We start from the raw sequence: 288,358 nt of genomic DNA, 5'->3' as shown, positions 1-288,358 counted from the left end.
GAGTGATTACATATTGTTAATACGAGTCCCGAGTCCAAGGAATTGAAAGGCTTACCACTGTGAACTGTGACAGTCCCAAGAATTGTGACAGGGGTATTTGGGGAGCATGAGGATGGTGAGCTAAGAGCCTTCAGGGAGGGAGGGTCTGCAATGCCTGCCAATCAAAACATTAGGCAGAAGGAGGAGGCTAAACCACCCCGCTGCCCTAGCCCTAAGCCCCTGGGGACGTTTCTGAAGGGTGAGTGCAGGACTACAGGGTAAGAAAAATCCAAAAAGAAGGATTTCAGGGGGGAGGAAAAAAAAGCCCCCAAACAGGGAACAAGCAGAAACAAATTATACCAGCTTCACCATTTAGCCTTGGACCAACCCAAGCAATTGGCTTGGTCTGCAAACTAGGCTACAGCTTGTGGCCATTAAAATGCCCAGTTCACACCTGGGTATAATTCATTCTAGAATTCTCAGTGTGGCCGTGAGTCAGACAGAAATCATATGCCAAACTTCTCAGCCCAGCAAAAACGGCCTGTTTTCCTCTGCTTTGGTTAACATTTCCTTGATTTATTTCTTCCTCCCTTTCTCCTCCTGCCTCACTTATCAGTCAGAGCCAGGATAAGCACTTTCTATAGGTTTTCAAGGTTCTTCTGGTCCTGCTTTCCTTTATGATAGCAGTTGGGCCCCGGAACCATTTTCAGGCAGGCACATCCTGCCAGGCAGGAGATCCAGGACTCGGAGGGGGAAGGTGGCCCAGGTGATAGAGCTCACTGCAAACCAGGACCATCCAGCCCTGTCCATAGTGGGGCAGCTTCCCCAGGCCGGCGGCCGCTCCGCCAAGCACAAGGCAGCCTGGCTGGAGACTGCGGCTTTCACCGCACAGTGACGGTGACTCAGCTCCCTGAGGAGTGGCGACAGGACTGTCTGGGACCATTAACCACAAAGGCACCAAATAACTCATGTTGAGATAGCTAGTCACTTCCACCAAGGCCTTTCCTCCCAATAATCCAGGGCTCCTGACCTAAAGACAAACAGTACCTGCCTCCTCCCCCATCCTTCTACACCCAAATCTTGATCCTGTATTACTCTCTTATAGCCTTTCCTCTCCTCCTCCCACTCTCAGTTCCTCTCTCCAAACCCTTCACCCTTTCATGCCCCCTGAAGCCAACATTTCATATTATCTTTACAATATCCTTCCACCACCATAAACTGAAGCCTACCTTCTCCCCAGGGTGCACGATTTCTTGCCTTCATCTTCACTGGAGGCTGCTGTTTCTCCCATCTGCTCCAGACAGGAGGTAGGAGTTCGAGTCAGGATTCACTCAGCTCCCTGGTGCTGCTTTTCCTTCATGGGTAAGCTCTGTCAAAGCGTATGTCACTGATGTTACCATTTTCTATCTCCTATAAACACTGAAGATCTAGATACGTGGTCTAGATCATAAGTTTTTCTCACCATGCCAAATCTTGACATAATTCTAGAATCTGTATCTGTGGACAGCCATCCAACACACCAGGGTTTAGTTCCTTGACCTTTTCAAATCTCAAAACTGAGCAAGTTATGGTCTGGAAATGCTTGACATCAGAGGAAACCAGACCTTGTAGCTCTCTCACTGTGCCTGCTCTTCAAGTGATGGCCAAGACCAAGACTCCTTTTCTCCTAACTCAGTGGTTGTTAAGCTTTAAGAAGCATCAGAATCACCTGGCGGGCTTGTTAAGACAGACTGCAGAACTGCAACCGCAGATTTTCTGACTGAATGGGTCTGGGGTAGGGCTCAAGAATTTGCATCTCTGATTGGTTTCAAGGCAATGCTGACGCTGCTCACTTGGGGTCCACAATTTGAGAACCACTCTCCTAATGTATATGCCCAGTGGTTCCCAAATTAGCTTCGTGTTAGAATTACCTGGGGGAGCTTCAAAAAGTATGGAAGTCTGTGCCTCCTGTGTCCCATGTCTGAGGACTGTGGTTTAATTCACCTGGAATGTGCCTCGGGCTTTGGAGTTTTTTTAAAAGACCCTCAGGTGATTCTAGCTACAGAGGAATTTAGAAACTACTGATATCAACATCTTCTAGCCTCCCTTCCTTTCCCAGCCGTCATGGAAGACACCGTCAATCATCCACACCATACTTCCCACACGGATATTCCCCCTCCCAGGGAACCTTAAACCTGTGTCAGTCCATTTTCCCACTGCTCCTAAATACTAGTCATCACGTGTGCCTGGGGAAAACCACACACCTTCCTGTTCTCTGGCTCATCCTGGTTGTCCTCATCCATCGATCTTTTCACTCAACTTTGGTTCTCTCTAGTCTCCATCTCTCTCCCTGAGAATCCCCAAGCTTCACCATTCTAATTCCCCTACTTGAACTCTTCAGATGACCTCATCTCCTACACATCAAGTAAAATTGCTTCCACCAGGCACAATCTCTTCCCATTGTCTACTCCACCCAAAGAACACATTTACCTGTAGCCACTTTCTTTTTATCCCTTCATCTCAGAGATGATGTGTTCCTCTTTCAGCTCAAGGTCAATGCCTCCACCCTCCCACACAAATCGCGGCGCTTTGCTGGCATTTAGTGTGATGAACGAGGTGCTCTTTCCATTCCCCTTCAACCACCCCCTCTTCTGGCTCTGACTCTCCCTCTCTTCCTGACGGCTCTCTCATACAGGATCGCGGCCTCCATTCGTCAGCTCTTGCCACCCAGTGATGGCTGATTCAGGAGTAAATTCTTCCAGATGCCTCCTGTAAAGGCTTTTGAATTTGGTATTCTTTTTTCTTTTATTTTTTACCTCCTGCCTTGCCACGTGAACAAGGGACCCTGCTTGCACTGTCAACACCACACTTCTCTTCATTTCTGGAACCTGACTTCTTTGCTCAGTATGCTAAACACTAATGAGAAAGCTGCCTCAGAAGCATAAAGCATTACATTAATGACACTTTTGCTTCAAGCATGTATTCAATACTCGACAAAAGGCAGGCACATAGCTCCTGTCCATACAACGAAGAGACAAGAAGTCCAGCAACCCTTTGGAAAACCAATTGTCCAGGGACTTGATGGTCTCCTATTCACATGGTGACAACTCCAACAGAGACAAGGGGAAAAAAATGAAGGCAAATAACAAAAACACAGGAAGCGCAGTACAGGAAGGAAATCAACAAAGCAGACAGAAGAGTGTCTGTGTAGTTTTGTTTGCTCAGTTATTACAGTTAAACAAAGCTGGGTTTAGGAAGTGTGCTTGCATCAGCGTTGTGGCACAGGTGACAGACTGGGGCTCCAGGGCTGGGTGATATACAGTAGATGTCTTTCACTGTGGCTTTGAAAAATCTTAACACTAATTTATAACAGAGTAATATTTTTGCTTCTATTCAAAATATGAAGTAGATCAGGAGGAACAACAGAGAAAGCTTTGATACTAATTTTCCTTCTAACATACTTACATTTAAAATAATGTTAAAGATTATATTTACCTAACATATATTTTGCATATATTAAATATATTTTTATAAAAATTTAAAGTTTCATGTAATATAAAAACAGTTGACCTCAAAAGCATGATGCTTAAAAGAAAAAATTGCTAAATTCGACCATATCAAAATTTTAAACTTCTGTGCTGGAAAAGCTACCATTTAGAACATGAAAAGATAAGCCATAGACTGGGAGAAAATATTTACAAATCATATCTGTAAAGAACGTGTATCCAGAATATATAAAGAACTTTCCTAATTCAATAATAAGATAACCTCTTTTTTTTTAATGGGCATAAGATTGGAATAGACATTTTATCAAAGATGTATGAATGGAAATAAGAACATGCAAAGATGCTCAGCATCGTTGGTCACAGGGTTGTGCCAATGCAAACCATGGTGAGATACAATTACATGCCCACTAGAATGACTAAAATCAAAATGACAGACACGACGGGGTTGGTAAGGATGCGGAGAAATGGGAGCTTTCATGCATTGCTGGCAAGAATGAAAAATGATATAGCCACTTTGGAAGACAGTTTGGCAGTTCCTTAAAAAGTTAAACATAAACAGAAGTTCCCATACGATCTAGCAATCCTCTCCTAGGAATCTTTACAAGAGATGTGAAAACATACGTCCACATAAAGATACAGATGAGCATGTTCATAGGAGCATTATTCATAATACCCCAAACTGGAAACTTCATATATCCATCAACTGGTGAATGTGGTAAACATTCATGAACAAAATACGGCAAATCCATACAACGGAATAATATTCAACAATTAAAATGAAAGAACTGATTCATGGTACAACGTGGATGAAACTTGAAAACATTATCCTAAGTGACAGAAGCCAGACACAGGAGACTGTCTATTGTATGTTTGATTCCATTACGCGAAGTATTCAGAAAAGGCAGGTGTATAGAAACAGAAATAGATCAGTGGTTGCCTGGGGCTGGGGGTAGGAGCTATAATGGTAAATGGGCCTGAGGAAACTTTCTGAGGTGATGGAAATGCTCTAAAACTAGATTATTTTAATTATGCCTCGATGCAGCTATCTTTCCAAAAAGTTAACAATTCATAGGTCTTTAAATTACCAGCGAACCAAAGTTTTGTTTTTAATCACTAGAAATAAAACATGAGTAAAGACTTTTGAAGATGATATAAGAATAAACCACTCCTTCCCCCAAGCCTGGATTGTCGTTTACTGCACATAGAGAAAAGGCTTCTGGGAGCTGCGTTTGACCTGACTGATGTGAGGAACTGGCATCTACACCCAGACTGAGGAGTCTGCATTCATTCCTCTGTCCCCATTTCCCTTACGAAGCAGAGGAAAGCCAGAGGCCCAGACAGTCCACAAATGAGATTGCCTTTCCTGAATAATAAGGGAGTTAACTCATTTTTTGCGGGACGCCAGTTATTTTTGACATCGTCATATATTAACTATGGTTAAAACTTGTCTTGTTCATCCTTAAAGGCCATCAACATGGACTAGACGCATCAGTAGTATTTTTTGGTCTGGAACTGTACTGAGAGGTGTCAGTGAAACCCCAGGACCGCCTCCCATACTCCCTGAGCATCCTTCATGCATGAGGCCCTTAGGCTGGCAAGTCACATGACAAAGATGAGGCAGCCTCTGCCCTCAAGGAATTTGTAAACTGGCTGAGAAAGAAAGCTAAGAAATAGTTTTGGTTAACAATTACTAAATGATAAAAAGCCTTGTAAAATCAAGTTGAAAACGTCAAAATGTGAGACAAGGAAGCTGTGCCCCTTTCTTGTTCTAACTTGAACACTCGACCATTTTATTAGAGAAAACTCTGGATCGCTTGGGTAATAAGGATTTGTTATGTTTCTGTGACTACTTATTTAGTGATGTTTTCTGGTCTGTTGTATAAATTGCATGAATGACAAAATTGTTTCATTTCCACTCGAGGTCTTATCAGTAAAGCTGAGCAGTATGTGTGTGTACATGTGTATATGTATGTGCAGCTGCAAAATTTTCTCTTTTGTTTTTTGCTGATGCATTCACTTCTGCAAAATGACAATGCTGGTATTATAAGAAGTAAAGTCTTTGTTACAATGACTGAAAAGGGCACAAGGCCAGTTTCCCAGTACTGTGCATGGGCACATGAGCTTACCTGGGCCTACTAAACCAACCAGAGGCCATTGGCAAGTGTTGCTAGGCACTGTTCTCGATTTTCCAAACAAGACCCAAATCTATAACGTGAAGGCAGACCACCATCATGTGTACTGATACTTCTTGATCCACACTCGTGGGAGGGAATGGCCACAAGGTGACTCCTTTCCTGTTGGAAAGTCACCCTGACTTTTGAATAAATATATGAATTGCACACACTAATGATGGCAGCTGAGCTTTTGCAGACAAATTTGCATTCAGCTTATACAGTGTTCCTCTAGTCTCTAAATTATCTAGCAACTGGCAGCAATATGAGTCATTCATTGTTTAATATGGGGTCAGGATTGAGGTTTGGGTATGAAGTGATGCAAATTAAAATAATATCCTCTCCATCTGCTCTCTCTCACTCCCATCGGATTGTATCTATAGACCTCCATAGAAACGGAAGAGGCAACATCACACGTAGGCAATACTAAACCAATCCTTTCTACCTGTGAATGTCCTTGGGGCTAAGGGATCCCTAAGCACATCTGTGCTTTTTCTATTTGCACATGCACCAGCCTAAAAGTCACTCCCAGAAATGGGAGTCTTTTTGTTTCCAAGGCCTAACTTATAATTGGCCCCACTCTGCCCCTGCCTCCTGGAATGCCAGAATCTAAATTCATGTTCCAAATTACATCATGAGGTTTAGTTCCTCAGAAACATTATCCAGAGTTCCTTTTAGCAATCTTGTCTTGAAATGCAATACAACACAGAATATTATAATGTTATTAAAAATGATGCTTATATGACTCAACTCTGGCAAGAAAAAAATCAAGTTAGACCTTTATTTTACATGACGTGCCAAAATAAATTCAAGTGGATAAAAGCATTAAACATAGCAATCCATCAAACCATAAAAATACTAGAAGGAAAGATAGCTAAATATTTGTCTGATTTATAGGCAGGAAAGCCCTTTCTAAGGTTGTAATCTATTGAAGAAATCATAAAGGAAAATATTGAATTTACTACATAAATAGTAAAATCTATATATAAGTAAAAGTATTAAAATTAAAGAGTAAACAATAAACTGGAATAATATCCAGCCATAAAAAGGAAAAAATTCTGCCATTTGCAACAACATGGATGGACCTTGAGGGCATTATACTCAGTGAAATAAGTCATATAGAGAAAGACAAAGCTGAATGATCTCATTTATATGCAGAATCCAAAAAAAAGCCGAACTTACAGAAACATAGAGTAGTACGGTGGTTGCCAGGGGCTGGGAGAGTAGGACAAGTGGGGAGATGTTGGTCAAAGGGTACAAACTTACAGTTAGAAGATGAATAAATTCAGGGGATGTAATGTGCAGCATGGTGACTATAGTTAACAATACTGTATTGTACACCTGGAACTCGCTAAGAATATTTTTTTAATTTTTCATTTTTTAAACTGAAGTACAGTTGATTTACGATGTTGTGCTAGTTTTAGGTGTATAGCAAAGTGATTCAGTTCTACATTTATATAAATATTATTTTTCAAATCCTCCATTATAGTTACTATAAGATATTGAATATAGTTCCCTGTGCTATACAGTAGGTCCTTGTTATTTACCTATTTTATATGTAGTAGTTTGTATCTGTTCATCTCAAACTCCTAATGTATCCCTTCCTGCCCCTTTCCCCTTTAGCAACCATAAGATTGTTTTCTATGTCTGTGAGTCTGTTTCTGTTTTATCTGTTCATTTGTTTCATTTTTAAAGATTCCACAAATAAGTGATATCATACATTTGTCTTTCTCTGTCTGAGAAAGAAGGATGGAAGGTAAATGCTCACCCTGTGCTACAGTGAGAGCAAGCTTGTTTACTCTTCACACAGAAGGACCCACCCCACTCAAGAGCTCACTCACTCAGTAGAACTTGTGTGTTCTGAACTCTGCGCTAGGGTTTTCCCCTTGCTTCCAGAATGCTCCTCAGTTTTACTACCATCAGCCTAAATCCTGCACTTATGCAAATGTTAAATTCTCAAATTCTATCAGCATTCTAGCTCACAGTGGTAATTCTAATAGTTAGCATTTATTGAGCCCTTACTATTGGCCATAATTACTTAATTGCCACAATAATGCTATGCAGGAGGAACCAGTGTTAATCCATAGATGAGACAACAGAGCTATTAAATAACAGCTATTAAATAACATTCCCATCGTCCTATAACAAGGAATAAATAGAAGAGTCATCTCTTTTTATTTGTCAGTCACCCATATTCTTAAAAAGTTGATTCCAATTTGGGAGCACTTACAAGAGATCCCCTGGTGTTTTATTTATCAGATGGTTGTCTTTAAGACAATAAAGTTCCTAGCTATGAGGAAATGTATCCACTCACAGTAACTAGTAGAGCAAATCTCACACGAAGATACTGCCTTTTGGAAATTTCTGGTTTCACAGGATGTCTTCATTTCACAGCATTATTATTTTTTTCCAATATTCAACTAATGTCCTAATTCTTCAATGAAGCTTTAGGATACAGCTTAATAGTCATGGAATGGTTTTAGTTTTTTTAAAATGGGTAGTTGTGAAGCTCTGGGAAAGATTCAAAAACTTTGAGACAATTTCTGTAATTAAAAGCATGAAAATCAAGATTTTTAAAGAATATCTAACAACACAGATATAGTTGATAAAAAGCCCAGTACAATGCAGAATACACAATACCAACCCACAATTTAAATTTAAAATAATCACTTATAAATACATATTTTAAAAACCATGGAAATAAGTACAATAAATGTTAACAGTGGTTGGCTCTAAATGATAGAGTAATATGTAGTTTTCATTTTCTTTTTTATAATTTCTTTTATTTTTCTAATTTTTCTACAAGGAGCCTGTGTTGCTTTTATAATCAGAGAACAACAACAAAAATTCATTCCCCAGCGAAAGAAACTAAGGCTCTTTGGGGGAAATGGTTGAGTCTATGTCTAAGGCAGGAAAAGTACAAGGTGAGCCTTGACATGTTGTTGTTTCAGAAAGTAAGGAAATGCTCGAAGACTAATGGGATTGTGTCAAAAGGTTCCAGGAACTGCCAGCTCAAAGGTCTCCCACTGGCTACATTTAAAACAGTGACAGCATCAAAAATAATAATGAGTATAACTAATGGCAACACATTAAATGACTATGATGGGGAAAAGAGAGAGAAAGGGAAAAAAAGACAGAAAGACATGCTGGATAAGAAACACTGATATAATGATAGAAATCTAATCATTTTGCAACTCCCAGTGTCATATTTGATTAAGGGAAGAGTGATCGATGGATGCTAAAATTATTAGGTGAACGGTTGCTGGGAGACTAGATAATATCATTTTACAAAGTATTTATTGCAAAGAAAAAAGATATTCCTTTAACAAGGGAGACATTTGGCAGATCTTTCCTCAGCCAAATGATCAAACTTAACATCACTAAAAGTGGGGCAATCTGATAGCATGCTCTCCCTGATGTGGTGCAACATGATGTTCACAACACCTCTGAAGTATTCTTGGCAAAAATATTTAACCTGAATCAATCAAGCCTTGAGATCTAGCTTTGTCTATATCACAGGGAACTGGGGAGAAAGAGAAGCTACTAACACCATGAGCAAATAGTAAGACAAATTCAGAAAGCAGTATACTCTGTAAGGTAATTGTCTTAGAGTCTCCAAAAAGTCAGAGTAATAGAAAGAGCAGAAGTACTCTTTCTTTAATTTAGTATATTTTTTAGAGCAGTTTTAGGTTTACAGAAAATCTGAACAGAAAGCACAGAATTCCCATATACCCTCTCCCAATCCCTGCAATTTCTCCTATTATTAACATCTTGCAGTAATTCGTTACATCTTTACAACTGATGAACATACTAATACATTATAATTGACTAAAGTCTATAGTTTACATTAGGGTTCACTCTTTGCAAATGTGCATTGTATATTCTATGGGTTTTTACAAGTGTATAGTGTCATGTACCCACCATTACAGAATCGTACAGAATAGTTTCACTGCCCCCCAAAATCCTCAGTGTTCCACCTATTCATGCGTCCATCTACCCTCTAAGCCCTGCAACCACCAATCTTTTTACTGTTTCCAGAGTGTGGCCTTTTCCAGAATGTCATAGAGTTGGAATCATATACTATGTAACCTTTTCAGATTGACTTCTTTTACTTAGCAATATGCACTTAAGGTGGGATTACTCTTTAGAGTGACCAAGTATAGTAACGCATGAACTTAGATTGGATCCCAGTTTTTTTTTAAATGGATATAAAAAGACATTCTTGGGACAATGGGGGAAATCTGAATATGGACAGGATATTAGAAGATACCAGGGAATTATTAATAATTTCTCAGACATGATCATGGTATTTTGGCTGAGTGGAAAAAATGTCTTATTTTTAGGAGATGCAGCTGAAGTATTTAGACATGAAGTATCATGATGTCTGCACTGACCTTCAAGTGCTACAACAAATATGTGTGTGTTTGTATGTGTGTATGGTGGGAGGATTGAGAGGGAGGGAGAGAGAACAGGGAGAAACAGTATTATTACTGAAACTAGGAGGACAAATTCAATGTACTGTCACTTCATCTTTTGTATTTGTTTGAAATTTACCCCTTAAATATTAATGAATTTACCTGCATTTGCTGCAGAGTCTCTTTTGGGTCAGTTCTACCAGAATCATTAACTGTATTCCTTAACATGACTCTAAGTCAAGAATTCCTCCCTTAGTAGGGGTTTGAGGCTCAGACAAGGACGATTAGAAGAGACACATTGTAGTAGCCCCAGGGACTTCACAGATGCCACATTTTGGTATACTATAGAAATCAGCAAATGAAAATCCTGAATGCAGCTGAGAATTTCTCTGGACTTAAATGAAGTTCCCCAATAAGATTTCCTACCTGCGCAAGTGCTAACCAGTTATATTTAAAAGGCATCACAAAAATGCCCAAAGTCACAATCTCACCCTTTATTCCATTTTTCTTCACAGCATTAACCACACCTGCTATATTACATACTTATTTGCTTGTCTCTCTTCCCATAAGAATGTAAGCTCCTTGCACTATCAATCATCTTAATTTCTAAAATTCACTTTCCAGCAACCACTTTTGATATATCAACCACTATATTACTAATATTTAGGATGATGCCTGATACATAAATGGTACTCCATATGTACGTTAGTGGATATTCAGTTGTTTCCAGTCACTCACTGTTACAAAACAATGCAGCAATACAAATTCTTGTACCTATATTCTCAGGCACTGGTGCATGAGTTTCTCTAACATATATTCCTAAGAGCTGTAATGCTGGATGAAAGGTATGACTGTCTTCAGAGTTACTGGATATTACCAAAGGGCTCTCTAGAGGAAGCTACTTTTCATTTCCATGAGATGAAATCTTTGTGAGTTCCATCATTCATTTCTTTTCCATCATTCATTCTTTCATTTATTTATTCATTTAACAAGTCTTAATTGATCACCTACTACATACCAGATACTCTCCTAGGTACTGAAGTCACAGTAGTACACAAAACACATTCCCCGTCTTCAGTGAGCTAATGTTCTAAGAGTGGAAGTTGGGGGAGGAAGAATGCAGACAATAAACAAATATATATGTCGGGGTTAGAAGTGTTATGAAGGGAGAGAAAGCAGGGTAAGACAGGAGTGACTAGGAGTGCTATTTTAGGTAGGGTGGTGTAGTAACCTTGGCCCCAGAGGCAGAGCCACAGGCCCACCTTGAGCCACAGAAGATTATTCCCAGGCCTTGAGACCTTCTGGAAAGTGCTCTCCTGGGTTTTAATATTGCTTAGGATCTGTGGCTCCCTTCTACCTTCCACTTTCTTTCTTTTGTAACAGGAATGTCTATAACCATTATCCTATGCCTGCCCCACCATTTTGGAAGCAGATAACTTTTCTAGTTCTACCAGTCCACACGGAGAGAATTTTATGCCAGGATGGCCCCTACCCACCATCTCCCCATCCCTGGTTTAGATGATTTAAATGATAAGATATAGGACTTCTGAGATGATAAGATTTAGATGAGATTTTGGTCCTGAACTGATGCTTTAATGGGTTGAGACTTTTGTGAATATTGGAATGTCATGAATGTAAGTCATCAACATGGAGATGGTACCGAACACCTTGGAACTGATTGAGACTAGCTAAGTATTGGGTGTAGGTAAAGAGGAAAAGATGTCAAGAAACTTAACTCTGAGGGATGCCAATATTAGAGGTCATTAGGAAAAAAAGAAACTGGCAAACAAAACAAAAACAAAAACAAAAACAGAGAAGGAAGTGAAGTGAAGTAGGAAGAGCACTAAGAGTACTATTTTGAAGTGAAAGACAATGGAGCAGAACTTGAAAATGCCTCAGGAAAATGATTTTCAAACTGAAATTCTCTATCTAGCTAATTTATCAAGCAAGTTTGAGGACAGATTAAATCCTCAAAAATGTACCTCCCTTCTGCCCTTTCTCAGGAAGCTATTGGACAATCTGCACGGGAGTTAACCACCAAAGAGGACAACATGCAACCCAGAAATAGGAAATTCATTGTGGAAGAGGAACAGAGGACATTCCTAAGATAATGGTGAGGGGAGAAGGTCAAAACCTCTGGAAGAAAGGTGTTTTCCATGGGGGAAATGGAATTGGCAGTTCTCTGATCTACTCAATCAGAGTGCATTAGGAAAGTAAAAATGTATGTGAGTAGATATGCTTGTGTGTGTACATTTGGTGTCAGGGAGAGAGAGAGGATGAGCCAAGTTTTAATCTACTATGCTATGCTGGGAACTCATTAAGTAATGATGTTCACAGCAGCACTATTTACAATAGCCAAGACATGGAAACAACCTAAATGTCCATCAGCAGATGACTGAATAAAGAAGCTCTGATATATTTATACAACGGAATACTACTCAGGCATAAAGAATGAAAGAATGCCATTTACAGCAACATGGATGTACCTGGAGATTGCCATTCTAAGTGAAGTAAGCCAGAAAGAGTAAGAAAAATACCATATGATATCACTTACATGTGGAATCTAAAAAAAAAAAGACACAAATGAACTTATTTACAAAACAGAAACAGACTCAGACATAGAAAACAAACTTATGGTTACCGGGGAGTAAAGGGGCAGAAAGGGATAAATTAGGAGTCCAAGATTTCAGACGCTAACTAATATATATGAAATAGATATACAACAGTATAGTACAGGGAACTATATTCAGTATCTTGTAGTAACTAGTGGTTAAAAAGAATATGAAGATGAATGTATGTATTTTCCTATATGACTTTTATTGTGCTGTACACCAGAAATTGACACAACATTGTAAACTGATTATATGTCAATAAAAAATAAAATAAATAAAATATAGCAATTTAAGAATATTATTCACTTAAATTCTGAAAGAAAGAGCTAAAAGGTTAAAAGAAATTGCTACTGAGAAACAGGAATCAGGAGAGGTGAGGAGTGGGGCCATGGGCTTTGGTTTTTTATTTATAAGCCTTTATATACAAATTGATTAGGTACATGCATGTATTTCTTTCAAAAAGTTAATTTAAAAAAAAGAACAGGAGATAGGTATTCTGTAAATCAAGTGAACCAGATTTCTTGAGAACAGTAAAACCAAGTTAGCTGAGGCCTGAGCATTGAACAGTGGGCTTCTCAAAGCGCCAGCTATCAGGCATTGGTAGGTGTTAGTTTGGAGGAATAGGATTAGGAGAGCCTGAATGAAGTTCAAGAAAGAATGGGAACAATAAGTTTGTTTTCTATGTCTGTGAGTCTGCAGATATTGACACAACATTGTAAACTGACTATACTTCAAAAGAAAAAAAAAAAGATAAAAAAGAAAAAAGGAAAAAAGAATAGAAAAAAAAAAAAAAAAAGAATGGGAGATAAGGAAACGGCCATGGCTGATGTCTTTATAGTTTTAATGGGCTTTCAGGCACAGTTTTCATTCCAAGGCAAACTTATCCATTTCCTTTGTGGTTCATGTTTACATTGTGTCCTTTTTAAGAAAGCATTTCTACATTTTCTTCTAAAAGTTAGTGTCTGTGCTTTTTTTTTTTTTATTACTTTAAAGACATACATTTGTTAAAGTGAACATCTTGATTTTAAAATAAAAGATGATGACACTCCAACATTCTTTTACCACAGTTTTCTAACTTCCCTGAACAAAAGGTCAAATCATTTTTTCTCAAAAAAGAGAATATCTATTAAGTATTCCTTTGGGGGGATGTCTGAATGGTAATTTGAAACAGCCCTTTAGCAAGTTCAAGATATGGAAGTGTTCACTGTATTTTTATGGGAAGATAGTTCCCTTGAGGGAAAGAACAAGAAAGTACACACTGGTCTTCAGTGATTATCAAAAATCTTTATTCCTGGAACTACTAAATTGTAACGTAGACTTCCAGAGCCCGGTAGGGTTGCTTAACCCCTCGCTACCTGAAGTGTGGTCCATGAACTAGTAGGCCAGCCTCACCTGGGAGCTTGTTAGAAATACAGAATCTCAGCCCCACATCAAACCTGTTGAATTAGAGTCTGCATTGTAACAAGGACTCCAAGTGCTTATTGAAGCTTGAGAAATGCAGTCTTAAACCATGAGACAGAGAATTGTGCAAGAGATAAATCTCATAACTTTCCTCTTCTGAGTGAGGTGGTTCTCAAACTTGCCTGCATGTTGAAGTCACCTGGAGAACTTTAAACACTACTGGTGTCTGAGTCCTACTTACAGAAATTCTGATACGATTGGTCTAGAGTACAGTCTGGACACTGAAAAATTTAAAAGCTCCCCAGGTGAGTCTAGTGTGAGCACAAGATTGAGAAGCCCTGCCCTAGAGAACCTGTAAGTTAGGAATGCTTTCAGCTGTTAAGTAATAGCAAAGCCGAGCAGTGGTGGCTTAAGTCAGTGATTCTCAAACTTTGCTGCACACACGTTTAGAGTCACTTGAGAAGATTTAAAAATGCTGATGCCCAGGCTGCACCCCCAAAGATGCTGATTTAATTGTCCTGGGGTGCAGTTTGGTGGTAGATATTGTCAGGCTGGTTTGGTAGCTCGGTTGCGTTAACTAGTGCTGAGCTCTCTCTCCCCTCTGTCTTCCATTCAATGGAATTGTAGCTAGGATTTGCCAGCCTTCTTTGCAGGCTGTGTCGCCATGTGCCTAAGTTCTTGCCAATGGAATGCAAGTGGAAGCGAGTGCCACTTCTGGGCCGGCCCCATGCAGCCTCTTAGGTGTGCTCCTCCATACTCTTAACCCTTTCTCTGCATCATGACCAGAATAACCTTGGAAGCCATGTGTTGACAATGGCTCTTACCAAGAGTTCCTACATGGAATTATGAAGAAGAGCCACCCACCAACCTGACACTCCCAGCAAGGACTGTTCTGTGAAAGAGACACAGTCATCAGAATATTTGTGTTACTGGGCATTTAGCTATTTACCAAAAGTAATGCATCAGACACCTTTTCTTATCTTTGTAATACCCACGTGAGGCAAGAATCACTATGTCCATTTTACATATGAGAAAGCTAAGACATAGCAAGGTTCAGTAACTTGCTTGGAATCACATAGCTAGAAAGTGGCAGAGAACAGATTTAAAATCAAGCTTTTCCTATTTCAAAACCCAGGCTCTTAATCATATCCTCCCATGGACTTCTTAAAGTAAGAACGCTCATAGCTGTAAAAAATAGAGTTAATAGACCCTGTAGTTAAAGGCAGAAAACACCTGTCCTTTAAAGGCTGAATGACTGTGCGTTCAGTGGGTAGTTGCTCAGTAATTTTTAACTGCATCTTTTTGGCTTAGTAGTCAGGTCCCCCGGCCCCTTCTCCTTCACGAGTGTTACGTTTACATGTCTGTTCTATGTGCTGCCACTATGTCAGTCTTCCTGAAAAATGATCATCTCAAGGCACCTCCCTTCACTTCCATCTTCAGAACCTACAAGTCAAAGCTCAAATTCCTCAGCTTAGCACCTGTATCCTGCACAGTGTCACTTCTGCCACATTCTATGGGCCAAAGCAAGTCACAGGGTCAGCCCAGATAGACTACATCTCTTGAAGGGAGGAGCAGAAAAGAATCTGTGTCATCTTTAACTCCTGCATCATCTGATTCCTTCTACACCCTTCTCCCCTTATTCTCCCGACCTCTGCTCAATATTCCTTCTCAGTAGAGCCACATTACAGTGTTTAAGGAAGGAGTAGGCTCCAGGACTGGGCTTGCTTATGTTTGAATCCCAAATTCATCACCTACCTACTCTACTCTGTGAGCGTGAGCATGTGGCCATACCTCTCTGTGCCTCCATTATTCAACCACAAATTGGGTGCAGAACACAAAATCCCACCAGGCTGGGTGGGATTTACACTCCAGGGAGGAGGGTGTTAGATGAAGGAATACACACAGTCCCCTAAGGAGTCATCCTTGCACCAAAATGCCTTGACTTAGTTGATCACATGAGGAATATTTTGGGTAGGGGAGGGCATCTAGGTGCTTCTTTCTTCTGAAAGTGCTCCCCTAAGACAGAATCCCTATTTCTGTAAAGCTGAACCCCTCATCCTATGCCCTAAAAGGTAAACTCAAAATCATCTCAAGTTCAGTTTTCCTGGTTTAAGAGTGCTTCACCTTCATCCTATCAAGCTTTGGACCTGCTAGTACTTAAATGCCCTTTTTCACAAGGGCACTTTTCAGATCCAAAGGTGAAGCCTCCAGCAGAAACTTGTCTGCAGGATTCTGGGTATTGGCAATTCCAATCTGGGCACACAGCACACTCATCCCTGAGCAGCCATGATTTACAGCAGCAGAGTCTGGGCAGGAAATCCAGCAGCTCTCACTACACAGGACAGAACACAGAGCCCACAGCACACAGACCAAGAGGTGAAGGGAGCAGGGCAGAGCCAGGGGAGTGAACTGGGAGCCCAGGGCAGATCTCTGTGGGTACTGCTAGCCTCTCTCTCTGAACATTAGTCATATTCTGTGGCCATGAGTCCTATTTTTCCAGTTCCATTCTTTCACAAACAGGTTAATCATTGCTCTTACTAAGAGAGAGAGGAGGGGAAAAAAATGATTTAAATTCACTCGGAGGCTAAGGGTAATCATACGAATGCATTAGTTCAGATGTTATTTCAGGACAAGATTGCTATTAGACTGTCATAATTCATCTGAAAGTTCAGCAATAAGCTTCCTGGCATGATTTATGATTTGTTTTACAGCAGAAAATATGCAAAGTGTAGTCTGAGAGATAAAGGAGTATGTAGAGCTTAGGTCTAAAATTCCGAAACAAATTTATTTCATGCCCTCATTGTCTTCAAGTTATATGTTTGAAGTAGCAAGTATGGGGATAGCACTGTGCTGGGCACTGGGAGGGGTGGGATACAGGAAAAGAGAATCAGATGTTTTTTTAAAACCATTCTGTGGTCAGTCACCATGATGGTACTGGATTTCTAATGGGCCCTGGAAGTCTGAGACTGTCCTCAATAGTTTATAACATAGCAGAGGAGATGGCAGGCACAGACATGAATGATAGCATATTCATGTTACTTAAGATGTTTTTCCAACTGTATGGAAGCATAATTAAGAAATAAAAATTAGATATATGTAAGATATTTTGACAACATATTTTGATATATGTATACATTATGAAATGTTTACCACAATCATCAAGTTAATTCACAGTTCTGCTTTTTTTGCTTTTCATTTGTTCTTTTTTTGTTTTGTTTGGTAAGAACGATTAAAATCTACCCCCAGCAAACTTCCAGTATACAATGCAGTGCTGTGAACTATGGTCACCATGCTGTACATTAGCTCTCTATAATGCACTAATCCTGCATGGCTGAAACTTTCTATCCTTTGACCAACATTTTCCCATTTTCCCCATCCTTCAGCCCTTGGAAACCACCACTTCACTCTACTTCTAAGAGTATGACTTCTTGAGAGAGTGACAAGGTTTATCACTGATGTAGAGGATTTTGCTGTTTGGATATTAAAGTGTGGAGATGGAGACAGGTATGTCACAGGGTCACACCTCTGTCCTACTGGTTACTCCTCTTCTGACTCAAGAGCTATATAAGCACAGGGAACTGTATTCAATATCTTGTAGTAACTTATGGTGAAAAAGAATATGAAATGAATATATGTATGTTCCTACATGACTGAAGTATTGTGCTGTACACCAGAAATAGACACAACATTGTAAACTGACTATACTTCCATAAAAAAATTTTTTTTTAAAAAAAAGAGCTACATAGTCAACCTGAATCATCTTGACACCTATCTTTGTGAAAATTCTCCATGTGAACGTAAAAATGAGTATTTCAGAGGATGATCAAGTCTTTTAATTTGCAGTCATCTAACAGCTAGTCAGGGAACTTGAGAGACTCCTGCATAAAGTGACTTTGCTCCTCGGGATACAGCACCCCAGGTTGCAGAATGAGGTGACCACAACCTAAATACAGATTTAATCTCAGAGCACAGCAGCATACGTATTGTATTTAAATCAAGAGTCTGCTTATAAATTAACAAACAATTCTACCAAACCTGATCTTTATTTTGCTCTGTAAATAAAAGATTGATAGTCCAAAGTTTTAAAAAAGAATATGATTTCTTTAAAGACTACATATAAGAGACACCATATGGTATTTGTCTTTCTGTGTCTGGCCTATTTCATGCAGCATAATGTCCAGCAGGTTCACCTATGTTGTCACAAATGACAGGAATTCCTTCTTTTTAAAGGCTGAATAATAACACTGGATATGTATATATATGTAACATTTTCTTCATCCGTTCTTCCGTTGATGGATACTTAGGTTGTTCCTACATCTTAGCTATAGTGAAAAATGCTGCAATGAATATGGGAGTGAAATATTTCTTCAGAATACTTACTTCATTTCCTTTGGATATATACCCAGACGAGGAATTCCTGGATGTTATAGTAGCTCTATTTTTAACGTTTTGAGGAACCCCCGCACTGATTTCCATAATAGCTGTGCCAATTTACATTCCCACCAGTAGTGTACAAATGTTCCCTTTTCTCGACATCCTCAGTACTTCTGTCTTGTTGTTAATAGCCATCCTAACAGACGTGAGGTATTTTAATTTGCATTTCCCTGCTGATTAGCTATACTGAGTACCTTCCATATACCTGTTGTCCATTTGCATTTCTTCTTTTGAGAAATGTCTATTCAGGTCCTTTAACCATTTTTCAATCAGGTTATTTGTTTTCTCACTTTGAGTTGAGTTCCTTATGTATTTTGGATATTAACTTCTTATCAGATTCAGCTTGCAAATATTTTCTCCCATTTTGTAGGTTGTCTCTTCACTCTGTTGATTGTTTCCTTTGTTGTGCAGAAGCTTTTTAGTTTGATGCAATCTCACTTATCTATTTTTGCTTTCATTGCCTGTGCTTTTGGGGTCATATCCAAAAAAATCATTGGCCAGACCAATGTCAAGAAGTTTTCCTCCTGTGTTTTCTCCTAGTAGTTTTATACTTCTAGGTCTTCCTTATGTTTGGGTCGTTGGTCCATTTTGAGTTGATTTTTGTATATGGTGTGAGATTTGGGTGCAATTTCCTTCTGCATGTGGATATCCAGTTTTCCCAATACCATTTGTTGAAGAGATCATTCTTTCTCAACTGTGTGTTCTTGTTTAACCTTGTTAAAAATCATTTGACTGTATAAGCATGGATTTATTTCTGTGCTCCCTATTCTGTTTCAGTCCAAATATCTGCTTTTATGCCTGAATCATACTGTTTTGAATACTATGGCTTTATACTATATCTGGAAACCATGGCATATAATTTGCCCTCCAAATTTGTTCTCCCATTTGTTGCCTCTAGCTTTGTTCTTCCTGCTCAGGATTGCTTTGGTTTGAGACAACAGATTAACATGAAGAAACACTTTGAGATTAAGTGCCAGTATGGATTGTAAGGGTGAGCTCGTGGTCACAGAAGCCCTTCTCAAGGAGCCGCACCCTGGATTACAGATATAATCTAGAGGTTGAAGAGTATGGGCTCAGAGTCCAGGTTCAGGATCCAGCCATGTGAGTCTGGCCAAGTTACTGGACTCCTCTGTGCATTGATTTCTTCATCTGTAAAATGGACAAGTTACATCTACCTCACAGGGTGGTTGTGAAAATTAAATGAAGATGAAATACTGAGACTTACCGTCTCAGTAAGAGTCAGTGCTGACTGACTGACTCTCCCACTCTCCTTTTGGTCGCTTGACCCTTGGAGCCAGAGAGCGTGGGAAATAGAAACAGAGGGGAACACAGGATTTACTCTAGTCAATCTCTTGTATTCCCTTTGACATTTTTCAAGAGGTTCCTTAGAGTTTGGGTGGTTTTTCAGCTACTTTTGCCCTCTAACTGCTCTTTATTTAAATGTTGCAAGGGGTGGAGCCTGGCAAGAGGAGCTTCTGGTCATTTCCTCCTAATCTGAAGTGATCTCAGCCACATTTGAACTCTCGAGGCACTTTGTTTGAACGACTTTTTTGTTTTAACCCTTGCCTTTTAGTATGTTTGCTTTTGCACATCATGCACCCCAGTGAACTCCAAGAAGGTTAAGGCTGGGTCTTACTTGCTTTGTATTCTGCCCACAGTGTTTTACACAGAGTAGCTGCTATAATTGTTGAAATAAGGAAAGGGTATTTGCTAGGATGAGTGATAAACCCACTACTTGGAAAAGAAGGTTCCAATCTTAAATAGTGGAGGTCTTAAAAATTTCAGAATCCTGATCTTGAACAGGATTGCTGCTCAGTCCAGGAACTGGATGGATATGTTCAATGTGAAGGTAAAATGTGACTACTTGTTTTCATGTCAGATACCGGCATTGGGCAGAATTTTGAAGCCTCAGCCAGCTTTGGGCAAGGAATGGAAGCCCCACACTGGTTTTCTCCCAAAGTCAGAGAGTTGTGAGCATAACTTGAAGGAAGGAATAGATATTTTAAGATCAACTGCACTTTCAGCCGATGGTGCTAAGAAACGTTTTCACTGTACAATATTTAAAAAGCAGCTCATCATCCATATTGCAGTTTAGAAAATATCACAGGAGAGGAAAATATCCAGATAAATGTTGGATTCAAATTCTCTTTTCCAGTGATATCACTGTATAAGAAATTCTTATCATTCAAAACGGAAGTTTAGAGAAGTAGTTGGATATTTCCTGCATTTAATTCACTCGTTCCCACTGAGCCCCAGGCCAGTGGGGATTAATACATGAGAAGGTATTAGATCCCACTGAAAGAAGGATTTCAGAGAAATAAGAGGTACAAGGTAAATCCCATTAACAAAGCAGACTGTGGCCTATTTGTTAAATGTCGTTTTGAGGCTGGAGGCTATAGAACAGTGGTTTTCAATCCTGGTTGCACATTAGAGTCATTCTTTTTCACTCTTTGTTTTCATTTTTACTTTTTATTGAAATATGACATATGTTCAGTGAAGTGCGCAAATTTTAAGTGGAAAACTTAATGAATTTTTACAAGAAGACCTACCCGTGTACAACATCAGATAGGATACAGAATACTTCTAGCACCCCAGAAGCTTCCCCAGGGGTAACTGCTCTTCTGAGGTCTATCACCACGGACAAATTTTGCCCACTCTTAAACTTCATATATAAATAAGACATATATATACATATATATATATATGTGTATATATATATATATATAAATAGTAAGCATTCTTATGCACCTGTTTTTTTTTTTACTGAATATAATATCTATATGATTCACCAATGTTGCTGCATGTATAGTTGCTACTTTCACATTATATATAATGCATATTACATATATTATGTAGTATTCCCACATATGACTATATCACAGCTTATTCATTCTACTGTTTGGCTTTTTTTCAGGGTGAAACAAATGGACCTGTTTATCATATGCATGCAATATCTCTTGAAGAAATTCAACAATTGCTCTGGGAAGGAAAACAGAGTGACACAGGGCAGGGATGAGACAGAATTTACTGTCTATATACGATTCTTCATAGCTCTTGATTTTGTACAATGTATCTGCTACATATAATACATATAAATTAAATAATTAAACATTCCACTTAAAATTAAATCTTTCTTGTGTCTTGACTCTGGAAATTCATTCTACTCTTGATAGACATTTGGATTGTTTCCAGTTTTTGTCTATTATGCGTAAGGCTTCTGTGAATAACCTTGCACATGTCTTTTGGTGCCACAGACACCAAATTCTCTTGGGCATATTATCTAGGAGTGGAATTGCTGGGTCATAAGGAAAGCAAATATTTAGTTTTAGTAGATACTGTCCAACATTTTTCAAGATGGCTATATTAATTTATATTTCTCCCAGCAGTGTATGAGAGTTCCATTTCTCCATGTCTTCTCCAACAGCTGGTATTATCCAATTTTTAAAGTCATGGTTAGAGAGCATTATAAGATACCATCCCCAGAGAGTCTTGTGTAATTCTTTGGGGGCAGGACTCATGCATTGGTACTTTTGGAAGTTCTCCCAGGTTATTCTATTGTGCAGCCAGGGCTGAGAACCAGCCACCAGAATGATGTCCTAACTTGGCTGGCTATCAGAATCAGCTGGAGAACCTTAAAAGATACAGGCTCTTGGGTCCCATCAGATTTTCCGGAGGAGAACCTGTGATTTTAACTAGTTCCTGGAGGCGACTGGGTGTAACTAGCCCTAAGTTAGGCAACCACAGATTTAAGACATGTTTATTAAAATTTTTAACTACCTTTTTTCCAACTGAAAAAGACAAATACATAGCAAAAAGCAAACAAAAAATAAAAAACAGTTTACTTACATACAAAATGGAAAGTAATAAATACAAAAATCCTCAACAAAATATTAGCAAACAGAATCCAACAACATAGCAAAAAGATTATATACACCATGATCAAGTTGGGTTCATCCCAGGGACACAAGGATGGTTCAACATATGCAAATAAATCAACACGATACACTACATCAACAAGAGAAAGGACAAAAATCACATGATCATCTCAATACAAGTAGAAAAAGCATTTGATAAAATTCAACACCCATTTATGATAAAAACTCTAACCAAAGTTATAGAGGGAACATCTCAAGGCAAGAACAGTGGAGTAAAGACAGTCTCTTCAGTAAACGGTGCTGGGAAAACGGGACAGCTGCATGTAAATCAATGAAGTTAGAACACTCCTCACACCATACACAAAAATAAACTGAAAATGGCTTAAAGACTTAAACATAAGACAAGACACTATATACCTCTTAGAAGAAAACATTATCTGACATAAATGCAAAACATTATCTGACATAAATCTCAGCAATGTTCTCTCAGGGCAGTCTACCCATGTGGGAGCCCATGATTGGGTTAACAGATTGTAACAATCCCAGCCGCTTATCTCCTTAAAGAAGAGGTGCTTAGTAACTGCCTTGAGGTTTTAGCACTGACGCAGGCCCCGGGCTATAAATGCTGGGCGTGCCTGCTGTTAGTCTTCTATCCCCAAAACAGCCTTGGGCTGGAATGGTAAAAAGCTGCAGACTCAGAGGTGAGAAGGCTGGTTAGCCAATGATGGGTAAGATCCCCTGAGGGGGCAACCTAAGACAGGCACAGCCTCCTGAGTCCAAGAAAAATCTTGTTAAGCAGCTGATCCTCATATGTTCTGCCCTGATAAGCTGAAAGGCTCAACACAATTATGATTCACCAAAAAGGGTCTTCTGACCTTGAGCCACAACACCAACAATAAACAAAGCCTTTGTACTCATTGTGATCCCACCCTGTCCTTCCCTAAACTCCTGCTTCGACTGTACTCAATAAATATGAGAGATTCGAGAGGCTCGTGGAGTTGGCTCCCAACTCCCTCTCACTCTCTTGACTTTTCCCTAGAGTCCTGAGTAATTCATTTCATCTTGGTGGGACTTCTGCTGGCCAGAACCCACAACTGGTGACGAACCCACATACCCAGGCAACAGAAATAAAAGCAAAAGTAAACAAATGGGACCTAATTAAACTTATAAATGTTTGCACAGCAAAGGAAACCATAAGCAAAACAAAAAAGACAACCTAAGGAATGAGAGAAAATATTTGCAAAAGATGAGACTGACAAGGGCTTAATTTCCAGAATATATAACTTAATAAGAAAAAAAAAAACTCAATTCAAAAATGGGCAGAAGACCTAAACAAGCAATTCTCCAATGAAGACATACAAATAGCCAATAGGCACATGAAAAAATGCTCAATATCGTTAATTATCAGAGAAATGCAAATCAAAACTACAATGAGGTATCATCTCACACCAGTCAGAATGGCCATCATTCAAAAGTCCACAAATGACAAATGTTGGAGAGGGTGTGGAGAAAAGGGAACCCTCCTACACTGTTGGTGGGAATGTAGTTTGGTGCAGCCACTATGAAAAACAGTGTGGAGATTCCTCAAAAGACTTAAAATAGACTCACCATATGATCCAGCAATCCTACTCCTGGGCATATACACAGAGGAAACCTTAATTCAAAAAGGCACATGCATCCCAATGTTCATAGCAGCACTATTTACAATAGCCAAGACATGGAAACAACCTAAATGTCCATCGACAGAGGACTGGATAAAGAAGATGTGGTATATTTATACAATGGAATACTACTCAGCCATAAAAAATAATAAAATAATGCCATTTGCGGCATTTTGGATGGACTTGGAGATTGTCATTCTAAGTGAAGTAAGGCAGAAAGAGAAAGAAAAATACCATATTGATATCACTTATATGTGGATTCTTAAAAAAAAAAAGAGAGAGAGACAAACTTATTTACAAAACAGAAACATATTCACAGACATAGAAAACAAACGTATGGTTACAGGGTGGGGTGTGAGAAAGAATAAATTGGGAGTTCAAGATTTACAAATACTAACTACTATATATAAAATAGATAAACAACAAGTTTATGCTGTATAGCACAGGGAACTATATTCAGTATCTTGTAGTAACTCACGGAGAAGAATATGAAAACAAATATGTGTATGTTCATGTATGTCTGAAGCATTTGGCTGTACACCAGAAATTGACACAACATTGTAAACTGACTACACTTCATAATACATATACATATATATATATAGTATATGTCACAGATTATTACACCATATCCTATGTTTGAATTATAATGCTGCCCAGAATAGCAGATATTATCTCTACATCCCATGAAAGACCATTTACGGCTGTATTTTATGTTTTACAGTGACTAATGTGATTTACAAACAGAATACATAGCAGAAATTTCATGGGAAAGTGTTCTTTTTCCTTCCTTCTCCTTTCCTTCTCTACTCTTCAGATGTCTAGGAATTAAATCCAAATAGCATGGAGTCTATATATCCCCTGGTTGGTACTGTCAGAAAGCAGCACCAGCTGTCAGAAGAGGAAAACAAAACCCAGCCTCCCCACAGGGCATCATGGGAATCCTAAGGGCAAGCGGCCTGAGAAGGACGAGAAGAGCCCCCGTCATGAAGCCCATTTTTGTATCTTCCTGTGAGTAATGTCATAGTGTCATCTTTTCATTCCCTCCTTATCTTTCAAGTATTTCTTTTGAAATATAACGTACATACGGGAGAGTGCACATACCGTAAGTGTGCAACCTGATACAAATTTTAAACCTGATTATATCTATATGATTATTACCTAGATTGAGACACTGACCATGACTAGAAACAAAAATCCCCTTGAATTCCCTTTCAGTCTCTACACAAACCACACCCAACTAAGCATCATTCTAGTAACTTCTAAGAGCAAAGATTACTTTTACCAATTTTAATCATTTAAATAAATGAAATCATACAGGATGTACTTATTTGTGTCTGGTGTTTGCCACCCAACATTATATTTGTAGATTCATTTACGTCATTGTGTATTGGTTGGTAGATTCCTTGCCCTTCTTGCCGTGTGGTATTACAGCGTGCAAATATACCACATTACCCATCCTACTGTTGACGAACATTTGCGCAGTTTACCTTTGGGGACTACTCCAAATAGTGCTATTATAAACATTTTTGTAAGTGTCTTTTGGTGAACATATGTAACACATGAGTGCATTGCTGTTGGCTCCTAGGAGTGGAACTTTTGGGTTAGAAATAAGAATATGTTTAACTTTAGCATATAATGCCAAACAGTTTTCCAGAGTGGCTGTGCCAACTTACACACCCTTCAGTAATGTCAAAGAGTTCCATTTGCTCCACGTTATCACCAACACTTGATATTTTCCATCTTTTTTAGTCATACTGGTGGGTGTATTGTGTTATTACAGTGTAGTTTCAATTTGCATTTTCCTTATGATGAATGTAACTGAACATCTTTTCATATATTGCTTGGCCACTTAGATATCATCTTTTATGAAATGTCAATTCCCTATCCCTTATTTTTAAAATCTTATGGTGTTTTCTTCTCTGTTCCTTTTTATTTCCTTGCTGTGTAAAGACTTCATCTTTCCGTCTGTTCTGACCCCTAGGGAATCTTGATAACATTTGAATTTTTAGGGTAGCAGTCTTTCATTTTATTTTTGAGCCTGTGCTCAAAATAAGCACAGTGTTTTATTAATGAGTATTTTATTTTATTTTAATGATAAATTGTTGGGGTGCTAAAGATATAAAACAAAGGACCTTTTTTCTTCAGAAACTTAAAATTTAGAAGCATAACCTACTAGGCAAAGGAAGTCCTGCTCAAAAGGTTTTCTTTTTGTCAGATAGATTAATTTAAAATGTGATAAAATGGATATAAAGATTTTTTTTTAGTGAAATCCATACAGGATTACAGAATACAAGGTTATTTTCTTACTCAGAAAGCTTACATAGAATGATAGACTCATAAACACAGAGAACAGGTTAGTGGGTGCCAGAAGCAGGGGGTGGGGAGGAGAAATAGATAAAGGGGGTCAAAAGGGATAAATCTCCAGTTAAAAGATAAATCACTTCTAGGGATATAAAGTACAGCATGGTGACTAGTTAACAACACTGTATTTGAAATATTTGAAGTGTCTATTTGAAAGTTGCTAAGAGAGTAGATCTTAAAAGTCATCATCACAAGAAAAAAATGTAACTGTGTGGTGACGGATGTTAATCACACTTACTACGGCGATCATTTCACAATGTATAGATATATTGAATCACTACATTTCATAATGCATACATCTATTGAATCCCTGTACATCTTCAGCTAATACAATCTTAATGCCAGTTACATCTCAACTTAAAAAAAAAGCAAGAAAAGAAAATCCCTCATGAAAATATGACAGATTTTTAAATTGTCAGAATATTTGTTTTTACTTACTTAATTTTTAATTCAATAAAAGCTTCAAAATTACTTAGTAAACACTTTCATTTAAAAAGAAAAACAAAGTTGTCACCCTTCCTCTGCCCACATTACAGCCCAGTGGGAAAAAAGCACTGAGGTCAGGCCAAAATCATAAAAAAAACACTTTCAATTAATTAATAATTGCTGGTATGTTTCCATTTAAATATCCTTGCCTCATTATCTCTGGTTGCTTTTCAGACCGTTAGGTCACTAAAGCCTGCTTTGGGACAAAGGTTTTTCCCCAAAAGTCAGGGGGAAAATTAGTGATTAAGGATATAAGTTAATTAATACAATCGTTCTGGCTTAATTATTTAAAGTCCAGTTTTCTTCCTCCAGCACACCTGAAAAAACACCATCCCCTAGCTATCAGAATTATACTGAGATCTATAATTTTTCGTGATAAATTTGTAGCTCTCACATACACAAAGGGAAGAATAGAACTCTGAAGGCAATTCACACAGAAATCACTGTGTCGACACCCCCCCAAATTCTGCATACACACACCCCTGCATATTTTTAAAAGACGGCCTCTCTAATATTAACAATGGGATTTTTGTTTCCCACTGAGCAATTTTAATCATTCTTTTAAGACATCTTTACCTAAAGAAGAATCATTTTTTAACCATACTCTCTTTGAATACTGTTTTTTTTTTTTTACTATTTTAACAATTTTTAAGGTATAACTCAGTGTCATTAAGGACATTCATATTGTTGTGCAACCATCACCATCATCAATCTCCAGATTCATCTTCCTAAACTTAAACTCTCTTCCCTTTAAATACTCACTCCCTAACACCTCCTTCACTCAGCATTCCACTTTGTCTTTATGAATCTGAGTACTCTAAGTACCTCATATAAGTGGAATCATACAGTATTTGTCCTTTTGTAGCTGGCTTAATTCACTTAGCATAATGTCTTCAAGGTTCCTCCCTACTGCAGCCTGTGTCAGAATTTCCTTCCTTTTTTCAGGCTGAAGAATATTCCATTGTATGTACGGATCACATTTTAAAATCCATTCATCTGTTGACAGACATTTAGATTGCTTCCACATTTTGGCTATTGTAAATAATGTTGCTCTGCACATGGGTGTACAAATACTGTTTGAATCCCTGTTTTCACTTCTTTTGAAAGAAGTGAATAAAATCCCAGAAGTGGAATTGGTGGATCCTAGGTAATTCTACGTTTATTTTTTGAGGAACTGCCACGGAGGCTGCACCATTTTACATCCCCACCAGTAATGCCCAAGGTGAACACTGTATTTCAAATCCATCAAATCTGAATACCTTTTGTACAGATCACAAGACCTCAAGACCAGCATTTGTCTGTCTGTCTGTCTGTCTGTCTGTCTGTCTGTCTGTCTGTCTATCTATCTATCTATCTATCTATCTATCTATCTATCTATCTATCTATCTATCTATCTACAGAGGTATTTAGAATGAAAACATTAATTTGCAACTAATGGAAGCACCCTGAATCAGTAGGCAGTTTTGATTGGGATGTTCCTAGCTGGGCTCTCTCTTGCTGTGTCTCTTACTCTTGCGAGAGGCAGGTCAGTAGGGGCAGAAATCTCATCCCTTCAGCTCTGTAGCCAGAGGGACACGTCCTGGTGACACACCTAATTAGCCTAAGTGACAGAGATCTGGTCTCTTCCAGAGGGCTTTTCTGCAGGCTTGTAACTATCTTCTAAAGGTGGTCCCCAAACAGCACTGCCCAGAATGGCTTTTTATTTGCAATTTACTTCATATTTGACAATCTAGTTGATTTCTCCTGTTTTTCCCCCTCTAGTCTTCTAATCAATATAATCATTTGTCCTTTAGTATTTTGGCCAATACTTGTCCAAGAATTTGTCCACTGGGTTTCCTTGTACCCAGACCATCCACACCCCAGGCAGGAAGTTGCTTTCTGAAAAACTTCCAGAAGGTGATCTGCATTTTGATCAGTATTTTGTTAGTTGTAATTATTGTGACCTTTGGAAGGGCAAGAAGGTTTTTTATACCTGAACTATCTGGGCTGACAGACTTGCTCATGTTCAAGTCAGCTCATGGAGAACTGACTTTTGTCGCTGCCTTTGGGGAGAGGTGGAGGTGGGGCAGGGGTTCTATCAAGGGAGGGAGTGGCTCTCTGGAGCTGAGCACCCGTATTTATTTGTACTATTAGAACCTGAGTATTTTTCTATGGATCCTTCTCTAGCTTCCCCTTTGCTTTCTGAAAAGTCCTTCTTCCAAATATAGCCGTGGATTCTGAGCTGGATCCCCCTTCCTCACAGCCCCTGAATGGTGGGAGAGCCTGGAACTCTCAGACCTGCTCTACTCACGTTCATTCCCTAGGAAATTCCTACTAGTCCCTGGCATTAAAGAAACCTGCAGGCTGATAACACTCCAGTGTGTGTCTCCAATCTTGTCCTCGTCCTAAAACTCTACATTTGTTGATCCAACTGCTGTATAGTATCTCAAATTGGATGTCTGAGAAGAATGTGGCACTGAATATATCTGAAATCAAACTCTTTATCTTTCCCACCCAAGTAAATGTTCACCTTCTCTCTTTCCTAGTCCAGTAAATGGCTCCATCATTTATCCTGTAGCTCAGGCTAAAATTCTTACTGTAATCTTTGACTCCTCACTCTCAACTGTTACATCTGATTTAATCTGTAAATCCTGCCACTCTACCTTTAAAATACAGCCATAAAGCTAACCCTCCTCACCTCCTCCACTGCTGACAACCTTCCCTGGTCACCACCAGCTCCTTCCTGGGTTCCTGCAATGGCTTCCTAACTGGTCACTCTCCTTCCATCCTTGCCCCTCTACAGCCTAATCTCCATCGGGTCCCCAGGATCGATATTTTAAAAATGTTAGTCATACCCTGTCACTTCTGTTCTCATACTTCTAAGGACTTCTCATTTTATTCCCAGCATGTCTACTGCCATCGTCGGTCCATTTCCCTTTTTGTAAGACTCATGTCTTGGTCATGACCTGTAGGTCATATAAGGCCCTAGGTGATCTGTCTCCGTCTCTGGCTGCCAGTCTCATCTTATCTCTTACTGTTTTTTGCCCATACATCTCTGTTGCACCCACACTGGGCTTCTGGATGTGCCTCACACATCCAGCACTCCCACCTCAAAATCTTGTAACTTGCTTTCCCTCAAGTCTGGAACACTCTTCCCATGGTTCTTAGGTGCCTTATTCCCTCACTGTGTTCCAGGTCTCTGCTCCTAGGCCAGCTTCCCTGAGAGGCCTTTTCTCACAGCCTTGGGTAGAATCTCACCCTCCATATGCACCATATGAAATCGCCACCCTCGAAGGTCAAAAAGGGTAGAATAATGTCAACTTCAATTGGTTCAATGTACACAGAAAACATTATTGTACTTACCTGTCATCCTTCATACATTTACAGGCTTATTGTTTATTTATTGGCTTATTGTCTCTCTTCCCTGGGAGTATAAGTTATCTGGAAGGCAGTAACTTGGACTGTTCACCTCTAGACAGCACCTGAAACAAAGAGGTGTTTGCACATCACGCACTGTACACTTCTTCCCTCTTCTGCCCTTTGATACGTTAAGCTCAATAAACTGCTCTCTGTGCAATCACACTGTCATTTTTGGAGGCCACTCCCTTTCACTCCTTATCACGAGCCACACTCATATCCTCAGAATTTCAGTTTTGAGATCCTGCCATTCCTCTTCTACTGTTTTCTCTTTCTGATTGTCTGGTAACAGAATTAGACTGCACTTTCCTCTGAGTTTCTGAGAGCTGTGTACTCTCATTTAGGGTTCATATCAGAGCCTCTCCAGAATTGCTTTTCTTGGGCATTTTAATCCCCTATGTGAAAGACACACCCAGCCCCCGAGGCTCCTGTACTGCTTCAATAACCACTTCTTCCTGGGAGGCCAGAATTAAATCTAGGAGAAAAGTTCCTTTTGTTTCTTCCTCTTCCTCTGCAAAATGCAATTATCAGCAAGACAAGGTAAAAAATATACCATATGTTCTGCTTTTATACAAATGAGATTTCCAGTTGAAATTCAGAGGGCTGGTAAGTTCCCATTACTGCTATGACTTGCAAATGTGTCAATTCTGCAATCTTTTTAGGAACATATTAATCAGAGCTCCATCTCACTTAGCAGAGGCTATTATGTTCACTTATGGCATGCCAGGTGCTTTCCAAACCATTTAACAGTGGGTAGCATCTTTAATCATCAAGATGACACAATGTTTAAGACTTTCCCCCCAAAAGGTACCCAAGGTCTGTAATTTGATTCCTAACTACACTTCGTTCAAAGTGATTTTTGAGTGTCATTGTTAATGAAAAAAATATTTAAGACACTTATTAAAGATTCAAACCATCGTGAGGCCACAGGGATCACTGCAAAGGGATTTTACAGTCGGGGAGAGAAACTGGGCTTGAGGCAAGTGGGAATTTATAGTCAAGGAGCAGGGTGGGAGGGGTCAGCCGATGGAAAATTACTAAGAGGAAACACTAGGGATAAAGGGGGTTCTGGCTACACTGACCTAACAGGATTCTTCCTGAGAGCAGGCCAGGGTGATCAGATGTCACCTGTGGGATGGTGGAGGATGAGGGACCTGATCCAATATCCAAGGTGGTCAGTTAGTTAGCAAGGGTTGGGGGTAGGGTCTGGTTAAACTGATTCAGCAGGGTTCTCTGTAAAACTAGATTTTACAAGGCAGTGCACAAATGGCCTCGGGGAAGTTTCAGGAGCTTGAGTAAAGTTTGGTCAAGCAAAGAATCTTTGTCACCAGGTTGCAAATGGGGGTGAGGGTGGGGGAAATAGCACAGAATAGGAATCAAGGGCCTGGACTTGGAGTCATACATATCTCGTCTTGAATCCTATTGCTCCTATGAGTGTTAGAAACCAAACCAGTCATTTTAACAGAAAAGACTTTAATAGAGGCAATTGATTAAAAGGGTCTCAGAGACCTGAAAAGGTAAAGAGGAAACACTGGGGCACCAGAGACATAGTAACTTGAGAAAGCAGCACCTGCCCCCAGAACAGAGAGAAGAGGATGAGGTTATGAGAACCTGGGCACCCAGAGTAGGGCCCTTTATAACTGGGACCTGGGTCTCTGGGAAGGAGGTGCCCCTTGATGCTGGTATTTCTGAGGGGCTGGTTCTAGGAATGTGGAAAACTTCTGCTGCTGAGGTGAAAAGCCATTACTGGTCCCTTCTCCCTCATCCAGCCTTAGAGTCTCCTTCTAACATGCCCACCAAGAGCCACGGACAAAGGAAACATGGCTTGCACAGTGCCAGCCTGAGCATCGCACAGCAGAGCAGAGGAAGTTTTGAAACAGAAAGGAATTGTCTAACCACCAGTACAATGGCCTTACGTAAATGACATACCTCTCAAAGCCTCAATTCCTCTATGTGAAGGATTAACCTCTCAAGGCTATTGTAAGGATTAAATGACAGATGGATACAGATCACTCAGTAACTGTGTTGACAGCAGCTTCAGATCTGGCTACGTCTTGGACACCCCATCTTCAGCCTCACTTCTGCAGCCAGAGGGTGACCAGGAAAGAGAGAAGGAAAGCTGGAAAGAGGAGAGAAGAAAGAAGATGAGAAAGGGGAGGGGAGGATGAGAGGAATGTGACAGGTAGCCAGGCATGTGTAGCCACTTTTAAGGGAGGGATTTACCACCACCAGAGAGAAGGGCCAAAGCCCTGTGGACCATCCCTGGGAAGGCTTTTCCCACTTTGCTCCAAGTGGGAAACTACATGCTCCAAGAACTTTTAATGAGTCCTGGGCTGGGGTGTGTGTTATGATTTCTGCAAAATCATGGGAACGAATAAGTGTAGCCGGAGGTATGTGATCATTTTCTAAAACGTGAAGGATCAGTGGCTTGGCAAAGGATGACAGCAGGAGTCTTAACGAGTTAGACCACAAATTAATCCTGCCTTGTTTCTCCTGTAACTGTTTTTTTCCCCTGTGTCTTTGGCTGGCTCCAGCAGCTGTTCCAACTGCGTAATTAAGTCATTTCTAGGACTGCTGAGCAGCTGGGTCAGTACTCCATGTTCTAGTGATCGCTGGCTGCCAGGTAGAAGCTTAAATTAATATTCTGAACAGTTATCGAATTTAGGCTGCCCCATCTTCATGAAAGCTGGCAACCGGAAATGCTACTGGTATTTAGGCTTCTACTTTGATCAATACATTCAAGGAGGGATAAAATTTAGAGCCAGCCTGATACTGCCAGTCATAGTTCTTAGACTTGCTGTTGATGTGAAAAATAAGACTTAATTTGGTCCAAGGAACTGAAAATGTTACTGTTCACTCTGTCCTAGATGGGCAGGACCATCATCACCCCACCACACTGATGTGTCTCCCCTGCCTGTAGGCCTCATTTCCTTCCTGGATAATAAATGTAAATTCCCTATCTTGCAAAAGGACCACGTTCTGGAAGTGTAAATTGAAATATGCTGGCTGTATAAACTTATGAAATTAGTTTTGCTGGAGGAAGAAACCTTAATTAAAGAGCTGCTTTGAAATAAGGAAGAGTAATAAAGCATTTTTCATTATGGTCACCTTGGCACCAACCACATTTGCTTTAAAGACCGAATTTCTATTTTTCTTATTTAATGGATGACTTGGATTAGCTTTCCCAACAGGTTCATTTCCAAAAAGTTAATGAAGTCAAGCTAAGTATATATGGTAAATCATTAGGGTTTCTGCTTAGAACCACCAATATCCCACAGTCCTGGATTCTACTTTCTGTTTGGGGATGAGATGAGATTTATCAGAAAAATTAGTCCCTTTCACACTAAATGGCTACATCCTCTATATTAGGAAATTATTGAACTATCAGAACCTCAGAGGAAACAGCACCTTCTCCATCTCCTCCAAATGAGTAAGCTTGACAGAAGATCAGGTTTTTTGTGACTTTCCACGATGAAGAACTGAACAAAAGCCATAGATACAATGTATGAGAATCAAAACTTGGGAATTAAAAAGCTGATGTGTGGTAACCTCTCATCAGCGAGTAGGGGACAGGGTATTAAGCATTTACTGAAGGCAGTAACAGGGAATAAAACTTAACTTTTACAGAATCCTTTTTTTAAGGGGAAACTATACCCACGCTTTCTTACATGAGGCTTCTTAAGGAAAGAGCACAGCTTTTGGGGTCAAAGGCCTGGGTTTGTTAGTCTGCCATTGCCAGTCAGAATGAAATACAGGGTCTAGATTTACAATTCCTGCCTAAAACAATAAAAAGAAACTAGGAAAAAATGAAACAATGTTTTTCAAACTATAAGCATTAGGAAACAAAAAAGAATTGTGACTCTTGAGACACGAACCCAATTTTAAAAATGGGCAAAAGATTTGAACAGGCATTTCACTAAGGAAGATATATGAATGGCTAATGAGCACAGGAAAAGACACTTATCATCATTAATCACCAAGGAAATGCAAATTAAAACCACAATGAGATATTGCTACTTACTTAACAGAATGTATAAAATGAGGAAGACTGACCATACCAAGTGTTGATCTGTAAAATGAACAACTACTCTAGAAAACAGTTTGCAGTAGAGAATAACCTTTGTTTTGTTTGGGACACTATGACCTAGCCCATGGGGATAGCCCATGCTGCAAGAACAAAGAATGCCTGCAGCAAGGGGACTACAACAATCAGCCACACCCCCTCCCTTATTTCTTATATAAAAGGAGCCTGTATTCTGACTAGGGCAGGATGGTTCTCCAAGACTTTAGTCTGCCATCCTCTCCATCTGCCGGCTCTCCGAATAAAGTCACTATTCCTTGCCCCAACACCCTGTCTCCCGATTTATTGGCCTGTCGTGCGGTGAGTAGGACAAGTTTGGACTCGGCAACAATTTTGGCAAAGCCAGCCAGGAGCCTTGCTGCTCGTGGCCAACCAGGCCCATTTGGGGAATTTTCAGGTGAGGCCCTAGCAGCTGCCAGGACCACTTGTCCTGAGGATCTTCCCCTCAAAATTCCCTCAAGTGGCACCTGCTGCCCCAGCGCTTGGCAGTTGGAGCAAGGAATCGACATTTGGGGGCGGACAGACTCCATATAGTAGGGTAAGTCAATGGTGTGTACAGCCAGGAACTTTTCTCCTCTCCATTTGGGCTTTTTCTCTGGAATGAGCCGATTTGTTTTAGAGGAGTACCCTGATGGTGAGTGGAAATAGTTGTTGGACTTTTACCCAATTTGGAACCGGTTCATTTGTTTCTTCGGATGCTAACATTTGTGTTTTGTTTGTCTTGTATTCTTGTATTAAAAAAAAAGAAGATAGGGAACATTTCAACTATCCCTAAAGAAGGTTCTTTGAGGCACATTTTGAATAAGTGGTCTGATTACATGCAGCTATGAACCCATGTCTAAGGGAAGGATGACTTCAGTTTTGTGTTTAGTCATGTTATACTTTGTTTGTGTTTTTGGTATTGGGGTTTGTTTGCGCCTTTTATGTCTTATTGTTCTTAAACTTATAGATATGGGAAATATTCCATCTGTCCCTAAGGAAAGCCCTTTGGGGCGTGTCTCAAATAAATGGGAAAATATAGCTGTGAGCCTCTGACTAAGAAAAAGATGGCATTTTACTGTAATACTGCTTGAGTGGTGTACACTTTAAGCTCTGAGGAACGCTGGCCTGGAAATTACTAAACCATTCTCCAGCTAGAACTGTTTTGCCAGAGAAAAGGTAACAGGAAGAAATACCATATATACAAGCCTTTACGAATTCCCATAATGAGGAAGGTAATGACTGACAGGGCCCGGGGCTCTTAGCCATTTTAAAGACCCCTATAACAATTGCCACCCAAGAGCCTTAGTTACCACTGACAGTGGGGTCTCAACTAGTAGACTTTGTAACTTCTAAACTTTTATCCCAGTACCAAGGACTCAACAGCTGTTATGACCTCAAGAATGCAAATTTTGAAAAAGGGAGTAATTTGGAAACAAACAGAATTCTTAAATGTCTTCCACAGAAGTTATTAAAAATGTTTAGCTATCTAGTCAGGCAACTTTAATTTGTTCTATCTGCCAAAAACCCAATTTGAATCCAACGTCTTGTAACTGATGAGTCTTACACTGTTGTATCTGACTCATAGCTAAAAGTTTAAAATGGGAACTATGAGGTCTCTGTGTTTGTGTGTTTGTACATACCTATGTGTGTGTTGTAGATATGTGGTATTGCCAAAATTAATTTGCAAAAGAACTCTGGTTAATTGGCTTAAAGAAAATTAAATGCTTATATAAATACTCAGAAATATAAAAGAAGCTGGCCAGAATGAAAATTGGGTTCATGTGATCAAAAAATTATTCAGCACTGAACTGATACCTGGTATTTGAAGCTAGCTTAAGCCTATTGGTTTAATTAATATAGACATGTCTCAAGATTCATTAATGTTAAGCATAAAACTTCTATTGTACTTAGGTTTAATAGAAGTCCAATAAGACATTGTCACATCTGTTACAAATTTGTGAGCAAGAAAAACAACTTGGAATAATATTCTTGTAAGTAACTTAAATGCAAATGAGAAAGCTTTTGGGTAAACTTTTAAGGAATGATTATTTCAGGAATGTCCACTCAAATGATCTCCCCAGATATTTGGTAACTTAAAATTTTAGAGTTTTGCTAAATTAAGTTCAATTATGGAAGTTTATTAAATAGCTAAGTCATTTTCAGATAAAATATCAAAACATTAATTGCTGAATATTGACTTCCTCTTACAGATAAACTAAAGATATTTAGAAATAAATATTAACAAATGTTTGGTGCCACCCTAAAATATTCTTTACTACTAAGGGAAACATCTCAGTATGCTAGGAAAGAAAAGTGAATGTTTTCAGTGAAAGAAGGTATAAGGAATAGAATTATATTTTGTTAATGAAAAAAAGAGTGACTGTCCTAAAGCTAGTTGCTTCTGAATGAAAAAGAAAATAAGAGACAAAATAATATAGATAGAGAAAATTGTAAAAAGGTTTGTGAAAGAGAAACTCTGAAAAAAAGAATTTTGTACATTGTCGGGATTGGCTAAGTTTAAAGTAAATTTAGTTGATTAAATAAATCTTAAAAGCAAGCTGGTACAAGATGACTAGATTTGGTTCTCAGAGAACAAAGTTATCTTAAAATGTTAATCTTCTTTTAGTAACAGTTTGTAAAGTTTCTTTTACCCCTTAAGTGATCTGTTCTGTATTTACCCTTGAAATACTTTTATTATTAATGAATACGTACTATTTCACAGTGACCTATACTTTTATCTGACCAAGTATTTTGAAACTTTTTAACAAGCTTCCCAAATATAAAAATTTTAATCAGAATTCTTTTGGCCTCCAGCTCAATCTGGGATGCTTCAGAGGGTCCCTGAAATATCCCAAAGAGAGATTTTAAACTAGTAAGTTTCATTTGGTATGTTAAACAGCATGGGAAGTATTGTCAAATGAATAATAAATCTCCATAGGTTACACTGTTTGAAAAATATTATTAATATAGATATTCTAGAAATTATATAGAATCCTTAAAAATCTGGTATGTCTGAAATGTTACCAATCATAATTCTGGTTATTGTGACCAGGTCTCTTTATCGATTACAGTGTAACTAGGTGCTTAACCCTGCTTTTAAGTCTTTTGTCATTTATAGACAGTTACTGTTTTATTCTGATGCTTTTGCGAAATGCTTTCTCTTCAAGGAGATTTACTGGTTTCTAATTTCAAACTATAGCACTGAACTAAATTGGGTAAGAAGTTTTAAAAGTCTGATGGAAACTCTGCTTTCATAAAACTGTTAACAAAAAAAAGGATTAATTACATGGGACTGAGTAAACTGATGGATATGGTTATAATTTTTGATTTTGTCTGAAATATAGCTGGCTTTTAATCTGAGTTCTCCAGATATAAAGAAGTCCTTCTTCTCAAGCTAATTATGACTTATAGCAGTTTGGTAAATTATACCTTTGTAAGCACCTAATGAAAGTTCTTGGCTCAAATTCTCATTTATGATCTTACTAATACTACTAACTACATTATTTGTATTTTGCCTGTTTCACAAAATTGTTGTTTCTTTTATTACCAATTGTGTGACTGAGTGACTAGGTAACTTAAAACAGCAGATCAGATACATACTTCTGTATGAGACCAATGATTGTAATAGTGTGACTCTAGGTATGGGAAAAAGCAACAAGAAGAAATATTCTCCTGGACCATAACAGACTAGTAAGACAGGTGGTCCAGAGACTTTTTACTACCGTTAATAAGGTCTAGTCCCATAATAGCACATTGAGTGGCCTATCAATAAAAATCCTCGCCTGACCTAAGAATAAGCATTCCTAGCACCGTGGGACAAAATGGTCATGTCAAACCATGGTCAAATTTCTGATCATGAGGGCACTCGCCATCTGCCTCTACAAGGACTGGATCCCGTTGGCACTTGCCATCTACCTTTGCTTGGATTAAATCACAAGCCGCTGCAGCGGCTGACCTCCAACCCTCCCTGAAAGGAGTTCAGGGTGGAGATCAGGAATGAGGTGCTCTGTGCTCTGGGAAAATTGGCTGAACAGACCTTCAGATAGTTAGATATTTTCAGGAAAAGATTTTATGAGCCCAAATTCTTGCATCACCTCATATCTAGAAAAGCACTAAAATCATTAATGGTAACATCTACTTTGGCCATTAAGGAGAAAAATGCATTTGAAAATCAAGATGGAATAACTGTAGTTCAGACATCCAAGGTAAAATTAGGTAACCAATGTAGATGTGACTTCAGACGAGTTTCTGTGTAGCTGAGAACTTGAGTGTTCTGAGCGGTGTCAAAATTAGAATGCCACCAGCCATTCTCAAAGCAGTGTCTGCTGGCAACTTGTAGCTACAACCTTATAGGTTTAAGTTCTCCTCTTGTAGTTAATGAGTTTCTGGATTCATACTGCCTGCTGTACTTCTCTTCCAGATGCATCCAGGAACATCATAACTGCCCTGGAGGACATTAAACAACAAATATATAATGTAGGGGATTCAGAAGCATATGTGCGAAAAGTTCCAACCCAAGTTAATACCTGGTTTTCTGGTCTATTTTCATGGGTACCCCAAGGTCTCAAATCCATTCTTATGGGAATGAAATTCTACAGTTTCTGTTATCACTTCTGTTAACAGGAGTTGGTATATATCTAATATTTAGGCTGTTTTCCATTGTGTAATGTGTGGGAAATGAGCAGCTAAGGCTCTTCTGAACACCCAGCCACATGGCAAGATCAGGTTCACTCATTCCATTTCAAGAGCCCCGAAACAACACCCTCATTCAGCAGGAACACGACACCCATCTCCCTATTTCCATAGAAACAGAATAAGAGAAACTGACAGTGGGGATTTTGAAGGAGGATTAATAAAATGGCTGCACTTATGCTAACAGATTGCTTATTCTTATGATAGCCCTTAAAAAGGTCAACTGGCCTGACTGACTGGTTGCTACTCACAGCTCCAGGTCCATTGTTAAAACTAAAGCTATTGATCTTACTGTTTCTACTTTATTCCAGTAATCAAAAGCTATACTCATGCTTGGTCTCTGAGTCGATCTCCAGGGAGAAGGTCACAGGACTTTAACCTTACAAAATAGCCTGAATTACCAAGAAGGCCACACCTTGGGTGCTTATATGATAAAGAGATGGAGATGGAAAGAGTGACAACCGCTAGCCTCTATAAAACTGGTCGCCTGGAGGCATCATGACGCCATTCTAAGTCTTCTGATGAACTAAATAGCACAAGGATCTAGTGTAATTATGGTACAGTGGGAAAAATTAACATTAATAGATATGTATGGAGAACTAGAACCAAAACTCCAAGTCCAACAAAGTACCAAGGAGTTTTATCGAAATCAAATAGTTACAAGTAAAGAGAAAGAGAAAAAAAGAGATTATACTACTGACTAAAGATGCCCAGGAATGTTCCCTGACCAAGGCTGATCAATTCCATTCCATAATCATCCCCTCATTGCCCCTTTTCAGCAGGAAGTAGCCGGAGGGGTCGTCGCCCCTTTTCCCACAAGACTGTGGAATGGACATTGACAGTGGGGAATTATAGTAGAGAATAACCTTTGTTTTGTTGGAGGTTTACAGGGACACCATGACCTGGCCCACGGGGATGGCTGCAAGAACAAAGAATGCCTGCAGCAAGAGGATTACAACAATCAACCACACCCCCTCCCTTATTTTTTGTATAAAAGTAGCCTGTATTCTGACTAGAGCAGAATGGTTCTCCAAGACGTTTGCCTGCCATCCTCTCATCTGCCGGCTTTCCGAATAAAGTCACTATTCCTTGCCCCAACGCCTTATCCCCCGATTTATTGGCCTGTCATGCGGTGAGCAGAACAAGTTTGGACTCGGCAGCAAGTTTAGCTACTTAAAGTTAGACATATACCTATCATAGAACCCAGATATTCCACTTCTAGATCTTTACCTAAAAGCAATGAAAGCCTACATCCACTACAAGGACTGGCACATCAGTTTCACAGCAGTGTTATTCATAATAGCCCCAAAATAGAAATATCCAAATTTCCATCACCAAGGGAATGGTTAAATTGTAGTATATCCATATAAGGGACTATTCCTCAACAATAAAAAAAGAATGAACTACTGACACATACAACAACATGAATGAATCTCAAGATAAATACATGGCAAGAACAAAGTGAGACAAAAATGAATGCATATTGTATGTTTCCATTTATATAAAAATCTGTATAAAATGAAAACTAGAGTGACAGAAGGCACGTTGTCTGGGGAAGGCAGTGTGGGGTTGGGGAAGCGGGAGGGATTCCAAAGAAGCCTGAGGGAATTAATGGAGATAATGAATACGTTCATTATCTTGATTGTGGTGATGGTCTCACCATTTCATACACATCAAAACATACTAAATTTTACTTTAAATATATGCAGTCTATTGTAGGTCAATTATACTTCAATAAAGTTGTTTTTTTTCAAAGCCTGTGTTCCAGTCATAGTTGAATGATCTCGAACTCATTTCTTCACCTCTCTGAACCCGAGCTCCCTCAGGGGTCAAATAGAGACTCTAACAACAAGCCTCTCACAACCACAAGGAATTGTATTGGGTGAGACCCTGTAGCGACAGCCCTTAGAGAAGCAGTAAGTACATCAGGCCGGGAGAGCATCGTGTCCTCTCTGTAAAAGACTTCATTTTCCTATTAATCTTGCAGACAGTGTTCTCTCTCAGATATGTTGTATCTTTCATATTTAGAAATCGAAGGATGTGATTTTTGAAGCTGTAATAAAGAATAACCTTTGTTTTGTTGTAAGTTTACCGGGACACCATGACCTGGCCCACAGGGATGGCTGCAAGAACATAGAATGCCTGCAGCAAGAAGTCTGCAACAACCAACCACACCCCCTACCTTGATTTTTTGTATAAAAGGAGCCTGTATTCTGACTAGAGTAGGATGGTTCTCCAATACATTAGTCTGCCATCCCCTTGGTCTGCCGGCTTTCTGAATAAAGTCGCTATTCCTTGCCCCAACACCTCGTCTCCCGATTTATTGGCCTGTTGTGTGGTGAGCAGAATGAGTTTGGACTCGGCAACAATTTGTGGTTCAATCTCTTAAAATGCCTTTGTAAACAAAGTCAGATAGGGAGAAATGAGAACACATGGGGGATTAAAAACAACAGTCCAGCATCTGCAGCTTTGTTGAGCACTCAGGTACAAATTAGGCTTCCCCAGTCATCAAAGCACGTAAGTTCAAGCCATCCAGCCTATGTGTGCCCCTCCACCCCCATTCACATGACACAAATTATAAAAAGTAAATAAATTAAAAAAAATAAAGACCACATGCTTTGGAGTCACACTAATTCATCACTCATTGGGCCTGTGACTTTGACTCCCTCTTGCTGAGCCTCAGTTTCCTCACCTGTAGACCCACCATCCCATAGGATGGCCATGAGGAAGAAACAGGAAAAGCACCTTGGGCAGCACTTGGGGGCAGGTGCTCAGCAGGACAGTTTCCCTAAGGTAAGACACTAGATTGTGGTAGAGCCTGAGTGGGAAGCTCCTGGCCCCAGTTCAATTTCCTTTCCACTGTTCTGTTGGCTGGCAAGTCCGTGGCAGCAGGGTAATTAGACACCAGGTGCCTTAGCTCTCAGTCTGGTGTTCTTGCTGCTGTGCAAGAGCATTAAAAAAAAAAAACAAAAAACAAAAAAACACCAAGAATCGGAATTCACTCATTTAACTAGGGAAAATGGTACCTAGAAATAAAATCATACTGATTGAGATCAGGAAAAATCCCACTGGACCCCACTCTGGTGCTATTAACTGCCAGTTCCGTTCCCAGCGTCTCTCCATTGGTGTACTCTCTGACAGCTACTGCCTCTGACCCAGGAACCTTTCCAGGGCCGTAAATCTGGTAACCCTGGTGCTGGCCTGGGCAGGATGCTCTGGGTGCATAATTATTGTTGTGGCAGCCCTCCACCACAAGATGGCACACAACTCTTCTTCCAGAAGAGAAGAGCCAGGAAAGCAGTGGACATCTGAGACTAGGCATGTTTCAAATCAGATAAAACACATTCATTTTAGAAAGTTGCCTCCCTCACTCTGAAATGGTAAGGGCAAACCAAAAAGCAGGAAAGGAGATTCTGCTAAGGTACAAGAGATGATGGCAGAAGGGGAGATGGCAGTGGGAGACCCAGGAAAACCTAGTCCTCGGAAGATGGAGGACTAGCCTCCCTGGTGTTTGCATTTGGTCTTATTAGCTCCCTCTTTGTCCATATTCTTGTGGAGCTCATAACCCCAAAATGAGCTACATTTGGGGTCTCCGCTCTTGATCGAGGGTATATTTGAACCTTAACTAGACTTTAAAATTCCTGAATTCCTCTTCTACTCCCATGAAGATATGAATGTGTTTCTTATCTTGTTTCTCATAATGACAGGAGCATGTTTTTTACATTTTCTCCCATGCTCTCTGTTGCTGCCTGTCCTCCACTTCAGACATTATTTATTGTGGTTATGCTGGTATAGGGTTATGGGAGTGGATTTTAATCTCCATCTCACCTTGGGTGCAACTGGCCTGGGCTGCGTGGTCCTATATCCCTCTGGGTGGCGGCTCCATGAAGCCCTCTGGTCAGGGGGTAATCATCTTTCCCCGTCCTTCCTCCTCTAACAGCTTATGAAAGGCATGTTATCGAACCTAAGCCTTGTAATATCTCCTCAGTAGCTTATAAATCACACTCTGCAAGCAAAAGAATATTTTGATTGCTTAAAGTAATTATAAGGCCTGCACTTAACTCTGGTATCATTCTCTTTCCTATTAAATTTTGAGGAACCATGCTACAGACACAGAGACAAACAATTGCAATATAAACATGAGGGGACGGAGAAGGTAGATTAGAGATGATTCTCAAAGACTGTGCAGGAGATAGCTAAGCCTAGGTGGGAGGAGGGGCTGCGGCTGGGATGAGGAAAGGTGTTCCCCTCAGACAGCACTGCAGGGTGGAAGGGAGTGAGGAACAGCAAAATGCAAGCAACCATCACAGGCAGGTCTGTTGTGCTAGAGAGTGAAGTGCATTGATAAACAGCCCCTGAAATAGGCAATTGCTAGATATTGGGGCCTTGTGTGCCATATCAAAAGGGTGGGGTTCTGACTCAAAGTGATGGAATGAACCACTAGAGAGTTTGATGATGACAGTTCATATTTTAAATAGATTGCTCTACCTCTAAGGTGGAGGAAAGACTTAGGAAGGATATTCCTATATATAGTTAGTATGCTATAGCAGTAATTCAGCAAGAGATGATGGTGACCGGAACCAGGACAGTGGTCTAAGGTATAGAGATGAGCATTTCGGCCCTCTCAAGAGGACCCCATCAATCCTCTGAATATGTGGGATCACGGATAACTTCTAAGCTTCCAGCTTATAGGAGGAAGAGTTAATTTAGAAGGAAGGTGATCAAACTGGTTTTGTGCATGACAAGTCTGAAGTAGCTCAGAGGACATCCAGGTAAGATGACCACAGGCAGGTGGGTAGACCTAGTCCAAGCTTGAAGGAGGGCCTAGGCTAGTGATACTGATTTGGGAGACAGCTACAGGTAAGTGCAGCGAAAACCAGGAGAGTGGGTGAGGCTGTTCTGGAATAGAGTGAGAGGAAGAAAAACAGTGGGTCAAGGAGGGGTTCATTGTTGATCCCTTAACATCAGTGTTTAAGGGATAAGTAGCAGAAGAAAAGCTATTAGAAAGAGAAATCCACAAAGGAGACAGAGAAGAAATAACAGTCAGGCCTAAGTAAAAGCAGACAAGTGCACTGCCCTGGACTCCAAATGATTAGGGACCCCCAGGGAGGAAGGATTCAATGGTTTCAAAGGCGGCAGAAAGGCCTACAAGATAAACACTGCAAACTCTCCACGGTATTTGGCAATGAGAAGGTTGCAGAAGAAAGATGGCAGGAGACTGGCAAGTGAATGGAAGCTGAGGAAGTGGAGACAGTGAGGGCAGGTTACCTTCTGGAGGGCACTGGATGAGAAGGGGAGGAGGGAGATGAGGTGGTGGGCTAGGGACTCGGCAGGGCTGAAATGGATAGAGGGTAAAGGAACCTTTTGGGTTTTGTTTGGTTAAGTACATGTTCTTTAAAAAATATTGGGGGGGGGTAATTGGTTTACTTTTTAACTTATCTATCTTTAGTAGAAGTACTGAGGACTGAACCCAGGACCTTGTCTGTGCTAAGAATGCACTCTACTACTGAGCTATACCCTTTCCCGTTAAGTACACGTACTTTTAAAATACATTTAATTTTATAGATTCACTGAAAGTTGCAAAAACAGTACAGAGGTCCCATGTATCCATCACCTAGCTTCCCCCAATAATAACATCTTAGATTACTGTAGTATACATTTTCAAAACTAGGAAATTGACATTGCTACAATTTACAGAGCTTATTCAAATTTCAGCAGTTTTTACATGCACTTATTTGTGTGTATATGAATAATTCTACACAATTATTTACATAGATTTGTGTAACCACCACCACCACAAATACAGAACTGTTCCATCACCACAAAGAACTTCCTCAAATTGCCCTAACCCCTGGCGACCATGCATCTGTTCATCATCCCTATGATTTTTATCACTTTGAAAATATTCTATAAATGGTACCATATAGTCAGTAACATTTCACTATTGGCTTTTTTTTTTTCCACTCAACATAATGCCACTGAAATCCAAAACATTGTTGTAAGTATCAAGAGTTTGTTTCTTTTTATTACTGAGTAGTACTCCATGATATGGATATACCACAGTTAGTTTAGCTGTTCCCCTCATGCCCCACCCAAAGACTTCTGGTTTGTTTCTAGTATGGGGCTTTTAGCAATAAAGCTGCTAGGAACATTGTGTAGATGTTTTTGTGACATAGGTTTACATTTCTCTGACGTATATGGCTAGGAGTGCATTTGCTGTATCACATGGTAAATGTATGTTTAGCTTTCTAAGAAACTACCAAACTATTTTCCAGAAGACTGTACCATTTTTCATTCCCAACAGCAATTTACAAGAGATCCAGCTTTTCCATATTCTCACCAGCATTTGGTATTGTCACTATTTTCTATTTGAGCTGTTCTAATAGGGGGATGATATAGGAGGCTTTGGTTGTGGTCTGTTTCCTTTGTTTGTGGGCTCATTTAGCAAAGCAGAGCCTTTGGCATGTTCATAGGCTGAGGGGAGGGAACGAGCAGAGGTGATGAAGTGAGGGTCCAGGAGAAAGGAGGTGGGTGCACCGAGTCCTAAGAGCCAGAGGAGCAGGGGTGGAGTGATGAATGAACTTTGACGGCTGCGCAGTTGTCTTCAGAAACGGAAGGAAAGGATCTTAGGATGGGTGAGTGGGGAGAGATAAGTGAGAGGGTGAGAAGTTGACTCCAGCAGGAGAGCAGCAGAAACAAGATTAGAGGAGGAGGCTCTGGAGGACACTGTCGCCTGGAGGGTGACAGCAGGCTCTGGAGTCAGGCGGATGCCAGTTCCCTCGCCTCCCAGCTATTTGACCTTGGGCACACTATTTGATCTAAGGACTCACTTTCCTCATTTACAAAATGGGGATAATAATGGATCGTTGTAGGATTATTGTGCGAATTAAATAAAATTCTATGAGCTCGGTGAGTGAGAGTGACGATGATGATAACCATGTAGCAAATCAAAGAGCTAAACATTCCAGATAAATTCATAGCTGAAATAATTTGATCATTTTTGGCTCATATGTCTTTCCACTGCCTCCCTCATGGCTGAAAATACCTTAAGGGTAGGAGCCAGATGTTTTACTTTTCTTTGTCTTCCCAGCATCCAGCTCAATGCCTTCCTCACACAGGTCTCAAGCTGCACGTCCCTTCCACTTACTCTGGGTCGAGCTTTCCTTTCTCTGCATTTGCTACCCTCCTTACATCAACTCCTCTTTCTTTGCAGTCACTAGATGAAAGAATCATAACTCCCTGATTTGGGCTCTATAGTTTCGTTCTGGAACTGCGAAAGCACGTTATGACTCATTATTAAAGCCAGGTGCTCTATTTCTGTTGGTTATAAATGCCCAAGAACTAAAAAGGAAAAGGAGACGGTGATATATTACTGGAGAGACTTCTTTAAATTACCTGTTTTTATGACCACTTGCTTCCTGGGAGGGACTGAGCTTCAGCAAGTTGACAGGTTCAGTGTCTGGAGGCTGAGTGAGTCACACCTTGACCCTGAGGGACAGAGGAAGGGCTGTTTCAGCGGCGCAGCCGGCTGGCTCCAACCTCAGAGTAGAGTGGGATCTGGGCTACTGAGGAAAAGGCAGCGGCACGAGTGATGAAAGCCACAGGCACACCTGGGTCTGGATGCCAGCTTGTTAAGCTTGGCCACACCCCCAGCCTTAAAAAAAAAAAAAAACCTGTATTCTGAAAACACCCAACTTTTTTTCCTTGTCTGTCTGTCTCGGATGAGATGCAGAAATGCAGTTAAAATGCCACCTAGAGGTGTTTGGGGAGGGACACTGACAAAATGAGTCAGTGATGGAGGCAATACAAGGACTTTGGAAAAACCATGACCTGCAAACCACCCCCTCCTCAAATCGTCCCAGTCTTGGCAATAAAACCTCTGCTCACGTAGGCAGAGTTCATTCTAACTTTTCCCTGCATTGCAAACAGCCAAACGCTCTGGGTCCTTCCTACCAACCACTCACTTCTGACCACCAGGGGTCAGGCTGCAGCCAGGAACCAGCAGCCACCCCGCAGAGTGGCACTCCATTCTGTTCCCCCCCCCCCCCCCCCCCGAGGCCCTGCCCCGCCCTGCCTGCCCGGGAGCTCACCCAGACTCAGTCGAAGGCATCCAGCAGTGGGAAAGGAAGCTGCCTGGAGCTGAGATAGGTCTCCTAGTGAATCATCTCATTCCCTCGTTTCCATTTGTTAAGTTTGAGAACTACTCACCTAAGAATCTTGTGTTTTGAGGGAGGGAGCAGGGCAGGGGGGAGCTTATTAAAAAGCAGATTCTGGGCCTTTGCTCATGGAGGCTGATTCTAGGGTGGAGGGGTTGTGCCCAAGAATCTGTATTTTATGCAAGCTCTTTGGTTGGCTCTGACACAGGTGATGCAGAAACACACTTGGAGAGAATGCTTTAAGCTGTTGTTCCAACCCAAGGCAGTCCCCAAGCAGAGGGGTCCCATGTGCCCTGCCACCCCAGGGCTGTCAGCCATCAGATGCATGGTCTCTGGCACACCTGAGGTGACACATTTACTCCTGGCCACATTAATAAACACCCAAGGTGGAATGAAGGGGGCTGGAAAAGAAGGAAGATTCTTGCTGCCCAGGGATCAAAGAAGACCCCTGCCAGCCAGCCCTGCCCTTTCCTGATGCCCTTTGTGCTCCTCATTCCTCTATTTCTGGGCACTGGTTTCCTTATTTTATCCCCTTTGATGTGCCTCCCTCCTCCTCGTTGCTCAGGAAAAAAGCATCCTGGATTTGGAAGCAGCTACGCCCTCTGCTTAGAATGTTTGTTGCCCTTCATTGGTGCTAAGACAGACACGGTTTACAGCATGAGCACCCTGATGCTTTAACAACTTTTCAGGGAGGAATGGGAGTGAAACACAACATCAAATATGCACATCCACTGTTAAGATGCAGCCCAGTTCCAGAGTCAACAAAATGTGTGTTCTACAGTTGAGGAAAGTGTCTCTCTTGTTCTCATAATCTAATACTACTTGGTTCAATCAACTCGAATTCATCAAGTGCCTGTGGGCCAACCTGTTCCAGGTGATGAGGGTAGAGGTTATTAAGCAGGGCTGACATTACAGAGTAGGAGGCAGGTAATCAAATAATAATAATAATAAATGAATTAGGGAATCAGAGAGTTGGAGATCATGACGGGCTATTAGAGAACTAAATAGGGTCACATGGTAGAGACGTGATGGAGAGGCCGATTTCAGATGGGGTGTTCAGGGACCATTTCTGAGAAGGGGTCACGAAGCTGAGGTTGGAATGAAGAGAAAGACCAGAGGAAGAGCATCCCAGGTGGAGAGGACTTCCACGTGGTTTCCAGCAAGCTCACCTGGTACGTTGGCCCATGGCTGCACAACTTTCACTCATCGCTTAACTCAACAGTGACGGAGCACCTTTTCTGTGCCAGGTGATGCCAGCTCCTCAAGAGGCACTTGTAAGCAAGAAACGTGGTTTCTGCCCTCAGGAAGTTTATAACCTGGTGCACTTTTTAAAGCTAAGTTTCAGCTGACCATCAATTTCTAAATTTACCATTTATATTCATCGTAGAAAATCTGTTTCAGATTTTGGATGAGGATGGCCTTGATGGGGAGGTCTTTGTGACCACAAACACTAGAACCCAATGGGAAAACCACAAAGAGCCTGAACACAGCATCTAGCGGCTCAGATAGAGAAAATAAATCCGGCCACTGTTCCCTGTCCCCTTTTGGTTCTCTGCTCTCAGCATTTCCTCATACCACCCCAGGGCTGCGTGATCTGGATGAGGAGACATGGGCTCCGAAAGCAGAACCTGCATCTTCCATAACTGAAGTCAGCCCATTCAGGTATTGTCATTTTTGGTGCTCCTTCATGGGGCTGAGCAAAATCCTAGCCTCTGGAGGCCTCCTGCCCGTACTTCTCAGACCTTCGAGGCTGTCAAAGGTGAAAGAAAGACTTGTCTTTGAACCTCTCAGTTGCCTTTCAGAGGCTCTCACTGAGGATGAATGATGGGAATAAAAATTGCAAGAGTCTAAAGGAGAGCTGTGCTCCTGCGCCTCCCAGGAAAGGCCTGCTTCTCCTGTAGCATAAATTCACAACTGACAGATGCTGTCAAACCCATGCAAAAAAGCAGATTTACCCCCTTCAGGTTTCAGAAGAGTTTCTTTTGCATCTGAACTGCTGGTAAAGAAGGAAGAGAAACAGCTCAAATAGAGAGAAGACTGCCTTGGAGTTACAGGCTGGAGTGGTCTGGAATGGGCTGGCACAGGGGCTTCTGGGAGTGGTTGGAGGAATGGATGAGGGCATCAGAATCCTGGCCTTACTCCTGGAGGTTCTAATCAGTAGGTGTGGTGAGAGGCCTGGAAATAAATCTATCTTTTAAAAAAGCTTCTTTGAGTCTTTCTGAGAAACACTCAGCTGTGTGAGCCCTTGAACTGGGGGACAGACTGATCAGCAGTCTCCGAGGTAGCTCTCTTCCCATCCTGACATCCTCTGTGTCTCCACCCCCTCCCTCAACACCGGTCCAATCTGCCGCCCCACTTTGGGACATTAGCCCCCAGGGGCCTGTGGCTGAAACCTGAGTCAGCCCCAGCCCCCTGCCAGGTGGAGTAATTGACTTGGGCCGGTTTAGTAAAGGCTTTGGGTTACCAGACACCCATCTGCTGGCTGTCCTCACCAAGGAAATGGGAGCCAGATCGCTTTCACTGGGCATCCACTACACGCTTCCCAGCATGCAGGGAGGAAGGGAGATCCAGCTGCCTTCTGGCTACTTCACTACAAACAATTCCCGTGTGACTCCCCCAAGCCCTTTTCATTAATATCCCAACACTTCCCAGAATAGCCTGCATGCGTTGTCAGGCAGAGCCCACGTCCAGAGAACAGCCCCCTCCTCCCATCCTGCCTCCTGGGCTTGGTGCCCATGGACTCTGTTCATTGGAGACAAACTGAACAGCCCACTCCTGCAAACAAAGATTGATCCCCAACCCGCTGGCGTCCGTTTTCTGGGCCTGTTCTCTTTACGGTCTCTGGGAACCCAGGGTGCTATGCTAGTGACTGAAATTAGTTTTATCTGCTTAAAAAAAAGTTTTACATTTTTTAAAAAGTAATACATCTACATAATTTGACAGTTGAATGTACTACAAAGCCTCTATCACACTAAGTGAAGTAAGTCAGAGAAAGACAAATACCATGTGATATCATATATGTGGAATCTTAAAAAATGACACAAATGAACTTATTTACAAAACAGACACAGACTCACAGACATAGAAACCAAACTTATGGTTACCAAAAAGGAAAAGTGGGGGAGGGATAAACTGGGAATTTGGGATTAGCAAATACAAACTACTATATACAGAGCAGATAAACAACAAGGTCCTAATGTATAGCACAGGGAACAATACTCAATAGCTTGTAATAACTGATAATGAAAAAGAATATATATATATATATATACACACACACATATATATAACTGAATCACTATGCTGTTCACCAGAAACTAATATAACATTGTAAATCAAATAAACTTCAATAAAAAAATTAAAAACAAAAAAACCCTGTACATACAAGGTAATTACATATCTTATCTTTCATGCTACACTAATACTCCATTGTGCCTTTGTTTTCATATTTAACATATGCTGAAGATCTTTTAATGTCTATACACCTAAACTGCTTGTTATTTTTAACTGCTAAATACTATACCACAAGATTGCGCCAGTATTTTTTTTTGACATTTAGATAATATTACATACTTCTCTTCTCAAACCAACACTGTTAAGTCTTTTTTAAATATATTTTTATTTCTCTAGAAATAAATGAGCTGTAAGTTAACTTCATTCAGAATTGTCCTATAGTGCTGTACTAATTTATACTCCTATAAAAATTATGAAAGAATCTATTTCTTCACACTTTTACAAACACTGGATATTAGCAATTGTTTTAACTTTTGCCAATTTGGTTGGCCAATTTGCCAACAGGCAAAAAAAAAATCTTAACAGTATATTAATGTTTGGTTACTCTGTTATTGGTAAAGTTGAACAGTTTTTCATGTACTTATTAGCTGTTTTAAAATTTTTCTTCTGTGAATTGCTCAATAATATTTTCTCCCATATTTCTACTGTGTTGGTTATATTTCTTTTATTGATTTATACAAGCTCTTATATATAATAGATGCCAATTATTTGTTTGTTTTAAAAGTTGCACATATTTTCTCCCCACATCTCTCCCATCTTTAGGTGACATTCATTTTTAGGTAGTATATAAGAAAGTTAAAAGAATTTTTTTGTACTCAAATTTATCGACTTTGTTTTTGGTGACTTGTGAGTACTGTGTTTATTTGGGGAAAGCTTCTCCTACCCCAAGTTGGAAAATATATTTTTCTCTCCTGTCCCCTATTTTTACAGTTTAATTTTTAAATGTTTATCTCTTTAATTAATCTATTTTTATGAGTTATACAAAGTTGATACCTAATTTTATGTTTCAAAAGAAACAGCTAGTTTTTCTGGCACTAACCTCTGAATAATCCCATCCTTCCCCTGTGATTTGAAATGCCACCTATTTCATATACTAAGTTCCTTTTTATATATTGGTCCACTTCTGGCCTATTACACTATTCTAAATCAGGAATTGGCAAACCATAGCCTGTGGGCTAAATTCAACCTGCTGCCTGTTTTGTAAATAAAGTTTTATTGGAATACAGCCAAGTGCATTTGTTTACATATTGTCTATGGCTGCTTTCATACTACAATGGCAAAGTTGAGTAGTTGCAACAGAGACCATAAGGCCCACAATCCCTAAAATATTCACTATTGTAGAAAAAATCTGCCAATCTTTGCATCAGTATTATCAAATCAAGAACTCTGTAGTGTGTTTTGCAGCTGGAAAAGTAAGTATGTTCTCACTAGGTCTGAATTAAAAAAAACAATCTTGGCTAGTCTTTATAATTGTCTTTGGGTGAACTTTACATTTAATTGATTATTGATATGGTAGGGTTTAAATGTACTAACTTTCTATTTGTTTTTTAGTTGTCCTATTTGTTCTTTGTTCCTTTTCCCTCTTTGCCTTCTTTTGGGTTTAGTAATTTTTATTATTCTATTTTCTCTCTTATGCTTTTATTTTTAGTGGTGGCTTTAGAGTTCATAGGCTATGCCTCTAGGCTATCATAATCCACCTTCAAGTAATATTCAACACTTCAAATATAGTATAAGAAACTTCTAACAGTATACTTTTATCTTTCTTTCCTGGTCTTTTTGCTGTTGTGGTCATTCACTTTATTTTTTATATATGTTACAAACTCCATAATATACTGTCTTTACCTTTGCTTTAGATGGTCAATTATTTTTTAAAGAGATCTAAAATATGAAAAAAATTGTATTTTATATTTACCCACATATTTACCATTTCTGGGGTTCTTAATTCTTTGTGTGGATAAAGTTTTTCATCTGATATTTTCTTTTTGCCTGAAAAACTTCTATTGACATTTCTTGTGCAGATCTGCTGGTGTTGAATTCTTTCAGCTTCTGTAGGTCTGAAAAAGGTTTTATTTCATCTTTGTTTTTGAAAGAGACTTTTGCTGGGTATACAATTCTAAGTTGACAGCACTTTTCTTTCAAAATTTAAAAAGGCTTGCTTTTTACACTAGGCAGGACCAGAACAACCTTTCATCTTGGAGAATACCCTTCTGAGTAGCTTATGAGATGTTCCATGTACTACAAAGTTTTTTTCACTCTAGCTGGTAGGAACACAAACTATTTCCAGCCCTTTATAAGTTCCAGGGGTGGTTTTGCCCCTTTCTTGTGGTTCTCTCCCCAAACTCAGGTGCTTTCCTCACTTATATGTGCTAATCAGCACTCAGCTGAAGACTTGAGGGGACCCTTCCGCAGATCTCCAGAGTGTGTTCCCTCCATCTCTCCCTCTGTCTTCCTCCTGCTCTTTGCATCTCTCTCTTCTCTGGTACTCTGTCCCCTGGACTCTAGTTATCTTGGCCTCCCCCAATCCTCCACTCTGCCTTCTCAATTCAGGGAGATCACCCCTCCTTCACTGTGGCCTAGAAATGCTCTCCAGGCCAGATAAGGCCCATCTTGTTTTTCTCCTTTTGGGGCTTACTCCACTGCACTACCTGTTGCTGAATGTCTAAAAACCATTTTAATGAGTTGTTTGCTTTGTTTTGTTTTTAGCTGTTTAAGGTGAGAGGGTAAAACTGGTTCTAATTACTCCTTCATGGTTAGACTATTACATTTGGGATTTTGATTGGAATTGATGGGAAAATTTGACATTTACATCGAGTGTTTCCTTTTAGGAACATGGTATATTAACTTACTTAGGCCTCCTTTTAATTGCTCCAGTGGATTTTATGGTCTTCCACATTTATATTGATGTTGCATTTAAAGGCCCCCAAATAGGCTCCTTACCTTCTCTCTTATAGCATCCTATTTATATCCTGTAGCAATTCAGGGATAGAGTCTAAGAGGACCCTGGGGCTTCTGCTTTGCTGAGAAGCTCCTATATTGATCGTCTTCCCTGACCTCTGTGGGTCAGAAGAAGGCGGCCTGATCTTAGGGGTTGGCTTTGTCCCAGCTGACTCTTCCATAATGGCAGAGCAGGGCTGAGCAGCTCTGGACTGGGGCCCGGGTGTGGATGAGAAAACACTAGCAGCACCTCGCACAGAACCCCAAGATAGAAACTGGCTTAGAGACACTTCATTTTGGCCTGGCTGCTCTGAAGCTTGATTCTACTTTTACATATAGTTGGGCACTCTGAGAAGTAAGATCTGAAGACTGAACTACTGCTCTGTTGGGGGTACTATCATCTCTACCTGGTTTTGGGGGTCACTCTACCTACCTTATGTGTATGCTAGGCCTCTTCTCTGACAGATGGTTACTAATGCACAGAAAAAAAATCTCTAAGAATATCTCTGGGATAAACAGACATTTGAGGGCTAGTTAGGGAAGTTGGTGTTAAGTATTCTAAATATCAAACAACCAATTTAGAAGCAAACTTGGAACATAATTCCTTCCTAAGCTGGGAACTGTCTGAAATCCATCTCTTGCCATAATGACACTGATAAACTAAGGAGACCTTAACTGACTACAGTTGATACCAGATGGATAAACACCCACCCTAAGTAATGAGTTGGTTAATTATAGCGGTGCCATGTTTATAGACTTGTTAATCTCTTGAGAATATATAACTCTATCACCTACAATGGCTCACAGCATCTTAGCAGGACTTTTCAGAGTTAAGGCTCCTCCATTAACTCAAAATACATACCTTAAGAGTTAAAGGGTTGGGTGGAATTTAGTTTACTATTTTCATTACACCTCTGTGTGGGATCAACTTGTATAAAGCATCAGAGAAATGACAAGGCAAATAAAACAATGATAGGAGATTTCAAAATATTTTACTGGCACTCACATAACTCCCACCTCATATTGAGCCGAACAGTCATAAGTATATAACACCCAAGTCTCTAGAATATGGGTGTGTTCAGACTTTCTGAGTCTGAGTTCTGTGCCTCGCTTGAACATTGGTTCACCCTCTTGACAGCCAGGTTGGCAAAAAGGAAACAATGTCACTCTCACAAAATGCAATATACCTGGACACTCTTGGGACTCAAGCCATCCCAAATGTGGATTATGCCAGTTCAAGAGGAGATAACTGATTGGTCTAAATTGCTTGGGCTCACCTATAGACCACTGGGTTGCAATCCTGATGCATAGGAACATCACTGGCAGGACTTTTAGCAGCACCATGCCCAACCAAGTCCAGATAAATCAGAATCTCTAGGCTGGGCCCCAGGCATTTTTCTCCAGGTCATTCTAACGTGCAGCCAGGGCTGAGAACCACTGCTACAGACTAGAGTGGTTGAGGCCACTGTGCCAATTTTCAAGGTATTCATGCAGAGATTTTAATTCATAATATAAAGCCATAATTAACCCTTCATTCCTCCCAGGGACACTGCTAAGTATGGCAAAACTGCCTACTTCTCCAGTTTTTAGCTTTGGAGGGGATGACCGTGGGTGTAAGAGTGTGTGTGTGTGTGTGTGTGTGTGACAATCCCATCACTCTGCTTCCCATATAGCTTTTGAATCTTTCCCTTTTTCTCTCTGCTGCCACATCTTTAGTTCAAATCCTCATCGTCTGTCTAGTCTTGCTGCTCCCTGCCCACCTCTATCTGCACTGTTTCCATTATTTCTCTCAAACATCAAACACAGCTCTTTGCTCGTATAATCCCCTTCAGTGGCTCCTTGCTGTCCAGACTCTCAGTGTCTTCATCTGGGCCCCCAAAGTCTCTCACAAGTAGGCTGGGGAGTCATTACTCAAGCCAAAGGGTCCCTTGCAGGGCCCTGAATAAGCATTGTCATCTCTGGTTTTCAGCCCCTGCCTGGACAGCATGTACCTCACCCTCTTCTGCTACAAGTCCCCATTTAAGGCTCTTTGGAATAAAACCTTCTCTGATCTTTCCACCTCCCATCCCCACCTCCCAGGTCTTCACTGCCTGTGCCAAAGCAACATCTGATGAATCCTTGTGCGTGTCTAGCAGATAGCAGGTGCGCCAAAAAAAGTGTGAAAACAAAAAGTTCCATTTATTATGCTATCAAAGTTGCAAGTCTGTCTTTCCTATTAGATTCTGAGCTTTCTCTAAAAACAGTGGGTAACATGGTGTATGTAGTAGAAAAAAAGCAGCTTTTGGAGACGAATTTAGGTTGAAAACTCCCCTCTGTCACTTACTAGCTACAGGATCTTAGGCAAATTGAACTGTTTTCTCAGCTGCAAAAGGTGGGTGATGACACCTTGAAGGGTTGTGATGTAATATCAGAGACACAGAGTATGGGACCAGATATTTTCTCCCCTTGCCTCCAACTCACAATTTACCAGATACTCTGCAAAATTCATGAATAACACCCCCACTAGAAAGCTTTTGTTTTGTATTGTATGCTTCCAAATGCCCAAAGAACTCAATCCTATAAAAGTTCAATGTTAGAAGATTTGAAAACCCTCCCCTCTCCCACCCTAGTCGTCAGGGGCATATTATACCCATTACCTTATTTAATCCCCAGCAGTCCTTTGAATGATTCCTGCTTTACAGCCAAAACAGCTGGAGCAAAGACACGGTACTGAGTTTTCTTTCAGGAGGGGAGCCGGCTTCTCAGGATCCTGACATTGACTCTGAGCTCTGGGCTCTGCTTCATGCCTTGTCGCCCTCACCGACGGTCCTGTGAATGCACACTTTTAAATGCAACCACTTGTTTTTCTGAAATTAGAACCAACTTTCCAATAATGACTGTTTAATGTGCAAAATTTAAAATAGCTATTTTAATTAAAAAAAAAACGAAAACTATTATTCTGTTTTAAGAAGTAGAGAGTCCTTTCCGCCCCACACTTTGGGACTGAATGGTGGCTGACTGCCACACCCTCAGACTTAGCCTCTGGGAGCTTTGGTCCCTGCATCTCTAACTTGAGAAGACTAGTTCCTGCCTTATGGGAACGTGAGACTTATGTGAGTTAACACATGAACTTCTAACCCATGTAGAGCAGGTCTGGCACAGGGCAGGGCTCAGCGTCAGCTATTAGCATCATCACCACAAGGGCTGTTTTGCTCAGAACTCTAACAGCTTGTCCTTTAATGTGCTCTACCATAGGAAAGAAGAACACAGAGAAAACATTCACTCTAACACTTCTTGCTTTACTGAGAAGTCTAATAATAAAAAAGGCACTTCAAAGACAAATAAAAAGTAACTTTATTGACTGCTAATCTTACCATGAAATTCCTATAAGAATAATTACAAAATAATGCATTTTTTAACACACTTTTGGTATCATCTTGATATGATGATCCTTTCACAGAAAGGATTATGTACAGTTTATGCAGTTATAAAGTTCATTGTTGCAAATACAAATGTAGATGTGTAGAGGCAACATATACCAAATTGGTATACTGACTAGCAATGGATATTAACAAGTGCAGAAATAAATAACAGCTTTATACTTTTCTTTTCCTTTTTTTATTTTTTAAAACAATTTCGAAATACAAAAACGTCGATATTCAAAATGGATTTTCATATACATATATATAATTCTGTTGCAAACAGTGGGTCAAAAAAAAGCAAAAATGTCCTTAGCATGTTTCAGTTTTGAAAATCCATGAGACTTTTCATAAATCCAATTAGAAAGAGGGTGTGCAAAACCACCAACAATGCTGGCAAAATCCTAAAGGCCTGATTCTGTTTGAAGTAGAGAGAAAACAAAGTATAAAGCACTATGTACTTAATTAAATACGTTGTTCTTTTTTCCTTGATGTTTAAACAAGAAACACTAAGAGCTAAGGAAATGCACCACATTACGGCCTGTGCTCTTTGCAGACAAACTTCATCAGGATTTGTCTCCTAAGCATCTATAAGACATGGCGGATTATTTAATGACTTATCAGTAAAACAGTCATTAGATGATCCTTTCATACTTACATCTTTTACACAAAGATTGAGACAGTTTTATACATTCTGAGATCTGAAACTTTGGTTCTTTTTAAAACACTGGATAAAAGCAAAATCATTTCACAACTATAGAATTCTATAGAACTTTTTTCCTTTTAAAGTGTCAAGTTAAACCAATCTGACTAGGCTTGTGTATACACGCTGTCCCGTCACACCCACGTGGGGACATGGACATGCGATGGCAGCACGGGGAGCCTGCTCACGTTCTCCCTGTGTTTATAACACTGACTCCCACCCACGGGGAACACTGCAGGTTCTGCTGGACCCTAAATCTACTTCTCTGTTACCTGAAAACTTAACTTTGTATAAAAATATGACTGCTTCTTTAGAAAATAATATAGTATTTTTTAATAAAACCTGGTAGGTAGAAAAAATGGTATATCAAAATATGTTAAACAAATGTTGTAAAATATGAAATCATTAAAAACATCTCCTAGAAAGACATTGTGCTAAAGTACTTTCCTGAAGCACGAGCCACGCTGTTACTGGACGTCTAAAGGTTAGTGAGCTCAGCCCTGACTGGGCTTCCCTATCTATCCTGACAGCAGTGGCTGTAACTCTCTTAAAAATGGCCCATTCTCAAACACTAACATTTTCTTCAAAATTAATGAAAAGACATCCTCTGGGTCGGTGGTTTACAACCCCAATACATACTAGCTCCATCTGGAGAACTTTAAAAGAAAAGGCAATTCCCCCTGGGTCTTACCACGAGAGACTGATTTAATTCATCTAAGGTCGGATCCTTACAATTGCCATTTTTTTTAAGGCTCCCCAGATAATTCTATTATGCAACCAGAGTTGAGAACTACGGCAAAAGACATGAGAAAACAGTTGTTCTTAACTCTATTATCTATCAGTTGATTGTCTGTAGGTATCATTCATTCAATGACATATCCTCTGTGTTAAACAAGAAAGACGATGTATACAAGACAGTCATGGAAGCCGAGATGAAAAGTTAGTTGGTAAGCTTTAAACACATATAAACACGCAGTCTCATGTATTTATATATGTCACGTATAGTCAGGGTATTTTGGTTAAGCAGAAACCGGGATTACCATAATTTGTTCTTGATTTAAAAAAATAAAACAAAACAAAAACCACCAAGCACGAATATATTCTAAGACGTTTCCATAGTTTTAAGAGATACTGGTTTGGAAATTCATGATGACAGGAACACAACTGATCCGTTGCTGGATGAGGGACTCCACAGAGTCCAGACTAGAGCTTTCTGGAAGAGCAGGAGGAGGACATGGCACGGACCAGGCATGAAGGAGTCACAAGGCATCACACTTTTGGTTATTGCTTAATTCACATCTTCTTGACCCTGGGCTGCACTTCTGTGCTGGCCACATCTTTGGCGAGCTAGAACCACATGCTTTTGACCGCTTCATCCGTGTTCACTTTGGGACAGCCCCAGTGAGGTGGCGATGGTTACGCACTGGCAAAGGTCCCTCTGTTAAAAGAAGAGAGCCTCTTCTCTCTCTCCTCCCTCAAAACACCAGCATTTCAGGGGGGAGTGGTAAAAAAAAAAAAATTTACAAGCAAACAAATACACCTAACAATGCCTTTCATGTGATTAAAAAACATGATGTTACATGTAACTGAACTAAAAAACAAAACAATGAAGAAATGCACCACAGTTCAATATTGTGAAGGCTTGGTAACCAGTAAAGCACACTTCCTTCCAAAGGATCAGGGAACGTCTGGGCACTTGTCTTGCTGTACATTCTCTGCAGTTCTTTTACTCCTGTGTAATACTTAAAGTGCAACTGTCCCGGGGCTTTTATTTCCATCGCAGATATTATAAAGAAAGAGCTAAGTTTGGGGTAAAGAAAATATGGCACAAGTAATAAGTAAAGAAAGAACCCACGGCTTTCACAGCCTCTAGCAAGCAGCAGGCGGTCCGCATGCTGCACAGAGGCGTACTTTATACAACAAACTCTGGAACTTCATCGTGGGTGAGATCCAGGGAAAAGTACTTGCTGGTTCTTTTGACTGGAAAAGCATCTTGGATGTTGACACACTGCTGAGCCAGGCAGCTGCTGCAGTAGAGGCCTTCCTCATCCAGTTCATGGCCACACCCAAAGGTGTAACTCTGAGCCGTGTCCTGACACAGGCCCGCAATGCGCAAGAAGTCTTTCTGGTACAGTCTGATGTCGTCGAGGCTCAAGCTGTGTCGATCGGTGGAGGTCTTTGGTTTTCGACATATAGTCTGCAAGATGAGGGAAGGTTGAAACAACTTTTAAGAGTACAGGCTAAAGTGAAAGTATAGTGATATTGCCCTGTACACAGAGAAGCTGCAAAATCACGAAAGGTTAAGGAATCCTTGCACGTTAGAAAGTGGTTTCCAGCCTGTGGTTTCTGGGCCCTGAGGCCCTGTGGGGGGAAATGCCGCCGCCACCACCACCACGAGCAACAGCAGCCAGTATTTACTGAGCCCTTATTATGTGCTAGGCCCCAGCGACTCATTTCATCTCCCCATCCGCCCTGTGAGACAGGTGCTATCATTCTCTACAGATGAACAGCCCAAAGCACAGACAAGTAACTGCAAGAGGAATTCAACTGTCTCCAGCAGCTCAGGAGTCAAGCAGTCACCCTAAAATAGGTAGAGATACTTCACAGGTAGAGATACTGTTTCTTTGTTTTTCCATGAAGGCGTGGCAATTCAGCACAGCAACACTCTCACACTGTGGTCTGTTATTATTTTAATAAAAAATGGAGTGTTTCTTATTAATAAGAATAACAAACCAATTATCACTCAAGAAACACAGTTTAAAGAACTATTTTTTGAAAAGCCAGAATTCTTGGGTAGAAAAATAATACGAAGCGTTCTTGGTACAGAAAAGGTTGGGAGGCATGCCCCAGGATTAAGAGGCAGCTCCTCAACACTGCAAGGGTCGTATTCTGCCAAATACTTCACCCAGCAGGTAGCGGACTTCTAGAACTCATTACCTCAAGAGGCAGTACTGGCTGAAAATATAAGTAGGTTAGAAAAACGGCTCCGACAATGACATGAATGGAAGACACTTGATGGGTTATTTATGAAAACGAGGCAGTACATCTCTAATCTATTTTTGTTGCTGAACTCCACAAAAGCCAGCCTTGTTAGAATAAGATACCACTTTTGCTGGAGGCAAAAGTACTGGGAGGAAAGAGTGAGTCCAACTTTTCACTAGGAGGTGTCATGTCTGAGCACCCCTGAAGATGACGGCCTCTTGTACTGATGCTGTCTTCCAAGGCACCACCACAGTTGCACACACAGCATTCATTAGGTCATCGCCACAAATCCTCAAGGTGGGCACACAATGCTCTCCCCACTTCATAGGTGTGGAATCTGACCCTCAGCTGTGTCCTACAAATGTTTATATACAGTAAGAGCCAACAATGGCAGGGCAGGGATGCAAACCCAGGCAGGATGACCCTGGATCATCATGCCACATGTAGTGCTGTAAAGATTCCTCACTGGAGTTTCCAATATTTAATAGAATGTTATATTCATTTCACGTTATGGCTACTTAAATGGAAGAGGAAAACAGGACAAATGAGAAAAAGGGGAAGAGAGAGAGAAAAATACAGGAGGGAGGCAAAGACTGTCAGAATGCAAAAGAAAGAAAAGAAAGGAACACATGTAGAAGGAAAAAAAAAAAAAAGACATGGAGGGAGCCCAAGAAAGAGGCACAGGAGAGAGAGCATGTGCTCAGAAGACAGAGATGAACATCAGTTGCAGATTATATCCAAACACTGCGACCACGAGTTTCAGAGTATTTTAATTTATCTATATCTTCTGACAGTTTAATAGTCTAACCAGTGATCACAGGTTATCAAATGCTCTACCTTAGCACAGTTTGAAAATTTAGTCTGAATGGAACAATCATACATTCCTGCCATAACACACCTAACAAGAAAACCACTCTCCCAGCTGTTGAGGTCAATCAAAACAAACAGACAGACAGACAGACAGACACACACACACACACACACACAGTTACCCTGAAGCCTGAAGACCAGAGACTTTCCATCTATATAAAGTATGAAACAAAGTACATTATTTATCCAAATAAAAACCAACTCAACTTCAGCAACTATTTACAGAACAAACAGAGAAGGTGTAAGAGAATTCTTGAAAAAGAAAAAAAAAGCCTCCAAGATAAATGGAACTAGCAAATAAATGGACACAAATTTAGACTAAAACTAGAATTTATGTATCTAGTAAGAATCATTTCGTTAAGGTTTTTAATTTTTGCTCGTTTATAATATAACTGTAAGCTCCTATTTAAAATTCTCTATAACTTCACCTCTTGATTTAAATTCTTCAATCCCTTCCATACCTGTGGAAGAGAATCAGTACTCTGGCCACGAAGTTTGACAACCGTTTCCGAGGAACTGGAGGTGGAAGAACCGATTTCTTTCACAATCAACCCTAGAGTAAAACACAGAGGAAAACCAATGAAAATATCAAATTATTCATACTCCCTGCCGCATATCTAACATACACTACTGCCAAGAACCAAAGGGCAAGTAAGTATCACCCATTCCTGGAAAACCTCACTGTGACCCTTCAGTGGCAGACAACCAGGGTAGGACACATTCTCTTTCTTGTCTTACAGTAAACAGGGAGCAGTGAGATACATGTGGGGTTAGAGGATGGAGTGTAGAAACTGAATTATTAAAAATAAACTTTTAATTAAGCTGTTTATGATGAAGTCAGGAATAAAAACAAAGACTGTGGGTGCACACACACTCAGGGAGTGAGAGCCTGTTCTCTGTGCAGCTATAACATGCATGTATAGAAATATATGTTGAAACGTGTATGATAAAGTAATTGGACAAGAAAGGGCAATGTTTGGTCTGAGAACTCTAAGCATGACTACAGCAACCAGCCTGCTGAGTCCCTGTTGGTCAGAGTGATTCTCTGCTACCATGGGCAGGTCTGCTTCTGGCCGAGCCTCTGAAGGCCATGGTTTCTGCTCCATTAGCAAATGCAATTCTGCAGTAGAAAGTCCCTCGTACACCTGCAGAGCACTGCCAGGATGACGGGGGTTGTGCGTGTTAACTTATTCATCCCTGATTCCCTGCCCTGGCACACGGCAGAGGCTCACGATCAGAGACTGTGCGCCTCGACAGGGCAAAGACAGGGCACTCCAGTCGTCACAGGGTCTTCCACTCAGTCAGTGCTCTAAACGTCAGAACAATACACATCGAGGTCACTTTGACAGTGCTGGTTCCTAAAGCGTATTCCTCTAAAGAACAGAGACTAACTCATGACATATGACAAAAGCAATTACAAATCTAAGGTTTAAAAATAAAACCCATACTGCTGTTAGTTTTTTTAAGATAACATCTTTCATTTGTTAGAAATATATATCATATAATATTATATAACCCCATAAAAGGGTTATGGTGAATACATATTTTCTAGAATAATTCATCAAATACGAAATTTAAGAATCTTTTTATGTCGACCTTTTAGGACACTTTTTCCTACAGACTCCTCCTATACCCTGTATGATATAGTGGGGGAAAACAAAACAAAACAAACCTGGAGACCCGACTTCCATTTCTAGCCACACAGCATTTATCCTCTCCAAACTATGAATTTTCTCATCTATAGAAAGGAGGAGCTCAGCCTGAAGGGGCTCCAAGCCCCTTCCAGATGTATTATATAATTCTCTGATTATCATTTAAAATAGCAAAAAAAAAAAAAAAAGGCAAAACCCTATCACACATGAGGTAGAAGATGCTAATTCCAATCCTGAGTGCTTCCCCTCTCCACTTTCCCTCTCTTCCACGGAAGGCACTGGATCCTGCAGTTCGCGACACTGACGCAGTCCTGTCTCTGATCTGGAGCCCCCGCCCTGCCCCTTCCACTTCCCGGGGCACCTGCTTCTCAGTCCAGGACAGCCCACTTCCGAGGGAGAGACCCTTCCCACAGGAGCTCACCGGAGTGTCCGTTCAGCTTCCGCGACAGGAGCATGTCCTCCGTGATGTAGATGCACATGTCTGGGCTGACTTCCAGAGATTCTTCGTTCATCTGCTCCAGGTCCCTGGGGTCGTCAACCAACATCTCTATTTCTGACAAAGAAGAAAGAAAAGACATTTAGTGACATATGGGGAAATGGCCACCAAAATTCGTAGCCACACCTTGAAGGAGGCTATGTCATGTTTTATATTTAAAAATAACTTTGCTCATGAGACACTACAACAGGAAGCTCTAGGAATAATTCCCAACTAGATGCTACCTTTTCTCGTTTTTCATAATATGGTTGTGATATCTCCATGTCTGCTAGCGCCATGATTTGACTGTCAATTATTCTTTAAGGAAAAAAGAAAAGCTGTCCTAGCATTGCTGTGATGACAAAGGGCAAACTGAGACTAATGGGTCATCTGCCTAATGCCAAAGCAGACCGCTGACACAGACAGACTGAGCAGTGAAGCTCATGAAGCTCCCCACTGCCCACGTCTGCGTCCTCTCCAAGCGTTTAGTGACTCGATTTGAGAGCCACATGAATTCTATAGTAACCACACATATGTTCTGCAATTTTCCTTAATGGAGTCAATATATCTTTTCCCCAAACCTGAATGCTACAGAATTATTTGAGATGAAAAACAATAAAAAAGGTGCACACAAATACTAAGTTTGGCTGATATAGGCTGTAGGTCTTGTTTTATCTCCAGCCAAATGCTGTATTTCCTTCTTCCCTATTACATCAATTCTCCTGAACCAATACTGGAAAAAAAGCTAAGAGAGAAAAAGCAGAGCCCCCGTGATGACGGGTGAGTGCTGTTAGCTCAGCGGGCCTAGGGGTAGGCTACCATCGTCCTGAGAATCCTCCTCCAGCCGGTCCTTGCCACCACTCTCCACACCGGAGGTGTGGGAGCTGCCGTGGCTGGTCATGGAGCTGCAGGTCTTCAGCTTGCGGTGGATGGCGCTGCCAGAGTATGCATCCTCCGGACCTGCGTCCCGGGGCTTGGTGTCGGCCTCGATGCCCGAGGTGTGGGAGCTGCTGTGGCTGGCGGTGGAGTGACGGGACAGGCGCTTGTGCTTCACGCTGCCCGCGCTGCTCCCGCTGGCCCGGGACCGCTTCTCCAGCTGGTCCATGTCCAGGTCTAGGTTGTCGCTGATGTAGGACTCCCGGTATTGCTTCTTCTCTGTACGTGAGGAACACGGCTCATCATTATACTCAACCAAGGCAGAAGGAACAGTCGGTTAGCTTAGGGGAGTCCTCAGACCAAGAACAAGTACAATTTCACACTCAGAATTGAGTGACTGTAAAGTGCTGATAATTCTGATAGGAGCTCAATTTAAGACTGCATAAAAGCCAGTAAAATCGATCTCAGCAGGGTGGGGGGAGGTTTAAAGTACTCAAAGACTTTTAAAGCTTCAAACACTACAGAAGAGTGCTACTCAAAGTGTAAGATGGCAGACCACTTCTTGTCTGCAAACTGTTATTGGTCCACAGTGGAATAAGTTCAGGAGTTGAGAATAACCATTTAGATACTTTCAGAGCAATCTGACATTGCCAAGACACACACTAATGTGATTCTGAACTTTGCATAAGTATCAGTATAAAAAATCTAATCTTTCCCTACAGATAATTTCAAAAGCACTGCTAGAGAAATGGTTTAATAAATATACTTATGCTAATTGTTATTCATTTTATTTGTTCATCTGTTCAGTTTGGCCTGTTGTTAGCTCTAACTGTAGAATACAATTTAAAATAAATTATTCTTCTGAGAATTTCTTCCAAAACACTCTAAAATTTAGATTTTCATGGATGAAGATTGCTTTTCTCCATTTAGGCTGAATTAGATTTTATCATCTATTAAGAAAACATAGTAATCACTACTGGTTTGATGATTTATACCCATGTAGCCTCTGATTGATAACTGTTCTCTGATTTAACATGTCAGTGTCAGTGCAGCTCTAACCCGCAGTCAATGACACAGTGTTGGAAAGACCCTTTTTTTCAACTGCTAAACTAATACATAAAGGCGTGAGGTTACAGTTGGGCTGCAGCTGTACAACTGACACAAAAATCACATTTTTGTGCTTTAGGTCAGAAATTTAAAACAAAGAAATGGTTTAGTTGCCTTATATTTTTAATACTGATGAGAAATAACACACTAGAAAAATGTTAAAAATTGAGACTGTGTTTACAGAATGTTAAATTGATACTATTTCAGGAACTGCTAACTATTGGACTAATTAAGTTCTCAAGGGTCTTTTTTTAGGGGTTCTTTGCTTATATACTCACAATTTATTTATTTTGGGGGGAGGGGAGGTAACTGGGTTTATTTATGTATTTATTTTTAATGGGTACTGGGGATTGAACTCAGGACCTTGTACATGCTGAGCAGGCACTCTAGCACAGAGCTATACGCACCCCGCTTCAAGGGCCTGCTAATGGATTTAACTGTCTTGTCTCTTGGTTAAGTAAAAATACTTGCACTCTCAATGTCTGAATCCAGCTCTGAAGGATCATCACCACAGGCTTCCCCAGAGAGGCAAGGAATACCAGCAGAAAGAGAAGACACGCATTCCAGGATGCAAAATGGAAAAAGTGCTTGGAGGAGGTTGTGTGCAGGTTTCTGAGCTCCAGCCTACTCGTGTCAATTCTAAGGAATCAGGCCAAAATACAAAGGACAGTGTGCGTAGCCACACAAAAGCAAGCTGGAATCAGACACCAGAGCCTAACACTCATCACTGCAACAAAAGTGCATCCAACTACATCCAATATTTGAGGGCTAGACTGGGTTCTAATGATTCCTGTTTTCTGAAGACAACAGGAGCTGAGATGAAGATGAAGTGCTAAAGGGGTCTGCAAAATCCTCACACTTTCTATTCACCGTAGTGCCATACACAAGCCACGTGGTCCTTGGAAGGATGGGAAGTGAGGAGAAAAAGTAAAAAAAAAAAAAAAAAAAGTCTTAAAGAGTGTTGGAGATCTAAGACAACTGGGAAATGTGAATCTAATGATTTAAAAGCTTTTCTACCTCTTTACAAATAGCCCTTTTACCCCCAAATTCCTGATAGATTTGAAGTCAATTATAGTTATTCTAAACTCACAAGCATTCTCACTAGAAGATTCTGCCAACTTGTTTTCTACCTAATAGGAGCCTAGTGTGAATTACATCCTATCCACGGGGCAGTGCAGCCTTGGTGTTCCACGTGCTCGCTTCTGTCCCCACCCGAGTGCTTAATCACTTAGATCCTCTGCAAACATTTAAGAAGCTTCACATCACTCAGTTACAAAATAAGAGAAACAATGAAATAATTCTGAAATTTATTCTAAGAAATGCAAAATGCAACCTCTCACCCCCTAGTAACCACTGGTGTCAATGGTGTAGATCATCAGCGCACTACTGCTGTACTTCCTTTGTTGTGAAAGCCCAGACTACCAGGCTTTTCACATGCTATTTTGGAATATAATGCATCAATGTGACCTCGTGACATATGACCTAAGAAGAAGCCCCAGCTATTGAACAAAGCTGGGTTAAAGAAATTTTTTAATGACACAAAGCATTTTTATCCATCTCTCCTTAACCCTGTAGGATTCTTGCAATCATTTTTTATTATAAAATGTGAAAAACATTTCAGTCAAGGTGACTCTAAATGAAACTTAATTAAAAATAAAGATTCTTTTCATGCTGTTTTTTTGGCTAATTTTGAGAAAATTTTTTGTTGTTGTTGTTGTTAAAGTGATGTAGTCCTTACGTGTGGGTGAGATAACTGGATTCAGGCCAAGGTTAGCCCAGAGAAACTTAGTTTCAGGCTTTCTTTAGATGTGGAGGGACCTCTCAGTAGAAGAAACTAAGGATGTGGAAGGAGGAAAAAGGCCAGCCACCCCAAATCTACCTACACACATCCACGTAAATGATCCATGTACACCTGTGTCATTCCTGCAATGCTCTTACTCACACACGCCCCTAAATGCACGACACTCCCCTCTTAAGAACTCAACGTTCTTTTTAACTTTGCTTTAAAACATATAGAGGAGTTTCATTCATTCTTTCAGGGTCTAAAGGGCTCCCGTTAAGGTCACCTAAACAAGAATTTACTAAAATGCTGTTGGCAGAGAGCTTCTGGAATAAATGAACTTCTCAAGGTGCCAAGTCGGCCACTCAGAAATGAAGCCACCTTGGCAGATGATGGGCTCTGTGCCCAAGTCACCTATTCTCACAAAATTCCTTGGCACTTCTGTCCTGTTTGAATTCTTACTATTCACGTCGGCGTCAGAGAGATATATGCATTTGTTACCCTGATGAGTCATCCTGAGGAGAACTGGCAGTCTGTCAGCAGAGGAAGCCCACACACCTGACAGACCAATTCTCTCCTAAGACAGACGCACATTGGTGGCAAACAGCAGAAAATGATTCATGTTCTAATAGCTGCTTAAGTTACAGTGGCATCTCCAAACTGGGTCTCATTTAGATTGAGAGACAGCTTTTGAGAGAACTCAGTCAGACACAAATTTCTATAAGGGTTTTTACTTGTTAAGAGAGGACAGGTATTTGTCTTGTATCTACAGGAAAAGTGAGGTCTGAGAGGCCAAAATTTGTTTCTGACAAGGACCTAAGATATGAATCTGCATCCTAATGTGCATGCAAATATCCCAAATCAAATCTATTTGAATTACCAAAAATTACAACGTAAATTTGCAACAACAACAAAAAAATGAAGACAACCCCCCCTCCCCAAATGTGCAAAGTAGCATTTTGGGGAGTCAGAAGTTGGAATGTGTTCAATGGAATATCCAAAGGGCACTAAAACTCAAGATAAAGGGCTAATCATTAGGTTAATACTGTAAAATTGAAGTCTGCTGTTAGAAGCCCCCATCCCTGTCTTCCTCTGCTTTATCATGCCCCCCTTTTCTGAAGCCCCAAATGCACTGCTCTATTCTGTGTCTCAGCAAAACTCCCACAGGACTATCTGACAAAATCCTTAATTGTAAACTTCTCTCTCCTTTGTTTGTCATCCGTGTTGAGCCAGACGTGGGGGCCTGCAGCAGTCAATGAGAGGCTGGAGACATTCTGTGACCCACCTTTATGGTCACTCTAACCTAAGGAATAATCACACTGGGAGGAATTCCAGATAGCCTGTGGATAACAGCACAAGGTGGAACAGGGAATAAACAAAGCTCTGAGATGCAGATAAAAGCTGATATGCAGATAAACCTTGGCCTGCACCTTCCTACAGTGGCTTTTTGTAAGGATTTTCAAGGCAAGTATGGACAAATTTAAAGAGACTGTCCTCAAGAGGCTGCCAAATGACAGGGATAACCTCAGACATTAGGACCAGGTGCTGTGGGAGGTGGGCCTTCAGGCCTTCCCCTGTCTTACAGGACAGCGTTGGGATGTAAATAGGAATGCTGCTGGGAATCTGGAGAGGCCCAGTCCCCAAGTCCCACTCCTCAGGAGACTAAAGCCCCAGTTCCTGGCAGCTGTAGAGGAAGGGGCCCCTCATGGCAAAAGCACCATTTGCTTCCCAGCCCGAGACCCTGCAGTACCTTCGTTTTCCTCCAGCTTCCGAATGTGGCGCAGGACAGGCTGCAGATTCATGTAGAGGCGGTGGCTGTTGCTCAGGAGTTGCAGGAGGTGTCTGGAGCGCATGGGGCACCCCGTGTAGTATATGAGCTTCCTGGCTGAGGGCAAGCCATCTGGCAAAATCTCAAATTTCTTACCCTGTGGAAGAAAAGTCTCTGATTTGCCAAGGTCCCCTTCATTTTCTAGTTAGTAAGGAAAAACTACAGATTCAGAAATAAGTGTGTAAAGCTCCAAGCAAAATTCTCTGAGGGATAAATTACTGTTTTCCCTTTCAAAAATGTCAAAGGGTTACCAAAAACTCAGGGAAGTGCCAAGCCAGGGTCTGCTGGTTCCATCTTTGGTTTCACTGGCTGGCCAAGCCATTTACATAATGGAGAAGAGAAGGGCCCGTCAGGAAAGCATCCTCAGATGTAATCCCAACACCCTAACTCAGCAAACAAGACGACTCATTCTAGAAGGGTAATGCACTCAAATATTTGTTCAACACTTACAATATACCAAATGTTGTGCAAGGCCCTGAGAAAATAACAGCACATAAGACAAAGTTCCTACCCTAGTGTTGTGATATTTTGGTGGGAGGGATGGTAAAAAGCATGTACAATAATAATTGTTTACGATAAATTGTGGGAAGGAAATAAGTAAGGAGTTATGGCAGTGAACAATACAGGATACCTATTTAGTGTTTAGGAAAAACAAAAAGCTCTCCAGTTGGATAAAAGAGGGAACTGGAAGCCAGAGGGCCGGTTGGAAGGAGGAGACGGGTGGGAAGAAGAAGAGATGTTAAGTAGAAGAAGTATCTCTCCATCAGTAGAGGTATAAGGAATCTCATTCCTTAGGTCTGGGATCACTGACCTAAGGCGCTAAGTTGAGGGTGAGGATTCAGCAAAGTTCCTTACAGTTATGGAATATGACAAATTCCTTTAATTTTCCTGATAACAAATAGGGCAGCAGCACTACAGAAGGGAATAGTCTCAGCCAGAGAGGAGAGGCAGAGCAAAGAGGGAGGCGTATTTTAACTACACACTTCCAGTCAGTACAGAGCAATATGGGTTTGTGTAATTCAGACAGGGATGGAATTTTTCACTCTGGGTTTTCTATTGTAAAAGGAACCCCTAGGGGCTCTCAATGCTAGAATGGTTATAACTTACACTTAATGAGCACTAAGCATGTATTAACTCATTTAATCCTTACAAGTCTCTGGGGGCATGGTCAATTATCCCCATTTTGGAAAGAAGAGACCAAGACACAGAGAGGTTAAGTAATTTGCCCAAGGTCACACAGCTAGGCGAGGCTGTAAGAAGAATCATCTGGGATGTCTGCTGAAATAGACTCCTGGTCTCCACCCCAGGCCGACTGAATCATAAATCTCTTGGGGGAGGAGGATAAGGCCCAGAAATCTGTATCTTAAACAAGTTCCTCAGATGAGGCTGATGCACAAGCAGATTTAGGAACCACTGGGTCCAAGACCCTTAAAAAAGTCAATTTCTATTAAATGCATTTTATCACCACTTAACTGGGGACATGAACGGGGCAAGTCAGGTAATAATTAGCTCATTTTCAAATAGCTCCAACCCTTTCACAAATAGCTTGAACGAGAGTGAGGAGGAGGCAGGTCAGGCACCATTTAATGTATGAGTAAAGTGAAATCAGACTGAACTGTGCCCAAGTAATTAAAGTAATGTCAAGACAGAAACAGGTCTTTTGACTCACAGGGCAGTGTGGATGCTCTTTGGCAACAGAGCCCTTTATTTATATAGGCCATCTTCCTGAAACAGAGAAGCACATGTGTCCTAATCCTTACCTTCCTCCTTTCTTTGTGTATTTTTTCCCATAATTTCTGAACAAACTGAAATTATGGGTTTTACTGATCACTTGATATACATACTATTAACTGTAATTCTTTGAACACTCCCCCAAAATGGATACAGCTACCAAAGTAGACAAATAGCTGGGAAAAATCAAGAATGTGCTCCAAAAAAAGGAAGTATATCATTCTCAATAATCTAAGACTCTTCTTGTTATGAACTGCAGCCTTTTCTTTATAATAGTGAGTCTCAAATAGACATCAATAGAAACATCTTTTTATATCATTCTTTATTCTTTGATCAAAAGTTAACTTCTGAAAGAACTGGACAACTCCCATGCTACTAGTAATTTACCCTCTGAGTACAGCTTTCTGTTTCCTAATTCCTTTGTTACAGGCTTTTCAAAACAATTCTGTTTGGTGAATTCATCATAAACTTTTCTCATCACATTTCTTCTGCAAATAGAATAACTTAGGGTAGAGTGGTGGAGACCAGATACAAATTAAAATTAGTCATTTCTTCTGTTAAATAAAAGACTCTTTGATTTTAGGGTCACTACTGATAAGTGGCAAGGATTATAATTACAGCACATGCATAAGAACATAAGAAAGCTAACTATCTTCATCTTCAATTTTGAAAAAAACATCAACTTTGGTGCCTGAAATAATATTGATTTAAAAAAACAAAACAATAAAATCCCACAAAAACAAACAACTGAGTATTTTAGTAAGTTATTTTAAACTTACCACAAATACCAACTTTCCAACATTGGTCCAAGGGAAATCATAAAGTAACTGTTTCTCTTCATCTAAATTCTGTGGAAAGAATTATGAGAGTTACTTACAACTCTTGTAAGTAATGCACGTAGAGTTACTGAGGAAACTGACAGACATTCTAAAATAGCTCTAACTTCTTTCCCAGAAAACTAAAATATAGTAATTAAAATCTGAAAGAGGTCCCCAATTCTCTTTGGAGACATGCAGACAGTAATTAAAAGAGAAGCAAGACAATTCTGTCGCTTTTGGTTCCTGAGTGACTGCATTAACTGGCCCTTGCACGGCAATCTTTTCCCGTTTGGCCTAGCCCTAAATTTAAATTAAAAAAGTCCAGAAGACTCAGGCATTCAAGAGATGAGATAAGGCACTCAGACTTTCGTAATTGGATATTTTGCCTATGTCAAAGATAAGACATCCTTATATTCTCCTAGGTCTCACAGAGAGAGGCATGCTCTCTTCCCTGTTTATGACTGTGGGTAACACCATCCCACTCGCAAAAGAATGACAGCTACTACATATTCAAGGAACAAGTTTTACTGGAAAAGTATAACGGAAATTAGAATGTCTGGTTGGGCATTGTATTAGAAAGTCTTTTTTCTTTCCACAGTTATAGATGTGCCAGATGATAAAAAGGATTATTAGAAATCAATGACATGCAAAGAAAAATATTTGGATATTAATGATCTGTTAGTGATGAATGTGGGCCAATCTTTGGCTTGCTGTTTCCTGTTCTGGAGGACTTATTAGCATCAAGGACCTGACTGCTCCACTTCATCTGTCCCACATCATCCATGTCTGTGCTAGACAAATAGAAAGCAATGACCAATCCATGGTTGGAAGTGGGCCAGTGAACCTACTGCAGAACCAGACAGACACACTGTCAAAGTAGGGCGGAGTGGGTGCCATTTGACACTTACTTCTCATTAACTAACCTGAAAAATCTGTATTCCCCGCATGGTCAAACCAAGGGTCAGAGAAGCTTCAATTTCCCTTTTATCCTGTAGGAATAAAATTGTATGAGAAAGTATATTTTTCTTCCATAATGAACAACTCAGCACCAAGAAAAGAGATAGAAAGATAAATTTTAGGATTAGAAAGCTTTTGACTTAAAATGACTTTGCTTGTCTTTCTGTATCCCTCTTTTTTCTATAAGATTTAAGAAAATCCTGGGCACATATTAAATCAATAATGGTTATTTTCTACTTTTTAAATCTCTGAAATTTCAAAATATTAGTGTTCTCACTATATTATATACACTTTTCATATCTGACAATATGTTAAATATTTGCATTATTGAGAATTCCAATAAGACTACTTTGTGCTTTTACACCATTTTTTTAACCTTCTATCTTACGCTTAATCTTTTCTCATATGTTAGAATCTTGAGCATAATGTCATAGTTATATTCTGAGATGTACTAGACGTTATGGTTTAAAATTGGGTAAACCTCCCAACTCTGAAACCGAAGTTAGAGGCAAGCCTAAACAGTTAATGCTCTCTCATGAAGATAGCTAATAAAGTATTATATTCAGTTGGTTTGGAACAAAAATACTTATGTTTTAGAAGTTCAATTATCACTTGCCAATATGATATACATTCTACCAGCTAAACCATAAACTAAAAAAATATACTACAATGAACATAAGGAAAAAAACTGTACAATTAAAAAGGCATTCTGAACTTGGCCACATCTTTTAAGTGCTCATCTGTAATAGGTGGATATAAGGTTAAAGTTCAAAATAGAAAATAAATAAAATTGCTAAGTAACTAAAATACTTTCATTATGAGATTTCTCAATAAAAATAATATATGAGTATGTGCAGATCTTTATTACACTTAGTGCCAGTCTTTGCATGAATATGGAAAGAAGTATTTCTTAGAAAATACATCCTCACCTGGCATGGTCAAGAGAAGACATAGCCTATTTTCACTATTCAGGCTGTTTTCTAATATTCTTTACATCAATAAAGGTACATACAGTACAGGTTTAACAGAAGAAACCAATCCATCACTATGAATTTAGGCCAATTTCCCTTTCTAGGCTGTTCTGATTACTTCATGAAATAAGACTGTGCTCATAAAAATGCTGTTGTGTGTGTCTGAGCTGTATTACTGGGAAAGAGGCACAGAAGTTTTATTTTCTTATGTTTCCTGTCTTCTGTCTTCCTATCTCCATTTTATAAGCAGGCATTTTATAAGCAGGCCTTAAAGGAAGCAGTTTTAATGGCTGCCACTTGATTTCTTCAAAGAATGAAAATTCTGCCCATAAGGAAACAATATATTTATTTGCCCACCTCACTCAGTTCATTATTATTGACCACCTTGTTTTAAGCACTCGAGAGTAATTCTCTATGCCATGTAAAAGTAACACACTTGAAGCAAATTTGAAAGATTCATTTTTACACAAAAGATAAACTGCAGATACCTACCTCACTAAAGGATTCTTAATGAGATTCCTTAAAATACCAAGCTTCTCTAGCAAATAAAAAGCAACTAACATTTACTGAGTATTCTCTACTGTGCCAAGCACCCCACCTGGTTATTTCAGATTCATCATCTTGTGGAATCTTCCCAACCCACAGATACAGGCTCATTCCCACTGAACAGGTGCCCAGGGGTGGTTACAGTAGCCTCGGGTCGCAGCAATGGTGAGCACGGATGCAACGTTTCTAACTGATACCTGATTCCAATGTATCATTCATACTTCTAATACATTTCCAAATATAAACTAATGGTAAAAAAGTCATTTATTTGCATTTTCTCATATAAATTGAGGTGTCACAGTGAACTCTCTTAAAAGAAAAAAGAACTCAGTTTTCTAGGAATTTAGGTGAAGAGATCTTACTGAACTCTATGCCTTTCAAAAATGACAGGGCATTATCAATGCATCTCTTGGGTATGGAAGAGAGAAGAAATAACATCCTTTGCTCTCTTATTAAGTTTTTTGAACCAGTCAGGAAAATTACCCAGCAATATAGCCAAACTACAGTCCAGTCTCTAATGGTCTAGTTATGCTAATCTTATCACAAAGGGTGTAGGAGAGATAACAAACCTACTAACAACCACGATAATGGTAACACAGCAACAAGTTTAACATCTTGCTTAACAGGTGCTGGGCACTGTTTTAAGCACTTTTCACCCATTAATTCCGCTAGTCTTCAATAAACCTCAGAGGCTGGTAATGGAACATCCCCACTCATCTATGGGGAAACTAAAGCACAGAAAGGCAAAGTCACATGCCTAAGGTTACAGAATAAGAGGAGAAGCTAGGATTTAATCCCAGCAAGTTAGGTACAATAGCCCATTCTGAACCACCTCATCCTATTTGGTTTGAGAATACGTATACTTTTGAGTACTTAAGTGGGAATTCAAGAGTTCTTGCCACAGAAGTGATACTTGTGAAACAGGGAGAGGAGTGGGGGGCGGGGGGAGAAGACAGGACATGATAAACAGTATTGTAAGTGCCACCCTGAAGAACCTGGCCCCAGTTATTATTGGGTATGTGACCTCTGATCCAGCACAGAAAAATGAGGCTAGACACAAAAACACAAAACACAAGGACACAGGACAACGACAGTGACAAACTTGAGAGAGTCTGGGAAGCACGGAGTTCAGCAGTGTAAGCACACAGCCTCTCATCAAGTTGACCCGAGTAGAACCCTGGCTCTTACTAGTGTTGTGATCTTTGGTGCGTATCCTGGTCTGTAAAATGAACATTATAGTTCCTATCCTAGAGAGTCATGAGAATTTTTTTAAAAAGGGTAAACTTGCCCCAGAAACACAATACTCAATAAACACTAGTTGCTGCGATGATGTTCTTATTACTAATGGATATAATGCAGGTATGGCTTCATTTCTAGGAGTATTAAAACTTACTGACCAAACAAGTTGCAACTGTTACTCCCCAAGGCAGAAATGCAGATTTGGGAAGGAGGAAAATAACTATTTCATAATCAGATGCACAATTTACAGCCACTTGTTATCTCAATATTAGAACCATTAAGAAGACTCCATCCCACTCCTAGGCCTGAGGAGAAGCATCACTGAGACTCCAAGATTGACCTATGGTGACAAAGAGCAGTTCAAATGAAACTCTTTTAAAAGCCCATTAAAAAAAAAAAAAAAGGAAAAAAGAAAAGACAACAGTAAATAAAAGCTTTTCCTGATCAAGAAGGTATAGCTGCAGACTTACTGCAGTTTTGTACCTTATACAATCTGTAGTAATGAACGGCGACGTCGTCCAGCCGGACAGCCTCTTTGATATATTTAAGATGAGCCTCGGAAGCTGTCAGTGCAAACTGATCTTTGTGCATGTTTGGAATGTGCTTCAGGATGTAGTCCTTCCCTCTCTTGGAAACAACCTGTTGGAATACAATAGGAGTGCAATGCAACATTTGTTGGAGGGATGCAAGTACCACCCTCTATACCAAAATGATGAAAGGACGAGAACCAAAAATAGGCCATGTAAACTGGCTAATCTCCATTAGAAAATTCCCACGCTTATTCTTTTTCGGACCATGTGTTAGGTTACCAGGCTGAATCAGCTAATACTAGAAGTTAGAGTCAATTTAGCTATAATACTCCATATCTAAGAAGAAAAACCACAAGGAATGGGAAAAGTATGTTTTCTTGGTTTTAAAATCATGAACAACAACAAAAAAAACAGATCAACTTGCAAAATTTGGTACACACCATTGTTTATACTTGCAAAATTACTAGTGTCATGAAATACAACCACTGTCAGCACGTCTTCAGGTTCTGGATCCTACTTGACTCTTCTAAAATTACAGCCACAGAGTGGGAGGTTCTAAATGTTAATCCAAAGAAGGCAGCGGACTGAGAGGAATTCTCAGAAACACTTCCGTTTTTTGCATAAGAGGCTGATACGAACACTCTGTTTGAATACTATGAGAAAAGAATTTCACCCAAATATCCATTACAATTCACTGTGACGTCAGTTTTCACCGGGAAGCAGTCTAAGATTTTAGATATCAAGAAATATAGCATCCAGTAGCTGCAGGCTAAAAGAAAGGTGTTGATAAGTTAAAAGTCTTAGATGATTTCATTAAGATCATAAAATAAGGAAAGAACTATACAAAGTAAACAAAAAGCATTTTAGTGCTTAAAAGGATCAGAATTTTAAAATTAGAGAATTTTTAGTTTTTTAGCAATGTTTTTACAGACATTGATACTTTGTTTCTTCCCATGAATGTTTAAAGGAGAATTAAACATGATGAAGTATTAGATAATAATCAAGTTTTGCTGAGAACTCAAGTCACAGATGTTTCTTTCTAGACTCCGTTCACATGGAGATCATTTAAATCAGTGCTTATCAACCTTTTTCAGGTCAAAGAACCCATAGAAAATAATACTTGTAAGGGCAATAAAGTAGATGGTTTTGGTGATGGCAAGGGTCAAAGAAGCTAGCATCTCAGCAACCCAGATGCCATGACACACTAATTGGGAAGCTCTGATTCAAATGACCAAGAGTCAGTGAGCACCAGATGATAACTAGGAATGTAAATGCAGGCTAATTTTGGTCCAACAGTCATTGATATGTAATAGCTTAACACATTTCGTGGTTTCTCTTCAACAACTGAAGCACTGTCAATCAGTGAAAAAAATTTATATTGAGCACCGTGATGTGAAATGCTGAAGAAACAGAAAAGTCTAAGTTTATGCCTGTCCTCTAGAATATGCTAAGAAACATTTAGTTTACTGGGGGCAAGAGACAACAGAGCACTTGAAAATAAAATACTTATGTTCAGGGTCTGATAGAACCCAGGGGAGGGGCACTGGGCACCCAGACAGTCTGCCCTGGGAACCACACCTGAACAGAGTCTCAGAGGACGAGCAAGAGTAAGCCAGGTAAAACAGGAGGTGGCTTCACTAGCTGAAGGAGCTGCAGGAAGAAAGGCCCAAAGTGTGAAACACCTCAGTAGGTGTAGAGAAGCAGGAACTGCTAGATGTTTCTAGAGCATAATGTTCAAGGTGCGGGACAACCAGAAAGGAAGCTGGAAAGGCTAGCTGGGACCACATCCTGGGAAGTTCCAAGGTCATGCTTGGGAGCCTGGGCTTCACTCCGCAGGTGAAGGTTAAATCAGAGGCAAAATCAACCCCTCTGCAAGCCATGGAGTGAAGACTGAAGCAGGGGCAACTCTCCACAGGAGTGCTGATGGGAATTGGAACCCAGAAATGAGGAGCAACGAGAGGGAGAGAACGATAAGCATTTAGGAAGTTAACAGCAACCAAAACACAAGGGAATTTTACTTCTTAAGCTGGGGGATGAGGAACCGAGTGTTTCTGTTAGAGGATGTTCTGGTGGACTGGATGTGGCAGGGAGAAAGAAGGGTGACGAGGAAGGTCCTGTGTGACTCTTCTGGGTAATCGGGTGGACAGCAGTGCCTCTAGCTGAGGTTGGAAATGCACAGAACTGAGGTGGGAAGATGAACCTGATTTGGGACATTTTTAGTTTGAGGTGCCTGTGGGTAAACAGCCACCTCACAGGCACAGGGCAGAGAAATGGATTTGGGAGGTGCTAGCACATAGGTAGTTGTTAGAAAGCACTAATTTGGATGAGATCTCCTGGGATGTGAGTGATTAAGTGTCAAATGTAGTAGAGAAATTCAGGAAAAGAAGTGAGACGTATCCACTGGATTAGGCAATTTTAAGGTCACTGGTGACCTTAGAGACAGCACCATGAGTGGAGGGAGCGGTGAGGAAAGAAGGCAGATGGGTGTGGGTTGAGGAGTACATGTCAGAGTAAAGAAGCTAAAAAATCAAATATACATCACTTTTACAAGAAGTTTTACTGAGGACGGAAGGTGAGAACGGTAGCTCTTATGTCCCTCCCTCTCTCTCTGCCCTGAGGATGGGGAGGTGTGAACCAAAGTCTGTTCCAACTGAAGCAGAGTTCATTTGAGCAGAGACTAAAGATACAGAAGAGAGACATCTCAGCAGAGACCTGGAGGAAGAATGGGAAGTCCTATCAACAGGGTGGGGTGGAGAGAGGACAGCTGAGATTGTTGGTGCTCGAATAACCTGTTTTCTTGCTGAAGTTAAGGGGGTGGCTCCTCTCTTGAGAGTGAAGGAGATGACAGTCAGAACAAGGAGTTGACTTATATTCGTTTCTTCAACACAGGAAAAGCTGTGAATTATCTCACCTTTTAAAGAGTAACAGCACAGCAGCATGTAAAGTAATGAAGCTAGAACACTCCCTTACACCATACACAAAAATAAACTCAAAATGGATCCAAGACTTAAACATAAGACAAGATACAATAAACCTCCTAGAAGAAAATACAGGCAAAACATTATCTGACATACACCTCAAAAATGTTCTCCTAGGGCAGTCTACTCAAGCAATAGAAATAAAAGTAAGAATAAACAAATGGGATCTAATTAAACTTACAAGCTTCTGCACAGCAAAGGAAACCATAAGTAAAACAAAATGACAGCCTACGGAATGGGAGAAAATTTTTGCAAATGATGAAACGGACAGAGGCTTGCTCTCCAGAATACATAAGCAGCTCATACGACTTAATAAGAAAAAAACAAACAACCCAATCTAAAAATAGGCAGAAGACCTAAACAAGCAATTCTTCAAGGAAGAAATACAAATGTTCAATAGGCACATGAAAAAATGCTCAATATCAGAGAAATGCAAATCAAAACTACAATGAGGTTATCACCTCACACCATTCAAAATGAATGGCCATCATTCAAAAGTCCACAAATGACAAATGCTGGAGAGACTGTGGAGAAAAGGGAACCCTCCTACATTGTTGGTGGGAATGCAGGTGCAGCCACTGTAGAAAACAGTATGGAGATTCCTCAAAAGACTAGGAATAGACTTACCATATGACCCAGGAATCCTGCTCCTGGGCATATATCCAGAAGAAACACTACTTCAAAATGACACCTGCACCCCAATGTTCATAGCAGCACTATTTACAATAGCCAAGACATGGAAACAGACTAAATGTCCATCAGCAGATGACTGGGTAAAGAAGCTGTGGTATATTTATACAATGGAATACTATTCAGCCATAAAATGACAACATAATGCCATTTGCAGCAACATGGATGTCCCTGAAGAATGTCATTCTAAGTGAAGTAAGCCAGAAAGAGAAAGAAAAATACCATATGAGATCACTCATATGTGGAATCTAAAAAAAAAAAAAAAAGAACATAAATACAAAACAGAAACAGACTCATAGATATAGAATACAAACATGGTTACCAAAGGGGAGGGGGGTGGGAAGGGACAGACTAGGAGTTCAAACTTTGTCAATACTGACAGGCATATGCAGAATAGATAAACAAGATTATACTGTATAGCACAGGGAAATATATACAAGATCTTGTGGTAGCTCACAGCAAAAAAAAATGTGACAATGAATATATGCATGTTCATGTATAACTGAAAAATTGTGCTCTACACTGGAATTTGGCACAACATTGTAAAATGACTATAACTCAATAAAAAAAGTTAAAAAAAACAAAACCAAAAAAAAAATAAAAATGAAAAAAAAAAACAGTAATTTTTTTTCCCTTTGAAGGGGAAAAATGCTGCTAGAATTAAGAGTAAATGAGAAGGTCAAGGCCATGTAAATGCCAAAAGAAGGCTGGCAAATTTCAAGTTTCACCATCTTTAGGATGGAGAGCAATCGTCTTCCTCCTTACCTGTAAGCAGGCCTATCGAGTACACGGAGAGACTGAGTGTACCCTGTTCTAAGGGGTGAAATGTGTATCTGGGCATGACAGAGGGTTTTACTGGCCATAAATCATCTGGGTTCCCATTTCTTGAATCATCATGAGTAATGACACAACTGACTAGAAACCTGCTAAAGAAAACTCTTTAGAATTTGGAAACAGTGCCTACCCAAGATGGGAAGTAAGCCTCGGGCTCAAAGTATTTTCCATAGTGTTTATTCCTTTTGAAGTTCCCCAGGTCAGCCTGCAGGGCGAAGGCTGCCAGCAGGAAGTAGGCCTCCTCTCGGAGCACACACTGGGAATGAAGAACTTGTTTTCTCAGGTGCCAGTAATAATAGTATCTTGCTGCTCTGTCACTAGGAAAATAAAAGAAAACAGAACGCACATTTTGATGGAACAAACTAAAGGCATGTAAACAGAACCCAAATCCTGCTATCCATCTGGTGACAAGGCTCTTCTGTTACTGCTCCCTCCTCCCGCCATCCCCACTCACTGGAAAGGGGGAAGCTGCAGCTAATAGCTGATCTCCCCTGATTGCGGCCTCACGGAGGTCGCAGGGAACAGGGACCCCAAGTCAGATGACCCAGACTGCAAAGATAACAATCCCTAAGGCCTGTAACACTTGACTTATTCAGAGAATGGACAAAAGATCCGAATTATTCCACTCCAATGTGGTAAATACTACACAGAACAAGTTTTATAATAGAAGCCCAGGCATTTGTCGTCTGTATTAAAATAATTTTGCTACAGTACTGCACACATGATATAAATGAGGATAAATCTGAGGGGACAATCATGGTTTTAATGTTATGAGGCCCCTTTTGGTTTTGTTTTTCATCTGAGCACATTACAAATACTCTAAGGCCCTTTCAAAAATATCTCAGTTTATCTGCCCTACTAGAAAAAAATTTGCTTAACTATAAATAGTGGGTTTTTTTCCTCTCAGAATGAATGAACTGAAAACTTTCCTTAAATCGTTTTCTTTTAATTAAGTGGATGTTATGTTATGAGTGTGCTTTCACAGGCACATGTTGAAACAATCACAACGGTCCTCACAAATGGAAATGTAATAGTGCACTCATTACAATCCATTGAGGTCAGAAATAAATACAGTCCCCATTAAATACATTGAGTAAGAAGTGCTGACTGGGGAAAAACACGGTCAAGCTCCAAAATATGTCACAGGCAAAAAGAATGCCTCTGTCATCAAAGTAAAAATGCAAGAAAAAAAATGTGTGTGTATGTATTTAATGCGTATTTGCCCCACTCTTATTTTTGGTTGAATGTTTATCTGAGATTCATAGCTCATTAATTGATAATAATAAAAATGTATGAGTTTATTTTAACCAAGATCATGTTTAAGAATGAAGAGTTTAAAAATAAAGCATTTATGTACTTTTTTTCCCCTTGGGACAGAGTGCTTTCTGAGTACTTCTTTTTATAATGCTGATTATCCACATTATTTGGACTAGCTCAACACTGGGGAAAGGGGCAGAAGTACAGGGCTGAATTAAGCATTTATTAGTCCCAGGGAGCTAATCAGTGGCTAAATAATGTATTTTCTTTCTTTCCAGCACATTCCATTCCATTCTCATTAAGTAAATTGAGTAAAAATTTTATATAAACTGAGAATAACTAAAAAAGTTTCTCTGCCTTTAAAAAAATTCTTCATGGGCCAATTAATGTATTTTACTTCATAATTTGCATTTGGCAATAATATGAACATTAAAAGCAAATCTCAGATATAACTCATTAGCCAAATGTGTCTGTCTCTTTTACATGGAGCTTCTCAAAATTTAAAAATAAACAAGTAAAAAACAGAGTTCACATTTCTGCTATTTTCTATCAGCCAACAAAATCACCTCTGAAAATATTCCAGCACTGCACCCTCCTATACCAGTGATTAACTGAGCTTCTGAACTGGTGAATTCTGAGTCTGTATCATAAGCATAGTATTATTCACGCACCCACCTCCAGAAAAAGAACTACCTTCCCCTGCCAAACCGCACCTAAGATTCTCAGAGGGTAGCTCCATTGGGCATAACCTTAGCTTTAAAGCTACTGCCAAGAACAGAAGCAAGATCCCAAAGGTGAAAAGAAAACCAGGCTGTATAAACACCCTGCATTTTTACAGAACAGAGTTCCTGCTGCTGCCCCACTCCCCACCCCACCACCAGAAAACATAATCCACTAACTAACTTCTCCACTTTTCACAAAAGTGTTAGTTCTTTCTTAAATGAAGTATCTTTTTGGTGACTGATTTGTTATGGAAAGCGTGGAGTAGAGAAAATGTGAGCCAGTGATATTGTTAACATTTTCACTGACAGTCTAACATTATCATTCATTCATTCAACAAATATTTGAGTGTCCACTGTACCTCTATTTTAGGAACTGAAGATACATGTGTGTGCACAAAGATTTTTTTAAAATTCCTGCTCTTATGGACCTCATATTCTAGCAGGTGGAGACAAACAATAAACATGGGCACTTTATGTAGAACGTCAGAAGATGAGAGCTATGTAAAAATAAAGGTGCGGAATCTCTGCCTGTCCTCACACCTGATCAGTCGGCCGTTCTCCACGTAGTACTGCACGCGGAAGTGGATGATCATAGGCGGTCCAAATTGGTCAATACCCTAAAACAGGCACACATAAAAAGCAAGCTATGTTTAGTCACTTTGAAAGTAGGTTTCAAAAACAACAAAATACCATTATTTACAAGATACTACACTGAACAGTTTTAACTACTTCTAATGAGTGGGGGCTTGCAGTGGGTAGACAGTGGTCCCACAGGGATACCAGGAGTATGCAAAAACGGGAAGCTATAAAGTCTCATCACTGTAGCTGATACGCATTCACTGTAATACCAATGACAACATAAGGGAAGATAAAAATAAATGCCAGTGGAAATTTCTAGCTGAGATCCAGCTCCTCTCTCAGCTCTGTCCCCTGTGGTGACCATTTGCTCCTCATTACAAATGTTCTCTTGTTCCTCTGACATTCCACATACCAAATTCTAACATGCTGTTTGTTTATTTAGACATTCATGTTCCTATTTTGTAGTTGGCTTTGATGTAGCCTTCCAGTTTACTCCAAGAATTCTTAAATACAAACTGGAGGATCTAGGATTAGAAACTGGGGATTATTCCTGATTTTCAAGGGTGATCCTGGAAACACTAGGTAAATTCCCACGGAATGCTCCCCCGTGTAAATGGAAAGCACCAGTTCTATGAAGTAACAAAATATCAAATGTAAGAATAGCAAAACTAGATTGTAAAATGACTAATAATTTCTAGAACATCGGTTTTGACAACTAACTTGGCCAAAGAAGAGGAACAAGTACTTTTTCCACGCTTTCATTTCAAAACATTATCCCAAGATTACTAAAAAGTTATTACCAGTATTATTTTAGCAGACATCCAAAATCTATCGTTATATGCTATAAGCTATTAATACTTCATTAATGTGACATTTTAGAACTTAAAATTCATTTCTCTTTCCCATTCTTTACTGTATAAAGTGTTAAGATATTTTTCTAATATATAATAGCTAAAATAAACCCTTTAAAAAGTCAAAATAATTTTGCTCATAAATGTAATCTCACCCAAGTGACTTCGTATTGTCGTACCTTGCTGGCCTCTTTCTTCCATTCTTTTGGACAATACTTATAAAGCTTTTGTGACAACTCCATATACACATGTTCATTGTCTGCACATTAAAAAAAAAAAGGAGACAAAGTGATAAAGAAAGGCTAAATTTTTTAAAAGAAAAGAATATACAAAGAAATTTTTTTCAAAAAGCCTCAAGATTTATGAATGTACTCTGAATTCACGTATTATCAAGAAAACTCAACAAGATACTGAAGAATAAAACGGTCTGTGGGGTAGATATTAATGAGATTCTTCATGAATTATCTTGCTTTTGCAACACAGAACACACACAATTAAAAACGTGTAACATTTACAAGAAGTGTTAGTAATATTCCAACACTTGCTTTTACTTAGTTTCTAGGGTCATTATAACTTACAGTCTAATTTCCAACACTGTGGGTGTTACTTGGTCTTAGAAAAACAAGCTCTCTCTCTTTCTCTCTCTCTTTCTCTATATATATATATACATTTTTTTTAACACACTACCACTGTGTCTCTACCATCTGCCGGTTCAACCAGAGCTTTACACTTTAGGAATTCGCAAGCACACATCAATCCTGTAAAGCAGGTAGAGCAGTGATTTCCATCTGACATGAGACAAAGCTGAAACTGAGAGAAGTCAAGGGACATGTCTAAAGCCACATGGCTAGCCTGTGGTAGAACCAGAATCAGAACCAGGTCATCTGACTCCTGTTCCCATGTTCTTTCCCCATACTACAACCTCTTTTTAAAAAAGGACATCTTAAAAAACTCTTATTCTGAAACCTAAGGAAGTTGTAAACTGGTTTTATTAGATTGACTTGTTGAACAACAAAGATAAACAGCCTGGCTGTAGCTGGAATAAGAAGAATTAACTTTGAGTACAAAATGAAAGTAAAGTAATTTAGAATCTGTACGGCATCTTATTCCTTCTTGGCTCTTCCCTGAAAGAATGACTTAGGGCTGTACTAACATAAGGACAGAGCTGAGCATTCGTGTTTTTACTGCTTTCACTGCCACAGGAAGACCTGAAGAGCAAATGGTTGACTCCTCACTTCCTGATGTGCTCCCTGATCCAAGCTCTCTGGCCTCTCCAGAGCTGTCTTTTTAGACTAAAACAGTTCACATTTTAGAACAGAACTGGTTGATCCATTGATCATGATACACTTTCCAATCTGCCAGATCTAAGCATTTTATGATACTAACCAGATCCTCAAGATTTCGTAAGCCTTTAAATTTAAACCAATGCCAGCAGTAGAAAATAATTCATTCCAATTATAAAACATAAATATATTTCACACACACAAAAAACTGAGCAAAGGTTTGAAAGGTTTTTGGTATCTAGAAGACTAAATTAGAGAAATCTTAAAATACGACTTGAAAGAAGAAAGTTTTAAGGAATGGCTGCACTTAGCTCTGTGAACTTAACTCTAACTAAGGTGCTATTGGGAGAGAAAGCTTATATGAAGCCCTTTACTTGAATTGTCTCTACATAAAGTATACAGAAGAAACTGATCCCACATCCCCAAGTCACATGTTCTGACTGGAAAAAAGAGAAGGGGTAAGGAGGGAGAAAAAAAATAAGAGTAAATTAAGAGATCTCTGTTATACTATATATTCAACAGCAAGAGAATTTGAATAGAGAAAAGTCAGTTTCACTGTATCTAAATGCCTTTTAATGTCAAAAATTATAAAACAAATTAAATTACAAAACCATCCAAGATGTTTTCCTACTAGCTCCAGCTGCTCCCTGATTGCAAAGAAACAAAAATCAAGCTTGGTTCATTAAAACGTAAAAGAGCAAACACAGAAAATCCAAACTCTTAAAAAGGAACCAATTTTTATGTTCAAATCATAATAAATACATGACCTAAAATTCTATATCTTATAAGACATACAGAAGAATTAGGTTTAAATAATGAATACTAGATTAAAAATGATAATCAGTTCATGGGTATTTTGAAAATCACTATTATGTAACAATATGCCCAATTTAAGTTACAGCTATAAAATATCATTTCCTCAGGGAGAGTTGGCTAAATCCACCAGAAATGGGACTGAGACTTACTTTGTATAACACTGAGTCCAAAGAGGTGACAGTCCTTTAGCCTGAGTAGGTCACACACCTGGACCAGCAACTGGTGACACAGAATTTTAACCTGTAGGAAAAACAAAAACAAAAACCCCACAACTTAAGATAATAATTCAACCAAGTCCACACACTGAGCCACAATCAGGCAACGCAATGCATCCTAAATATACGCCTTGAAAGGACAAGCTGACACTAGCAAAACAACAGTTGGAAATCACTTTAATCTGCAGCTGTGTTTCACTAACGATTATTACAATACAAATGTCTACAACGTGGTAATGAAGTATCAATGCAATCTTGTACAAGACTCATAAATCTTACGATACATGGACAAGGCCTTGGGTGCACAATAAATATGTGTTTCAGAAGGAACCCAAAACAGCCTAATCAGTTTATCAAAATGATTAATTTGGCAAGTATCTCTACAAGGAAAGTTTTCCTCTTGATGGTCTAAGCAAAATGCTCATATACTGCACAATGAGTGAATACCTTGCTTTTATTTATCTTAATTAATCACTTTTATTGATATATCTTTTAAGTACCCAAACCAGTGTTTTTTTCTGGGTCCTAGTATAACTCAAACATAATAAAACCATATTAATTTGAAACTCTGGGGTTAAGTTGTTCTGAAAAGATACATGTTGAATGATAAAACAGTCTTTAAAAGGTTTTTAAAGTCTTTAAAAGTTTTAACGACTTTTCAAATGTTCGATGAAGTATTTTGGGGGATAGTAATTCTAATAAGTCTGCCTTGTTGAATTCAGAATCATTAAAGCTTAAGAGTGTTGAGATTGACATTAAGGACCATCCAGGGCAATTTCTTCATTTTACAGAGGTAGGGGAAAAATAAAACCAGAAAGCTTGAAGTATATGCAGCTAGTAGTGGCAGAGACAGCAACCCACAACTTTGCTAATTTGTATATTATTTTTATGTGTACATTATTAAAATATGTGCAACATATCAGTTTATCATTTTAGGTACATATATTATGGGTGGCATTTCCTCTCACATCTGTACTATTAACTTGCAACTTCTTTCTTCAATTATGATGCCAGTAAGTTTTAACTATTACAAATTCTAAATTAGTAAACTCTGAATTAATGACTTTTTAATCATACCTTAAAATACAGCCCAGATTCAGAAAATTAAAAAATGCTGAGATCTGCTCAGGAGCACCAGGGACTCAGTGAAGCTGGGACAGTGACTCATTTTATATTCAGGATAAATAGCAGGCACTCAGTAAATGTCTGATGAATGAAAGCCAGAGGCCTGATTCCCCTGTGGGCCCCTCACCTTCCTTCTGTTCCATGACTACAGACTACTCTCTGACCCACTAAGCAGATCATTTAATAAACGTGCCATTCAAGAATTTAGGGGAAATGTATCAATGCAAAGCCAACACCACTGGGAGGATACATTTGCCAGGAGGAAATCAGGATCATCTTCATTCACTCAAAAAGACTTTGGATTTGAGTTTCTATGTTACTGTGATTCCACTTTACAGATAAGCTTAAATAAAGAAAATGATAAAGTAAAGGAAAAAGTGTCAAATGTTACATAAAACTGAACTATATACTACAAATTTTTGAGACTTAAAATCTCATACAGTCTAGGAGTTCTTTAATCCTTGGTTTTGACTGTATTTTAAAATATCATATACAAAGTGCTCTAGATAATATGTGATAAAGAGTTAAAAGAAAAATTTCAAACCCCACACTGTATATAAAATAAACACTGTTGTAACTTTGTGTAACTGTTGTTCAGATAATGCTGTACATTTCCTCCATGCATCTCATATAATTATTCTTCTTCCTCTAGTTTAAATCAAGTACTTGGAGCCTACTGATAAAGCTCTTTAACATCTATCAAGGAAATACAATGTTCTTGTTCAAGAACTGTAATTAAGTAAGGCTGTGGCTCTGAAGTTGTACCTGCTGTGAAAACAAATTTAAGTTTTTTGTATTTGCATATTATGAGTCTTTAAGGCTACATTTTAGCTGACTGTCAAATTTTTCAAGTTCTTTAATCTTCAGGAGCAAAGGGAACTTTAAAAAGTGCTATAGAGTATGAGGTATTAAGAATAAGAATTAAAACCTTATCTAAAAATATACTCTATATGGAACTTTTTAATAAGAACAGCATTTGATTCTAAATGTCAATGGTTTGTTACTGAGCAAGAAGGTTTAAAATAAACTCCAGAAAAAAAAATTGTTCACTCTTGTTTCAGTGAAGTATAAGCTCTTAGCCACAATTTACATCACTAAAATATTTTGTGGCTCTTACATTTACCATCATTTTATTTCCGAAAATTTCCAAGTTTCCACATTTAATACTTACCTAATGATTAAAATCACTTAGAACAGTCCCCATTAATTTAACTAATGGGGAATTAAAAATACTGAAAACACTAAATTTACCCCACACGCAGGAAGGCAACATTCCATCAACTATACTTGTCAGGGAAGAAACTTTCTTTGTTTAAAAAAAATATTTAGAAATGATTTTTTAAAAAAGAAAGCATTAATGAAATAGTTTTTGTTATAATTAATTTGTTCCACCACAACTCTACAAACATCAACTGCTACTTTCTGAAGACAAAAATAACACTTTGTGGAAAACAACAGTCCTTTGACAGTCCTGATTTGGTTTTCTAGCAGTGAAGGGGGCTCCATACTACTTAACCCAGTCCCTCCTCCCTCCTTTGGTCCAACAGCTTGCTAAAGAGGAGTCTGGACATGGGAGGACCATCTACATACCCTGGAATAAGAACAGATCTACATGGAGTTCAGACACTCCAGCAGAGTTTAATTAACAGAGTGCCCTAATAAAATGAGCAAACAACTCAAAGAAATTAAAACAAGTGCTACTCTATTAAGTGCTCACTTACTGAGCAATACCCACGTCCCAGACACTGCAATAAGCACTTTATGCCCGTTATATCTTTATATGCTCGCAGTGTCCCTGTGAGAAGAGTAAGATTACCTCCACTTCATCAAAGAGGAAACTGAAGCAAAAAAACTAACTTGCCCAAAGCTGCAGAGTAAGTTGTGGAGTAGTTCCCTGTGACTCTAAAGCCCTCCTTAATCGTGATGATATATGGCCTTACAGCCCATGATTATAGTCCTGACTATCCTGTAGAAATTCTTATACTAATTTTGCAAAAGAAGATAATTGAAGTGTAAAATTAATCTCTTATAGGGAATTACAATGATAACAGCAGCTACTATCTATGTGCTAGAAATTATGCTATTTGCTAACCCTTAACTCTCACAATGACCTTGTACCATAGGTATTATTCCCATTTCACAGGCGAAGATGTTAAAGCTGAGGGAGGAGGTTTAATGAATTTTCCAAAAGTCACTCAGACATGGCATTTGAATTCTGGTCTGTGTCTTTTAAGTCCACTCATGTTTTCTCATTAGCATACTGCCCCTTAATTATTCCTCATAAAGCAGAAAGGGAGCTAATACAAATCAAATACCTACTATGTGCTAGGTACCGGGCAATTTGCTTTTACAAATGAGGAAGATGAGTGAGTTTAAACAACTTGTTTAAAGGTCACAAAACCAGTAAATTGTACAAGTCAAAATATAAATAATCTTATAACATTTCTCAGAAATAATGATGACAGTTGTATCATCATCACTAACAACCACCAACATTTACTTTGTCTTTACCATGTGTCATGTACTGTTCTAAGGCTTAGGCCGCTAAGATGATGTCCAAAATGCGGTCCATTAAACAGTTCTGTAGAGTGAAAGAAAGTAAGTGGTGCTAGTCTACATGTCTCTGCCTGCCTGGCTCAAGACTTTAAAGTATCTACAGCACCCGTTCAGGGGATATTGTCAAACGCAGATGCCTACGTCCTAGACTTATTAGATCAGCATCTCCAAGGAGTAGAGTCCCATAGTCTGAGTATTTAACAAGCTCTCCAAATAATTCTGATGTATATCAAGTTTTAAAACCACTGATCCACAGGAACAAATGGACTGGCTATCTGCTGATAATAATTCTCCATAATTCTCTTCCTCAGCTGAGATTTTAGTACGAATTAATCAGCTCCTACTCTTCCTCACTCAGTTAGTCTTCCTTCCAGTTACCTGAGGTCAGTAAGGTTTTGCTCCATATCCTTTACGTGTATATAGACACACACATGAACACGTGCACACATATTCTACCAGGTGGAAAGACAGGAATGGAATGGAGAGTAGCTTCTTAAGTGCTCATGCTATATGTTTACATACATTCTTAAAATTTAGTTGGTATCTTTTTTATATAACTGTATAAAAGAACTCAAAAAGCATATTCATATATATATGTAAATTACATTTTAATATATTTTGTCAGTGCCCATACTGGCAAAACATTGCCAATTTTAATTAGGCTTCAAAAACCAAATGCTGCGGAAATAATAGTCTATCACTTTACACGTCCAAAAACAACTTTGAGTACCCTGAATAGGAATGTACCTATTCAATAGAAATTCTGCCCAACAAATTGATAATGTTCATTTAATAGGCAGGTTTGATGGTCAGACAATTCCTGTGAGCAAAAACAAGGTTATATCAGTAACTCAAGAAACTCTGGTGACTGTCAGAATAAAACCAAAATAATAATGGTAATAAGCAGCACCTTTTCCTATATAAACTTTTAACGGAGCTATTTAAATGTCATGCAGATTCAGTGTACCATTTAGAAATATTCTTTTGTACAGAAACTGGGTTAAAAATATAGTAGCATATAGCAAAGGAAACTAATTCAAGGCATGCACTAAGGCAATTTTTTCCTTAATTCCATTAGAATACAATCAGTGAAAGAAAGAATATGAAAGCTGATAATAGGAGAGGGGCTGAAAAATGCTAGGCATGACTGTGATGCCCATAAATTGTTTGGAAGTCTCTACCAAAGCTAAACATACGTATACTTGATGATTCACAACCCACTCTCAGGTATAAGCCCAGAAATGAATACATATGTGCATACACATAAAATATTCATAACAGTTTTGTCCATAAATAGCCCCAAACTTAAAATAATCCCATATCCATAAATAAAAGCTGGATAAAGAAACTGGGCATACTCATACAATGAAATGTTATACAATAATGAAAAAGAAAGAATAACTGTCACATGCAGAGCATGGATGAATTTCACAGGCTAAATGCAGAATGAAAGAAGCCAGATGCAAAAGTAAGCACACCACATTATTTCAGCTGCATGAACTTCAGAAACAAGAAAGTTACTCTATGGTGACAGAGGTGGGAATAGTTATTACCTTTTGGGTAGAGACTGTTAACTAGGAGGGATCACAAAAGATCTTTCTGGGGTGCTAGAAATCTACTATATCTCAAACTGGATGATGGTTACATGGATGTATATACACTTTTGAAAATTCACTGAGATGCACACGTAAGATTCCTATACTTTGCTGTACATAAATTGTAATTTAATTTTAAAAGTAAAAAAATGAAGTATCATATTCCTCAATGTTCAAGTTAAATAAGAGAGTTAACTCTGACTCATAAACCATAAGGAACAGCTGAGTGTTCAAACATAGAGCCTATTCTTGAAATTGGCTAGACTTAGGCTACAGGCCACTATTAAAACAATGATCAAAATGCATATTAAAAAGCTAGCAATTGTATATTACCATGTCATTTGTGTAGGTGACAACTCAAAAGTATTTAAAAAGCAAACACATATATCAATAAAAATTATAGTTCAATAAAAAAAATTTAAAAATAGCAAAGTGTCCACAGTTTTCTATAATATAGTAACCAAAATAATTTTACTGGTGAGAGAATGTTGGAGGCAGCTGCACTTTAGCCATAATTCAAAGTTTATACCTGTGTAGATGACTTTAATTCCCTAATTCTGCCACATTATTAATGGTCTCATTCTGTCAAGATTTTGCCCTTAGCCAAGTCGTAACTTGAACATGGTCACCGGTGGGAACATCACTATTTAAACATTTCTCAAGTAGGATCTACTCACATTTATGATGATGTTCAGAGATTCATCATTGGGAAGGAAAATACACACACTCCTACGGTCTTGCATGACTCTGTTGTTATGGAAGTTCAGTTTGTTCATTGTGTTGTGGGCTCTCTGGTGGTCAGGGCTGGGCTCCGAGTCCTCGGCAATTCCTCTGGTTCCGAGCACTCCAAAGCCAAACTCTGCTCGTCATCACACGCCCTTACAGGAAAAGCATCACGATCTTCCACTACGTAGGTTTCATAGCTGTAAAAAAGCCCGAAAGGAGGCCGTGAATGAAGGCGGTGAGCCTGGTGAGGAGAGAGACGGGGAGAGGGCAGCAGTACAACTGCTCCTGTTGGCACAGGCACAGCCTGTCTCACAGTGAGGGCTGCCTAGTTTCATCAACGAGAAGGGACCGAAACGTACTCTGTACTTTGCCCACTATCAACTGTTTCAGAACTTTCATTCACAGTCATGTATCAAACATGGAGCCAATGAGTGCCTCATACATTCAAGGCAGTACCATACACTGAAGGGCTCACAGAAGCAGAGGCCTGCCTTTGAAAAGTGTCCAGTCTCACATGGAAGACAAGGAAGGGTTCTGAAATAAACATACAAAATGGCAAAACAACACCGACAACAAAATTCTCAATCCCTCTCTTTTTCCGTCCATTACAATCAAACAAATAAATGCCTTGGCTCTTACATTATACTCTTTCTTCAACCACTGTGGCCTGGCTTCCACTTGCTTCTCTTCACCAGCATGGCTTTGCCACAGGAAGCCAGTGATCTCTAGACCATCAGCAGAATCCACAGGATTCACTTTGGCTGATCTCTCTATGGACGACACTTACCAAGGCTGTTAAGCCCTCCTTGCAACTTTTTTCTCCCTGAGATTTTATGGTACTGCTCTCTCTCCTGATTCTCTAACCTGTCAATGTAAACTTAATTTTTCTATTTGATTTCACCAATCAACTAACACATAGAAATAACGAGACTGCATATATCAAACTATATTTGTATACTATGGATTCTGGATACTGCTCATATTTAATCAGTTTATTAAACTATGTAATTTTATTTTTTAACTTCTCTCAGATTTTCAGTGTATACAATTATGTTTGTAAGTAATGAAGATTTTTATCTCCAATTCTCAATAATCATGCCTTTTATTCCTCTTTCATGTCTCATTGTGTTGCAAGACCTTGCAGAATAATTTTATTTATTTTTTTAGAATAATTTTAAAACAGTGGTGGATATTTCCTACTTTTAATGAATGTGTCCAGCGTTTCATATATTATTGCTAATATAACACTATTCAACCAAAGTATATTAAGACTACTTGCTTGTCAAACCATTAGTAATTATTTACATTGTTTCTTTCCAGGTGTATTTGTGGAATATGTAGGAATTTCTAGGAATATGGAATTGTCTTACCAGGCAGAAAGTATAACCGTACAGTTTTAATAGAAAAGCTATTACTCACATATATCAAAGCATAAATCAGACAGAATCCTGGCCTATTTGCTTAAGGTTCAATGTCCATCTGTTATCGGCAAGAAGATGGGTGAGAATATATTCTTAGATGGCACCATGAGTAAATATAAACTAGTATTTCTTTTTAAAGCATAAATAAAATGCCACCCACAAGGGATCTACTCAAACTAAGTAAAAACAAATGATAATCTTATATACACTATTTCCTTACTAGGAAGGTGACCAAAAGCCCCTTTAGGAATATTCTGCTCTTCTTATAACATAATAGCAACTGTTTCACATCACCCCAGAGTGTCACCAGAGGTCAGTGCTACAGTTCTCCCCAGTATGGGATGATCAGCCTACCTGTTCTATTACCACAAACTAACTGCACACAAAATCCAGTCACCCATTTGAAGAATGCACACTTTTAGTTTAACAGTACCAAAGCACCAGTTGGAGGACCAGAGTTGGGTGCATCAGTATTACCTGGGTGTTTGTAATAAATACAGAATCCTGAGCACAGTGACATTGCTACTTGCTTGTAATCTCCAGAGTCAGGACCTGGGAATCTCAATCTTTTAAAAAAGCTTCCCAAGTATCTCTGACATGCAGTCACACACGGAAATCACACTTTAGTTAACAGAAGGAAGGTGTTGAGCTGAGGGTTTGATATGATACCTTGATAGTATACACTGGGAAAACATCTTGAGGGATAAGCAACATATGTGAAAGACAGCACACATCATCACTGTAACTGAAAAAAAGAAAGTCCTCAACATTTTCAAAGGTGTAAATTCCTAAAACAGGTCAAATTTGTGTACTCAGAACATTTTCCTGAAAAATGCTACTAGGTGATCTAGGGATAAATAAGTTGGAAAAGCAAGATATCCTATACATACCCTCTCTTAGAAATTCAGAAAGCATTAAAGGCTCTGAGAAGTCCTGCAGGCAACTTCTTAAATTTGTTTAACTTAATATTTCTCAATCTTATTTGGGCACAGAATATTTCCCCTCTCCTCACAAGGTATCTTTACTAAGTTTCTATAGAATAATATTCTTAGGCATACTATTTGAGAAATACAGTCTTAAAACTATTTCATTGTCAAATATATTTCATGGTAAATTTGTCCCTATGAATTGATATATTCCAACACTCAGGCCTCCTCTCTGATATTAAAATCTTTTCAAAAAATTATAAGCTATGATTAAGTGCATCTTATTTAAATTCAAACTCTAAAATTATATTAATTCCAATATAATTATTTAAACCTACATTTCAAATTGAATTACTCATATAATTTTCCATTTCTAATTAAACCAACTAAAGAGGGGTATTTCTACTGACCTACTTTCTAGACTTTAAAAAATAAACTAGAGAAAAAATATCTTCTGAGGTTTGGGATGTTTCCAGAGCATCATTGCAATAATTTTAAAGTTACACTGAGTGAAATTTTTATTTATTGGTTTATTCATAGTTTAGATAATGCAGCATAAAAAAGGATAGCAGAGGATTACTGAAGAATATTTAATAAAAGTAATATCTTTAAGAAGTAGTACTGCTTCATTGTTGCTTTTTCTGCTTTGAGGATAGCAAACCAGAAAAGCCCTGAGAGAGAGAGAGAGTATTAGGATTTTACTTTACCCAGGCCTGCCTTTAAGCTGATTAAGAAGTTCCACTAAAACAGCAAAATACACGTATCTCTAATGTGCTTCAGTATAAAATTTAATCTTAAATTGGAGAGTCCTGGGAGAGAGAATTAGACTAAATTTATACCAATTTTAATTGTAGAATTTAGCCTGTGAGCCACTGGCTACTTATTCTGTGTCCAAAGCTAAGTCCCAACTCAGTCCCAGGAAGGCACATTCCCTGCTCCAGGGCAGCCCTTGTCTATTCAATGATCCTGGCATAGATATCTACGAAGAACAAATCATGTCGTAGTATCATATCTTCCAGACAACAAAACACTTATATAGTGATCAAACCCCATCCTGCCATCTTTACGAATACACAGCATACAAACAAAACGTTAAGCTATGAGACTTCCCCACCTGAATTTTAAAGCCACATTATTGTAAGTCCCTTATTTCCTGATCAACCCCGTTGTTTACAAGGTTACTTCATTTCTTTTAAGAATCAGTTAGCCACCACCCAGTATGGATACTCAATACTTACTTCTATTTTTATAGAAATTATTCAATATAACCTTTAAAACTGGGTCACCTTGGAATAAAAGGACAAACCTTAGTTCATTATAATGTATCAATACTGGTTCATTAGTTGTGACATGCTCATGGAAGATGCCTCAAGAGGGAAAGTAGGTACCTGTGTGGTATGGAGGAACTCTGTGCTATCTTTGCAACTTCTGTATATTTGAAAGTATTCTAAAGTCAAAAAGTTTATTAAAGGAAAAAACAACCAAGGGCACCAGAAACTTCCTACCCACGTAACGTGTACAGTCTCACTTTTAATGGAGGCAAAGGTGAATTCTCAATTATGAGATTGTCACCTTAAAAAAAGTGAAAGGGTGGTAATCTGATAAAAAAAAATTCACTATAATGCAAGCATAGTTATTAGGCATATATCAACAGTCAATGAAGTATCTTTAGTACCTAGCAAAGACAAGGCAAAAATTACCCTGAAAAACTGGACTGCAGAGATCCCTGTCTTCTAACTTAATCACTGCATATTTATGAAGCTCAAGTTACACACACAGTACTGGAATACTTACTTGCTGAAAAGCAGAATACAAAAGCAATAGAAGATGTGCCCCCTATACCCAGGAATTCACCATCTAGTTAGGGATATAACACTGCTAAGACGCTTAAGATGATGATACTGTCCCTGCTTCCCAAGAGCAAAGACTTTGATGGGCAATTCTTAAGGAAGAATAATAAATGACACTATTAGGTATGTGAATACTGTGGCTAAGATCATTTTGTAATAAACAGTATATAGTGTTTTAATGTATGGTGTCCTAAAAGTGACATCAAAATGCCCTTGGTAAAATTAGCTTTTTTTTTTTTTTGATGTTGTTCACTCATTCATTCAGCATATATGCCTTAAACACCTATGTGCCAAGGGTTGTTGTAAGTGTTGAGTACAGAGCACCGAACAGAACAAATATCCTACTCTAATGGAGATACACAGACAATATATAATGTAGATGGTGAGATGCACTACGAAGAAAAATACACCCAGAGCAGGTGAGAGAGTTGATGACGATAAGATGGTAGTGTGGATGCTATTTCATGAAGGGTCGTCATGGGAAGCACTTCTGGTAAGCCGACATTTGAGCAGATACCAGAATTAAGAGAGGCATGTAATTTATTTCCTTCCTTCCTTCCCTCTAGCCATCCATCCACCCAAGGGAAGAGGTTTCCAAGTAGAGGGGACAACAAATGCCAAGGCTCACATACTCTTCAGAAGAGGCAAGATAGCAGCGCTATCATACTTACTGTGTGCCAAGGGCTGATGTTAGGTACTCATGGTATATTAAAGCATATCACCGACTCTTTGCCATGCTTCCCATTGAGAGGCAGAATCTATTCCTTTTCCCTTGAATCTGGGCTGGCCCTGTGACCAGCTAATGCTCAGTCAGAAATTCTGCCTCACGGACAACTCACTTGTGCAAACAATGTGTCTGTTATTCTGAAGCACTACCTCTACACTAACGCTCAGCTCAGTAGCTTGCAGTTGTTATTTTTCTTGTCTATCTCCTTTATTCAGATCTTCTTAGAGCAGGGTCACTAGCTATGTGGGTTATGTGTGTGAATGTGTGTGCACGCATGTGTCAGTGTGTATTTTTAATCTCTAATGGCAGGCACATATGTTCATTAAAAGTGGGTTGTTTGGCTTACTACACACATGTCCTTGGACAAGGAAGATTCTACAGCGGGGTTTCTTAACCTTGGCACTATTGACATTATGGGCCAGATATTCTTTGTAGAAAGGGGCTGTCCTGAGCACTGTAGGGTGTTCAGCAGCATCCCTGGTCTCTACCCACTAGATGACAGGAGAATCCCTTCACCTCCCAGTTGTGACAACCCAAAACATCTTTGAACATTGCCAAATGTCAACTTGGGGGCAAAATCACCCACCACTGAGAACCAACTGCTGAGAACAAGTTTCCTTATAGAGTCACTATGGGCTACTTTTTACCATCCAGCTGTTTTTTAAGTAGTAGTACAACTCTTACTAAACACACACTTTCCCACTAGAGGTTAGCAATTGAGTTCCAAACTCAGAAATCTGGCTTGAACCTTTAAGTGAAAAGTTTCAACCTCTTGAATGTCTAATGACCTCTATCTTCACAACAGCTTTGAAGTTTAGCCTTCTTGAAACTTCAATTTTTATTGGAGTGTACTGCCAAACTTCTCATGTAAGTAGACTTCTGTTATTACTAGGTACTTGTTACTGGAGAGTCCTGTATTTTGATCCTAGTACCTAGAAATATAAACACTGACCTGGAAACAAATGATACCTGATTTTCAATTTTTCTGTATGCACTGTATTATGAGGATTTTTTTTCTTAAGGGTCATTTGCTTAAAGACTCATTTTGGAACCACAGAATTATTTTCCTCATTTAATTTGAAGAGTAAGTAAATTGAACACTTTCTAGTTCATGGCCAGTTTTGCAGTTATTGTTTTAGCTAAAGAAGAAAGTAGCTGACATCTATCAACTATCTGAAGCCAAACCCTCTGGAAAGAACATCAGATTCTTTGCTGCTCTCTCCTACCTCTGACCATTGTTACATAGATAAATGAGGGACTGTGAAAAGCTTAACATCACCTCCTATATGGTTGAACCTCAGATGTTTAGAGACAATATGGACAGAATACTGATTAAGAAGATAGATTTAATGTGCCCAATCAGTCAAACCTGAATCCTACTCTAGATTCTACAATATGAGCTGTATGTGGGCAAGGAACCTAATCTCTGAGTCTGACTCCTCTTCTGTAAAATCTGTACTATTGGCCTACTAGGATTATTGGTCAAATTAAGTGAGACAATAGATATAAAGCATTAGATATCAAGTTGTTGGTGGGGGGATGTTCATTAAAATAACAGTCATGAGTTGCCAGGTCATGAGAAGACACATCTACCACTGACTGCCAAAAAATACATATCACATAGAGATCAAGAATTTAGAGCCAGATACAGCAACTGGGCTAAACTCTGGGATGTCTACATTGAGGAGGGGAAGTTAAGTATATTGTTGCTTGTAAGTGGGACAGCTGCACTGTATTATGTGGGGACGCCTTTAAAATCTTACGTATTGAAAAAGAGGAAGTGTGAAAGAGTACATAGGTTCAAATGTGTGCTTGTTGACCAAATGATGGAATGTAAGAAACATCTGTTTTCATCTGCTTGGTACCATCTCCCCACTGGGGAGTGCCCCTCTCCCATCTGGTATTTCTAGTGGGGCTATCAATCACAGTGTGTCCCCTACTCTGGAAGGGTGAAGAGATGATGGAGGGTAGGGCTGTGACTCAAGACTGACCAGAGTATGCCATTCTCCAGTCACAGTGCTTGGTCTACAGGATGAACATATAACACAAGCAAGGCTAGAATCCCTCCATGAGATCTATTATACAAATGCTGATATGGAGAGGGCTGCTCATCTCTTTGGATTACTATTTGTGAGAATGATATGAGCCTGTTATTGCTGGTAATCACCTTTACATGGTAAGAACTTTCCTGAAGAAGGAAGTCATCACAGAGGAAAGAGAAGCTCAGAAAGCATCCTGATTACATCATTTGAACCGCCACATCTAGCTGCATCTGAAGCCAGAGACTGTTCCTAAGAATTCCCACACAGTGAGTGAATAAACTAGCTTTTCTCTTCAGCTAATTCTGCCACTTGCAACTGAATGAGTCCTTTCTAACACAGCCCATCTGAACAAGCTGATTTACTGCCTGATACATTCATTCATTAATTCACCGACTGTCTACTATCACTAGCTACCAACATTAGTATTTATTTGAGAAAAAACATAGCTCTAAGTTTTAAAGTTTCTCTCCATTCTACAACAAAGGAGAACATTTTCTATGATGAATATTCACCATTAGCAAAGACCTGAAAGGTAAAAAAAAAAAATCTGAGCAACTGAAAAGTTCAGGTGGTTGAGTTGCTGTTCAGACACTACCGTTCTCTAAGAACACTATATACAGCAAGTGATTTATAGGTATATAATGCACAAATTCATTTAAGGTAAACATAGTACGCAGGGCAATTAATTCATAACAGTAATTTTCAGGAATATCTCATCTTGAATATTAATCTGTAGGTGAATAGTTGTCTCTTATTAAAGACTACTATGTTTTCTTTACTGAATTGTGCCGAATATGCTTTTATTGTGTTGTTCATTTGTAATAAATTACAGTAGCTGAAAAACAATGCTTTTTCTGCAAACAAAATAGCTAGAAAGCATCAATGATATATAATTTAGGAATTGGTCAGTTTACAGTATAGTAGTAGCAATTTTAGTAAAAATACCTCTAATTTGGGTCCTATTCGTAAATTAGGTAAGGGGAAAATCATTAAGCTAATTATCGAATGCAATCTAATATGGACTATACCTGACTATAACATCATTACACCATACAGCTATAAGTAGCTGTGTATGTCACACAAAACGCAGTTATTGTAATATATAGTAATTGCATGTAAAGTGTGCAAATATGTAAATATATATTTATCTATTTTAAATATGTAAGTATATGTATATATTTTACATATACAGCATATTATATAAAATATGTACATATAATATAAGTAATAATTACACTTGAAATGTAATTATTGAATCGGTTGGAAGGTTAAATTTGGAAAGAGGCACTATAACGTGCTGCTTAAGCTTGGGCTCTGCAGCCAGGCTGCTCTGATTCGGATCCCAGCACTGACACTTGCCATTTGGGTGCCCTTGGGCAAGTCTCCTTACATCCTTGTGTCCATTTTTTCATCTCTGAAATGGAATTGTTGCAAAGATTATTAAATGGGTTACTCGTTTACTACCAGGTCACAATACTGACTTCCTATCATGGAAAGCAAGTGAAAGGACTGCTTTCTGGTAATATATGGTGGCCATAACCTACGTATTGTCATTAATCGTATCTTGAGTTCTACAAGAAACAGTGTTTTTCTCCTATTAGTAGCTATTGGATTGTTTCATTTTTGTATTTAACTAATGAGATTTGCGGCACTTTGAAGCTGGGAATGGAAAAGAACCTTCCAACTAAAGTGCACATGAATTGGTACCAAGTAATGCTCATCATACTCTAATGAATAAAATTCTATAGCTAGTCCTTGGCTAGCTATATAGCCAAGAAAACGGAGAAAAGGGATAATATAAGAAAGACAGGCAAAGAAGCTTTATATTGCAATATGGAGAAAAACTGGTGAAATCGATGTACATATAAAATGTAGTTAGCAGTGTAAATCACTGCAACCAACATGACTCTGTAGTAAGAATCATAAAAATGCTTACACCTTTTGATTCAGTAAACCAACTGCAGGGAATGTATAAGAAGGAATATAATTCAACCAAAGCAATCACATTTTTGATCAAAAGTAATAATGAACCATTATCCATCAGAGTAAGAACTGGGGGGGAAAAATCTAAATAGTCTAACAACAGGAATGGATTAGAAAATTACAGTATATCAAAAATAATATCAATAATAAAAAACACCATTTACTGAGCACACTCCCCCAAATCACAAATACCTCCAGAGCCAAAAATTATCCTGTTTCATTGTATGTTTTTAGAACAGAATTTACAAGAATAAAGAAGTAAAGAAAGCCCCTAAATAAAAGAGGTAAAGGGGGAAGAAAGAAAGAAAATAAAAAGATCACAAGTATTTTGTTAGTCAATGAACAAGCATAAACCAACTAGTACTCACTTTATTGACTCAATTACAGACATAAAGTAAAGAGTAATGATAGCAGTGGTACTCAAGGAAATGAAACCACCACTTTTTTTAATGCTTGATATTAAGAACATATTTCTGCAAAGCACCATTCTGGTTATACGCTCCCTAAGCAGAACAGTAGTAAACATAATTCTGTTAATCAACAATTACACTGGCCTCCCTCCTGGAATTCATAAAAGAAGTAGTGGGGAATCTTCAGTTATTTTAAATATTTCAAAAAGTCTGATAAAATTAGCATATAATATCTCAAGGGAAATTAAAAGATCACTCAAGTAATTTCAGTATCATTTTTAAGTGCTTATTTTGATAGCACAGTTTTACCTGCCAGATTAAAAAAAAAAGAAAACAACTGACTTAATTTATTTTGATAGACAATCTTTCCAAATATAAGACCCAAGGAAGGTCGGGGAGAGGAAGAATAACAAAAATGATCCTCAGTGGTCGAAAGGTTGGGGTAGATTTAGTCGCTATATATACATTTAAAAATAATCTGAGTAAGAAAAAAACCCCTTCCATCTCATCCATTGTTCGAGCGGCCTTCTCCTCTGCCATACCTCCTCACCGTTCTCTCCTGGATTTCTAAATGTTCTGCTTGTCTCATTCTTTAAATCTGCCACCCCCACAATGCTGCCAGGGTGACCTCACTAAACTGTACACTTGATCTTGCATCTCACACCCCCGCTCACATTCTTCAGTGCTACAGCACCTCCACAGGATAACACCTCAACTCTACAGCACAGCAATCTCTCACAATCAGGTTCCCTCCTTCTCAGTGTGACTGTTCTCCAACTCACGTTTTATATTACTGCAGTTCTTTTCCTCATGGTTCCCTGAACAAGTCTTGCTCTCGTATTTCCATACTTTGGACCATGGTGTTTCCTCCGCCTATAATATCCTCCCTTGCACATTATTCTATCCAACACCCACCTCCAAGAAAGAAAAGTAAAATATTTTCGTTCTCCCTGGAAAACACAAGACACTGGTCTGTGCAGCACGTCTCTACATCAGCAGGCGGCTGAGGGGCGTTCCTCCTGCACTCTCTTCCCCTGGTACTTGTTAGGAAGTCTGTCTCCTCAAAGAGGACTGGAATCTCCTCAAGGCTAGGATCTGCCAGCATCTCTACGATTCTAATGCCTGGAGTAGGACTGGGTCTGTAACAGGCACCCAGTAAGGTGTGCTGAATAGATTACTTAGAAATTTACCAGAAATGTGAATGAATTCCCTAGCAGAATCTGAAAAAAAAGGGGCACATATTAGCTTATTGCAAAACAGAAACAGGTTCACATACATAGAACTTTAAATAATCTAAAGCCTAGAAGTAGGATGAGTGAGCTTGCAGTTTGACATGTCATCCAGGATCTAGTTTCTTCCTGGTACCTTGGAATCACCACACCTTAAAGCTGACATCTCTCATAGTAGCCAAATAAACAAGAATGCAGAGGCAAACAAGAGTGCTGATACTCATCCTGACTGGATGTCTTCGGTTATAAGCACCCTGTCACTGGGCAGGGGCATGGAATAGTTCGATTCGTTGAAGCCACTCAGGACCCACCTCCAGCTAGTAGGATCAACTTCCCCTGAAGTACACAGACATTAAAACAAAAACCTGGGTACCTTTGGGAAGTTGGGAGATGAGGGGAGATGCTAGATAAGCAGCCAGCAAGAAGAACAAAGGCAATAGTAAAATTCATGAATTTTAAACCAAAGAAACTTGATTTTTTCATACCCATCTGTATTCAGAAGTCATATCAGGTTTAGCAACCAGGCGCAAAAATTCCTTTCAACCAAGACGAATTTCTAGCATGACATCGCCAACAAAAAGTGCTGTTCTCAGGGAAAATCCTCCAACTTAGAAGCATCTGCTTCTAATTTCTACAATGAAATCTTTGATTCCTTCATTCATGGGACTTACACTCAATTCCCTCTGACACAGGAACTGCAGCTTTTTAGATAATAATTTTGCTGTGAAATTCTCATTATCTGGTGGTAATATATGGTGCTCTTTAAAGACTGAATTAAGCATTTGGGAAGTTGCTAGCTTTCTTATAACACTGCAAAAGGAGTTTCCATGTTATGAAATAATTCTTAATAACAAGAGTAAAATAAATGTACAAACTGGAAATGCAAAAGTCTATTGGCAGTAGACTAGATAAATAAATTATGGTACATTAAAACAATTCAGCAGCAAACATTAATGGACTGCAGCTACATATTAACAAGTATGAATCTCAAAATCAGTGCTGAACAAAAAAAGCCAAGTTGCAGAATATATGCTATGATTCTTTTCCATGAATAGAAAGCTCAAAAACAGGCAACCAAGCAATGATTCATTATACATATATATGTGGTAAGACTATAAAGAAAGGCAAAGGAATGATTAACCTCAAAACCGTAATAGTGGTGCTGAGGGGCGGGGGGAGGCTGGGGTAGGGAATGTCTTCAGAAAGGGGCAGGGACGGTTTCCAAAGGGCTTGACTTAGCCTCATGACTGCCAAATTTTTTCCATGAAGTATAGAAGAAAGGAAGGAAGGAAGAAAGGAAGGAAGGAAAGAAGGAAGGAAGGAAAGAAGGAAGGAAAAGAAAGCAAGAAAGCAAGCAAGCAAGCAAGCAAGAAAGAAAAGCAGGGACTTCAAATATGTTTCAAATATTTCACAATTTAGAAAAGTAAAATAAGTCATAGGTACTGATGTTAAAATGCTGTGAATAATCACATACTGCTGATTAAACTTTAAAAAGATATATAAGAACCAGTTATACAAGGGTTAAGTCACAACCCACTGTAGTCACTGACCAACAATGCATCGAGAAAGGAATTCAGGACGAAAAAACAGGACGAAAAAACAGGACAGGCACACTGTGTTTTAGATAAACAAGCTCCTAAATAGTTAGATGCATATCTCAGGAAGAATTTCAATGACCCCAGATTCTTGCATCTTCCCATACATAGAAAAACACTAGACTCATTAATTTGAGATATCTGCTCTTCATGATTAGCAGTAATCTTTTACCAAGATGTATACCTGACTACCTGTATTTCGTAGCCCCCAAATTCATATATATATACTGGCTTCTCCCCTGCCTCTTTGGAGGCATTTACTCAGAGCTACTGAGCAGTTGTTTTCTGGGCTATGGTCCTCAGTGAGAACCTGAATAAAACTTAAAGCCACAACTCTCAGGCTGTGGTGTTTTTTTGTTTAAGTCAACAGTGATATGTGCATGGGTTTCTATCTACTATTAAATGAAAAAGTAATGCAATAGAGTACAACCAAATGAAAACCTTACCACTGAATCAGATATTAGAGATGGCCTACCTAATCCAACCTCTTAATTTTACAGGTTAAGAAACTGACACTTTGAGAGAATGACTGGGACAAGATGACACCAGGTAGTTTAAGGCAATTGGTGCGATTTTCCTGCCAGGATTTTTCTTCTCTAAGTTCTATTCAAAGACTCCCATGGGTAGGAAACAATTTAAACTAGTCTCTTTTCAGAGAGCTCATATTTTATATATTTAAGTAGAAAGTTAAGAAACATGTTAAAATAATTTACTAAAGTAAACATACCCAAATGCTAGTAAAATCTGCCTTTTACTCTAAAATAGTTAAGAATTATATGTAAAAAAAAGTTTATGAAGCCAGAAAAAGACTTTGAAATGCCAAGAATCCAATTTTTACCCTTATACATATAAATTATGGGCTGAAATTATTTTAACCAGACACACCCAAATGAGCAGCAATACCAGGGCAGCACACACGCACACATACTGTCCACATGCCAAACGCGCAGAATGGTGTGAAGTGAGACTCACGGGGCCAGGCACTCTCTACAGTGAAAGATCAAAAGCACAGTCTACAGACTTCAAAGCAAAAGATTCCTCTGGACATTCTAACAAGGTTTCACAGTGCTACAAAAGTCTTATTTAACATCCCTTTGGGGTTTTTGCTGCAAATTCATAAGTTAGAAACAAAATTTTCACATAAATGTATAAAGACATCTAAAAATATCAATTTAAAATTCAGAAAAAAAACAATGATTATTTTAATCACTAAAAACCCTAGAACTCTGATTTACAGTTTGAAAAGCCCTTAAGAGAAATGATAAATGTTTTGTTTTGTAGTTTCTTTTTCTATTGAAGTGTAGTTGATTTACAATATTGTGTTAGTGTCAGATGTACAGTAAAGTGATTCAGATATATACATATACAGGTATCTAACTTTTTTCACTTAGTGTGATAATCTCTAGGTCCATCCATGTTACTGCAAATGGCAATATTTCATTCTTTTTTATGGCTGAGTAATATTCCATTTCACACACACACACACACACACACACACACACACACACACACACACACACCTTCTTTATCCATTCGTCTGCTGATGGATGTTTAGGTTGCTTCCATGTCTTGGCTATTATAAATACTGCTGCTATGGACATTGGGGTGTATGTATCTTTTTGAATTAGAGTCTTTGTCTTTTCCGGATACATGTATGGCTTCTTTATTATAGCTTCACAAAAATATTTACCATTGCTATTGTCACGTAGGGATTCACCTCCAACACATTAAAAGACACTGAATCCTAACAAAGCTTCCAGCTAACCATTAACCAGAGACCAACAATCTAAACTTTAAGAACATCCTCCCACCCACCCTCACTCTACTCCCATTCCCCATTCCCCTGGGGCATCATCAAATCATTAGCCAATCTAGCCTAAAGAGACTGAGGTGGCTGGTGTTATTCTGGAGAAACATGAATCCAAGACTGTTAAGACTGCTTCACTGGGAGCCAGGGCCGCAGCCTTAGGTTTTTCCCAAGGGAACCTTCAATAAGAAGCTGGCTCTCCTCTACCCGCCATCCAGTGTTTAATTTCCTTGGCTTCTAGAAGATAACTAAAATGAATTTGCCAGTTCCATCAAGGATGATATCTTATTTTCCAGTGGTACTTACCTATGTAGTAACATTTCTATTTCCCATATACCAATTCATAGGCATCTTTCTCTTCTCAAGTAGGATTTTGAAATTAGACACAAACCAAGGTCAACTCAATTATTATCCATATATTCCAAAGGAAATAGAAATAAAAGCCACTTAGCAGGGAACCTCTGGGTTCCCTGGTGTTTGAAGTCAACACAATCCAATAGTGAGTCACTAAATAGCCCAGTCAAGTTGCCTCCATTTCACCTACATGTTCATTGGCTTTTCTGGTTCTATGCTGTGCATCCCCCCTGCATATTGCCAAAAGAGAGCATTCCTTCTTATAGCAATCATCCTCTAATGCTTTGAGAGAGACTTAAAGTTTGGTTTTAAAGGGTGTGGAGGAAGGAAATCAGAATTACACCTTACCCTACACTAACAGGGTTAATCCTCCATGAAAAATGGAACCATAGCTCAGTCTTGAAGGTTAAAGCTAAAAACAAACAAGCAAACCAATCAAACAAAAACCAGAAACCACCCTACCTCTGCTCAGTACTGCTTTTTTAATACGGCTCTAATCATGCTGGAAAGACAACTACTCCTGAGACTGACCTACAGATTTTCATCCTGGAGAAACCAGACGAGCAGCCTATGACAAGGTCAGTCATCACTCATGGCAGGACAACGGCCCACCACCAACAGTGACTGCATCGCTGCCACCTTTCTCCTTTAATCCTACCAAGAAAAGGCTATATTTTGCCAGTAACTGCCTTGGAATCATCTCATTTTAGATCCAGAGGCAAAAGACTATTCAAGTGTCCAAAAAATACTCATTAAGAGAGAAGTGCCTTTTTTTGTTCGTAACTTTCTCATTTGGACAAGTGAATTAAGAAAACATGGTTTGGTCCTAGTTGTGGGCTTTCTAGGGAAAGCTGGATGAGAATTTTTTTTCAGATAGAAGGGTTGGAAAGTTGTAAGTTATCTACTGGCTTTGCATCTTCAGTAAAAACATCAAGAAATTCAGGAGATAAAATCCTGAAAGTTCCTCTAGAGAGTCTTTCAATAACATCTTCCAATTGAATTCATCTATGATTTGGAAATTATTTGCTCTAAGAGTATAAGAAGTCATGACAATTTATGAAAAAAAAAATCTACAGCTAATATTACACTTAATGGTGAAAGATTGAATGGTTTTCCCCTAGCACTGGAAATGAAGCGAAGATGTTTGCTCTCATTACTCATATTTAAAGTTGGAGGACTTACTATCTGATTGTCGGCCTTATTATACAGGATACAACAGTAATCAAAATACAGTATATTATTGGCCTAAAGAGAGACATACAGATCAATAGAATAGGATAAATAGTCCAGAAATTGAGCCATACATAAAAAGACATTTAATTTTTGACAAACGTGCCCAGGAAATTCCAAGAAGGGATAAACTTTCAATACATGGTGCTGGAGTAATTAAGAGATTCTTACAGAAAAAACTGACTTCAATCCATACACAAAATTACTATGAAATGAATTACAGGTCCAAATGTAAAAGCTACAACTATAAAACTTATAGAAACTTCAGTCATAAGATCTTTGTGATCTTGGGTTTCTTAGGGCACAAAAAAAAAACCGTGAAACATTAACAAAAAAAGGATAAATTGAACTTCTTTAAAATTAAAAATTCTACTCTTTGAAAGTCACTTAAAAATGACAAGGCAATCCTCAGAGTGAGAAAAATATTTTTAAAACATTTCTCTGATTAAAGACTTAAATTCAGAATAGATAAACAGCTCTTACAACTAAGAGAAGACAACTGTCTTAAAAACATGACTTAAATAGCCACTTAATCTAAGAAGATATACAAGTGCCAAATAAGCATTTTAAATGATACTCCATATTATTAGTCATTAGAAAAATGTAAACAAAAGCCACAGTGCGATACCACTACACACACAGACCACACACAAGAATGGTTAAAATTAAGACTGAATACAAAGTCTTGATGAGAATTTGGAGCACCTAGAACTCTCAGACACTGCTGGTGGGAATGTGAAATGGTACAGTCACCCTGAAAAACAATTTGATAATTTCTTATAAAATTAAATTCATTTACCATGCAACTCAAATTTCTCATTCTTAAGTATTTGCCCCAGAGAAATGAAAAGATATGTCTACCAAAGACTTACACATGAATGTTCATAGTAACTTCATTCATAATAGTTCCAAACTGGAAACAATCCAAATATCCATTAATAACATGAATGAATGCACATATTGTGACAGCTGAATGCTACCCAACAATAAAAAGAAACTACTGACATAAGCAACAAAATGCATGAATCCAAAAAGCATTTCGCTAAGTAAAAGAAGCCAGATACGTAAGCAAAGCAGAAAAAACTACACGCACTGTGATTCTACTTACATGAAATTCTATAAAAGTAAAACTAAAATTGAGTAGTTGTCAGGGATGGGGAGGTGAGAGGAAAAGGCAGAGAAGAGAGGAAGTGGTGGTGGGGGAGAAGCTAAAAAGGGTAATAAAAATTATTGTTATCTTGATTGTGACACAGGTCACATGATTATATAAATCTGTCAAAAGTCACTAAATAATCTACTTAAAACTTGTGAACTTTACTTCTACTGTATGTAATTTATATCATAAAAAAGCTAATTAAAAAAAATTTAATGAATCTACACATTCATTAAAGTGCCTTACGTGTTAAGTAATACATTACCTCAAACCCTTTGCTGCATGACGCAGGGGTATAAACAAAAGTGATACAATACATTAGGTAAATTGGCCAAATCCATGGCTTCAAGAAGTTTAAAGCAAACCTTAAGATTAAAATGTTGGAAGTCATGGTGATTAGAAAAGACTGTAATTTTGAAGGATACTAAGGTTGGCCTTTTATGTTTATCAAAGGTATCACCTAGCAAAAATTCTGGAGAGACAAAAGAAAATTCCCTGTTAAACAAAAACTGCAACTGCAGCGTTTTTAATAGGTAGTATTTCACTTGTCAGATGGTATAATTGTTCATTTATTTGTCTGTCTCCCCTCATCACTTAAGTTCTACCTTCCAGAGGATAGGTCTATGCCTTGTTCAATCACTGAATTTCCAGCAAAATGCTTGGCACATTTGAATGAAATAACGAAATTCAGATGTTCTCGTGGTAAATTATGTTTCATCTGGAAAGTAAGGTTTCCTACAGAAAAGTGTATGGTAGATATACTTCCACAAACACTAGCGCTATTTCATTGAAGTTTCACAGCCTTCTTTACTTCAATTCAAAGATAACAAAGTTCTAAAGAGAAATCAAGCAACTGTACGTAACGTCTCACCTTTAAATATATAATATGCAATCTTTTTTTTAAAAAACTTTTTCTTTTACTAACCAATCCTACAAATTAATAAGAGATTTGTTTCAAAGTAACAGCTGCTCTGAACAAAGGATTGATAGTGTGAAATTTTATGCATACCTTGCTTTCTTCAGACAAAATCCAATGACCTGGAATTTTGTACCAAGTTAAATGCATTATCATGGAAAGTAGAATATGTTTGAAAAATTATCCTATCTAGTTCAGACTGACACAAAAATTCTCTACAGCAAAATCAATCTAAGCTAATTAAGGAACACAAGTTGCTTTAGTGTATGGCAGAAATTAAATTGAATTCAAAAGTTTCTTTAAAAAAGAAATCAAAATGTTGCACCATATTTTGCAAACACTCTAAAGATGTTTTATAAACAGAGTGACTGTGACTGAGGTGGCAAGAGACAAAGCACAGGTCTCAGAGTTAGAAGAAGAGTATCATGTGCCGGTTTTGTCACAAACTGTATCAGGTAAAGGTGTCAAATCATACAAGCTATGTAACTTTTTCAAGAGATGAAGCAGGAACAGAAAACAGAAGGGGGCTGAAGAAACAGAAGTCAGGGGAAGCTGAAGCTCCTATCTCAAGGAGGTCAAGGCAACAGCAGAGACGATGGGCGGCACAGCAACACAGAAGTTTTCATGGTAGGTAATCCCAACGATTTGTTTCCCCCCCAGTCTTCAAGAAAGGTAAGACCAATATAAACTCTTTAATAAGAAAACATGACATCCACTATCATCTCATTCCTGGGCCATCAGCTCAGATGACCGGAGGTGCACGTCAAGTTAAGCTTACCTCCTCATGAACAACTTGATCACCACAGGAGTGGACAGCACCACCTGTCAAGCCAAGCAGAAAAAAACTGCAGCAATGGTTAAATGGATGTGTCCAGTGGATTAAGCTTATGCCTTGGCCAACCCCAGGAAAGCAGAGGAAATCTGTGCACAGTCTACCCTCCTTATGCTCCCAGAAAATGGATGGCATGAGGAAATGAGAAACCTTGCAGGCTGGGAAGAAACTGAAAACTAAGGCATTTCAAAAAAGACCTTGCATAACCTTTTTTGGATGAAGAAATCACAGATAATTTCTATTGCTGCATTCTATTGTTAATTTAAAAAAAAAAACCAATCTTTACTTATGGTCTTTTGAAAGTTTAAGGAACAAAATTTGTATTTTTCATAGCCTTTTGAAAATTTAATCAATAATATGTATATTGTTCAATGCCAACATTAAATCTGAATACCTATCACTGTTAGAGAAGTTATATTTCACTTATATGCCAGACATAGGAGATAGGCAAATGGGCTTTCATAAATACATTTCTGCTACTTTTTTAATGGATCAAATGCCTCCCTGACTTGCTGAAGGTTTAAATATACATGACAGTTCTCTCACCTTATGTAGATCAGAAAGAATAAAGCTGTCATACTGTTAGGCCAGTAGTTTTCTAGGAGTTTATTTGAGGAAATAGATTTTATACACGATTTTGATATTTTCTAATCCTTTCACAGCCTCATAAAAATCATAGATTACCATTCACTGGAAGCTAACCCTAAACAATAGTCTATTAAATCTAAAACAAATCTGATAGGCACTAGTCAATTACAAGATAGGGTCGTTGCCCTCAAGAAACTCCTAATACAGTTGGGGAGCTAGGAAATATATATGAAAGGATGACTTTATAAAGTAGTGTGTGCTGGGTTCCCATGAAGTGACACAGGCCATAAACAGCTCAGTTTAGTGGAAGGAGAAGAGGAAGCGTGACCCAGACTAAGTCAATATGTTTGACAGGACAATGGGGAGAACAATTTGGCTAGACTTAAGGAGCTTTGAGATGACACTGGACAGTAAGTATCTACAACACGAGGATGGCAAGCTGACCTGCCTACCAGGGCAGTTAACAGAGGAGTGAAGGCTGCAGGATGAAAAATGCCAATAGCCACGTGGTCTCAATGTTGGAGGCCAGAGAGATCTCTGCTGGGGACTATGGGGGATGGCAGAGCACACACCCCGTATAAAATGGGAAGCTGTTACGCTGCTCCAACAGATCACTGCCACACTTTCCAGTTTTTTTTAAGAAAAGGTGTAATATTCCATTTTTTTAAACTTAAAATTTCTCAATTTTTAAATATTGGAAAATAAATATTTTCAACACTGCGTTAAAAACCAAAACACGTCTGCAGCCAATCTTGCTGGTGCGCCGCAGACTCGCAACTCTGGTTTGGCACGCTGGACTCCATGCTAAGAGATCTGGACTTCATCCTGCAGTCACTGACTTAAGAGACTTAACATGTATTTCATAATTTGCTTAGTTTTATACCTCTGCATACTCCAGTATTTACCATGTAAAACACTCAGCACTGCCAAATTATTTCACATTGGCCTGGTGTAAGTATTTCTGTTACAGGCCAATTCGTTCATTTAACTAACCGAAGAGTGACTTATAAGTTTCAGCTGAAATAACATACAAGCTGATACTAATAAAACAGTGTTGACAGAGCAGTACCTAAGAGAATGCTGACATTATATGTGGATACCACAACCCACCAGAAACACACATATAATCACTGGAGTTCCACCTCTCAAAAAACATGTGCCATAATCCACTACAAAAGAAAAGTCCTTACTCTTTCCAGCATTTTCCCATAATTAGTAACTTTCTAAAGACTATTACTATACAGTACTTTCTTTTATTACCAAACAGCACTCAAATACATGTAACAATGTTTTAATTCTACAAATCACTATAAGCTTTTAACTATCCAAAAATAATATTTAAGCATTAAAGGTCTCTGTTTTAGCATTTTAAATAAGCTTAGAGAAAGAAAAGATAATTAGTATCAGAGACTCGATTCGTTTTGATGACAGCATTAGAGAAAGTTAACATTGTAATTCAAAGGTAATTCCAAGATGAGAAAATTCTTGGTGCATAATTATGATATAAAATATAGAACTATGAAAACTGCTTAATCACAGGCCTTGAGATAATTTTCACAATGAAAGTCATCAAAGTATAAAACAAACATTAAACAAGCAATGTTTCTATTACTCAGTTTGCTCTGGCTTCTGGGAACCCCTGACCTGAGCCATCTACTCCATGAATGAAGGCTTCCAGCCCAGTGGGGTACCATGATTTGTGGGCTGGTCAGCTCAAACCTGTCACCACTACTGAAAAGAAGCCACCTCAAAGCACATGTCTCACTGGGGCTCTGCTGTATTCTTTTCATACAAAAGGGTCAATGGGTTGAATCAAGAATATGACTTCACTTAGAAAACAAAACAAAATCCTAACACAAAAGTGACAGTGCTTCCAGGATATAGTCCTCTTCCAAAGAGATGCAATAAAGAAAAAAGAAGCTGCATTAGAATTGTTTTTCTATCTCAAAATAAACAGGCTATATACACTTTACATACTAAAGCCTTACCAATAATAACTAGGGGGAAACTCAAAGGCTCCCCATCCCTTTCAGAACCTGCTGAAGACCCTCACTGCCCTCAGCATTCCAAAGTCCTACCCCAGATTTTATCAGACATACTAAAACGTATACACATGATACTGAATATTTATAATAAAGAAACTCTACTGAAAATAAGAATTATCTTTCATAAGCTTTTCATTCTTGAGCCCACTCCACTGTAGTTTTTGTCCCCACCCCTCCACTAATACGGCTCTTGCCAAAGTCACCAGTGACCTCAAGATTGCCAAATCCAATGAGCAATTCTCAGTCTTCATCCTACTTGACTTCTCAGCAGTACGTGACACCGCTGATTCACTCTCTCCTACCTGAGATGCTCTCTTTACCAGATTTCAGGTATATTCTTTTAATTTCCCACCTATCCTTCTGACTGCACCTTCTCAGTTTTCTTTATTGGTTCCTCCTTATCAACTCAAGCTCAGCCCAAGTACCTCATCACAGAAAAAGTAACTCATAGCTCCTTCTTCCCATGGTGTAGGTCAATAGAATTAGTATCTACTACTAATAATACGGCTACTTAGGGAAAGGAAACATTTAATTAGGTCCACTATGTTGGAAATATGTGCATCATTCCTTTGGCTTAAGATACTTTTTTATGAGATATCTTCCCTTTTCCACAAACTGTAAATACTAATATGACCCAAGGCTTGGTCCATGGACTGCTTTCCCTGTCTACATATGTTCCCTATATTATCTCATCCAAAGACTTGTGTGACTTCCAAATTTCTCTCTAGCCTGCACTTCTTCCTTAAACTCCAGATGCCTAAATCCAACAACCAGTTCAACTTCTCCACTTGGAAGTTGAACATAACATGTTCAAAACAGCTCTTGGTTATCTTTCCCAAACCAGCTCTTCCATCAGATCCCCACCTCAGTTCATGGCAATTCCACAATTATGCAAAAAGCCTTGGTGTTATCCTTCCTCTGATCTCTCTTTTTCATATTCCGCAAACAGCTGGCCAGGAAATCCTATTGGTTTGACCCATAAAGTAAATCTTGGTCATTTCTCACCACCTCCTCCTCTGTTACTGGCATCTCTCAACTGGATTATTGCCAAAGGCTGCTAACTTGTATTTCTGCTTCCACCCTTGACTACCCTACTCCGTTTTTCTATCTCAACACAGTGCAGTGATTCTATTAAAATGCAGGTCAAGTCACCTTACTGCTCTGCTCAAAACTCTCCAACGATCTCCCATCTCTCTCAGGGTAAAAGCCAAAGTTCTTAAAATGCTCCACCAGGTAGGCTCTACACGATGTGCTCCTAAACTTCTATAATCTCATCTACTACCACTCTGTGGACTTCTCACTGGTTCTGGGACACCCAGGCACACTTCTGCCTGAGGCCTTCGCTGGACCCTCTGCTGGAACACTTTTCCCCTAGGAACCTCTGTGTGGCCAGCTTCCTCCCTCAAGTCATCTTCTCAGTATGTCCAACTTTGAGTACATTATTTCAAATTGCCAAAGGCCTCACTTCCCTCTCTCAGCATTCCTAATGTCCCTTACCTTGCTCTGCTTTTTCTTTTCCCAATCACACTTACTACTTTCTAAAATACTGTAAAATTTACTTTGCTGTGTTTAGTACTTTTCTTTCCTAACAGGACAGAAGCTCCATGAAGGCAGGACTTTCTCCCTTATTTTGCTCACTGACATATCTCTGGGGCCTAGAACAGTGCCTGGCACACAGCAGGCATGCATTATGTTGAATGAAGGAATGAATTTAATTAAACATTTAGCAATTTCAACTTCACAGTTTTCTTTTAATATCTGAGACTTTTATCAGATCCTGAACATTTTTGCTGCTCTCAGAAAAGCTCCTTTGTACTTGAAGAATACAAAGATCCCAGCCTGGCCTCATGGCCCAACAGGAACCCAGCAGCCCCAGGGAAGCTAGGGCCATCCTACCCTTGGCCTTCATTGATTCTGCTCCAGGATTCCACTGAGCACTTCCTGGGAAACATCTAATACCTCTCCATACACATATTTTGTTCCCCCACCTAGACAAGGAACACTTTGGCAAAAATGTTTCCTAAGTTCAAGATATTACACAATGCATAAGAGAGCACAGAGTTATCTGGGGTGGGCCCCCCTTTCAATGACCAGAGCAGAATGATACTTCATGATTATTCTGAAGGGTCCCGGGTCTATTTTTACTGGGCTTGTAATTATGCTATTTAGATGTAAATGTGTCTTTCCAATGTGCTTAAGTTTGTTTTTCTTAAACACTCCCTTTGAAACTTTTAGACTATTAATTTTCTTAGAATGAATGGTTTAAAACTCTTAAGCCCTGGGCCTTATAAATCATAAAGGGGTCTGACCCACATTTTATAAACTGTGCCAATGGTGGGGGGTGGGGCTGGAAGAAATAAACAATTGCTTTATTCCAATAATAGTGGCTTTCTTTAAAAGGACTCATATGAAATCTACCTGGTACAAGATCAATATACATAGGCCACTGGTACTCTTTAAAAGTACTTTGTACAATATTATTCATCATAAAGGCAATTTCTTAAACCTATGAATTTACTTTCCGGCAGCTGGAAAGAAATAATTATCAAGCAGGCAGAAGCTAGGGGAATGAGAATGCTGGAAATAGGAGAATTAGGGAAAAAACTCGATCAATTAGTGATCAGTGGCACATGGCAGCTGTTCTTAGTGCAGCCACACAGACTGCCCAGTGTCTGTGACTGAGAAACACTACAATTTAATGCTTAATGCCATCAAGCAACGAAATAAAATCTTGTGAACAACTGCTTGTAAACAAAAGCTTAGGGACTTCCAAGAACTATAAACCTTTCTATACATCATTTCTTTCTGTATTCAGTAACAAGAGCTAACTTTACTTGACTGTTTACCACACATCACACCATGCCACTTGCTTTACTATGCTATTTCGCTTAATAATCAAAACATTATGGGACAGTTGCTATCATTATCCTCAGTTTACAGATGAGGAAAAAGAGGTTCAAAAAGTTAAGTAACTTCCCCCAAGGTGACACACTGGAGAACAGTGGAACCTGAGTTTGGACCCCAGGGAACCAATCTCAAAAATTTTGTTCCTGACATTTATGCTTTATTGCCTCTCTTCCATTTTGTCTTCAAAACTCACTACTCTTTTTTGTAGTAATTTCAGTGAGCAATTTTATCAAGGTCATGGCATTATGGTGAGCACATTTTTTTCATTTTCTAAGATTATACATGATAAGTTTTTGCTGTTTAAGCAGTATCTCATTTGAGCAAGATATATTATTTACTACCCATTTGTAAAATTTCTGGGTTTTTTTTAACTTTTTTTTTTCTTACCTTCCTAATGAACATAAGTTTAAATTCTGAGTCTTTTCTTGAATCATGAAAATGTCCTTTTTCTTTTTAGGGAAACATGAAAGAAAATGTCTATATCAATAGTCTTCCTTTGCAAGCACTTTGCTTTATCTATTAGATTTCTCATAATCCTACATTTTACAATAAGTGCTTCTGGGGGATGGCAACAGATTTCAGCACCAGAATTTCACTGTTGTTTTAGGCACTGATACCAAAGACTGGATGTTTCCAGGGATAGTTAAGAAAAGATAACTTGAAGGGAGTGGGGACAAGAGGAGGAAAAAAGGGTATAGCAAGGGAAGGGAGGCATAATGGCAGGAAGAGGCAAAATACATATCTTACTCTTAAGAATAAAATATTTTGAAAATATTTAGAAAGCGGGCTTTTGAAATTAGGGTCCATCTTAGATCATTTATGGACGAATAAAACAATGAGTCAGGAAGGACTCAAGATACCACCTACTTGACACTTGTAATCCAAAGTCTCACCAGAGAGCCCTAATAGGAGATAGGAAAAAAGGGTTACAGAGAAATTCCAAGGGCTCCTTATGGGGATGGCGGTGGGGAGGCGCAGAGGTAGAACAGGGATGAGGAAGTATAATTCTGCCTCACTGGGCAGGTCTGCTTCTACCTTAACAGAGCCACAGGACATCTCTGTGTGGATCAGAAAAGGGCACCCCGTCCACCAATACTGTGGACTCATTGCTTGGACTACACAGCAGAGGATTGAGTTTCAATCCTTAGAGGGTGCTAGTCTAGACCAAACAAAGTCAGAAGCAGCGCCTACTCTTGGTCCTGTCATTAGCTGTGAGATTGAGTCACCTTACCTTAAGGATCTTCAGTCCCCTCACCTCTAAAAACTTAAGGGGCTAGCTATGACTGAAGGTCCCTTTCCTCTTCCTGATTCTCAACTGAAATTTTGCAATATCCGGTTGGTATGTTCCAAACTATGTCCCTGAAACACTAGGATTCTGTGGACTAAGTTGTGCCTTTAGTGTTTCTATAATATTGCATTTTTTTTCTCTCACATTTCTGGTGTATTTTTCCTTTTAACCTTAAGATTATTCTCCTTTCAATTTCAAACTGCTCAATTTTTCTTGAGCCATCAAAAGCCACAATCAGCCCCAAACCACTCAAATGTCCATCAACAGAATGGATAAATAAACTGGGTATATTCATTCACAGAAATTAAGGAAAAAAGAAGTATAACTACCTGAATCAATGCGGACATGATACCACTTTGAGTTAAAGAAGATACAGAAAGGAGCTTATATTTGACTGCATTTAAGTGCAGTCCAAGAACAGGTTCAAACTAACCCATGGCAGTAAAAGAATAGGTGGTCATTCTGGCGGCAGGGATTACGACTGCAGGGAGAAGCTTGGTGGGGGAGAAGGGTCCAGGGGTGGGGGGCTGACAATGTTCTGTTTCTTGACTTCGGTGCTAGTTGCCTAGATATAATCAACTTCGTGCTATAAACTTCTGATCTGTGCATTTTTCTAGTTTATATAATTATTTGGTAATAAGTTCAAAGAAATAAAGCCACAGGGATACCCACCCTCTCCAAACCAAAGCCATCTACCCGAACTGGACAGCACAAGTGCTGCTACCTGTAGGGAGAAAGTTAATTACATTTCATTTAATATGAATCAGACAAAGAACTGCCTGAGAAGCTAAGAGAGAAACTTCATTAATTTCCTAAATTCTTCATTCAGAATTTGCTTGATTTTTATAATGATTTCCTCCCTCATGTGAAACTGCAGCTATGTTAGTATAAAATACTGCTTTTCTGTCTTTTTATGTCAGTAAAAAATTACTGCTCAAAGTTCTATAACATATATGTACAAAGGCAAAGTTATTAGAAAACACCTGAAAATATCCCAGGATACTCTATTTGGAATACTGAGTGCCTCTAAATAGGCACTTTTGGTCAGAATTATCCCCATTATCACATTAATGGAATGACCTGGATAATGATGAAATCTCTACCTAGTTTCTTTCTATAAAGCTTAAGCTCTGCTAGGTAAGGTCATACAGGTGGGGAAAGACATTCCAGAAAATGCTGTGCTACAGACAACTCCAAGGAAGCCCCAGTAAACACTGCCTTCTTGTTTGTCCTATATTTGGTTCAGCTGTGAATTTGTTTCAGCATCACATTTTTCTCCTCCTTAGATTATACAACCAGCTCTCAGATCAGTGATTTCTTTCCCCTCCCCAGTATGCTATGGTCCCTCTTTGATCACTATGATAGAGTGCACAACTGCTCCATTTGATACATATGAAAAGTGATAGCAGACAAACCTGCATCAGAAGTAATTACACCACTAAGTCATACAAGATAACTGGAAGCACAGATTGTTTGTTTTTACTCAAAACTCTATGATAACTTCAGCCCCTCTGGTCCCACAGCATGGTAAGCAGGCATTAGCAGTTCTCCCAAACGCTGGGGGACTAATTAAATATTTCTCAAATCAACAGAGCTTCAACAAAAAAATGTTTCCAGTCTTTGAAATGGGAAGTGGCGGGGGCAGGGGTGGTAAGGAAAGTAATAAGCATCAAGTCCCTGAACATTCTTTAACACCAAATTAGTGATTCAATGCAAGGTTTCCAGGATAAATATCACTTAGCACTATTTCATATTGTATGAAGACCTTATAGGGCACATTAATTCCAATTCTTTTTCCTCAGCTAAAAAGATCTTACTCTTTAATTTCTACTTTTAAATAGAAAGCTCTCCCTACATCAGCCTTGTTCCCAATACTCATCTTTCTAAGTTTATATTTTCCTTGCAATTCAGTGTCCAGTACTCTATTTCTTCCTTCCTCTCAAACTATTTTTTTAACTTGTTTCTACTTATTTTTATAGGCCCCCAAAGCCTCTTCCTCAGGATAATGCACAATTCAAAAAGCCCTCTCAGCTATCTCTATATCCAAGTTTAACTACAGAGGCCAACAATACCATTTTTCCTGTTTGGGTCTCAGGAAAGATACATTTTAACTGAAGTTTCACCACTCATAAATTCCTTTTCTAAATCTTTCCTTTTCCTACTCTTACACTGGATTGTTTTATACACAATCACAATGTCATCAAGTATCCAAAATATGTAATTATAAAATCATACAAAAGTTTCCTAAAATATATCATTTTAAGCGTGTAACACACACCCTTTATAACTCTGGTACTGGGAGTACAGGTTTTAAAAATATGTTGGATGTTTCTTATAAGTTGTGTTTCTTGTTTCTCAGTAAGGAGAGTAGAGGATCATCACTGTAGAGGACCAATTGCTGTTATCACCACAAACTGTGTTACAACCGGATTCTACTGAAGACTGTAAACACATTTAAAACTTTCTTTTCTTTAAAAGAAAAAAGCTTGAATTGTATGAACATAGGCCAAAGCTTCTGTGCTTCGCCCATAAGGATATAGGATACTTTTAACTGGAGGTTTGTACCTCTTCATCAAAAAAAAAAAAAAAAAAAAAAAAAAAAGGATACACAATACTGAATAACTCCAGTTTTCCCATAGGCTTCATCTATCAAACCAGGGCATTTATGAGGTTGGTATTAATGAGTAACAGGAAAAAAATCCATCCCTGTATAAATGCAGAAAACTTTCTACCCTTTAGAAGACTTAAGACAGCATTAAAATGACTTTATAGAGAAGGCTGGTGAAATTTAGTTCTGATCTCAGAAAACCACCTAAGGGATAATTTGTGAATGCCATCTGGGATCCAGGCAGCCTCCTCAACAAAAGGGAAAATTTGTTGAGATCATCCAAATCTAAAATTCGCATACATTTTTACATCTGGACTGAATTAATCTTTTCTTGGTACTGGCTTTCATGTAATAAAATAATTGTTTGCAGATTTTATTTTTTTAAACCCATAGCCTTAGAAATCAAAATGTGCAACATCCAAGTTGAAAACTACAAAGAATTCCTTTATCAAAAAAGTTAGTTGTTAGATGGGACTCATTTACACTAAATTCTGAATCTGACAGCTCAGTCAAAAACAATTGTTTGACACTCTCATTTCAAGCATCCGCCTCAAAAGACTACACAGTCTACTATGTCATACGTTCTGAAAGCCAAAAGCTTTGTAAGAGTAGTTAAAAGTGGAAACAGAGTTCAGAAACTAGAAGAAGCTCTACAACAACCCCCACCTCCTAACTCAGCGAGCATAGGTGAATGAGTTTTTAAAGAATTTGTAGCTCAAAATTATTACCCAGAACATCGACATTTCACTTTCGAAAGCAGCGGTCTTCATCCTGGCCCATAATGTTTTCTTGTAGATCCAAGAGCATCTTAAATCTGCAAGTTCAAATTATGTATTTGAAGCTGGCAGCTTACCCCTGTCACCCCCCGAAATGGAGTGGGTAGAAACAGAGAAAGATTTCCTGTCCCTTAAAATGTCTGGAGCGCTGCAAGAACTGCTGATTACTGTGGTCCATCAGTGTCAGATCTCAGGCAATCTTACAAGCAATTCAAAGGGGGCAGAATTAGTTCATATTACAGCCAGTCTGCTTTCTGGAAAAGATATCCCACAGATAACTCGATAGTAGATATCCCCTGGGGGACCGTTCTCATCTAATAACTCCAGAAGTCCATTTTAATATGAAATATAAATCCAATATGTTTACAAACATACTGAAAGAGCATTCAAATGTCAGCTGTCTCATACTGTGGACTATTCATTTTTAACATAATACTTTTATTTCTCAAAACCACACCCAAGGAAAATGATTAAGTGCTAGAAGTTTTATACTACAAAGGACAACAGCACAGGCATCTGTTTTCCTGCCTCTCTCGGCTGGTCTTCTCCCCTCCCCCACTCAACCCTGCAGGCAGTTTGTAGGTCTTGGTGGTTGTTAAAATTACTTTCTACAGTAGGCTGTAGAAATAATGTTGTAGATTCTAAAAAACTTCTTATTCTTTAACATTGCTGAGTCTAAGTTTATGCCCTGCTCTAAGAAGAAAAATCCAAAAGTCAAAAGCCTTTTTAATGACAGATGCATTACGGAAAATTTTCCCCACAAAGTTGTGATGCTGTGAAATATCAACTCTCTGAAATCACAGAAAGGAAATGACTTACATTCTTGGAAAATGAAGCCACTGGCAGCTTTCTCCAACAGTATTCTCTAATCCCTAAACTACACCCTGTGGCAACGGGGAGTATTTCGTTCAACTACTAAATTTAAATAGATGCTTATAAAACCAATAAACAAACATCGTCGGATGCCAGGGAAGAAGAGACGGTATCCTACACGGAAAATCTAGCTAGAGGTACTTTTACTGCACATTCAAAAAAGCTGGAGAGCACAGGCTTAAAGTCAAAGGCAACCCGAGAACGCTTGCTGAAGTTTTCCTTACCCCGCTGCGGGCAACGCACAACTCCTGGGGGGAAATACTAACCAAATAGATTTTTGCTAAGAAATCCAAACGAAAAGGGTGTCAAGGAGTTAACATTTCTTTGGACACTAGCTACACAACTGCACGGGCTGAAAATCTGCCAACTTTCATTTCAACTTTAAATTATGCTTATTTTGACAGCTTTCCATTTCTTCATGCCTTCAAGAGGACGCCCTCACCATAAGGTTATGCTGTCCCGGGACTCCCGGTGCTGCGATAATCCCTACCGACCTCACCCGGGTGGCCCCCAGCTGTCCATCCCTGACAGGTCCTGGCCTTGCCCCCTCCCCAGCAGCGGCTGGGGGTCTCCTCCGCCCGGGGCCGGGCCTGCGCTCCGCCAGCTCCTCCAGGAACCCACTCTACAGGCCGCCCCCCCCAACTCGCATCCCACCAAGGCCCCCTTCCGGCGTCGCCGAGCCCGAGCTCAGTCTCCGGCTCCCCCGACTAGGCACTTACGGGGACGGTGGAGCAAACGCCGCGCTCGGGTCCCTTCCCGCAGCCGGGCTGTCCGGCCAGGCGCGCACACAACAGGCGGCACCGCGCAGTACCTAGGAACCGCGCGGGCTCAGGGGCTGGCCCCGGCGCCGGGTCACAGCGACGGGGCGCGACGGGCAGGCGCCCCCAGCACAGGGCGCCGCCGACCACCGGGGAGCCGAGCGCGGGCACCGAGCCCGGGGCGCAGCCGGCAGCGCCGGCCGGCCTCCCGCCCTCGCCGCAGAGGCGGCCTCGGAGCTCCGCGCCTCCTCCGCTGCCCGGCTCGGCTGCCCCGGGGCCCCGTCCTCCCGCCCCGGCGTGGGCGAGCTCCGACTCGCGAAGAAGAGACTTTCCCGCCCGGGGCCCGACGCCCCAGAGCCGAGGGTGCAAGGAGAAAGCGAAGAAAGACGGGGAGAAGTGAACATTGCCTGGGCTGGGACTCGCGACTTCCAGAAACCCTCCCGAAGCCCCGTCCAGTCGCCACTGCCGCCGCCCGGCCGGCAGGGGGCACAGTGAGCGGCCGGGGCGCGGTGGCCGAGCTAGGGGGCGGCCTCGAGGGACCCCAGGTGCCGGGTTCCTGCCCATACCTCGGAGAAAGTCCGGAGCACCAAGCGTCGGACTCCCGTCAGCTCTCCTTGTCTTCCAGCCGGCGCCGCGCCTGCCCTACTCCTCTCAGACCGTGGGCCTGGGCAGCCAGACGAGCGCTCCACGTCCGCCCCGCCCCCCCCGCCCACGCCTCCGCCTCGCCCCGCCCCCTGAGGCTCCGCCCCCCGCAGCCCGACGGTGGAGGGGCACGCTGCTGAGCCGCGGGAGCCCAGCGCGGAGCTTGCAGCCGCACGTGGAGCGCCTGCAAGCCCCGCCCCGGGCCCAACCAAGCGTCCCGCGGAGGGGGGTGCTGCGAGTTGGGGGCGGGAGAAAGCTGAGGGAACCACGCCCCCGGGGAACTGGGGAGGCAGACGAGCTGCACAAGGATGCTGTGTTATGACTGTGGCGATCTAGGTCTCTCTCCGCCCAACCGAGACCGAGGCTCGAGGGGACAACTGTCAGCTTCCCCCCTTCTGGCCTAATTATTGGCCCTCTCCGACGCTCGGCCGCCGGCCCCCGGGACCTCTCCCTTCGGAGCCCAGTCGGGCTATCCGGGGGCGGCGGTTTGGCCTGAGTTCCGTCTTAAGAATTCGGAACCACGGAGGTGCGGCCACCGAGAGAGGGGGCGGTCCCAGCGGAGGAGGCTTCGTGATTCCTTCCTTCCCTCCCGTCCTCCAGTCCCGCAAACACCTGCCCACCCACCATTCGGGACGCCTCTCCTTCCTGGGTTTTATACTGGATCTAGGGAGCGTCGCCGAGGAAGCCAAGCCTCCCCCACCAATTCTGCCTCTCCAGTTCTTCAGGTAGACACAGCCTCTTTCTGCTGTGGTTTTAGTGCCAGAGACCCCTTAGAAATTATATTTGCCCGCTCTCGATGGTACCGGGGGGGCGGCGGGTGATGCAAAGGGCTAGTGGAAGATCTTTTTATGGCACTAAGACTCAAGTCAGGAGACGGAGATCTCTTTGTCAATTTTGGTTGTTGGGTCTAGGAAAGGGGTAAGCTACGCCTCTCCACTCACCCTGCGCCCACTGGGACCAGCTTCTGGGGACTGGAGACAAGAGAGAACCAGCCTCCACCTGTCCCTCAGGCCTGCGACCCACAGAGCGCCAACCTCCTGGGCTTTACCGTCCTAGGTCTTCTGTTGACTGCTGATCCAGTGACACTGGCAGTAACGCCCCACAGGACCCCTTACTAAAGGAGTGATGGGGTGTGTCTGGATATGACAAGGAGACAAGGAATCAGAGGACCTAAGAAAGGACACTACCCCAAGTCAGATTTGTGCTGAGAAAGCCAACTTTAAAATTGCCCTACTCTTTTGATTCAAACATAAATATATAAAGCTAGCTGTTACTGTTTGAAAGCATGCCTGTGTGAAAGTATGCATGACGAAACTCAACTTACTGTTCATCACAGCTGAAGCTTAATTGGAATAGTTGTCTCATTGACAGCTTTTACATTTTGCCAACCGTAACATTAGAAGTGAATATTAGGAACGATGGTTTTTGTTTTTCTACAATTGATGATACATTCCGAGCTTATTTCTGATAAAGCAGAGCAGTTTCTAAGGATATTGCACTCATGATTTAAAGTCATGACTCCATTATGGGAAGGAGGACAAGAACTATGTTCCAATGACTGCCTTTTAAATTAGCTGTATTTAATTAATAGGCTAAATTTAAAAATTGGTTGAGTGATTACAATGCTGGCGTTTAAAAGTGGAAGATTACAATTTTTCACACATTTTTGTCTGTAATATGCATTCAGAATGAGTGCATATTGAACAGTAGTTGGTAAGGTCTTAAATTAATGTGATATCTAATGAGATAATCCAGCATTTCATATGTGAAATAAATGAGATAAGTGAGGAATATATTGGAAAGCAGTTCCTAAATCTGATTTCTTTTTGGGCTTCAAGCATAAAAATCAAGCAGATAAAAAAAAATCTTGTTAGATTGTAAAACATTGCTGCAATATGAAGTGATTAGGTAACCCAAGGTGCAAAATATTTTAAACAGCTTTTTAAAAACGTACATTTAAGATTAGGTCTATTGTCTAGAATTTGACTATAGCAAAATTTCTTACATGAGTATTTTTTGAATCATAATGATCATTTTAGTGCGAATACCACAATAAACATAGACTCTGATATGATACATTTTTGTAAACTAAGTACTTTAAAACTCTTAAAATCAGTTTTATAACCCCCTGAAACATAAACTTCTGAAAGGATTGCTTTGGAAAACAACACATACTCCACTCAAGATGGAAGTGGAACTGGGAAGGGATGGCTTGTTTTAGATGTTTCTTATCAAAGGAAATGTTTTTCTGTGCTTATTACAATAAAGAATGCATTTTTGTAGGTAATCAAAGTTATATTTTATGATTCTTTTTAATGTTGAGATATAGATATATTTCCATTAATATGATGAAGTGTTTTCCTAAAAATGAGACATTGCCCATCAAGTGAAACATCCTAAACACACCTTAAGGTAATATTTTTTCCACAGCATATAAATATTAATATAACTATGTTTTTGCTTTAGTTTTATTAGGAAGAAGTTATTCCATGAATTTATTGAGTACTCCCATACACCAGCCACAGGGTTAGACTCTGGGATTCTTATGCAAAAATATTTCTGAATCCTATAATAGTTTGAGGGAACAGGTGAGCATGTAAATGTTTACAATATACTTTAATAATTCTTGCTATGGTAGAGACATGCAAGAGGAATAATGGAGGAGCACTCTGTCCACTCAGATGGGAAGGATGAACAAAAGTGGGAACGAGTTGGTTGAGGTTGTGGTTCTCGAACTTGGTAGCCCATTGCAACCACCTGGGGAACTTTCAGAAAGTACTGATGCCTGTGTGGCAGACATGTGTTTTAATTGGTCTGGGATGTGGCTTGGGCTTGGGAATGTTTTCATGGTCCCCAGATCATTCTAAGTGGAGACACTTGGGGACTACGGGTTAAAGTATCTCAGGAAGAGGGGACAGAATGAGCAAGTGCATGGAGGTGTGTTTTTAAAGGACAACAGCCATCACCTCATTTTGTAATGGAAGAAGCTTAAGCTTTGGTGGGTGATAGTTACACATTTTGGTGTAAGGAACACAATTATATAGAAAACAAAGAGATATGAATGGCTATAATTTACATTCCTTTACAAGTATTTTCCAAACACCAGAATAGTATGTTGAAAATTAAGATCATTTCAGTGTATGAGAAGGAAAAAATTTAGTTCTTTTCATCTTTTATATATAACTCAAGGGTATTTGGGACTTATAGTATGTTTTAATGCTGAAATACAAATTCTAGTCAAGGGGAGAAGTCAATAATTTAACATACTAGCTTTTAAAGTATACTTTCCCCAAATTAAATATGGCTCATCATCCTGGCTGAAGGTCATAATAAAGAAATTAGGTTCATTTTTCTTTTTGGTAATTACTGAAGTTCATTTAAAAAGTAAAACAAAATGCATTTTAAAGCAAAATAAACTTAAGTAAGTCCTACTCTAAGATCTTAAATGGCCCTTTAGTTAACATATATTACTTTGAAAGACAAAATAATCTCATGTAGAAACTTAAATAGTGCAGTGAGGTAGTCCTGGTTTTCACTGACTAAAACTTAAAGTGCCCTTTTTATTATTCTCAATTAGTATATTATTTGTGTTCTGTAAAATAAAACCACTGAAAGAGATTTTAATTCTCAAAAAAGTCAGAACTGATTATAAGTCATTTAATCTAGCTATCTCATTATTATGCATCAGGAGTACCTAACCAGGAATAGAAAGAATTACAGGTGACCCTTGAACAGCACAAGTTTGGACTGTGCAAGTCCACTTACACATGGATTTTTTCTTCAATAGTAAATACAACAATACTACATGATCCACTGTTGATTGAATCTGCAGACACAGAGGAACAATGCATATGGAGGCAGTGAATATATACAGAGGGACAACTATAAGTTATAGTCAGATTTTCAACTGCATGAAGGGGAGGGTGGGCACCCTTTCGTTGTTCAACTGTATTTTGCAGAGGCAGCGCAACACTGGGATTAATATTATGTACCAGTCTAACTCGGGAAGATTTACCTTTACCCAATTTAGAGATACAGAGTTGAAAAAATTAAATTCACAAAATTCTGTCCTCTGGGCCATCAAAGTTTGAGAAAATATTTTACAATAGTTTAACTCAATACTCCTGGGACAAAGTTTGGATTTAATACAGCAAGTAAAAATTTACAAGAGATATATTTGAATAGCTGCTTTCTTTCTATTCCATTATGGTTTTAGTTTTACCACAAACATCACATTCCAGGTCCTTGAGGGCTTGAATACTTGAATACTCCAGACAAAAGTTTCTATAAGGCTAGGAAGACCAGGCCAGACTCTTCACTCTTGAGGAGAGGCTGTTCTAATTGCAATGAAGGTATTAGCTACCCAAAGTAGGATAACCCGGCACAGAGAATTGCACTGAGGTCTTGGAGTTGAAAGGCATAGTAGTGAGACAGGAGGAAAGGGGGCAGGGCACATCCATTAAAAGAATGACACAGCCATTAAGGATAGGGCATAAACTGGTTAGAACCAACTAGGTCCAAGATGGTGGAAGATTCAACTTCCAGTAGACCTTGAGCCTCATTATACACTCATTACAATAAAGTTAGCCTTACAGATAAGAAGTACCCATCGTGTACCAATACCATAACACTTTCGATCAAGACTAAATAAGGACAAAAATCTCTCCTCCCCTCAGGAAGGTGAAGCTGAGATACAAATTAGGAAATAAGACCCCAAACCCCTCCCTCCCCATTGAATATTCTGCCCATTCATTTTTATACTTCATGTAACCAACTTGCCAAAGAAACTCAGTGCAGCTATTCACATGAATTTGTCTTCTCTCCCCTTGAGAGCATACTATTGCTTAATAAATCCTCGCTTTGCTTTCTTGACCTCCATGGCTTGATTCTGAATTCTTTCTGTGATGAGACAAGAAACTACTCTCCGGTAACAGTGACAGAGGCAGTGCTATGTTGAGGGTTACCACTGCCCACCAAAATGTAGTGAGGAATTAAGTGTGAAAATAGTACTGCTGCCTTATGCATGGGGCTTCACATTCCAGAGAAGATGGAGGACAGTTTGAAGGGTTTCTTGTACAGAAAAATGGCTAGTTGAAGGGACGAGACAAGGGGTAGACTCCCTACAGCATAAAACTTCCTCCTGTATGCCATTTCTGTGTTTATACAATGGATCTTCAAGGTCCCAGAGCAGTTTTTCAGCTCTGATTCCTTGATTACTCTCTGAAAAGCTGTAAGAAAACATTCCTACCCCCAGAGATGGGAGGCAACACCCTCCATTCCCCAAGGAGGGAGACAGATGAGAAAGGAAAGGAAGTAGAACTGGTGAGAGACTGGTTACTCTGAGTTATGCCTCAGGCACATTCTGACAGTCTTTATCTGGGGTAGTGTTCTAGGTGGAGTCACTTTCAAACACAAATGTTAACTGTGAAACTCTGATCAGTATTTACTGCCATCTAATCAATTTGTGCCTGAGACAGATAATACATACTGAACTAGAACACAGGGAGATGTGAACATCCATCTCCCCGAAAACAGGTTTACAGCCTGGCTGATTCTGGCTTTCTTGAGGGAAATCCCATTTATGAAGAAGGTTTATGAAATCTGTCCATTCTGTTTGAATTTGGTTACCTTGAGTAGGTTGTAAGCACAACAAGCATGCCTTTAAGCTTGTTTTTAGTTGCTTTAAAAAAGAATGATGGGAAAAAGTGCAAATAAGACTTGCTAGCTCTGGAATTTCTCAGGAGATTCACTGAGGCTAAAGGACTCTGTTGGTGGGGACTCCAAAAGACACACTACCATCTGCAGTGGTGGAATTTGGGTTATAACACAAGGTCCTGGTATGCTCGTTATATTAACTGGGAGCATAAAGGGAAAAAAGTTATTTGTGAAGACCCACATTAGATCCCTGTCTTCCTTTCATCTGTTCCTAGTTTAGAAACAAAATCTACATTCACTCTTACTCAGTTTGGATGTGGAACCCAATCACAACAAAATCTTAAGAAATTCTTCTATAGGCAAGGCAGTCCTTCCATCTTTCTTTTTCAAGGGTAGCCTAATTCTATTAGCCTAAACAGAATTCTTATGGTCTAGTGCTTTGAAGAAGGAACAATGATAATTAGACTGTGGAGTGTGAATCAAGGCTTGTGAGATTGTTCTCAAAGGACCTCAGACTTGGACCCTGTTTTGCTCTGACAGGCCTGGAGGAAAAAGTGCTGGGTGATCGCACTCTTAATGAGGTCTAGCTTCGAAGGTTAAGACCCTTGCCGGGGGGTGGGGTGGGGCGGTGGAGATAGGCTTTCTTAGACATGTTTTCTTTTAAAATTTGTAATAAAGTATTTGTGATTCACATATGATTAAGACAAACATTCTGTGTCATTTCTTAAGCAGAAAAAAACAGAATCAGTAAATTAGTGACTTTCTCTTCCGCCAAGAGTTCTATATTGGATAATAGTTTCTGTCACTTTCATCCCAATTTCTTAAAGGATAATGGGGATATATACCTAATATATGATCATTTTATATACATACTGACTTAATATACAAATGAGTATAAAATATTTTATGATCACATCACTCAGTTTTTTTTCATAGCATTTTCACTATCTAAAATTATTTATGAATATGTTCACTTGTCTGTCAATTGTCTCTTCCTTTAGAATTTAAGCTTCATGTGAGCAAGGACCTAACCTCTATTAACTGCCGTGGCCCCAGCATCTAGAAGTGTCTGATACTTTCTTGAAATGCATGAATCCCATAAATTATGTGTAGGGAGGGTGTGTGTGTGTGTGTGTGTGTGCGTGAGCACACAGGTACCTTGAGAGTGAGGTGGAGAAAAGGGAAAAGGCACTGAGAGAGAAGGGGAGAGGATTAACATGTTTTGAGATGGTTCTTGGACAGGTATCCCAGGTAATGATAAGAAGGGATCAATCCCTTAAGAAGATTTTTGGTTGATTTGAATGGGACAATCATACACCAGCTAGTTCACCTAATGTTTATATTTAAAGTATAAATATATGATATAATGATCAATGTTCTATATCTACTGATATTCCTTAATATATATTTTGTTTCTGTTTGAGCCTTCCCCTTCCCTACCTTTAACTATTCACTCTATACCCTTTTGAGATATTTAGAAGCATCTTGGAGGGATTTTACTAGAGCAGTTAATCAGTTATTTAATTCCTCGCCAATAAAACATTCTGATGAGATGCCCTTGGGCACAGAGTGGTTTGAGTTGAACAAGGGGAAACTTCTTTATCTCTGTACTTCCTTCCATTATTTTTCATATAACTAGCATTTATAATAAAGAATATATATGTATTATTTAAATATATTCAAATTCTCATGAAAGCAAAAACCCAAGAAGAACAGCTATAAAAAGACATTATTAAGCACCTTTCACAAATATTGCCTGATTTTCACTTAGACTTATTAGGTGATTTTTTTAGATAGTGGTTTCCAAATTTGTAAATATAGCAGAACCATTTAAGAGCTGATGACAGGGCTAGGGATCTCAAAAAAAAAAAAAAAAAAGCAACAAACTCTCCAAATGATTCTGACACCCATTTGTGACTATATGGGTAGTTGCTCTGTTAATGCTGATGCTAAAGTAAGATTTAAATGAAGAGGCCAGAGAACCTAAATGTCCATCAACAGATGACTGGATAAAGAAGTTGTAGTATGTGTATATAATGGAATACTACTCAGCCATTAAAAAGAATGAAATAATGCCATTTGCAGCAACATAGATGGACCTAGAGATTAACATACTAAGTGAAGTAAATCAGAAAGAGAAAGACAAATACCATATCAGTTATATGTGAAATCTGAAAAAGAAAAAAATGATACAAGTGAACTTATTTACAAAACAGAAACAGACTCACAGACACAGAAAACAAACTTATGCTTGGTTACCAGAGGAGGAGGGTTAAATTAGGAGTTTGGGAATAGCAGAAACAAACTACTATATATAAAATAGATAAACAACAAGGTCCTAAGGCATAGCCCAGGAAACTATATTCAATAACTTGTAATAACCTATAATGAAAAAGAACATACATATGTATAACTGAATCACTATGCTGCACACAAGAAACTAACACAACATTGTAAATCAAGTATATTTCAATTTTAAAAATTTAAAAAAATAAATGAAGGGGCCAGGTTAGAGATACATTTAAAAAGTTTAATTTGAAATCACCAAAATACTTTAGGTACTGCTACCCTACCATCCCCTTCCAATGAATAAATATGTGTGTGAGGGGTGGAGATGAGTTAAGACGCGTAGGTAATCTTTTTATCACAGCAAGGACACTGACATCAGTGCCTCCAAATCAAATTCGGGAAGGGTTGCCTATTTTTATTTTTCTGTGATATGAATGGAGCAAAAAACTGTAATTGTTAATTTAGTCAATACAAAGCTGCTGACCTTAAACAGACTGCCAGTTATTTCTCTAGCAAAAATGGGTTTACTCAGGACCAGCAAAGAACAGCAATTTGGAATCTGCAACCATAGTGAGCCACTTGCCTGTCCCACACAACAGAGAAATGGGATCTCTTTTATAAAGGGGCAAAGGAAGTTGGGAGGGTTACAGCAGAGTCCTTTGAAGGAATTGAGAGTTCAAAGCTTAGTAGCTTTTCATTGGCTGAGCTCTTGCCAAGCAAGAAAAGGACGTCTTTTTTTCTTCCTCTTGGGCTCTGCTATCTTTGTAGGGCATCTTAGCTTGAGTCTATTTTAATTGAGGTTTCTGTTTATTAATTTTCACAAAGCCATTCAACATAAGATAAAGCAACAGAGCCTATTAGTCTTTGTGAATAGCACGAATAACACATCCCCAGAAACATCACAACACAAAGTCCCCAGAAATTTCCACATGTATCTAATAGTGTGTAAGTGAATCAGAGTCTTATTTAATATTTTCATAAATATGCTAATGGACTGCTCTGAGAAAATGGAATATAGACTGAACAGAATATATAAATATCCTGGTTTTTACTTCTTCCCACGTCATAGCTTTCCTCTTTTAATGCTGCCTAGTAAACGTTTATATATTTCATCCTCACTGCAGTGACCCTCTCAGGGCTTTGGATAGATAAGTACAAGGCTGCATGGAAAGATACTATTTTGTTCTATGAATGACAAGTGACTTCAAAAGAGTGGTTTGTAGGAATGCAGTGCATTCAAGATAATAATGACAGTTGATTTTTTTTATTGACTACTGTGTTGCAGGTACTGTGCCAAGTGTTTTAAGTTTATTATTTTACTTAATCATAAGTCACCCTATGAGACAGGTACCATCATAAATCCTATTTTCCAAATAAGGAAAACAGGGCACAGATAACATACCCAAATTTAAATAGCACTTTTTAGTACTGGAGTTTCTAAATAATATTTTTAAGCAAAGTAGGAAAAGTCATGTGAAAATAATGGCAACACCTACATTTAATAAAATTTTAAAAACCTGACACCTGCAGTGTCCACTTTCTTAGCAGTGTTTGATTTTCAGACAGCAAGTTTTGGTATCAGAAAACTTCAAGAAGTACCCAAGGTCTTGCCCACTCAAAGGGATGCAAACCCAGATTCGTATGTGGGACAGGAAGGACTGGAAACAAAATTCTCAGCCCTGTTTCCAGTGGGTAGATCTATTTAAAAATAATTATAAAGAATTATATGAATTTATAAAGAATTATATATCATTTGGCAAGAAGGCATCAACAGGGCATTGCTTAATAGCACCCCTTCCACTCCAGTAGCTTAATTCTGCCTGGGTTTTAAATTGATGAACTGAAGGAAGAATGACCAGAGCCCCCAGGTAAAGTGCCACTCCCTCTGCATTCTATCAGCCACTTAGCTTTTCCCCTTCAAGTTTCCAGTTACTTCATTTGAGCCATGGACACAGCATAAAGGAGAGAGTTGGACTATTAACGGGACATGTGGGGAACTGATGGCAGTCCCTGGAATCACCTCTGCCTTTAGTCTCTCTGGTTTTGTTTATCATAGCTAGAGCTGAGTTGTAAAACGTAGCATGTGACAGGAGACTCCTCTGTCAGCTGTGGCTCCCAGAGTGACTGTCAGTCCCAGGAGGAATCCCAACAATGCAGAACCACCCACAGCTGGAGGCTCCCAGTCTGAACGGGTGGTAGGGACCCTACTGTTCCCACTGACGTTGAGGACTGGTCACCACGCTATCCTATCTCGCTCAAAACCCATGGAAAGAATCTGGCAAACTATCTCTTTCTCAAATCAAAGATGTCCCTATTACTCTTTGCAGCCTGGAGAAGTCAAAGTCCTTGAGTTTCAAGAAAAGCCAGCTGTTAAAATCCTTTGGGGGATTTGGGGAGAGATGAGTTAAATTGGAGTTAAAAATGGTTTTAGATGGATTTGTGGATTACCTTCATGAAGCTATAACGATATGAACTTGTGAATTTTATCTTTATCCTCAGTTTTTGAGATTGTCCCTATTATTTGTCATTCCTACTTAAAAAAAAAAAATCCCTTTAGCTTTGTGACTTGATATGCTAATTTACAAGAAAAAAATGTTTTCCTTGTTCTCCACTCCCTTGAAGCTTGTTTTTAGACACAGGGCATTGCAAGTGTGTCTGGTAGGGCAGAATGTTGTTGCTAACTGTAGTCTTCTGTGCTGATGACATGCCATTTGCTTGATGTCAGTTTTTTCCCCCAGCAACTATTTCTGGCCAGTGGTATCACTCTTATGTATTATGCTTCCCCCCCCAAAAAAATTGCAAAAATGTGTTTCTAAAATAAAGAAATGACACATACATTTAACATCATTCCTATTTACCTACTAAATGGGGACATGTCAATTATAAAATAAAATCAGTTTTTAAAGGGTTTTGACTTAATGGTTGTTCTTTCCAATGTTTCTTCTTTCCCTTCAGTAGGAGAACTAGTCATACAAATAAAATTTCCTGCCAGTTATTTTAAAGAAAAAGAAAATTTTCTTTTTTAAATGGAAAATACAATTACTGTTTACTTAAAATGCTGAGGAATGTAAGGAAATAGTTCCAAATGAATCTGGCCTTGTCTTCCCTCCAGTTGCCTCGGTCCTTCCTTTCTCAGCCCTCTTAGAGGGTGGGTCTCGCCTCTCTCCCCTCAGGTCATTCCTCTCATCGTGCAGAATCAGGACACAGAAACAACCACTCCATGACCCACAGGAAATGAGCACTGTACCTTGTAATAATGAGAGACCTTCCAGAGGTCACATCCCACATTCTGGCCTTTTCCCTCCAGATTTTATCTTCAAATTGGACCCTACGTATAATAAGCGGCATTTGAACAGCATTGTGCAGCGTTTAAACCACAGGCATTATCCCACTCGCCTCACAAAAACAAGGACAGGGACTTTCTGAACCATCATTTTTAACACAAGTCAGCTTTTCACGTGGCAACTTCTCCAGAGCTGCCCAGAATGGGCCAATAGCACGTAGCCAGACAGATAAATAGTCAACTTGAGGCAAATTTAATGAATTGACCAATGCGATTTAGTTAGTTGCAGAGAGGAATAGAGCCCTGGGGTCGGAGTGGGGGCAGGAGCAGTCAGGCAATGATCCCGCCTGTCTTCCTCACTTATTCTACAGATGTGAACGTAAGTAGGTCAGAGTGAAGGGGTGGGTATATACCAAATGAACTCTTTTATTGTGTTCTTTAGTAGGAAAATTGTTTCCTAGATAAAAGATATTTGGGAAAGACCGATCATAGCTGCTTTATTAAGCGATGACTACATGACAGGCATTCTCCTAAGTGCTTTGCAAGTTCTTTTTTTTTTTCATTTAATTCTTATACCTCCCACAAACCTGTGAAGTAGATAGCATTTCTTTCGTTCTTTCCTTTTCTTTTCTTTTCTTTTCCTTTCTTTTCTTTTGTAATCACTTAAAGAAGATGAGGTAATTGAATCATGGAGCAGTCCCTTGTCCTAAGATCTTTTTTCCCCAGTTTTGTTGAGATGTAACTGACATAGAGCCTTGTATAAGTTTACAGTGTACGGTGTGATGATTTGATACACATGTATATTTTGAAATGACTACCACAATAAGATGAGTTAGCATATCTATTCTTGTCCAAGTTCTAAAGCCAGGATTCAAATCCCAAAAATCTGACTACAGAGAATATGTTCTTAACAGCTAAATATGCTGCCTTGAGATAAAATATTAGTTAAAATATTACAGGAAATGAGAGCATTTTAAATTGTTTTCCAAATGTACTTGTTTAAAAATTGAACAATCAAGAGCCTTTATTTACATGCCAATGGTTTTGTTCGCCAGTACCTGGGCTCACGTAATTCAGAATGTCTCGGGTTCACACACTGGACCATGCCAGAAACGGCTTACTCAGGACTGAAAAAGACCTGCAGCTTAACACCAAGCACTGCTCAGGAGTCTCTGGGAGAAGAAGACTTGGAAAATACAATTTTAGAGCTGGAAATAAATTTATAAATGATTTAATCTCACCTTTCCATTTTGTAAATGAGAGCACTGAGGCTGCGAGAGATTATGTGACTTGATCAGGTTACATTTAGCTAACTGGTAGCAGAGCCAGGATTCAAGCCCCTTTGTGTCGTCATTGTTCGTTATACTCAGCTGCCTCCAAATCTATGAGAGAGAACTTTCTGCCTCTTTTTCCAGTGTTTTAGGAAATGTCAAAAGCTAATAGCCGTGTATTTAAATAGATTTATCTAAATTTATTTTTGCCTCTATTATATGCATTGGTAAATGAAAATGTGTTTGAATTTCCCCAGAGTATTTGAATTTCATGAGTTTTACATTTCCTACAAAGGGGCCAGGCTCAGCAATTTAATTTTCATGGGCAAAGAGCTCTGATTAAAGCCTTTACCTTGACAAATAATTGGTTTTGAGAATAGAGGATAGAGATAATGTGGAGATATGACAAGCATTCATTCATTTACTCAAGCTGACATGTATCGCCTACCTATTATGTTTTAGGCACTGTGCTAGAGACAAGTCATACAGATATAATTACGACATACTTCTTCTCCTTTAGGAATAATATTTCCATTTCTTTCCTATCGGCAAAGGATCTGATATAGTCCTGCTGCTTTTAAATTGGGATGGTGTTTCCCATGGTGTATTAAGAATACTACTTGTGGTATGTCACGTGATTTTAGATGGTAACAGATAAGTGTTAAAAAAAAAAGTTGTGTGTCTATTTCTATGTATTTTAGAAAAATGAAAGCAGCTCACAAACCTGTATTAAATGGCGTTATGACTCAGGACATGGCTAATCATGCCAGTGATCTACTTTCTACAGACCATATGCACCACAGCATGACGTTCAGGCACGTTCTGTAAATCTTCTGCCATAACATTTAGAAAATATGACAATATGGTTTTTTTGAAAGTACAAGATGATATGGATGAATAGCATGGATTCTGTGTACTGAATTTCTGTGCTCATCACTGTGTTCTTTTAAAAGAGCTATCAAAATGTCACTTTGAAAGGTTGACAATCATTTAGGATGTGAAGTATATAATACATAACTTTATTATGCTAATCACGTAGAGTAGCCATTCTTTCTAAGGAACTTATTTTCAGGTACACATGTTAGGAATTGATTAGGGTTATTATTTCTGTTGTTGGCTTTAAAAATATTCTATTTGTAAATAGAACATTCCTTATTAATTATATGTTTGTCATTCCTTTCTAATTATGGCAAATGATTATTTACTTTTTCATCTTTAATTCAAGGATGTGCAACCGTGTTTGTATTACAAGCAGTAAACATCAAAACTAATCAGTAAAAACAAGTCATGTTAAACTTACTTGTTTAATGAGATGGTTGAGCATTGAGTTAGCATCAGTAGCCTCAACTACATATCTGGGCAATAGGGTTTCTTCTACATTAAAACTACCTCATACATCTATAACACTGCTTTGTAAGCTCTTAAAAAAAGCTGTGAAGGACAGGACAAAGTGCAAAGGCTATAACAGGGGAAGCTAATATCTCAATTTTCCAACTAAAAACCCTGATACTACATATGATTTAAAAAAGAGAGTAAGAGGAGAAAGGAAATGGTAGCAGACTTTCAGGTCCAATCTCCAGAGAGTTTGAGTTAGTGGATCCGGGACTGACAAATCTGCATTTCAAAAAACTTTTCATCATCAAAAAATTCAAGCCTCCAGAAAAATATTGTAAACAAAACCTCCATGTATCCCACTACTTAGATGGAACACTTACTAATATTTTTCCATATTTGCTCCTCTATTTTTGAAGCATTTTAAAGCAAATCCTAAATGTCATGGTATTTCATACTCAGCACTTGAGTATATGTCCTTGTATACTCAGATACCATCACATACCTAACAAAATGAGTAATAATTCCTTAGCCTTCAAACTTTCCACTTCTCCCCCAAATGTCTTCTTACAGTTGGTTTGTTAGAATCGAGGTTCAAACTCTGCATGTAGTTATTATACAAGTCAGTTTTTGCTAGTTTGTTTTCAGTTTTGTTTTTTAAACGAAGAATTTCCCCTTCACATGAAACCACCATTAACCAGGGCCTCAATCAGGCTGGCTCTCTAGGGTTTTAGAAAATAATCCAGAGTTAGAAAGGGTCATAGTTACCATTCCTCTCTCCATATCTTTCTATGCTCTGTGGTTTACTAGTCTGGGTCCTCATTGGAGATATCAGACAGAATGTGGATAAAATGCGAAGAGTTGCCTGGATATGTGAACTTGGGATAAGATAAGAAACTATACTCCTAAAGCAACTGCAAATTTTCTGCATCATCTTTTCCCAAAATGTTTTATAAAATTTTCTTGTGATTGAAAGTTCTCCTTATCAAGCAGGTCAGGAAATCCCTGTACAGCATCCCCGTCTTGGAGGCTGATAATGCACATTTAATATATTCAAGTCCTTTTGGTGCTGCACAAATTTCACTCCATGTTCCCCAAATGTACTTGATTGTGGAGTTGGGTTTTCTTCCCCCGACAGAGCACCTGTTAACATTTTTTTGGATGAAAGTTTGGAAAGGGTATTCATCTATGCCATAACTATTACTGCTTTTATTAGGTACATCAATAGACATTTGTTCTGGCAAAGCCCCTTGTAATCACTTTTGCTGGTTTTTCCTCACTCAGGGATCCTGTGGTGTAAACTGGTCTTTCTATTCCCATTCAAAGATAAGAGCTACTAAGTACAGGATATGAGCTGAGGAACAAGTCGCTGCCAGAGTCAGGATTTCATTTAAAGCCCGAAAATGTGAAGACTTAATTGGTAAAAATCCAAATAATCCCCAAATCCTAGAGTTTGTGTTGGCTGTTAGAGAAAAAGTAATTTCACAGACTATTACTCATATTCTTGTCTCTCATCCCTGTTCCCTCCTACCACATTCCCACCATAGGCATGGACAGCCCCTAACTTGATGCTCTAAGGAACAGAACTAAAGGGAGGCAGTACCATTTCCCTAGAAATGAGGCATCCTAAAGATGGGTTACCACTTTTCCTTTCATGATGACCATATAAACATTTATGGGAAAAACCAGAGTAAGAGACACATAAAATCAAATATTCTTAAAGATGGAGATTAAGGAGAACTCCACTGTAGAATCTGTAAGTGTGTTTCTTTGAGACAGTTCCTCCAAGTACTCTGTACGTTCTTCTAAATGCTCCACTCCATTTACCTACAGCTGTGACCACCACCACGCGGAGATGCCAGGTGGTGGTGGGTGGCAATGACATCAGTAAAGATTCCACGTACCCGAGGGAAACAGAACTCTTACTCAAAAAATGTACCAATTTAATTCTAGAATTCTCAGTTTCTCACCCTGGGTGGTTAAAAACATCTCTGGATTTTCTCTGTGCTATCTGGGCAAGTGTTCAGAATGAACAATCTTTTCTCAGCTGCGGGAAAATCGAATAAGCAAGAATACCACTCCTCCGCATCCTTTCTGAGGCCTCAAGTTTGACTCCTAGTCGCCCGGGTTTGAACTCTGTATATGCACAGGAACCAAAGTGTGGGAATAACAGAAATCCTGCACCACAAGATAATTGTTGGCTGTATAATTTAGGTATTATAATTGACCACTGTAATTGTCATTGTTATATTTTTCACTCGTTAACATTTACATGAACTTTTTTCTCTCTGTTTCTTACAGTTTGCTCCCTTTGTTTATTTCTTCTCAGTTGGCAGAGTGAAATAAAATTGGCTTGGAACTAGGTGACCTGGGCTGGAATCCCAGCTGCGCTTACTGTGTGACCTTACACAATTTATCTAACCTCTCTGAGCTTTCACTTCTTCACCTGTGAAATGGTGATTATAAATTTATCTCAAGGATTATGAGAATTTCATAATATGAAAAATATGAAAATGCCTCTCCCATATCCTGTACATGGACAGTTGACAAATGTTGGGCTCTTTGTTTTGTCCTCTTCTTCTCTGCTTGCATTATTTGTCACTCAATTCCCATCATTTGGGGAAGAAAATCAAGAATAAATGACCTCCCGGAATTTGCTTGTTTGCTAGTTTTCTTTGAAATAACACCAGTGGGCTATGAGGGGCTTACCATAAAGGGATGTGCTTCAATTTGCTGAAGGAGAAGAGTTATATAGGAGAAACAGCTGGCTTATTGGCCAGAAGTAGGAGATGGTGAGCAGCAAGCCACTACCAGTGCCTGCCCACATCAAGTGCTGGAGTGTGTGTATGTGTTTAACTTACTGAATTGCTTGGCCAAAACAAGAAAATAGCAAATAAGCATTCCTTTTCTGCTTGTACAGATGTCAACTGTCTCAAGTTGATAAGTGAATTCTGGTCATTTTAGGATGCTTTGATCCTCCTGGATGGGTAAAATTAAAAAGACAAACAATAGTAAGCGTTGGCAAGGCTGTGGAGAAACTGGAACCATCTTATATTGCTGGTGGGAATGTAAAATATACTTGTTCACTTTGAAAAATTATTTGGCAGTTTCTTAAGAAGTGAAACCTACCATCTTATCCAGCAATTTTGCTCTTAGGAATCTACCTAAGAGAAATGAAAACATGTATCACAGACATATATGTGAATGTTCACAGCAGCATAATTTATAATAGCATAAGACTGGAAACAATTCAAATGTCTATCAGTTGTGTATGGACAATGGAATACTATTCAACATAAAAAGGAACAAACTACTGATGAGTGCTACAAACAAGGAGGAAACGCAGAAACATTATGGTAAGTGAAAGAAGCCAGATGCAGAAGACACACTGGATAATTTCACATACATGTCTAAAGAAGGAACATCTACAGAGACAGCAAATTGGTGGTCACCTGGTATTGGACGTAGAAATGGGGATTAATTGAAAACAGGAATGAGATCTTTCTGAGGATGTTGGAAATGTTCTCAAACTGGATTGTAGTGATGATTACATAACTCAATGAATTTATTAAAAAGTCATTAAATTGTAGATTTAAAATAGAATTTATGATATGTCAATTAGACTTCAATAAGGCTGATTAAAAAGAATGCCTACTGTTATGCAATCATGAGATGATCTCTTTATCAAAAGTAGCATTCAGAGGTTGTGAAGAATATGATAATCAGGGTATGTTCCTGGAAATAGGTGCACATCTGTCTTTTGGCTCAAATGTTCACTATTCTGTGACTTTGACAGTAAATAATCCCAGTGCTCCAGCTTTCCAATTGGGTAAGGCATGGAGCCATGAGTGGAGGAGGGAAGTGGGATTGGGTGATGTCAGCCACAGAAGAGAGGGCACGGTGAGCAGAAGAGCTGACCAGTTACTTCTGTGCACTGATGTCACCAGTGGAGATGGCCACACACACCTGCATGGACTGATCTTCTGCAAACCAGGACCCTAAATGCCCATCTGCCACGTCCTGTCTTGGCCAGCAGTCTCTTTTTGCCCTTCCCTCTTCTACTCCTGCTTTTTCTTGATTTCCATCTTCCTCTGGGCTGTCTTTCTAGCTCTTCAGTCATCTGTGCTCCAGGATGTCATATCTGACTAGACCTTCTGAAGTGTCTTCACCCCTGTATGTAACAGTTCAAACCAAGGAAAACCCTATCTTTCAATTATTTATTTTTCAGTTATAAAACTTCTTTCTAGGTCTCATTCATAAACATATACCTAAGAAGCTAAGATGATTAATTTGCAGTTTACATTATTGAAGAAAACAAATGTGGGTGAGAATCTCAAAGAATAGTGAAGATTGACAATCCAGAGCTTGGTAAGTTAATAATTCTCCCTTTTACTTCATCCAATATTTCACGGGAAAGTTATCAAGAGAGAGGGAGCAATGTTATTGCACAGATAAATGTGATACTTTCCTAATCCTGATGGTTGTAATTCTGCAGGCATATAAAAAATAACCAGAAATGGTGTGAATTTCACACACAAAATATGAGCTAATTTGGCTTGCAGTGCTTATTTAAAGTGGAAGCCTATTTAAAATCTACTTAAAACTGAAAATGCCCTCCCAAACCTATCTGCCAGTTGAATAACTTGGATTTTGTACTGTGTGGGTTTTTCTTCTACAAGAAGCTTAGAGTACTTTACAAAGAATAGTTAATTATTGCATTATTGTGATGTTCCAGGCACCTTATTGAATCTTCACAATGACCCTATGAGATAGGAACAATAATTACCCCAATTTTACAAATGAAGAAAGTTAGACGTAAAGAGGTTCTCTGCTCAAAGTGAGAGTTAATAAGCAGCAGTTAGGATTCAAGTCCAGGTCTTTATGACTTCACAGCCAGTGTCTTCAGTCACTGCACCATGTATCTAAATAGATCTCATGATAATATCTTGTAATTTTTTTTTTTTTTACAACTAGGGAAGTTACAAGGGAACAAGGGCATATGACCCACTCAAGAACAGGCATCAAGTCAGGTCTTTGTAGATTTCTGTCCTCGAGCCCTGGGCCACCTCTTCAGAGCTTTATAAATTGTTCACCAGGCTCTAACACCCTCTTGAAGAGGACTCTCTTTTTTTCACAGGGGACTCACCTGAATTTCAGCTACAGATTCTCCAGACAGCCAAAGCATTTCAGACGCTTCATTTGCTGGAAATCACTGGAGTGGCTGAAAATAAAAAGACCATTTTGTGTTCAGGCTACCAGATCATTAGAGCTAATTAACTAGCAATTTTGTTCAGTTTACATTTAATGCAAAGATTCTGGCATTCGTTCCACTGAGGAAAAAACAGAGGAGATTATGGATCAAGAGCATTATCACATGGTAGATATATGCATGTATTTTGAGTAACTAAAGCTAGTCATTTGACTAAAGATAAATCATTACATATCAAATTCCTATAATATCTCCCTTTGGTATGGTTCAGAGTTGTTTATCTTCTTAATCTGACATCAGGAAAGAGTAGCAGAGAAGACTGACAATCCTGAGAACAGAGTGAATGATTTGCAGAGGAATATGCTTTAAAATCTTTCATTGCAAAGATGTGACTGCCACTACATTCACTGGGCAGAAAACCCCCGTCCCCAGCCTGATGTTGATAAGTAAAGAAACATTCATACAGCCTGTAATATGCTGCAACTTCTCTCATTTTCCCTCTAGACTTCTCCAATTACAAGTTCAAATAATGTTACTCAGTAATTTTTATTTTCCCTCAATAAGAGAAATCTCACAACTCTACTTTGTTTGGCAAACGGACACAAAATAGAGTCATTATTTTCCAGGTCTTAGTACATAATCAATAACAGCTTCCATTTACTGAGAGCCTCCTAGGTGAAAGGCACTGTACTGGCTTCTCACATTATTTCTAATCTTGATAATTTGGCAAGTTGGGTCTTCTTATTCCTATTTACAAAGAAAAAACTGGAACTGAGGGAGATTTAAAACTTCTCGAAATTCATGTACTTTTTCCCATCATGCTCCCTCACTCTTCCCCAAGCCTTGGAGAACCACTGAGGAGCAGATTTTTTTTTTTTTTTTGGCTGCTTGAACAACCGTTCATAAGTTGCCTCTTTAATGCCTGATGTGAGCATAGGAGATGACAATCCTTCCAAGTGAAACATGGACCTTGCTCTCCAGGAGCTCACAATTCAGTACAGAGAAAAGGAGAATAGAATGAAGTTAGTTCTAAGGAGAATGATTCAGGCAGATTCCACCATGGGATAATATACCCATACAGCCTCACCCTACAAATTCATCTTGCTTTGAGGAAGGCAGCAATATTAAAAGTCAGGAATGAGAGTAGGGGCAAGAAATAGCCTGATTTGCACCCTGTGGGATGATGCTGACCCCTATTTCTCTCCCCAGATTGCCCCACCTAAGCAGGTGTCCTTAGCACAAGGTATGGAACCTGAGGCTTAGACAACTTGGGCAGGGGTCAGGGTGTGGAAAGGGGGATATCTTTTAAGAAAAAGAAATTATGCATGCAAAATTGAGTACAAAAATGAAGAATTATTTAGGAAAGGGATGACAACAGGTAACTGAAGCTTTGCAGATTCGGGACTTAAAATCTCTTTAGGGTAGTTACCAGCTTACATAGAGATGCTTCCTGATTGAGGTCTGGCTTTCCCTCCACACCTACAACACTCTGCAAGTCCGGTCCCTTCCTGGCACTCATGCTGCGAGTGAGGAACCCGAAGCTTATGGTTCACTGGTTTCGTGGTTCACCCAGATGTGGTACCACTGATAGAGGCTGCAGGAGAATGACTTGGATGTGCATTTTGGTTTGCCAGAAAGTCCCAGGTTATGCCTGTTATTCTTGTTTAAATTTTTTTCCAGTTTTATTGAGAAATAATTAACATACATCACTGGATAAGTTTAAGGCGTACAACGTGACGGTTTGATTTACATATATTGTGAAATAATTGCCCCAATACGTTCAGCTAATATCCGTCTTCTCACCTAGCTACGATAAAAAGAAAAGAAGGAAGAAAAGAACAAAGGGGGAAAGTTTCTTTTTCCATGAGAACTCAGGATCTTCTTGTAAAAACTTTTCCATGTAACATGCAGCAGTGGAAGCTATAGTCATTATGTGTCCATTACATTCTCAGTACTTTATCTTATAACTGGAACTTTGTATCTTTTGACCACCTTCCTCCAGTTCTTCCTCTCTCCTCTCTCCTCCACCTCTAGTAACCATAAGTCTGATCTCTTTTTTCTATGAGTTTGATTTGTTATTGTTGTTGTTTTCTTCAGATTCCACATATAAGTGAGATCATACAGTGTTTGTCTTTCTCTTTAACATAATGCCTTCAAGGTCCTTCCATGTTGTCAAATATATTTGGATTTCTTCAATTTACATATATATATAGTTATATACATATATATATATATATAGAGTATGTGTGTGTCTGTGCTCTAACTTCTTTATCCATTCATCCATTGATGGACACTTAGGTTGTTTCCATGTCTTGGCTATTGTAAATAATGTTGCTATGAACATGGGGGTGCAGATATCTTTTTGAGTTAGTGTTTTAGTTATCTTTGAATATATCCCAGAAGGGGAATTGCTGAATCATATATGGTAGTTCTATCTAATTTTTTGAGAATCCTCCATACTGTTTTCCCCAGTGGCTGCACCAATTTACAATTTGCATCAACAGTGCACAAGGGTTTCCTTTTCTCCACATCCACACTGGCATTCCTTAAGTCTTATCTTTTTGATGATGGCCATTCTAGCAGGTGTGAGGTGTTATCTCATAGTGGTTTTAATTTGCATTTCTCTGATGACTAGTGATGTTGAGCATCTTTTCATGCACCTGTTAACCTTTCATATATCTTCTTTGGAGAAATGTCTATTCAAGTCCTTTACCCATTTTAAAATTAGCTTATTTGGGGTGTTGCAATTGAGTTGTATGGGCTCTTTTTACGTTTTGGATATTACCACCTTATCAGATTTATGGTTTACAAACACTTTTCCCATTTTCTAGGCTGTCTTTTTATTCTGTTGATAGTTTCCTTTGCTGTGCAGAAGCTTTTTAGTTTGGTGTGGTCCCATTTGTTTATTTTTTCACTTGGTTGCTTGTGCTTTAGGTGTCAAATCAAAAAAAAAAAAAATCATTACCAAGACCTATGTCAAGGACTTTGTTCCTATGTTTTCTTCTAGGAGTTTCATGGTTTCAGGTATTACATTTAAGTCTTGAATCCATTTCGAGTTAATTTTTGTGAGTGGTGTAAGATATGGGTCCATGTTTAAATTTTAGTAATTTCCTTTTCATTCTGAAAAAGCAGTCCTGGTTTGTCTGATAAATTGTATGGTTACCCTATTTATGCTGGACACCTCTGTGACTACACAAGCTGGTCCTAGGTGGGAGCTTTTCCATTCTAACTTTAGCATTTTCTTTGCCTGCCTGCCCCGAGTAGGCCTGTTAGAATCTCTGTTTCCCAGTCTTAAAGTGGGGGTAACCACAGTCACCTACTTATTGTGAGTTGCAAGGAGGTTCCTGTTTTGTGTTTTGCTATCTTCTTAAAAGTCGTTGTTTTGGTATTACATAAATTAGGACTTAAAAAAATTTTTTTGTCAAAGTTGTATAGGGGCTCTTTCATTTAGACATCCAAGAATCCATCAGTAATACCATCTAATCCAGTAGCTTCAGTCCTCTCTGTTGTGCTTTCATGATGATCCACCCATCTCTGAACTACCAACAGGGTGGAGCAGTGGGACATTCAGGCCTAGTTTAAAAGATCAGCTGGGTGTCTGTCCTTTGGATGAAACATCGCATCTGAATGTGCTGGTGGAGCTAAGGAAGTGTTATCTGGACAACAGCTTGGACTTGGTGGGTCACAATGTGTCCATGCATCACTGTAAGAGACAGACAGGCAGGAAAGCGAGGCAGAAAAGCTCCACCCCCATATGAAGCTGGTTTACACGCTGGACCAGTTGAGGACGACAACACAGCTCCGTTGTGGGCAGGCTACAAGATCCAACACAGCATTTCAGAGCCTTTGAGTCACACATCAAGCGCAAATAACCGGGCTTATTTTTCCTGCCAAAGTCACATGCAATGTCGAGGCAACATCAAAAAGTTTCTTCCGAGCGCTGATTCGGGCACATAAACAGTGGCGTGGTTCGATGCCACTCTGTGTTTAAAGTAATTATATGACAGCGCTGGAATGTGGTGATGTGAAAGCGCATTGCAGCAAAGTTGATTCTATCAGCAAACTCTGGCACGTCAGCTGGCCCGGATCCTGCTTTTCCCAGAATTTACTACTTCCTAATTGGGAACGGTCTCTGGGAAAGTCAGAACTTGAGGGCAAGTGGGGGTGTGCTGCCCAGCTCTCTAAGGCTGGGGCCAGCTTGCAACCAACCATGTCTGGAACACAGCTTGTGGATGTTGGTCCAGAGCAGCTGTGGTCGCCCATGTTCAGTAGGAGCCCTTGGAAAACAGCTGAGGCTGATGCGAGTGATAGTGGCCTGGGTCTGTGTCTCACCCTGTCTTGCCAGATCCTACGGGGGTTCAGCAAGCTGGAGCGATCCAGCCGGAGAAAGGCTGGTGGTGTGGGCAAGGCTTCCTGGGAGAGGTGACAACCCTAGGCATGAAGATGACGGCTCTCAGGTGCTGGCTGTAGAAGCCCTGCCTTCACGGGCCCAGGCACATGTCTGACTGGTAAAGTCTAACTTCATCCCAAATACAAGGACACACGAGCTCTTTCATCCATTTCCTCTTTGGAATCTTACCTGTCTCCTGGAAAAAGCCCTGCTAACCCCTCTGCCCTATGTTCTGGCGCCCAATCCCCAACTGTGTGCCAAACTGATGGAATACTTTTGTGTCTGGGGAGAATCATTTCCCTTTATCCTCACAGAACTTCCTTCATAAGTTAGTGCTGGCAACTATATTCGTGCTAATTAGCTGCCCTTGATGGATGTATTTCATCCAGTTGTAAATTTCAGAGAAGTTCCCAGGCCAGTGGAAAAGTAGAATTCTCAGGACAAGCTGAGTGGAAATCAGGTTTGGATGACCTCCACAGACCGAGTCAAGCCAATTCCCATGGGGCTGAAACACAGCGTTCCCAGGGAGGCAAGTCAAAATCTAGTGGCAGACCTGGAAGAAATCTCACGGACACCATTTAGTTCTGTCGCTTTATTTTACAACGAGGGACCTGGGGCTCATAAAGGTGAATTAACTTGCTCCATCACACAGCTATTTACTGGTCACACTGAAAGTGAAAAGCATATGGGCCACATGATTGACTACAGGGCAAATACCTGCTTGTCTTCCAGGACAGATTAAATACAGTTCTCATAAGCAAAAGCCTTGTCTATTTTTCTCAAGTTCATCTTTCTTTTCACCTTCTCACCTGTGTTCACGGAGTAATACTATATCTCTAAAGAGACCATGTAGAATCTAGCTGATGAGATATTTCAGATATTCCAAAAAGCAAAGGTGCTGACATAATTTTGGTAGGTCAGGGGAGCAGCTGTTGGAAAGGAGGAAGCTCCCCAAGCATCTGGACTGCTCTGCGTCCTAGGTTCTGATCAGACTGTCTGCTAGCTATAAGCCTTTATCCTCTGAGTCTGGAATATTCTGACTCTCCATCCATCTCTGGCACTTTCAGAGTAGTTAGGGAAGGTAGTGACTGCTGGGAGGTTTGTTTTATGGGGGTTTGGGGAAGGAATCTTTCTTGTCATTTTTATGACACCTCTTCTAAATGGTAGTTTTTCTTGCAAATGCATTGGCTTCAGATTTATTAGAAGTGAGAATCAGGATTTTCTCTCTCCCTTTCTTTATTTTTCTTTTCTTTCCTTTTCCTTTCCCGTCTCCTTTCCTTCCTTCTTCCCTCCCTCCCTCCCCCTTCTCTCCCTTTCTTCTTCATTTTCCTCTTTCTTTTCTCTTCCTCCTCCTCCTTCCTCTTCTTCACACCTCAAAGCTCCACTGTGCTGTTGAATAAACAGTCACCCACAGTAACAGCTTGTGGAAGGGATACTGTATCAGGTGGTCACTTGTTGAACCCTGGCCTCCTGGGCACATATGAAAGGTAAGTGTTCCTTGGTGTCACTCAACTTTCATATAGATACTATGAATATTCATCATTTAATATAAATACAAGACAACTCTTCATTTTATAGATAATTAAGACCAGGAAGTTTTAGCATAGAACTTCTGTCATGAGAAATTTCTGTTTTGTGTGCAGAGCTGTAATCTTTTATGCTTAAGTTTAAATGATACCAAAATTACAGTCAAGGGGTGATTGACTGATTACCAGATGACAGACTGTATTTTTTGCCTCACAACCAATTACTTGAAATTCTTTAAACATAGGGAGTCCAAGGATCACCCAGATTTCCTAAATATTACAACTTTATATATATATATATATATATATATATATATATATATATATATATATATATATATATATATATATATATATGTATGTATCAGATGAAACTTTGTCAGTTCTTCATAAAATGTACATTTATCATTGTATTATAATAATTACTGATAGCAATGGATTGAAATAATTTGCATTTCACTGAAATGATTACAAAAACAAATCACAAGTACTAGTCATCTTCCCCACCAAACCTGTTCCTGCAACAGGCTTCCTCATTTCCATCGGTGGCTGTACCACCTCCCCGACATCTCAGGCTAGAAACCTGGGAGCCATTCTCAGCACCTCTCAGCCCTCACCCTTCACACTCCATACATCACCAAGTCCTGCCAATTTCACTTCCATGATATATTTGGACTCTGTCTATTCTGCTTCCCACCTCCACGTACCCCAGTCCTCCCAGGCCAGCACCATTTCTCTGCTTCCTACCTCGTCTCTCATCTTCCGCCCTTGCCTCTCCAATCTGTTCTGCTCACAACAACCAGGGTGACCTTTTAGAGAAGTAAACATGACCAAGTTGTGCTCTTGTTCCAAATTCCTTAATGTAGGTCTCTCTTGCCTCTTTTCCCTCGGCTCCCTAATCCCTAGCTGCCTTTGACCTTCTTTTGGTATGTAAACTGATCTGGAACATTTCCTCCTCCTCCCCTCCATCCCCACCCTACTACTCCAGACACAAACGACTTTCTTTTCATCCTAAGGCAGGTCTTAACTGACTATCAGTCCTCAGGAAAGTTTTGTACCCCGACTAACGTCGTTCTCACTGTGACTCTCAAACATACCAACTGGTTCTTCTCTTTCAAAACCTTCACCACAATTGTAAATTTTTATATTTGTGTTATAATATGCATATTGTATTATTCTAGTACATATAATGCCTAACTTCTCTTGCAGACTATAAGCCCTATGAGGACAGACACCATGCATGTCCTGGCTCGGAATAGGCATATAATAAATGTTCAATAACTATTTGTGGATAAATGGATCATCATTGTAATGCCTGCGTACCCTACGGGTTTTTTTTTAAATTTTGGGGGGGTAATTAGGTTTACTTATTTATTTAATTAATTTATTTTTTAATGGAAGCACTGGGAATTGAACCCAGGACCTCGTGGATGCTAAGCATGTGCTCGACCACTGAGCTATACCCGCCCCACTACACTGTGTGTTTTATTTTAGTTTAAGGTACATGAATGTTCTAATTCCTTTAAATTTATGTACCTATTGACTAGTTGATTTTCTCCCCCAATTTATGGATATTAAGACTGATTTAAAGAAGAAAAACAAGCTAGGAAAGGCGATTTAATGTCCTCAAGTTCAGAGCTGCCGAAAACAGAAAAATAATAATAATAACAACAAAGACGAACATTTACTCCTCTCTTCTGATGTTCCAGGAGTGTTCCACTCATTTAATTCCTGTAACAACCCTATGAGTTGGTAATATTCTTTTTTTTTTTTAAGGAAATGGAGGTTAGGGAACTTGCCCAGGGTCTCGAACATGTACATACACACATCGCATTAAACGTTTTTGACATAATAGGCATGAATTCATGTTAGTTATTGTGCTGTCATATTGAGTTTTAGCCAGTCAGGTTTCCCATACTGAAGAACCCTGCAGGTAGCACGATTTCCGGTTCCTCTTGGTCATCATTTCCTGCCCCTATATGCCCCTTGCCCCTACTCTCCCTACCCTCCCTCTGCCCTTCCCTTCTCCTGTTCCTGGCTTTCCCTGAGGCTGCTCAGTAGGAAAACCTCTGACAGAGCCACTTTTCTGCCAGACTATTATATACATGGTCAGTGTTCCTACATTCCAAAGGTGGGTAAAAATGTGTGCAGAGAGCAGGAAAATTTGGCCAGAACAATGACTCACTGTGTACATGCAAAACGGTTCAATAATGGGTCACTTAGCAAGGGCAATGCTGCCCATCCCTAGGGGAAATAAGGGGGAGACCACACGGCACTCCTGTGACCTGGGACAAGCTTTCTATGAAAAAATGGGAGAGCCACACCCACCATTAACCTTGTCCTGGCTTTTTATTTCCTGGGCACGAAAGGTGATTTTCAAATAGGGCTGGGCGGGAAATGAGTTCTTGACTTGTTTATAGTAAGTGTGTACAGTCAACTCTAGGTTATCCAGCAACTAGTTATACAAGTGCTGGAGTGTCTGGTCCCCTGGCTTCTCCCAAGTGGTTTACTTGTCTGTTTTGGTCCAAATTCCTGCTGATAAGAACTTCCACTAGCAGAAATATAGAATCCTGGTGGATTGGGCTGTTCCTTCCCTCCCTTGCTTCCAAGCCCAGCCTAGACTGCATGGAAATGACCTGACCCCTTTCTCATGCTCGGGTTTCCTCCAGCCAGTGTAAAGCCCACCTCTGGACAGTCCTGAAACCAGCCTCCTTTGCTGGCACAGCACTGCTGCTGGCAGGAAGAAATCGGCCCTTGCAGACTGGGGCTCTCATACATTTACGATCTTAAGACTCACTGGCTTTAAGACGGTCTCAATTATTTTGCTTTTTTCAGCTTCCTTTTCCATTCCCCTCAGCGGCTGTTCCAGACTGCTCCACTCCTTTCCTCAGCCCCCTTACTCTAGTCACAGCCAGGAGTTCTCAACTTTTGGCAACTTGTTAAAATCACCCCAGGACTTTTAAAAAATCACAATGCCTCGGCTGTGTCCCAGGCTAATTATATTAGATTTTCTGGCAGTGGATCCAAGCATCAGTCTTTTTTAAACCTCCCCCGATGATTCCAGTGTACAGCCAAGCAGTAGAACCATTGATCTGAAGCAGGTAACTTCCTCTCCTACTTCATCAGACAATGTGAGGTGGTAAAGCACCAACATCTCAAATTCCTATCTGCTCACAAGCTTTTCTACATGCACATCCAATCCATTGTCCTTCCCTCTGGTCTCAGCGGTTGAGGCATCCCTCTATTTCAGGACAACTCTGTCCTTTACACCCATATTTCCACGATCGCTCAAGATCTACTTGTCTCTCCAATCTCTTCCCCTCTACTGGGTCTTCCGCTTCAGATTGTAAACAAGATTGTCTGCCTTATCTTTGAAAAGGTATCCCTGGAGCTGTCATCTCTCCGTCTCCAGCCTCACCTCTATCCACTCTCCACTTAGGTCTTCGTATTCTGGTCATATTCTCCGTAAATAGAATGCTTTCTTAGCTGGATTCTTACTATATCTTTCAAAATTCGGGTCAGTTACTACACCCTCCACGAAAGGGTCCCAGACTTGCTGGCTGGACCAAGAGTCTTCTATAGATTGTAGTATATTCAATTGACATTCTCTATTTATTTTTCTCTCCTCCTCCCTCCAATATAAGCTCCTTGAGGACAGAAACCATGTCACTTCATCTTTGTTTATGTTGGCACCTGGTTTTTTGTAGGAATTCACCTATGCTTGTTGAAATGAATTGCAAAACAGTCTTCTACGTAGTTTCTTGGGCAGAATGATGTGGTCTGACCAGCTGTAGGTGAATTTCATTTAACCAGGCCCCCATGCTTTTTTTCCATATGAATAACTATTGTAGAAAGGACTTGAGGGCAATTATTGAGACATTCTTTTGGATTTCCTATTGTGCACAGAATAATGTCATATTTATTTGTTTAGGATGAATTTCTAACCAAATCCAGTATAGGAATCCCCTTCTCAGCATCTCCACACTTTCCAAGGCCACTGCCCCGACAAGAATGATCATTAGGAATCAGAAGAAAGAAGGACAGACAGTGCGGCTTGTACTTCTGATACTGTTCAAATGACACCTGCACCCCAATGTTCATAGCAGCACTATTTACAATAGCCAAGACATGGAGACAGCCTAAATGTCCATCAACAGATGACTGGATAAAGAAGATGTGGTATATTTATACAATGGAATACTATTCAGCCACAAAAACTGACAACATAACATCATTTGCAGCAAGATGGATGTTCCTGGAGAATGTCATTCTAAATGAAATAAGCCAGAAAGAGAAAGAAAAATACCATATGAGATCACTCATATGTGGAATCTAAAAAACAAAAACAAAACATAAATACAGATCAGAAACAGACTCATAGACATAGAATACAAACTTGTGGTTGCCAAGGGAGCAGGGGGTGGGAAGGGACAGATTGGGATTTCAAAATGTAGAATAGATAAACAAGATTATACTGTATAGCACAGGGAAATATATACAAGATCTTATGGTAGCTCACAGAGAAAAAAATGTGACAATGAATATATATATATATTCATATATAACTGAAAAAATGTGCTCTACACTTGAATTTGACACAACATTGTAAAATGATTATAAGTCAATAAAAAATGTTAAAATAAATAAATAAAACTTAAAAAAAAAGAAAAATTGAAATTCATTCCCTGACACAGTCACTTTATTATAGAATCCTGCACCCTTTCTCTGCAGAGGCAGAGCTGATCCAGCTCTGCAAAGCAGCCAGAATAGGCAGCAGCTTACTGAAGTTTCTCTGTTTCCTTTTGTTTTCCTCTTAAACTCTCCTTCAAAAAGCACAAGTTACTCCTCAGTCATACTCCAAACGCGTAGCTGCCTCAACCAAGTAGCCAAATCCCTACCCTGGTTGACTAATTAGCTGAGTCAATCTAAGAAATTCCTCAGCTGCCTAGCCCTTCCTTCCACCAAGTTTCATAAAATTCATAGACGGCATGTATTCAGAAGCACAGGAAAACACCTGTGAGCAATTAACCAAATACCCTTGAGTTAGAGGCCTTGGAAATACTCTGATGGCCCTCAGACGGTTGGCATGGATCTGTAATTATGTGAGACCACAACCACATCAACCCAACAGGCCAATTACAGGAAGGGTCCTTCTTTCAAATACAACATGATGCTTTCTCTAAAAATACTTCTGCCTGGGAGTCAGAAAGAAGTATACTTTATAAGGGTGCTGCCTTAAAGCAACGACATATAGGAGTTTGGAAAAGGAGTGGCACCTCAGGCCATAACCACGACAAGGAGAAAGGAAACCATCTAAACCAATTTTTTAAATTCACTGAATTAAAAATTGTGTTTAAAATTATTCACGTGGGAAATGTTGTGTATAACTCTTTGTTTCTATCTGGCCTAGGAAGAATACCTACAGAATTAATAAACCAAGTCTGCAACCAATAGTGTGTTCTGTGAAAATGTAAAAATCCACCCTTTGGCGTCAACAGTCCACTGCAGAATTATAAAACAAAAAGCTTTGTTTAATCTTTTCTTTTAGGTACAAGTGTGAATTCTCATTACTCTTCAGTAGACCTTACTTTGTAGTCTACGTGACTAGAATATTTAAAATTAACCCCATGCTATTGAAGAAAGCCATCTATTTTCAGAATCAGTCTCAAAAAACCCTAAGACCCTAAAAGCAAGAGTTCTTAGCCAAACATGGATATGCTTAAGGAGCTATGAGCATCCCCAGAAATTCTAGAAAAAATTTGCATGTATGTGTATTTTTCAGGGCAGGGGAGTGAGGGGGGTGGGTGTATCTGTAGCTACACAGTCTAGTGCAGTAGCCACTACTGCACGGCCATACTGCACTTGATATATTGTAGCTTCAGCTGAGATATGCTGTGTTATAATTCCCACTGGAAGACTTAGAGTGATAAAAAGAATGTAAAAAATCTCATTAATAATTATTATAATGATTAATATTGAAATTATATTTTGTATCTGTTAGACTAAATAAAATATATTGTTAAAATTAATCTCACCTGTTTCTTTTAATTTTTTTAAAATATGGTTACTAAAAAGACTAAGAACACACACCCAGCTCACAGTATATTTCTATTGAATGAGACTTAGTATATAGCGTTTATCAGTTTCTAAAGGGCTCTTTTTCTTAGAGCAAAGAGGAACTTGCTGAGATGTCAATGCTCCTCTCTCATCCTGCAGATTTTTGTCTCAGTGGCCTTGATAGAGCCCAGCACCAGGGAGCTCTGGTGCTGGCAAGGCTGCCTGTGGCCCACAACTGGAGACACACTGCCTTGGAAACCTTTAACATTCCCGGTGTTTTCAGGGACAAACACTGACCCACCTTCACCACTGGCACACAGATTCTACACTCCCTCCAGCCTCAGAGGTATGCGTATCCACAAATCTGCACTGTCTTCCTGGATTCTCCATGTAAAAATGGAACTTATTAGCACTTCTCACACCATCCCTCCTGATCTTCTATCTGGGTCACGGGCATCTTTGAATTCCTCTTTGCCTCATTTCCTGCCCATGCCAGCACATGCAAACAATCATTAAGGCCTATTAGTCTTTCTAATACACCCTTTTGTGCTTCTTTGTCACCACTGCCTGGATTATCATCCTAACCTCCCACCTTGCCTCCTTTTTTCAAGATTATCTTCCTCACTGCTGTTAGAGTCCATTTTAAAATCACAAATCAGTTTATATTATCCCCTAGTTCAAAGAGTATGTCATAAACTCCTCACTGTAGCCCAAAGCTCTGCCATAAACTGTCTCAATCCAGGTTTCATCTTCATTTCTCCCCACCCTCCTCTATCACACACATCCACTCTAGCTACACCAGACACAGTCTTCTTTCATGCCTCCAAGCCTTGGCACAGGCACTTCCCTCTGCCTGAATGCCTTTCCTCCTCTTCCCTTTCAAGACCCGTGTTATCACCACCTCTACTACATCCACTTTGAGACTCTCAAAACACTTTGCATTGTTTCCATCATGGCACACATCATATTATATTGAATCGTTTGTGAGCTTCTCTGAGTTATTTACTTTTTATCTTAGCTGTCTAGTACAGTGCTAAGAAGTGTAAGAGAAATTCCAAGGAATCTTATTTTTATAAATCTTCCAAAAGTCAAGCTCTCCAGCCTCACAAAGTAGAGTTGGAGGAAACTTAGAGATCTCTGAGTCAACTCTCTCATTCGCTGATGAGCAATCAAGACCCTCAGAGCTTACAGGAGTCCTCCCTTACTGAGTGCCTACTGTCACGTTTCATCCTCATGATGTCCCATGAAGTAGGCATTTCTATCAGTACCTACTTCATAAAAGAGAAAAATGAGGTCTCCGTGTGTGTGTAAGCAATGTGCCCAAGGTCACATAGCTAGTTACCGGGTGAGATTAGACAGAATTCAGGTGTCCTTGGATTTGCCCTGGTCAACTTTCACCTTGTCTCACATGACTACTCACGATCTGAGGTGCCCCCTGAGTTATTCAACGAACACAAAGATGATACTTTACACAGAGAAATATAATGTTTTAGTGGAAATAACCACATTATGACAGTGAGACTAGTTTTAGGTTCAGTTTTGTCTAGCATTTTCTTATCTATTAAATAAAGAGAATTTACACTAGCTGTACCCACTTTTAACATAAAATACCATGGAAATAACCTACATGTCCATTGCTGAATAAATGGATAAAGGAAATGGGATCCGTACGGTAGAATATTATTCAGCCATTGAAAAAAGGAAATTTTGCTATTTGCAACAGCAAAGATGGATGTTGAGGGTATTATACTAAGTGAAATAAGCCAGAGAAAGACAAATATTGTATGATCTCATTTATATGTAGAATCTAAAAAGGCTGAACTAATAGAGGAGAATGATGGTTGCCAGTACCTGAGAGGTGGGGGAAATGGAGAGATGCTGGCCAAAGAGTACAAACTTCTAGTTCTAAGATGAATAAATTCTGGGGCTATAATGCACAGCATGGTGACTATGGCTGACAATATTGCACTTTATACTTGAAAGTTGCTAAAAGAGTACATCGTAAGTGTTCTCACCACACACACACACACAAAGGTAATTACGTGAGAAGGTGGAGATGTTAGTTAACCTTATTGTGGTAATCATTTTGCAATATATCTGTCTCAAATCGTCCCGTTGTATACGTTAAACTTACACAATGTTATAGGTCAATTATATTACAATAAAGCTGGAGAAAATAAAATTAGATATAAACATAAATTTAGATATACTACAGTAGTTAATGTACTCTATGATTTCAACTTGCAGGTACTTAGGCATTTCTTTTAAAACTATTCTGTTCATAATGAAAGTACTCCATGCTCATGATGGAATACTCAAAAACTACAAAAATAAATAGGAGAAAAATATCACCACCAAGATCGCTATTAACATTTGATATAATTCGTCCCAGTTTTTTCCTATGAATTTTTTAACTTGTTTGACATATTTGTGATCATATAAAATTTAAATCTGCCACCATTTTTTTTCATTTTCCATTGTGACAATGGAAAACATTCTTCCATTATTACTATATAATCTTCAGAAGCATAACTTTTCATGGCTGCATAATAGTCCAACAACTACTCATACCATAATGCTCAGAGTGGCTGGATTCCTAATAGAATGATATTTAAAAGCATGAAATCCAGCAACTTGGTAGAATGATAGCATTAACAACTGACAAGAACCTCCAAGCTCTCTAGTCCACTGTTTCTTGAAGTGTTGTCCTCAGATCAGCAGCACCTACATCACCTGGGAGCTTGTCAGCATTGCAGCCTCTTGGCCCCTACCCCAGAACTACTGAATTCAAATCTGCATTTTAACTAAATAACCAGTTGATTTCTGTTCACATACTATGTAAGAGGGAGTAACTAAAAACAGTAGTTCTCAAGCTTGGCTGCACTTTTGAATCATTTGGAAAGATCTTCAAAATCCTGATGTCCAGGTTACACTGGAGACAATATGAGAATCTCTAGGAGGGGGACCCAAGCCTCAGTCTTTCTTAAAGTGACCCTGGCGATTCCAGTGTGCTTGAAAGCCATAGAAGGAGGCCCTGAGACCCGGCTGACCGTAAACGGATGAGATGTTTAAGCATCCCGCTCTCCCTAGTGCTCCAGTGCTTTTCACAAGGTCCCTCTATACATTTCAATGGGAAATTCTGGTAAAACAAGACAATGCAAAACAAAACAACACAACAGTGGAAACAAAATAAGACCTCACAATGCTTTTAATTTAAATTGCAAAAATTCTTAAAACTTTCCGTTTGTGTTTTCCTTTTTTGCCCCTCCTAGCCTCCTTCTCCCTCCCCACCCCACCCAGGGATTCCTGGACTTGATTCTCTCTGGAGATCAGGCTCAGAGACCACAAAAAGAGTGAGTTTCCTATATCACAGAGCAAAGAAGCAGTAGAAAGACTACTTGATTTCTTCTCAGTAATTATATTTGTACCGGCACATTCTCCTACTTTCAAGCTCCAAATCCAGTTTCTCCTATACTCCTGTGTTTAGGCAAGCCGGTGGATTTGGAAGCTCCAGTTCTGTCTAGGCAATGCCACAACCATAGGTTGACAGAAAAGTCAAGGTCACAGTCATGAACTGGTTTTCTCAATTTTCTCTTCAATGAATTGACCACTTAAAAAACAAACACTTGCGTTAACTGGGAAGCCTGTGGCCTCCTAGCCCTGCAGAGCATTGACCCACATTGAACTCTGGGACCAGGAGGAGGATACACTTTTTTAAAACCTAGGACTCAGCACTGTTTCCCTTTTTACAAAAACTGGGATCATAACCTGTACTCCGAATATTTTGACTTTTGTCAAGAATGTTATAATGGAACACTGGGCACATGGCATGACACTTGGTCAACTAAAAATGATTTTCAAATTTTTTAACCTTTACTCCCAGTGTTACGGACTTCAACCATCCTGGTTCTAATTGATTTCAGTGTTTAACTCCAATTTTATATCTGTCTTAAATTTAAACATTTATTTTAAAAACTTACATTTTAAACTCTTTACTCTTAAAAAGTACAAAAACTTTTAAATAGGTATCTCACTGGTCATTGCCAACTGAGTATAAGCATTTACTTCTTTTTCTTCTTGATAATCACAACAGATTCAAGATTTTTTTAGGGTCTAAAAAGAGAATGGGATGGGTGTATCAGGTCATCAAATCATCAGCTTATGAGATATTTTGAAATTGTCTGGAAGAGAGAAAGTGGTTCGAAGGATGGTGACCGGGAAACCCCAACACCCCATTCCCCTAGGTCCCTAGGTGGGGAGCTGCTCTGTGACTGAGGCTTTGCATAGGTCACAAGAGGAGCAACTGCCAACATGAGGACACATCTGAGTTGCTCAGAACCATTTCAGCTGCCACTGTGGTCTGAGGTGGGCTGCAGGGATGTAAGGCTGGCACCAGAAGCGGCGCTACAGCCACATATGGAAGAGAAAGAGCCAGAACTCAGTTCTACATCTGAACATGACATTCCTGCTTAAAATTGCCATGGACTTCCCCGCTGCCTAGGCTGAGGGACAGGAGTGGGCTTCAGATCCTTTAAGCCCTGAAACTCTGTGTGATGTGCATTTTAGGGGGTGAGAAGGTCTGTAGTTTTCATCATATTTTCAAAAAGGTCCATGATAAGTGTTTAAGAACCACAAACCAATCATTAAAAAGTCCACAAATGACAAATGCTGGAGAGGGTGTGGAGAAAAGGCAACCCTCCTACACTGTTGGTGGGAATGTAGTTTGGTGTAGCCGTTATGGAAAACAGTATGGAGATTCCTTCAAAAACTGAAAACAGACTTACTCTATGATCCAGCAATCCCACTCCTGGACATATATCTGGAGGGAACTCTAATTTGAAAAGATAAATGCACCCTAATGTTCATAGCAGCACTATTTACAATAGCCAAGACATAGAACCAACCTAAACGTCCACCAACAGATGACTAGATAAAGAAGTTGCAGTCTGTTTATACAATTGAATACTACTCAGCCATAAAAAGGAATAAAATAATGTCATTTGCAGCAACATGGATGGACCTGGAGATCATCATACTAAGTGAAGTAAGCCAGAAAGAGAAAGAAAAATACCATATGATATCACTTATATGTGAAGTCTAAAAAAAAAAAAAAGACAAATGAACTTATCTACAAAACAGAAAGAGACTCACAGACATAGAAAACAAACTTATAGATACCAGGGGAAAAGAGGGGTGGAGGGATAAATTGGGAGTTCAGGAGTTGCAGATACAAACTACTATGTACAGAATAGATAAACAAGGTCCTACTGTACAGCACAGGGAACTGCATTCAATACCTTGTAATAGCCTATAATGAAAAAGAATATGAAAAGGAAAAAAAATCTAAAGACTAATGGAAATAAATCCAAGTTTTTTTTAACTGTTAAAAAAAAAAAAAAAAGAACCACAAACCAAAAGCCCCAATCCTGAGCATGGCAAGTTATGTGACGCACAGATGGCAGGTTAGGCACAGTCCAGACTAACCGATCTCTCTCTGGAGCCTCACCTCCTGCCAGTGGCCTCTCTCCATCCTCCCCAGCTCAGTGAACACTAAGTTCCACTCATAGAACTTCTCACCAATCTCAAACAGGCCATAAGCCCTTTAACACCTCTTTGATCTAACACATGCCTTTCTCTCTGCCAGGAATGCTATTCCCCCTTTGCCACCTCCTCCGCCCCTTCTCTGCCTGGTGAATTACCTCTTATCCTTTAAGACTCAGCAATAAAATCATCTCTTCTGCTGTGCCCCCTTCTCTTTCCTCCTTTGCAGGCTCTTCCCCAGTGGTTTCCTGATCTATCCACATGGCGATGAACGTGGTGCTTACCCCTGGGTGTTTTAACTTCATGTGCTAGTCTCTTCCACTCATCAGGGAACACTTGAAGTCACAGACTACACCCTCACCACCCCAAACCATAACCTGCGACAGCAGACAATAATATTGATGCAGCAAACTGACTGGGTTGAATGAATGAAGGAATGGATGACCACATTTATCAGCTTGGCCACTCGTCTCCTTGGATCTAATAGAGAACCTGACCTTGGGAGGCTGAAATATTCATAACCAGGTTTCTGCTGAGGTTGTTAGAATCTGTCCTGGCCCAAATGTACATTTCTGGCTGATTCCTATACACTTTTCCAGAACCACTATGGAAAACGAATAATCAGAACAAGTAAGGAGACTTGGAAATTAAAAATGGAATTGCTGACATAAAAAATTTCAGGAGTCTTTGGAAGGGAGAGTTACAGAAATGTTGGTAGAGAAGGCAGGGAAGGCTGGTGTGCATGTCTCTCCTTAAGGCATCCTGGACACACCTTCCCACAGGAGCATGTACTTGCCACCCTGCATTGCAATGGCCAGCTGATTGGTCTGTTACCCCCAAGAGACCGGGCTTCCTCAGGAGCTGGGACTGTGTCTCTTTCTACCCCATCACCTCTCATAGTGCGTGGTACGTGGTGGGTGCTAACATACACATGTATTGAAAGACTGAATGATGAACACGTAAGGGAGTGAAGACAAGCTGTAGCTGGGCTCAGAGTTGAGGGGAGGCTCTGTTGTAACCAGCTCTGAGGCTGGGGTAAAGCTGATGATGGCAAATCCCAGGGGCATCCCCCCTGGAGAAGGGCCGGGCTGGGGCTCAGGCTTGTCCCCAGCTATTGGGAGCTTGCATGAACAGGGGAAGGGAGAGCTGGGCAGACACAAGGGGTAGAAGTGCCGAGAACTGGCAGAGAAAGAAGGGGAGGGGAGAGCTCAGCCAGCAGTTAACAGTTGGTGAGAAATTACTAGACGCCAGACCCTGCATTAAGAGCTTTTCCTGCATTCCCTCACTTAAAGAAAACCCCCACCAAATAGCTATCATTTTTACTACATCCATTTTCTATATGAAAAGGATAAGGCATACGGGTAAGTATCTAACCCAAAGTTCTAGAACTAGCAAGTGATGGAACTGAGATCTGAGGGGGAAAATGTCTGATCATGTTCCAATCATGGGGCTGGTGTTCCTGGAAAACAGTCCCATCTGTTGGGGGTTGGCCCCGCTGGGAGCCCAGAGTGCTCGCTGGGTACCACGGCTCTGGGACCCATCTGAGGATGGCGGCCGAGTCCTTTCCCAGATTACTGCAGTCTCCCTTTCCCAGAAAATGCTGTGTGGGAGAGAGTAAATAGCTGGGTTTGGGGCATAATGGTTTGCTTCTGTTTTGTGTTACTGGATTTGATGCACAGAAAATTGCCCAGAACCTCAAATAATTACAGTAAGACGACTCTGCTTCCTTCACTTGGCCACAGCAGACAGGCAGGAGCCCAGAGACACTGCAAAGTGAGTGCTGCAACCGTCAGATGGGAAAAGGCAGGGGCCCGGATTGGGAATTTCGGACAGAACCGCGAGTACCACGTGGCACTTGGCAGAAATGGGGAAAGGCCTCCCCTATCCCAACCTTGAAGTTCACTGACTTGCTCATATAAACAAAAATCGCTTAATAAAAAGACCTTCAAGACGTATAATTAAGTGGGAAAAATGACAAGTTGTAGCACAATTCACGTAGTGGGTACTACTTGTGTCAGGGAAAAACGCCACGAGACAGTCTACAGTCTGGACGACCATTCCCTGTCTGCTAACAGGGGCTGTCTCAGAGGAGGGGGCCAGATGGGAGAGACATTGGCTTAATCCATATCTTTTTTTTTGCAAATTTCACAGGACTATGATAATCATGTATCACTGAGCAATGAAACAAATAAAAATAAATTGGTTTTAAAAAGAGAAAAACAAAGTGAAAGACAACCCCTGTTGTCTCTTTGTCAGTCAGGATTAGAATTGGTGCCTCAGTGACAATTTCTTCTTTGATCATCGTGACAAACCCCCCAGTGGCCCCCTCAATTTTAAACTAGATGCATAATTCACTTCCCACCACCAGGTGCCTAGCAAACACCGGTAGCTGTATAGTCTGTCCTGAGCCAGAAGAGACTGGAGAGACCATGGGGTCCAGCCTTTTTGTAGATGAAGGAAGGGAGGTCATTGCCTTTCTCTGCCCTCCTCATTTTCCCCACTTTTCATCATTGGTTTCAGAGACTCAACCCTAGGGCTACTGAGATATGGATAATTCATGAATGAGCCCAGGAGAGCCAGGGTCACTTGGACAGTAGCTCAAGGCCAGTGTCTCATTAGGGCAGAGGTGGTGGGTGAGGGCTTGAGGGCCTAGAAATAGTTCTTTGGAAAAGGTCTGCCCAGTCCCCAGCTGGTGTCTGCATAGGTGTGCATAAATATGTGTGCATTTGAGTGTGTGTGCACACATGTGGGTGGGTGGTTGTGTGTATGTGTGCATTTGTGAATGTTTTTGTGTGTATTACTGAATGTATGTGTATGTGTGTGTGAGTGTGAGTATATGTGTGGAACGGAGGAGCTTTCTTTCCTTAAACCAGAAGCCCAAGAAGATGTTGCAAGGTGCTTGAAGACCTAATGACACATTCTTGACTCCTCAGAGGACTTCTTGGTACCCCACTGGAACTCAAGGATGGGGCAAAAGATAATCTTTACCTTATCTTGGAGGGAACACACTTTCCCTGCCTCTGGAAACTGACTCATCTCAGTTTTGGCTATATTGTCAATTTTCAATCAACGCACCACTTTCTCTGGCCCTCTGGAGACAACAGCGTGGAAAATGGGTAATTAACACATTGATTACCACATCACCCAAATCTGGGTGATGGTTTTGTTTCCTTGGGGACACCCGATCCACAGTGGGCAATCAGCGTGTTAACAGTCCCCCTGGAGTGCCTCAGAACATCCAGCTTCAGCAGTAGGGAGGACACAAGTTCCGGCACTCAGAGTTTCCAGCTCCTCCAGACACGCCGGCAGTAATCCCCTTTACAGATGAACAAACTATTTTGTGACTCTAGGTACTCCTTTTCAATAGGTTTCAGATTATATAATATAACCCACATCACATTATCAATCCTTGCAAAGTCCACATACCACCTCTAATCATAGAGGGGGCCCAGCTATAGAAAGAACCCTCTCCCAGATCCTACAGAAAATAAATCCTAACACAGTCTTGGTCTCCTGGATGTCTTCCCTGCGGGTTGGGGTATGGTGCCTCACTGGAGTGCCTTTTACAGTATGATATATGTTCTCTCTCTGCATCCTCAAGAGATGCAGAGAGAGAATATAGATTTAAATAGAACATACATCTTTTGGAGTAAGACATGAGCAATGTAATTATACAGACTCTAAATACTTTGGGCATGAACACATTAAGAGAGGATGATTTATTTCTCTTGTTTAACATAACAAAGGCCTGCCTGTGCAGACCCATCCTGCAAATGGAATAAATAACATAATGCAAATACATGTAAAGAAATCTGCAGAGATGTAAACAGCATAGAAAAAATAAGGACTGTGTAATGCGTTAGATGAGTAGCCAGGCAGGGCGGGGGTAGAGATATAGTGAACTTTATAAAAAAAAGGTTGTGTTTTTGGCTGTTTTTTTTTTTTTTCCACTCCTTATGTAGCTCATACAGGCAATTTAAGGATATAATCTCAAGGATTGGGCCATATTCACAGGCTAGTGTTAATAGTAAGCAATAGTCTAGGGGGTTGGGAATGAACGGATATGGAGAGGGTCTGGGAGAGAGTCAAGGTGGAAAGTGAACTTTTCCCTGGAAAACAAGAAGGACAAGGAGGATGCAAAGAACATGACACACTGCAGAGTTTCCTTGTGGCATCATCCCACCCAAGGGCTGCTCCCTTGGTGTTTGTTGAAAGAAATACAGTGGGCCGTAGAATCTTCTCTTCACCTTTCCCGATTCTCTCAAGCTCATTGTGTCTAGTCCCTTAACTTATCTTTAGTTTTTTGGTTTTTGTTTTTTGGGTTTTTGGGGGTTTTTTCTACTTTTTTTTTTTGTAAATTGAAGTATAGTCAGTTTACAGTGTGTCAATTTCTGGTGTACAGCACAATGTTTCAGTCATACAGGTACATACATATTCCTTTCCATATTCTTTTTCATTATAGGTTACTACAAGATATTGAATATAGTTCCTGTGCTATACAGTAGAAACTTGCTGTTTACCTGTTTTATTTATAATAGTAGTATCTGCAGATCCTGAACTCCCAGTTTATCCTTTCCCAGCTCCTCCCTCCCCACCAACCGTAAGTTTCTTTTCTACGTCTGAATCTGTTTTGTAAGTAAGTTCATTTGTGTCTTCAGATTTTTAAGTGTTTTTTTATCCCTGGCTCAATCATTTCCTTGAAACAAGGTTATTTTAAGAATACTGTAGAATGATCTTTGTTTGTGCTAAGGCTGAGTGGGCCAGCATTCCTTGTTAGGCTATTTACCTGAACTGGAAAATATGCTGGATGCATAAGTGATCAATCGCCCAACGCCTCTCCCCGAAGTCACCTCTCTCAACACACCATGAGGTTCTGTAGCTTGCTCAGAGCTGAGTTCTAGGCACCTTGGGATGCCTAGCACTTGTGTCCTAATAGACACGCCAAGCTGTTGAGCTCAACTGTGAACCATCAGAACAATTTCCCTCCGAGACCGCACCATCATGCGCATGAGCACATCCTGGCTACGTCTAGCTGTCTGCAAGGCTGCGGGTCTTAATGCAAGCTGCCTGACCAAAGGACAAAACCAAGGGCTCTTGTGAGCCACTCTGCATCCCGTGTCCCACGTCCCGTGTCCTCAGAAGAGCTGGTGTTCTCCTGCCCTCACTGCCCACCTGCTCACGCCTCCCCTCCTCTGCTCCTCCCTCCAGACAACTCACTTTAGGGACTTGCCTTCACTGCAGAAGGCAGGACATCTTTATAGCAAATATTCTTCATAAAACATGCTGGAAACTGGCAGATATTTAATGCTTATGTGCCTGTCTCTATATGAGTTGTTAGTTGTTTTGAAAGCATTATCTTATTTAACGCTTGAAAAAGTCCTCAGAGGATTTTTTCTTTTTCCTTACTGGAGAACTGAAAAACTGAGGCTCAAAGGGAGTGAGCAGTCCCTTCCAGATTGTAGAACTAGTGACAGGCAGACTTGGTTCCCAAACCCCAGTGGGGGTTTGATGCCAAGGCCCTTGTTCGACTATCTCCCAGGAAAATTCATTTTGTTCCCCATAGGAAAGGATGAAAAATACCTAAGGTATTATAATTTTGTTCTATTTTTCCATCCATCAGAGGAAAAAGGGTTTTTCATTATACATTTTTCCTTTTTATAAAACTAATTACTTGTTTGCAGAAAATCACATAGGAAACACAGTGAAGCAAAAAGAAGAAAAAAAAATCACTTGTACCCCACTACTCAAATAAAACACGCCTAAATTTTGGTATGGATCTCTGAAGATATATTTGATTAGAACACTTTTTATGGGTTCATGCCGTACAAAGAGTTAACGTTGGACACTTAATTTGATGCCAATAAGTGGTTCTACCACATTCGATTGTGTAGATGCACCACACTTAAACCAATACCAAATGGTTAGCCCTGAAAAGGAAGAAATATTGTTTGCTCATTTCATAAATGATGAAAGGCTGCCACCCCAAAGCATTAAAGCTAAACAGGAACAAACAAGAAAACTTTATCTAAATCAAGAGTGGCCAGACTTTGCTTGTAAAAGTTCAGGTAGTAAATAGCTTTGTGGGCCATGTGGTCTCTGCTGGAAGCAGTCACCTCTGCCATGACAGCACAAAAGCAGCCACAGACCATACGTAAATGAATCAGTGTAGCTGTGTGTCCACCAAACTCTAGACGCTAAAATGTGAATTTTGTATAATTTTCACGTGTCACAAAACAGTATTCCTCTTTCGATTTTTTTAAAAAATCATTTAAAAATGTAAAAACTACTCTGAGCCTGTGAGCTGTACAAAAACAGGTGATTGGCTGCAGTTCACCCACCCTTGCTCAAAACCATCCATTCATGCTTGGAGCCCATCACTAGACCCACAGATCAAGTTACAGAATCAATGAGAATTGTCTTTCCAACCCTTCCTTTTCCTGGATATTCTCTCTCTCTTTCTTTCTCTCCCTCTCCCTCACACACACACACACATACACACACACAGTTGGTTGCCCCAAAGTCCTTCCTTCACAGGCTGGCCACCTTCTCCCCGAGTTCCATAGGCTCAAAAATTACTTACATTTTCCCCAATTATCTTTTTGGGAGCATTTGATGATCTGACCAAAGTGGTTCACATGATGAAATGGTTGCAGGCAGTGCCTCCCTCGGGGAATTTTCATTTAAGAGAAAATAGACCGATGTAGGTAACTGGATACCAGGGAAGACATTTTTGAGTAGCAGGATATCCAGTTCTTTATTCAGGAGGTTGTTTTGGTGTCATGAAGCTGGTCACGAAGGCTAAGATGACTAGTCTAATGGGTACTTGCTATCTACAGTTGACCTGGAACAGCACGGGTCTGAACTGCGCAGGTCCACTGACATGTGGATTCTTTTCCTTAGTAAATGCTAGAGTACTACACAGTCCACAGCTGGTTGACTCCGAGGATGGAACCAGGACTACGGAGAACCGTGAGTGCGGCAGGTGGATATGGAGGCTGAATCTAAGGTTGGCGCCCCATTCCCCACCCCTAGTTGTTCATGGGTCAACTGTAATTAGGGGAGCAGGACAAAAAAACTTAGAAAAATTAAACATTCAAACCAGGGGCTATCAACTGTCAAGAAAGGAATAAATAAATTAAACCTCCAAGCTCTGATGGAGACTATTAAATAATTGCCCAAAGGCATCAAACCCAGGCATTTGAGGTCACTTCTTCATATACTGGTAGACACAGGGCCTTACTCTTTGCCTTTTGTGGAGAATGTCTTCACAATATCCTCAGGGCTCTAGGCTTTTATCCAGCTACAGTCCTTACTTTATGGTTTTACTTGTGCTATTGTATTCAGCAGCAACCCAAGCTTCGAGGCACTTCTTGAGCCTTCCGTGAAATAGCCAGAGATTCGTTAAAACACCAAATAAGATGACTTCACCAGTCCTTTGGTGGCTGGGCCAGGGAGTTCACCACTAACTCTAAGGCAACCATTGGACAAGCAGCGGGAAACAGGACAACGCGCGTGGGTGTGAAAACGTCTCCGGCAAAGGTCTCCTCTCACTAATGAGACGGAGGAAGGTAGGTTGACTTAGACTGAAATCACAAGAAACCTTCTTTCCTGAAAGATGCATCCTAAACTCCAGGGCACTGAAAGCCTCCTCAGAGGTATCACAAAAAAGGAGGAGCAGAAAGGGGCCCTTGAGACACAAAAGCCAGCTGGGACTGAGGGGCTGTTCACCAGTGGCTTCCCTTGCAGTGATGTTTGCCTGACGTCCGTCCAACCCCAAGCCCAGCCATGGGGTTCACACACTGGAGTTCAGGTCCACCCCAGCACAGGGGAAGCTGGGGAAGGGTCCACCCAGGAAACACCAGAAGAAGACCCAGGGCTAGGAGAGGCAGCTAGAGGGTCAACATCTGGGCGCCAGACTGTACCTGAAGACAAATGGTGGAAACGACATCTCCCCTCCATGTTCTAAAAATTGCTGCCCAGATACCCTTTTTTAAAATCACCCAATTTTCATTTCAGTGACAAGCGCTAATAGGTCATTAAAATATGCATATTATTAACCCAGGGTATTGGTAACTGGAGCTCCCTGAAAGCCCTTGACAATGCCTTCCTGAATCTGACCCTGGTTCTTCATCTGGCTCCCTGCCTTGGCCAGGGTTTGATGGTTCAGAGAACAGCAAATTGCCTAGCTAATTAAACTCTGTAGTTTTAAAAAACATTTTTCTCTCATGTCAGGCTACGTTCATTGGGTACCACTTTCTTTGAGAAAGCCAAAAATAAATTCTGAGCTTAAGATATTGTAGATAAAATTGCTGTTTTAAATTCTAAATTGCAGAAAAATAAAGGCTTACCATGGAAATTGTTATTTAGCTGTAACTGTGGGGGTGTAGGTACAATGCTATTATTAACCTGCTTTACAAATGCATGTGTCGGGAGCTGTGAAGAAAGGCCCAGAATCTGGTGGCCTGATGCCAGTGTGGATAAATATCCACGGTGAACTCTTCTCCCTTTGGTAATAGTAATTCTGTGTCTGTCTCTAGCCTCTCTCACCTTGGTTATAGCACTCTGCAAGAATCAAGTGGGTTTCAGAAACCAACTACAAGGGAGTAGTTCAGATCCCCATTAATAAATAAATTATGCCCCAATCCCTGGTGCTCTTCTGAAATATGTTACTGAATGAAGCAAGAAATTAAGCCCCTGAGCTCCAGCATATCTTATTTGGCTATCCACTGTAATAACTCTGTGTCTCTATTCAAGTAACTCATTCCCTTTGACAATTTAAAGGAAAGCTTGAGGTAAGGATGGGGAGAAACACAAACCAAATTGCCCCTTTGTAGATACCTTTCCTGGGGAAAAGTGAGAGTGCTGTAGTTAAAAAAAAAAAAAAAGAATGGTAGCAATGTCACCTTGTCTTTGTAAAGTGTAAGGAGTTTTCAGATTTGGGATTTCAAGTCTTCTGACAACTTTTTTGTTGTTGTTTTCAGGTGAGAATAGTCAGGAATCTGTGTGAGGGAGGTCCGGCTGGCACTGGGGAGTGAAATGGAGACCAGAACTCCTGGGTCCCTCTCCGAAGCCTGAGGACCCAGTAGTCACTCAGAGTGCAGGTCAGACTCCACAGGGAATCATGCACAGTGAAGCAGGAGGGTCTCAAGGGCATGTCTTTCTGCATTTAACAAATAGAATTTTACCTGGGAGATCATTTATCATTTAAAACCTGACTCCCAAGCTTGAAGAAACACCAAGAGCAACTGAGAAAGCTTCTGCCTGCTTCCTTGGAAAAGCAATGAGCTATAACAAGTGAGGGAGGGGAGACAGCCTCCCACCTGCATCCTGACAACCTGTCTCATTAGGTCTCAGTCAGACTTCGCGGGCTTCTAAGGGGGTGGATGGTTTAGCTCTTGGGGACACTTTCTGTGTCTGTGACTGCAGATTACCACGATGATTTCTGTTTGTTTTGGGGTTCTTTTTGTTTTGGTTTGGTGGGCTTTCTTGCAACTTTTTCTCCTCTCTATGGCAAAGCTATTTCTCTCTCTCTCTCTTTCTCTCTCTAGCTCTCTCTCCCCCAATCCTTTATTTGCCCAAGATGACACCAAAGAAGAGCTGAAGGCAATTTCAAGCAGGAAATTTTCTAGCTGGAGAGAAGGGAATGACGTAACAGGGCTTCTTTCCATTTCTTCTAACTCCACATTAGTATTAGCAGAAAAAGTTAGGGGCAGCAGCCATCTGTTTTCAGAAATTCTCTATTTCCAGGCCTTGTCTCTTTCCACTGCTGTCTAGAATTGTCCCTGGGTTTAGTGGCACAATGGCCTTGGGAGACTGGTCTCCTCCATCAGGAGGCCACTCAAAACTCTTAGTGGGTTTGTGTGCTGGGTCCTTGGAATTACAAGGATCTTAGAGCTCATCTGACCATGGAATCTCTTCACCCCTCACATTAATAATAACTCAGATCTAACATTTATAGAACACTTACTGTGTATTGAGGGATGTTCTAAGTGTTTAATTTATATTCACTCATTTGTTTCTCATACAGCCTTATGAACAAGGCACTATTATCACCCATTTTACAGATGAGGAAACTGGGCACTAAGACGCTCAGGAACTTATGATGGCCATCTAGAAGGTGTCAGAGGTGCCTTTTTACACAGTCCACATTCAAGCCAAATTTGTTGGATATGCCCTAGATCTTCTGTTTCACGTCTTTGCTCACTCCTGTTCCCTTTGCTTGGAAAGCTGCCCCTCCTCCAAGCTCAGAATTATTCAAATCCCACCTACCCCTCATGGTCCAGGGCACACGCTGTCTCCTCCAGAGAGCCCCTCCTAATTGCCTCCAGCTAGAGCCAATCTCCTTATTCTGCAACAGCGAAGAACTTTAATTGTGCCCTGTGCCATATTCTGCCCTTTATTTGCACCTTTTATCTTTAAAAACATAAGGTAAGCCCTCTAAGGTATGATGCGTATCTGATTTATCTCTGCGCTCCCACATCCCCTAGCTCCTGCCTTGCCACATAGACATACCTGCTGCAGTATTTATCACGTCAGGAAAAAAATGCCTGGATGAATATGCACACTATGTTATGTCACTTCGTGAACTGATGCCCTCTTTAATATACTGCAATTAGGCTCATTGGATATATTAATGCATATTTACAATGTCTGTCAAATGCCATACAATTTTTTTCTGATGGGGAAAGGCTTTGCGTAGTGTATAAACCTGCACCAACAGAGCCGGAAATCCAAGGACCCCCGGGTATAAACGCAGGGCGCTATCTGCCCACATGAGCCAGAGAATGCTTCTCTGCATTCCCTTGTCTGAAAGAAAGCATTTCTGTCTGGCCTCTACCACCACCCTTTCTGGGCCCATGAACTTTTGAACCAGGGCAGTGGGGCTCTACTAAGGGCAACTCTGTCATCCACCAATGTGCCCACACACGGCAAGCCATGTTTACAGGCCACAGAAGCGTCACTGCTTAACTGTGAGCCTTGGGGCTCAGCCACAGCTCCGGCCACCAGCCTCAGGGTGCAAAACAATTCCTCCCTTGTACACAGTGGTACATTTAAGAAGTCATTCTCGATGACATGTATTATACCTTCAACCACATGGGTAATTTATGAAGGAGTTTAAATCTCCTAATTTTCATGCAAGCAACAGGAAAAACAATCAGGCAAAGAAAGAAGTCTATACAAAATATTTTGATCTGATAATCTGGCAGGCTCTTACACAGTAAGTATCACTTTAAAACAGAGGTTTAAATCAACTCCTAAACCCGGACTTAAACTGTTTGCAAATATTCACTGACGTCAATAAAGTGAGAGTTCTTGATTCTGGCTAAGCATCAGATTCTCTGTGGAATTTAAAACACACACACACACACACACACACACACACACACACACACACACACACACACACACACACACACACACCAGGCAGACTCTCCCTCTGGAAATACCACAATTTAAAAAAGCTGCATAGTTCAGTCTGATGTGAAGTCTGGGTTGAGAAATTACTGTGACAAGAGAAGACATAAAAGTAATAGGCAACTCTCAGTCCCAGACTTGTCTCTTGCTGTTGCTACTTTTTAATCAAAAGGGTGAGGAAGGAAAATCAGTAAGAACATTAGTTCTGCAAGCGGCAAGACATAATATTTCTAGCTACAGAAAACAGCAGGTGGCCATGATTTCAACACTAGTAGAATCAAAACATTTTTCACAAGTACAAATCAAACCAAAATACATAAAAAACCTTGCAAAGTCTAAAAAAAATGATAAAATTCAAGATTGGGAGCTCATATTTCATTCACATTCAAAAACCATTAATTAATTGTTGGTCATACTTCAGTATTAAAATAAAATCAGAATGTTCCTAGAAATGTGCAATCTCCCAAGACTGAACCAGGAAGAAATACAGAATATGAATAGACCAATTACCAGTAGTGAAATTGAATCAGTACTTTAAAAACTCCCAATAAACAGAAGTCCTGGACCAGACAGCTTCATAGGTGGATTTCATCCAACATTTAGAGAAGAGTTAATACCTGTCCTTACCAAATATTCCAAAAATTACAGAAGAATACTTCTGAACTCCTTCTATGAGGCCAGAATCACCCTGACACTAACACCAAAGATACCACAAAAATAAAAGGGAAATTATAGGCCGATATCACTGATAAATATAGATGCAAAAATCCTCAACAAAACATTAGTAATTCACCCAAATCCAACAACACATTAAAAAGATCATACCCCATGATCAAGTGGGACTTATCCCAGAGATGCAAGGATGGTTCGATGTCCAAAAATCAATCATTGTGATACATCATATTAATAAACTGAAGAATAAAAATCATATCATCATCTCAAATGCAGAAAAAGCTTTTGACAAAATTCAACATCCATCATGATAAAAACTCTCAATAAAGTGGGTATAGGGGGAATACACCTCAACATAATAAAGACCATATATGACAAGCTCACATCTAGCATCATACTCAATGGTGAAAAGTTAAAAGCATTTTCTCTAAGATTAGGAACTGGACAGTTACATGCAAAAGAATCAAACTGGACTACTCTCTCACACCATGCACAAAAATAAATTCAAAATGGATTAAAGACTTAGATGTAAGAAGTGAAACCACAAAAATTCTAGAAGAAAATGTAGGCAGTATGCTCTTTGACATCAGTCTTAGCAATATTCTGTTTGTCTATGTCTCCTCAGGCAAGGGAAACAAACCAAACATAAATAAATGGGACTACATCAAACTGAAAAGCTTTTGCAAGAGGAAGGAAACATCAGCAAAATGGAAAGGAAAAGGCCCCCTATTGAGTGGGAGAAGATATTTGCAAATGATATATTCAATAAAGGGTTAGTATACAAAATAAACAAAGAACTAATACAACTCAACATCAAAAAACCAAACAACTCAATTGAAAAATGAGCAGAAGCTCTGAATAGATATTTTCTCAAAGAAGACACACAAATGGCCAACAAGTACATGAAAAGATGCTCAACATCACTAGTCATCAGGGAAATGCAAATCAAAACCACAATGAGATATCACCTCACATCTGTCAGAATGGCCATCATCAAAAAGACAAGTAACAAGTGTTATCTTCAACTCACCCTGATCAACTGCCTATTTTATGAGACAGAGAGCCTTCCTCTTGCCTTCTATGATTTGGCAGATACAGCTGGATTTGATGCTATCAGGGTTCCCCCTTTTCTCTCTTCTCTAAGTATTCTTTTTCTTTCTGACACGTAACTCCAGGGGTAAATCTTCACACTGTTAAAGATATTTTCATATTTCACTCTGGAAGCTGATTTTCTTCTCATCCTTTCTAACATAATTGAAATTTACTGGTCTTCGGTTCCATTATTCCAGAGTGTCTTACCCTCTAGTCTCTGTTAAGGGAAAATTAAAGTGTTTTTTTTTTTTTAACTAATCTGGAGCAATGGAGCTAATAATATATATTATGTTCATAGGGAACAAATTTGAGGTCAAAAGGCTCTGAGCAAAAATTCCTGAGCCTAAAACTGGAACTCTAAAAGGCAGCATTTCAGGCCCTCAGAGTGAGAGGACTGATGTAGCTTTGGCAAGCTAGGTCTTTCAGAAACTCTCACACCATACTTTATAAGCATCTACCCAGTCTGTCTATTCCAAGAACCCTGTTTCACTGGTCCACGTGGGCAGACTCCAGGGATAAGATGGGAATGGGGATACTGAGGCTGCAAGAACAACCCCCCACTCCCTCTTTCCATTTCCAGCACAGTTCAGGTCACCTTCTTCTGTTGAGGCTGGGTTATCCAGAGTTAACACAACAGTGTACCACTCAGTTCTTTCTCCTCTACATGAGTTCTGGAAGTTTTCTGACAGCACCTTCTCCAATGCAAGGAATAAAAAATCAAAGCAGTCAACCTGTCTTTTGCTTAAAGCTCTGACCCAAGCCCTGTCACCTGTAAATAGCAGGGGTCCTTCCCAACCTATTTTTCATTTCCAAGTGTAATGAGGAGTTGGATTCCTGCTGTGGAAGAGGGGTAAGACGTGTACTCACTTCCTGTTCTTACTAAGTCTCTGGAAGAGGTACAAGAAATGCCCTGGGTTCATCTAGGTTCCATCAATAATTCAGTCCAGTATTTCCACCTCACACACCATATTTCGCTGTCTCCCAAAGTACACCTGCTTACCCCAGGCTATTTGGCCCTATCTTTGGTTTGGAAAGAATGGGGATTCTATTCCTGGGAAGGAGGAATGGAAATTTCACAGCAGTGGAGAGGTGGGCTTCATAAATGGATGTGAAACTCATTTCAAATTGCCATCTTCATTTTGTACTTCAAATATCCAGTAAGTGTTCTGGTACCCAGAAGTCAGGCTTCACTGAGATTATTCTCTTTGGGAATGAAGCCCGTATGCTCCAGCAGGGCAGACAGAATCGACTGGATTTGCCATTGGAAAGCAGGAGTTCGCCCTGCCTGGCTCATCTGTGTACTGATGAGAGTCCCCCAGGACTGAGGGCAGGGACCTGAAGAAAGACCCTTGGGGGCACTGGAATTTATGTGCAGCAGCTAACTGCCAGCTGTTACTGACACAGTCCGGCCCGCAAACATTCAGTTCTGAAGAATGACAGGCACAATTCAGTAAGCCTGCAAAGAGGGGGTGTTTATTTAAAAGGCTGGGGGTGGGGCAAGCTAAACATTTTAGATATATTTTGAAATTAGAATTGATTAGTCTTTGCTTTCATTTGTTCACATTCTTTAGGAAAAGGTGAATGATAAAGTCTCAGAAGGCAGACAGACTTTCCTTGGCCAGGTGAGAGGCTAACCTACAAAACCCTCTTTGTCAGAAGGGAAAATCTGGAGCGGTTTGCTGGTAGCACATTAGAGCCCCTCTGCCTGCTCTCCTCTGCCCAGTTCGCCTCCTGCTGGAGGCGCAGGTGTGGTGACACAGGCCTCAGTGATGCTTCACCAAGTTGAGGGCAATGCAGTGAAATTCCATTTATCAGGATACCATGAAAAATGAAAAGGTGGTTTAGGCAGAGACTACAAAATGCACTGTATACTAAAGTGAGTGACAAAAAAGGCATGATACACCTGCGGTCTCTGCCTGCATCCCTCGGCTCCCATGCCAGAGCCTAAGCTGACTTGGAGAGTGAATCCTTAAAAAATAAGTCAGGGGCTGCAAGCAGGAAGGCACAAATCTTGTCTTTCATGTACTTTATATATTTATAGAGGACATACATCAAAAAAATCATCTGTGAGACAGTGTGTTAATTTTCAATGAATAATATTTAAGAAATAGAAATTATGGTTTCCATAACAATTATAACTTTGCTTTTCTATGTATACACAGATTTTTAAAAATTTAACCCCATTTGCTGTAGTCCAGAGAAATGTGTCAAGACTCTGAAGCTGAATTAAAGTTACTATGGAAACCAAAAATGTAACCATTGTGATTCAGAGCCCTCTAGATTCTCAACCATTGTGTTGTTCGGAAAAGAAAAATCTAATTTTTAATTAAATGAGCAGAACACCTGAAGTCTTTGATAAGAAGGTTCTTCAAACGTGTTTAAATATTACCTAACATGTTCCTTGGTGCTTTTTGGGTAATTTTCCCCAGGAACTGCTGGCAGGTTTTTGAGAGATGGGTTAAAAATACGACTGAACATCTATTATATATTCAGACCTCTGTTCAGGGCTGCAGGGGATGGAGGGTAACACCTTACACATACTGTCTCTACACACAAGAAATGTCTTTCTTCTTGAGATCATTAAAAAGTCATGGACAATAACCCAGATACCTTTACAGAATCAATCAGCAACAAGGCATCGTACTTATACTTTGGTTGAGGGGCCTGAGCCAAGAGCAGAGAGGGCCAATCAAGGGTGCCTGAGTCTCCCAGTGAAGCTGAATTTGAAACCAAAATTTTTTGTAAATAACAACTTCTGCTCTGATTATAAAAGTAATAGGTGCTAATTGTAGAACAATTTGAAAATATTGAAAATTTCAGAGGAGAAAGCTAAAATCTGTCATAGGTCGAATACCAATGTTTACTTTTTGGTGTACTTTCATCTAGCTATTTTTTTTCCTATGGAGATATAAGTACTAGCAGTTGTCACATGATAGCATGTGACTGTAAAGGTCACCATGCAAGCTGAAACAATGCAAAGGCATTTAAACAATCAATGGGGAAAATCCAAATGTTTTGTGACCTTTAGCAATTTTTGTCAGAACATTAAAAATTCTCTTACTGTTGGTTACAAATGTCCAGGGAAATAGAAAAAATTCATATTTAGTACTCTAATTTGAAGTATTAGAAACACTGAGAATTAAAGTGTTTCATTTCTTTGCAAAAGTAGTTGGAGTAGTGCTTGCCTATTTTTCACGGTGTAAGTTATGATACAGAACAATCATTTTTTTCTGTGACTTGGCAAATTATAATCCTCCTTTCTAAATTTAGGTCAGCTTCCAACATTTTATTTTTTGCATTTTCAATGATGTGAAATAAAGATCTTTGGGGATTCCTTTAATGTAGAGGGTTTTGTTTGTTTGTTTGTGGGTTTTTTTGTTTTGTTTTGTTTCGTTTTTTTGCCAGCATCACTTCCTCTGGGACATTTCCATCATTTTCCTCCTACTTTCTCATTGTTGTCAGTTTTGCCTTCCCTAAGTTCCTCCGGCTCCATATCTAGAGTCTCCTTAACAGTAGCAGTGTCAACATCCCATGGTTAAATAGTTCTTCTATAATTCCAGTTACATTGATTCAAATTTTATTTCCATCGTTACCACTTTTCATTTTGGTGCTGCACTTGCATCATTGTTAATGTTGAAATGTTCATTTTTTGAAATGCCATATGAGTTTATCACTAGGAGACAAGGAGGCAATACAACCACACACTTTGCTGTCTGTACACGAACTGAATAACAGATGTGCAATGGCCAATGATGGACAGACTTGGAAAGAAGTGATATGATTGGTTACTGATCATGAAATGCTTCTGTCATTTACACAGTGATCTGTTGACTAAATTGCTAACAGTAAAATTTTACTTTATGCAAGTACTCACAGGTAGTATGTTGGCGTAACCAAAATCTAACTTTGTTGATAGATTGTTAGTTATTTAACTAACCCATGGTAACTGAAATTCATGTATGTTAAGCTTGTGTAAAGCATGTGCTGCCTGTGTGTGTATTTTTTAAATTATTTTTTTTATAAAATTGAGGTTATGAATATATAATCTTGCACCTTGCTTTTTTCAATTTAGCATTATATCATAAGATATTAACTAGTCTCTAATAATATTGTAGAGTAACGTATGTGATTGGGAAAATACCAAGGGAATGGTAAAAGGAGAGCTATGGATTGGCAGAGTGACTAGCTTCCCAGTGAGAAGCAGCAAAGGGAAAGGTGCAGATTGGCCAATGTTTTTGTTACATTGAGAAGAAGATTAAATTGGCTAGAATGTAGGATCTATGTTAGGATAAAAATAACAATAATGTCCAAAAGTCCATTTAAAAAATAATAGTAACAGCTAGCATTTATTGAATGCTTAGTATATTCATGGTACTTTTAAGCATTATCTCGCCTACTCTTCAAATCTTAGATGCTGCCATTCCCATTCTTACATATGAGGACACTGGAGCTCAGAGAGGTCACTGAGTTTGTCCAGGTCACACAGCTGTTGTGACAGAGCCAGCAGTGAACCCAGATCCATATCGTCCTGCCCCTGACTGCTCTATAACACTGCCCAACTAAAGCACTTTTCAGTTTACATAATTCTTTTGCATCTATTGATAAAAGATGTGCAATTGGGCAAGTTGTACAAGATTTCCAAGGTGCGCTGAAGTCTAGCCTATGCCACTAGCTAAGTTTGAGCCAGCAGACTGCATACGTCCAGGAGGGATGCCTTTTTCTAATGAGCACAAAGGTGCAATATAGGCTAGTCTTGGTCCTGATCAACATGACTGATTCTCAGCATAACCTCAGAACTGACAGTTGACAGAACAGTTAGGATTACTCCCATTTTATACTAAAAATAAAACCCTGAGGCTCACACTGGGCAAATGATTGATCTAAGGAGAGAAATGAACTGGTGAGGTAAAGATGTAGTTGAGGAAGGGATTAGATTCCAGGCTGAGCAGATTTCATCTGCAGCAAAAGGCAATAGGGGACTGTAGACATTTATAAATCAGGCTACACATCTGACTTCAGCAGAGTAAAATGGTAAGTCACGGACATCCACCTGGAGCAGATTCCCCTGGGCAGCTAGCTGGACGCCTTCCACCCAGCTAAATCATTTCTTTTCCAGAATTCCGGTTCCTTCTTGCATTTGGATCAGACCTTTGGAGACACCTTCACTTCCCTGGCGCAGTAAATAGTCACCAAGATATAAAAAGAGTGAATCTGAAAGCCCATTTCCCTTCATCTCACTGCCTTTCATAACTGCACTTTATCGACCTCTTTTAACTAGAGAACTGTAATAACTGCTGTTACTATCGTGGGAATATCCAGGCCGAGGATTTTTCTGAGTATTTCTGAGCCACTGGTTATATCCTTAACCTTACAGAAAAATGCTGTTGCATTTTTACATAAGGGACCCATAGGGGTCTACCTTTCCTGAGTGAATCTAGCAGTTCCTCTGGGAATTACAAACTGCACAAGAATCCTTGAAAGAAAAATGTCTCGGTAAGAACCAAGTCATCCTACTTCCAAGAATAGCCAAATGGTTAGTAGGCATTAAAAAGCAAAAAAAATTAAAAAATTAAAAAAAATAAAAAATAAAAAAATAATCCCAGAGACTGGCCTGAGAAATGCGATTCAAAAAATAGGTTCCTAGTCTAATGTCTGGAAAATTCTAGACACTATACCTCTTGTTCAGAGTGTTATAAATCTCTCTGAGAGTCCTTCGTTGTAGGTAAGGAATGTTTTAAATTTTTACAAAGCCAGTGTCTTCCATATATTTAGCTAAGGCGAGAAATTCAACATCAACAAAACATTTTTATTTTTTTCAATTATTATTATCCCAATGAACAAGAGTTCTTTGGGACGTGTTTTGAGAAATGCTGGACCACGGCCATGGACAAATTTGGGTATGAACAGTTACTTCTCTCTTTAAACTCAGAGCTATTTCCTGTCTCTGAGTCCAGGGCTGGAGGGGCAGTAACAGGAAATGGACCAGGAATGACAGACCTCTCCTGCTGAGGGAGGAATAGCAGTTTTCAAACCTCATGGTGCTTTGTGTGTGGGGCTGAGCAGATCGGCTTCTGTTCTCCCCTGCTCTTTTTTTTTTTTTTTTTTTTTTCCAATTGAAGTATAGTCAGTTCAATGTTGTGTCAATTTCTGGTGTACAGCATAATGTTTCAGTCATACATGTACATACATATATTTGTTTTCATATTCTTTTTCATTATAGGTTACTACAAGATATTGAATATAGTCCCCTGTGCTATACAGAAGAAACTTGTTTTATCTGGTTTTGTGAGGATTTTCTTGTATTTCTGAAGGGAGAGATGATATTCTGCCAAGTTCAGTAGGTATTCTGTGTGAATTAATCCATTTTTAGATGTAAATTTTTGGTATATTCGTGGGAGAGGGAGACTTACATGTCCTTCTTCTCTGCTGTCTTGGAAACTCCCTCCCTTCCCCTTCAACCCGAGCAACTGTGCTTTTATCTGCTCTAGGAATGGAGATTTCTTTAAGGTTTCATTAGAAAAATTTTTAAAAGTTTCCTTTGGCAAAACAAAAACACAGAACAATTTTTAAACCAACAATAAAAGACAAATCCAAAAGGGGAGTAGTGTTTTAAAATCCATACATGGAGCAAAAATCTAGAAGTGATAAATACTTTCTATGAACTTCTACATTCACTTAACCTCTCTGAGAATTGGTACTATGAACTTCCCTCAAAATCCAAAACAAACAAACAAACAAAAAACATACTTGAAGCACTAGTTCCCAAGGGGACAGTACTTGGAGGTGGGTCCTTTGGGAGATAATTAGATTTAGATGAGGTCGTGAGGGTGGAGCCCATGGGATTAGTGCCCTTATAACAAGATGAAGAGACCAGAGCTCTCTCTGCCTTGTGAGGACATACCAAGAAGGAGGTCATCTGTAAACCAGGAACTGGGCCCTCACTAGATGCCAAATTTTCTGGCACCTTGCTCTTGGACTTGCCAGCCTCCAAATCTGTGAGAAATAAATGCTTTCTGTTTAAGCCACCCAGTTTATGGCATTTTGTTACAGCAGCCCAAATTAAGATGCTTGGTTTTCCTGTCTGCGAAATAGGAATGGGAATGTCAGGAGGATTAAAAAAAGACTTTTGAAAAAAAAAAAAAAAACCAGATGCTAAATTTAAGGTAGAATGGAGCAGGTAGAGGAGTATGGAAAGAAAAGTGAACATCACTTTTTGTTTGTCCATCAGCTGAATGTCCTCCCTGTGTTTGGGGACATAATCACTGAGTATTTGGTTGGAGGCCAACTGGGTGTCCCCATTGAGGTCTTCAGTACTGGAGTGAGTGGCACAGAGGAGGCTGGGCAGATTCTGTTCAGCAGCAGTGGTACCAGCTACGGCAGGCAGTCCCTAGAAATGGTGCTGCCTGAGCCAAGCTGTTTGTGTGACCTGAGAGTTGGGCTGTGAACTTCCTTTGTTCCCCATCTGGGTTCTGAGTCTGGTTCTCTGGGCTTCCCATAGAGTCTGTGAGCTCCTCTATACCCTTCTGCTTAGCTCTTTACAGCTTACGTTAGTCAGAGCCCTTTCAAGTGAGAGCTGTGACAGGCACAGACGTGGCATATCAGAGAGTAGGCACGGGGGGTGGGGTGGTGGCAGGCTGGGGTAGTAGTAGTTTGAGCAGAACTAAGGCTCATCACTAACATTTGACTTAAAGGGACTGGGTGAACTAGAATCCCTATCTGGGTCCTATTCCTGCAGATTCTAGAAGATATTTCATCAGAGGACGGTTTTTTCTGCCCTCTGTAGTAATAATTCATAATTTTTGTTACATTATCAGGTAGAGACCTGTAGAACATCTCTTTTTATTTTGAACATCTCCCTGTGCTTAGTTTCATTAGGATCTAATGCTATCTCATTTTTTAAAATGTCTAAGATCAAATTAGATGAGAACAGACTCACATAGGCAGCGAGAATGCCAGAGAACACAATAAAAAAGAAAGATAATACCCATGAAAAATAGTCTGCTAGAATTCTAACCCAAACAGCCCTTGACTAGTGGGGACCAAGGGAGTTAACTTCCATTTTACTGCAGACTTCAGCCTTGCCTTTTGCTGTTGACTGCAGAGAGGAAAGCGGTGCAGGTCAAAGTGGTGAGAAGGGCCCTCAAGGTTATCTTCATGGACAGGGACAGGCAGGAATTTGGTGTCATTTATGCAGGGCCCCTTAGGAATTTGGGGGTGTTGCTGCCACCTCATCTGTATTTCTAGAGAAGTCACCTCACTCTACTTTTAAAATCTAGTGGCAGATGAAACCAACAGCTGTAAACGTTCACGTCTGGCTTATTCATGTACCTCAGGGAGCTATCAAAAAAAGCTTAAAACTGCTACGTGGTTTATGATATCTTTATAAAGACTCTGGAAAAATACAGCAGGTGGAAGCCTCACCATATTGACTTGAGACATTAGAGTAGCGGTGAGTCGCCTCAAACAGCTCCTTCTGCTTTAGCTCAGCACCCCATGGCACGGAAGTTCTCCAGCCTTACAGAGATGACTGAAATTCTTGGCCAGTGACCCTGCCATTGGCCACCTCCAGCCTAAGGAGCCAACACCCGAGATGAAATCAAAACAATGAGATTATGGTTTGGCTGCCACTCTACTTTGATGGCTTCTAAGGTTGGACATTGCCTGTCACCACCAGCAACAACTCAGCTGAGCTATTAAAGCCCCAAACAAGATCTCACTTTGTTTAAAGATCTTTACATTTTTCAAACATTTGGTATACTTGTAATTGGGGAATTACGGAGTCATGGCAGCAATAATAGTAACAATAACAGTAATAACAAGAGTCAGAGTTTATTGAGCATTTATTAAGTGACAGGTACCAAAAGTTTTCCAAAGGTTTCTAACCTTTAAGCCTTGCAACATGCAAGACAGATATTAATATTCCTATGTTTATAAATGAGGAATCCCAGACTCAGAGGTGTTGTATGATCCAAAATCATGGAGTTACCTGGATTTGAATCTCAGTCCAGTGGCGCCTCTCTCTGCTTTTAATTCCTTCTCACCCCTGCTTCAGGGGCACAGAATTTACTTTTGAACCATTAGCTACATGAACTCTAGAACAGGGTGATTTGCTTAATCTGAGAGTTCTTTGGCAAAAGCTGGATGGCCTCATTATAATTTTACATTATGAGACTGCATGAAAATGAGAAAGAGGTTATTCCCACCCTTTCCCTCTTCCTGGAACAAACTTGAGTTGTATAGGTGTGAGGGTAAAAGGTGGTTTACTGGGTGGGGGACTCAAATGTGGGAAGGATCCAGGGGGCCTAGGGTGACCTTTGCTGGAGAAGCAGTGGGGGATTCCTATGGTGAACGAAACCTGCTGATGTTGCAACAGCAGCCACAGGAAACAGGGTACCAGGAGAGAAGGAAGAACTCCAGCTTTCTAGGCTGTTGTAGAGAAAAAACCTCCTGGAACTATAATGGGGCAGAGTGAAATCATGGAATGGCAACAATTATAGCTACTATTTATTAAGTGTTTGCTGCATGTAAGTTCTATTCTAATTGTTTGACATGTATTAATTCACTTAATACTTACATTGCTACCTTCCTACACCATTGGTGGGAATGGAGTTGCGTGCAGCCATTATGGAAAACAGTGTGGCGATTCCTTTAAAAACTACAAATAGACTTACCCTATGATCCAGCAATCCCACTCCTGAGCATATATCCTGAGGAATCTCTAATTCAAAAAGACACCTGTGCCCCAGTGTTCAAAGCAGCACTGTTTATAATAGCCAAGATATGGAATCAACCTAAATGTCCATCAACAGATGACTGGATAAATATATGTATAACACACACACAATGTAATACTACTCAGCCATAAAAAAGAATAAAATAATGTCATCTGCAGCAACATGGATGGACCTGGAGATCATCATTCTAAGTGAAGTAAGCCAGAAAGAAAAAGAAAACTATGGCATCACTTGTATATGAGATCTAAGAAAAAGACACAAATGAACTTATTTATAAAACAGAAAGAGACTCACAGATATAGAAAACAAACTTATGGTTACCAAGGGGGAGAGGGAGTGGGAAGAGATAGATTGGGAGTTCTGTATTTGCAGATACTAACTACTATATATAAAATACACAACAAGTTTCTACTGTATAGCACAGGAAACTACATTCAATGTATTGAACCTATAATGAAAAGGAATATGAAAATGAATATATGTACATACATGTGTGTGACTGAAACATTATGTTGTACACCAGAAGTTGACACAACATTGTAAACTGACTACATTTCAATAAAAAAAGAAAGAAAGAAAACTTCCATTGCTAGAAAGTAAGTACTGATTGCAGTGTCCTTTTATAGATGAGGAATCACAAAGAAGTTAAGCAATTTGCCCAAATCACACAAGGAGAGTTGCAGAGCAGGATTCAAGTTCAAGCCCTTTGCCTTCAGAGCTCACCCCCTTTTCCACTCTATCGTTCAGCCTCTGGAGGAAATGAACACACATGAGGCTGACTGGTAGTAGATGACACAACCAAATAGAAGACCACGCTAAAGCAGACAACAGATATTAAAGCAAAACCGAGTTCAATGTCATCTCACCGTCTTGGCAAGGACTAGCTCACACACTAATGACTGTGGCAACTGCTTACTGGAAAAATTGCAGAGGACAATGGAATCTGATCATCATGTTACAGAAGATAAAACATGAACTGGGTATAATAGGTCACCTGGCTCTCACAGGTACTAACTCTGAACTCATGGCTACTATGCCCAAGTGACATCTCTGCCAATTTCCCTCTTTCTTGTCAAAGCCACATCAACTTGGAGTCACTTTCCATCCCTTTATTAGTGATTAATTAAGTTCTCTAAATCCCTTCTCAGAAATTTTACCATCTCCACTGAGTTTTATGGGCTTCATCTGAATTTTGCAACAATGCCTCCCAGGTCACCCTGACTTTGTCTCTCCTTTCTAACCTGAACCAAGTTCCTCTGCCAGATGAACCTCCCAGAATGGCCTGAAATATTGGAACTGATGTTAAACAAGGAACCATGATAGCTGTGCTGTTCTAGCTCTGCCACTAGGTAAGTGACACTGGGGGTGACCTCTGGGTCTTTAGATTCTACAATCATCAAAGGAGAAGTTGGAGTCGATGCTCTCCAAGGTCCCTTCCAGTGCTGTAATTATATGAAGGCATGAATGACTCAATTCTTTGCTTTTATACTTGCCTGTAGATTTTTGTTTGAACGTTTAAGCCTGATGCTCAAAGCCCCATATAAGTTTTCTCACACCACGGTGCAAGAGAGTCATGCCATATTCATTTCCAAATCCCAGCTTTTCTTCCTGCTGTTCTTGCTTCCCAGAAAGTCCAATTCCATCTTCTTTGTAGCCTAAACCTTAAACCATCACTAAGGTTCTGCTCAAGAACCATATTTTCCACTGACAGCTTCCCTGGGTGACCTCTGGCTGCAATAATGCAATTCTCCATAAAATGTATGTGCATGGTTCTCCCTAAATAAAAATGTGATTTATGTAACAGTGATGGACTCTAGGCTAAAACAGAGGCAAAAAAAAATTAAGTAAAATGGTGATGACTTAATTTGCATACATTTCATGTAGATCCTGAGCATTGTGTATTTTATCATTATTTTTCCACAAATGTTAATCACAATAAAATGTGAAAACAGCCTTATCTAGAAGTTTAAAAACTAAAAATTCATGAATAACATCATGTAAACTGATACATCCTTTAGGAGGAATTTTAAAATATTCTCAACGCCTCCCTGTTGATGATTCAGAAAAATGTTTCAAACATGATTAAATAATGAGTTGTTCCTATTTCAAAGGGAAAAAAAAAATGTATGTTCGTGGTAGGCAGCAGCCAAAGAGCCTGGACTCTGGAGGCAGACTGCCTGGATTCAGATCCTGGCTCTGCTGTTTACTAGCTGCTAGTTAACCTCTCTATGCCTCCGCTTCACCACGTGTAAAATGGGATCATAATAGAAGCTACTTAGTAAGATTGTTGTGAGGATTAATATATGTGTTAGTATACGTAAGACACAAAGAGTTTCAGGCATGTAGTAAATATTCTACAAATGCCACCCATTATAATTATTACAACTAAATTTCACAAACTTTAAATAAATCTTAGAATTAAATTGTTTCATGCATGTAGATATTGCCTCCCCAAGTAAACAGCAAGGATCTTCACTATTTCCTATTTTTTTCATGTCCTGGCAAACAATTGGACCTTAAGTAGTACTTTGAATGAATGTATGAATTAAGTAAATGATGGAAAAAAATGAATGTTACCATTTAGCCTTAACAGGAGGGAGAAAGATATAAAGATCAATTTTACATAATTCTGGGGGGATGAGCCCAAATATACCTGACTTCTTTCATATACCGCATGCCAGTTTACTTAGCATCTATCTTACGGTAACTTATTTTGCAGGAGGAAACAAGATCAGGAAAAACAAAAGGAGAACAAAAATCAATCTAATACCAGTTCTATATCTATGGGTATTTCTGAGTGTTAGGAAGAGTGGGTTCACAGGAGGCATCTATCCATGACTCTCAGAATGGACAGCATATTTCTTCAGCTATTTAGGAAGAAGAACCACATTTAATCCTTGTGATGAACCAAAAAAATAGGGAAACAGCAACAATGATGCATAAGCAGGAATTGAAAAACTACAGCTCTTTAGTATCTAACATACATCTTTAAGAACACAATTCTTTTTTAAAAAACGCTTTCCTTTTACCACCAAATGCCTAATTTTAACGCTGAGGAGTCTGTTTCAGATCAGTAGGGCCCTTTCGTCACTGTGTCATTAGAAGAATGTCGGTGTGGTGTTGATGTAGCAGCCGTACCCGCACCAGTGGGTGACAGGGTGAAGCTCGGAGCATTTGGTGCCAGGGTGGGGAAGGGAACTCAGAGCATTGCCACCAAGTTCTTCTTCCAGACATGCATCTGGAGGCGGTCAGCGAGGACCTATGTGATACACCGAGACTTTAAACCATTTTGGTTTGGCAAACGAAGTTTCTGACATAACCAAACATAAAGATTCTGCAGCTGTAGTCACTGGCTTGTCCCTAATGTCTTGATTTTTTTCTCAATCTTTATAGCCAAATTGTAAGAGCTGGGAATGAGAACCTCTAATGGATTTCCTGGCAGTATGTAACTTAATACATAATAAGATGAAAATCCTCTGAAAACGTATATGAAGGCCATATGTTGACAAAAAGTTATCACAGGAAAGGGGAGAAAGTGAAAAATGTGTGTAGAATAAAACAATAAAAATTTCCTTATTTCATCAACTTATCTTTTTCCTTCTTTTTATTGGGAGTTCTAAACATGATCAAAGTGAAATGTGTTCATTTTGCCTTGAACCTTCTCACTGATGGACGGAAGGGGTGTTTCTCGAATGCTAAGCAATACGAATTTCCTGTAGAGCAAGTGAGCTCCCTTCAGAAGTGCTCTGGAAGGAAAAATTCATCTAGTTTTGTTACCTTGCTCACCACCAAGTCAAACAAATTCCCGATGTCAAGTTGGACAGGAAGAGGGTTCTGACATTAAGTGTGACATTCCACTGAAGGTGAGATGACAGGTATATTGTGTTTGCCAGACCAAGCACGGCTTCACAAACCACTTCCTGTTTGTAGGTCCGTTTCACAGGAGACGCAGACCAAAGCATCCTGCTGCCGTAGCACGGGCTGCCTGGAAGGCTTCCTCGTGCTTTTGTACAGCCTTCAGAAGAGACGTGAGGTCTAGAGCCATAAAGGGGTCGGTTACAATTCCTGAGGTGAAAGCATGGCGAAACTTTAAAGTAATAAGTGTACTGAAGTTGGGAATGCAATTATTTTCTTGAGTACTGATCACAGAGAAGATAAGATCATCTAATGATCCTACTCATCAAATGAGATGATCAGTGGGTCCATATATAAGCTTTTTATTATTATTATTATTATTGAAGCATAGTCAGTTTACAATGTGTCAATTTCCAGTGTACAGCATAATGTTTCAGCCATACATATACATACATATATTCTTTTTCATTATAGGTTACTACAAGATATTGAATAAGCTATCTTGATGGATAATGTCATTGATTTCATCCTGGTCTCTACTGAATTATGACTTATCTCAATAATAAAGCAAAACAAGTCCCCTCCTGCCCTGCCACGCCCCTCCTTAAAAAAGCCAAACAGAAACAAATGCTAATGTCACTTTCTCCAGAATATTAGGGAGTATGACAAGACATGAGAGCATGACTTTGATCAGTAGTATAACATATTCACAAATACTTACTGAGGCTTATGTTGAATGCCTGGCTGGACGAAAAACTGAAACACAGCTCTAAAGAACTTACAGTCTACTAAGTCAAGTCTTCCCGTCTCAAACAGAACCCGCGTGGCCAGCTGGGGTTGCATATTCACAGCAGATGATTTCTGGAGACGTCTTTCACCTGCTGTGGTTCCTGTAGATCATTTTTACTTTATGTCTTTGGAGATGAAATTATTTTCACACTATGTAGAGCTGTCTGGTTCAAACCTCCTCACACATTTAATGAAAAAAAGAGAAATCATTTCCAGGCTAGAATGAAGTATAACTTTCTTTCGTTCAACTGAACTTTTCACGAGCACTATGGAGACTCCCTGAATTCTGGAAACACAGTAGAATGTGAGGTCAAGAATTTGGCAAGTATCTGGGGAAAATCAATTGAGCTTTAACTTAGCATTTTATTGCCTCCTCACAAAATGAACCCAGAAGACATAAAGACCCATATAAACTTACTGATTTACAGCTTTCAAGGTATTTTCTGTTTCTCTTCAATGTGTTTATTTTGCTTTAAGTGTTTCAAATTGTTACTTCCTCCAAAAGGATATACACGGTCAATACTTCCAAAACATGAGAACTTCTCTAGCTGGGGCACAAAGGAGAATGATTATAAAACTTCCTGGAGAGAACTTGCCCTATTTGTTTAATTCCCCTTCTAGACTGTGAGCAACTTGAAGGAAAGGATGCCTTGCTCATCTTTGTCACTAGGGGATGGGAGGTGCTCCAAAAATGTTTGTTGAATGAATGAATGATGGATGGATGAACGTCTGGGTCTTGAAGAAGGAGGTAGTAAGCAGAGATGGAGGAGAGGTGGAGGAGGAGGGAGAAGCATTTATACAGCCTGGGAAGTATGGGAAGTTGTTGGGGAAGGCATAGTGGCAGGCTCACTGGCAGTGTAGTTGAATGGATAGGCATGGTGGCAGAAACTCTGCAGCCACGATGGGATAGACATCTGCTTTTCCTGGTACTGTGACAACTGGTTTATCTTTTCCACATTTTGTTCTGTTTAGTTTCTCAAGGCCATGCTAGCTCAAGCCCCATAATAGGTTTCCATCTGGCCCCTATATCAATTTATGGGTAAAGAAGCCAGTTTCAGGGGTCCACCATGGAAGGCTGAGAAGTCTGTGCACTGCACAATTCCAGAGAGCATCCTCCCCATGCAGTACAATGTGCCACAGCCCTGTGCTTCCTTGATCTCCTGTATGAATGATGAAATACATTTACAAATTTATGAACATGCTGAGAAATGAAGCCTGTTAAAAGAGACATAGTTTTAAGTATCTTTTCTCTTTGCTCATTACATATTCTTTAAGACCTTCTGAGTCTTCTGTTTTCCCTGGTTGTGAGAGTTATATTGTAAAAACAAACTCTGTGTGTGTGTGTGTGTGTGTGTGTGTGTGTGTGTTGCCTCCACATTCTAACTCTCAGTGATCAAAGGGTACTGGCTTTGAACCCTTTCATACTGAAAGGAGTTCTGGTGGTGGAATGTTTGGGCTCTGATCCTGGTTCTGTCACTTACTGTGTGATCTTATGCAGGCTGCTTAGCTTCTCTGTGCCTCAGTTTCCTTACCTGTAAAACAGGAGTAATAAGAGCTCCCACCTTATAGAGCTGATGTAAGAAATAATTTAATCTGTGTAAAGAATTTAGCACAGTGATTGGAACATAGGGAGTGCTCGCAGGTGACAGCAATTCGGCTGCTGAAATCATTATTATCGTTAGTACTGGACTACCAGGCTTGGTCTGCTGAGTAGAATTCCTGAGTCTCGACAGCTAGGACTGCCCACCTGTGGCCTGTCCCTTTCCAAAGGGCAGGCAGAGATACTCACATTCTTCCCAGGCTGCTCATTCCCTAAGAGTTAACCAGACCATCCCAAGATGGGGGTTGTTACATCACAAACACATACACACATTCTCAGCACACACACAACCCCTCTGCTCCAGGAGCTGCCAACAACAATGCTATAGCATCAAGATGTTGTTAGGGTTCCCTTCCCCGTCTCTTTTTCCATTTGAGTCCATTGAAACAGAACTGTTGGATTTGAGAGGGAAATGGGAACTGAGACCTAGGGACAGCTCATGGGGAACAGAATTCTGACAGGTAAAACGGTTTCTGGCAAAGGATGACCACCAGAAAGGAGACAGAGGACCAGTTTTGCTGTCGTTCTTGGTGGTAAGTGTGTACACTGCCAGACTGTAAAAGGGAAGGGGCATGTGTTGTGGACAGTGACGTGGAAATCAACAGTCAAGCTGCTGTTGGGGGTCTAGGGACAGGTAGGAATTAGAGAGGGAAAACCCACTAGCAAGTTGAAGGCCAGAGTCCAACAAAGAGTAAAGATCAGAGAATTATAACACCTATTCTCTCATTTAATCACTTACTCATTTATTGACAAATTGTTGTTGAGCAACGACTATGTGATCGGATGTGACAGATGCAGGGAACCAGTGGAGATCAGGGTCCTTACCTTCATGGAGCTTATGGTCTAATGTAGACAAAAAACACATTCTAGTGAGAAGTTGTACCCTGGGAGTGCAAGGCATTATGAAAGTTGGGGGTTGAGATGTGGTCTAATGATTTATTTTTGCAGAAGACTTGATGGTTGGGCTATGCCACGGGAGTGGAGCGAGATGCGGGTGGAGAGGTGTTCAGGGGTAATACCATGAAGAACTTCTTAGGACCAAAGGTAAAGAAATCTGTTCTTGACTTTGAGGGTACTCTGTGGTGTAAGGCTTAACCATTAGATCTCAAGGACTAGCCCAGGGAGGGGAACTGGGTGGTCGTTTTTTTTCAAATGATATAAATATATGAAGAAAATTCAACTGAGCATATTAATTGGAAGGTCTCTCCTCCCTTATGTTGTCACAAGAGGTGAAGGACTGTCCCTGCCTAGAATGGGGCATTTTCCAAAGAGAACAGAATATCTTCAGGCCTTCCTAGCTCCCCTTCTGCATTAGAGCCAACCCTGGGGCAGCCTGTATGCTTGCTATGGGTGAGGTTTCATAAAGCTGTAAAGAAGAAAAAGAAACCTATCATTTATTAGCATCCTGGAGCCACGTGCAAATTCCTCAGCCTGGCCTTCAAGGTCATCTAACCTCTTCCACCTAAACTCATACTACTCCCCTGCGTGGATCCTCCCTTCCAGCCAAACAAGTCTCAGAACATGCTTTAATACCTCTGATCTGTCCTTTAAAGGCTTAAGCTCTCTTAGACTCAATTTCCTCCCCCATAAACCGGGGACAATAATACCTTATGTAGGAGGTTATACAGGTGATGTGTCTGAAAGTACCTAGCACAGCGCCTGGCAGGAAAACATATTCAATATCTTGTAGTAACTTATAATGAAAAAGAAAATGAAAATGAATACATATGTACAAGAAACACGAAAGGTTATGCTGTACACCAGAAACTGATACATTGTAACCGACCATACTTCAGTTAAAAACAACAACAAAAAACATCATTAAACAAACATGAGCAATTGCCAAACTCAAGTTCTAGATCCTCGTCCACATGTCACAAATGTCAATACTCCAAAGTTTTCAGGGCTGGGCATGAGATGAGTGGTGAGACCTGGAGCACATTGGAAAGGGCACGCCCGGCTTAGAGGCAACGAACATGCAAAGAGACAAAAATGAAAACCCAAAACAGAAATGAAAACAAACACAAATCCATGCCAGAGTCCTCATTTGGCTTAAGCTCACCACCTGGGGATCCCGCTGACTTTTGCCTCCTCATGTTTGGTTGTAAATATCCATCCCTAGGAAATTCTTTTTCATCCATCCTATGTGAACTTATTTTTCACTTACTTCACATTCTCCATGGTGTGACTGATATTTCAGTGTAAATGTATTGAGTCTCAGGATTATTACAAGAATTAAAGCAAGCTACAAATGTAAAACCTAGGGTATGGCATATGTACTATTAACAGTGATAATGATGATTTTATAACTGTTTTAAATTAAGAGACTAAATCTCTAAGAGTTCCAGGAATCTCTTTCCTGTTTGTTGACTTAGTGAAGAGCAATAGTAGCAATAATAGTGGCTACTATTACTATTTGATTCAGTGATTAACCACATGACAGAATTTGCTCTGAGGGCTCCATATGCCTTGCTTGATTTCACTTGTGATAACCCTCGAGGTAGGCTCTGTTAGTATCATACCTATTGTAGAGCTGAGGAAACTTGAGGCATCAAAAGGTACGTATCTAAGCCAAGTTACATAGTTGGGAAGCGGCAGAGTCAGGATCCGAGCCAGTTGGGCTGGCCCCATGGCACATGTACTAAACCACGGCCCTGTGCTCACTCTGACCAACTTCCATTCATCCTCGAAGGCCCAGCTCACGTGTTACCTACTCTGCAACCTTCCACACAGAATTAGTTGAGTTACTCCATCTTCCAGACTCCCACAGCACTTTGAATATACCTCCCCTATAGCAATGATCATGATGAACATTATTGTTCTATATGTGTATTTATCTGTATGTGAGTTCCTTCAGGAAGAATCTGCAAGTTACTCACTGTTATATACTTAGCATAGGGCTTGGCACATATTTGATAGACAAAAATATGTGCTGAGATTTAATTGAACTAGTAGGACCTCAGTTAAATTTGATGTTCATGATGAGAGTGGCTATGAGAGATGGAACACAGATGAATGGAAATTTCAAATGATAAGAACCACAGTGCTAAGCTATTGACTGTCTCTGCCAGGGGTTTTGTATTATTTGTTGTTCTTTTCTGGGCTGGAGTAGCTAAAGTGACTCCGATCTAAGATGCCTCATTAAACCAGAGGCCACAAATATTTTTTAGCAACATGTCTTTCCAACCCATACCTTCTGAGAAGTATTGGTTCATGGCAGATATGATCTGTGAAAGCCACAGAAGAAACAAAGGCTGTGCTGAAACCTAGGCTACTTAACAACAATTGTTAGTATTTCAGCAGAGCTTACAAAACAAGCCAAAAGAACGACTGAAGGATGCTCAGCTCCACCCCAACATGAGCCAAGGATCCATAAGAGTGCCTTCTGTGGTGCTTAAAGTGAATAATCCTCCCCCTTCCATTATTTCATCTAAATCTTACAACAGCTCAAAGGAGTAGGCAGGAGAAGCTCAGAGGAAGGAAGAGACTTGCCTAACGTACATAGCCAGTGACAGATGGAGTCAGGATGAGGACCTGTTTTCCATACGACATGTACACAACATGCCAGACAGGATGGTCAGAGTCACTATTCAGTATGGGAGGTTCCTGTCTGCAGTGCCCAGATCCAGACAATGAAGACAGGAAAGGGTTATGAAGACAGGGAAGGCTTTTGTAGCTGATGGAAAATGGAAACCCTGAGGACTGGGCCAAGGGACAATCTGTTGAGGGTCAAAGAGAAGATGGAGGACATGAGTTTAGGGCTGGAAGGGCGTACTGGATGGCACACACTTATGGAGACCGCAAAAGCTCCTGTCACAGAAGGAGGTCATGTGCTGAATTTTAAAGGATAAAAATATTTCAAAGAAAGAGATGCAATAGTCATGTGTGAGGCTAGAAGACAGAGGAATTTTCAGTTGATGTGAACGGTCTTGGCAAACTACATTCGTGTTCATGTATGTGTTTTAAAGAACCCTTCTTTCTCTATGCTGTCATGATCTCACTAAGAGATACATCTGATTCCTATGCCTGTGCTCCCCATCTCAGTTCCCTGTTTCCACCTGTACTAGGTTTGCTGTCCGTACTACAGAAAGGTGGAGAAATCCACAATCAGGAAGTGATTTGAAAGTCATCTTTGATGTTGGCACATAAACTAGATATGTGTTTCCATATCCCTTGTTCCTCTGGCTCTTGCAGACTCTGCAAGCCCTGGTCTTGGATACTGTTCCTACGAACTATTCTCCTGTGTCTTGATGCCAGGCTTGCCCTGATCTTTGGTGTGTTCTGACTCCCCCTTGTCTCCAGTCTGTGGACTGCTCCTCTCCCCACTGCTGACCACAGGGCTCAGGCTGGACTTGCTCTGGGTCATGGCCACATCCGCTTGTTGCCAGTTGCCTGGTGCTGACAGGGGTCTCCAATGAACATCTACTTTCTTATAGAATGTGTAACCAGACCAGAAACAGTCTGAAGTAAGGTAGCATTTGCTCCATTTGGGAATAACCACTGATAGGTTCATGGTCACAAAGATGCAGCTCATGTCCATGAGCTCTTACTGGTTGTAACAAAGAGAGAGAGAGACAGACAGAGAGAGAGACAGAGAGAGAGAGAGAGAGAGAGAAGGAGAGAGCATTAGTGCCCAGCACCTTCAAATGAAAAATGAGGCCAAAACATAGTGAATTCCCAAGTACAGCTAAAGGCACAGCAGATTGGGCAGCTGAATCCCATTTAAAAAATCATGAGAAAGCTCTGTATTCCTGCCATTGTGGTGAAGAGGGAACACAAATCTCTGAAGGTTTCATAAAGAAAACACTCTGTGACCCAAAGTTCTGTAAATCTGCTGAAAACTGAGAGTTTGATGGGCCCCCAGCAAGTCCATGAAGGACATCTTCCTATAGCCCTCACCTCGGGAGGCCCCAGAAGGAAAATTCCACTCCCCTCAGCCTCAGCCAGGGATCGCCTGCGGTAGAAAGTCCAAGCCAGGCGGGCTCCCCCAGGTAATGCAAGACCAGAAGTCCTAATGCCTGAGGAGTGCAGACAAAGCTGCCTTTAGAGTCAGAGCCAGTCTCAAAAAATCATTTCATCTCGTTAGATAAGGTTGAATCATTTAGCCTTAATTCTGTTCCTCCAAATTTTTACTTTAGACTGTCTCTGGATCTTACAATTAAAATGTAAGCCATATTTTAAAATTAAATAATAAATCAAATCTTAAACATTAAAATTTAAGCCATTCTCAGCAATAAAGTAGAACTAATCAAAACGTTCCCAGTAGCCATTTGGGGTGACGGATGGGGTATCATCTCTCAAGGCCTAACAGAGTTATTTTTATATGCTCCATACTGTGACCAAAAAACTCCAAATTGGTCTTGCATAAAAGCAACAGGTTTACATTTTATTTTAGTAATACAAAATGCGTATAGATCTAAAAAAAGAGACCTTTTTCTAGGGTATTTTTAAAAGGCTCTGTGAATATTTGCGTTCTATTTTCACATATACACTGTTCTGTGCCTAGAATACTTCGAGCCAGTAGACTCCAGGGCACGTTCAGAAGGAACTAGAGTGGCCTTGCAGCGAGGAAGAGCCTACTGCACCTCTGAGTCTGACAAGACGGAGGCCGAAAGCAGAAAGGACTGGTGTTTACAAAACCATAAAGGACAGGGCAGGGCAGGCACACCAGGACCTTCCTCAAGATTAGTCAAAGGTAGCTTTTGTATAAATAAAATAAACCATGAAGTCACACAGTGGCTAGTAATTCCATGGAAACTGTCATCCAAAGAGATGTTCCAATTAGAAAAAGAATAGGTTGAAAAGATTGAGGAATTTAACAATAAATAAATATTGTGGGATTCTGGGAATGTCTCACAGAAAGCAACCTTATCTTCTCCACCCCCTGCCCCCTAACACACACACACACACACACACACACACACACACACACACACACACACACAAACTGTACCTAGTTGTGATTTTAGAGCCAGGTGCTTGATTAGAGAGATAGCCAGCCTGAGGTCTGATCCGTAAATGGCGGCTCTTTGCTTCTTTATGAGAGGGATGCGCTCATCCGCCCTCCACCTTGCCTCCTGTAAAGCAAGGGGGTCCACACTCCTGAATTTAATAACTTGGATATAAAAAATAGGAGACATGGGGGTCATCACTGTAACCTGAATACAAAAGAGCAGCGTGAGGCTGGCTCAGCCGAACCCTCACGGGAATGCGGGACGCCATGAGAATTTCATTAACACAGCTTGAGACGCCTGATGCACAGTTCTGGTCTATGGCCTCCCTGAGATCTGGCGCCTCACAGGGTTTCCTTTTTTGTAAAGTCCTTGAGAAAAGTAGCAAATGGATGAGGGAGGCGAGTATTCCTGTAATATCTACTTCACCTCAAGACACTTCCTCTACCCCTTTTCCCCACTGTCCCCCCACCCCACAGGCAGAAGGGGTGAGAAAAGGCTCAGCAGGGCATCGGCATGAGATGATTCTGAGAGGGGGTCCCCTCACTGGCCTCTAACGCCTGCTTTCCCCCTAGTGAGTGCCTGGTTACCAGCAAGGGCACCTGAAGCAGCCACTGAGAACACAGTGGGGTTTAAGTAGCTCGGAACCCTCTCTCTGGACTCCCTGTCTGTCTCGGCTAGAAGCCTCTCCATAAAACAAATCTTCCTCAGACACAAAAGAGGGAAACAACCTTATTTGTAAATTCCATCTGTGTCCATAATAAAAGTAAGGGCCAGCGTCCAGGTAGAGTTTCTTTTCTTAGATAATTATTTGTGTGTGCGGCGGGGGAGGAGGGAGGGGGACAGAGGTGTGGCTATGGAAGAATCATATGAAATAATTTAAGAATATAAAGAAAATGAGCCTCCTTTCTCTCTCCCAAAAATTTACTACTACATTTCAAATGGGTCTATAAGCCTTTGACTCTTCAAGTGTGTATTGAAACAGAACAAAAGGACTCGTCTGAGGGAGACAGCATTTAGTTTACCTAGTCCATGGAAAGTAAAAACTCTTTGAAATCAAAGTGTTCCCTTTAAGGACTTTGTGTTCTGAATTCAACTTCGTTCTCTTCTCAACCACCTTGGGCATTTGTTTTCAATAAGTCTTTGCAAAGTAAACAATTCAACAAAGGACCTCAAAACTGTGCTTCTGACCAGCAAAATAAGTACAGATTCCAGATGTTTCTCATTTCTCCGTGTCACTAATTCAAACTCAGAAATCTCTTGTTTATTGGACATTTACGTAATCCCAATGTTTCACATACCTCTCTTCCAAGAATCTCCTCTCCTATTTCTGTATCCTTTCTCTTGCCAAAGCCATCTATGGGGTAATTTGTCATAGATGGAACTGGACCCTTCTAGCATATTCTCTCTAAGAAATATTTAAACTTATGCCCAAATAAGATTTTATAATCATATATTACTTTTATCTGTTTATGTTAGCATTTAATGAAAAGTTAGGAAAATTCCCTTTCCTGAAATCTTTAAAGATTGGACACAGGCTTTGCTTTATAAGTTGAATAGAGCTTAGGGAGGTAAATCACATTCAAGGTCTTCTTCAGGTCCTTTGATCTTCTGATGCCTGCACTTGGGTCCTTCAGCTGGATTTGTGGTTTTGCTCCAAGGGCTGGTGGGCATTAGAGGAATAGCAGAAGCTATTCTGTGCTCTCCTAGCCCTACAGGTGGGCTATGGAATGATGGATTTCCACACTTAATCGTGTCCCTAATTCTACCTGGTCCCATGCTAGAGTCCCAGCACTGGCCAAGGAACTAGAACAGAGAACGGGGAGCAGACAACCATAACAATACATCTTCACAGAAAATATAACCTAGTTGTGGTGAAATCAGGCAAGCGAGAGACACTTGCTCTCTTCCCTGTGTGCCTACTTTTAATAGGAGGAGGTCTGAGGTGACATTTGTGAATTTACAATTCTATTAATAAAATTACCTTTAATCCTGGCTGAGATTTATTGAGCCAGGCCCTCTGCTAATTGCTGCTGGATGATCTTCATTATCATTACAACTATAGTAATAAGTAGATGCTATTATCTCCATTTTACAAATGAGGAAACTGAGCCTTAGACTCCGATGCCTACTTACGGAAGAAACATGCATGCTATAGAGAAGAAATCATGCATATCTTTGCAGATGAGGGGTATCTTAAACAAACGCATTATGGGGGTAGCAGTTGGCAATTATTTCAGAATGACAGCAACCTCAGACATATTCTTTTTAGGTTTAGTGGATAATTCATAAGTATTCCCAAAACACCAAATTACATGAAGGCTGGACATGAAATGGCTGCTGGACAGCTATCTAGAGATAATGGATAATGTATAGACCTCAAACATATTCTAAACTACAGAGGACATGAGCTCCTTTTGGACAACACAATCCTTTGCAAATGACTCCAGGGGTGACAAGTTAACACTTTCAGCCCACACGAAAATGTTAACACTCCTAGTAAAGAGAACGTCCTATGGATTTCAGGTATAAAAAGCAACCATCACAGAAAATGGGCACCCTTTTATAGCTGTGTCTTCTGTGACTTACAGAAGCTTTCCTCCTCAAAGTTAAGAAAGGAGTTAAATCAATTACTCAATTGACAACTTCTACTGAATACTTAGTTTTGATGGAGTCCCCTTTAAGTTGTCATAAAGACCGTATGTTTGTAATGAAGTATGATTTTGTGAAGCAGATTTTGGCTTGCTGAATGAAGAATGAACAAACCTGCAGGAAGGAAGAAAAGGCAATGGAGAAAAGAAAGGAAGAAGAGATATCAAATCCATCAGATTCCATCCATCCAGAGGAGACAGCTTCTGTTCCTTTGGTTCATGAAGCTTCTCTAAAACAGTAGTTCTCAAGCTTGTGCATCAGAATCACCTGCAAGGTTTGTTAAAGCCTCAGAAACGGCCTGAGAATTTATCCTGCTAACAAGTTCCCCAGGTGTGCTGACGCTGTTGGTCTGGGAACCACACTCTCAGACCACTGCTCTGCAATGGCTGGCGAGCCTGTTGGACTCTTCCCAGTTTACATTGCAGATACTTGTCCAAAGCTGACACTATGTTTGGATTTTCTAAACTTGGATTCTTCTGAAATGAGCTTTACAGGTTCACACTTAGTACTTCTTACTTGATGAAATTTGGTAAATTGCCAACCAGAAGCAGCTTTATGAGAAAAAAATAAAAGTGGATGGGAAGGCTTTTGAGAGAAGGGTAAGAGGCAATCAAGAAAGGAAATACGCGGGGAGGGTACAGCTCAGTGCTAGAGCGCATGCTTAGCATGCACGAGGTCCTGGGTTCAAACCCCAGTATCTCCATCAAATAAATAACTAAACCTAATTACCTCCCCCCAAAACTTTTTACAACAAAGAAAGGAAATAAAAATTACTCTATCATTATAATTAATATTCACTTTGCACAGAGTAAATACCATTATCCCAAAGATATATGAGTTGTATTTTCTATATCACTTTTTATTAGCAACTTAAATTTGCAGATGAAGAAGACACAAATACATCAGTACAGTGACTAGTAAAGATGGAAATTTCATGATTCAGCAATAAATTCTATTGACTAGAAGGTGACAATATCAGAGTTAGAACTAAACATCCTAAACAATGTTAATTAATGTTCATTTTGACCCAAGTATTGTTTAAGATAAGGCACTAATTTTAGTAGCCAAAGCATTATTTTCTTTTTTTTTTTTTTTTTTTTTTTTGCATTCTAAACTCTGTTTCCTAATGCAATGAAGTGGTATGTTTATTTGATGATTTATTTCTATTTTTGGATTACCAAAAAATTTGAGGTAATTATAAGCACTGTAAAGATGTGTCTGAGAGGCATGAGTGTGTGGTGTTTGTGAGGATAAGGCATATGGAAAGGGAATTTTCCAGTAAAAACACTTTTAAAGAATTTTACCACTATTTCCACAAGTAAGGGAGCAAATACAATGTTTTTCTTTGGTCAGGGAGTCAGTTCGCACGAGAGCTGGTCTCTGCACCTCTGCCTTTGTATTCCCCATCATACCAAGCTCAAGGTTACTTAGGGATCCATAGGGGACCCATGCTTCTCCATCTTCTTCACTTACAAGTGTGCTGGCCAATTCTAACTAAACTCTACCCCTACTCCCAGACACACTGATGGGCATCCTCGCACACGGGTCTGGCTCTTCTGGCTTTGTAGCCTGCTCTTGGCAGCGTAGAGATAACTTGAATGTCTAGGACAATGCAAAACATTGCCTGCGGTGCTATTTCTCAGCCACCCCATCTCACTTCCATTTGGTGCAAAGGTAGTGGTCAGTCATTCCTGGAGCTTCGATACTTGCTCCACTCCCCCCCCCCCACATCCATTTCTGGATGAAGGCTGATTATAGCTCATGCCTCTGCCCCTCCAAATCACTCTGATGGCTCAGAGAGTTCTGACTTGTGCATGCAAAACATGACTTGACCTTTTTTTTTTTCCCTAATGGAGGTACTGAGGATTGAGTCCAGGACTTTGTGCATGCTAAGCATGCACTCTGCCACTGAGCTATTACCCTCCACCTGGTTTGACCTTCTTTAACTAGCCTACCACTATCTGAATGCCTAAATTGAGGGAAGTTTTCCTGCAGATGAGAGATGGCTCAGAAAGTGTTGCATTCAAAGTCAAGACTTGTAAAGGACCACATCACCTCCATTGGATTAGGACACATCCTACAATATTTTTATTCCAGAAGAGACATGATGAACTCATAGCCACTTTGCCAAGTGCTTTCTTCTTAAACATTTATGGCAAGCCACTGCCTCTCAGCTCAGCAGGGCAGGGTGCCCACAGACTCGAACTTGTCAGCCTGCCTAGGCTAGAAATTCAGGAACTTCAAGACACTAAGCTCATTTCTAGTAAAGCTATGTATTTGTGTGTCAGCAAAGATTATTCTCTTTTTCCTTTATTGAAAAAAATCTCAACTACATTTACTGAGCTTTGAGTTTGGCATAAAAGAGGTACAAGAAATGATTCTTGCCCTGGAAATGTTTATAATGAAATTTAAATGCAAGAATGAAGTCTGCACATGAGATATTAGAAACACTGAAAAAATGAGTAGAATTAAGCAAGAACTGTGCAGTGCAGACTGTGCAGATGTATGATGTCAGAGAGCTGGGGACAGCTTTAGGAAAGAAGTGATTAAGATAAAGATTAAAGGATGCATATGATTTGTATAAAAAGATGGGTGGTCTTTTATTTATAAAATAAATGCGCTAGTTTACACAATACCACTCACTAAATATCACTGTAAGGGTCTGGAAGTCTCAAACTGGTAACCAATGGGCCAAATAACTTTTTCATTCTACCAACATTTGCAGTGTTTTAAAACATGTGAATTAGCTGCCAACATTGATAAGCTGGAAGATTTTACATTAAAATGTATCATTTATATTCTCCCTTAAAAAAAACTGGAGAGTCTATCAGAACCTGGCCTACATTTCTGCATGGTAACCATGAACTAGAGCTGAGTGACACCCACCCACACTGCACGGGGCACTAGCCCTGTCCAGTCTCCACCGTGCAGACCGATCCCTATTGCTTCTCCCAACTAACCTGCTTTTGCTCATGGGTATCACCTACTTGGCGCCTGTGGGCATTTGAGCTTGTGGACCCTGCTATACATTATCAGGGCCTCCTGCACAGGGGGCTGTGACAAATGCTCAACTCCAACCAATTCAATCAAAACAAGTGATCCTGCCCTCTCAGCCTTGCAAGGCAAAGCAACTTACACACAGAAGGATACCTTCTAAAACATTATTCTCAGTCTAGAGAGAAAAATATCCTGGACAACACATACAAAGAGTTGGGCTTTGGTTCTGCAAGTACATTGGAGATCAAGACTCAAAATGCACATTCCACAGCGGGGATTGCCAGGCTGTGTTTGCATAGGAAGGACGGGTGCCTCATTAACTCTTTCAGTTCACTTAATGCAGGAACATCCATGTGAAGCAAATTTTACGTATGAAAATTTGGATTGCTGTAGTAGATAAATTGGATTATTCTATTTTTCAGAAAATTTACCTACTTTATGTAAAAGAGTTGTTCTTATATATTTGAAATCTAGTCAAATCTACATGTAAATTAGCCCTGTATGTCCTATAAAGTGAGGCACATCTGTGTGAATATTTATTGTGGACAATCAGTTCCTACTGCATGACTGAGGAAGTGCATGGAGCATCCAAATGACCAGCCTGTTAGACTTGGAATGAGTTTCATGCTGGTATTGGAACAGTCATTCATTCGTTCATTTATTTAGCCCAATGGGCTTTGTCTTGGCCCTTCTGTTAACCAGCTCTGTGAACTTGGGTAGATCCATTCACCTCTGCTGGTTTTGGTTCTTCAAATGAAGACATCATATTAAATTATCTCTAAGTTTCCTACAGATGAAACAGTCCAAGGTTTGAGATAAGGTGCCTAGGATAAAGGGAGACCATTCGTTCTGACTTTGAGATTGACCTGCAGGGCTTTGACTTTGGACATTCAATGTGCACACCAGTGCTGGCCTGACATTCAGCTTGCAGCCACCAGTAACACTACTCTGGTTTTCCACACACACTTTCCCTTCTGACTGGTCCTGTGGTCCATCGGTAGATTCCCATGGCTGTTAAATACTTCGTCATCTCTGCTCATGATCCCCTAAGAAGCTGTCATTCTCTTTTTAGTTCTAATTTCCCCCTCCAGCTTAGAGGCTGAGATTTCACCGTCTCTGTTCTGGGAGATTGAAAGAACAGGGGCCAACTTGTAATACCCCTTAAAAGAAAATATTGCATGATATTTGAGTTGCTCACTGTTTTAAAAAACAGGAAAGGAAGTTCTGTGCTTTTTCTTTTTTTTTTTTTTCCTCTTTTCAAAGTTTACCTTGTCTTAACAGAGCACAGAGGGAGATCTATTATAAAATTGTATTGGGGGAAGAGAGCATGAAAGGAGAGGTTTTTTGTTTTTGTTTTTTTTAGCTGAATAAGGGCCTATTATTTAGAGCAGAAGTCAGTCCCTGGAAGGCCCTGGGCAGCTGTTGGCTGTGCTAGCCTACCTGGCCCCACAGACTTTTCCTTTTACTCTTTTTTTCCCCAAAAGTAATAGATTATAATATGTTCAAAACATAAATAAATATATTCAGTTATAGTTGTAATATATTCAAAATGTAAATAAATTCTCCAAATTTCTACCTACCAGTTAACATTTTGATATATATACTTCCAGCAAATATAAACATGTATATTATGTACAGTTTAAAAAAAGGGATTATAAAAAAATGGTAAAGGGGACAATATATGAGTAGGGGATTAAGAGGTACAAATTATATGTATAAAATAAACTACAAGGATATATTGTACAACACAGGGAATGTAGCCAATATTTTATAATAACTATAAATGAAGTATAACCTTTAAAATTTATAAATCACTATATTATATACCTATAACTTATATAATATTGTACATCAACTATACTTCAATAAAAATTATAATTAAAATGGGTTTACACCATAACTATTCATAAATATACAAAAATATACACATATATATCATATAAGCATATCATATGCATACTATATACACATATATATCATACACTGTATACACACATATATGTACTGTATAGGTACACACACACACATACACATATATCACATATATGTCATTTATAAACTCCTTATTTCACTTAGTATGTTATAAACATTTTTCTACTCTAGTAAATATGGAAGTTCAGATAATTTGTAGTAACTATAGAATTCTCCATTGTATTGGCATATAATAATTGACTTAACCAATCCCTTATAATAGGACATTTAGACTTTTTCCCCCTATTTCCAGTGTAATGTAGTTGGGGAGAAAGTTTTTTTTCCAAGCTGCTGGCAGAATTCCACAAGGCAGGAGAAACAAAAACGGACTGCTTTCCATGATACGGGGCAGCCAACCCAAGGTTCTAGGTCAGAAAAGCAAGGGTGTTGGGGAGTCTCTGAGTTACAGATGGTCTGAGACAAGGCAGGAATCAGCATTTTAGATGAAAATATAAAATTCATATATGATAGCCTCACAGCAACATCTGTGACAAACCAGGAATGAGTGATTTTCAGACCAACTGGATGACAAGTAAATTCAACCAACTGGAAGTCAATGATACTTCCAACATTTGATGATCACACATAATTGCTTGTTTATACACATGACCAAAATTCAGGAATTAAACCTTAACAGTAACCAAGGTCAAGTGAAAACCTGATTTCTCCTGGCTACTGTAGAAATACAAGCTAAGATTTTGCTTATTTTTTAAAAAGTCTATCATAAAAAAGAATACAACACAGAAAAACTAGTCATGTCAGACATACTAATAAAATGTGCCTCCCTCATGACTCCCATCTAAGGCCTGGCTCCTTCCAGTGCCGCTGCTGCTCCCCAGGCTTTTCCCTTCATTGTTAACGTGTAGGGCTGGGCTCTGTCCTCAGGGTGCCTTCCTGCCATGGCATTCTCTGGTTCTCAGTGATCCAGCCAAACAAAACAAGGACAATCATCCCACCACTATGCCTACCACTACCATCGAGAAAATCTGTCCATTTTGGAAGACAAAAGACAAAAAGGGGTGTTTCTTTTTAAGCATTTAAAAATAAACCCCAAACTACCTTTGAGCCAGAAGCGTCCCAGGATATCCCACACCATCCATTCTTAAACCTGGAGGGCTCATCTGCCCCAGCTGTACCTTGAAACTTACTAGAGCTGAATGACAAGCCCCCTCCATGGGTTACAGTGGTGCTTGGCAAGCTCACACCAAGTATAAGGACTTCTGGTGAAGAAGTCATCTCAGTTTGGGAAAAATGAGTAATTTGGCCATTTAATTTGCATTGTTCTGAAAGTTGCCAGACTTGCCCTGCCGGGCATTAGTGTCAAAAACTTTCATCTTCCTTGGCTCCACCTCCTCTCTCTGTGTGCAGAGCAGAACAAAGGGAGGAGGCCTTGAGGCAGTGCCATCCAAGGAGCCAAACAGAGGTCTGGGTTTTGAATGAATGATAACTTTTCAATTGTAAAAGCTCTTCCACGGAAGCTTTCACTCAAGGCTTTTATTGACTTTATAAACGGGAAGGAGTCCAAGCTGGGGAGTATGCCATCGGAAGTTAAGTGGCAGGAACAGGTCTGCAACTATTCTCCCTAGGAAAGATAATTTCCCTGTGTTTTTTATTCCCTACAAATACACACATAGAGGACAGACACATTTCCCCATAGTCTTAATTTGGGAAGTATCACGCATGCTGGTAAGCTTCTTTCTGTGAGTGGCATGGTACCTGATTTAGGAGATACAAACTCCTGCATGTAAGTGAAGTCACCCTGTAACTAGCAGGTGAACTGCTTATCTAAACATTTGCTTTGTCTTATGCTTGGAAGAAGGCTGTTGTCCTGAAGCCTTTTCAAAAGGGCCCTTGACCCCTCTTTCTAAGGCTGTTGTCCTGCTCTTCAAAGGAAGGTTGTTAATTAGATCCTTTAAACCACCTTTTATTCCGAGCTAGTGCAGTTCATAATCTGTCTGTCCAAGTCGGCCTTGTTCCTGGTCAGCTCTCCCTCGGACCCCAGAGCTCTACGCTCAAAATGGAGGCGGCTTAAGCTCCCCAGGGCCCTGCAGGTAACTCCATTTCACCTCCTCTTTTCTCAGAGGGCCCAATTTCTTTTTCATCTTATCATTTGAAAACTCTAAGAAAGAATTTTTTTGTCTAAAACAAAGTTATACGGGTTTCTTCCCAAATTCATTATCACAGAGAGCAAACTGAGGATCTGAGACAACCTGAAATCATGTAGTGCCTCAGAGATCAAAGACACCAACACGAACGCACTTCCTCTCGCTCTAATGAAAAGACTGTCCAGACTTAGGAATTTAAATGTTTAAAAGTGACGACAAATATGAGTACAGCGCAGAGAGAGGCGCAATAAAACCGAGTGTAAAACCTGAACATGACCAAATAAGGCTTGTAGAGAAATGGGGGCCATTCTGTGGACTGTGAGGTAATACTGAGTAAGTAGTGCAGACAGTCAACAGAGCTCTGATAATGCAATCGGTAACGGGCGCATTCCAAGAAGAAATTTTCCAGTCAAAAGTTTAAAAATCGGGTAAAAAACAATGGTTGTCAAGAGGTAAAGGCAATTGGAACCCAGAAAGTTTATCACTTGCAATTGTGAGTTATTTATCTTGTAGGTTCTGAAAGAGCATTGTTTTAAAATATCTAAGTGTATAGTTATAAAACCTTAATATCGGTGAACAAACCTGGACCTGTCCAAGCCTGATTCCACCAAGTGTTTTCAGTGATCATCAGTATTATCACAGACCTTCTCATCTACTTTCCTCACCTTCATCCTCCTTATCACGCATCGCTACTGAAACACGTTTTTGAACAAAGTCACATTGCAACCACTATAGTTTTTCCTACTATAACACTAGTTCTTGATAGTTATGATTGATATGAAGGAAGTGATTTAGAAACATTAAAACATATCTAAATTTCTTTGACACATTGAGAGGTGGGGTCTTTGGCTCCGCCCCTTGGGTCTGGGCTGTAAGCGATAATCCCATCACTAATGGAATAGACGCTGCGTAGGCTGCATCAGGAAAGGCCAGGCAGCTTCCCCTGGCTCTCCAGGACACTCACTCCCGGTGGAGCTGGCCACCATGTCAGAAGTCTGGCTGTTCTGAGACTGTCATGCCAGAGGGGCCACTTATTGGCCCTTCAGTTAGCAGCCCCACTGAGCTCCCAGCCTACAGTCAACATCAACTACCAGACGTGTCAGAAAGAAGCCTCAGGATCATTTCAGACCGAGTCATAAAGTCACGCCCAACTCTTGAGTCTCCTAGCTGAGGTCCCAGACATTGCGGGAAAAGACAAGCTATCCATCCTTACTGCATCCCGTCTGAATTCCTGACCTACAGAATCCAAGAGCGCAATAAATGGTTGTTTTATGCCACCAAGATTTGGGGTTGTTTTGTGATGCAGCAATAGTAACTAGAACAATCCATATTCACTGTGCTTCTTAATTCATCCACCATGTTTAATTCAATTCAGGTTATAAAACCTAATGCTGGAAGAAAACCTGTACTGACTCCAATCTTTGTCATATGTTTTCCCAACCCAGTATGATTTAGCCACTGTACAGTAATTGCATGTGGGTGAGAGAGAGAGAGAGAATGAGTCGAACAATCTTTTGTAAAAAGTAAAATGGATAAGGTTCATCTAGGCTAACACTTCAGGGGTCTCACACAGTCACCATGCACAACTGACTTGCACTCCTACTTATTTGGAACTACTTTGGCACCAGGGTTTTTATGAAATTATGTCTCCAGTGTGTATAGACCTGGGCCAGCTTGAAGATCCCAGGGCACCATGTGGCCTGAACAATGCTCCTGTCATCCTCCACTATCTGATAAATGGCACATGCGTGACTCCTGGACAGAGAGGTTGTTGTCCACTTGGCTGAGGGTTCAGTCTAATCTCCTGACCTACTTAGTCCCCAGATCCAGGAAACTGCTGATGAATAATTACATTCTGATCAAGAAAGCAAGATACTGACTTTTAGATCAGGGGACCTGTGGACGTGGGGTTGGGGCAGGTTAGAGATGTGCAAGCAGGTGATGGGTATTTACTTTGTAGCGGCCTGTGCTTCTCAAATTGTCATTTCTCAGCTCATCTTGAAACAGAAGGAGCAACCGGAGCCAGGTTTGGGTCCTGGCCAATAAAACAGACCAAAGTGAGAAGCTTTGATTGTGGTCAAATTCTACAGAATAGGAAAATAAAGTGAATCGGTAATGCTGGAAACATAGATTTATAGAATGGTTGAACAGCAGGATTCTCCTACAAGATCAGATTTCCCAGAAAGGATGAACTGAACATACTGTGAATTTTTTTTCAACGGAGATAAGGTTAAAAATGAGTCTATGTTGGTTTCTTCCTTTTCCTTTTCAGTGAATCATGATACTGAACAGCTCAATTAAAACAGCCTGAAAAGATCATAGGCATCGTTCAGAAGCCTTGGACCTTCATTTTCACTAAATGAAGTTGGCATATCCATTAACGTGGAAAACCTCCCTCCTGGGAAGTGAGTGCTCTTCAGTTCAAGACTATTTTTCTGAAGCTCATCAGGTCAACTTTAGTTTGAAGTCATTAAAAAACCACCCAAGCCATGTCAAATTCAACATTATCTTTCCTTACAAGTCTACTGCTATTTGTTACTTAAATGCATGATTCACAGCTTCAGACTGTTGTCTACAGAGATACTTTTTTCCCCCGATCCTCTAAGCACTGGTGGTTTACAACACATTTCTAGCTCAGGGCCATAGCAGGCTCTAGTAAAAAGGCGGTCCCTTCCAGTGCTGAAGGGACCTTCAAATTAAATGGTTTGCTTTCACTCAATTTCATAGTCTAGCCCTCAATGATAAAACATGCCTTCTTTGTAATAGGGTTAGGGTCAGAGGCCACAAAAGAAAGACCATATTGATAGCCTGAGAAACTTATGCTGTCATTTATATAAAGGAATCACAGTCACATTAATTTCTTTCCTCTGTAGTCATGCATGGCTAGTTAGATTCATCTGAAGCCTCCTGACTCACCCTTGGAAGGCAGCTGGTGTAAATGGCTCTTGCAGAAGGACTTTATCTGAAAGGAATTATTTAGATTGAGAGGGGAAATATTCTGCGCTCAGAATTTAGCTCAATCTTCCTCCAAACTATGACATTTCCAAGTGGGATGGCAAATAGTCTTCTAATGGTGGAGAAAGGGGCTTACACCCTTCATAGATGCCAATGGCCCAAGATTAATTTCATTCAATTAACTTTGTTTTTAAAGGGCAAACATCAGGTTATTTTCTCCCCAATACCAACATGATGGATTGGAAGCTTTTCTTAAGGAGGGACCAAGAGTATTTGGAGTTTGGAGAAATTCAGGGGAGGACAAGTTAGGGTAGGTTATGAGCACAACTCCCTCTGGAAGACTCTGGATACCTACAGAAAAGAGGAATCAAGGCAAAGCAGTAGGATTCATCAGAGGTCACCTGCCTAACTGACCATCACACCAAGCCCATCAGGGTTGAAACTCTCCCATGCTGCTTCTAACACACTGTTGCCTGTCTACATCAACGTTACCACATTTCAGACTATCACTGCTCCATTCAATATGTAGTTTGCTATACAAATATATAGGACACTGATATGAAAGTTTTAAGAGTTTCTTATCAGAGAATATTTAAAGTACAGGATTACACTTGTTTTTGTGTTGAGTTATGCCCATTTCACTGCAATAGGTGAGTCTCTGTTTCCTCACACCTAAATTAGGATATAGAAAAGAATGACGCAAAATATAAGTTGACATATATTTACCCCATGTCAATAAAAGTATTGCAGATTGTTGGTGTCCACTCTAATGTGAGACACAAAAGGATTATGAAATATAGTCCTAAGATAAAAGAACTTCAAAAGATAAAGACAAGAGACTAGCAGGAATGTCATAAAGGGGAGAGGACAGAAAAATAATAAATTACTATTTGTAATGAAAAGGCTACAGATAAGCTTGCTTCCTTCTAGATGTGAACATGAATTTGCTTAAACTCACTTCTTAAAAACTTCCAGAGAAAGTGTTTCCAACACTTTGCATAAGCCATTTACACAGGCAGGCGCAGGAAAGTGGTCAAGCAGATGGCAGGAATTCTATGTGCAGGAAGAAAATGGTTATCTTAATTATCCTTGATTAGAGAGAGATGAATGAAGGAGATGGGGAGTGTTCAAAGTAAGGTACTTGAGGGAATTGAAATGGGAGGGACTGGAGGGCAGAAAATTCAAGATAAGGTGGATAAGCAAAATGTGTGAAACAGGAAAGAAAGCACAGAGGCAGGAGGAAGGTTGGTGGGAACATGACAGAGGAGACAGTAGCTCCAACTGTAAACGCTAGTATGTCTGAGAATCAATCACCAGGGGAACGTGTTTTGTTATTTTTTTCTTCTCTTTTTCTTTCTTTTCTTTTTTCTGTTTTTTGTTTTTTGTTTTGTTTTGTTTTGTTTGTTTTTGTTGTTGTTTGTTTTTAAAGCAAATACTTGGAACCCACTGCCAGTGATTTTGAATGGATTGGTGGGGACTAGAGCCTAAGAATTTACATAATAACATGCAATCTGAGAGTTTCTGACACAGTCAGTCCTAGTTAGGACCACATTTTGAGAGATGCTGAAAAGAATGATTGTTAAAGTCTTGCAGAAGAAGGCAAAAGATCATAACCGCTAAACAGAAAAAGAAACGGGACAAATAATACTTCTTGGTGAATTTATAGATCTTGTTTCTCTTTTGAGGGCAGGTTGGCATCTTCTCTAGGATCAGATAGTAAGTACCAAACCAAATGAAGTCTTACTTGCTCTGCCGTATTTATTTATTAAGCAACTGTCTCTTATCTAGCAAACTTGTTTATCTAGAACACAGTTAAGCTAAGAAATGGGGCAGAAAAAAAATGCTGCAGAGTGGACAAAACAGACTTAAGCAAATCCACACACGGCTCTAATAAAATAACTCCCTTGTTTCGAGCCTGTTTAGTTTTGATTTAGAAATGTCTAAAAACTTAGCTATTGGGTTTCTTAACTCATAGAAATTTAAATCATAAAATTTGGCAAGGAAAGGTGCAGTAGGGAGCCCTGGAGTGGGGAGAGATGCTGGAGGCACAGATACAGGTGGCAGCAAGGGACGATGACTGACCTTCTAATGGTGAAGATTAGGAGACGCAGACAGGATTCCCTTAGAGGAGAGGCAAACTCCCTCAAATGATGAATAACACTGAAGGGCCACTGTGCTCATGTATGTTACAGCAACTGGTACTCATAATGATGACCTCTAAGTGAAAAAAAAAAAAAAAGGCTAACTTATGTTCAGAATATTTTATTGAAAAAGGCATGGAATTATGACATCTTTGAGGGTTTCCAATTTAAAATGGCTAAAATGTTTAGCGGATCAGAAAGTCAGCTTTGGTTTTCCATATTATGTTTTCATTTATTCATTTGCTCATTAATTACTTTCCTTAGAGCAGGCAGGGCATCACACTAAGTGCCAGGAGAAAAGAAAATGGTCCTTCAAAAAGCCAAAGGTGAGAGTCTGGAAATGCAAGCGTTAGGAGTTTAGAATGAAGGTCAGAGATCTAGATGTGGATTTAGAGCCACTTGTGTAGAAGTTTCAGTTGAAGCCCTGTGAGTACAGAGAGGAGGGGAGAGAAGGGCACAGGGCAGCTTAGGACAGAGCTCAGGAGTGACCTCGCTCTCCAAGGATAAATACAGCATGACTATGTTACATACAAGATGCTCGTTAATCCTTGTAACAACTAGGATGAACTATGACTCGGGAAATTTGGACATAATTAGGGACTAAGTCTCCTTTGGAACATAAGAACAAGGATTTGGTCTAATTGCATAATAAGATCAAAAATAAGAGTTGCTGAGAAAGACAAGCTTGACTGAGGCTCCATCTGGTAAAACAATTAAGCAAGTATCACCACAGAGCAAATTTCAGTGCTTCCCTTTTGACTCTGATCATTAGGGCTCTCACCTAATCATGATGTAAAATTTTACAAGATACTGGAGCTATGAAATATTTTGATGCTTGTTAAGAAAAAGACATACCTTCTAAATATTCAGTGAATAATGAATAAAGCACATTAAAAGACAAAATGCCTAGTACATTAAGATGCATCAATCCACTAAGCCAAGCAAACAAAAGCTTTCTAAATTTTACCATTGACGTTTGTGAGTGTGATGTGGTAATCAAGGTGGTGTATTCCAAGTTTGCTGAGATTTCCCCCATCAAGTCTCCAGCTAAATCATAGGAGCAGTAAAGGTAAAATGTGTTTATTCACCAAAACGTATGGAATATCTACTATACACAGGACCCTTTGGTAGTTAAGTGGCAGATACAAAGGTGGATAATGTTTAGTCCGGGCTTGGAAGGGGCTTATGAGTAGCCGAGGTAGGTACAAATGACTACATCAGAAGGCAAGGGGTGATTATAAAGTGGCTTTCTCTTGTCCAATCTTCGAACAAATCATCCAAAGAATTTTGGACCTTAACATAGTGAGTAAACTGAACCCAGCATGTGACTGAGTTAACAGCAACACCAACAGTACTATCTCTTCTTTAATATATCACTATAATTTATCAGCTGCCTTTACAACCAGGGGCAGACCCCACCAGTATCTAATGAAAGCTACACAATTTTAAGTGTTTGGAATGAATCAGTTCCAAAGGCAATTTTTACATGACCTAGTTGTAAGAATCAAAGGCATATGATTTATATACACATACAAAAATATTTATTTATGTTTATACATTTATGCATAATAAATAAATACAATAATATATAATTATACAATATAATTATTTGTGTATTTGTATCTATACTGTTTATTTATAATTATATATTTATATATATTAATATTGCCAGGCATATGGTAGGCAATCATTACTTACCTGTTGAATGAAAAATGTTTAGAAGATAAAATTTGGTTTAAATTTGCTATGAACTACCTGCACTGTACATTTGTGATGTGCACCAATTGTTATCACTTGAAACTGTTAAATTTATCACATCCTTTAGATAGACATAATCAGTAGAACTCTTCCTTGGAGGTTAAATGCTCTCCTACATGTATCTGAAGATCACGTACTCAACTAGAATATAGTCAAGGGAATAAGGGAATGGGCCTTTGCAGGATGACAGCCATCTGGTGGCCCTCAGGTAAAACGATGCCTAAGTTTTCACATCACTGCCTTTTTTTACCAAGGAAGTTACTTGAGAAATCTTGCACCAGAGAGAAGAGTCTACAGTATATGGTCTAGAAAGTGTTAGTGTTTTCTAGTGCAATCCAGGGTGCTATTTTTAAAAATAAATGTTAATTTTAGAATAGTTTTAGATTTAGAAAAAAATTGTGAAAATAGTAAGAGTTCCCATATATCCAATGTCCAGTTTCCCCTACTGTTACTAGCTTACATTAATATGGTATATTTATCACCATTAATAAGCCCATATTGATATATAATCATTTTTATTAACTAAATTCCATATTTTATTCAGATTTCCTTAATTTTTAACTTAATGTTCTTTATTTGTTCCAGGATCCCATCCTGGACACCACATTGCATTTAGTTGTCATGTCTCCTAAGGCTCCTCTGGGTGTGGCAGTTTCTTAGAGTTTCCTTATTTCTAATGACTTTGACAGTCATTTTGTAGAATGCCCCTTTACTGGATTTGGTCTGATGTTTTTCCCGTGATTAGGCTGTGGTCGTGGGTTTTGGGGAAGAACACCAAAAATGTGGTGCCATTTTCATCACATCGTATCAAGGATACATAGTATCAATGTGACTTATCACTGCGATGTTGATCTTGATCACTTGGCTGGGGTAGTGTTTGTAAAGTCTCTCCATGGTAAAGTTACTCTTTTCCCTTCTTTTCATACTGTACTTTTTGGAAAGAAGTCACTTCACAGAGCCCCTGCTTAGGAATTGGGGAATTACGTGCCACCTCCATGAAGCTGGGGTATTTACATAAACTGCATGGAATTTTGCAGCATGGGAAACTTTCTTCTCTCCTACTTATTTATCTATTCAATCATTTATTTATATCAGTATGGATTCATGGATATTTATTTTATATTTGGGGTTATGATTTAAATACTACTTTATTTACTTTGTTGTCAAATTGTTCCAGCTTTGGTCATTGGGAACTCTTTCAGTTTGCTTCTCTGCTCTTTTCATCTACTCTAATCATTGTTTTTTATTTTATTTTAGCACGTCCCTACTTCCTGGCTCTATAAGATGCTTAGGCAATTCTTGTATATTTTTTGCCACAGTCCTAGAATTATCCATTTCTCCAAGAATCCCTAGTACCTTTTATTGGAGAATGGGTTTAGAACCCAACATCTGGGCACTAGGTGTGCTTGCTGCTAATGGCTATTAATGGGTGCCATTTTGATGTTTCAGGGGAAACTTGCCCTTAATTTCCTAGAGGTTCTCATAATCCCACCTCTCCTTCCCCACTCTCCAAGTTCATAACCTGACCCTCTTCCTTTTGGCAAACCTCACTCAGTTTCTTCTTTTAGTTATTCATTAACAGCAACTCCTTCAGGGCAGTAACATTTAAAAGTAACATTAGAAAGAGCCACTAGGAAAAAGGTATCTTTTGGAGATTTTTGTATCTCTTCGAAGTAGTTAGTAAGTATCCATAGAGAAAATAAGAAACATTCTTCTACCATAGGCAGGTGTTTCAGTTCTAGGCTTTTGGCTACATCAGGTATCTACCTCCTAGGAAAGGTAATCTTTTCTTACTAACAGAAAACTCGGCTTAAAATAGCTAAAACAATAAGAAAATTGTTAGCTAGTTCAGTGATCCAATAATGTCGTCAAAGATCCAAGATCTTCCGAACTTTCTGCCGTGCTTTGTCCTTGTCCTTAGGCTTATATGCCCTCATGACCCCAAGATGCTTCCCACAGGTCTAAGTGGAACATCTAGATACAGAGTGAGTCTACCTCTTGCCTTTGAAGTATGAAAACAAATTTCCTAGAAGCCCCCAGCAGATTTCTTATGTCTCACAAGCCCAAATTGGATTGCATGTTCCTCTCTAGATGAACCACTGGTAATTTAAATGGGATTATCATAATAAGCTTAGACCAAATAGAAAATATCCTTGGGCTTCCCTGGGTGGGGCGGGGGGTAGATATCTAAGTAAAATTGAGGTTCTATTAGCAGGGAAGAAGATGACCATTGGGTAGGCAGCCACAAATGTGTAGTAGTAGAGCAGGGAAAGCATTATTATATTCCCTTATAATCCAGGATAAATTCCCTTGATATATATACAGACATATACCAACACATACTCTCAGAGTCATTATATTTCTTCATAGCATGTCAATCTTGAAGGCAGAGCTCGTGAAGGTAGTTTAATTGGAGGCTTATCTTAGAAAGCAGAAGTGAGGGACTAGGGGCATGAAACAGGAAGAGAGAGAAACCAGCACAAGAATATATTATTGATTTGGCCACCGCTGTGGGCAACTGATACTTAATCCTGCTGAAACATTTTGAGGAGCTTTATGAAAAACATCTCAGAACTGCCCATAAATGGGATAAAAAGGGAAGGCATTAATTTATTAGCCTTAGTCTCCCGTTGATTAAAGGCAGCCCCATGGGTGTTAACTTTCCCCCACCCTAGGCTGGATAATTGTGACTTCTGAGCCGGTTCTCACACTTTAGTGTCAGAGAAGCCGTAGGGTAAGAAGCAGGAAGTAACCATTGGCCGAGGGCAGAGACTGTCAAATTATAGCTCTGTAAAGTTGGCCAAAGAGTGTCTGGAATTTGTTGCCACAGCAAAGGATGGATAAGAGTTTGGGCTGAGAGGATGTGAAAAAGAGGTGCAAGAGAAGAGTTGGAGGCATAGCATTGATCCTGATTATAATCATTCACCGTCTGCAGGAATATTTAATACATCTCCTTCACTAGACTGCAGCTCTGTGAGGACAGGAGTTGCATGGATCTGGATTACTTTTTCTATCCCTGTCACCCAGCACAGTGCCTGGAGTATCGGAGGCAATCACTAAAAGCATATCGAATGAATAGACAGACAGAGGGACGTCAAAAAATGAAGGAAAAAGTAATCCAATTGCCAGATTCATCATTTCAAAAAGGAAGAGTCCAAGAATAGACTAAAAGCCAGCCCAACATCCCCCAGTACAGGACCCAGTCATCTGGGACTCCCTGGGTTTATGGGCTAGGTCAGAAGGAATGCACTGCAGAGCCTAGCTAGTGCTTGGATGGGAGAACACCTAAGGGAGGGCAGCCTTTCCTGCCCCCCTCAGCGTGACTCTGTGGGTTTCTGGAAGCCCCACAGGAGCTCTCTTTCAGGTATATTTCCTATGGAGTAACTCCTAGCATCTCTCATATATCCAAAAGGTCAGTTTCTGAGTTTTCCTTGGTTCTTCTGGATCAGTCTAGTTCTGACCTGGCCCCACGGAGGAGCCATGGACTATGGTGCATGAAGTGGTCACCTGATCGGACCCGAACCCCAAGAATCTAGAATGGACTGGGACTGGGAGCAGAGTCAGGTGTCCTCATTGCCCCAAAAGCGGCCACTCCATGGAGTATCACTTTACTTTGCATCTTTCTTGTGCCTCCTTTCTTATACTTGTGGATTTACGACCCTTTGTCCCTTGAAGTTAATTCAAAGTTTCCAGGATACTGACTATGTCAACCTCCATTCTTCAACCAACTCTAATACCTGGAGATGCTGTATAAGAAAGATAACTCACTATCCATTTCCTTCATAAAACATTTTAACTGTAAAAGAAAATGTTCTGGATTTCTTTCCCACATTGATCAGGCGGCACATAATCCTCTGCTTGTATCTTGACGTAACCTGATCTAAGAACCTGTCTGATTAAAGCCATGTCTCCATCCTGCAGAGTTAAGGGCATTTATAGGAAGGAATATATTTTAATGACCATTGTGCAAATGCTATTAAGGCTATTACCCTGAAATGGCATTTCCCATCACTCAGCAGTGATTTGTCTGTTTTTGACATTTGCTTCCTTTTTAAAATGCTGTATATAGACTGTAAGCTCTAGCAGACCTCCAAGAGAAGGTAAATCTGAGCATTGTTTATAATGTAGTCCCAGGGATCTCTTTCAAAATGAGAAGAGCTTATACACAATACATTAAGACCTCTCTCTGATCCCCTTGCCAAGTCACTGAGCCAGTCAAAAATGTTGGCAGGCTCCTCTATTTGGACTGACATTACCTACCGTAATTGCCCAGCAGAACTGACACCTGTGGATTCCTCCCATCCACCATGACTTCCTGCAGGAGCCACTGGGAAGCTGGGTCCAGTTTACAAGGTTCACAGGTTGTTCCCCTTGAGGCTGGCAGGTACAGCCAGTCTTTGGAAGCAGTCATACACCTGGCATTCAAGCATCTAAGGTCTTTCAGGTAACTGAAACAGCTCCCTTGCCTGATCCTGCAGCTTACAGCTCCCAGGTGACTACTGATTGACTTGTATAAGTTAAGTGTTTTTACTACACATAAAATAATAGTAATAATATTAACAAAAAAGGATGGGAAGAAACTTTTGGAGTTTTAGATATGTTTATGACATAGATTATGGTGATAGTTTCATGGAAACATATTATCTCCAAACTCATCATGCAGTACCCATTAAATCCATACAACTTTTTGTATGTCCATCATACCTCAATAAAGGAGTTTAAAAAATAAATGTAAATTAAATGAGTTTCCACTATTTTAGAATTAGGAACATCACATAAATATTCAAATCTGGGGCTTCCTTTGAAAAAATCAGAAGCTCTGGCACCACTGGGTTTCCTATCGGTATGAGTGGGGCTCTGCAGTGACTGCCCTTTGGAAGGGAGAGGACACTCCAGTCTGGCAGAGAGACTCCAGCGGGTTTACATCTGCATCATGTCCAGTCCAGTCCATTTCTCCTGTAAAATCCCCACCAGGTCCCTAGAGGCATCAGAGTTTGTGCCTAATGGCAGAGGATCCAAGTAACACTCATTACCCTTGTAACCTCTTTGCCCAGTCTCTGAAAACATTGCACTTAAAGCCCCCAGAGACAAAGCAGCTTTTAGATTTACAGTGCTGAGCTTGTCCAAACAGGATATGAATTCTAAGTCTGTGTGCAGTTCTGGAATGAAAAGTTATGACAGACAGGAGTCACCAATTCATGTTAGTAAAGACCCACCTTTACTGGTGGTCCACCTTAGTAAAGAACAAGGTTTTTCCTTCACGTAAACTTTTTTTGTGTGTGACAGTTTATCAATAAACTTCCCTCAGTTAAGGAAAATCCAACATAGAAAACTCAAAATTTACACAAAAAATACATAGGATATGTTTGCTCATTTATTCCATATATGGAATGTAGACCATAATTTCAGACCATTTCAATGAGGGACACATGGAAGTCATCCAACAGAACACGTGACTCCAAAGAGGTCCAGCAAAGGAGTGCCAAATGGTGTGGGTGGAACCTGGGCCCAGCAAACCGGGAAGGAATTCAAAGCATCCATTCTGCATGTTCAATGTGCTGAGTACTAAGGAAGGCAACCTGCAGTTCCATGAGGAAACTGAGCCTTAGGGAGGCACAGAAAGCTAGCATTTGGTGAACACAGCCTGCCTGTGAGGCGTCGTACCAGGTGCTCTCACAGACGTTATGAAAACCGCCCAAGGTCACACCAGCAGTAAGCGGGAGAGCTGAAATTCAAACCCAGGTTATCTGACTTCACGTCCAGGGCTTCTCACACTCACTCTGCTGCCCTGCTCCTACCTCCACGCCCCCAGCCGTGTCTCAGGAGCCCGCTCAAGCTGGGAATCAGGGATGCTGCCTCCTTAGCTGCTCTTTGGCGAGGCCAGCACTGACAAGGTAGCTCAGAGAGAACACTTTGAGAGCAGCGTCCACACACAGGCACAAATGCCATCTTCATCTTGTGTCAGAGAAGCAGGAACCACCCACTATTTCTACCATTTTGCTGGCTCGAACTCCTAACAATTTTTTGAAAGAAACAAAATGAACCAGTTTAAAAGGGCACGATTCCCACTTCCAAAAGAAACAGTATCCATGAACAGGGGACTTCAAGGATGCGAAGGGGAGGACAGGCTGTTCCTTGTTGAGTGGGTGCCCTCCTGTCACCACATGGCTCTCCTCATTAGTGGACGTGGCAAGAGTGCCATTGTGTTATATTGTGATCATAGTGTTAAGCAAACCTTTCCTAAGTAATAACAAAAGCCAAATGCTGCTTTGATTTGATTTTTTATGTTCACTTTTTCTTTCAAGATTTTCTAGGGGGAATTATGCTTTTCATCCATCCATCCTTCCATCTCTCCATCCATCCATTCATCCTTCTATCCACTCATCCACCCTTCCATCCGTCTACTAACCCATCCACCCAACCAACCATCCACCTCAATATGTCATACACTGAGCTAGGTGCCAGGAATCCAAAGACCATGGGGGCATGGCCTCTGTCTTCAGAGCACCTTCCTCTGGCAATCAGACCCAGAATATAAACACCTCCTAGACACAATGATAAGCTCTTTAAATGGATTAAATGTCACAAGCCTGCATTACATCAGCAATTCTCAAATGTTAATGTCAATACAAATCACCTGGGTTATCTTATTAAACTGCAGATTCTGATTCAGGTCTGGGTGGCCAGATTCCCTATTTCTAATTAGCTCCCAGTGACGCTGCTGTTGCCAGTCCTAGGACCACACTTCAAAAGCCAAGGTTTTATAGTACATCAAGATGACATGGAAGCCTGGACTTCTGAACACCAGAAAGAGTCGATCTTCATACATTCCAAAGTAAATATACCACAACCAAATGCACTTTTCTTTTCCTGCTTCAGGGAAATGTCTTCACAGAAGTGGTTTTGGCATTAACTTGTATCTCCCCTATCTCCCCCACGCTTCCCCTTCCAAAACTTAGGAGTTCAGTTAAATTTTTTTTTTTTTTTTCTGTTTCATACAGCTTCGTCAGTTTTCTCTCAAGAGAGGCAAACTGTGGCTTCAGAAATCCATTGAGGATGAGAAGCACTTCTAACAAGGGGCGGGGCTCCAGAGCTAATTACCCTAAGCCTGCAGGTTGCATTAGGAATCCATCATGACCACGTTTGCCTTGTACTGCGGACCCGCAGAGGCACCTGCAATTAATTCCGATGGCTACAAGCCACAGGGTACCTAACAACTTGTGGGTGATTAAGAATGAATTATGAATCTTTCATTGAAAAGGTCCCAGGAAGAAAAGTGGGGACAGATGCCAGACATGTTTACATTACTTATAGGGCTTGTGAGCACTTTCATTGTTAGCCATTGTGAGCACTTTCATTGACTTTCCGGCAATGCCTCTTTTTAATTTTTTCATATTTTTAAGTGGCACTTGTCCTTTGGGGCCGTGGTTGGACAGCCTTAGTGCTACTTTTGCAAATAACGAGAATTCTTTTCTCTCTAAGACCCAGAAATCTTTGGGTGTCATGCTTTCCTAGGAGAAAAGAAACTGGTAATGATTTCCACTATTTGATGTTGGGCACACGTTTTATTTTTCAGTAAAAGATGATTTCACAGCCACACCTCATTAACATGCTGTACATTTCAAAATGTATATTACAGGACATTATTTACCAATCCTGGATCGGTACACAGTTTCTAGTTCAATCACAAAAGACTCAAAGATATTTTTTTTCAGGGCCACCCAGAGTGCAGTCCAATCTCAAAATCTTTGGGAAATATGCCCACACTCCAAAATGCTTACAGATGTGCCTCTTTTTGGTAAAATGAACTCCTCTATTTGGTGTTTCCTTAGCACCATCACAAGATTATTACATCATACTTAATGGTGATGATAAAGATGAGCCTCACAATGACTAAAAACAAATCACATTTGGGTCAGACGCCGTAAGAAAGAAAGTTCTCAGAGGATATAGAAAAATGGTTTACTTAAATCAGTCCATAGTAATAAGCACTGCAGGGCTCTCAATATCCAGCGTCAGAAGATTCATTTGGCGAGGGCACGCCAGGCTAGGATGTGAATCATGGGCTGCCACTCCAAGACTATTACAGAATGTGCATACGCTATAAACCAGAAAAGGCTGTGTTTTAACCTCTGTGACTCATGCGTTATAGCCTGTGGCTTCAACAGTTGGTTAGGAATCAGGATGACATTGGGCTGAACAAACTTGCAGCCAAGAGAAACAGAAACAGCAGCTCTCCAGCAGAAACACATGATGCCCAGGGCCTCATACACTCCCTTAGATGCTAGAATTATGAAATCTGTCCGTGGTGGATACTTTGGGCTAGAGGGGATTATGCCTTTTTTTTCCCCCCTGGTGTAAATATTTAAACTTCTCTATAACATTTGAATTACAATTTACTTTCCTGGAATGAAATTCTAAAACTAATTGACAGCCAGTCTGCGGAATTTCGACATGCTGTAGGTTTGTTTCCCTTATGGAAACCCAAAGCTTTTATCTCTCTCAGTTTTCACTGTTACTGCTTCCCAGACCTCTAAGAGCTAAGGGTTTCTGGTTCTCAGTTAACAAGGAAGGCATCAAAAACATACTAGGAAGACTCACCTATTACCTGAATGTCAATTAGAAATCTGCCTGCAAGAGGTGTTAGACAAATTTTTGTCAGCATTTGCTTTGAAACACTCCTTTACCTGGGTTTCTCAAAATCGATTCCCTCTAGAGATCCTATCCCTATTTATGCTTCTTGATAACTAAGGTCTTTAATGGCATCAGAGATAACTCTAGGCTGAAACCCAGCCTGAGAAGGTTTTTGTCAAACAGTGTGATATTCTCTACACGTGTACATGAGTTATTGTCAATATCTGTTCAACTATAATAAAGATGTTTTATGGTGGACAATTGTTTTGTGGTTGTGAACATCCATCTCATCTTCCTAGTGTGATAGCACCCCAATTTTTTGGAGGGTGAATTATCTCCACCCTATTAGGGACAATCTGTTGAGGGGCAGGTCTCAAACTACAACCAGGTGTGTTCAATCAGTGTGAACTTCAGGAGTTTTGCAGCAACTGTAAGAAAAATCATGTCCTGGTGGGCATGATTTTGGAAAGACTTTCCACTTGAAAGGTAGCATTTGGATCTGCTGGGGCTGCCCCATGGAGCCTGGAAAGAGGTTAACACAGCAGAAGGCAGAGAAATTCAGCATCAAAAGAGTCCTGCAGCAAGCTGTGTTTGAAAACAGACCTCTCCCAGGATTTTTACTTCTGGAACTAATAATTCACTTTTTGGCTTAAGATACTTTCAATCAGGAATTCTATGATTTGTTACAGAAATACAAAATTGTCAGATTTTTCTACCAAGTGTGAAAAATTGTCCATTATTGTGTCACTTGCTATTTATAATGAAATTTCCACAAGCTGTCTCAAGGAAGACAAAGGAGGGGGTCAACACTTGGAGTTTAGGTATAATCCCCTGTTTTCATTTTTTCATGACTTTCATTCTTTTCTTTTTCTCTCTCATCTAATATTTTGTCAGGATTAAAATGCTAATAAGCACTTGGAATGAGTTGGTTAGGTTTTCATTGCCTTTTTTTTTTCCTGTCTGAGCTTAGTCTCTGGTGTGCTGCTAATAAAATTGTCAAATTGGGGCAAAAGGAAAAACATAGAACATAGATGATTTATTGATTTGATAAATAAACAATTGAGACTTGGTTGCAATCATTTTTAAAAACAGATGATGATCATAATAAAAATAATAATAGCTAGCCTTTCTTGAATGCTTTCTGTATGGGGAACATGATGCAAAGTGGTTGACATTAACTCATTTTATCCTTCAATCTATCTGGGAGGCAGTGGTGTGCTGGCAAATCAATTCTAGGGGATGGTGAGTGATATTTTAATTTATAATATGAAATATATATTTGGTCTTGCCCTTGTTTCTAGTACAGAGCTCCTAAAACCCTTGGACTTTAAGTGCTGAGAGTGACAAAGGCGTCTTTAGTTATGTTAATGAGGTGACTTTTGGAATGCTCTTGTCACCCAAGGATGAGGTCTGGCCAGCAGAGGAACCAGCCACTTGATTAGAGGGTTGGAACTTCCACTCCCGTCTCCCTGTCCTCTGGGGAAATGGGGAGGGCCTGGAAGTTGAATCAATCACCAATGGCCAATGATTTAATCAACCACGGCTTTGTAATAAAGTCTCCATAAAAAACCTACGAGGACTGGGTTCAGAGAGCTTCCAGGTTGGTGATCACATGGAGATTTGGGGAGAATGGTATTCTCGAGAGGGCATGAACGCTCCACACCCCTACCCGTCCCACACACCTTGCCCTGTGTGTCTCTTCCATCCTGCTGTTCCTGAGTTATATTATTTCATAATAAAACAGTAATCCAGTAAGTAAAATGTTTCTCTGAGTTCTGTGAGTCACTCCAGATATCGGGGTGGGGGCAGTCTTTTAGGACTAAACCCTTAACCTGTGGAATCTCATGTAGATAGTGTAAGAATCGAGTTGAATCACAGAATCCCCAGCTGGTGTCCAAAGCATTGCTTATCAGTATGAGGGAAACCCCTTCCCACCACACACACATGGAAATTGGGTCCAGGAACCTAATTTAGGGAGGGAAACCTGATTTACAGAGTTCGCCAATTTCTGTGGTATAGATACTCCCACCATGGCTGGTTTCAAGTAGCCAATGATTTAAACGTTGGCTTGAAATTCTTTCATCCTTAACAATTAGCCTTTAGCAGCCAGTCTATCAGAGTCTAACACAGGAGTGGTGGAACCAGCTTACCTAAACCAGCAGTTTGTAAACTGAGGTTTGTCCTACTCCAGAGCCCACATTCAGTCTCTGCACCCCTTTCTAATGGGGCAGGTTTTCACTGTTTATTTGAGGAAAGTATATGGGAATGCAAAAACATTTCAAATGTACTTTGCATTTAGATAAATTATATTTAGTGGGGCTATTGAAAGACCATTTGAATATTCTATATTTTATGGATTCAAGAGCAAGAATCTATATTAAATATGACATTTGTGTTAACCACTGAGGAACAGCCACCAAGCCCTTCAGCTACAGAATGTTTTGAAGATAATCTTTCTATGTCTAATATGTCTGGGAATGTTAATGAAAACTGAAGAAATGATTTAAAAAGAACAGAGTAGCAATTAAGGATGATTTATCAGCATGTTTCAGCCCTAAACATTGTCCTATTCAAGTGTTGCCATGTTTCTTAATCTTACTATAAGCCTTTTCAAGATGTTTTCAGACAATTTATGTGTGGATTTTGAGCCCATGAAAACTGAGTTATAACCAGGGGATTTAAAGTCATCGTACGTGTGTGTATGTGTCTGTATGTGCATGTGTGTGTGTGCATTAGTAGCAAATATTCCCATACTATGGAAAATTAAGTAAATTATAACTGATAAGATGTTACCCACAGAAATTCCCTTTCATCACCCATGCAGGCCTGACTACAAAGTCTTTCTTGGCTCACAAGTAAAGGATCCTGCATATATTGTTTATTATTTCAATCTAAATCTGAAAGCCACAACAAAGTCAAATTGACAGCAATTGTAAACATTAGATAATTGACATCATTGCACAGCAGAGCTATTAGAGTTCACTGGATAACAGGCATGAAGGCACTTCGGAAAATTCAAGGCAGTGTACAAATGTGAGGAATTAGTATTGAGTAAAAAACAAAATCTCAAAGGTAAATTTCTCAACACTCAACAGATTTATAGCAAAGTAGAAACTTCCCTACTAAATACATATAATAGAAGAACTGATAACCAAATGTAGCTCTAGGATCTATATATTTTCTGTGTAATTTAAGAAGCATCATTTTAGCTTTTAGGAAATTTGATCATACCTCTATTCCCTACCAAATGTATTGAGAAAAAAATTCTCTGTAGGAAGTAAGATAGAATTTTATATGTGAATATTTATGTCATTTCTTGAGTTATAAAAACCTCATACCATTAAAAAATTGTTAGCTTTATTTAGGTAAGATAATCATATTGAGATTGTATTTTAGAAAGAGTTCTTATCTTTTGGGAGTTACATAATAAAATATTTAGAGATGAAATAATATGGTGTCTGAAATTTGCTTCAAAATATCTGGGAAGGGAGATGTGGATAGAGGGCATGGATAAAATGAGATAGCCATGGGCTGACAGAAGTTGAATCTGTGCTGATGGGCACATGGGGTTTGTTTGCTAGTCAAAGAGTTGCTGTATGTTTGACGCTTTCCACAATAAGTGTTTAAGAAAACTCACCTCATATCAATATTTGAAACACTGCAGAATGTTCTGTGGGCTGAATAAAACGATAGAAGAAGAATTCACTGCCAAAATATCCATTTTTACTGACCTGACTGACGGGTTTTTGCCCATTCTAGTCCAATCCACTCTCATATTGCTGCTAGAATTATATTTCTAGTAATTAAATTTGTTTGTGAAACACCCTTCCTCAAAAGACCTCTTTTGAGGCCCCATTGCCTACATGTACAGTCAGTTATTCTTTTGTAACCTCACCACACTTTGCTCTTAATTCTCTTATAGAAACTTGCTGTGTGGTAGGACCTTTTTCTGCTCTCACGTTTTTGTCTCCTGCAAGACACTGATCCACAGGGACCGAGAACACATCTTATCTTCCTATCTTCAGTGTTTGGCACATTATCTGGCATATGGTAAGATGCTCAATAGATTCTTGGTGAATGAAATGAATGTGAAATACAAATAGATTATATCAAAGTAAATGTTTAAAACAATGGAACCAAAATAGGTAAGTAATGATGACTAGACACTTAGTAGTTAGATGCTTGTTGTATTTTTTTCTCTAACTCTTCTAAATAATGCATGAAAGTGATTTATAATCAAAATTAAAGGTAAAACAATACTTTTACAAAAGTTATTTAAGTATCTTTAAACTGAAAAAAGCACAGGTTCATAAAATGTTTAATTTCGTTGCTACTTTTAGATACACACAGCTGAAATAATTCAACTACTAGGAAGAGACTATCCTCAACAGATAGTAATGCTATCTAGCAGTTCTCTCAGTACAAGAGTGAATTGCTTCAGTGAATAATCATAATCAACTCACGTGCTTTCCCACAAGCAAAAAAAAAAAAAAAAAAAAAAAGAGGAGAGAAATAGATAAATTGGATTTCATTAAAATTTAAACACTTTTGTTCATTCAGTGATACTATCAAGAGAGTAAAAAGACAGCTCAAAGAATAAGAGAAACTATTTGCAAATCCTGTTTCTGACAAGGGTCTAGAAAATATAAAGAACTTCTACAACCCAACAACAAAAAGGCAAATGACCCAGTTGAAAAATCAGCACAGGACCTGAATAGACTTTTCTCCAAAAGAGACATACGAATGGCCAGCAAATACATGAAAAAAATGCTCAAAGTCATTAGTCACCAAAGAAATGCAAATCAAAACCACAAGGAAATATCACTTCACACCCACTAGCAAGGCTATAATAAACACAAGAGCAATGATATAACAAGGGTTGATGAGGATGTGGAGAAATTAGAACATACACATGTTGCAGGTAGGAGTGTAAAATGGTGCAACCACTGTGCACAAGAGTTTGGCAGTTCCATAATGAGTTAACACAGAATTAGCACATGACCTAGTAATTCCATTTCTAGGTATATACCCCAAATAATTGTAAATAAGTATTCAAACAAAAACCTTTACACAAATGTTCATAGAGATGCTATTCATAATAGACAAAGGAAGAAACACCCAAATGTCTATCAACTAATGACTGGATAAAAAAATGTGGTATGTCATACAATGGAATATTATTCAGCCATGAAAAGAAATGAAGCACTGATACACACTACGTCATGGATGTACCCTGAAAACATGCTGAGTGTAAAAAGCCAGATATAAAAGGTCACACAGTGTATGATACTATCTGTAGGAAATATCCAGAATAGGCAAATCCATAGAAACAGAAAGCAGATCAGTGGTTGTCAGAAGCTGAGGGGATTTGCAGTGACTGTGTCATGGGTATGGGGTTTCCTTTTGGAGTGATAAAAATGTTTTGGAAATAGACAATAGTGGTGACTGTACAACACGGTGAATGTACTAAGTGTTACTGAAGTTACACTTTTAGATGGTTAAATGGTAAAGTTTATGTTATGTGTATTTTACCAAAGTAAAGAATGATGTGTTCCTGGTCCAACTTCTAGATATTCTATTCTGGGGCTCCTTATATGGATGGGGCTTGGGTGTATGTAGATAAGGACCCAGGTGATCTGGTACCGGTGGCCAATGGCACTTTGAGGAACATTGATATACTATTTCTACAGTTATTTCATTACTTCATGATAAAAGCCTCATACCATATAATTTAGCACCAGGAATGTCTGAGACATCACTTATAACTCTCCAAAAGTTCTTACTTCTTAAGATGGGAAACAGCAACTTTAATGATACTTCTCTAGGGCTGGCTTACATAAGCATGCGTACCTTCGCCCCACTCAAAATTTCCCAGGACATCTGGGGCCACAGTCCTGTTACATAATCAACGCTCATCTCTCCTAAGCTCCGATATCCTTTCCCTCTCTCTTGTTTTCAAAACTTTTTTTCTTTCTACTGTTTCCCTCCTCACAGCCTAAAACCATGCACACATTTCTGTATCCTAACAAGGGATCTCCCTTGACCTCTGCTCAAATCTGTACTGAGCCAAGAGCCTTGAAAAGCCAGTGGGTGCCTTCTCTCTCCACTTCCTCTGCATTCCACCTCCCTACCCCATCCTGATTTAATCCTTGGAAAAACCGCAGGAGATCTGTACCATTTTTATTCCATACTGCTATGAAGATGAGAAGTCTTAGGATGTTTAAGTGACTTATTCAAGGTCATACAACTAGCAAATGGTAAAGGAAAAAAAAGCAACCTCAATCTCTAGATCCCAAGCTCCTAAGCAGATCAAGATTATAATAAACTCTACCAGGATATAGGCTCCATGAGAACAGGACTTCTGTGCCTTAAATTAAAACAAAACAAAAGAGTGAATACCGTTCTTTTCCTTGAATCTAGAAGTGTACCTTAATTGATGCTCAATGAATATTTATGATGCGAAACAGTATATAAATGATAGGCAAAGCTTTGAGAGTAGAGGAAATCTAAGGGAAAAAAATCTAAGTTCAATGGTCTTGACCCATTTAGAGATGCAACAGTTTGCAAATTAGCAAACTCAAGTAAAGTCATCCTGATTTGGAGGTCTGCCACCATCTTGTCCCAGGGAATTTTGTTATGTAGCAACTGGAAACTTGCCCATGAACATTCAAAAAAACCTCTGGTATGAAACACTTGCATCTAATCTGCAGACAGAGATTGAAAGAGTTCAAAAGAAAGGACTCCAAATTGTGACTTAGTTCTTTTATGAGAGGTAATCGGACATAGGAAAGAAGATAAGAGAGTGTGGGCTTTTGCATGGTGTTTACCTTAACCTATCAGCCTAAGGAAGTATGTAAATGCATTTGAGTGTTGTGCTTTTATAAACTTCCTCTTCCATTTTTGTTTCAATGTAAATGCCTAGTATTTTAAAATTTCCTTTGAGAAGGTTTTTTTTTTTTAAAACCACAGCTATTAAGATATATTTTTCACTTTTGAATCATTTTCCTTTAAATATTATTTTGTTGACAGTAAAACAATGATTTACTTATGACACTTATCCATAATTAATTAATTATCTATCTTAAACAACTTAAAATAAATATTCTAAATATTTGCACCCTGTGGCATAGGAGACAGAATGGAGGTATGAGAATCAGGATGAAATAAAAAACGTGACACATGAGCTTAGTTCACTGTAAAATCTAATTTGCAAAATTGACTTGGCTTGCATTGTCTTCTTAAGACGATCTAATTTTCACTGAGCCTCACACTCTCAGCCAGGTTTTGTGCTAGATGGTGGAGATAAAAAGACAAAGCAAGGTGTTCCCTACCATGATGGTCTTGCAGCCTCATAAGGTAATGTTTCACTATATCTGAAAGATCTCGAAACTCCTGGAATAAAACCCTTTTTCAGATGTGTAGGGATCATCCAGAATACAGCTCAAAGTGAAAAATCTCTACTCCTCAACCTTCATTCACTGCAGGCAAACATTTTCCTTCTGTTTGGCCTGACAACTGGAACATGGATTTCAAGAATAGAGCAGAAAGGTCATCACACACAAACAGAGCTGCAGGACCACCTCACCTTCGCGTCATCTTCCAGACCCCTTAGCTCCTCTTCCCTGTGTTCTCTGTTACCCTTAACCTTAATACTTGCACCTGAAACACCAGGGTTGAACCCCAGACTTCCAAAAGAATTCCAGTTAAGGAACAAAACCATGTGATAACTATTGTCAGTGATATCTATGAAGCACTCAGAGTGGGCAGCAATCGGAAGGCTCTGGAGCACTCTTTCAGGAGGCCAGAGCACAAAGTGTGTTCTCGGTTGCAGTGTTCCAAGGAAATACTTTTCTCGCTAGTCACTGGAACAGCTGGTTGGGGATTTCCCTATTTTCATTAGACTGAATTAATCTGGCAAGAAAAACAGATGAATCTTTAAAACCCTCCTCTCCCCCTCCCCCCAGCAAGTCAGCTGTACCTCAGGAAAGGTAAAAAGCAAACAAGAAGCCAGACTGGTTATTCATCTACAAATGACTCAGATGACTGGGTCTTCCTTTCTGGGTTTCCCACCACCATGTAAGGAGATTAATGGGGGGAAAAAGAAAACAAAATCCATGTTACCGGCTACACACTCAGTGCCTCTGCTCTCCAAATTCCAAATTCCATTCCAGAACTTAATTCCCCAGATGGAGGACAGATTGGTTATACAGATGGTATGTGCCCCACCTTCAATTTGTTCCTCCACCCACCCCCTTCACCCAGCCCAGAGTTCTTAATGATGGCTACATTTCTCCAATGCTAACCATTCATTCATTTTTTTTTTCCATTCAACATGTACTTGTTAACATCCACTGCATGCCAGGCATAGTGATGAGAATTAAAACAGTGAGAAAAATTGGACAGGGGTTTATAGTCTGTTGGGAAAGGATGACATTGGTCAAGGTGTAACACAAATGAGAGCATAAGCTGTGTTGGTCAAGGAAAAACACAGTATGAGGAAGGCGTACATAAAAGGACCAGACAGGGACCGAGGTGGGGGCAGCTCAAGGAGATAGAGCTAAAGGATGAGTCAACCAGGTGAAAATATGCAGAATGGTGAGAGCTAGGCACAGGGAACAGCATGCACTGAGGCCCTGTGATAAGAGGGAGACTATAACATTAGAAAAACTGAAAGAAGATCAGAGAGGGTAGAATTCAGAGGATAAGGGGGAGAGTAATGGAAAGTGGAGCTAGAGCTACCAAAAAAGAGACCTATTAGAACTCATAGGTGAGTTCAGCCAGGTTTCAGGCTACAAGATCAATGTCTGAAAGTCAATTGTATGTCTACACACTAGCAATGAACAATATGAAAATTAAACTAAGAAAACAATTCCATTTACAATAACATCAAAGAGAATAAAATACTTTGGAATAAATTTAACAAAACAAGTGCAAGACTTGTACATTGAAAACTACAGAACATTGTTGAAAGAAATTGAAGAAGACCCTGGTAAACAGAAAGTCATCCCATGTTCATGAATTGGAAGAGCTAATATTGTTAAGATGGTGGTACTCTCCAAACTGATCTACAGATTCAACAAAATCCCTATCAATATTCTAGATGATTTAGTCACAGAAATTAACCAGCTGATCCTAAGATTCATACAGAAAATCAAGGAACTCAGAAAAGCCAAAACAACTGAAAAGAAAAACAAGTTGAGAGACACATACTCTTCAATTTCAAAACTTGCTATGAAGCTACAATAATCAAGATGGTGTGGTACTGGTACAAAGACAGACATATAGATCAATGAAATAGAATTGAGAGTCCAGAAATAAATCCTCTTACCTTTCTGGTTAATTGATTTTGACAAGGGTACCAAGACAATTAATAGGAAAAAACAGTCTTTTCAATAAATTCTGCCATAGCAAATGGACATTCATATGCAAAAGAATGAAGCTGGTCTTCTACCTCACACCATATACAAAAATTAACCTAAATAAAAGAGCTAAAACTGTAAAATTAGGAGAAGAAAACATGGGAGTAAATCTTTTTAACCTTGGATTCGACGACGGTTTCTTAATATGACAACAAATTGACAGGTGACAAAAGCAAAAAGAGAGAAATTGGACTTTGTCAAAATTACAAACTTCTGTGCTCCAAAGTACATCATCAAGAAAGTAAAAGGACAAGTTACAGATTAGGAGAAAATATTCTCAAATCATGTATCAGATGAGGGACTTATAGCTAAATATATAAAATACTCTTTTACTCAACAATAAGAAAAGACAAACAATCCAATTAAAAATACGCACCGTCCACACTCAAAAAAAAAAAAAGAATCTAGACACAAACTTTATACACGTTACAAAAATTAACTCAAAATGGGTCATACACCTAAAGTAAATGCAAAAGTATAAAACTTCTGGAAGATAACAGAGGAGAAATTCTTAGGTGTGGCGATGACATTTTAGATATAACACCAAAGGCATAAACCGTAAAAGAAATAATTGATAAACTGAATGTCATTAAAATTAAGTGTCTGCTTTGCAAAAGACACTGTCAAGAAAAAGAGAAGACAAGTCATAGATTGGGAGAAAATATTTGCAGATTACATACCTGATACTTAGACTGTTCTCTAAAATACATAAAGTACTCCAAAACTCAAAAAAAAAAATCAAATAAAAACTGAAAAAAAGACCTGAACAGATAATTTACCAAAGAAAGTACACAGATGGCAAATAAGCATATGAAAAGATGCTCAACATTGTAAGTCATTAGGGAACTGTGAACTCAGATAACAATGAGATACCACTGCACACCTAATAGAATGGCCAACATCCAAAACACTGACAATACTGAATGCAGGCAAGGTTTCAGAGCAACAGGAACTTCACTGTCCTTCACTAAGTAATAGACAAATATACTGAGGTACATCCATACAATGGAATATTAGTCAGCATGAAATGAGCTATCAAGCCATGGAAAGATGTGGTGGAAACTTAAATGAAAGAAAGTGAAAGAAGCCAATCTGGAAAAGGCTACATATTGCATGATTCCAACGATATGACGTTCTGGAAAGGGCAAAACTAGAGACAGTAAAAAGTTCTGTAGTTTCCACAGGTTAGAAGGGAGGTAGAAGTTGGAGAATTGTGAGATAGGCTGTGCATGTGTAGAAGCAAGAGGTACACAGAAACTCTACGTACATTCCACTCAATTTTGCTGTGAACTTAAAACTGCTTTAAAAAAATTAAAGTCTGTGTTTAAAAAACCCACTCAAATAAGAAATTCCATTACCTACATCACTCCACGATGCAAAATGTTCTCCCTGAAACTGCTAGGCTGGCTTATGAGTGATCAAAACTAGAAACTAGAATATTTCCAAAAAACTTAAAAGAAATATGGACAAGAATTTGAGAAGACATGCTTTAAAGGGATGAATTTTATGTATGTAAATTTTATCTCAGTTTTTTTTAAGGGGGTTTAGAAAGGTTGGCAGATACTAGACTTGGCAGGCACTGTGAGGCTCAGAAGTACTGAATTCCCCTGCCTTAACCAGAAGATGACTGAACAGGCTCAAAATGTCCCTGTAGCTCCCTGAGCCTTGGAAGAGAAAACTATCCAGCACATCTAAACTGCATAGTTCACGTGCAGTGGGGGATGAACGGCTGGCTTTCCACTGACTGTGGATGCACTGTCCACTGCTCTTCCCTTCCCCGGAAGTGGGATCTTTATTTCCTGACCTGCTGCTCCCAGGGCTGTGTTCTCTACTGGAGAGTACCTGGCACAACCTTCTCATCTTATCTGGGCTCCTGTTCCTCCATCCAGCTCATCAGTTTTTTGTAAAACAAGCAGGAAAGCATGCCCTTTTGGGTCACACCAATGACCCTGCTGCTCAGCTGCAGTGCAGGTCTTTGTCCAGCTGCTCCCTGTCCCACTTCCTGTGGCAGCAGATATTGATTTTTCTCATGACAAAGTGAGTATTCACCCGTCTGGGAGGCTGAGAATTTTAATCCCCAGTTTTAGGGGAAGCATCATGATCCTGACAACTCCTTTAAGTAAAATGCTACAGAAGGAAAAGCTAAATAAAGTGACTGCTGTCTGGGCAGAGGAGAGAGAGAAAAAGAGAGAGAGAGAGAGAAAGAGAGAGAGAGAGAGAGAGAGATTTACATAGACCTGACAGGTATTCAAAATAAGAAAAGTAGAAAGATTTTAAAAAGCAAGCATCTCAGATGGTCCTCCAAGGAATGAATTCCCTGAAGCCAGTCTCTAGGTACTTTTCCAATAAAAATCCAACCATCACAAGGAACAACTCATTGTCTAATCATCCAGCACTGTCATGACTGACCTTCAAGTGCTGGTGACTAAATCACACGCTGCCATGGGTAGGGTGAGAAAGTCCCCCCTTTCCTCGGCGGTGATATTGAATGTGAAAATGCTGCTTATGTGGAGGAAGTTGGTTTTAGCATATGGTTCAGGAATAAAATAACCAGTTGGTAGCCTTTGGAATGAACTGATCTCAAGCCATTTGAACTGTGTGAACAAGTCTGTGCAGGCAGACAGGAACTGGGTGAGTTTTCTGTGTGCCCCCACCCTCCAGTGATTTGCCTCCTTGGTTGTGCAAGGAGCTGGCAGAGTTGCCTCACCCCAGCACAACACCAGGCAACCCAAGGCTGCAAGGTCAGTTCTCTCCCCACCCACCTGGGAGTGGCAATTCTGCTGGCCCTCATAACATTCTCCTCCTTTTGTAATAGGGAGGAACAAGTCTGACTCCATATTAAATCTGTTCCTTTAGCTCTAAACCTGTGCTGTTTCCTGGGCTTAGTCATGCTGGTTCTGGACCTTTTGTAAAAGAATGTTGCCTATAGCCTGAAATATACAGGATCACCCACTCTCAACACTCTGACCTTTAAGGTTTAACGCTTTTCCGTTCACATAGAGATAAAAAGTTGCAGAACAGAGAATAACATTTGTCTTGTTGGAGGCTTACAGGAACATCATGACCTGACCCACGTGGACGGCTGCAAGAATAAAGGACTCCAACACCTAGAAAGTCTGCAACAACCCATCACAGCCACTCCCCTTTTTTAGTATAAAAAGAGCCTGAACTCTGACTTCGGTGAGATGGTTCTTTGTCTACTAGTCCATCATCTCCTCAGTCTGCAGGCTTTCTGAATAAAGTGGCTGTTCCTTGCTCCAACAACTCATGTCTCGATTTACTGGCCTGTCATACGGTGAGCATACGAGCTTGGACTTGGTAACACTATTGGTCTCACTACCATTGAGATAAAGGGATCTGCACTGAGGAAACTCACCTGCAGTGAAGACCGAAAATGAGGGGAGCCGACCAGTGTACAGTGACATGAGGCACAACCTCAGCAGGACCCAGAGATGCTCTCTGAGTGCGGAGTAGAGGAGATGGATGGCATCCTAGGAATGGCCAGGAAACTTGGCCCTGAGGACCTGGGAATGTCCTCATTTTGAGGCCAGGACATTTACTAATAGAGGTCAAGAGGATGTTCTGACAAACCAGGTAGAAATATCTGAAGATGATTATTTCAGGCTTTCCAAGGTGGTGAATGGGTTAAAGATCATCCACGTTTGGTGAGAGTCAGTAGTAGGTCTGGTATAGGTCTGGTAGGATGTAGACAGAGAGGCAGCCGTGAGCTCCCTGCATTTGGCGTCTTACTCCTTCTCTGAGCTAATAGCCTCGGGAAAAATAATTAACGCTATTCAGGACGACTCATACAAATGCAACGTGGAACCTGTTTTTATCCAGCTTTTTTTTGTTTGTTTTCCCTAAGGCAGCTTTTCTGTAAATCAAACCACCCTGAGAAATAAATCCTGTAAACACTGCCGAAGAATTGCCAAAGGCCCTTCAGTAGAGCAATTCCCCACCATCAACTTGCCCTTTCCCAGAAAGAACTTTAGGCTTTTCTCGAAGCACAAGAACCTAAGTGGGTCTTGGCTTTGTTCACATGCCATTGCGATCCCCCTGAATGGTGTGCCCCTTGTCACTGGGTTACACCGAGGTAAAATTGAGAGAGCGACCAGGGGTGTGCGCCCCAAGCACTGGCAAACATGGAAGACGCAGACGTCGTGTTTATAGGACACACCACTTTCCAAACTGTTTTAGGGGAGCATTCTTCAGTGACCTCAAAGGGCTGAATGTTTACAACATTTGCTGATGGCCCGGCACTGGGTTGACAAAGATCACAAAATGAATGGGCTTTAGGGTAACCAAAGACCAAGTTCTGTCTTTTTACTGCTGTCACTGTTAGAAGGTTAATTGCGGTTTTCAGTACTGAAACCAGTTGATGACAGGTTCTATACAGATATGGTAGAATGATGTTGATCCTTGTATCTGAAAGACTCAGAAGTAAAAAGTTCCTAGAGACAAGCAATTTGCTTAAAGATTAAAGGTTTAATGTTGAAGAAAGTAATAAAATCCAGAACTTCAGCTGCAGTATCTGTCATTTGTTTTTAAAACCAGTCAACAAATATTTACTGAATACATACTAAGTTTCTGACATGATTTATAGACACATACAAAGCAGTTAGTCTCTGCCATTAGGGGCTTAAAGTCATGTTGGAGGGTTTCGCATAAACACACACAAACACAATCCAACAATCCAAAATATCATGTAATCTCCAAATGAAAGGCACTGCTGGAAGTGATAATACAAGAAGTAATATTGGAGCTGCAAGGAGGAAGACTGCAGAAATTTTCATGGAGAGTCCCATGTAAGAGGAAGAAAGAACTGACATTGTACCTGGTAAATATGGGGCAGGATTTTTCCGAGCAGAGATGAAGGGAGAAGTTATTCCAGGCAGGAGGGGAGTGATGGCTAGGCGTAAAAGGCAGGAAGGTCAAAAATGGGTCTAGGCAACAGGGAGCCAGCAGACTAGCCATGGCAAAGGGGATGAGGATGCAAATGGTGGCTCTTATGCCTCGAAAAGTAGCTTGGGTCAGACTGAGGACGTCAGAAGTACATAATATCCATTTACCTTATTACCGGTGATGTTAACCTTGATCATTTTGTTAAGGTGATGTTGACTAGGTCTCTACACTGCAAATTTACAAAAATCAACGGAGGAGATGCAACACATTTTTAAGTTGAATCTACATTATTAGCATTTTCCCATAACTACCTCTACAGAATCAACAAAACAATAAATCAAATCAAATTGTAGCATTTGCCAGTTTCCGTGGTGTCAATTCTCCCACGATGGCCAATATCAAGCTTCCAGTGTGACCCCTGAAAGTGGAGCTGGGAAGAGGTACCCAGCAGCACATCAGTGTACAGGAGGCCCGTCATTCCTGCAGGAGATGTTCATAACCTCCAGAGCACAGGTAATGGCAAAACGTCATGCAGTAAGTAGCCTGTGATGAGTACTTATTAGCTTCGTTTAGAATACAATTTACTGGTGAGTTTATATAATTTAATTTTTAACAGTGGCTGTGTTTAACAACAGCCTCCCCAAATCCCTGAAAACGTCACAGTTGGCTCTCATGACCCAGTAGGAGCGACTCCAGACCCCGCTGCAGGCAACACTGCCTGGAAGCAGGTGGCCCACCCAGGGCATCCTGTCGCCAGGCTGGGAGTGAGCAGTAAAATCTCTCTTAGATCCTTGGGGTCTGGCATTTGTTCCAGCCAGAGGAAATGTGTGCTTTAACTTGAAGAAAGAGTAAAAACAATTGTGTGGGCTCTTCATTACAAGATATGCCAGGTGCCTCTGCCAGATGAGATATTTAAGATGTGTCTCTCAGCGTACAGGGGTCTGTGCTGAGATGTTGGGACTAGGAGACAAAACCCCGATTTTATACTTATTACTTGCTTGGGGAGAAATTTCAGTTCTTTTTTCCACATCCTTAAGGGTGAGATGATAGCTGGTGGGTATAGAATAAATAGACAGATACAAGCAATACTGATAAAATGCCTAGTCCAGTCTGTGGACAAAGCAGCAGTCACCCTTTTATGTATATGTGTGTGTGTATATATATATACGACACACATACGTATGAATGCATATGCATGTGTGTATTTTTTTAAGTAGCAGGTACTTCTGTAATGCTTACTAAATGGTAGTACTTTACATGCATTAACATGTATTAACTCATTTAACTGTCATAAGAATCCTGCAGTATTATTATTGTTGTTATTATTACCCTCTTTTAATCGCCACATAAACTAAGGCATAGGGAAGTTACATAACTTGCCCAAGGCCAGAAAGCTGCTAGGAAGTGTAGTAGCCAGGATTAGAGAAGCCAGGTTGTCTACCACCATAATTAAGATGTGTTTCCAGACATTATAATGTGTTACTTTTCTTCTTCATTTAGAGAAAAGGCATGACAAGGAAACACAAAACACCATATTTTGAGGTTGACGGCTGTCCTGCCAGCACGTCCCACAAAGCAGACTATTGAACCTGTGTGTTTCAGAAGGAATGGCTTGTGATGGTTACAGTGAGTTTCTGAACATGAGGCGTGGGGGTTCTGGACAGGAAGAGCCCTTAGAGTGAAGCTGACCGAGAGAGCAGTGCCCTTTGCAGGGAAAGCTCTCTGCTAGCCCTTCACGGCAAGTGAGGACTGATGGCCATGTGAGCGCTGAATCCACAAGGCTTCCTGGTTGCTCCTCCACTGACTGACTAGTTCTGCTGGAAGGTCTCTCCGCACTGACATGATGCAGTTCCATTCTACTCTGATATGAAGGAATCGGAGCATATCAGAACAATCAAATGACTTCATTTACGTTTTCAAAGTAGGTATTAGGACCACTGGCTTTTAAACTTTTTGTGAGGGGAGTAAGAAGCCTTTTGAGGTTTTTTTTTTTTTCCCCATATGCAATTTTACACTGAAGTCCAATATCTAAAAGAGAGAAAAAAAGCAAGGCAGCTGGTTGTCACTGTTTTGAGGCCTCAGGTGGTGCTCTGCCTTTGGGGATATATTCAGTGGCTCCTGAAACATCTCCTAGAGTGCAGGGGTTTCATCGTCCAGATGGAAAATTACAAGCTCTGTTTTAAATGCCTCATCTTATAGCTGAAGACCTGAGAAACAGAAAGGGAAGGTGATTTTCCCAAAAGCCACACAGCAGGCACAACCCGGCTGAGAATCTGCCAGTTCCCAGTGCTCCTAGTGCCTTGTGTCTCACATCCTGGTGTTACTGACATTGCTGCTCTCTGGGGACCAGCCGGGGAGAGACAACACAGGTGTCTGTGAGCCAAGAAGTCACTCACATCTCTCAGCTGGTGACCCACTGGTCAAAGTGGGAATTCACCCGCCAATCCCAGGGTATAAACAGGAGAAACTGGCAATTGCTGACCAGTGTGGCTCTGCCACCGAGCCCTGATGAAAGGTTCCCATTCTGTCTGCAGAACAGGTGCTGAGACAAGGAGTCATATTTTACGGTAATGGAAGCCGTTTTGATGTCTGCCTCGCCCATCTGTCGTCCATAAAGGTGCAGCAGGCTTCCCTCTTTATCTGGCGGGAAGATACAGTTATTTTTATTGTCAGGAGCATAAAATATATAGAGCCGCTTGAACAGGCTTTTTTGGAATGCAGAGAGTAGCTGCTCAGCACAAAGCTACTGTTAAATATTTTGTAAGGCTTTCATAATTCATGAAACCTGTTATTCATAGAGGTTTTTCTCGAGACCCCATTGGGAACCCCAGATTGCTTGTATCAGGAGCAGAGAAAGAAGACAGGGCTACTCTCCTTCTGGGTCTGCCTATCTGATCTATTTATCTCATCCCCCAAATATTTACATAGGGCTCTCTCGTGATTACTAACTTGCCTAGCGGTAACCTGTTTCTTGCCCCAGACTCTGGATGTTTTGGAATAGGCTGTTTAACTATCTCAAGCTCTGGTTTATTAATTCACGTAAAGGATCAGTCTGGGTGTTGTCATGAGGACTACACTGAATTAATGTTTATAAACCATGGTGATGTTCTCAGATGAAAGATGCTTGGTGAATATAAAAATACTCAGCTGTGATGATTAATGCATGGTCTTTGCCAATGAGATTATTTAAATGATGGAACAGTGGCTACTATTTTAATCACACAGAGCCTCACAGAAGTTTCAAAGCACTTTTCCGACACTAAATCATGGCAAGTGCTATTTAATCCTCACTTGAGAGACTGAGAAGTTGAAGCACCGTAATGTTTGTGCTTTACCCATGGGCAGGGGTTAAATTTTACTGTGGAAAAGTTATCAGTGTTGCATCTCTTCCGGGACACCGTTCCCCAGACTTATATACCTTGTTCCTCTTGCTGGGAATTTTGTAAAACATCCTCCGCTGAGGCAGTCTCCCTGGAGGAGGATTAAAGAGCCCACAGGAAATTCACTTAGCAAGCATTTATTGAGTCCTGGAGATAAAAAGATGAGAGACATAATCCATGTTCTCAAAGCCCTTATGATTCAGAGAGAGGCGGAGGAGCGAGCATGTGTGATCTGACGTTGAGATAGGGCCACGCGTGCAAACGGGTGGAGAGGATCCAACAGAGAGTAAAGGGAGTGTAGGGACAACATAAGAAGCAATGTTCTGTTTGTTGGTAAATGTGCCTTGTTCATGAGTCTTAATTTAGGTTCCCTCAGAAGCAGATGTCGTGGCAAGGATTTGAGGTTTATAAAGAGGTTTATTTAGCAGGTAAGAAAGCACCCCTGGGTGACGGGAAAGTGAGACAGGGAAGAGGAGGCAGCTGTCATTGTGGGTAACCAGGACTTGTTTCTGGGGAGACGCACACACCTCAGAGCCATCCCCTCAAGGGGCAAGATAGCTGGAGTGTTAATATCCCAACTCCTACCAGCTACTGAAGGGGGACTGCCCCTGGGGACAGTAACTCTTGCCTGTGGAGTATACGGCAAAGTGGGATGCAGACACCAGAGAGTCTTTGAATAAAGAGGTGGTGGCAGTTGTTAAGTCTCGTGCGCACTTAGGGATAAGGGTAAGGGGTACCCGGGGGCCACAGTGACTGCTCCACCTTTTAAAGAAAATCACCACTGGAATGAAAAGTGCTCTATTCTCTAGAGCATCCCCTTGACTCTCTGGCTTAGAGATAGCTATTTAGCCGTAGATTTCAGTTGGTAGAGGACAGTCACTGTTAATAAGTGCAGGGACAACCCTGTGGGGGAGGATGGGTTAAGAAGGAAAAACCAAGTAATGACTTACTACTCATAACTGTACAAAAGACCCAGCTCTCCCCTCTTGCCCTTCACATCTCAGAATAGGTGTCTCCTCCTTGGCCTTTGCCTTGACCCTCCTGGTCCCCCCGCAGAACTCACAGCTCACGCCTTTCCTGGTGGTTGTAACATCTACTTGAACTTTTGTATTTACTCATCCTTCTCCTTCAAGAGACTCAACTTCCTGAAGGCAGAGTCGTGCCTAACAGAGAAACTTTCAAGTGATGCATGTGACCTCCTTTTAAAGGAGCAAAAATTATATATCTTTTCTGTTTTACTACTTTCCCCTGAGAGCGAGCGTATGGGAGCAGGGGAATGTGCACCATGCTCCAGAAGAAACATAAGATGAGTCATGAGGTCGGCGGTCCTAATGCAATGAGCACAAAAGGAGACAGAAGGAAGTGAGGTCCACCGGAATGATGTGTACTAGCGGTTAAAATCAAGCAGTGAAAAGTATAACATCATGTGAAGAAAGAAGGGTCTTTAAAGACAAGCCTGTCCACAAATGATAAATGCTGGAGAGGGAGTGGAGAAAAATAAACCTTCCTACACTGTTGGTGGGAATGTAGTTTGGTATAGCCGTTATGGAAAACAGTATGGAGATTCCTCAAAAGACTAAAAATAGACTCACGATACGATCCAGCAATCCCACTTCTGGGCATATAACCAGAGGGAGCCTTAATTCAAAAAGGCACGTGCACCCTAATGTTCATAGCAGCACTATCTACAATAGCCAAGACATGGGAACAACCTAAATGTCCATCAACAGATGACTGAATAAAGAAGCTGTGGTATATTTATACAATGGAATAGTACTCATAAAAAATAATAAAATAATGCCATTTGCAGCAACATGGATGGACCTGGAGATTGTCATTCTAAGTGAAGTAAGCCAGAAAGAGAAAGAAAAATACCATATTGATATCACTTATATGTGGAATCTCAAAAAATAGACAAACAAATATATTTACAAGACAGAAAAAGATTCACAGATACAGAAAACAAACTTACGGTAAATGGGGGGAAAAGGGTGGGAAGGGATAAATTGGGAGTTTGAGATTTGTAGATACTAACTAATACATAAAAAAAATAAACAAGTTTACAGTGTGTAGCTCAGGGAACTATATTCAATATCTTGTAGTAACTTATGGTGAAAAGAATATGAAAATGAATATATGTATGTTCATGTATGACTGAAGCATTGTGCTGTACACCAGAAACTGACACAACATTGTTAACTGACTAGACTTCAATAAACATACACATATATATATATGCAAAAAGAAGCCTGACTCCTTTTCCCTTCCAATTTTACTTTCTTAAAAAACTGTTTTTTATCAATCTAGCTATGTATTGTTCTATCTATCCTAGATTGTGTGTCCTTTAACAGAGGGGTGTAAAGAAAAAAAAGGGATAATCTTCCTGTACCATAACCCCTGCTGACATAAAAATAAAATAATCCATATAAAAGATAAGCAAATCCAATGGCAGAGAACAGTACAGAGTGGAAAGGACCTCTCCATGCCCACAGCAGACCCTCTCCCACAAGAAACATCAGTCGAAGTTCTGTATAATTCCTTCCAGAAAATAAGTACACTGATAAAATGACAGCAGATAACATTTATTAAGTGATTACTGTGTATCTGGCACTATATCTAAGACCTTAACATATAGTATATTTTTTAATCCTTGTAACATAAATAGTTACATGCTTATCCCCAATTTACAGAACAAAAAGACAAAGGCACAGAGCTTGCCCAAAGTATCACATTACACTCATGTGCCTAGTCAGAGGGGGAGGCAACGTTTGAACTCAAGAAGTCTGAATGCAGAGTCCAGACTCTTAACCACTATACTGTGTATGCAAACCATGTGTGTTGATTTGTATATTTTGGTATGTGTGTGTGTGTGTGTGTGTGTGTGTGTGTGTGTGTGTGCATATGTGTGTGTACAAAAACAGTCCACTATAAAACAGCAAGAAGCATGCATGGTCTAAGTAGCTGGGCCCTTTTTCCTACTTGGCATCTTTCTGGAGCCTTCACCCTTGACTTTGTCGGCACAAAATCATCTGCAAAACACATTTACATCATCTTTGTAACACCCTTCTGCTTCCCACCATATGCATTTTATTGTGCACAATTTCTTCAACAGCATGGTTATGTAACATACTTCCAGACTGTAAACACTGAATACAGGCAATTTTAGTAAGTCTGTTTTACACTCAGGTGGAGCCTAAATCACAGGTGTGCATGTGTTCAGTGGGTCACTTCATAAACAAGACTTAAGTCTGTACATGCCTCCTGGATCCATGCAGGAGTTATCAGTTGCTAGGGATGTTTTAAGGCAAAGAATTTAGGAAGGACCTTGAGGTTGTCATCATTTGATTCTGCATCACCAAGAGCAGGTGGCCAATGAAAATAAGCTGGCCAGGCAGCCATGCAATAAACATTTATTGAAGACCAGCCATGTCAAGAGAATTGTGTTAGATGCCAAAGACGTCAAGTGCGTGGGTTCTGTTAACCGCCTAGTTCACAAGCTCACAAGCCATGGCCACAGCCAGTGGTTCTGCAGCTGTATTCTGAGTGCCCCAGGCTCTGGGCAGGTGCCTTCCAGGGCTACAGGAGGCGGAAGGGATGGTTCTGCTGGTCCTCCTTTCCTACCCTGCCCCACCAGAGCAGCTCCTCTCCTGCCTGTTTCATACGCCGGGCATCAGCATAACATTTTATACTTACAGAAGCTTCCACTCTTCAAAACAGCTTGGAAGGCATTTCCTTAAGGTATTAGGTTTGCTTAAAGCAAAAAAACATTTTTTATTCACTTTTGGTAAATTCTGCTTTTATCTTCAGGTAGTCATACAGCTTGAATTAACATATCATTTTATATTTAAATGCTTATTTTATTTTTTTCTGATTACATATTTATATACCCCTACTGTTGAGAATTTTTAAAGTACAGAGAGGTTTCAAGATTGTGGTCCTAGTTCCCCAAGATAATTACTGTTTACATTGTGCTGTATTTCTGTATAGTTTTTATTCTATGTGGATCATGTCTAAAATGCACAATTTTATAAAATGAGAATTTGCATGCCATCTTTGCACAGGTGCCATGCTAATATCGTATTGGTCCAATCTGAGTACACAGGGTGCTACAATATCGTACATAAAATTCTATATTACATATTGCATTTTCAATTTCTATTATATTTCAACTTTGCCCACAGCAGGATTTCTTTTTGGTCTGAGTCCTCCAGGCCAAATCTAATTTGCTGTAGTTGCTGGAGAAATTTCTGGCACAGGAAGTATTTTCAGTCCAAGGGGATGTGCAGCATTCTCTATCTAAATCCCCAAATGGGTGCACTTATGCAAATTTGTCAAATCCATGATGATGCTGAAGTGCAGATACATGTGACTGAATTTTAAATTCATGCTCCATTTCCTAGAGCTCTTTCTAAAAAAGTAGAAGGGAAAACAGGCATTCTCATTATGGTGCTACTAGTCTGCAACCTGGTGCTGCAGGATTTTATCACAGCAATATGATGGACAGACACCTAAACAACAAAGCTAATTGAAACATGTAAAGCCTGTTTGCAAAGGCTAAGTTTAAATTGCCCATTATTTTGCTGTTTAACTCCTGCCTCTGCTCTCTGGATTTATGTCTTCACATGAAAATAGTCACAAATAAAATATGCAACTAAAATGATACTGTTTGTATGTCATTCACAACCTAAAATTTTCTAGGTTAAGGCCAGATTATTTTCTGGCATTCAGAAATAAGACATTTTATATAAGAACCCATTTTTGATTTGATGAGTGGTCTTGGATAAATCAGTATGAGGTGTGTTTAAGCCACTTTAAAAATTCTGCTAAAGAACAAATCTAAGGAACAGCTAAATTAAGAATGTCATCTTTTCACTTTATATTTCCAGAGATGAGTCATATAAATGACCTTTAATCCTGGTACATTTTAAATGATTATTACATTTAAAAATGTTCATTCTACACTCCACATTTCAGCTGCGTATTAAGTGAGTTCTCAGCACTGCTCGGAGAAAGGTCTACGTAAGTAGGTTTAAACCAGATGCAACCAAAAACATGATTTGTCCAAAGATAAGCATTTGTGGTTCCTAAACATCACTTCTGCTCTTCACTAATTTGTCTTGGTGAGTTAAAGCACAGTAAAGCAATAGGATTTTAGGGATGAAATAAGACCTGATCATTTCACAGGATAAATTAAGCTCCCCACATGCCAGTTCCAATGCCAGGAGCCCTGTGAGAAAGGATGGTAGGCTGCCAGTCTCTATCTTGGACTGGCTTGTGTTTGAGCAGAGTCTCAGTGTCTTCTATAGACTAGATGTGAGGCTTGGACCCAAGATGTATTCCAGGGAAAAGAAAAGAAATAGACGGGGCCAAGCCTGAAATCTGTGTCTACAAAGAACACAGAACCATTTGTTGAATTTGGCATCCTGAGGAGACTAATTCATCATATTACAGCAACTCTTTAGTGAAAATTCATCATCTCAGAACACTGGGTCCCTGCAAGGCTCCTTTCTTTCTTTTTTTTTCTTCTTCTTTTGGTTGAGATTAAGACCTACTTCTTGGCCAGGGTTTTTGCACTTAAGTTTCTTAACCTGCCCACCTCTATCAACAAATCAATGCTTCTCTTCCATGGATTTAGATAAAGATGACGCCAGTCCCTGCCTTTAAGGCTATATATTCTCTCTTGGAAGATAAAAGACATAAATATGCAAATATTTCCTGAAGATTCGAGTGCCTTGTGTTTCATATACTCTGAGACATACCGCAGTGTGATTGCTGAAAGAATATGGACCTAATACCTCTTCCAAATTTTGTACCCCAGTCTTATTTTAGCTCTTTACATTCTACTATACCCAAAATACTTACTTGCCTACAAATTATACATAATACAAACACTTTGACTCTTAGTCCTACTTGAGTACATTTATGTATGTCATTTTATGATGTCAGCTTTTAAAATCAACCTTATGAACCCCTAACTTATCTATAACAAAATGTACCTATATTAGTGTACCATTTACATTGGCCAAATGTAACCCTGTGTAACTAACCCCACAATCAAGATATAGAACATTTCCATCACTTCCAAAAATTCTTCAGATCCCTTCGCAAGAACATCCTCCTCATCTCCAGCCCCAGACGACCACTGACCTGCTTTCTTTTCCTACAGATTAGATATGTCCTTTTGGCATCATATAACATGCACTCCTCTGTGTTTATCTTTTTTGATCAGCATAATGTCTTGGAGATTTAGCCCTGTTGTTGCACAGATGAACAGTTCATTCCTTTCAAGTGCTCAGTCCATTATGTGGATCTGTCACACTTTGTCTCTTAATTTACCTATGGAGGGACATTCGGGGTGTTTCTAGTTTTTGCCTATCATGGGAAAAACTGCTGGGAACATTCACGTACAAATATTTGTGTAGACAGATATTTTCATTTATACTGAGTAAAACACCGAAGACTGGAATTCTTGGGCCATAGAGGACCATGTGATTAACTTCCTGAGAATCTGCCTAACTTTTCCAAAGAGGTTGCACCGTTTTACACTCCCATCAGCCACGTTGTGAGAGCGCTCGCTGCTCCACACCTTTTCAGATGTTAGCCATTCCGGTGGGTGTAGAGTGATCTTTCACTATGACAGATAATTTGTATTTCCCTCATGACTAATGAGGTTGAACATTTTTTCATGGGTTTACTGGTCATTTGTACATCTCTTCAGCCAAGTATTTGTTCAAATCACTTGTCTGTTTTTAAATTAGGTTGTTTGTCTTTCTGTTATTTAGTTATAAAAGTTATTCATATAGCTGAAGAAAAATTCTTTGACAGATACGTGTATTGTGAATATTTTTTCCCATTCTGTGGTTTGCCTTTTCATTTTTTTACTACTGTCTTTCAAAGAGCATAAGTTTTTAACAACGGCATTCCTTAGGACATAGTGGGCAGTAGGCACTGCTGTTTACAAGTAAGCTTTGCTAATGGGTGCAGTGAGTAGCTCTTAAAATCCGATGCCAAGGCAGATATGCTGCCTGTTTCACAATGACTGATCATGTATCTGTGGCAAAGAGTCCCAAGGCTTATCAAGCCCAGGCTCATCAGTGATACATCTGCCCAAACTTTGTGCTACTGGGAGTTCCTGTCTCAGTGACCACCTTCGTTTCTTTCCTTTCTCTCCAATCTATCTCCGCAGAAAGTCTTCTTCATTACGCAGGATGAGTCAGCAATGAGTACAAATACTATTTTATTGCAATGTGAGGGTCACCGTGACCTCCTGGTTGCACTGGGAAAAGTAATTTAAAAGTTAGGTTTTGTTCTAGATTTCAGGAATAGAAATCTCTAAAAGATAGACCCAGAAAACTCAAGACTCCTCTTGTCTTTCAAAATTGGAACCCAGTGATTTTGTCCTTTCTTCTAAGAAAACTGGTGGCCTGTGTTTTATTCATTTCTTCCAACAAATATTTGTTAAAATGTACCATATCCCCAGCATCATGTTAGAAAAGCAAGGAATGTCTAGGGTTACACGTATCAAATCTTTTAGCTCATTGTTAATGAAACAGGGAGAATCTTGAGGACAGAAATCTTATTCATTCTCATGTGCTCAGTATTGGCAGATAGGTTCTTATTAAATGTAGTTAATTTATGAAAGATTGTATGCATGCATGCATGAACAGTGTCAGAAGGAGTTGCCTTGCTTAAGTATTCTGTATTTTCCATGATGGGAGTGTATTTTTATGATGGGAGAACTATAACCAGATAGCCACAACCACTCGAGAGAAAACAATGCTCTGGTAGCAATAAAAAAATCCAGATCTCCTAGCAACATCCCAGTCAGAAAGCCAATTAATACATGGAGTATGGCTTATATCATTTTGGTTCCTAATGGTTAAAAAGTCCCAAAGTGGGAAAGAATGCACAGGACCTCAGAAATGAGGAGGGTCACAAGGAAATTACTTTCTTCTTAGATTATATCAGAGGTAAGATCAATAATAAAAAGAAGATTGACCACCACTCTGACAAATAATGTTTAGTATGCTGAATAAAAAAGTTTCATGTGCATTTCTCACTGGCTCCTTACAACACCCCTGGGAAATAGACACAGGTCATATTCATACACTTATCCCCATTATATACTGCTAGAAATGAGGTCCAGAGAAGGAAAGTGCCTTGCCCAAGATTTTACAGCAACTTAACAGCAAAACAGACTTGCTGAACTCCAGAATTCTTTTTTCACTGCCCTTGGAGGACACTCCTCTTATGGACAGGGTGTCAGATGGTAGTCTACATCTAAGTCTACATTTCTCTCTTCCTCTTGATTTTTAAATAATCCTTTGCTGTGTCATGAAATGAGATAAATCATCCTTACCAGAATGTATCTTTATGGTACACTCTGTAAACTATTAAAGAAAACTCCATTGTCAAATAAAGCTTTGACACAATGCTTCAACTAATTTCACAGGGATGAGCCCCATGGAAGCCACAGCTCTGTGAACCTTCAAGTTCCCTTTTCTATGCAAACCCTTTTCCATAAGGAGTTAACAGGAACATGCTGAGATGATTGTTTTCTCTTAAACAAATGAAATTTCCTTAATTGTTTTTATGTTATACTTGGCCAAGAAGAACTCCTTAGCTTAGAGCATCTGTTCAGGAATTTTATTGCCTTGGCTGCATAACTGTAGAGAGGAACTTGGGAGGAAGGAACTTAGAGCTACTAATCACCCCTTTTCAACCCTCCAAGGAGCAAAGCGAGGCAGTGCTGGCTGTGAGCTCCCACATCAGGACATACTGGAGAACCGCTCGCATTTGGAGAATGATCTTCAATTGCAAGCATGGCCATCATTGAAATAACTGTAGCTTGACATTAATCTTGTAGTGAGATTACATTTTACGCCATTGCTTTGCAAAAGATGAAGTGTGTTTGCCTCTGCCTTGATGACAATGGTGTAATTGTACGCTTTGTAATTGGGTCCCAAGGAAGGAAAACTCAACTGTGTTCAGGATCGGGGCTGGGTAATTAAACAAATTTGAGATTCTGTTATTCCCACCAACAGCTGAGAACTCTGACTGAGAAAAATTCAATTAATTCCTCTTTCTCAAATAGCTATATTTCCACCTTCTTATTGGTTCCTCTAATAGCTCATAAAGGATAAATAGCTCTTTTTATTAATGCTTCATTAAGAATTTTTATGTCTATGTGACAAGTGATGCATTCTTTGCACAGAATAAAGTACTTGGAGCCTTGATTCCAGCTGGTCTGGATTGGGAAACTCATTACTGCTCTTGGCCTGACTGCCAGAAAACTCCTCAGGGGAGAAATATGGCCTTGTATGTACGGAAGCACTCAAACCGGATTGGTCAACTTTTCTAAATAAGCCACTGGAAAATGTAATTTAGAGGGAGAAGTATATCAATCACAGATTGTTTTCTTAATTGTCCCTGTTATTTCCCAGTTTCAGATTTTAAGTATTTTTCATAACAAAAATAATAATTAAAGTAGGCAACAAAGCTCATCAGTTGGTCTTTTATAGCAATGTATTTCTGTAACAACAGGAATTGTAAATGACATTAGAAATTGAAGGTAAAATTACAAGATCCTTTACAGTCAGGCAATTGATAATCATCTTGACCAAGTTCTAGATTAAAGTCACCATCTCTTGACTTAAAGATTGGCATCGGGTTAGACAAGGAATTGTTTCCAGTGGAGAAGATTAAAACGCAATTATGAATACATTAATCTCTTGCCCTGGGACTCTCCATCCCATGATACCATTTGCATAATGGGTTACTTTGTTCCCTTTTAAATGTTAAATTTGGAACATTTTATTGTAAATGCCATCAAAAAGTAAACATACCAAGGTCCAAGCCCACAGCTTTTCATATTTATCTGAGACTAAAAAGCAATCCACTTTGCCTATATTTTGAGAGGGCAAGCGCTTTCCCATTTTGTTTACACATCCAAGATGATCTGGCTCTAAAGCTCAAAAGGGTTGTAAATATAGACAAATGGACATTAGTATTTCACTTCATCTACCCCACTCTCAACAAGACACATGCATGCGCACACCCACGCTTACCCTGCTCCTTTCTGCAGGCATCTGGAGGTGCTGTTTTGTTTGTGTGTTGGCTTCAGACTGCCTCAGCTCCCTCCCTGTCTCTGGTGTCTTCTACTCTGGAGCTGTATTCCCTAGTGGACACTTGAATCAATGCATGACTGCACTCTTTCCTCCCACTGGTCCCCAATGCAAATGGACCTGACCTATGTCTCATCGCCTGGATGGCAAAGAGCTAACTTAAAAACCAGTCTCTCCTCGCACATGGAGGATCCATTATTCAGCTCAAGTGGAGCACATTTCACTTTTTAAGAGGGTGTCTTGGGATACATAAACGCTGCATTCAGTCTTTTGTTGGGGGAACACAAGGTATAAGGCTGACCAGTGAACAGATCTTTGGCAGGAGGAGAAACGTCCCTGTTCTCTCTCCCACATGTCATGGAGAGGCACTTTCTCCTGTTCTCAGCACAGGCCTGCCCAGGGCCAGGAGATGAAATTAAGAAGCACCACAGCCAACCTGTCCTGATGTTTAGGAGTGGTGATCAGCACGGCAAACTCCCAGAGGGTTAGAAAGTGCCCCCTCCCAGCCTGCAATATTCCTCTGAATTACTATAGTAACTATTTTGCAGCATCTCAGCCTCCAAGTGCTTAAAGCTCTGCTTTTTAAAAAGCTGCTCATGTTCTATTTGTATTAGCAGCTAGCTTTTTTTTTTTTTTTCTGGATTCAAACTTTGCTGGCTAGGCTCTAGGTAAAGAGATTTTATGCTTTTTAGTGGTAAAAATTCAGCCTCCCTGATGGTTCTCCTCAAAACAGCTATCCAATAAGCCAGTGGATAGGTCTCCTTGGAAACAGCAACAGCAGCTCCATTACTCTGTCTCCTAATGATGATCTCTCTATGCCACTGGCTGCCTATTCCAAGCAGCTGCTGGCCTGACTAGAGCTGGACCCTAGGAGGACCATGAGTAACGAGGAGCAAATCCATGATCAAAGGGCAAGACAGGTGGTGGGAGGTAGACCCAGATGACAGTGGAGATTCTGCCAGACCAAGACACTGGCAGGGAGCATGGATAGCTCTGTACAAGGTTCTGACAAAGGGGGCTACCAGCTGTTTAAAAGTAGGGGTCCAATGTGGAGCCCAGCCGTGAGAAATGTGGGCAGCGTATATGCTGAAGTTCAGGAAGTTAGGCAGTGGTGCCTCACAAGGTGGGGGATAAGGGCCCTGCTACCCGGCAAACAGACTAGTTAGAGTTAGGCAGGTCTGAGCGGTAGAAGGGGAACCAGCACTCAGAAACAGGGAAGGCATTGCTAAGACCTGGGTTTGGGGAGTAGGGGTGCGGCGGAGTTCCTGGGAATTTGGGAGCAAGCAGCAGAGCTTCATTATCAGACCTGGACCATTGATGGATGGAGCTGAATGGGGGCAGGTGATGTGGGTCTACTTCTATCTTATAGCACAACTAACGAGGCATAAGAAGGCTGTAGGATGAGGGAGGAGACACCACCACAGCTGAGCCAGAGGTCAGAAACTCAGTTTGCACAGAAACTCTGCTACTGTTTGATAGGAGAGAAAACAGTTAAAAAAAAAAAAAAAAAAAAGCAACCCCCACAACTACCTTCTCTACCTGTCCTGCACCTCCTACTGCTTCCTCCCTCTTCTTGTCATTATAATCTTAACTGCTCTTATTAATATCTTAAAAATTGTTGAGCGGGATTACTTTTGAAGAATATGCTGGGGTAGGGGAGAGCTTTGAGAACCATTTCCCTCCGTCTGCCTGGCTACTTTCTGTTTGGGAGTCTGTTATCAGTATTGGCTGCATCCAGGGTTCGATGAGCAGGGAGAGACACATGGGAGAGCCTGTCCAAGAACCCAGAGATGATAACAGCGACCTTATACCACGTACTCATGCCCTTCCATGTGCCAGGTACAAAGTAGGACACTCAACATACATTATCTAATTTAACCCTGGCAAGGTAAGAATCATCCTTCTCATGTACACAAATAAAGCCACTAAGGCTCAGAGAGGTTGTGTAACTTCCCTGACATTCCACAGCTGATTAGTGTTCCATCCGCCTAAGCTGCCTGCCCCCCGTCATGGAAACTGGGAAAGCTTACACACCTCTTGTCTTCTATCAGGACTGCAGAGGAGAGATGGGCCTCAGCTGGAGAGATGCCAGGGCCCTGATGTGAATAAGTGAGAAAGGCAGGGGATAAATGAAAGGGTGATGCTCTAGAACTTCAGACAGGCTGATCCTAGGTCAACACTAAACTATTTTCCTATACAATTTTTAAAGGGTACTTTCCATTTACAGGTGTTACAAAATATTGGCGCAATGTCCCGTACTGTACGGACAGCCTATCTTACACCCAACAGTTTGTACCTCCCACTCCCCCAGCCCTACGTTGCCCTCCTTCCACTGGTAACCGCTAGTTTGTTCTCTGTCTGTGAGTCTGCTTCTTTTGTATTTTATTCACTAGTGTGTTGTATTTTTTAGATTCCACATATAGGTGATATCATACAGTATTTGTCTTTATCGGTCAGACTTATTTCACTTAAACCACTTAGGAATTTTAACTGACGGGTACTCAGACCTCACTCTGGGTAATTAGAGAAGCTCTTACTGATAGATGAACCCTCGTTAGTGTAAAAACACACATTTAGGGCGTCTATGCACACTGATGAAATGAGTACCAATTTCCTGTTGGAACATAAAACCTTTTGCGGGAGTCTCTGCCACCCATCCAGACTTGACATTGCAAAGCCAAAGGAGCCGTGACAAAGTAAGGCCTGACACACGGTATTCCTAGTAGGTGTTTAGTACCTGACAGAACTGTGGATCGGGGCTGAGAGGGACGGCAACAGAAGCAGCTCCTCAGTACTCTCCGGTGAGGAGTTGACAACATTTTCGCCAACGAAGCAGCATCCACCTAGCGTGCCAGCTGATAGGGACGGCTCCCCTCTTCTAAGGAAATCGGAATATCCAGCCCGTTTGGCCATGGAGATCGAACTTCCGGTCAAGACTGGTCTCCACAAGGGGTGGTCAAGGGGCTGTGCCAGTTCAGAGAAATCTGGGGAGCATGCGAAAGTGCAGAGTCCCAGGATGTTCTTGGGGTGACCCTGATGCAGACGGCCCTGTCGGGACACTTCGGGAGCGCCCAGCGCAGAGCTCCGCTCCCCGCCCTCACCCCCACCCTCACCGCACCACCGACCTTCCCTGCGGGTGGAATCGATGTTGGACGCTCCTCAGCTCGAGAGAGCACAGGAAGAAAGCCCCCCCTCTAACTTCCAGTAGCTGGTTTTCCTGCACACGCCAACGCCCCGCGCTGGGTCTCCGCGGTCGGCGCTGTGGGCCGGCCGCCCAGGAGCCGCGGCGGCAGCAGGGGAGGGACTCTCGACGCCGGCTACCGATGCCCCACCGCTGAGCCCTAACCCTTCCTTTTCTTCCATTCTCGCCACAGGACTAGAGCTGAGTGGGTTTCAGAAATGAGGGACAAAGGAGGAAACTCACAGCCTGTTCTTTCTCCCAATGTCTCTCCTCCACGGTTACTAGAATCCACCAATTTGGGCTGCATCCTGAAGACTATAGCTATTTTTAATCCATCTCAAAAAAAAGGAAATACTAAGTCCGCCATCAGAAGGAGGCTGGACTTCCTTCCTTGGGTGGACCAGCATCAAGGACAAGGAGTCGCTGAGGCAGAAAATTGCCCAGTGGCAGGCCTGATGGATGCTAGGACACTGTCTCCTGGGGACACAGTGATTGGCAGCAGCATTGCAGCAACCCAGAAGACACCACCGGTCTGCCCAAGGGGGCCGAGCTCACTGTCCGCACCCTCCGTCATCATTCTGGTAGCAGAGCTTCCCAGATCTAGGCGGTTGCCTTTCACTTTGGCCCCCAAATTCGGAGCTGGAACATGGGAGGGATCATAAGATAATTGTCCTTTGGATAAGCACCTTTCATCTGAGGATCTCCAAGTGCTTTAAAATATTAATTAAATTGCCACAACACCTTAGGATGCATAATTACTATCCATCCACCACCCCCAGCTCCATGCCAACCCCTTAGAGATGAGAAACTTGGAAGATCGCCTGACTAGACTTCAGTGGCTGAGCTCATCCTAGAGGCAAACCCCAAACTCATTGTCCTTCATCTCTAGTCTTGTCTCGAGAAGGAACAGCATGATGGAAAGGATCATGAGATGCCTATACATATATACTCCAGGAAGTACTATTAGTAGAAGAAAAGAATAAAATATGCATATTGAATTTATCATTTAATTAAAGAAACTACTCAATTAATCCTAATCAATTTACGAATCCTGTCCCTCCCAAGAAACTTAACCTCTTTCTGCTTCCGTTTTCCTATCTATAAAGTGGTGAAATAATGGGGTTCCATAATCTCTTATATTACTCTATCATAAGCACTGATGGCTTGTCAAATGGAGAGTTCTCTGACCTGTGAAAGGGGTTCTTGTTTCCCTGTAAAATGGCATACCCTTACAATCTGAAACAGATTATCCCAATATATAACTTAACCCTGAAGAATTTTCATGATCAAAGCTGTTATTCATATTATCAGGATTTCCTTCCTCTTCATGTTAGTTCATGGCCACTGGCTTGTATGATATTATCTTATCTGAATCAGCTGCCATCCTTTCTTTTTTGAAAAGCTGGTATTAAACCCACTGCCAAGGTTCTAAGTAAAAACTGTAGTCAAGACTGAAAACTGTTGGTGATTCTAAAATCTATCCCTGCCTCTGTTCTGTTTGAGGAACATCAGTTTCTGCTTAGAGGGACCTGGGACAGAGTTGCAGGTGATTAAGCTGCTATGTTAACAGCCTTTGCCAAGCAGTCCTCCAGGCTCACTCTGAGCTGCAGGCCACGGAGGGGGCCAAAGGAAAGAGATGATCCAGACAGGACCTGAAGACAAGCCAACAGAGAGGGGCGCCACACAGTAAGGTCAGACATGATGCTGTCACCGCAAAGACCTGTGGGGAAACGAGGAAGCTGAAGAAGGCAGCAGAGTGTTTCCGTCAGGTGTTAGCCGTGGAGGTTTACTTTCCAAGGGAAAGGCAGATTTCCAAGTTCAAGGTGAGGAGACCAACTGCCAGGCATGTTTGATGGAGTGGTGAACACATGAGCTAATGTTTAGATACTGAGATTTTTTAATAGTGTTTAAAAGAAACTAATGTGTGCTACTTATAGTACATCAGCAGTGAATACTTCTACAGAGACCTCTTTTATAAGGCAAGCGAGAAACATCTACAAAGCCAGCCAACAGCCAGAGCAAAAATCTCTAGGAAGAAAATATTCTTGGATTTCTTTTAGAAATCATTAATAGACCAAGAAAAAACAGAAAAACAAGTTCCTGGAAAATACATATTTTTTATATATTTTATATATTTATATATATTTTTTATATATTTTATATATATATATATATATATATATATATATATATATATATATATACTCCCACAGTAATGGGAATACTGTGAGTTAAGGAGAAACAGCCACACAAGGAAGGCATGAACATTGATCTAACATTGAGCAGTTTATGATATGCTTTCATGTAGTGTCTTATTCTGGGCTCTAAGCAATTGAATGTGTTATGACCACGAAGAAAACAAGTGACCTGTCTCAGGTTCCTGAGTTGGTAAAGTGGGCCCTGGAGCCAGCAAAACGAGTCCAAGTCCTGGGTCTGCTACTCCCTAGCTGTGTGACCTTGGTCAGTTCCCCACCTCTAAAACCTCAGATTTCTCCCATGGGTGCTGGGAGAATTAAATGAGACCCTGCACATAACAGGCTCAGCATGGAGTCCGGCACGTCATAGAACACACGCAGTAAATGTTAACGCACATCACACGTCCAGCAGCCTCCCAACACAAGACTGACTAAAAATAAACAACATTCATATATATGTGTATGGATATTCATTTTCATGTTATTTTTCATCATGGGTTACTACAAGATATTGAATATAGTTCCTTGTGCTATACAGAAGAAATTTGTTCTTTATCTGTTTTTATATAGTGGTTAATATTTGCAAATCTCGAACTCCAAAATTTATCCCTTCCCATCTCCTTTCCACTGGCAACTATGTCTGCGAGTCTGTTACTGTTTTGTAGATGAGTTCATTAGTGTCTTCTTTATGCTGTACACCAGAAATTGACACATGGTAACTGACTCTACTTCAATTAAAAAAGAAAAGCAGAAAAAATAAACAACGTTCAACGTCTCTGAACTGACATATCGAACTGAAGTGCTCTTCCAAAATGTTCTCTCTGGTTGCTGCGTCTGACTCCAGTGCTCTATTTTCACAAAATAATTTTGGACCATTTCGTTGGGAATGTCCTCAGGGCTTATGTAAAATACACACACGTAGGTGTATTGTTATTGGTGGCAAATCTTGGTCCTTCTAGAATGGACCTTTTTTTTTGTCACTTAGAATTTGTCATTTAGAGAACTCTGATGAAGAAGAAACATAATCAAGAGGGGATAAAATTAAAGTATTGAGAGTGATGTTTGTGTGTGTGTGCCTTGCAAACCATCCCCAAAGGCAATTCCAAGTGAAGACTTGTATACACATTTCAAATAATGTGGACAGTGATGTTAAGGGCATACCCTTCTGAAGTCATTACTTGAAGGGTGTCCCACGTCTAAGCTTGACTTTTAAAATATGATCTTTTTCAACGTAAAAGTCTCTTTTTTTCTTTTAAATATATATTTTTTTTGTATTGAAGTATAGTCGGTTTACCATGTTGTGTTAATTTCTGGTGTACAGCATAATGTTTCAATTTTATATATATTCCATTTCACATTCTTTTTCATTATAGGTTATTACAAAATACTGAATATACAGTAGGACATTGTTGTTTACCTATTTTGTATAGTAGTTTGTATCTGCAAATCCCAAACTCCCAATTTATCCCTCCAGCCACACCTACCCCTCTAAGTTTGTTTTCTGTGTCTGTAAGTCATACTTAAAAGTCTCATTCTTTCATTGTCATACTTGCCCTGTTGGTCTCTATTCCCTTTTGAAATCAGGAACACACGGGAGGAAAGAAAGAAGGAAAGACCAAAGATAGAAAGAAAAGTATGGGGAGAAAGAGAAAAGCCCAAAGTGAAAGGACAAGTCGAGGCAGAGGAAATCAAACCAGCTTTAAAGACATCACAGAGGAATCAACCTTGTAGACAAGAGACCTTAATTACCGTTTGCTTTTTAAGACATAACTCATACTACTATTTGCTTTGTGGGAGGGAGGAGAACGCTTGTAATGGGCTGCAATAAACCAAGGCTAGATCATTTTTTTCCCTTCTGCTCTGGGAAAAAGTGTTTAGTAAAATACCTTAGCCTTTTGAAATTGAATCTTTTTTAAGAATATTTATTTTGTCTCTTCCGTCGTCTTTTGGATGATCGTTCGCCATCTGTTCATTTCTTTGCTCTTGTCTCCTCGAGGCTCCCGGACAAGCCAGGGCTTGAGGAGGAGGACTTGTGGGAAAGGAAGGAAACACGCGGCGCTCTCTTATGTGAATAACGTGATTAGCAGAAAGTATAAAAGAGGCTTCTTCCCCTGTTCACAAAGCAGATTTTCTTCAGAAGCTGGCAGAGCTCCCAGACAATTTGCTCTGGGGACAGACTCTGGCTAAACTGCTGCCAGTGGTGGCCTCAGGGGCCTCTAGATTGATGAGTTGGGGCAGCAACAGGGAGGGGAGGGAGCACGAAAGAGGCAAGAGGTGGGGGAGGACTCAGCAAGCAGCACCAGGCAGGGCCAGCACCGGTGCCCTCTTGCCTGCCTCACTGCCAGGGCTTCTGGCTGCTGAAACCGCTGTGGAGGGGCTGAGGGGCTGGCAAGGGGAGAAGCTGGCTCCGGGGGCCAAGACGGAGGAGCCTGAGCGGTCACAAGGCAGTGAAGATGGGGTGGCCCCAGTGGGCTGGCCAAGGGCACTGGCCGTTTCAAGCTGCACAGAGCAGCTGGCGGACAGAGTAACCCTGTTCTCCAGCACCAAGCAAATAGCATCTCCTGACTTCCCGCCTGGCCAGGGGTCTGAGTAGGCCCTCGTGTGGGCTTGAGGAATGAGCCAGAGGCAAAGGTGGCTGCCACGCTCCCGGGATCCAGCATTGTCACCACAGCAGTGCCCAGCCTACCCCTCTCAGCTTTCTCAGGGGAGTGTTTCCAACAAACACTCACTCTGGAGTCCTTCTAACTGAACCGGAAATCAGGCAGCACACTATGAACTGTGATGTGTCAGTGGGGAAAGGAGAAGGGGAAGGGGACCAAGGCTATGAGCTTCTGAAGCTACTGCCAGTTTCCCTGCTAGGTTTAGCTCAGCCAGACTGGAACCCATGATAGGGAAAATTTTTTTAAAAATGACTTTCCCCTATAGGAGAATTTTGGAAAGGTCTGTGGCCATGAATTATTCAGGGTCACTAGCTGATTTAGCCCCCAGTGTCTCCCAGATACCCTCAGATGGATTCTTGGTGAGCTTGAATAGTAACAGAGAAGGTATGAGACACATTTGTCTCTCTGCTGCCTTAAGTGTCCACCAGCCAGGCTGCCCCGAGGCTACTGTGAATCTGAGAGCTGGTGGTCAAGGTGAGTGAGCTGGCCCGCTGTCTTCTGCTTTCTCTGCTCTTTCCCCTAATAGAATAGCCCCTGTGTGTGTGTGTGTGTGTATGTGTGTGTGTGTGTGTGTGTGTGTCAGATTATACAACCCATTCCTGATCATTTCCAAAAATTCAGAAAATACAGAAAAATGTAAAGAATGCCACCAGCTGGGAATCGGCACAATTGAGATGATAACACACATTCCTCATGATTTTTTCTAGGCTAATATTTTGAAGGGAGGTTATAAGATGCATATATTTTTATAACCAACTCTTTCACTCTACAATGTATCGCAAATATTAGCCTTGCACGTTCATAAGTACAGAACTATATTATCATTTTTAATGGCTGTCTAATAATCCAGGATGAAAATGCGCTGAGATCTGTTTTAATCAACTGCCTACAGTTACATCATTTCAGTTGTCACTAGATTGTTGCTGTTGGAAACAAGGATCTCTATCTAAACATCACTGAATCCCTCTCAGATCATTCCCTTAAGATAAATTCTGTAACATGGAATTGCTGGGTCAACTCCTGTCATCTTTTTAAAGCCATTGATTCACCCTCTAAAAATGTTTCATAGCAAGCAAATCTCTACCAGTTTTCCATCCTTCCAAGAGCAAGCGTACCCACTCATTTTTCTCCCTAACCCTCAACCCTCGGTGTTGTGTCTTTTTCATCTTTTCCAGTCTGATGGTTCTAAATGACAGATCTCGTTTGCTGTTTGAATCTCGCATTCAGTGTTTCGTCTTCTCCCTCTGCACCTCTGTCATCTCTGGGAGCTCCTTCTCCATGAGCATCCCCCTCCTTCAATGAGGAGCATCAGTGGAGCACTTCCTGTGTGTGGGCACCACACTGAGCATCAGCACTGCAGGAGCAGCACCATCTCAAGGGGTCCAGGAGTGGAGGGACGGCCTGGGGAGCTGAAGAGAGCTTCACAGAGGAGTGGAGATTTACTCTAGGTTTGATGAGAGCAGGATGGAGAGGAAAAGGTCATTTAATGCAGGGGAAAGAGCATAAGTAAAGTCACTAAGGCTTGTGTTCCAGTGTGGCCAGGAGGTGGGATGGGGGGCATGGCCAGACTGAGATGGGCTCTGTGTGCTGGACGATGGACTTTAGACTATTCTGTAGAGATGGCAGAATTAAAGGAAGGGTTTTAGAGGAGAGTAGTGGTCAGATCTGTGTTTATTTTGGCTGTGGTGTGAAAGAGGAAATGAAGTGGGAGCAGGTGATGGAAACAGGCAGACCAATCAAAAGGCTGTTGCAATAGTCAGTATGAAGATGCTTAGAAAAAAAAGAAAGAAGTCAGGGGTGTCAGGTAAGGAGCAGAGAAATGAGTGAGATCCAGTTTCAGGACCGGTGACTGGGTATGGGAAGTGGGGCCAAAGTTCCAGAAGATTTGGGCAAAAAAGAAGAAAAGATGGATTCAGTTTTGAATAGGCTACACTTTGGGGGCCCACTGGACTTTAGATAGATACAGCCACAGGGAACTTGTAAGGATGGATTTGGGACTCTGGAGCGAGGCTGTGGCCATGGGTGCAGATTTGGGAATCACTGGCACTCAGAATCCACACGCTGATTGCCAGGAGCCCTTCCTCAGCTCCTCATCCAGGCATGACATCTAGATGACTCCTCTGTCCTTGTCCCCAACCTGTGAGCCCCTTTCCCTTCTCTCAGAGGTGTTCAATTTGTAATGAGAAAGAATGGATCTAACATAGCCAATTCATATACAATTTGGGAAAATAAGCTATTTACCTTATGCTGCAAACAATAAGCATTTTCCAAAGATATTTGTAAACACAAAGAAATGACTCCTTGATTATTTAAAAAATTAAAAACAGACTTAGTATATGATCCAGCAATCCCACTCCTGGGCATACATCTGAAGAAAACTCTAATTTGAAAAGATACATGCACCCCAATGTTCACAGCAGCACTATTTACAATAGCCAAGACATTGAAGCAATCTAAATGTCCACCAACAGATCACACACACACACACATACATACACACAATGGAATACTACTCGGCCATAAAAAAGAATTAAAATGCCATTTGCAGCAACATGGGTGGACCTGGAGATCATACTAAGGTCTTGGATGTCATACTAACTGAAATAAGTCAGACACAGAAAAACAAATATCATATGATATCACTTATATGAGGAATCTTAAAAAGTGATACAAATGAACTTATTTACAAAACAGAAACAGACTCATAGACATAGAAAACAAATTTGTGGTTACCAAAAGGGAAAGGGGGAGAAGAGATAAATTAGGAGTTTGGGATTAACAGATACACACTCCTATATACAAAATAGATAACCAACAAGGTCCTATTGTATAGCACAGGGAATTAACATTCAACATCTTGTAATAACCTAAAATGAAAAAGAATATGAAAAAGAATATACATATATATATATATAACTGAATCACTATGCTGTACACCAGAAATTAACACAACATTGTAAATCAACTATACTTCAATAAAATAAATAAATAAATACACATTTTTCTTTAAAGGCTCCTTAATGGTGTGGCAAATGAGCAGGAGATTATCTGGGAGACAAAAATCTTTCTGAGCTCTCTCGAGTCATGTTGATAAAGCACCATCCAACCCTACCCTGGGCTGGGGGCTCTGCTTCCCTGCTAGAGGTTCAAAATGCAAAGGCACTATGGGCCTCTGAAGGAAGTGTTCATAATTCGAGTTTGCCTTAAGACCAAGCTCTGCAACCTGAGACCTGAAAACCTGAGACAGGTTTAAGCCATGGGACCTGAAGAGGAACAGAGGATGTGGCACTGTGCCATCGGCTGGGTGGCTTCTCAGCTCTGGTTTGAGCAACTCGATTAAAAGGACAGGCAGCGGCTGTCTAAATTTAAATAGAAACACAGTGAAACAAATCTGGGTAGTTTTAGCCTACTCTGTTCTCTTCAGCATCTTAATAAATCTTTATCTAGAAAAACAAAAAGTGCTTTTGAGAGTCCTGCTGGGAGGGAAATGTGAGTGAGTGTCAGCTCTCAGCATCATTTTTCAGTAGCTGACGGTCCAGCTTGTCTCTAGACTGGGGAAAACCTTACTCTGACCTGACCAGGAATTGCTATTTTTTTCCTTTAATCCTTTCTATTTTTCTCATTGGCTCCCCTCAAACCACGTCTGGTAACACAGTTCTGGCTGGGCTCAGAGACTCAGAAAGGAACCATCTACCTTGTCTGCTGCTTCAATGAACATCATTTCACGCACATCAGAATGAGTCTGCAATGGACACACCTCGCTTACCAAAACCATTGAACGAACAAACACAATTTCCATTATTTCAGTAATAAGGACTTCGCTGAAAGGATACAACTCTGGAACAATATTTTGCTCCATGATATATGTACCGCTTCAGCAGGCTGCATGCCTTTCCCCTTTACAAATATGGATATAATTAACTATTAGTCAAACAATGAAAGGTTTCATAAACAAGCTAGCCATCTGAGGTATAGAGCAGTGGCACAGAGAACATACCCAGTCCCCCGTACTTGGTCAGGGAACCAATGATGCAGAACATGGGAATAAATGGCTCCCATCAAGGGCTGAAATTACACAAGATAAATCATAACGAATGCTCTAGAATGTTTCTTGCTGGAAATATCCTGAAGATGTTTATTTAAAATGACATAAACACCTCAAATGAGGAGGCAAGGCAGGAGAGAGCAGGCATGGAGAGATTCCAATCTCTTTTTCAGTACATAGGACAATTCTACACCCAAACTGCTAGAGTTTCTGGGCAGAGGAAAAGATTTCTGCAACAAAGGAAGAGGCAAGCTCTCGGCAGCCCCAGCTTCCTTAATGACAGGCCACCCTGAGAAGCTGGCAAGCTTCCTGCAAGTATTCATGGCAAAAATCCCTGCAGTATCAAAGATCAAAACGGCTTCCTAATTTAGGCCAACACTTTGGAGATTGTTGACACTTGCAATAGAAATTAACCTGGAAACGGCTCACTCCACCGCTCGCTGTGTGGGCTTCCAAGTGCAGGGCGCTGAAGGCAGGCGACTTGCACCCACCTATGTGGATGCAGCACCTTCTGTGGCCTCCATGTTTCTGCACCGTCATAAATCTTCTTCCTCTGTTAACTGAAGACACACTCATCACCCAGGCCTTTCTGTGCTCACTTAAACAAAAACTAACCAAAAAAGAGTTGAGTAGCACAGATCGTACTTGACTCAAAACTTTTCTCTTTACACGCACATTGCATTAGACTCCTTCCAGCTTGGTTTATTTCTTTAACGTTTCCCCATTATTTCCCCAAATGTGTAACTCCCAAAACCCTTGAAAGTGCAACTCGCAGTGACATCTGGGCAGATTTTAAGAGACATGATTGTGAAGATGTCATCCTGCAAACTTGGCACTTTCACATATCCGAAATCTTGACGTGGCAGTGGCAGAACCAGAGTGACTGTTTTCTGTTGGGACCTGTGTGTTCTCCACTGGGATGGCAGGAGCCCTGTCCCAGTCTTCTAAGACACAGCACGCTCTCTGGTCAGCGTCCAGCGCCACCGAGCCATTATTTTCACAATGCATCAGAAAGAATATTTTCAACTTAACAAGCTCAGTTCAGATGTGAGAATCAAAGTGAGATTAACTAGAAGAAAGACCCCGCCCTATACATTTGTCCTGATGGGGGAAGCTGATTGCCTTAGGAAAGTCAGGGTTCTAGAAGGACAGTTTCTACAGAAAACCCAAAGGGTCAGACACCTGAAAAGAACGTACACACAGACTCTGGGATGCTGCCCTGATCTCTTCTGCACCCCAGGCTTTGTTTGCCCCCACCTTCGTGGTTTCTCCTGCCTTCTCTGTGTGTACACAGCTGTGGGACAGTGATGACAAGTGATGACAAGACCAGCCCTCAGAGCCAGGCTGCCTGGGCCCAGGCCCAGGCTCCACCTCATACCTTCTGTGACCCTGGGCCCTTAACTCATTTCTCTGTGCCTCATTTCTCCATCTGTAAAATGGCCTGCTTTGAAGATGAAACGAGGTAACATAGCTGATGCTTTTGCACAATGTCTGACACTATAACCTGTCCCCTCCACCCAACCCCTTGCTGCTTGGTAGCCCATAACTAGTGCAAACATGGATGGATCTTTCTAAACATAAAGTAAAATCAGCTTTGGAACGAAATTCCAGTATCTGCCTGTGGGACTTCGGGCAGATTCAGAGCAGTAATACTAGGCTAAAAAGTGCTTTATGTATAAATCATCTCATGTAATCTGTAAGATACCGATAGGAGATTTATACTAGTTATTCCTCAACTAATCATTCCTCCCAGGACCCGAACCTTTGTGTGGTTTCCTCGCATACTGACCCTGAGCTCGGACGTGTGCTTACTTTGGCCAATGGGATCGACAGGTATGAGGTTAGAGGCTCCCCCATGTCAGAAAGGCCAGCCTTCTTCAGGACGAAAGAGCACATGGAGAGGGAGGCCCAGCCCATCTCCACCCCAGGTGACCTTCCAGTTGAAGACGGCTGCATGAATAAGCCCAGGGAACACCAGCAGTTAAAACAGCCAGTCAACTCACAAAATCATGAGAAATAATAAATTGTTGTCAAGTCACCAAGTTTTAGGGTTGTTTGTTACGCTGCCATGAGTAACTAAAACAGAAATTGGTGAGTAGGGTGCTGCCCCGACACAAACTGAAGACATGAGGCAAGGGCTTTGGGACCAGATGGCTGGCAGAGGCTGAAAGGGCAGTTAGGAAATTCTCCCTGGAGGCTGGCGAAAGGGCCACCCGTATTGCTGAAACAATCAGCTGAACAGTCATCTGTAGTCATTTGTAAGGTAAAAAATTCATATCTAATAAACTTGTGGGTCTGGGCTAAAGCAATTTCCAGGCAGAATGCTAGAAGTATCAATAGATTTTTTTTTTTTAGCTTTGCAGAATATGGTACAGGAAGAGAGAAGATTGAGTTAAAGAAGGAATCATTGAGATTGCAAGCAAAATTTAGAGGAAATAAAGAAGGCCTGGGACCTGCTGCTTTGGGAAGTAACACGTTTCCTCATTTCCATCCTCGCCAGCTGGCAAAGGATTCACAAAGGATGAAATGGTCTCACAGTAAAGATTAATCAAGGATACGGCTGTAAGGAGCGGCCCCATTATCAAAATCTCTAAAAGACTTTAGGAAATGCTTAGCAGACCTTCTCAGCCGGACAAAAGCACTTCTAAGATTCATAGAAGCCTAATCCCAAAACAGCTCTGAGTAATCTGGAGCCGGGCTGCCCAACACAGTAGCGACAAACCACATGTAACTATCGGGCACTTGAAGTGTAGCCGGTCCAAATTGAGAGGTACTATTAGTGTAAAATACACCCTGAATTAACACAACATTCGAAATCAACTATACTTCAATGAAAAAATTAAAAAATGAGTAAATAAAATAAAACAAAATACACCCTGGATTTTAAAAACTTAGCATGAAAAAAATGTAAACTATCTTATTAATAATTTTTATATTGCTTACATGTTGAAATGATAATATTTTGGATATTGTGTGCTAAATAAAATATACTACTAAAGTTACTTTCACCAGTTTCTTTTTATTATTATTTAAATTGTGGCTCTTAGAATATTAAAATATATACATATGGTTCACATTTGTGGCTTGCATCATATTTCTATTAGACAGCACTAGTGTGGAGGCCTGTCCCCAAAAACTGTAGGTATAGATTTTGTCTAATGAAATGAACAATGAGAGTCACAGAAAACCTGTAAGGTTTTTAAAGAAATTCTATCAGATTGGAGTAAGAATTTAAAATGATATGAGACCTCTAGATCCCCAACTTTCCACAGTCAGGATGCAGGCTGAGAACGTTACTAAGCTGCAAACATAGGCTATTTATATTAAAACAAGGAAAAGACATCTCAGAAGATGGAGCCAAGAACCCAGAGGGTTGAGTCTAGAGCAGACCCAAGCCATAACCAAGGAACTCTGCCTGCTTGAGTAGGAAAACCTGAAAATACGTGCCCCAGTAGACTTCAGAAGTGCTGTGGACCTATTACTGCCATTGCCTCCTGTTACTCTGTTTCTGAATGGAAATATCTGCTGGGGTTACCATGTTCCCCTTTCAACATCCTATATTGGGTGTATGGTTTAGTTTACAAGCAGAATTTAGAGGAAATAAACAGAGTGCAGGACTTGTTAGGCTGGAAGGCAAGCCTTATCTCTGGTGGAAGAGGAGCTATGTACGAGGAATCTTAGCTAGGTTTGCAACAGATTCAGATCACGAGAGCATGGACTTAGAGCCTAACGTGTTCATTGGGTGAGATCTCAGGGGTCTTGGGAGAGTGGAGTCTATTTTTCCTATGGGGGGGGCATTTAAATAATTGTGTCCAGAGGGTGGACTTGATGGATTAGAAATGACCACACATTATTTACGAATCTTCTAATTGAGAGGTAGAGATTATTCCTCCCACCCTTTGAATCTGGGTTGGCTTTTTATTTGCTTTGTCTAATAGAATGTGGCAGCAGTGATATTGTGTAGCATCCAAGTTCAGACCTCACGAGGCCTTGCACTGTCAATTCTGGTCCTCTTGGTACTGAGAACACCCCACTGTGACAAAGCCCACAATGAAAGGCCACCCCAGCTGTTCCATCTTTTGTATTTGAGGCCCCACACATGAGAGTGTCACCCTCTTAATCTGTAGCTGACTGCAGTCACACGAGTAAGCCCAGGAAAAGCCAGCATAAGAACTACTCAATTAACCAAAGAGCTGTGAGGAATAATTAATCATTGTTTTCAGCTGCTATTGTGAGGTGGTTTGTTCTGTGGCAACAGGTAACTAACGTCTATTCATGGTCCAACGGGGAACAGAGTTGAGCAGATGGGACAGGCTTTCTGGCAAAGGCGTGACTTAGATTCTACTGTAGCTAGAATGCTGTTACCGCCACGTTCTTCGTCACACAGTCCGCTCCAAAGCACTGCTCACAACAAGGCAGCTGGCTTGGCCCAGAGTGAGTGACTCAGGAGAGGAAGAAAGTAACCAAAATGGAAGCCTCATCTCTTATAATCTAATATCAGAAGTGACACATTGTCACTTCTCCCATATGCTACTGGGCTCACAGACCAAGCCTGACGGAATGTGGGAGGGGACCACATAGGGCACTAACGCCAGGGGGACAGGGCCATTGGGGCCATCTTGGAGGCTGGCCTACAACATAAACCAGTAAATGAATAAATATATTTCACATCCTACTCTCCATTTCAAGAATCTCAGAAGCTAATTTTCCCATATCCTCTATTTCTCCTCTGACCTATCTATTTATCATGGGCTTCACCCATTTCTGTTTACTTCCCCACTTGTCCCATACCTGTTACCCCTGTCTCCAACCTCATCAGGCCATGGGACATGTCATTTCAGGTCTTCCTCACTCTGATGGGAGGCAGCTGCTGCAGGTGGCCGGCTCAGCCTGGCCCTCAGCTGGAAGGCGCAGTGACGGGAGGAAAGGCCCTCTAACATCACTACCCCCAGGACTTCTGCACAGGAGAACTACAAGTGAACAAAGCTCAGGAAAGAGCAGGGCAGCCTGGAGTTGTAAGGAAACCAGTCTCTGCGTTTGTGGCTGGTGACAAGGTGAGGCTTCCGAGGTAAGCCACTGGCTATTTGTTATGACAGCTATAAATGCTGTCATACTATTTGACTCACTGACGTCCTCTTTGGGAAACACACCCTCCAACAACAACAACAAATGGAAGAAGTGCAGCTGAATTCTTTGAACCACCTCAAATGCTCAGTAACGAGGAATTGGCCCAAGTAACAACAGAATAGTATTCAAGCATGTCATTTCATAGATACTGACCCGTGTCTTTGAAATAAAACTGTGAGAAACACAAAGTAGGGCTTGTGTAAGTAAATACAGATGGCAAAGATCAAGGTTTGGAAAATCAAAAGTGATACAAGTAGATTACTGTTGCTTAGAATCTTGGGAGTTAAGTTCTTCACGTGAACACCACTTCCTCGGGAAGGCATCTGCCTCTGAGATGACTAGGAAACTGTCAAGCCTTAACAGCAGCTGATGCCCATTACCCAAGCAGCACCCCCTAAGTCTCGGTTTCCTCATCCACCAAACAGGCACCACATACCTAAATCCCAGGACTGTAAAGATTAATTGAGATGCGCCATCTGAGTCCCTCCTGCCCACTGGGAAGGGGTTTATAATCAAGGTGGAGGCAGCGTGGGGTAGGAAGCAAGCTGGGCTTTGCATTCTGCCGCATGTTTGTGCTCCATCTCCACCCACGTAGCGGCTTTACTCTTTCCGATCCTTAGTCTTTTCAACTAGAAATGGGCCTTCCTACCTTACCAGGTTCTCTCAGGGTTAAATGTTGTATCATATGTAAAGAAGCTAGTGGAGTACCTGGCACATAGTAGGTGCTTAGTTAATATTAGCCCCCTTCCTTTTTGTGGCCTCAAATCTTCAACTCTTTTATTCTCTTGAAATAAAAATGAAAGAATAGAGAAATCCTTTGAAACTGGAAATAAGCAAGTTAAGGCCAAATTTCATAGAAGGTGATACTTCACTAGTTCATTGCCAAGTCACACAATAAAAATTGTTTGTAAGAAATCTCAGGGGATGGGGTCTTGATGTTAAGATCACTGGGTTAACCAAAGGGCCATCCAGTGGTCTTACTGTGGGGGCTGCTCTGAGCCCTTCCCTGGGATGTCTGGGCTTATAAGACAAGATCCACATTACGGAAGAGTTTGCCTACAGGTTGAAAACAGAAAGGGGTTCAAGACGTGAGAGGATCCCTCAGAAATGACTATATGACATGACCTGTGAATTGTGAAGTCCCAGGGTAAACAGCCTGGAGACTTTACAAATGCTCCCCCAGAGGAGTTTCAGGAGTACCAGGAGGGGTAGTTGATGAAACAAAAACCATCCCTAAAGGAGAACGCTAGGTTCCAGGGAGGTTCTGGGGAACATAGTAGCTGAAAGTCAAGGGAAGGGAAAGAACAGGTTATGGACACTCCCAGTCTCCTCTTAAGGCTGGGGTCTGTGTCCAGCACAGTGGAAGTAAAACATACGCTCTTTTGGGATTAAAGTCAGCCCCAAATAGCAAGGAAAGAACAGGATGCATGGCCCTTGTTTGTAAACAAAGACCAAGATAAATGTCGGCTGCCAGACCTCAAAGGGAAGTGTGACAGGCCACCTGCAGGGAGAAGCCACAGGCAGCAGAGTGAGCCCTCTGGTCTCCCTGGTGGTCTCTGGCAGACCTTTCCAGAGGCATCACGGAAGAGCAGGGAAGCTAAGGGGGCCAGAAGGGCATCTGTCCAAGCACCCTCTCACAGGTCTGTGCTGTCTTCTCTTGGCCAGTGTTCATGCTAAACTTGATCGTCATTCTCATCACAGCTGTGTTGAATGCTTCCGAGTCAGGCAGTTAGATGTGAACCTCCCAACAACAGGTAAATAGCTAAGCCTCAATTTATTTGTCTGTATAATGGGGTTACCAGTAGTCCCTACCTCATAGGTGGCTGTAAAAAATAAATGAGCACCAGATGTAAAGCTTTTAGCACGGGGCCTGCCACAGAGCCAATGTTTACAATGGGTAGGGGTTATTATTATCTTTGTTTTGTTGCTGTTTTTTCATTTCACTCACGGTAGCATTTCTCACTAGAACTGGGAGACATGCCAAGCCAAGGGACCATCAATGACACTCAGACACTTTCCAGAGTGGGGACTGGTATTACTGACAGCATCCAAGAGAAGCAGCAGGAGCTGTGGGGAAGAAGTGAAGAGGACGGCCGTGCGCTGGTAATGAGGCAACGTGTGCATCTGCCAGCCTAGCTTCTGGGTCTGCCTCTGGTCAGCTGAGGAGCGGCTTCTAAGGGCAGGAGAGGGACCAGGGCTGGTCTGCAAGGAGCTTCACTCATGTTTGCTGAGGGCTCAGGGGCCATTCACACGTGGTACAAAATGGAGAAGAGGGTCCCCTGGGAGACACCCAGAGAAGACTCCTTCATAGAGGAAGGGGTTCCAGCCAACCCCCCTCACTCCCACAGGTCTGGGGGAGAACGCAGGGCAGGGAAGGCGTTGCCCCGGTCTGAGAGCCCGTGTGGCTCTAGGCCAGGCATCCGGTCAGAGACCAGCACCTCGCTCCCACCCAGGGACCTCAGGGCTCACAACAGCACCCAAATTTAAGAGTGCTGCCCTGCTGTTCCTTGGCCTCAGAGCTCTGGGTATTTAGGAAGCTTGGGAGGTGCTGTTTCTTTTCAACAGGATGTCACTTCCAACTGGGAGACAAGATACACTTTTCTAGGAGGATGGTATACCAGTAGTTCTGGTAACCAGGCCACCTTAGGAGCCCCATTGCAGTAACTGCACTAAATCTCTGTGGCTGTCAGGTTCATTCTAGGACAGGGCCTACAACACAGAGGTGCTGATTAATGTTTGCAGAATCAGTGTTTACTGAAGTGCATTTTAAAATAAGCCAGCTTCTGTCTGTATCACAGTGTGTCACCAAGAGAGTGTCTCCGCTTTCTCTCTCTTTCTCTCTCTCTCTCTCTCTCTCTCACACACACACACACAATGGTAAACAACAGAAAACCTCAATGTTTGGTCATTTAATAAAGTCATGACACAATTCACAAATATTTTCTCTGAGAATTGATTCAGTAAGTTGCTCGCTCAAAACCTTAGTTTGCTTTTAAAAAGTAGATCTAAAAATTCTCCTGGAACTCCATTTCATCTTTTTCCATATTCCCTTTATTACTTCCTTCCATCATGCACGCATCATATGTTACTTTTACAACACTTGGGATCTGGTTATGACAAACCCTGTAACGGCTCATCATATTCACTCTACAGTCTCTCATCTAGTTTCACTAAATTATATCCCTTATACAGAAGTACATGACCCCACAGTACATAAAAGTCTCCTTTTGCAACCCAGAGAGTGAGCGTGTAATGGATATGAATGTGACTGACACTTACTTAATATTTCTGCCTCATAATGACTTCTTTTTTTAAAAAAAAAATTATGGTGGTGTCTTACAAAGAAGTCAATTGATGGGCTCTTGAAAGACTTTGAATAAAACAGTGCATCAAAGGGAGCCTGTCTTCTGGTCAGATCATCATCTGTGCTTTTCTGAGTGTTTTAACAAAGGTGACTGTGTGTCTGGTGTGTGAGACACACACGTATGTAAACACGCACAACAGAAGTGAAAATCCAGAGAACACGACGCTGCCTAACTCAAGACATGAATTTCTTCCTGGCACTGATGCAATGGCTATTATACCGGACAACCCAAGGCACCCCCTCTCCAAAAAGGAAATCACAAGACACGTTCTCCAACAGTAGAACCAATCCTCTATTAGTCTAGGATGGTTTACAGACAGAAATTATATTATTTAAATCCTTTGTTGGTTCTGGGACCAACAGACTGACACTTAACATTAAATTTGCCTTCAAATTGTCTTTTATGAAAAACAAAAGGTAAGAACAACCATTCTTTTCCTACCTGCTGCTGTAGCCACCAGAAGCCCGGGTGCTGCTCTCCGAATAGGGCAAATGTCAGGATTTACTCATCTTCAGCTCCCTCCTCCAGAACCAGAACCACTGAAAGAAAACTTTCAATTGCTATGAGCAAACAGACTGTTTACTTCCCGCCCATCCTTTCTCATTCCTATGGCTTGCTGAGTGCCAGAGTAGGGTGCTTAAGGGAAGATATCTAGGGAGAAAGGGATAGACTTTGGGGGAAAGAGAAGAGTGGGTTCCCAAGGCAAGAATGAGTTCACCCAATACCCTTCCTTCAAGGAAAGGAAAGCCCTCTTTTTCAGCTTTAATTTCTCATAGAAGTTCTGCCACGGCATTACTCACAGGTAATTACTGCATTGCCCCTTCACGAACGGCAGGCATACTTTTGGGGCGAGCCTCCAGATTTCTGATGCATGCCTGTACCTGTCTGCAAGGATATCTCTGTTCCTGGGAAAACTGGGAGGGCAACAAGCCCGCCCAAAGGGAGGACTCAGTCTAGACTGTTAATCGTGTTCTTGGGATAAAATATATCACAAGAGAGGATCAGAGGCTGGTGTGAGCCCCTCCATCCATAGGGCATCAGCCTCCCTTAAGGGATCACCTGGTTAGGGCTCAAACTTTTTCCAAGTAGATCAGCAGCTACACTTTGTCAAGCTTCAGCTTGTTTCCCCAAAGAGGAAAGGAGGAGCAAGGATTACTATCACAGAAGGAATGTGGTTTTCTTGCTTACTCTGAGCAGTCAATGCAAGAGAGTCAAAGATGATCGATGTGCAACCACAGCTCCTTTAAGCTTCATATCTGAAATACAGCATTTAAGAAGACATTTCAGTGATAAGCAGGTGTCCTAGAGGCTTCATGCTTGATTTCATTTCTAGTTTACAAGAAGGTGGAGGTTGTACAGTAGAGAGGATAGAGCAATGGAGCAGAAATTGGGAAATCTTGGCTCCGCCATTTACTATCGTGACTTAACTTGGTTTCCAAATAAGTAAAATGAGAAGACAGGGCTGCATGATCTGCACAACAGAACACCATTTCTCAAGCTTTCCATCTATTCTACCTTATTCTTGTGAAAACACTTTGGTTTTCCTCTGGGGAAATCACTCCTTCCTCTCAGCTGGTTTGGATGGGATTGGTGCCGCTGCCAGGCTTCTTCAGAAACGTGCCTGTGGCCACGGCTGGCCGGTCGGAGTCACTGGGAGATTCAAAGATGGGCTGGTGCCAACAGGAGTCATTTCCGGGACTTGCTGGGAAGAGGAGTTCTCATCTTGCTGTGGCCACTACTCTGATAAAACAGAGTCTCGTGCTTCTGGTGGCCTCCTAGGGAAAGAGGGATGCGTGAAGACAAAGCCATGGCAGAGGAAAGCAGAGCCGAGAGATGGCAAGGGACCAATTCCTAAGAATGTCATTTGAAAACTTAGGTTCAGCCCTGACTGAAACCATCATTTCCTTTGGATTTGTTAAAAATTTCCTTTAGTTCCTTAAGCCTATTTCAATTACGTTTTTGATGCCTGCCACTGAAAAAATTCCAGCTAATTTGAATCCCTTCCAACTGCCCTCTACCATCTAACACTACTGCTTTTTTAAACTTTATTTATGTGTCTATTTTACAATATCATATTTTTTAAACTGAAGTATAGTTGATGTCTAATATTACATGTTACAGGTATACAATATAGTGATTCACAATTTTTAAAGGTTAGGGTATAGTTATAAAATATTAACATTACTGATTTTTAACATTATGTCCACAATGATTCAGGTGGCATGGTGATGCATAAGGCCAATAAATTAGTTTCCTTTTGATGCACTCTTGGAAATTTTATTTTTAAAGGCTAAGCCTGCATAGCAGAGAAATAGAGAAGTAAGGCAAATTCTGGTGAAAGATTTAAAAACTCTCTATTCTTTCTGAATACAGCTCTTTGTAAAAAAAACAGCACTCAAATAATGCACAACGGTGAAATGCAGAAAGTGAAAATCTCCCATAATTTTACCTTCCAGAAATGACCATGGATAACATTTTAGTGGCTTGCTATTCAAAATGTGATCCACAGACCAGCAGCCTTGGCCTGGAGCTGGTTCCAAATACAGAACCTCAGGCTTCAATGCTGTCTTGCATTTTAACAAGGCCTGGACGCAATCTGTACGCGCATCAAAGTCTGAAAAGCACTGGCTTAATGTATCGTCCTCCAGATATTTTTTTATTGTAGTCGTCAGCATTTTGGGGTGCATATAATTTGTGGGCTTTTTGTTTGACTGATTTTGTAAAGAAAAGACAAATATGAATACATTGCCCATATTTCTGATACAGAAGTACGATGTAATCAAAATCCTTTACAAACATAAGTAAACCATTTACAGGGACCATATGCAAATTATGAAGGTGTTACATACAGATCCTAGAACACTACTCATAGTAGTAAACTATCCCAGGACAGGACACTCTAGAGCCGTGGTTCTCCAACTTGAGGGTGCATCAGAACCATCTGGAGGTCGGCCCCACGTGCAGTTTCTGATTCAGGAGGATGGTAGGGTGGGGATGGAATCTGCTTTTCCATCAAGTTCCTGGGCAATGCTGATACTGCTGGTCCCAGAACAACATTCCACCAGTGTTTCAAAAATAAAAATGGCACAGGGAACTATATTCAGTATCTTGTAACAACCTTTAATAAAAAAGAATATGAAAACGAATATATGTATATATATGCATGACTGGGACATTATGCTGTACACCAGAAATTGACACACTGTAACTTTACAATAAAAAAGAAAAATAAAATTAAAAAAATAAAAATAAAAATGGTTTTACACTATATACATATACATACTATATATACTATACTGAACCTTGCTTTTTTTCCCTTAATACTGTATCTGGATCTTCCTTCTACCGTCATCCATCCATTACATCTTTCTTTTTAAGGACTGCAAGGTCAGAGATTTTTAGCTGATACGGTAATATAGACTAAATGACAAAGAAGGGAATCTTCCACGTAAGGACGAGCATCCCCACCACTGGACTCATCACTTTCAATGCTAAATAAGTGCCTGGGGTTTGAGTCTACAGATAAGAAAGGCTCTGGATGGACCAGGAAAGTGATCAGCACTGAGCAAGTGCCACTGAAGACACAGGTGTAAAATCTGGTTCCCCTGGGAGCCGGTCCGGTCTTTTTCTCTACACCCACAGCATCAGTTATGGTAACAGGTATACAGTGAGGAGCTCATACGTGCTGTAGAGTCTGTGAATGAAAGTGCCCGTGCATGCAAGTCACAGAGGAATTCCCTACAGAATCCTAGGTACGGAATCCTCCTGCCACACCATACAGCTCACTGCTGGATCTCAGTGGTCAGATATGCCTCCTGAGTCCATTCAGACTCCCGGAAAGAAAGTGATACAGCTTGCCGACGTGACTGGAAGGTCAAGGGGGCAGTCCGGTAAACTCAGAGCCATAATTCTGATGTATTTCTGAGAACTACACTGACATGCTTCTTAGCCATCCTTTGCTTGACTGGTGGTACTTTCTGGATGTCTCCCATTGTGAAGATGCCCTGGGCTCAGACTTCTCCCCTCAGGAAAGTTAACCCGTCAGGAGGTTTTCTGCTCAGTTAGAAAAATACAGCCATATAAATAAAACATGAAGATTTTATGTATGTGTGTGTGTGTGTGTGTGTGTGTGTGTGTGTGTGTGTATGGAAAGAGAGAGAGACATATATAATCCTCAGCTGAGCTTCACCTGTGCTTCTGTAACCACATATGTAATCACCTTCACAAAGGGATGACATGACCCCAGCAGGCCTAGAGAATCACATGTTGAATATTCTAATATAGAAATTAGAAATCTCAGAGGGCCGCATGTTACATGAGAACCGCCACACATTGGCTCTGATATGGCCAATTCCTAGTTTTAAACTCTGCCAGGAAGACCTCATTTCGTTCACTCAGCAAGTACTTAATACACCTACTATGTGCCTGGTACCATGTTTGCTGTCTGGGACAGAGATGTCTGGAGGACAGAGATGTCTGGAATACAGAGAAGAAAGGTACGTACCATGAAGGCATCTAGTGTGAGAGACAGATAAGAAAATCAAGAATTAAGCACCTGTGCATACAGATGAGGGGGGTAAGAGGCATACAGAAGTGTATGCCTAACCCAGCTGGGGAGTCAACAGAGTTGGCTTCAGAAATGAAAATGAGCTTGAGATAGGTCTGCAAGGATGAACAGAGCTGAGTCAGGCAGGCTCCATGAGCACGTTGTGCCGGAGAGCAGAGGCGAGGAAGAGCATGGCAAGCTCAGGAAGCCACACAGCGCTTGGTGTGGCTGGAGGGGAGCATATATGTGAGGACCTGAAAGGGGAGATGAGGCAGACGTTAGATGGAGTCCCCGCAGGACTGTCAGCAGGGATGTGAGCTGACCATATTTGCTTTTCTAAAGACTCAGGAAACAATAGGGAGATGGGAACAGGAGAAGAAGACCAGAGCCAGGGGACTTAGCTTTGAGGCTCATACAGCGTCTCAGGCAGCAGTGCAGAAGCCAGCACTGGCTGTGGGAGATGGAGACGAGGGGAGAGATTCAACTGGAACTTGGAGAGAGACTGCACGGGCTTTGATGACTGGTTGGAATGGGGAGGTTGGGGAGTAACAGTGAGGGCAAGGAATGAGTCCAAGGGGACACCCAGGTTTATGGTTAGGGTCGAGAGGGACAATATAGGGACAAAGAATTTTGAACAGGATTGAGTCGGAGGGTGAGAATGGGATGAAGAGATGGTAAGCGGCATTGTTCCTCAAAGTGTGTGCTGGATCTTGGGTTTGTCTTACCGAAAAAACATACATCTGCCCACAGAGTGCACAATTTAAAGGGCCCCTGTAGTAGGCTGGGTACTGTCTCCCCAAAATACATGTCCACCCAGAACCTCAGAATAGGCCCTTATTTGGAAGTAGGGTCTTGCAGATGTACTTAGGATGAGGTCCTACTAGATATGGGTGAGTCCTAAAGCCAACCACCACTGCTCTTAGAAGAAAAAGGAGAGGGCACAGAAAAGGCCAGGTAAGAGCCCTGCACAGATTGGAGTGATGAGGCTACAAGCAAAGGAACACCAAGGACAGCCATGAGCCACCAGAATCTAGGACAAGGCAAGGAGGGATTCTGCCCTCGAGCCTTCAGAACGATCATGGCCCTGCCAACACCTTGATCTCAGACTTTTGGCCTCCAGATCTCTAAGAGAGCAACATTCTGTTGTTTTGAGCCACTCAGTTTGAGCTACTTTGTTGTGGCAGCCTTAGAGAACTAACCCTGAGTCCCTGAGACCCTTTTGGCTCAAAATTTCCTGAAATTGCAATATTACTCAGTTTTTTAGGAGGGTTTAGATCTCTGTCAAGTTGGGGCAGGTGGGGGGGAGGCTGTATCAAGCCAGGAAAATTCTCACATGTTTATATGATTCACTCTACTCCAGAGCAAGGCCCTGTGGGTTGAAAGATGAATCAAGTCAAGTCTGAAGACGGGGGGGATGCTGCTGGGGAAACAGGCCTAGGTGGGGTCTCAGAGCAGACTGAGTCTGGAAAGCAGGGGCATTGGGTGCCCTGGCACTCACCAGGGTTCTTGGCAACAGGAAAAATGGTATTGTTATCATCACCTTACAAGTAAAGAAACTGAAGTTTACAGATGTTAAGCAACTGTGTGAAGGTTACACAGTTAACCAAGGTTGGAGGCACACGTAGAAATCAGATTTCCGTACTCCTAGTCTAGGGATTTTCCATGGGACCCTGTGGCCTCTACCATGCTGTCTCTAGGGCATCATCTTGGACTGAAGACAAGAAAGAAAAAAGATATCAGCTATTGTCACAGAGCACAAATTCTCCATACAACTAAAAGGATTCCTGTAAATACTGGTCTCCATTTTAACCACTTCATGTGGAAATCCTGCCTTCCAAACAAATTATAAAAACGTGCTTTAATCTCCTCCCACTGGCATGGACATGAATCATGTTAATATCTTTGTTAAACTGCTTTCATTCCTCAAAACAAATGGGCAGAAAGTGCAGGTGTCAACTGAGGCAGCACATTTGGTGGCCCGTGGAGATTTGCCGCCACTCTAGCCTGTGACAGAAGAATCACGTGGGTGAGAAGTCAGTTTTTTGAGTTGCTTAACACATGGCAGGAAACGTGCTAAATGCTTTGATGTGTGCTCTCATGCAGGCTTCCGTCCTCCCTGTGATGTTAAGAGGTTTAATCCCCATGTCAAAGATGAGGGAATCTGTGGTTTAGCAATCTTCTGGACTCTTCCTTATCAAGAAACCTGAGGACACTAGAATGCTGACGACTGCATCCCTGAAATATACGCCTGTTGAATGAGAATCTAATTAATACACTTCCACGTTTAAAGCCAAGCCAAGCCAGGGTCTTTCCTTGAGGACTCAGGGAGAAGGGTTGTGTCCTCAACTGGCATGGACGGCTCTCAAATTTCTCAGCTCAAACTTCATGGCAAGTCAACTCTGAAAATAAACTTCTCATATAAGAGAATGTGATTCATAGGAAAGGCATCTTCCATCTTCTCAAAGCTGGTGGTTGGTGAGAGGCCCGCTAAGGCCCACAGTCTCAGGCTTCTTAAAAGCCTACCATACACAGATGCTTATGAGCTTGGTTAAACACTTGGCAAGATTATCGAGACATCATGTGAGCCGTAATCACACTGTGTTCTTCTGAGGACCTTCCAGAGCATACTCTAAATCCTGTTTATTTCTCTTTGAGGACAAAAGTATCATGGGACAAACACGGGTCCAAGAAGTCTGCTTCTCACACAGCAAGATGCTATCACAGCCCTTCATCGCTCAGAGGGTAGCAACATCTGACTAACGTCAACCCAAATGCTCCCTCGTTGGCTGCATTGCTGAAGAATTTCACAACGGCTTTGTCAAGGGGCAGACATTGCACTTGGGCAGGAAGGGGAGGGCTATGGGGGATGTGAGAACTTGGTATCCATCATCCATTCCACTTGCCTTCGACTGTGCAGAGGTTGGAAAGCTAAAAGCTATATTTCCCAGGCTCCTTGCAGCCTAGGTTTGGTTTGCAAATCAGTTCTGCCAATTAGAGGCATGTGTGGGAGATTTGGAGGATGGACGTGAGGGGGGGTGCTGTTCCTCCTGCTGCTTCTACTCTTGCTGTTGGCAGATGGGTTTGCACAGGCAGGAGCTTTTCTGCAGCAGTGGTCCAGGGTCCAGTCTCCAGCAGCGTGCCCGCTGAGGGACAGTTCAGCTGGCGGCAGGGGAGCTTTCCTGATTGTGTCATTCAGCTAAGGTGATGTGTTTGTGGAGTCAGCAGTTCAATCAATGAACTCCTGAGCTACACACCGCTCCTAACTGCAGCAGCAGGAGGCAGAGGACACTTCCCCTGGCAGGTCAGATGGTCATTTATTCTGGGAGTCATCCTGGAGTCCCTGCCTAGCACGCCCTCTCCCAGCTTTCCCAGCAATTCTGAGATCTTCACAACGGTGTCTTGTCTACAGATAGCCCCTAGTCGCTATTTCTGTGATGAAGACGGAAGTTGGGAGCCACCTAGTTCACCATCTTGCTGATGTCACTCTCCAGAAATTTCTCAGATAACTCAGCCACCAGGCCTCCCCACACTTCAGTCGCGGTCCTCAGGAGGTCAGGTTTCACCCTCCAAAAATTCTTAACGTCCTCAATTCCTGTATTAAATTTCTTTCTGCTTAAGAATGAGAAATGGATTACATTTCCCATGACTGAACCCTGACCTAGACCCCCTAATTGAAACGAGTCCTAAGTTTTTCTAGATTGTTTCTCAAAGTTTTCAGACTCTCATTAAAGTAGGGCTAATGTTGTTGTTTTTATTTACTTCTTACCCTAGGGCATTGTTTTGGGATGCAGTGTTAAAAATAAAGATAGAAATTTTAAATGGAAATGTTTGCTCTGTACATACGTTTAACAGAGATTTATTGAACATTTTCTACATTCAAGGCACTGTGCTAGACACCCATGTGCTAAGACAACATGGCATAACAGACAGCGTACACTCCTCAGGAGGAGTTGATGTTTGGCTTTGCCCAAACCATGTGGCCTTTGGCAAGTTACTTAATCTCTCCAAGCTTTAGTTTTATCATCAGGATGAATACAGATACTAAGAATTACCTCTAGGATTATTCTAAAAGTTACCCAAAATATAGAAGTATCCAAAACAATATGTCGTTCATAAGAGGTGCTCAATAAACCTTAATTCTCTTCCTTTTTCCTAAAACATAAAAATGAAATATTGATTTAAAAATACATTTTGAGTCACCTTCAGTAGTATTTGCTTGTCATTTTCAAACCAAATTTTGTCACCTCCCTGATTAAAATCCTCTAATGGTTTCTCTTGGTACTTAGGAAAAAACTCAAACTCGTTGCAAGCCAACAAGGTTTTAACAAGCCCCTAACAAGTTCCTAGAGATGGTTGTATTATGCAGACAGATTGTCCCACTTTGTAAAAATTTTTGTTGCATTTCTGAAGTTTACTCTTCCCAGGGATTCTCAATGAGCCGAGATGGAGCTGAAGACACCAGACAGTTCTGACTGTCTGGTAAACACGAGGCATGGGAACACCAACAGAGCCCTTCTTCTGGCCTGCTCTGCAGCAGTTAAAGGTTTGCTCTAGAACATGCATTGAGGAGCCCCTCCACTGGCTCTGGAGGGAGTATGTGGCCTTCAGCCAAACAGGGGTGTGGGCTTCAACCATCTCCATGACACCATGTGCTCGGGCTGGCTCCAGACAGAGGGCCTACCTCCTGCCCACATGCCATGATATAAGCCCTAGTCAGCATTTCAGGTGGTCAGCAAACAGCTCTAGGGAACATCTGGATTTGAGCCCAAAGTAGGTAAAGCTAGGTAATTCTACCAGGGGCAGCATCTCTTTCATGTCAGGGAAAGCACTAATCAAAGTCAGATGGTCATCCTTGGCTAGACAGGTTTTCCTTTTCTCTACTGAAATGATCCCGCACTCTCCAGTCCCTGAAACCTCCACCTTCTTCGAAAAATGGCAAGAGCTGAGTTTCCCATCACCATACTGCATGCCTTCTGGTATACCCAGGGGAGACTGCAATTATAAGCATGATTTGAACAGACAAAATAAAACATAATACTAATTGAGGCCAGTTCCTGAAAAAACAAAAGGGCCTGTTCTGCATATGCCCTAATCTCTGTTTCTGATTTATTGACTGAATGGCCCACTCCAGAAAGCATTTGGCAGAGCCCATGTGCCAGAAAGCATTCTCATGCTTTCCAGATTTCAGTCAAGTGACTGGGAGTATTCCTTTGACAGCACACACTTATTGTAAACTGGCCATTTTTCAAGACCCAGGAAATAACCTGTCTGCAGTGTAAGAGCTACAATAAAAGCCAGCTTATTTACAAAACAGAAACAGGTTCACAGACATAGAGAACAAACTTACAGCTACCAGGGGTAAAGGGGGTGGGAAGAGATAAATTGGGAGTTCAAAATTTGCACCTCTTGGGGAGTGATGGAAATGTTAGGTATCTTGACTATAGTGTGGTTTCATAGGTATTTACATCTACCAAAATTCATCAGATTGTACATCTGAAATATGTGTACCTTGCTGTACAAAATACCAATAAAGTTATTTAAGGGGTTTTTTTAAAGCCAACTTGAATGATCAGAGAAAACATAACCTAGGGGATATCAACCTGGAATCCAGCTGATTTTAACTCATAAAGAGTTTGTGTCTTTTACACCTTGTATATCTGCAAACAGTAGACACCTCGTGTTTTCACTCTTACCGCTCAAGTGCCATACCTACAAGAATGCAACCTGCAGATTATTGTTTTAATTAAGTGATCTTTGCATAACAGATGGACCAAGATGACACCCCCTAAAACCAGAGGTTTTGGCCTGAAGAGATTACTCACTCCCTAATTATCTCCTCTTTACTTGGTCTTTCACATGTAGTTTCACAAGAATTTCCTTTGTTAACTATGCTTTCAGCATAGTGGTTGGAAATGCATTTCCTGCACAACAGGTTCCGGTGTTTACATTCAGTGGGGTGAAGTACACCACGTCTCCTCGCCACTGCACCATGACCCGCCACCACGACCACCGCTATTACCACTCCTCCCAGATAACATCATTATCATTAGGGGGTAGATACTCCTATTATTCCATTTTACCCATGAGGAAACTAAAGCATGGAAAGAGTTAGTAACTCACTTAGAGGTACACAGTTAGATATGGTGGTATTAGGGTTTGAACCTGGATAAGACACCAGACTACTCACTATATATAAATATGATGCAACTTTACCTTCAGGCATCAATTGACCCCTGGACAATACACACATGAAAACAGATCATTACAGTCCTGGATTTTTCAACCAATGTTTGCCTTCCTAGCAAATGTTTTCTACACAGCAGGAATACAGATACGTCATAGATACAAGCTAAAAAACATTGGAGTAGATCCCTCCCTCTTCATATTCTTTCCCAATTTATTATTAGTCTTTGTTCCCTGCCTGGCCATGTACTTTGGTCCTCAGAAGTCTCATTTTCAGCAACATCTTCAATTATTCAGCCTCAACTGTTCCCCAACCGCACATTTATTTGTCCACCTTGTCTCCTGAAGTTGGGCTCAGAAAATGTGGCACTAGATCTCGAAACATAACTGCCCTGTCTTCTATTGCTCTGCTGTTTTTCCCCAGCTTGTCACTTCCTTCCTCACAGTTCCTTGGCTCTAATTCTTACTCTCCATTCTGCCAACCAAGTCCTGATTATGGCTCAGCAGGGCAGTGGTCACAGCCTTCTCCCTGCCCTCCCTTGACTTCAGCGGTCCACTCCTTCCAACCACCCTGCCTCCCACTCCCAAACTCTTTGTTAAATTACTCCTTTGACTCAAGTGTAGACAACTCATTGCTAAGCCTATGAAAATCCTAACTCCTTTGCCTGACTTGTAAAGCCTCCATAATCTCAACCCCACCCTGTCTATTCAATTTTCTTTCCCACAAAGTCCAATACACACCCACTGAATCAGTCAGGCTGTTATCCTAACTGTAGAGGCAGCAACCCACAGGCTTCGACAACTACTATTTTCCCACCTCGTATGACGCCCCCTCCCATTGCTTAGGTCACCAGCTAGCTAAATTTTACCCATCATTCAAAGGCCCAGCTCAAATCTCAATTACTAATGAAATGTTCTCCACCACTGCAGCACACACTAATCAATTTTTTCTCTTACCTTCTACTACTTTGACAAATTGATAGTAATTTAAATACTTTGACAAATTGATAGACAAAATTCTAACATTGGCTCATGGTGGGCTAATCTCTGTTCGGCACTTACTATGCACCAGGTCCTGTTGGAATAAGTGGGTTTTTTTATCTTACATATGAAGGAACACAAGCCCTGGGCAGACAACTCAGCTTGACACTTGATTATTTGCTAATGATTTCACTTGCGTCACCCTGGTCTTCCTAACCAGCTTTCCGCTTTGCTGAGAGCAGAGACTAAGACTCATATTTATGCCACGTCTCCCACCCAATTAGTGGAGTTTGTGTGTACTGGAAGTTACCCGTACGGTTGGTTGGTTGGTTGTACACATTGATGTTACACAACTTTTAAAATTCCTACCCTGTAAAAGTGCCACCATGTTTGGACAACATGTAAGTAAATGCTAAGCAACACTTTTGAACTCAACCATGAATGGTTTTGGACAATTCAGTCTACAAACGGCCCTAAGTGAGTCTCTCTAACTTACTTTCACCGCATCCATCCTCTACACGCTTGGAACGTATTAAAGGTTGGAAACGCAGGTGAGCTGTCAGCAGTCAATGACAAAATAATCAGAATGTTTGAAGGGCTACAGGGCAGGGGAGGTTGCTAATTCCATCCTGGCCAAGAATTGGGTCTTCTGGTTTTATTAAAAATCAGGTGGCGGCAAGATTTCCCCAAGTAACTAAATACTTGCACCACAATATGACAGAGTTTCTCCAAATCTTTTCCAATACTTTTTTTCTTTTAACAACTACAGTTGATATAGACATAAATTCAGCAAAGATAAACATCCCAGTAAAGATGGGGAAAGATTATGTCTTAGATTAAAGCATTCATATTTTTCAAAAGTCACAATTGTTTCTTACATTTTGCATAGGCATAAATTCCAATTTTGAATTTTCACACCCACTCTATGAAGAACACCACATGTAAGAATTCCTGAGATTCCTCTTTTCTCTCACTTCAAATCAAAGCTTGAACTCAAAAGCCAAAACCATAGAGAAAAAAAATTTATTTCAAAATTCTAACATTGGCTCAAGTGCAATTCATGAATTCCTGAGCAAACTCTCATAAGCTATAAAGGTAACAAATATTTTCTACCAACATATCAAATGAGAAAACTTATCTAATCAAAGTCATTCTAGTTAAGTTTCCACTGACTACTGCTCACTGTCACTGATGCCAGCACTTTTCTTCACTTGAAAAAAAAAATCAGATGAGAAGAAAGAAAACCATTTATATGTCTTGTCTCTTTATGTAATTTCTTAAAACCTCAGCTTATCAGGATTTCCTTCATTGCCAACTGAAGCCAGAAACATGGCCCATCTGATCCTATAATAATTCCAGTTTGAGAGATAAACTGGCAAAAAGCATTCTCTTGGAGAAGTCAGTTTTCAAACTAAAACTGCTTAGTCAGAGGAAACATTATTTCACATTAAATTACAACATTTTATCTCTTTCCCCCTAATTACAACCTCCCCCCACCCCCCAAAACCCATCAGCACACTGTGGATAACTTGGAACATATTTCTCCTTCCTCTTTTATCAACCTTTGAGATTTATTTTCTGCCTCCTTTGTAAATCTGAAAATGAATTCCTACAGCCTTCGCACATAATCATCCTGTGGGCTGAATATGGAATTCCTAAGACACAACCTTGTCTTCTGGAACACTCTTCAGGATTGAGGGGTGTAAACCCAGCTTGATGTTTGTTTCATTAGTAACCTGATCACTTCTATCTAAATGCCTGAAAGAGTCTTTCTTCAACTTGGAAACTCAAGTATCTTAAAAAATATGTCTCGGGGGAAGGTATAACTCAGTGGTCGAGTGTGTGCTTAGAATGCATGAGATCCTAGGTTCAATCCTCAGTACCTCCATTAAAATAAATCATAAAAATAAATAAACCTAATTACCTTCCCCTCACCCCAATTTTTTTAAACATTTTTTATTGATTTATAATCATTTTACAATGTTGTGTCAAATTCCAGTGTTCAGCACAATTTTTCAGACATTCATGGACATATACACACTCATTGGCACATTTTTTTCTCTGTGAGTTATCATAACATTTTGTGTATATTTCCCTGTGCTATACAGTGTAATCTTGTTTATCTATTCTACAATTTTGAAATCCCAGTCTATCCCTTCCCACCCCCAATTTTTTTTTAATTTAAAAAAATTTTAAAAATATGTCGCTATATGGGTCTGGTAACTGCAATTTTATCTCAGATCTTCTCCAGCTCAGGAGAGTTTTCTTCAAGTTCTTGGCCATTGTTTCCAGTATCTTGTTACATTTCTTCACTGGGAATAAATGGAATTCTCAGCTTAGATCTGGGTTTGCTGTCTTTTTATCTGGTCCCTTTGTATCTTCCTTTGTTTTCATTTTATTGATTTGATTTCCGGTGAGTCTTCTCTGTATTGACCCTTTTTAGTACAGGGGGTTAATTCTATCATACTTTTGGCATATTTGCCCTCATTTCTTGTTTCAACCTTTGCAAATCTTCCTTCATCCCAATCTGTTTTCTCCAGTTGGCCCCTGACTCCTATCTCACAGTGGCGATGCCTTCTTGCATCTTTTTGAGACTACCAAAAATATGTCTGCTAAAATGTTTTTCTCTCCTCTGGAGACATTTATTTTCAGATGTATGATCTTGCTTCAAGTTTTAACTGAAAAGCTTCCTTTCCTTTATCTTGCAGGATTCTTTCCTTGGGCCCCTTTGGGCATTTTCTGTCCCCTCTGAAAAAGAGGACAGTATGTTCCAGCCTGGCACTTGCCAGTAGACAGTATTGGTGAAATCTTCATATTCTCTCACTTTCTTCTTGGGCAGAAGCAAAGAAGATCTGGAGGGTACACTGACTCATGTAGTGCCAACCCCAATTTTCAGGACTTCTCAGATATTCATCTATTGCCAGTCTCTGGGCACTAGGCTGGGGCCCCTCCTGCTCTAATTCCTGTGATCTCGGACTAGGAAGAGAGACTGAGAGGTGACAGAGATTGCTGTTCTGTTTTAGAGGGTAGCACATAAAAGATCACACGCCCTCCGAGCATGCATTGCCTCCTGCCGTCTTCTTGTCTCTCTCCCTATTTTGGGACTTTTTATTACACAACTAGCTATTCCAGGACACAACACATCTCAGCTTATCTCCATCAGCCTCCTGCCTGTCGGTGGTCTGTGAGCCACAGTCTCCGAATACATGTGGAAAGAGAGAAATTGATGGGATGGGTGGGAGGTGTGACTCTGGATGTGACTCTGACTGGCTCAGAGGACAGTTTCTTCCCAGTTGGACCATTTGCTTCTCTGGCCAGTGCACCTCCAAGGTCCTGAAATAGTTGGGAGCAAATGATGGAGGCAAGATACATTCACTTTCTATTCTCTTTCAGCACCAGCTGGGCTTACCTGGTTCATTGCATGGGGAGCATAGTTAGTAATCTTGAGAATATGCTTCTTAATTTATCCCACTGACAATTACATTAGTAGACATACTCTATGAACTTCAGCATCTGGCCTTTCTCCATCTTAAATTTACACTTATTTTCCTGCTTTTTTCATTCTTTTTGTGTAGTTTCATGGGTATTTTGGGATGAAACATCTCAGATATTACTTGTCTCCTCCTATGATAACCAGAGAAGTTTATAAATAAAAATTGCAAATCTTTCTAGCTACACTAGTCCAGGTAATCCATAATAGCCCATGAATGCAACACAAGGGAAAAACAGAGATTTTTCTCATGCCACCCATTCAATCAAAGGACAGAGGAATCATGAATTATGCTAATAGCATCATAATGGCTCATGCTTTAGGCAGAGAGGGAAAGAAAGCAACAAGATTCAAAGCAGCCACAACCCTCCCAGAACCTGGGGGTAAGAATATGCTCTGAAGGTGACAGTACTATGAATTTAGAATGGGTGAAATCAGCACCCCCAGGAAAGTTAGTGAGATTACAGCGTTTCCCAAGTCTGCAGCAGAGAGAAGAGCTTGTTCATCCAACTGAACCAAGACAAATAAAGTTATTTCTCATATCCAAGAAAAAGCCGGGTTGACCCACATACATCCTTAGGATTTGACTATTATTACTGTAAATCAATTTATAACCAGGTAAACTGTGTAGCCTCCTGACTGAGGGAATAATGAAAAACAGATAGTCGGCTAGGAATCTAGGAAAAGGGGAAGCAGAGAACGGGAATCTGCAGTGAGTCTCTAACCCTAAGAGAGAGAGCATCGTCTGACTAGCTGGACAAGCATTGTCACCCTTTTGGCAGGTATGTTCCCATGTTGGAAGTGGGGACTCTCATAACTGATGACTCTATTTCTAAGATCATCGAGATCCTTTATTCTGAGCCAGTGAGCAAGCTCTCACTTTCTACATGAGGCTTTCCCTCAGTTTAGAGGAAAAAATCTGGGTAGGAAGAATGTGGCTCTAATGCTGAATGGAAAATAGACCCTAAGCCTGGAGTTCAGTGTTAACATCTTGACTCCAGCTACAGTCATTTGATATGAAGAAATGACCCATGCCATGAAAATAACATTTTGTGTGCTTTTTTTTTTTGTTTTTTGGCCTGTCTTTCCTATTTCCAAATGCCTTCTGTGATCTCCCGTTGCCTTCAAACTTAATTCCAAGCATTTGAATATAATTCTCAAGATGCCTCTCAAATGTGTCACCCACCATTCCCCAATGGGAGCTACTTTCCAGACTGGCCCATCTTGATGGCTTCCCAAACACCCACATCCATTCCTTCTTCCCTGCCTTTGATCACCCTCTCTCTTATTTGGAATGCCCTCTTACTTCCTCTCCACCAACCCGAATCTCATTGGTTCAGGATAAGTTTAAGCCCACCCTTCTTCATGAAAACTTCTCCAGCTACACTAGACCTACTGATTTCTCCATTTCAGATGCACTGCTTAGCATTTTGAGGCTTAACTCTTCCCTGCCAGTCCTAAATTGCCATTGTAGGTTCCCGCTGACACTGTCACTATCCATCTTCTTCTCTGTTATCTAAGCTTAAAGAAATTTCATTACATAATGTTTAATTGCTTATATATATGACTAGTGTCTCATATTTCTAAGGGCAGAGAAATATCTGAACTCCCCTCTCTACCTTCACTGCACTGATCACAGTGATGATAACAATTAAGCACCTGAGCATTTTCCTGAACAAAATGAAATTTCAGCCAGTCCACAGTGTTACTGCCCGGACCTGGATGTGGTCTGCTGTGCGTCTCTTTGCAGAGAGCTGGTTGGTACTGTAGATCTCTCCTATGTGAAAACAAATGGTTCAGTGTGGGTTCTGGGGTCAGAGAGTCTCTGAGTTCAAATCTCTTTTTTTTTCTCTGCATACTTAGGGCAAGCTTCTTAGATTCCCTAAACCACAGTTTTCTCATCTGTAAAACTGGTAGTTCATAGGGCTTTGGGTAAGGTTAAAAGAGATCATGTAAGTGACATGTTTAACACACACAGTAGGTGCTGGATAAATGCTAACTTATGATTAGTAAGAAGAGTTCCAAGGGACGTCTTTATCTGTGTCACTCCCTTGAGAACTCTGGGAGAGCTCTAGGACAAGAGAAATTTTGTTGCATAAGATCTTAAGGCTTACTGGGATTAAAAAAAAAAGTAATGAAAGCATTAATATTAGCCTCCAAACCAGGACTATCAGTCCTTAGTAGTAAGAGGGAGATAAAAATGCTTTCACTTCAATGTGAGTGGTGGGAGCAAGAGAGAGAATAAAGAGAGAGGACATTGCTCTAGGAAAGTAGAAAATTCCCTGCGATAGAGCCCAAAGCCGGTGCTCTGACCTGGGGCATCAGTCCACAACCAGCCGAGGAGGTGGTTGCTGAGACTCCAGACAGTGTCTTCTAATGAAGTGAGGACTGGTCCCAACCTGTTCGCATTTCCTCAACTGAGGGTGTATGAAACAGGAAAAACAAGACTCCCTCTGCAAGTGTGGACATGGTGCTCACTCACTGGCCAGACCACTCCAGGTGGTCAGAAGCTCTGATCACTGGAGGTGACCTGTCAAGTTCAGAGTCAGCTCGGGCCACAGAGAAGCAGCAGGGATGGTGGCCACATGGGGTCAGAGTTGGAAACTGCAGTAGAAACTGACCACTGGCTGGGTCAAGGTGGCCCTTTACCACCTTTTAATATGAGCTGGGGTATGAAATCGAACCAAAGTAGAACTGGGAGGTAGGTGGCTGAGAGCCACATAGGAGTGTGACTTAAGGCTAAGTCCCGAGTGTCCCTAGGAGTATGGCCCCAGAAGACTGTGGTTGAAAAGAATTATCCTGGAGCATAAGCAGCAGAAGGACCGGCAGGGGCATGATCTCAGGCCCCAACTTCTTCCCAGCGCCTTTACTGTTGGCCTAGGTGCCCTCATTTGGATAGCCTCCAAAATGATTTAGCTCATTATTCTTCATTTGAAAATTATGTCCCAAACTGCTCAAGGGTATCAACTAATAAGTGTTCTAGGGGTAGCCATTAGGTCTTATCACATGTATGGGCAAACATTTCTCCTGAGGAGGCATACAGTCCATCATTCTTAATTGAATCTGGTAACAGACTTAAAGCCCAGTCTGGGGATTAACATGCTAAAGTGGTTAAACAAAGACTCTTGGCGCCTGAGTGCTTGAGTCCCAAGAACATTTCAGAGATTCACACGACTCAAGTCAAACCAGAAACCTGGGTGAGGGGAACCGGGCTGCCATGAATTCTTGGCAGGGCTGCTTCCGTTGTGAGTGGGAGTTCAGGTGAGCTGAGGACAAGGCTCAGGAACTGAAAAGGAGGGCCCCTGCTCATTCTCCTTGGACAAATACTTCTCTCATGGCTGAAACCATTCCTTCAGCAGTTGAACAAAGGAATGGGATCCCCAGAACACCCAGATACTCTGACATGTCACAAGAGCCTTGGTGCAGCTCTTCAGCCTATACTCTGCTGGATCCAAGGAAGGCCTTTTGCATCTGGTAAACTGTGTCCTTCACTTACGGGAAACATTCTTATATTATTCTTGGGTAATTTCCACCTTTACTGTTTTTTTTTTTAACCTTTATTGTTTGCATGAGGGATCTCCTGGAGCAATTCTCTCAGGTTCTTATTATTTAGCTGCCTTTTTCCATCCCTGTTGTGTTCATTGTTGTTGTTTCACTTACTGGGAGGTTTCTACAACTTTGTCTTCGAATCTTCTTTCAACATATATATATATTTTAAAATTTCAGGCATCATATTGTCATTTTCCAAGAGCTCCAAATGTTTCTTTTAAAAAGTAGTGGGGATTTTATAATGATAATAGGACTAATTTGTTAGGAAGACATAACAGCTACAAATGTGTATGCGTTTAATAGTAGAGTCTCATGATACATGACAAAGTTGACAGAATTAAGGAGAGGAATTGTTCCACAATTATATCCAGAGACTTTAGCATCCATCAGCAAGCAATTCAGAGAAAAACGAGATAAAACATCTGCATAGACATAGAAGGTGTGAACAACACTATCAGTCACCACCCAAATGGCATTTCTGAAACACAAAATCCAAAGACTGTAGAATATGTATTCTTGTCAAGTGCACAGAGCACCTTCACAAAGAAAGGCCATATGCTGGACAATAAAACTGGTCAGGATATTTTAAAGGATGGAAATAGGCAGAGTGTATTTTCTGGCCACAGTGGAATTCAGTAAGAAATCTATAACAATATGGTCTCTAGGAAAACCCCAAATATCTAGATATTAAGTAAACACCCTCCTAAATAATTCAAAAGTCAAAAACAAAATCACAAGGGAAATTAGGAAACATTTTGAGCTGGATGAAAATGAATTCAGCTAAAATAGCTTTAAAATGCATATATTATAAAATGAGAAAAAATTTAAAAATCAGAGAATGATAAAGATAAGGACAGAAATTAGTAAACTAGAAAATAGATAAAACAGAAAATTATCAAGGCTAAAAGACAGTTTTTAAAAATATCAATAAAATGGACAACCTCAAGCTAGACTGATTGAGAGAGAGAGAATGCAAATCAACAATATGAAGATTAAAAAGGGAGACATCACTACAGATCCTACAGATGTTTAATGATAAAAAGAATAATATGCAAAACTTAATACCAACAAATTCAACTATTTAGATTAAATAAAAATTCTCAAAAGATGAAATTTACCAAAATTGGTACTAAAAAAACAGAACATCTGAGTAGTATTTTATCTATACAAAAATGAATTTGTTACAAAACTTTTCCCCAAAATAAAACTCTAGGTGCAGGTGACTTTAGTAGTGAATTCAATAAAACATTTATGGAAGAAGTAATACCA

At 40.4% G+C, this 288,358-nt stretch overlaps 1 protein-coding gene and 1 long non-coding RNA gene across 10 annotated transcripts; one reads left to right on the top strand and one right to left on the bottom strand.

The window, feature by feature from the left end:
* Positions 1–56,733: 56,733 nt before the first annotated feature.
* On the bottom strand, positions 56,734–269,546 carry FRMD6 (FERM domain containing 6). Of its 9 annotated transcripts, none has more exons than XM_032482027.1 (16): positions 269,529–269,546; positions 268,782–268,879; positions 142,045–142,119; positions 92,060–92,305; positions 86,041–86,131; positions 83,948–84,051; positions 82,903–82,979; positions 80,514–80,700; positions 75,835–75,990; positions 72,562–72,627; positions 71,600–71,668; positions 69,012–69,186; positions 64,318–64,653; positions 63,445–63,576; positions 61,833–61,924; positions 56,734–59,716 (listed from the first exon to the last, which is right to left on the bottom strand). In XM_032482027.1, exons 4-16 carry the CDS (start codon positions 92,156–92,158, stop codon positions 59,432–59,434), a joined length of 1,869 nt encoding a protein of 622 aa, XP_032337918.1. In that variant the 5' UTR covers positions 92,159–92,305; positions 142,045–142,119; positions 268,782–268,879; positions 269,529–269,546; the 3' UTR covers positions 56,734–59,431. The 9 variants fall into 9 exon arrangements, with proteins under 9 accessions (XP_032337918.1, XP_032337919.1, XP_032337920.1 ...); XM_032482028.1 differs by lacking the exon at positions 269,529–269,546 and adding an exon at positions 269,141–269,293; XM_032482029.1 differs by lacking the exon at positions 269,529–269,546 and adding an exon at positions 110,530–110,573 and having other exon boundaries at positions 268,782–269,035.
* LOC116664273 lies at positions 123,274–125,355 on the top strand. Its single transcript, XR_004320705.1, has 2 exons — positions 123,274–123,793; positions 123,980–125,355. It is a non-coding gene; the product is annotated as an uncharacterized LOC116664273 (long non-coding RNA).
* Positions 269,547–288,358: the final 18,812 nt, after the last annotated feature.

This window comes from Camelus ferus, chromosome 6, assembly GCF_009834535.1.
Source record: "Camelus ferus isolate YT-003-E chromosome 6, BCGSAC_Cfer_1.0, whole genome shotgun sequence".
NCBI lineage: Eukaryota > Metazoa > Chordata > Mammalia > Artiodactyla > Camelidae > Camelus > Camelus ferus.
Note: the sequence above shows the minus strand (reverse complement) of the source record. Positions and strands in the feature narration are given on the sequence as shown.

What these genes read in the sequence shown, in the direction of transcription:
- FRMD6 (XM_032482027.1), bottom strand. Translation starts at nt 92,158, where the DNA reads ATGAACAAACTGAACTTCCATAACAACAGAGTCATGCAAGACCGTAGG. An exon ending in CTCTGAACATCATCATAAAT is followed by an intron (nt 86,132 to 92,059) that starts GTGAGTAGATCC and finishes TTTTTCCTACAG; the next exon opens with GTTAAAATTCTGTGTCACCA. An exon ending in AGGCTTACTTCCCATCTTGG is followed by an intron (nt 75,991 to 80,513) that starts GTAGGCACTGTT and finishes GTATTCCAACAG; the next exon opens with GTTGTTTCCAAGAGAGGGAA.